The sequence below is a fragment of the Pleurodeles waltl genome, chromosome 5, assembly GCF_031143425.1.
Source record: "Pleurodeles waltl isolate 20211129_DDA chromosome 5, aPleWal1.hap1.20221129, whole genome shotgun sequence".
In the NCBI taxonomy this organism is placed as follows: domain Eukaryota; kingdom Metazoa; phylum Chordata; class Amphibia; order Caudata; family Salamandridae; genus Pleurodeles; species Pleurodeles waltl.
Genome location: NC_090444.1, coordinates 1,648,282,387 through 1,648,490,516, shown reverse-complemented (window position 1 = coordinate 1,648,490,516; position 208,130 = coordinate 1,648,282,387). Strand labels below are relative to the sequence as shown.

Below are 208,130 nucleotides of genomic sequence, written 5' to 3'. Positions count from 1 at the left end.
GTGGTCTGCTTCCTATTGATGTTTATCATTCTTGTGGGCATCAAAATTCAAGCAAAATTGAATGTTGTCTGTTTTACCTATCGCAATGGTGCCCGCTTCACAGACCTAGGGTGCAACGACAACAGGAGCGGCCCAGAATACCAAAGTTTTTGCACCACAGGGGATCCTAGAAGGAGCAGTCTATTATCCAGCTGCGAGCTTCACTGCTGATGATTCGAGCAGGGGCAGAGATCAGACATCTTAGGTAAGCTGGAGGCAGACCACAGATGCATCCTCTAGCACAGCAGACAAAAGCTTGGGCACTGTGCTCGGTGGACAAAACAGCGATCAGCTTGTCAATGCTCAGTACTAGGCAGCGAGGTGCCTCCGGCCCAGACATTTACCCTGTAGGATTCAGAGTTGGAAGGGTCAGCGGGGATCTTCACTCCCTGCAGAAGCCAGAGGGGCAGCCACCAAGCCGGCAGGCTGCCTTCTGATTGGCAAAAAGGACCCAACTACAAAGCACAAGAGTGTACGACAAGTTATTCTCTTGAAGGGCTGCAGCAATCAGTCTCGCCAGGTGCTCTCTCCATCACCTCTGAAAGTCCAGGCCCAGCCGGGCCTATGTCCCACGATCACCATCACTCTGAATGACAAGTGAGGGAGCTGACTCACGCTCCCACCTCTTTTTTCCACAGCTCACTGAGCCACTAACCAGGAGTCACACTAGGTCCAGGGCCCGTCAGTTCCCCGGCAACCGGTGCTCTCACCAGGCAGTGCCTAGATAGGCCACAGGATGGATTCTCCTTCCTCCAGTTCCCGTGTTGCCTGAGCCTGATGTAGATGAAAGTGCCGCCCTTCAGTTCACCGCAGCAGGTGATAGTGTCATTTACAGCAAATGCTCAAATTATAAGTATGTTGCTGCAGGATAATTGCTCCGGCCCTCGGGGCTAACTCACTCTTCCAAAGCTAAAGTCCTCCAGAGCTGAGCTGAGACCCAACTAAAAACCACATGGCTGAAAACAATTGCTGGATGCAGTGCAAGTTGGCTTCTGTCCTGCTGAAACGGCAATTCCAAAAATAGTGGATGATGTTACCCGCATCATCGACCAAGGTGAGTCATGCCTATTTGTCCTCCTTGACCTGTCAGCAGTATTTGAGCGTGCTCATCAAATACACTAATTAAAGAATGGAACTGAATGGAACAGTCGTAAAATGTTTCGCTTTGAACCAGAAGTAGGTATCATAATAAACGTACACTGTATAACATGCACAATAAGGCTGCTGATGCACAGCATGTGTTTTCAGTCGAGTCAGAGCCTGTAAATCCTTCGATGTTGTTAGAAAACTAAACCTGCCAGGCTGTCCTAAAGGGTCGATTAAGGATTATCACAGTGAAAATGTTCTATGTACAGGGTTTGTCAGAGGAGATAACCAACAACAAAACCTTTGCCTCTGATGGAACTCTATGAGGTGCCTTGTAACAATTAACCTGCCTACATGTTTAATACGGTGTCATAACAATTCGTCCATAAAGGCATATTGGCTTTAATACATGCTTTTCAAAATAAGTCATGTTTACTGCCTTTGTCATAACTTTTCATAATACACAGATCACACCTATGAAATTCAGTTCAAATTCACTTTATTGTGGTTACACAAGTAGCCATTAAAGCACAACAGGAACACTTCCCTATAAAAAATTCAGCATGCCAACAGTACCACGTAATGCCATAGTCATAGCTTACAGGACTAATTCACACCACAATAAGTTCTCCCCGCAAGGGGTTGGAATATAAATGGTAATGTCTATCCTTCTTACAAGTACATTAGCTGCAGTTAAAGTACAAATATCAGATCAAATAAGATCAAATGCAGCCCAAGGTAAAAACCACATGCTCAGCCAGATAACTTTCCATTAAAAATCAACAATCAGGACACACCCCTTGAAGAATTCAATATTTAAACCCACTGAAAAGGTTCCATCCTGTTAAAACATCAATGATTTCCTTCTGTTCATTGCACATTTTAGAAAGGAGAAAATATTAAAACCATGGGATCGGGAATCAAGTTTCTACAGATAGACCAAAGCTAGTCTAGAGGTTCTAATAATGGGAATTAAAAACCTTTTGGTAAAATCGAGATACAATTGACAGAAGAAAATAAAAAGCAACAGGCTTTGTAGGGAGAATTTGTCACAGGGGCATGTTAATAGTTTAGAATACTCAAACTGTCACAGGGGGAGCACAAGGTGCCACGTCGCAAAACCTAACTTGAACCTAGTTAAAAGTAGTCTGTCCCAGGAACTGTCAATCCATTCCAAATATGTTTTCATTGTTAGATAACGATGCAGATCCACATACTAACTGTTGGTTTGCTACGTTCAAGTTCCTCCTTATGGGTTCTTGTCCTTGACACAATGCTGTTTTAACCCAATCGAAGTCAGTTTTAGATAAAGCAGATGGGTTGGTAAAAAGAGTTGGCCTGCCCAGCTTCATCAGTTCTGATTTGATATAGCTGAACCAGGGGATTTTCTGGCCTCTCTCTTGCAAGAGAGGCAGTCCTTAATGATCTCCCTATTTAGTGAATCATGTGGGTTTGCCCAAATCGAAAATCACAGAAGCAGGGGGACAACTTAATAATGTCCTCAACATAATTTATCTCCAGCTCCTGGTGCATGATGTAGGAAGAACAAGCAGATGGAACATATAAAAGTTGCCTAACAACATGCCCTGCATCTTCTACTGTCTAAGCTTGCAGACCGAAATGTGGGTTTTCACTTGGTTAGTAACCAAGCCTAAAGTCCCCATGAAGGACACACATTCTTGAAATAAAACATTAAGAGCACCGGGGGTTCTAGAATGTAAGACAGCATCATCTCCATATAGTAGAACTGGAACCTTTTCCTGCTAATTGAGGGAGCATCTGAGACTACGTTAGATAGTGCTGTGACTAGGCCATTAATATACAAAAGAAACAATAGAGGAGCCAGGACACAGCCCAGGTGCACCCCTCTCCCCAGCTTGAAGCTGTCTGTCCACTCACAAGATGGGCCATACCTAACGGAAGTTGACAGGTCGTAATGTAAGGCTCTCAGAAAATATAGTAAGTCATCCTCTACTCCTAGATTGGATACAATCTCCCATTGTTTGGATCTGACCATGCTGCCAAAGGCACAGGAAAGATCCATGAAGGCCAGGCAGACAGTGCCCTGCTTTGCAACAGTGTGCTTACTGACCAACAGATGTAAATTTAGGTATTGCTCCATCATGCAGAGTCCATCAAGGAATCCGTACTGCACCTCTGACAGCATATCCCTATCCCTCACCCAGGTTAGGAGGCGCTCTAGTCCGACCCTTTCCGCTTGCTTCACAGTTGAGTCCAGCAAAGGTATTGGTCAATAACACCCTGGTGAATGAGGGTTACCCTTTTTAAAAATCTGCACAATAACAACAGTGTGCCAGGTCTGTGGGAGTCCCGCCTAACAAACAGCACTAAAACAGTTACACAGGAGAGGGTCCTACAGTTCCATAGAGGCATTGTACAAGTCCATGGGCGCACCATCCAGTGCTGGGGCCTTATTGAAAGGACTCTTATTGATTGCCTCTGTGATCTCATCAAGGGTAAATTCCGGGTCTAGTGAGAAGGACCCCTCCTACTCAACATATTTTTTGGAAACACTTAGCCCGTAGACTTCCCTAAAATGGGCAATCCAAGCTTACCCGCTGATGGTGGTTAGAACAGTGTTTGATTTAGTAATCAGAGGGCCAAAGGGCCCTTGTATCTTTCAGCCTACAAGCCCTGACCACCTTCCTGTAAGATTCATTTTGTAAGTCTTTTCTCCCATTCCGCAGAGTGGCCTTATATTCTGCTCTACGCTGCTGTATTTTGCATGATGCCCTGAGTGCCTCCTTCAGTGCCTCATGTAATAACACCAAGGCCTTCCTACAGTGTTGATCAAACCACTTAGCCTTGTGCGCCCTGGTCTACTTGGTTTCATACGTAGACCACAAATGGCAAAATTCAGCTGGACAGATAGGTTGGCCACCATCCGGTGGTCGTCATAGACGGTGAGAAATTTTGGGCCTGATTTAGATCTTGGCTGTAGTGCTCCTACTTTGATTTTTTGGTGGAAAACCCGTCCGCCTACTAGGCAGTCCGCCCGCCCAATTTAGATGTTAGCGGAACCATAGCCGATAACCAGCTTGAGTCCCGCCGACTCCGCCAGCACTTCCCAACTGCATTGACTGCGCCATAGGAGAAAGTGGCTGGCAGCAGGAGCAGATTTTGATGTACCTTATCACCAAACCAGCTGTGGCAGTGCTACCTCCACACCTGCATTGGTGGATTGAAGAGGAAATGAGGTCAAAACCTACCTTTTTCCCGATTACACTTCTGTTTACGACTGGACATGAATAGTGTGGTCACTGCATATGAGCTTGGGACCACTGTAGTCATATACATGTCACAGTATTTTTTTTTAATTAATGTGACATGCATATGTCGGGAACACAATTGTGTCAGACATGTATGGGGACACACTGGTACAAGACACACATTGCACACTTACACAAATGTCATTTTGGTGTAAGTTTTCATTGCCAGACAAATGCTGGCACCACAATTATGTTACAATCATGCTTTTCAGCTATGTCCATGTGTGCACACTGTAAGGGGACCTGTACCTGTAATGGTGTGCTTCCAGTTGTTTATTCGCGTCAGTAAATATATGTGTGGCACTTGCATATGGGTCTGATGTTGTGTATGTTTAGTTGTGTTTGGCGTGTGTAACATGCAGGTGAGGGTTGTTGTGTGGTGGTCATTGTCATGATGTGTGTAGTCGTGCCTTCATGTGTGTGTTTGTGTGGATGAGTATGTAGTTGTATTAGTTGTTGTGTTGTGTGTGGTGTAGTATCAATAGAATGGGTATGTTGTGTCATTGATGTCTGGCAATTTGTGTTTTTGGCATGTACGTGTTGTATTGCGCTTGAATGGCAATGGATAATAGTGTGTATGTAGTGTGTTGTGTAGTGTGTTGTGCAGGTGGACACATATGGCTAAGGTTCAGTGTGTGTGTGTGTGTGTGTGAGACTTACCTCTATTCCATAGCCACTGCCATTATCGGATGCACATTGGATCCTGCAACGGGCTCCCTCCGCCAGCAATCCGCTTCCAGTACACCATCTGCAGAACTGTGACATTTAAATATGGTCAGCGGGAACCCACCAGCCTGATGGCTAGGAAGAGCACTCTGTTGTGGTGGTCGGCGGCTCAGCCTCAAAACATCTAAACACAGCAGTTGGAATTCTGTTGACTTAACAACGTACTTGGGTCCGCCACAGGGGCGGATTGACGGTAATACAGTCAAGATCTAAATTAGGCCTTTAATCACCATAGGAAGATAGTTCAAACAGAGTTTAGACAAAAGAGTATTCATGTCAACATTTCTTCAGGCCAGGCACAAACCTTTGGTCTTAACCATTAACTATTCAGTAGCCACACTCTTGGCTCTGCCCCATCCTCTCTGGTAGGCATAAGTCTAGACTAAGGGGATTTTGGTCACTGTGTGTAGTAATGACAATGGCTGCCCTGGTAACCATGGGCAACAAATCACAGGGAACAAAAATATAGTCAAAAACTGAGCAGTACTCACCCCTTTCAAAGGTGGCCTTAACATGGTAATTAGAATCCCAGAGTTCAGGCACATTAGTCAAGTCAAATGACGATCAGCTGGAGAAGTGATTACCCACTCTGCTCTCTGTGATAATAATCATCTCCAATGCCATTGTTATTGAGCATATTGTACTCATTTTCCGGCTTTAATGACCCAAGTTTGGCATCAACCCCCACCCCTAAAATAACTTCAGAACCTTTGTGCAAATAGGCAAATTGAGCTTCCCGACCACATATAAAATCATATAACTTATTAAAATTGGCAGTGTTATCCATATCAAAATACCCATTATAAAGTTAATCAAAACAGCATTTAAACAATTGGGCCACATAAATAAAAATGCTTGAAATATTGTCAGTGGGGTAACAAAGCCCCCATCCCAGTCCCTACGGGGCAGGGGCCCGAGCTCTAGGGCCCCTCTCAGCACAGTACCCAGGCCTGAGAACTCCTCACTGAGTACAGTGGGGGGCCCTTCCAAGTACTTTGTTTTCAGGGGGCTACCTCAAGTTTCGTTACACCACTGGATAATGTCATAATTACGTATGAAGTTAACCCACTCCTCGCAGCCCACTTTACTTACTAAGCCGACAGTATTCCAAAAGCAAGTTCTGATCACTAGGGCCTGATTTGCTGAGGTTTTCGGGTCCTCTCTACTACTCATCACAAGTTATTCTAAGGTAATAACAGCTGACTGACCCTCAGTGTATAACAAATCATGGGATAAACAAAGGGGGGCTGTCATACCTGCAGGCTTCCTCAGCAAAGATCTTCTTAGCCTCACAGCGAGCACTCAGTAAGTCATTCTCTGACAGATCACCCTGTGAAGAAAAGCAATTTTGAGTAGGAATATTATATGTGTGTGGCAAAGCAAGCTTCACTCGGGAGGGGCTCACCATTTCACTGGGATTGATGACCAAATTTCTATACAAATGTCCCAGGGGATGGGATCTTAACATTGCCAGGATTGGCATGCCCCTGCTTGAAGGCTCAAAGAAGATCTTTTGCAACCCTTGGATTTCTGGAAGTGACAATGACACAATGTCTAATGAAATCTGTATGCATCTTCCCAATTCAGCCCACTCATCTTGCCATAAGTACCACAGAGAAAATGTTGCCCCTGGACCTTATGTTCCCATGAATCCAGTGGGTAGTCTTGTTAATTAATTCTACAGCGGACTCCTTAACACCAGGATGTAACAGCAGGGCTTCAGCCAGCACAATCTCATAGGGTAAAGAAGCAAGTGGTAAATCACAAAGAGAGACATTTTTCTGAGCCAGACCCACCAAGGGTGAAGTGCTCAGGGTATAAGGGCCCCAATAGGAGGACCAGCCATCATAAAAACCGTTGGGCAACAATCCTCACCTGTATTGGCAGGTGGAGACCCTGACCCCCTTGCCCTCCATCAGGGGCCGTGGCTTCATGCCAACACTAGGGAGCCCAGGTCCCAGTAGCAGGCCACACCTTCCCACAGCACCCTTCGCCATTCTCTCTTCCAATTTATTGAGTTTCGCCTCAATGAGCCCCAGAAAATCACATAGCCCTGAAAGCTTAGAAACAAGTAGGTTATTAACCTCCTTACTAAATTGTGCCAGGAAACCGTAGATGATCTCTTTAGACTTGATGAAAATTTCAGATGTTGCAGACTCATGGAGTTGTGACTTAAGTGGGTTGAATATGTTAACTATTTTAGCTTGTGGCAACCCACGTTTCTGATTAGTGCATTGTAAAGTGGCTAGCTTAGCCTGTTTACTACCGTAAGAAAAATGTTTTTGCCTGAGCTCCCACCTGCATCTCTTGCAGCAGTAGTACCAGTTGAAGTGTTGCCCTCACTATACATTTGATGAATCGATTTTCAGTGCGGGTATGAGAACAATATCTTACAGAAAGCGGAGTACAGAATACAGTGGGTATCTAGGGCCAGTACATTGGGTGCTAGTCAGAGATATGTGAAGAGTAATGACCATAATTTGGCATTCACAACCCAGTACACTAGGATGAGTAATGACTTGTACAAGATCCTTTGGAATCATTGGCATCTGTTACTGGATGTTCCAGGACTTAAGAGACTCATCGCTTCGAAATGTAGGGTAACATTCCGTAGAGGTAGAACAATGAGGGACTGGACACGTCCTAGTTATATAACAGAGACTGGGACAATTAGGACATGGCTGTGTGAATCGAATAAAGTATCTTATACATGCAGTGAATGAAATATGTGTTGATATCGTAGGAATAAGACTAAATATTTTTGTTACAACTTGGGACGTAAATACAAAATAAGGCATTACATCAATTGTAATTTCCAAATTTGTGACATATGTCATTTGTTGCATATGTGGCCTGATATATGTTGGCAGCACAGTGAGATCTAAGATACAGATACAAGAACATATATGTGCTATACGAAATATGGAAAATAAATATCCTATGACCACACAAATGATTGAACAGCACGCAGGTATGACTGATGTAAGGTTTCATGGAACTGATCATGTCCCCCATAATATTAGGGGCAGTGACAGAGAACTGATGTTGAGGTGAAATTAAGCAGCTTGGATTAGCTGTCTCTGTTGTGTGGAAATGGGGCATAATACAGAGAATGAACTCTACTATTTTCTCTAAGCCTTTCACGTTGGTTTTCATACATATTTAGTTTTACATTTGTTTTGACATTATGGTGGATTATTTACTCAAATGTAAAGTGGGATATTCGAATTGTGCTATACACACAACAATATAGCAGTGTTTTTTTATGCGATTCAATTCTCACCTTAATTTTATGCTGATGGACCTAGCTTTGAAGGTAATTTGTATTATTAGCAGTTGGTATTGGGCGAACCATTCCCTGATGTTTATTGTCTTTAATTTTTGGTTTGTATTGTACATATATTTTGGTTACTTGTCAATTAGTAGTCACGTTCTAAGGTATTATACGATCATTTTGTATTGAAGAACTAGCTCGTTGGTGCTTACGACTGAGGTGCTACTAGGCAAGGGTATGTCACTGTTGAGAGCTGAAGACGTGACCGGCCGGGGTAGGATTTAAATAGAGGTGCAATTGGCGCACACGGTCATTTATTATGTCGTGGTTTTGATGTTACCAGTGTGCAACAAGAGCAGCTTATTATGGCCTGACTGACACGATCATTTACTATGTTGGTGTTTTGATGTTATCGGTGTGGGACACCAGCGGCGTATCATGACCCGTACTGGTGAGTCATCTATGCAGTATAACTGGTAATTGAGCGCTTGTTTTTATGGAACTGAGGTCTCACATCCAAACCCGGCGTGAATGAATATATGTGTATATCAATGTTACCTGGTCCTTGTGAGATAACAAATATACATATGTATATATAATATAATGTTTGTCTGTGTCTGTAAGCGCATGTTATTTTTTTATGGAATTATATAAATTAAGCAATTTGTATATGCTGACTGCTTGCCTTGGCCACTAACTATGTTGCGATATAGGTGTTTTGTCGGCAGCGTTCCGCACTATTAATTATTTATTGACATTATTCGTGTTCAGCCTTTTTCGTTAATCAGTACCCGCTAGTGCGCCTTATGGGACTCTCTGTGAGGCTTTACTCACTCCAGTTACATTGTTGCAAGTACAATTTACATTTGTTTGGTGTTAGTTATACCGCCCTGACCTGAATAACATGAGGCATGAAATTTGTATCGGCTTTCCTCTCCATATTAGTAAAAGGGTTCGGTTTTCCATAGTATTTTAAAATGTACATCTGGTTTGATGTCATTGTTTGGGGATCGGTTTATTGGTGAGGAATACAATTTCCCTTACGCTTTTCAAGTGCATCATATCTACCACGTGGATTAATTATTTGGTTTTACGTGGAATTGGATCTTATGTTAGGATGTTTAGGAATTTCTTTTGATCTTGTCGATTAATTTTTTTGCATATTTTCTAGGAAGTGATTTGTAACACTAAGGGAGTTGACTTTGGAACATTCAGAAGATTATTATATACCTCTTTACAGTGGATATGAATTGAGGGTTACAGCGGGTTTTTACCTGTAAGAAATACCATGGTATGTAATTATTATGGGGGGTCATTTTAGTGTTGACATCTTTTTCGTTTCAGTTTTTATATTCTTCGCTGGCCCACTTGGGGAGCAGGCTATCATGGCTGGTGGAATTATTTCTTTATTTTCACTGATTTTAGGGATACAGTCCATCCAACCACTGATATCTATGAAAGTGGATTGCTATGAACCCATTTTAGGATCCAATCAGGGTGACCAATAAGGGAGATTGAGGAGATCTTTGGAAAACATTTTCCCTATTAAATAAATTATTATTAGATAGTAATAGCAGGTATATGCTTTACAGTACTATTTATTGTGTATGTTGGGGAATTAATGTATCCTATATGTTTTTTTAAATATGTTTTTCAAATATTTTTTAAATGTTTGAAGTGTTGTTTGGTATTACTTGCTGTGTTTGTCTCTGTTCTTAAATTGTAGTTGGTCTATTAAGGTTGTCTTTCTAAGTGTAGACTATAATGTGCTATATAGGAAATGTATGCTTTTTATGCATGTTTGTCTAACAGCCGAGATGCAGTTCACATATGGTGAATGAAATGTGTTGACTATTGGTCATTCTGAGGAAGAAAATAAAGGACACATTGACACAATATGATTGGATGGTTTATCGTCTTTCTTCTGAAATATCGCTGGTGCCCTTGCAATTGGTTCATATGGACTTTTGAACCCCTTCGTGGTCGCACCTTGGGAGCAGCGGGTGCCTAGGCAAGGGGCATGGCATCACATTTGAGACAAGGGGAAGGCGCGGTTGACATTTCTTTTTGGCTTGCTGCTCGGTTTGGATGATATTGTCGCCCTCACTTGGCAAAATTATGATTGACACAGCAGAAGACATAGATAACCATCTCTCAGCAAGCAAAATGTCTTTCTCTAAGGCTCCCACTGCCCTTTCAATATACCCATCCAGCATGCCAATTTTTGTTTAGCAGCAGCCACTTCCATATTAAGACTAATTGGTCTTAGACATATTGTACACACACAGGGCAAACAGGAGCTCAAAAAGGACATACTGGGAGTGATTTAAGCAGTGCTACAACCAGGCATAAAAAGTTAATTAATGAAAAGTTAATAAAGAGTATCGGTTTAGACTAGGAAGAGCCTATGCAGCTGGGCACAGTACCTTTAGAGATGACAGAGCCAAGAGGGGCGGCCCAGCCTGTAGCGTCTTCCCAGTCTGGTACTCGCTGTAAATTACGTCTTTAGTCCTCTGCGTGTACCTGTGAACTTCAACATTCTAAAACAAGTTTTTATACATTCTAATCTAGCGATTACATCACATACTGAAACTGAGTCCTCAGGGAGCCTGAAAAGGTCATGTAAGACACTACATCTTCCCATCTGTTAAATGAAAAATTGCATTTTGATCTGTCGACCCAATCTGGTTGCTGGAAGATGTAAATGGTCATCTTCAATATCGAAAATTGCCAGTGATGGTAAGGAACGAATCAGTCTTTCTTTCACCATTTCGAGTTGAGGACCGATGAAACACAGGCCTGAAGTGAGAAGAGTTTCTGGTAAGGGACTTCCCAGGTTGTTGGGCAGTCACCATGTGTCCTTGGGTAGACACTACTTGAAAAGGTTCAGCACCTTGAGGAGCATCAGATGTTCTTTTCTGTAACTGTTAAGCTATCACCAAATGTCCTTTTCGGAATGAGAGTTCTTTCGCATGTTGCCTCTTGTCTGCATATATTTTCATTTTCTGTTTTTGAACCAAGTCCTTTTCACAAATCAGGTTTTCATTACTATTTCTTTCTGTGGTCCACTGGGGTATCTTGGTTGCCGTTGCTCTCCCGAATATCGAAGTCGCAGGACTTTCACCTGTGTTCGAGTGGGGTGTTGAACGATAAGCTTGTAGAGTAGAGTTCATTACTGTTTTTAGACTGAGCTTCTCAAGAGTTGCACGCTGCACTTTCTTTAGCATACTCATAAACGCTCAACAAGTCCATTGGCCTGTGGTCATAAGGGTGTGATCTTTTGATGCTTCATGTTCAGATGTTCCAGAAATTCTTAACATTCTTTGCTACTGTCAGACTTCACAATGGCTGGTAAGCCCCATGTTGGGAAGATGCCATCAAATATTTCAATTACTCACTCATGTGTCATGGATGAGAGATTTTCCACCAAAGGAAAACATGAATATACATCTACAATCACCAATAAATGATGTCCGTTGTCAAGTACACCAAATAAATCCATGGATACTTTCTCCCAGGCATGTTTAGGGAGTTATGACATATTCAGAGCATGTTTAGTGATTTGGATTACAAGCAGTTGCATAGGAGACAGGCTTTGAGTTTCTTTTCAACTCTTTCATCTAGCTATGGAAACCAAACTCGGTCTCGGAGAGCTTTCTTTGTAGCAACAATAGCACAGTGTCCTTCATGAGCAACTTCTATCACCCTTTGTTGTAGACTCAGAATCAGGATCCTCACAGTATAACTCCTTCCTGAGTTATGGACAGTTCGTCTTTGACCTTCTTTTACTTTTAAAATTCAGCATCATTACTGAGAGGTCGACCATATTTGTTCCACGACCGATGTGTAATTATGGCCCTCGTTACAACCCTGGTGGTCAAAGACCGCCAGGGCTGTATCGACGGAAGAACCGCCAACAGGCTGGCAGTGCTTCCCATGGGATTACGACCATAGCGGAAGCGCCGCGGTCGCACCGCCGGGACCAGCGGTTTCCCAGCACATTGGTCCCGGCGGTTGTAATCCCCCAGGGCAGCACTGCTTGCAGTGCTGCCAAGGGGATTGCGAGTCCCCCTCCCGCCAGCCTTTTCATGGCGGTAGGAACAATAGTGTTAAGAACGGAGCACTGACAGTGGCAACGTGCTTTATGTATCCTGAATAGTAACTGGCCTTTTCAAGAAAAGTATGTATCATTGAAACATCCTGTGAGGGTTCAGCATTTGTCAAAACTTGGACTTCTGCAGGATCAGGCGTCATAACCCTATCATAAAAGATATGGCCAAAGAATCTTAAATTTTTTATTATTGAGTTCACACTTGTCTGCATTCAAAGTCAAAGCTGCATCACTGAGTAATTGACATACTTGTGTGAGAGCTCTATAGTGCTCCTTCTCTGTAGCTCCAAAAACCAGTATGTCATTGCTACGGTTAAATGCTTTCAAAACAGGTTGTATGATGCATCGTATGACACGCCGTTAACATTCCAGGAGATGGTTTGTAAGGAGGAGAAGGTAGCGGGACCTGGGGTGGACATCAAGGTGATGAAAGGATTGAGTGGTGGGGACGTTTGGCGTGGACTTCAAGATGAAAATTCAAATGAAGTTGGGGGGAGGAGCTGATGTGGGAGGAAAAGGATGGCGGAGGAAAGATGGAAAGGTTGGAGAGGGGGTCACAAGGAAGAGAAAGATGTCTGCTACAATAAGTGATGCGGGAGAAAAACATGAAAAGAAGAAGAGAAAGAAGGGGGGAGGAAGAGAAAAAACACCAATGAGTCGGTGCTGAGCTGAGGGGGAGACCTCAGCAAGGGCCAAGAGCTATAAACTGCGTGTCTAAACCTGTGCAGCCAGCATGCTGGGTGCGCCACAGGAGGGACAGGCAGAGGGAATAGAGAATGGTGACCCATGTTGACAGTGGAGTTGGGGGGGAGAAGGGGACAAAAAGGACCTGCTCCCAGGGAGAGGGGCCTCAGGAAGCCAGATAATGTCCCAGTGGGTGTGTGTGCCAGGGAGCAAGAGTTGGCCGTGCTGCGAGCCATCGTCATATTTGAGTAGGCCGTTGTGCTTGCCTGTCATTTGTGCAGACAGTGACTGGGGATGGTGTGGCCTAGGAGTGGGACTATCTCCCTCCACGGAGTCGAAGGGGATGGAAAAGGAAAGCAACAAGGACGAGCCAATCTTTGCAGCAGGCATCAGAAAACAGCATGACAATGGTTTAATAGTCTGTCCAGCACTGGGTACGGCGCAGTTGTGAGAGCTAGACATTGCAGGGCAACAGGCCCCAGAACAATACAAAGACATTCTGTTATGTAACTATGTGTAGTATCACAGCTAGGAAACTTGGAAACAGAGCATGCGGCAATTGATCATAAACAATCAACCCTATACGTAGCCATTGAAAATACAATGGGGTAGAGCAATGCAGGACACTAACCCCTGCATAAGTACAGAGGCACACAGAGATTCAGTCATACTTTGTTAAATTGCTCAAAGGCAGGGAAGTCAATCGCCACCTTTAAGTAGGGAGCAGGTGTAATAAATTGTGTAAACAGCACCAACAGCAATAGTGTAGGTGTGAAGTATATGCTCATACATCTGCCATATGGATGCCAGAGTTCTCTATAGTCATCAGCTGGTGCAAGGGGGCAGGGTCCAATGTTAAAAGTCAAGACTCAGCCCTCTGGGGGGGAGGGTTTCAGCAGGGACCTGGATTTGTCTCTGCCTGGTCCTGAGTGAGGGCCACCACCACTTGGAGAGCCATTTCCATGCCATCCTGTGATCTGGGTGGGTCGCTCCATGACCCTGCCCTGTTTCTGATTCCCACCACAACTTCAGCGGCCGCTGGAGGTGATAGAAGGAGATGGTTTTTCCTTAGAGGGGGAGGCAATTGGTGCATCCAGGGCTGCATGCTCCATCATCTGGTTAAGTAGGCCTTCCAGGAAGAGACACAGTGCATCTGGATCAGAGAAGTCTCTGGACCTGCCGTCCTCCGTTATCCACGTGCGGTCAGGTTCAAACAATCTGAGTTTGATGTCCTGTTTCCACAGTTGGGGACCGAGGGTCAAGAACACCTTCTTCTTATCATTGGTTTCACAGGAGAAGTCGGCAGTTATGCAGGTTTCGTGTCCTCAAAGTCGTACGGGCCGTGGGTGCGGGCCACGGTCAGTAGTTGCCGTACTTGTTTGTGCCAGAGAAAGCATGCTATTACAGGGAGTACCCTTCCTGATACGTCTTTGCATGGGGGACCCATCCTGTCACACCACTGGAACTCTAGGTGACTGGGAGAACATAAGGCCAGTGAGGGGGGGAGGATGTCCTTGAGGAAAGTCCTGGCTTCTGTACTATCTGCGCATTCAAGGAATCCAAAAAAGCGAACATTGTCTCTACGGATTCTGTCCTCTAGGTCTGTCAGCTTGTTGCAGAAGTACAAGAGTTCCTGGAATGGCATTGAGCCTGTCCTCTATGGTTGTGAGGCAGTGGTCCATCCTGTCACCCTGTCCTGGAAACTTGCAATATCAGTTCAGATGGATCTAGATTCCGCAGCAAGGTCTGAGATTTTGGAGTTCATGCCCTCCAGCCAGCGGCCGACTGTGGTGACCTCCTGTAGTATACGCTCCATCTTGGTATCTTGTTGCGAGCATGAACAGGTTGGCACCTGTGGAGAGGTCGTGGTGCGTGTTTTCGGAAGATGGCCTCTGAGAAAAGCAGCTGGCGGATGGGTTTTCAGGAGGACTTGCTGGCTATCATCGCCGAATCAGGTTCATGCAGATAGTGGAGGTCCAGTCTCTTAGATGGAGGATTGTGAGGTGGCTGTGGTGGGCTGCCCCAGGGTATAGAAGGGAGGGTAGCACTCCCCATGGTAGTGGTCAACAAGAGATAGCAGCCCAGTCAGGTGCAGACGTGCACCCCAGTGGCGTTGTTCAGAATGCGGCACAGGGTCCAGGTCCCAGCTACGACCACTCTATTGCTGGGATGAGGGGAGGTGAGGGCAATCTCCCCTTAGAGTTCACTCTGGTAGCGTTGGCTTTAAGAGAGGTGGGTTGAAGTCATATAGCTGCAAAGAGAGCGAAGGCAGGGAAGGGCTAAACAGGCATCCTTGGGGGTGGGGAAGAAATAGGACACCCATTAGAACTTGTGGTCCTATTATGTATCCTCATGGTGGAATTTTCCTTCCAAGGGTTGGCACAGATGGCTGGCTGACGTGCCACAATCCCTACTGCCTTACTGCTATTTCTGGTAGCCTCTGAGGCAGAAGCAAGGCAGGGGGTGATAAACCCTAGGTGGTCACATGTGGTGGGGTTCGTTCAGTTGCCACCCTTTGTTAAGCGAGTCCACTTGCAGCATAAGGGAGTCCTCCTCAGGGTCCTCCGTATAGCACAGAGGGACAATGCAGGTAGCGTTCTCGCTCATGGGGGAGGATTGGGCAGGTCCAGATTCTTCCCTTCTTTTGCAGCTGGTCCACCAGAGGCGGAGTAAGGGGGTAGCTGGGTGGTGGCCACCCTGTTCAGGGATAGAGGAGAGGGGGGCCCCTGTGGTAGATCCTGCAGGTGACAGACAGTGAAGAGGTGGGTGCCAGATGCATGTCCAGTGCGATGGCGCAGGAGGCACAGTGGGGCCCAGACAGGCTGAAGGCCAAATGACGAGTAAGGTCCCTGAGGGGTGAGGGGGCCTGGTTCAGGATGCAATTTCAGGGCCCCTGTCAGGTTGTGCCAGTAGAAGGGAGCCTATGCTGGCTTCAGGGGGTCCGTGCTGCGTGGCCGTGTCCTGGGTTCAGTGCTGTAATGGGTGCTGGCTGAAGAAGAAGAGCAGGGCTCAGGGGCCCTCTCTGGTGTCCACTGTGATAGGGGAAGCAGTGTACCTGTAAGCCGTAGGGTATGGAGGTCGGATGAGGGCAAAGCCAAAAGTACCCCCTTGGGGTCCCCTGTCGGCATCGCGGCAGTGGAATCAATTGTGGCCGAGTCGTTTCTCACCTCCCCAGGCTCCCTATGGGTGTTTGGTCTAGGCGCGTGTTGCAGCTGCCTCAATGCCTCAGCGGGCTGACACTTGATGTCGAAGCCCTGCTGCAGCCTTGGGATTGTAGAGGGAGGAGGTATGGGTGCTCCTGCAGCTCCTCAGGCTCTGACACCACTCTTGGGTGCACTCTGGTGCGTGGATCACAATTACCAAGAGTCCATCTTCACTCGTGGCCAGACCACGCTCCATATTCTTTTCTAGGTATTTCTAAAGAACATGACTACCCTAACAAGCCTCCCAACTGTAAGCAAAATGTCCAGAGCCTATTTCACACAAAATTTGGCAAAAAGCAAGGTTTTCAATGGCTTGTGAAACTGAATTTTATTTCCGTCTTGTGTATCCTAACAGGCAAAGAATTCCATAGTCTAGCGGCCATGAAGGCAAAGGACTGTCCACCACTTCTCACCTTATGGATCTTAGGAGTTACCAATAAACATGAGGAGGCAGATCTCAAAGTCCTTTTTGGGTGTAAGGTCGTATCAGGTGTCATAGCAGCTGAGGGCATTGGTTGTGGAAAGCTCAATGGGCCACACAGAGGACCTTTAAACAGTATCCTCTGTTTGACAGGTAACCAGTGCAGGGAGGACAGTGAGCCTGACACAGAGTTGTACTTGGGAATTTTTAACAGAAGGCATGCTGCTACATTTTGTACAACTTATACTCTTCTTATTACATTTTGAGGGCTTCCAAGATAGAAGGAATTACCATAGTCCAAATGCAAGAAAACTAGAGACTGGACCATGAGCCTTCTGACATACCGTTCCCAATGAACTAATGTGGCTTATTCACATAACCAACTTTAGTCTACTGTATTGTTCACAAGCTTTCCCAAAAGCAAGGTTCAGGCATACATACATAGAACTACATTACCGTACAAACTTACAGTTGGAAAACAATATATTTTTCATTCTAAGAGGACCTGGGACTGCAAATCTTCTAGTCAAAGGATTTGACAGTGAGGCATCATCAACACCAAAACCCTTGCCTACTACTGTGATCTGTGTGATTCATGTAACAAAATGCCTATTCACAGATTTTAAAACCGTGCAATACTAATCCACCCTTCAGGGCCTTCAACATAATTTTCACAATAAATTAATCAGGCCTCCTGCCTTTGCAGTAGTGCTGCATAATACAAATATTTGTTCTATGGCATCTGGTAATACATTTTTCAAAGAACTAATCAGTCTTCATCATTGGCTTGCAAGCATAACCAACGTAGTCCTGCTGGATTGAGAATAAGTTTTCCCACAAGGTAACCACCAGGTATGTAGTAAAAAAATTAAAATATATACAAAATGACAGTTGGCAAAACAATACGCCTGTAAGGTGGGCCTTTCAAGGATTATTACAGTGCAAATCCTCCAACCTAAATGTTTGTCAGTGGGTAACCACCATCTCACTTGTTGCAGTAATCTCGGAGACGGAGATTCTTGCAACAAAATATTGATCTACATCCCTTAACACAGAGTAATGGTAATCTAGTTTTAGTGGCCTATTGGCGTTAACATATACTTTTCACAGTAAAGTGTGTTGGGCCTTGTGGCAGGCCGAACGGCATAAACCAGACTGACTCCGGGTAGTATGATAAGTAAGACGGTGGTTTATTTGTTTTCCTCCTTTTCTTTTTATCATTAAGTTCAATCAAAACCAAAAACAAAACAAAAGATTTATCGTCCGTTTTGGACTCTTTGGGGTTCTGTGTTCTTCCCTCCTTGTAACTCTGTATTCCTTCCTTTCCTCTAGGTTGGTGGATGCGGAGTACTGTGGCTGGCTCCCGTGGATGACCGACAAAGGAAAAACAGAACAATGCCAAGGGTAAGTGATGTGTTGTCTCCTGGGGTTTAATTTTCTTTTAACGAGGGAAAGGGTTGTGAGGAGTGAGGGAAGGTGTGGGGTAATCGTGCTCAGAACAACCAATCGTGGTGCTGTGGTCTCTCGTGCACACCGGGGTTTGTGTTTACGTGGAAGGAGTCCGTCTCCTCCTTCTTAACCCTCCGCCCCTTGTGGCCCCTCCTTTATTGCTTTCCTCCACTCCCCGGTCCCTTTACCCCCTGTCTTCTTTAATTTAAATTCCCCCGTTCCTAGTATGGACCGTACCTTAGTGAGCCACGACCCTCCGGGGCTGTGGCTGGCTTCTGGGTGTTTCTGCTCCGGTCTGTTCTTCTCTGCGACTCCTCCTTCGGCACCTTCCTCCCGGAACTCGACATTCCGCTCCTCCGTCTCCATCTCCGTCAGTGGTGTAACCTCTTTCGCCTCCTTCCACACGTCCTCTGTCTCTCCGACCTCTCTCTCCCCGGGCTGTTCGCGCGGTTCCCCTTTTCCGTCTTCGGCGTCCCGGAAGTCTTTTCTCGTTTCCTCAGCAACAGGGAAATGCGACCGCCACGCCGAGGGCGTTCCCACGGCAACCTGCGGACGCGGAAGTGACGTCTCGGACTCATCTGTTCCCGAGACTGTTGCCGGTGCGAGGTGGGAGTTTGGCTCGGCCCGACCACAGGCCTACTGTCTTATCTGCAACCTTTTATAATAGACAGATGAGACCTATGGAATCTGACATAACATTTCCCAGTCAATGAATCAGGTTTATAGCCTTTATTGTTGACTTATCATCATACAAGCTCAGGCCTAGTACATAAGCTTTCCCACATGGAAACTATCAGGAATAGCCTTAAAATTATATGTATATACAAAAATACTAATGGTAAAATGATATACAACCCACCTCAGGAAGGCTTAACAAGATTTCTCATAGCTCAAATCATCTGCTCCCAGGATTAGTCAAAGGTGATTCTCAACACTACAACTCTTGCCTACTATGGTACTCTGTAAGATCCAGTGTAACGACATAGCTGCAATATATCTACAAGCTTTAACAGAGAATAATAACAATCCACCATTAAATATCAATTGGCTATAACACATAATTATTACAACAAGTAAGACAGACCTACTGGCTTTGTTGTAACACTTTATAGTAAATAAGACCAGGCCTATAGTCTTGCTCTTTAGCTTGTAGCCAACTTGGGCCGCTATATTGAGCATAAGCTTTCCCACATGGCAAAAACTGCAATACAAGCACTGTTTTTAGAGGAAGAAGACAACATCTGCCCAGTCAACTGGTGTACTCAAGGATATCAACATATGGGTGGAGCCAATACCTTTCTCTCAATAGTGTTTCTTGAAGCCCTTTTTCTGTTGATCACATAAAGTTAGGTGTCAAGAATGTTTGCATAGTAGAACAGGCCAACGTCGTCCATCTTAATACTCGCATACCTTGTGGATTTTAATACCTTTTAAAAACTAATCAATCGTATTGCACAAAATGACATTGTCTAACTGCGTCTTGGTGTCAACACCAGAGCAATACGCGCTCTATTGGTGACAAAAATGCAAAAACCCATCACTCTCAAAACAAAGTAATTTATGCATTGTGCTGATATGTTGTGGTTAAAACCTTTTGCATTGCAGAGTTCAATCCTGAAAACTTATTTTTAATATGCTTACAAATACTGTTCCTTTGCAATGTATTGCTGCAGGTTTTCAGAGTGTGTTAGGGTGTGGCCCCTTTCCAGGGCCTTCCAGAGACTTTCCCTGCAACATGCCTGGGCGTCGTTCTGGGCTAGGCCAAGACTCTATAAAAGAGAGCCAGCCCAACTCCCATGGCTCACTATTCAGAGGTCCCGGTGCAGAGCAGCAGCTTCTTCCTGAGCTCCTGTCCCGGCTGCCTATTTGGATCTTCCAGTCTTCTGCCCTAATCCTTCATTGGTGATCATTGTTCCAGGCGGTAAGACGGTGGATGGACTGTCCCGACACCATTATTTAGAATTTTCATATTCTTGGTTTAAATTCTTAAATGAGTAACAGATTACTTGCGCGCTACCATTTCTTGACATTTATATGGTAGTTTACAAATAGGCAAGATGCGCGATTTATTTCATAAATATTTGACTTTGTTATTCATTGCGCGCTACCATTTCTTGACATTTACATGGTGGCTTAAGAATTGGCAAGACGCGCGATTCGTTTTATGGTGTTTAAACATTGTTGTCCATTGCGCGCTACTATTCCTTGACACTTACATGATGTTTTACGAATTGGCAAGACGCACAACTCGTTTCATGAGCATTTAACTTTGTTGTTCATTGCGCGCTACCATTTCTTGACATTTTACATGGTGGCTTAAGAATCGGCAAAAGAAGCGAAATTCGTTTCATTGTACTTTGATCTTGTTATTTATTGTGAGCTGTTATTCCTTGACATTTACATCATGTTTTACGAATCGGCAAGACGCGCGATTCGATTAATGATGATTTGACTTTGATATTCATTGCGTGCTACCATTTCTTGGTATTTTACATGGTAACACTCGAATTGGCAAAACGCACGATTCTCTCCTCGAGTTTAATTCATGTTGTTTATTGTATGCTACTATTCTAAGATATTTATTATGTAATATTCGAGTTGACAAGTTATGTGATTTGTTTCCTGAATCCATATTGTGTTATTCATGGTGCACAATCCTTTTATGGTGTTTACTATATATATATATATATATATATATATATATATATATATATATATATATATCTGCAATATGCACAATTTGTGTTGAAACATTTTAAGAGTACACAGAAGGCCAGAGTTTCTAGATGCAATATTGTATGGTCCTAGTATACATTCTCAAAACAGGATTTATATGACTGGTTTAAAATTAGCAACACAAAAGGATGATGGACGGAGTGCTGACAATGCAAACACTCACCCCCAGTCACAGATCTGGGTTTAATCCATCGTTCTTTTGCTCACCATGCCACCCCAGTTTGGACCCAGCCATATGCAAATCAGTCTTGACCCTGTTCCTCATGGGAACAGTCCAGCCTGAACTGCCAGGCCAGGTCTTCCCTGGACCGGAAACAAGCATCCTGGGACCGGTTTCGGGGTGTCACCCCTCATCAGCCAGGCTAGCTTGATTCCAGTGGCACAGTGAGCAAGGGACCCACGTCTGGGCATACCCTTCCCACTTAAGGCAACTTTAGCAACACAAAAGGATGATGGACGGAGTGCTGACAATGCAAACACTCACCCCCAGTCACAGATCTGGGTTTAATCCATCGTTCTTTTGCTCATCATGCCACCCCAGTTTGGACCCAGCCAGTTCGGGCTGGACTGTTCCCATGGGAACAGGGTCAAGACTGATTTGCATATGGCTGGGTCCAAACTGGAATGGCATGGGCAGCAAAAAAACGATGGATTAAACCCAGATCTGTGACTAGGGGTGAGTGTTTGCATTGTCAGCACTCCGTCCATCATTCTTTTGTGTTGGTTTAAAATTTAGTCAGAATGTTTTTTCTGATTCTCATGTAAAGGAAAGTACTTGAATAAGAAAGTTTTCATTTAATTCATCTTGATTCCCCTACAGGTATCCGGCCATCTTGAAACTTAGTCATTTTAAACTTAACTCTTAGATTGTTCATGTTTTCAGAGTGACTAGGCTTAGAATCATAGTCTAGTATTGATTTCAGGAGATATAATTTTCATATTGTATGTTCTAACCTTTTTCATACTACAGGTCTCCTTCCCAGCTGTTCCCTTCCTAATCCCCTCTTCCCCTCTTGGACTCTCTCAGTCTCTGTGATTTATCTATCAGAGTCTTGTAGCTGTTCAGTGGTGGACGTGTTGGGAACGTGCACAGACCCCACGGATCTGGTGACTCTGACACTTGATCATACTTTAAATTACTTCTTCCATATGACTATTAAGGCCTTGGGCAAAACTTATTTTTAAAAGGTCCAAGGATTAAAGGTCCTTAATTGTTAATAGTAACCTTACATAGGAGTAAAACAACAACCAATTAGCTAAATGGCACAACTTTTAGTTCAATTTTATGTGCATATCTTTTATTACTACAGATAAAATTGTTGGCAAGTGAAGGGGGCGGTCCAACACTGGCAAAAATGTCCATGATTTGAAGAAACGTCCAAGATCTCGTGAAAGTTAGAGAAATCTTGGCTGCCAATTTGAAAAGTGGTAAAAACTTTAAAAGCCAGCCTCCCCGAACTAATCTGCTTGTTATTCTTGTGGTTTAGAGGAATCCAGTAGTATCCAGGAGAGAGCTATCTACAGAGAAGACTCCAGAATCAGAGCACTAAGCAGATTCTTACTAAACTGTATCAAAAAGAGTTCCATTTTGAAAGAAAAAATGGTAAAATAATTTAACCGCCTGGATGTTTTAATAATTTGGGAATGCAAATCCTTGAAATAACTTACAGGCATATCTACAGAGAGATACCTGAGCACTTTAACCTGAATTAGACATATCTGCTGTGGTATCCTAGTTAAATAATCTTTGAAGTTTAGTGATTAAAGGTCCTTTTAGTAATACTTTCTGACCTTGAATAGTTAAGCAAACTTGAACTATAATTCCTTGGTGACTAATCCTGGGACTACAAACTTGCAGAAACAACAAAAAAATGAGACAATTGATTTTTCCATAAGGAAACTGTTGTTAAAGGTATAATTTGTGGCAAGGACCCCACGACTGTGAATGAGAACTATTAAGTACGATTTATAATAGAGAGTTGCCCCCACTCGTCCCAAAAGTATGCAAGGAAACTAAGTACTAAGAAATGCTTTATTTCCTAATAGGTAAGAAGTATAACCATCTTTGGGGGTGAAACTGCATGGATGTTGAATGAGCCTAGTAAAGCATACAAAGTACAGATGACAAAATACTTCTCTTTCCAAGTCTCCTTCCCCACAGTGCCATCCCTAATTATTTTCCTTTCGTCTGGCCACTGCGAAACTCCGGAAAAAAATAAGCAAAAGGTGGTTAGTGCATAAGGCACATACTACTGTCCTGGCGGAGCATCCTGTTTAACACTCATAGAAATATATGCCTTGTCCTAGAATGGCATCAATAAGGGCCGATGTACGATGCCATTTTGCAGTCGCAAAAGGCGAAAATCGCAGTTTGCAACCGCAAAATGGCCTGGTACGATGTACCATCCCTATTTTGCGAGTCAGTATTCAGTTACCGACTCGCAGAATATGGATTGCGACTGGCTCGATGGGCAGTTCGCAACCGGAAAAATGCTTTGTACATCTGGCCCAATGTGCCAAATTTGGATCTGATGATGTGGGTATTTCATTATGTGGTTTGGAGATATCGGATTCCTGCACCATATTGGTCAGAAGTGGTTGAGATCATATCCTTTCTTATTGGTAGATCAAATATGAATGTTAGTGCTAGTGACAAGACCAAAGAAATGGCATGACTACAAATTTGTGGACCCAGCCTTTCTGCTGGTGTAGAGCAGGACTGACATGTCTTGCAAACCATATTGGCCTCTGTGATGTCCACTTAGTTTATTGATGTTGTTAAATGGGCAGAATTCAGGTTCCAGGCAATTAAGGCTGGCTCAAAAGGGGAGAGGCAGGACGAATGGCATTGGGAGACTGTATAAATTGTGGAGTAGCTTCAGTGGGCATGATTTCTGAGTATGTTTCTCAGGTCAGATGCCCCCCTTCTGTGTTGTGCACCTAATATGTTATGGTGTCACCTGTGATGTCTTACGTGGGATCTGCATTCAAACCTGCTGTTTATTTTTGCACTGCCATTGCAGTACAAAGTCTATTAAGTGTAAAGGACCCTTATGTTCATAATGCCTCAGCTGGCATCACTTCAAATACGGCACCAGGGGCAGCTATGTTTGAATCTATGATCTTTGCAGACACATTATTATACCATTCTACCATTCTGTTATGTGTTCAGAATTTGGATTTTATCAAGTTTTGCTTTGTCTAGGACATCCTATGCTAGATCTGGTAGGTTCAATAATGTGAGTTACCATGCTTGAAAGTTCACAAAAAATAAATGTAATATTGGATTTGTACTCAGCCATGTTGTGCCATGTTGCTCATAGACACAAGTTGCCACCATCTTGGAATGGTGCAACTATCAGCATGAATTCAAAAACAGAATTCCAAAATGGTGTCCACATTGTGTCTAGTTGGGAATAAACACAACATGGTGGCCATCTTGGAACAGTGTTATTATATTAACAAAACAAACAGAATTCCAAGATGACTGTCACTGCCAGTACCAGCTTTAGCCAGTACCAGCAGCAGCAAGCATGTATTGGTGGTGCAGGAAAGTGCCTCTTGTGTATGGTCACCCACAACTTTTTCCCTCAATGTTGATGGTTATGACTCAGTGCACTGGAGCCTGCTACCCACACCCCAGTGCTTGTGCTTTCTCCTAAATCTGATTTGTCAACTTGGTAACTCTCTAATTGGCAAACACTTTACCCCCTTTTAAGCCACGGTACCCTGCGCATAGGTGTTAAAGGGGTCCCCAGGGCTGCAGCACATGTTTGTGCCGCCCTAGGAGACCCACAAAACTACTGATAGCCATTGCAGACTGCAGGACCAATGCAAACTGCTCAGGTTCGACCGTGCTCTCACCATGAGTGGCACAGACTAATGCACTGCCTTACATATATGTCAGACACCGCTAAGGAAGGACTCTGCAGCCCAGGAGGAAGGGTGCATCACATTTAAGGTGCAGATCTGTAAGCACAAGTCTCTATAGTGTCTTTCCTATTAAAGTACACTATAAGTGATAGCCTGTCCTTAGGATAACATGGGACTTGCACCTGGGCAGGCCCGTGTTCCTAGTGCCATTATGACACCGCCCAGATATGACGATTTTAGTGCCAAACAACATGCTTTCTCTCCCCTGACACAAATCTGGTGTTGAGGGATGGCTAGCATGTAACCAGGTGGTACCTTAGAGGTTACCCACCTCTTTGCCCCAACTTTTTATCGTTCTGTCTTGTCAGCCAGTGCTTTCCCATACTTGCTGCCACCAAGACAGGCTTCTGTGGACACTCCCAGGAGTTAGAGACAATGGCTGAGACAGGAAGGAGGTCAGATCTTCCACCCCACCCCCAGCCGGGCTAATTAATAGGCACTTCAGGGTGGTTAGCTTCTGGGCTGTCCACCAGAGGAGGATACAGCCCTCCCCCTACCCCCAGGCACATCTGCTCATGGGCAGGTGGGAAACTAGATATGCAGGGTAGTGCACGTCTCCAGCAGGCTAACCACACCTCCAGGGTTAGCAGCCCGGTCTGTGCACTAAACTTTGATTTCTGCCATTTTAAGAGTGGCAGAATAGATGGTTCTGAATAGCAAATGGTGACTCACCCCACCAGATGTGGTCACCTCATGGGGGATTAGCTGCAGGAGCTAGCTGCCCATTGGTCCTTACCTCCCCTAAACTCAGGATTTAAGGGACAGCCCTGACACCAGAACCTCATATCTGAACAACTGACTTCAAAGAAGGACCAAGAGGTGTTCTATGTCACTGACAACAGGACTTTGCCCATTGCAATAAAGCAAAAGAGGGATACTCTTTCCCTGAGGCAACAGATTTAGAACTGCATGAATGACCCTTGTCCTTGGCTCACACTCAGCACTCCTGACCAGAGGACCCCTGTGGACGCCAGAAGCACCTTCAGCCTCCCTTGGACTAGTGGCTATAGTGCCCTCCAAACTGCAGGTAAAAACACTTGCAGGATCTGAAGATTCACCGGCCATCTTTCCATCCGTGCGATCACCCAAATTCAGGTGGTCCAGTGTCTTTTGGGAGCTGTAGTCTCACCTGTCCCAAAGTTTCAGGGCACTACTTCATTCCCCCAGACCCTGTGAAGTTCCCAAAGCTTTTTGTCACCTTTACCACTGCCAAGGCCTGTTGGTTGCCAGTCTAGTAACTGACCCCCCACACTCAACGCTGCAACTGCAGGGCACACCATGTAGCCTGCATGGAACAGACAACCCAGCCACTGCTGAATTTTTGTGTCCTCTTTTCTGCAACATCATGTAAGTGGTAAAATCAGCACCAGCGCGAGTCCCGCTCAGCAACACGGACAGCTAGGACACACCCCGGCACCTGGACGCCACGGGCCAGGTAAAACTGAACTGACGGTTGTGGCCTAGTCTTAGGACCTGCACAACCTTAACCCTGCAAGGGTTCCATGTACCTCGATCTCTAAGTGGTCTTTTAGTCTTTTCTCCATTGACTTCAACATAACATTTAAATGCCATTTTTGCTGTGATTTAATTTTGCTTCTAAAATCCATAACTCTGGTTGTACTGATGCAATTCTGTTCCTTTTGGTGTCTAAATTAAGATAAAAATAACGGCTAATTTCATAAATTGTGGTTGGATTTTTTTTTAATCTTGTAAATTACTTATCGTCCATGTTGGTGCTCTGAAATGTTAAACACATGTTTCTCTAGTAAAGCCTGATTGCTGTTTTCCACACTACCAGGACCCAGCTAAGGATTTCTTAGTGTGAATCCAAGGATGATCTTTGGGGTGTTGTGACAGTATTACATTGTGAGGATTAACCCCACATCATATAATACTCCACTTTCCCACAGGTGCCAGGCGTACGCCAGTGGTGTTATTCATGACAGCCCTTAGGGTTGTCATCCCCCAATCTTTTTTGCTTTCCCCTCTCCTGTTTGCTGACCTACTGCAACTGGCCCTGTCTGGACAGGCCTTGACCTTCCTAAGCCATTCTGGCCCTTGCTGGGTTGATTTCTTGGTCCCCTGGAGATGCCTCCACTGGTTCTGGACCCTTGGCTGACATCAGTTGAGCTCTTGCTGTGAAATAATGACATTTTGAACTCTGCACACCGGAGTTTGAGAAGGTAATGTTTTCAGCTGGACTAATCTGGTCCCTGTATCCAGCCGGCACTCCATCGTGGTTGGCCTGAACTTGTGGTTTTGCCCTGGTTTAGTGCAACCTGATATCAAAAGTTAGCACATTCTGCTTCCTGGCACTATTTTCATTTAAACCTTTAAAATGTCTTATTGTGTTTTTGTCTCATTTCATTTTATTTATTAAATTTTACTCTATTTGCTTTAAATTGGTGTGGGATTTTTCTTGGGTTGTGTTTTCACTTTATAACTGTTTTTGTGTTACATAAATACTTTACACATTGCCTCAAAGTTAAACCTGGTTAAGCACAGGTTACATTAGTCACTTTTTGTGGTTCAATCTGACAAGGATTGTGGCTGTTGCTTGAGAGGAGCTTACCTCAGTCAAAACCCAATTTCTTACATGTAGCCAACCATGTTTTTTGTGGCTAGACTTCAATGAAAAGCCTGGGCCCAGGAAAAAAGGTTACCTGATGCCAGCAATGGTAGGATGCAGCTAATCAACCAACCAAACCCTGGGGAGACAGTAATGTTTCTTTGGCTGGGACAAACCAAAGACTAGGAAAGCAAACTATCCAATGACATGAAGGGGACTGTGAAAGATAAGGAAATAATCCATTCACATCCATGGCTGGACACTATGCCCAACCAAAGTGTTTTTAAAGTATTGATTTCAGTTATTTACTTACTGACAATTATGCTAACTGGCAACTAGGGAAGCACCAAAGGACAACCACTTCTGTCTGTTTTGGGCACGTTTCTGTATCTTGCCCCAGAAGTGGTTCCTGAACTTAATGTGTGCTTCCACAGTTTGCCTCCAGGTATTCTTTGGCCTGCCCCTCTTCTGTTTGACTTATGGGCCCCACTGTAGATCTTTTCTTGTGACAGAGTCTTGTTTTCTTCTGATGGTGTGTCCTCTTCATCTCCATCTTTTTCTCATAACGATGATCTCCATACAATCTACTTGCATCTGGTGAGCAGTTTGGTTGTTGGGGATGGTCAGTTGCCAGAAAATGCATATGATTCTTCTCAGCCTACTGGTGTGGAAATCTGATAGTTTGATTATTTCACTTTTCATCATCCACTAACATTCTGATCCTTACACGAGTCTGGACAGAATGCAGCTCTGGTAAAGTCTCAGCTTGGAGTGACCTCCGAACATTATTCAGCATTCTAAATACATTCTTGGTCTTGTCCAGTCTGCTCTTGATGTCACTGCCTCTGCCTACATCATGTCTGGTAGTACTACCTTGGTAGGTGAACTGTACAGTCATGGCTAGGTCCTCTCCATCTACCTACATTGGTGAACGTTGGGATGTTGAGTGACACGACTTCAGATGTCATCCTGTTGATCTTCAGGCACATCTTCTGTGCATAGAAAGTGAGGTGAGTTGTGTTTTCCTGCATATGCTGCTGTGCGTGAAAGAGCAAGGCTAGGTTATTTGCACTGACAAGGTTGTCAAATGTAGAGAATTCAACTCATATGATGCCTTTGGCTTGGTCATCAGTTGTGTGTTATATCATCCAGTAGATGACTAGGTTGAACAGCAACACTGACATCATGCACCACTGTCTCGCACTGGTCTCGACTTTGAAGCAACAATTACTATCTCCCACGTGGCAGTGATACTTATCATAGAAGCTCTTGAGGGGAAGTACTGTCTTACTCTACGAAGCATCATGGAGCAGTGCTTGTAGTGGCAGAGACAATTATACATCAACTTCATTGATTTTGAGAAACCTTTTGACAGGATAAGGACATCATCTGTTTTGAAGTGCCTGATGCTAAAAACGTTTTCCCCATCTGAGTAATTAATAATTGGAGCCACCAAATCCTTTAAGTATGTTATGCTCAATTCTGAAAAAGATAGGGCAAAAAAGAGTTTTATACATCACACAGTTACTAGAAATTCTTCCATTCTTTGGAAGTTAGCTACAATCTCCTTCAAATATGGGTGTGCAAACAATGCTACTTACAGCCTCAAATATGACTTCTTAGTGGCTATGCCTGGTAGGTAAAACAAACCAGACTGGGTGTGACATGGATCTACTTTTTGACTATGATAAAATTGATCCATTATCTCCCTTTATGACAATAGTCCTGTATCCTGCATACATCAACTTCAAGGCCTTGTTTGGAGGCGAATCACCCAGGGACACAAAAATGCCAACTACTACAATCAGAAGTAACGTGTATCAGACACCCACATATCATGAAAGAAAAAGGGTAGTACCAAGATACTCAGTGCAGAGTAGAACCCAGTGGAGGCATCAGGGAGTAGTATGAAAAGATAGACAAGGAGGTGGAAATGAGAAGATCAGAGGAGCAGGAGGGTGGGGAGGCTGAGAGGGAGCCAAAGAGGTGAGTTGAGTTGTGGAGGTGAGGAAACCCAGAGGAGCAACAGAGACGGAGCAGAGATGAGAAGGTGAGCAGAGGTATCAAGATGAGGAAGACTCAGGAAGCAGGAGAGAGGGGGATTGGAAAGGAGGAGAAGTGGAGGTCTGGAAAAGGGAAATACTCAAAGAATGGAAAAAGTAAATAAAGAAAGGGAGCAACCGAAGGGATTCTCCAATTCCAGCAAGTCCCTAGCACAACTAAGCCACTACCCAGAACGGTCTGCTGTGTCCTGTACTGCCATGATGCTGGGGCCAGACCTTCATTGTAGGGAAGTGTTTTGGAAGTGGTGGTTTTTTTACAACAAAAACAGTACACAAAGTTTTAAAGAATGCATAACCAGGATGAAAAGCACTTTAGTCAGGCGATTTTATTTCTCCTCAGATAAATATCATCTTGTTGCCATTAGTTATTTGAGGAACTAGAGTAGTATCACCTTTAACACAGTCGTATAAAGTGAAGGGAAGACACCAAAGCCCAGATTTACTAAGGTTTGCACGGCTCCTTGTGTGACGCCAATCAGTACAAACATCAGCAAAGTTCAATTTTCAGGTGCAAAAGTTAATTGGCCTCAAATTTGAACCTCAATAAGTGCAAAATAACCCTTGTATCAACTCCCTGTTATAATTTATACAAAGGGCTCATGTCTGGGGCGGTACAGTTCAGAACCTGTAGGTTTTGGAAACAATCAGAACTACTACAGAAGGGGGTTTGGTTCTGTATCAAGAGATAACGTCAAGTGAAACCAGGTTCAAGCAAGGGAGTCTAGCCCTACACCATCTGATATACCTATGTGCAACATGTGTGTACCACAGATCTTACCTGTCTGACCTCTCTATGGTTGTCTGTGTGCAGAAATGTGTACTCGATGCATAGAGTGGTCTACTGAGCATAAAATGAGTTTACAGTAACATTATACACAACATTGATTATTGCTCATTTTGATACTGGTGGACATATGGAGACAATCCCTGGAAGCCACAGCTTAAAAAAAAAAATAGGTTGCAGGCAGTTCAGCATGGGGCTACTGCATACCACGAGTCCTGTGAGTAAAGAGTAAAGCATTTAAATCTATATACACTGCAGGAAAGGGGAGAAGACAATTCTTCAAGTAAATCAGCTCAGTGCAAGAGACATCATTCAGGAGATTGTTACGCCTAGAACCTGAGTTCATTGTACAAACATGCAGGCATGTAGGAGTGGCAGTGGAACACACCTTTTCAAGGAAATGGTATACGATTTTTGCATGAGCATCGTTGCAGAAGTGGTGCAAAAAAGGAGAGTAAACCAATTCAATTCAAAAAATAGTTGCTATATAGGAAAAGAGAACAACTTAAGGACTTAATCGATGAGATGATGTGTGTGCAAAGAAGGAGAGTAACCCCATTCAATTAAAAAATAGTTGCTAAATAGGAAAAGAGAGCAAGAGCACTGTGTAAGCCAGAGTGAACCGGGAGACTCTGTAATGTAAGATTTCACATGGATACAATTTTCCTGTCCTGGACATCCCTTTAATAAACCATTATTTTCATGTGCCATAGTTCAATACTGTAGACAATGCACATATTTTGCATGAAATCCCCCCAATTCTGGTCTTATCTGTTTTGGTGGCATTAGACCTCTGTGCACTTTACCCCTGTTAAACAGGCGTAAAGTACTGTGCCGTCCCCCTAAACATGTAAAAATTGTCTTAAATCTGATTGGCCCAATCAGCCTTTCTTTAAAGCCATAGCATATGATGCCAAAATAAACACCTGTGGCTTGGAAACGTAAATGTCATCTGTGGACTACAACATTTATTGTGCCATCTATTATAATGGCAATGTGAGCATGGCGTCAGGTCTACCATGTGTAGCTAGACAGCACAACCTGAACCCTGCTGCACAGACCTGTTAAAATAACTATCTTAGCAGGTTGGAAAATCTGATTTAAAATATGAAATACATCACCTGTAACCCCGCCTTGCTGCCTACAAGGTAGGGTGTGAAATATTTAAAAGTGGAACATGTGTGAAATGCCCAGGAGTAATCCCCACCCACTAGCTGGTGCCAGGTATACATTTGGCACCCCAAGGCACCCTCTTTAGAACACTTACTGGACTCATGGAAAATCTGAAGAGGACTGGATCTGCTGTCTGCGACCTGAGAGGAACTCTGAAGGACTAGACCTGCTCCCTCTTATGCCCCAGACAAAGAAGTGGATTCCAAGGTCAGTTGGGTGACTTCCTGTGGCTACATGGAGACAACATACTGCAAGAGACCCTTTTCCAGAAGTGCACAGCTACCCAATGGCAACTGGTCCTAGACTACACTTTGCTGTCAGTCCATGCCTGGTACCGTACGAGTCCCTTAGTGCTCTTCATTAAGGTCTAAGGGTCCTTAAAAGTGTAACCCTGTGGTTGTTTAGGCACCAGAAGAAAGTTTGAAATCTTCCCCTCCAGAGCTTTAGCGACACCCACTGGAAAAAGCAGCAGTTTCCAATTGAATTTTAGCTTTGTCCCACTAAAGGATCTCTGCACCTCCGAAAAATGAACATGTCCCATTCTGTGTTGGGACTTAGAGTTTTTTAGTGAGAAATCTCCCAAACTCCATTGGAACCAACCTGCCTTCAGTTCAATGGCAGTGGCTCCAAATTCAGCTACAGCCCAAAAAGTGATAAAGTCCTATTCTGTGTTGTAACTTAGAAGAAATGTCAATGATTTTCTTCAAAAAAGTGACAAAGTCACTTTCGGAAATGGAGCTTAGAAACATTTTTTAACTTTTTGATTTCCAGATTTTTCACTGGGACAAATTGACTTGGTGTATCCGACCAAGGGTCAATTGTGGTCAGCCTCAAATCGCGTCTAAGTTCTAGTCTACTGCTTCCATAATTCTACTTATTTTTTTTAAAATGCATATCTCCACTTCCTCTTATTGGATTTCTGTCTTTTTGGTGTCATTCTGGTTATTAAATTTTACTCTATTTGGTTTGGGATTTTTATTGTCTTCCATTTTGACTTTATTAGTCTTTTGGTACTGCATAAATACTTTACACATTGCCCTAAGCTAAACCTGTCTGCTCTGTGCTATAGCTACCAGGGTTGTGAGCTCTGGTTAAGTTAGTGGCTTTGATTGTTCACCCTGACAAGAAGGATTATTATTTCTTGAGTTGCCCAGTCACCCACCCCAAATAGTAATATACTATCTTACAAATATATTTAATTGACTATAACAAAAACGACATGTCCCAGAATGATAAATGAAAGCCTTGGACTGGAAACAACATGTCTGGTGACTCTAATCAGGGGACATTGATGTAAAGGCATGAAATTGTAAGACTGGATAGGCATTGACACCTTTTTTCTATCATAGAATTTTATATTCCTGGATTAGCACACAGATTCAATTATGTATCATTACATTGTACCACATAGGAAATGTGTATAATGGCAATACCCTACTGCTTTGTGAAATTGGGTCACCACGCCTGGAGTCGTACAATTTATATTTTATAGACGATTGTAATCCAATACCTTTGACCAGTATTTCAAAATTAGATGAACCAATACCACAGCTTTGTAGGAAAGTGTCCCTTTTTTACATTGTCACCCCACTTTATGCCTGTACATGATGCAATTTTGACTGAAAGTGCACGGATCTCCTGCTATCCAGGTTCCCAGTGACAGATCTCTTTCCCCAAAACCTTGCAATTGTTCCCCAATTGGCAATACCTTTGGACTCTCTGTAAGTCCCTAGTAAATGGTACCCCTGGTACTTAGGGCATGGGTACCAAAGAGGGTCCCCAAGGGCTGCATTACATATTGTGCCACTCCCAGGCACCCCTCACCTAGCACATGGAAACTGCCTTTGTAGGCTGTGTGTCTTGGTGCAGCTAAAAGTGAAAACACGACATGGCAAACAGCCTGTGTGTCATGTCCCCTACCACTGTGTGCAATATATGTAAGTCACCCCTACAGCAGGCCTTAGAGTCCTAAGGTAGGGTGCATTATTTGACATGTGTGCACATATCTGCATATGCCCCTGCTATGTCTTTGTCAAATCCTAGACATAGGGGGTCATTCCGACTCCCGCCGGCGGCGGTAACCGCACGCCCGGCGGGAGCCGCCGAATGACCGCACCGCGGTCAAATGACCGCGGCGGTCATTCTGAGTTTCCCGCTGGGCTGGCGGGCGACCGCCAGAAGGCCGCCCGCCCGCCCAGCGGGAAACCCCCTTCCACGAGGATGCCGGCTCCGAATGGAGCCGGCGGAGTGGAAGGGGTGCGACGGGTGCAGTTGCACCCGTTGCGATTTTCAGTGTCTGCGTGGCAGACACTGAAAATCTATGTGGGGCCCTGTTAGGGGGCCCCTGCAGTGCCCATGCCAATGGCATGGGCACTGCAGGGGCCCCCAGGGGCCCCACGACACCCGTTTTCACCGCCAGAACCTGGCTGGCGGGAAGGGGGTCGGAATCCCCATGGCGGCGCTGCTTGCAGCGCCGCCGTGGAGGATTCCCTGGGGCAGCGGGAAACCGGCGGGACACCGCCGGTTTCCCGTTTCTGACCGCGGCTGTACCGCCGCGGTCAGAATGCCCATGGAAGCACCGCCAGCCTGTTGGCGGTGCTTCCGTGGTCGTTGGCCCTGGCGGTCCATGACCGCCAGGGTCAGAATGACCCCCATAGTGAGTTGACAGGGAAGCCATTTTAAGTGCATGTGCTGGACACTGGTCAAACATCTCATATTAATAAACCTACACTGATTCCAGTGATGGATTTATTAATACATGCACCCAGAGGGCATCTTAGAGGTGCCTCCTGAAAACCCTACCAACTGCTGGTGTACTGGCCGAGCAGTTTTAGCCAGCCTGCCTCCAACAGACTTGTTTCTGACCCCCAAGGGTAAGAGCCTCTGCTCTCGGGCGGTCAGGAGCAAAGCCTGCTCTGGAAGAGGTGCTAAAACACCCCTCCAAACAGGATGACTTGCAAATCTGCATTTCTAGGCAGGGGGCTAAAAAGAAGCCCACCACCCTTGGTATGCAGAGCTGGCTTCCCTCAGAAGTGAGATGCCGACCACCCCCGCCCAAGTACTCATTTGGCACCTAGACAGGTGGGAAAGTTAGTAGTCTAGAAGGGGTGTCCACTTTCAGGACAGTTCCACCCCTAAGGTGAGTTGCCTGATGTGGACATGAAATTTCAAAGTCTGCCATCTTGGTGATGGCAGAACTAGGAACTCTAGAAGAGGGTTAAACCCACTTCCCACAGGAAGTGGTCATAAAGTGGATGTAGTGACCGGATAGGTAAGTAGCTAATTGGCTACTACCCTACACTCCCCTAACGCCCCTAAATTCAGTATTTAGGGGAGCCTTTGGCACCAGCAAATCAGATCCTGCTGACCTGCAGAAAGAAGGACACCCAGAGACGCAAAAGCGAGAACTGAAGACTGGTGACAGACTCAGCGCCAAATCTGCCAGCCTGTCTGCTGACTTCGACAATCATGTCAAAGATGCCTCATCCTGCAGCTGCTTGTTCCTCAAAAAGCCTGTGAGGACTGCCAACCTTCACCCAAGATCCAGGCACTCCCCTATAGCAGCAGAGCTGCTTCCTTGCATCTTGTAGGCACCCCAAGAGACACTGTGAGGACTCTAGACTGCCAAAACCCGATGACAGTCAGCACCACTACACCCGTGCCTCCTAGCCCGAGCTAAAGAGTGCCAACGGTGCCAGCGTAGTCCCCAAACCCTCCAGAGAAAAGTCCATGATGTGATTTCCCACTGCGACCTTCAAGCCGACACCTGCAGCCTCTTTTTGAAGGCCCCCCCCTTCTACCACAACCACCTCTGGTCCACTGCACCTCTGCACCCAGCCACCCCGGACCAAGGAGAAGAGGACCACTGGTTTCCCTACATTCCCAAGCCTCATGAGAACTGAGCACACTTCAGTCGGACTGGACCCCCAGCCCACCCCTACTGCCCCTTTCTCCAGGCCCCCTCCACCACGACCGCCACCGGTGATGGAAACCTGACGATCCAAGAAACCTCTGCACCCGACCGCCCCAGACTGAGGAGAAGAGGACCACTGGTGTCCCTACGTCCCCAAGCATCGCAAGACCTGAACCCACTTGGTGGTTCACCCGGACTGGTCCCTCAGTCCCCACCTGCAGCTTCTTTTCTGACTGGACCAATCCCCATTGTCTTCAAGAGGGTACCTAATGCTGAACTGCACTACTGCACCCGGCCGCCCCATTGGCACCCAAGGTGATCTGTTGGTGTGGCCTATGTCCCTGGCCTATACTCACCTTAAGTCTGAACGATTGGTCCTCTAAGTTGTTGTAGAGTACCTGTTTGCTGCATGTGTTTCTCTCCCATAGGGTAACATTGCAACTTCAGAAAATTGCAACAAAACAAAACAAAAGTGTCGACTTTTCAAACCTGTGATAATTTCTATTGTAAAATGTACTTTTCTGATCGTATTGATCCTGGTGCCTAAATATATATAAAGATACTTGTTATTTTTGTAAATTTGCGTAGATCTCCTTATTGAGTTGTGTGTCTCTTTTATTTACTGTGTGCCTATGGTAAATATCTAACACTCCTCTCTGATAAGCCTAAGGCCGCTCGACCACACTACCCCCTAAAAGAGCACATTGGGATTGCTAGAGCAAGCCCCTGTCCACTCATAAGGGAACATCTGGACTCTTTGCACAGTATACCTTATTTTGGTATACTATATAAAGAGCCAGCTTCCTACAAGCTCCCAGAAGGCATTCATTTGTTACATAGCATTTCACAACTGGAAATGTGGAATTCAATATCATCTTGACTCTTACAGATTCATAAGCCGTTTTTCAATTTCTTAAAATCTTCAGTGCCAGGACACTTCTTCAGGTAACTCTGTGCTGCACAAATGCAAACAATAAATCAATAAATACATTATGTGAGCATCTAGAGGTGGGAGGGGTATGTGTAGGCTGTTTTAAAAGTATTTATTTCTGGGATTCAGAATATAAAAATATGCAGGAATGTAATTGCAAATTTAAAATCAATAAAGACGTTAGGCTTCCTGTTTCTTCCACTTGCACAGATTGTCTTCAAAAGGATAATCCGCCGGTCTAATGGTTTGGAAATAGCGCATTTACAAATAGTTTCCATTGTTATTACTCATGTAAAGCATTTTTTTCCATGTTGAAAATTACCTTCCACTGTGCACCCTGAGAATATGAAGGTTTTTTTCAGTACTTTCCCACCCCAATCCCTATTACTGAAGCAACTAGAAATTACGTGGTTACTTACCAGTTATCTTCATTACTACAAGTCCTAGTCTTCCGTGTCACAATGCTACATATCGAAGATCTGCCTCCGGCCACAGATAATGTATTACCAAAGGAAGAAATCATAACTGCCCTAACTTTAGCTCCACCCCCTGAAGTGGTAGAAAAAGCTTGTAATCATCATCCTCCTTCTGCTTTAAACTAGTACTGAATGTAGGTGGTACTTAAAAATGGGCGAGGAGGGATAGGAAATCTATGACTGTGACGAGGAAGACTAGGATTCAGCATAATGAAGATTAATGGTAAGTAACTAAGGGAAATATGTATGAAAGCAATCATTTGGTACATCTGGCCCCAAGTCATTACCTCCTTTTCTATCTTTCTTGTGTTAACCCTTACAAATTGAGGGTAGACCCAAGCTCATTAACTAATTGATGCAGGAATTCATCAGTGAAAAATATGGCAAACAAGTTCTTCTCAGGGACAATCTTTAATAAAGAATACAAATGAAAAAACAAAATGTGTTGACAGAACTCTGTACATACTAATCAAAAAAGGATAAGGCGCCCTCAACTACCAGGATGGTGGAAAGTGCCCCTATACAGTCATGTTACCCTGCTGATAAGAATCCTTCAGGGGCCAAAAGGGAACTCCCATTCGTGGATTTTCTTTGCATATTTCACCCTCGAGTCCCTCACACAGAATTATGGTACATCTAGGTGAGCTTCACCTGTTTCCGAAAACTCTTTATATTATAGGGATCAGATGTTCAAATATATAAAATGATCAAGGGTATAACCCAAGTCTATTACTTTATTTTTGGCTTACCATGATAAAATGAAAAGCACAGAGGTACTATTTTTTACCCTGATAGACGCTAGGAGCTAGTTATGACCTCTGTGTCACGGGTCTACGTGTTACGGCCATAGAATTTGCCTGAATAGGTGAGCTGGCCTTCATTAGTACTGAAAAAATCTTCAACAATAGTGCCTTCATCCAATCTTGATTCATGACTTGTGATATGTACATACACAACATCTACACACTCGCGCGCATTTATATGTGTTCATTTTAGGAGAGTCACTGGTCATCTGCATTGCAGAGTTACAGAAGAAAATGGTTAGTGTGTAATTTCAAATAAAAGCAAATCGTATGGAACACTCTTGTGAGGCACACATCGTGACAGCATTGCACACGTGTGACTGTGTATATAAAATGTGATAATGCGAAAATGACAGATGAGTCATGACACTTATGGCAGACCACGTGATTTTTTATGCAACCTGTCTTATTTTTGCATATATTTTTCACCCACTCCCAGAAGGGATAAAATATTGCCCCATAGAATGCTAATTGGGTCCAGTTCTGTGGTCACACAGTAAGTGTAAAGTTGTAGCTAAAGGTAAGATAAATGGGGTAGAAAAGGCACCCTAGTGTGTTTTCATCTTAAAATGAGAAAGTAAGCCAAAACCCCCATCACTGACTTCGCCTAGACCATTGGTCTGTAAAATGACAGCGAAAACGTCAGAGCCCCACTGCATCTTACAGACATTGGTTCCGCGTGGCGTATTCAGACACTCTTGTATAGGAGGTGTATTGTGCCATACGTATATAGGGCGCAAGGATGTAGAAACTTTGTGATCACCGCCTCTGTATTGCAAAGGGCAAACAAGCTTATTATGTTTAAATGTTTTTTTATTTCTAAAACGAGGAGGCATATTTATACTCTGTTTGCGCCGGAATTGCGTCGTTTTTTTTTACGCAATTCCGACGCAAAACTAACTCCATATTTATACTTTGGCGTTAGACGCGTCTAGCGCCAAAGTCCATGGAGTTTGCGTCATTTTTTAGCGTGGACACCTACTTTGCGTTAATGATATGCAAGGTAGGCGTTCCCGTCTAAAAAATTGACTCCGAGGCATGTGCGCCGTATTTACACTCCCGGGCAAAATTCACGCCCGGGAGTGGGCGGGTCAAAAAAAATGACGTACGGCCGCTTTTGTGCCGTTTTTTAGCGCCTGGTCAGGGCAGGCGTTAAGGGACCTGTGGGCTCGGAAGGAGCCCAGAGGTGCCCTCCCATGCCCCCAGGGACACCCCCTGTCACCCTTGCCCACCCCTTGAGGACGCCTAAGGATGTAGGGACCCATCCCAGGGACATTAAGGTAAGTTCAGGTAAGTGTTTTATTTTTTATTTTTTTGTGGCATAGGGGGGCCTGATTTGTGCCCCCCTACATGCCACTCTGCCCAATGACCATGCCCAGGGGACAGAAGTCCCCTGGGCATGGCCATTGGGCAAGGGGGCATGACTCCTGTCTTTGCTAAGACAGGAGTCATTTCTATGGGGGTTGGGAGTCGAAAAAAATGGCGCAAATCGGGTTGAGGCGAAAAATTTGCCTCAGCCTGACTTGCCCCATTTTTTGGCGCCCAAGCTCCATATCCCCCTACGCCGGCGCTGCCTGGTGTACGTCTTTTTTTTTCTCGCACACCAGGCAGCGCCGGCGGCTAACGCCGGCTAACGTCATTGAATAAATACGGCGTCCGCATGGTGCTTCAGAATGGCGTTAGCCGGCGCTAATTTTTTTGACGCAAAACTGCGTTAGCGCAGTTATGCGTCAAAAAGTATAAATATGGCCCGAGTTGTCTCCACTGATAGCGTTGACTTTGTTAGAGATATTGTCTAGATCAGAAACAATTACATTGCTCGAGTTATAGCTATTATCCTTGTAAATTCCTAACTGGACTTTTCTTGCCACATAAATTGAAAATGAAAAGTAAAACAGTTGACATAAGCGAGCCGATTCAAAATGCCACGGCTGCCCTGAGCATGAGCATGAAGGAGAGACAAAAGGAAAAACTAGTTCACTGGTAGTCAAACGTATCGACAAATGTGCAATTATCCATGTAACATGGTCGGTCCCCAAGTTTGTAACAAAACCGCCCCAAGGAGGGACAAACGTAAAGCATTTACCAATGGTAACAATGGATTTTTGAAAGACAAGCCCATAAACGAGTAATAATGATGTGGCGTGAGTTGGGCGGGGAAAAAAGGCCACATAGATAACAACACATCGGAAAAGCAGCACTTGTGCGCTGCTATGCTAAACCTAAAAAAGAATCCACATGCCCATGGTTGTGGAAAGATGTTGTTATGAGACAGAGGGCTGGTCCATGTGTGTGGTATATATTTTGAATGCATAGACAATCTTCATTGATCACTATTACAGATGTTGTCTCAAACAACATTAATTACATAAAATTTAACAATTTAATACATTCTCATTTATAAAGTTAGTATGATGAAAGGAGCCCTAGATGGCAATGTTTGTAAAATAATTAAGTGTTAGGGAATAAAAGACTGGTTTGTGTGTGGGGTATATAAATAGATATACTTTCTTATTTCGTCATAGTGTAGTCGTTGATGAAGGAATAGGACAAAGGGGTTATGTTGGTAAATGCCTATCTGGGAAATCATACTAAAGTAAGGGTTCAATGTTAGCATTGCTAGTTGAAATGGGTTCTTTCAGAATAGAGTTATTTGAATTTCTGTTCAAACTAGTCCATGGGATATTGCCATTTAATACAGTGACATGTGGTCTCAGCCTATATACCCACCTTTGTCATTTCGAAAAAGATTTTAGACATTTGATTCAGGGAGCCAGAGACATTCAGTTGATCAACCACCACCCACAATAAATCGTTTTATGTGTGCTGCACTTCTGCTAAGCGGTTTGTCCTTCTGGTAGCATTCTTACCGCATCTGATTTTATTTTTTGTCTTTGTGGATCAATGTCCTTACTTTTCTGCAGGCCATCTCAATGTATGACCTCAATGCATGCAAATTAAAATCAGCTGCAAAATCCCCTCCCACCTACAAATGATAATGCCTCAAGGATGTATAAGGAGAGGATCCTGTAGCTGCACAGCAGAAATCTCTGAGAGGCGCCCATTTCATAGACGTCAAAGAAGCATAAATACACCTAGATGAATGCCCTTTCACAACCCCAGACAAAGCCCCCTCCCCCCAGTGTCACAAAACAATGCCGTGCCAACAGGAACCTATTTGGATGTTTGTTCTGGCCAACAAACCAAAGGGACAAACAAAAATTAGCCTTGTTAAAAGAGGCTATTTGTGAGAAAACAGGGCTGATTGCAGAGGCCCCCTAACTTTTTGCCCCCATTTTCCACTTTTTGCTGATGTTTTCCTGACTCTGATGGTGCCCTGGGTACTGCTAACCAGTCCCAGGGCCTGTGCTCTGTGTAAAATGGATATGCAAATTAGGCTAATTATAATTGGCTAAGTTAACCTACCTATAAGTCCCTAGTATATGGTAGGGCATGTAGGTTTAGGGACCACAGCATAGGTGGTGCACCCATAGGTGCACTGCTGAGGTGCCCAGTGTCATTTTAAAGGCAGGCCTGCCTTGCTGGCTGCTTTTAAATTAAAGTTATATGCAAATTCGACTTTGGAATTAAAAGTAGTTCCAAAGTCTTAAAACGACCTTATTTTTACATATAAGTCACCCCTAAGGTGTGCCCTATGTGCCCCTAGGGCTGGGTGCCATGTAACTATAAGCAGGGACTTTATAAAAATAGTTTTATAAGCCCTGGTGAGGTAAAAACAGCAAAATTCGTTTTTCCCTCATTGTAGTAAATGGCCTTCATAGGCTAGAATGGGGAGACTTTATTTTAATTTTTAAAGTCTCCTTAAATGATGCATACCAAGAGTTTGGTATCAAATTAATTGCTGTAATAAATCCCACAACTTCCAGGTGTTGGATTTAATATAACTTGTTCAGGTAAAGAGTTTTAAACTTTACCTGAAAAGTTGCCAAATTCAGCCCTGCATTGTTTTTGCTGCTGTGCTCTGATTGGCCAGCCTTGAGCAGCTTGGCCAAGCTGCCTTGATGAGGTGTGAAGTGGCCTGGCTTCACACAAAGGAATGTGCCTGTGGGAAGGAATCTCCCCTCAGCAGATGGTGAGGCAGGAAGGGGGAGGGCTGCCAAACTGGTCTTCAAAGGCAGAGAAGGACATTTGGAGCAACTAGCAACACCCCCACATCCTGCAACCCCAGACAATTAGGTGCCCCCTTGATTAGATTAGGAGAGGGCAGGAGAGGGGTGTGTTTATGATTTTTAGCCACACCAGTGGGTGGGCTCAGCCAGATGTAACCTCCAAAAATCAGATTCAGCCATGATGGATTTTTAGAGAATGTTGCCTCCTGGGATTGATTTTTGCCACACTTCCCAGGAAGTGGTCATCACAGGGGAAGGACCCTGCACCTGATTGGAGAACCAGGACCCCCCTGCTTTTCACCCAGGAGCAAGGATACAACTGGCAGACCTGCACCCACACCTCAGTTCCCTACCACATCCAACAAGGAAGAACAACAGGAGAAGAAGGACTGCCCTGCTGGACCCCTGGCCTGCACCTGGAACCTGCACTCAGAAGGACTGCACCAGCTGCACACTTGGGCTTCACCACAAGAAGGACTTTGCCTGGCTTCAACTGGTTCAAGGAGGGACTCCCTGTTTGCTACAGGTGAAAAATTGCTATGCAGAGTCCCCTGCACCAACTCCTGAAGAAAGCGACCAGCTGACCACTGTCCAGTGGCCAAAAAGGAGTTTGTGCCAGGTGCATTCTGGGAGTTGTAGTCCGCACCCCCCAAGGACCATCTCAGAACTTCTGGACCCTTGGGGTGAGCTGGGGACCCCAAAGGAACCTTAAAAGGACATCTGGGAGAAGCCCCCGAAGTTTGGAGAAGTTTGGACAACTTTTGTAAAAAAGCTCCATAGAGGGACCGACCCGCCGTGGCAACTCTAGCCGGCTTGCCTCAACCGCGACCCGGCCTGATTTGCTGGTTCGTCCCGGTAAAGAAAATCCCTGAAAAAGAGACTAAGGGGGTCATTCTGACCCCGGCGGTAATTACCGCCATGGTGGAGGTTGGCGGTAGCACCGCCAACAGGCCAGCGGTGCTCCGCCGGGCATTCTGACCGCGGCGGTACAGCCGCGGCCAGAAGCGGAAAGCCGGCGGTGTACCGCCGACTTTCCGCTGCCCGTCAGAATCCTCCATGGCGGCGGAGCGCGCTCCGCCGCCATGGGGATTCCGACACCCCCTACCGCCATCCTGTTCATGGCGGTTCTCCCACCAGGAACAGGATGGCGGTAGGGGGTGCCGCGGGGCCCCCGTAAGAGGGCCCCACAAAGTATTTCAGTGTCTGCCTAGCAGACACTGAAATACGCGACGGGTGCAACTGCACCCGTCGCACCTTCCCACTCCGCCGGCTCAATTCTGAGCCGGCATCCTAGTGGGAAGGTTGATTTGCCCTGGGCTGGCGGGTGGTCTTTTGGCGGCCGCCCGCCAGCCCAGGGCAAATCTCAGAATCACCGCCGCGGTCTTTTGACCGCGGTGCGGTGTTCTGACGGCGGTACCTTGGCGGACGGCCTCCGCCGTCCGCCAAGGTCAGAATGACCCCCTAAGTCCGAAGGTAAAAAGTTGACCGGGACCTCCCAGCCAGCGTATCCGAGGAGGGCTACATGGACGTCGGATCAAGATCCAGGCTTACCCCGGTCGAAGGATTTTCACCTCGAAAAAAACGACTAAGTCCGAAGGTAAAAATCTCCACCGAGGATTCCCGCATCGCGTATCCGGAGAAGGGCTCCAGGAGGTCGGATTGGACTAGCAGGTTCGTCCCGCTGAAGAAAATCTTTGAAAAAGAGACTAAGTGTGAAGGTAAACTTTTAACCAAGGCCTCCCGCGGACTGTAGCCGAGCAGGGCTCCATCGCGGTCGGCCTTAAACTTTGACTTTGCCCCGGTCGAGGTGCAACCAGATGACCCGATTGGCGCTCTTTGTTTCTAGGCACTAAAAAAAAAAAAATTCTTTAAAAATTCATACCTCCGGTTCCCCTTATCCGATTTTATTCGTTTTGGTGTCATTTTAAAGATATAAATATAATCTATTTTTATAAATTGGTTTTGGATTTTTAAACTGTTTCCTGTGTTTTATTTAATTACTGTTTTGTGATATTTGAATGCTTTACACTCTGGGCCTGATTCTAACTTTGGAGGACGGTGTTAAACCGTCCCAAAAGTGGCGGATATACCACCTACCGTATTACGAGTCCATTATATCCTATGGAACTCGTAATACGGTAGGTGGTATATCCGCCACTTTTGGGAAGGTTTAACACCGTCCTCCAAAGTTAGAATCAGGCCCTCTGTCTCCTAAGTTAAGTCTTGACGCTCGTTGCCAAGCTACCAAGGGTTGAGCTGGGTTTAATTTACTGAGACCTAACTGGACCTTAGTGGAGGTTAGTGGCCTATTGCTAAGTGTAGGTACCTACCTGCCCTTACCAATAACCCATTTTCCAACACTATTCTATTTAGGTAAATAGACAAACCCTGTTTAGGTCAAGATGATGTCACCAGACGTTGGATTATGAAAAATATGGCAGAAAATTATCGTCTGCACAATGGAATGTGGAAGAGGTTTTAGGAAATATAAACTGGAGACACACAAAGAACAATTTTGTCAGAAAACAAAATTAAGCTATGATTCCTCGTGCAATAAAGCTCCCAGATCGCTAACCCTTTGATCTGAACAAATAGCCACTGAAAATAACCTTGCTAGGAGAAATTGTAACTCTACAAAATCCTGTGGCTAAAAGGGAGCATTCTTAGTGCTTGGAGAACTAATATCATATCTCAAGAGGGAAGGGGGAATGGATAACTGGTCTCTTCAAGACATAAAGTCCTAAGTACCAAACAAGCCAGAGTAGAAATAGAAGAAGCCTACCTCCATTTGAACACCTTAATGGCTGTCCACTGGCTTCTTAAAACAGAGATTGCTAATCCTATTAGAAAACCATAATCTAGAAAATCAAGAATTCTCAGAGAACCACAAGATGAAGCTTGAAGGATTTTGGCATGAAACAAAGTTTTTTCAATGTCTAGAATAGACCTTCAAGGTCTCAGGTCTGAGAAAGTGATGAATCACAATGAAAACTCCCTCAAAACAACCTTGGGCTTCTCAGGCTTCTCTCTCAACTTCCAGACCCCAACTGTCACCAGCTGAGAGCTTGAACAGGGAGAAGCGGCGTTCAAAGGGGAGATTGATGTCAATAGAAAATGCAAAGTTCTTAAACTGCTTGATGAACCAACAGTGTATACCAAGGGCATCTGGCCCATCAAGGCACACTAGTAAGGCGTGGTTTTGTTAATTTATATTTCTCAATACTATCAGAATTAGTGGACAAGGGAATGCTAGAGCATTTCCTTCTCAGGATTAGGCTTTGCACAAGTTTGATGGATGTTTTCACCCAGCATAAGGGTGTGGAGACAAAAGCATCACAACTTCACAACAGTCAGTTTAAATGACAGTATGATCAGTGTAGCCACACAAGGAAAACTCCAAGCTGAAATAAAGTGCAAAGGTTTTTATTACAGGTTAAGGCTCAGAGTAACATAGATAATTCTCAAAACAAGACTGTAAATGTACACAATCATAATAGGCTATCCAAACCTCCTAAAGAAGTTCAAACAAACTAACATCAAAAAGACTAAACATTCAATCAATGCAATGCAAAACACAAAAATTTGAAAAGGAATAAACAAACGTTGTCTAATTCTGTTAATCTTTTAGTAATTTAAATTCTACAATTTAGTTACATTACCAAAGGATAACCCTACAAATCAGCAAATCCCTTTTAATTTGTGCTGACTTAAACACGTGAGCAAAAAGACAAAAAGCACTAAAAGGACAAAAATAATTTGGAAAAAAGAAATCTGGGGAAACAGATGACAAACTAAGGTTGGCAAAAAGCAGATATGAAGGGAAGGCATCAGCATTTCAGAAGCTCATTTAAGAGTCTTCTTGGGTTAAGTGAAAAATCTCTGAGTGTCAGCAAAACATTTCAAAGGGGCAAGGGTATAGAGGACTATACCTCTGAGAGTTCAAGGTGTTCAGCAAGCCCTGAAGGGTGGGAAAGACTTCTGAAAGAAGAAGAATGCTGCAAATCCATCTGGGCAGCGGCATCTTAAAGTTCATAGGGCAAGATGATTCATTCATCTATCACTTGATATGACGTAAAAGGTGTAGTTGTCCAACGGAAGGCAGTCATGTGACATGGACCATAACATTAGTAAATGTTCCCAAGCCCATCTTGAGAAAAGGCTTTCACCTTAACTCATCTGTGTGGGTTGAAACAATTGTATACATTGTCCATTCTACAGTTGCTGAATGTACTGGCTCATGGTTATTTTCTCAGGCTCACTATGTGTAAAGCAATAGAATATCTAACTCCAAGCTAGCTTTCTCATGAGGACGATGTCTGAAAGGCAAGTTCATGTTAGCAACAATGATTAAACATTTTCTGCACAGTCAGGAATCAGAGCCTTGCAGGCCTCACTTATGCTAAGCAAAATTAATTAAAATAGCACATTCATCAATGCATTTAATACCCATATAACATATAATGGAGCTCGCCAACATTAATAAGCTTTGTCAGTGTTCATGTTACAACAGATTCAAGATAAAATGACTCTGTTAACTCATTCATGTAACTATGGCACACAACTACAATCTTCACCTTTTACACGTACGTTTTATAACATTTCTCTTCAGAAAACTATTATCATTTTAGTGCACACTGTTAATTAACATCATGAAATATAACCTAGAAACTAATTAATTTGTTATACATGAACGTAGGAAAGTTCCCCTTTTGGCATGGTTACCCCCCCCAACCTTTGCCTGATATTGATGCTGACTTGACTGAGAGTGTGCTGGGATCCTGCTAACTAGGCCCCAGCACCAGTGTTCTTTCCCTGAAACCATACCATTGTTCCCACAATTGGCACACCCCTGGCATACAGCTAAGTCCCTTGTAAAAGTTGCCAGTGGTACTCAATCAATCAATCAATCAATAAATTTATAAAGCGCGCTATGTACCCGTTAGGGTTTCGAGGCGCTAGGGGCGGGGGGTGCTGCTATCGTTCGAAGAGCCATGTCTTGAGGAGTCTCCTGAAAGTGAGGAGGTCCTGGGTCTGGCATAGTGAGGTCGGGAGTGAGTTCCAGGTCTTGGCGGCGAGGTAGGAGAAGGATCTGCCGCCAGAGGTCTTGCGCTGGATTCGGGGGACGATGGCGAGGGCAAGGTTGGCAGATCGTAGTTGACGTGAGGGAACGTAGAAGTTGAGTCTGCTGTTCAGGTAGGTAGGTCTGGTGTCGTGTAGTGCCTTGTGTGCGTGGGTGAGGAGTTTAAAGGTGATCCTCTTGTCCACGGGGAGCCAATGGAGGTCCTTCAGGTGAGGGGAGATGTGACATCGGCGGAGTATGTCGAGGATCAGGCGGGCGGATGCGTTGGAGTCGTTTGATGTCTTTTGTTGGGATGCCTGTGTAGAGTGCGTTGCCGTAGTCGAGTCTGCTACTGACGAGGGCTTGGGTCACCGTCTTTCTGGTTCCTGTTGGAATCCACTTGAAGATTCTGCGGAGCATTCGGAGGGTGTTAAAACAGGAGGATGAGACTGCGTTGACCTGTTTGGACATGGTGAGGGCGGAGTCGAGGATGAAGCAGAGATTTCGTGCGTGGCTGGCTGGGGAGGGTGGGGGGCCCAGGGCGGAGGGCCACCACAAGTCGTTCCAGGCCGAGGGGTTGCGCCCGAGGATGAGGACTTCCGTCTTGTCAGAGTTAAGTTTCAGGCGGCTGTTGCTCATCCACTCGGCGATGGATTTCAGTCCCTCGTGAAGGTTGGCTTTGGCGGTGAGAGGATCTTTTGTCAGGGAGAGGACGAGCTGGGTGTCGTCGGCATAGGAGAGGATGCTGAGGTCGTGCTGGCGGGCCAGTTGTGCGAGGGGGGCCATGTAGACGTTGAACAGCGTTGGGCTTAGTGAGGAGCCTTGGGGGACGCCGCAGATGAGGTTGGTGGCTTTGGAGTGGAAAGGTGAGAGTCGGACCCTCTGAGTTCTGCCGGAGAGAAAGGAGGAGATCCAGTTGAGGGCTTTGTCTTGGATGTCGGCTTCGTGTAAACAGGTAAGTAGGGTGCGGTGGCAGACTGTATCGAAGGCGGCTGATAGGTCTAAGAGGATCAGGGCAGAGGTTTCGCCGTTGTCCATTTGTAGTCTGATGTCATCTGTGGCGGCGAGGAGTGCAGTCTCTGTGCTGTGGTTTCGTCTGAAGCCGGATTGGGAGGGGTCTAGGATGGAGTTGTTTTCTAGGTAGTGGGCGAGCTGTGCGTTGACGATCTTCTCGATGACTTTCGCTGGGAAAGGGAGGAGGGAGATCGGTCGGAAGTTTTTGAGATCGTTGAGGTCGGCCTTGGGTTTCTTGAGGAGAGGTTGGATTTCTGCGTGCTTCCAGCTGTCCGGGAAGGTAGCGGTGTTGAAGGAAAGATGGATGATCTTGCGGAGTTTGGGGGCGATGGTGACGTCGGCTTTGTTGAAAATGTGATGTGGGCAGGGGTCAGAGGGAGATCCTGAGTGGATGGAGTTCATGGTCTTTAGGGTTTCGGCGTTGTCTACTTGGGCCCAGGTGGTGATGTGGTCGGCGTGGGAGGAGTTGTTGGGGGTGGGGTCTGGCGGAGGTGAGGTGTTGAAGCTGTCGTGGATGGCTGCGATTTTCTGGTAGAAGATGGTGGAGAGATCGTCGCAGAGTTTCTGGGATGGAGGGATGTCGTTGACGTTGGCGTTGGGGTTGGAGAGTTCCTTCACAATGCTGAAGAGTTCCTTGCAGTCGTGAGCGTTGTTGTTAAGGCGTTCTGTGAAGTGGGAGCGCTTGGCGAGTCGGATCAGTTGGTGGTGTTCACAGTTGGCTTCCTTGAGGGTAGCCAGGTTCTCGGGTGTGCGCTCGAGGATCCATTTTTTCTTGAGTTTCTGGCAGGTGCGTTTGGAGGTGGTCAGTTAGTCTGTGAACCATGCTGTTTTTTCTTTTCTTGGTTGGCGGTGGGTCTCTTGAGTGGGGCTAGGGTGTTGGCGCAGTCGAGGATCCATTGTTGGAGGTTGATGGCAGCGGAGTTCGGGTCGCGTGGTGGGTTTTTGGCGAGGGTGTTGGTTAGTTGGTCTTCGGTGACTTTTCCCCAGCGGCGGTGAGGCGGTAGAGGGGTGCGGTGGTGTTTGGTGTTTTTCTTGAAGGAGAAATGGACGCAGTGATGGTCGGTCCAGTGGAGTTCGGAGGTGTGGCTGAAAGAGATGTGGTTGCTTGAAGTGAAGAGTGGGTCAAGGGTGTGGCCGGCGATGTGGGTGGGAGTGTTGACCAGTTGACGGAGTCCGAGGTTGGAGAGGTTGGTGGTCAGTGATGCGGTGTTGACGTCATTGTTGTTCTCCAGGTGGAAGTTAAGGTCTCCCAGGAGGATGTAGTCTGAAGAGGCGAGGGCGTGGGTGCTTGCGAGGTCGGAGACGGTGTCGCTGAAGAGGGCTCTTGGTCCTGGAGGACGGTATATGAGGGTTCCTCTGAGGGTAGTGTTGGGGTTCGTGTGAATCTGGAAGTGGAGGTGTTCGGCTGTCTTGAGGGTGTCGTCCGTGTGGGTGTGGATCTTGAGGGTAGATTTGTGGGCGATGGCTATTCCTCCGCCGATTCCGTTGGTGCGATCTCTTCTGGTGATTTTGTAGCTGTCAGGGATGGCGATGGCGATGTCAGGGGCCGAGGAGTTGTTCCACCAGGTTTCGGTCAGGAAGGCTACGTCTGGGGCGGTGGTGTCGAGCAGGTCCCAGAGCTCGATGGCGTGCTTTCGTGCGGAGCGTGTGTTGAGGAGGATGCAGTGCAGGTGGTTTGTGTTGGTTGTTGCTGGCTTCGTTGTTTTGTTGCAGGTGAAGTTGCAGGTGCGGCAGGAAAAAGGTCCTTTGGTGTGCTTTGGGGTGGCCTGGAAGCACTCTGTGGAGGGACCAGGGTTGAGGGCGAGGAGTTCGCTGGCTGAGTATCGAAGGCACAGGGTGCGGGGGGCGTGAGCAGCCATTAAGAAGGGAGGGGGGAGGGAGGAGCAGCTGGGAGGCGGGAGGGAGTGGCGAATGGGGGCGCGAGGGGGGCGGGCCGCAGGGAGGCAGCGGCAAGGGGAGATCGGCAAGGGGGAGCGAGGGGGAGCGCCCAAGGGGCGAAAAAACAGGAGAAATACAAGGCACAATCAGAAGGCAAAAACTTCCAAAAACAGTCACAAAATACAGTGAGGGCACAAAATACAATCGGGTAACAGCAATCAGAAGGGCACAAGGGGGTCAGAAGCGCAAGGAAGCAAGGCGCTGAAACAGTGGGCAAAAAACACTTACAGATCGGCGAAAAGCGTCACACAGGTCTGATGAGGCTTACCGGGGCCCCGAACACGCTAGCAGCAGCGTGGGCGGGGGTCAGAGGCAGGAGACAGCAGGTTGGTGCTGCGGACGTGGGGAGCGAGCTCTAGACCTAAGGCAGGTCAGAGGTCGCTCACTCGCGATGCGCAGCGCCAGCCATTAAGAAGGGACGAGCAGCTGGGAGGCGGGAGGGAGCAGCAAATGGGGGCGCGAGGGGGGCGGGGCCGCAGGGAGGCAGCAGCAAGGGGAGATCGGCAAGGGGGAGCGAGGGGAAGCGCCCAAGGGGCGAAAAAACAGGAGAAATGCAAGGCACAATCAGAAGGCAAAAACTTCCAAAAACAGTCACAAAATACAGTGAGGGCACAAAATACAATCGGGTAACAGCAATCAGAAGGGCACAAGGGGGTCAGAAGCGCAAGGAAGCAAGGCGCTGAAACAGTGGGCAAAAAACACTTACAGAGCGGTGAAAAGCGTCACACGGGTCTGATGAGGTTTACCGGGGCCTCGAACACGCTAGCAGCAGCGTGGGCGGGGGTCAGAGGCAGGAGACAGCAGGTTGGTGCTGCGGACGTGGGGGGCGAGCTCTAGACCTAAGGCAGGTCAGAGGTCGCTCACTCGCGACGCGCAGCACCAGCCATTAAGAAGGGAGGGGGGGAGGGAGGAGCAGCTGGGAGGCGGGAGGGAGCGGCGAATGGGGGCGCGAGGGGGGCGGGGCCGCAGGGAGGCAGCGGCAAGGGGACATCGGCAAGGGGGAGCGAGGGGGAGCGCCCAAGGGGGGAAAAAACAGGAGAAATATAAGGCACAATCAGAAGGCAAAAACTTCCAAAAACAGTCACAAAATACAGTGAGGGCACAAAATACAATCGGGTAACAGCAATCAGAAGGGCACAAGGGGGTCAGAAGCGCAAGGAAGCAAGGCGCTGAAACAGTGGGCAAAAAACACTTACAGAGCGGCGAAAAGCGTCACACGGGTCTGATGAGGCTTACCGGGGCCTCGAACACGCTAGCAGCAGCGTGGGCGGGGGTCAGAGGCAGGAGACAGCAGGTTGGTGCTGCGGACGTGGGGGGCGAGCTCTAGACCTAAGGCAGGTCAGAGGTCGCTCACTCGCGACGCCCAGCGCCAGCCATTAAGAAGGGAGGGGGGAGGGAGGAGCAGCTGGGAGGCGGGAGGGAGCGGCGAATGGGGGCGCGAGGGGGGCGGGCCGCAGGGAGGCAGCGGCAAGGGGAGATCGGCAAGGGGGAGCGAGGGGGAGCGCCCAAGGGGCGAAAAAACAGGAGAAATACAAGGCACAATCAGAAGGCAAAAACTTCCAAAAACAGTCACAAAATACAGTGAGGGCACAAAATACAATCGGGTAACAGCAATCAGAAGGGCACAAGGGGGTCAGAAGCGCAAGGAAGCAAGGCGCTGAAACAGTGGGCAAAAAACACTTACAGAGCGGCGAAAAGCGTCACACGGGTCTGATGAGGCTTACCGGGGCCTCGAACACGCTAGCAGCAGCACGGGCGGGGGTCAGAGGCAGGAGACAGCAGGTTGGTGCTGCGGACGTGGGGGGCGAGCTCTAGACCTAAGGCAGGTCAGAGGTCGCTCACTCGCGATGCACAATGCCAGCCATTAAGAAGGGAGGGGGGAGGGAGGAGCAGCTGGGAGGCGGGAGGGAGCGGCGAATGGGGGCGCGAGGGGGGCGGGGCCGCAGGGAGGCAGCGGCAAGGGGACATCGGCAAGGGGGAGTGAGGGGGAGCGCCCAAGGGGCGAAAAAACAGGAGAAATACAAGGCACAATCAGAAGGCAAAAACTTCCAAAAACAGTCAAAAAATACAGTGAGGGCACAAAATACAATCGGGTAACAGCAATCAGAAGGGCACAAGGGGGTCAGAAGCGCAAGGAAGCAAGGCGCTGAAACAGTGGGCAAAAAACACTTACAGAGTGGCGAAAAGCGTCACACGGGTCTGATGAGGCTTACCGGGGCCTCGAACACGCTAGCAGCAGCGTGGGCGGGGGTCAGAGGCAGGAGACAGCAGGTTGGTGCTGCGGACGTGGGGGGCGAGCTCTAGACCTAAGGCACGTCAGAGGTCGCTCACTCGCGACGCGCAGCGCCAGCCATTAAGAAGGGAGGGGGGAGGGAGGAGCAGCTGGGAGGCGGGAGGGAGCGGCGACTGGGGGCGCGAGGGGGGCGGGCCGCAGGGAGGCAGCGGCAAGGGGAGATCGGCAAGGGGGAGCGAGGGGGAGCGCCCAAGGGGCGAAAAAACAGGAGAAATACAAGGCACAATCAGAAGGCAAAAACTTCCAAAAACAGTCACAAAATACAGTGAGGGCACAAAATACAATCGGGTAACAGCAATCAGAAGGGCACAAGGGGGTCAGAAGCGCAAGGAAGCAAGGCGCTGAAACAGTGGGCAAAAAACACTTACAGAGCGTCGAAAAGCGTCACGCGGGTCTGATGAGGCTTACCGGGGCCTCGAACACGCTAGCAGCAACGTGGGCGGGGGTCAGAGGCAGGAGACAGCAGGTTGGTGCTGCGGACGTGGGGGGCGAGCTCTAGACCTAAGGCAGGTCAGAGGTCGGTCACTCGCGACGCGCAGCGCCAGCCATTAAGAAGGGAGGGGGGAGGGATGAGCAGCTGGGAGGCGGGAGGGAGCAGCGAATGGGGGCGCGAGGGGGGCGGGGCCACAGGGAGGCAGCGGCAAGGGGAGATCGGCAAGGGGGAGCAAGGGGGAGCGCCCAAGGGGCAAAAAAACTGGAGAAATACAAGGCACAATCAGAAGGCAAAAACTTCCAAAAACAGTCACAAAATACAGTGAGGGCACAAAATACAATCGGGTAACAGCAATCAGAAGGGCACCCCTAAAGTGTCCCGAGCTGAGGTGACCCCCTCCCTGCAGAATCCTCCATCTTGGTCTGGAGGGCAGGGACCAATAGGGTTGGGAGTGGGCTCATGAAGGGTGTTGCCACCCTTAGGAAAAGTAGCCATTGGCTACTGCTCCAGACCACTATAATACCCCTAAACCTAGTATTTAGGTGCACCCATGAACCTAGCTCACCAGATTCCCTGCGACCTCAAGAAGATGACAAGAAGAAAGGATTACTAAGCTGACCTTCAGCAGAGAAGACTGCAGACACCAACTGATTTCACCCCAGCCCTACCGGCCTGTCTCCAGCTACAGAAGCCCCTGCTACAAAAAGGCGACGCATCTTGCTGGACCAGAACCTTCTTTAAAACCCCAAGGGGACTGCCTGCCCTCCAGGGGACCAAGATCGTCTGAGAGCGCTGTCCTGTCCACAAAGAAACTCCAACAAAGTACTCCAGAGTCGCCCCAGATTCACAAGCCTTGCCCACTCAGCACCCGATGCCCACGGCCTGTGTCCAGGTGTCCCAACGGTCTAGAGCAGGTCCCCAGATGATTACAACCTAGTGTCCACCCTGGGTTGACCCCTCCTGACCAGCAAAATGACGCCTGCATACTAAATCCAGAGGACCCCCTGCCCATGAAGGTTCCAGACGAAGAAGCACCCTGCCCTTGGGAAACCTAACCTCTGGTGTAGCAATGTGCAGCAGACAGCCCTCCTCTCTGTCCAGCCTGTGGTTTCCCTGAACCGACCTCCTGGACCCAGCCTTCACCCTACTTGGACCCACGGGGTCCCCTTATTAAAAAGCATAGGGAGCCTGACACTGAGTTTGCACCCTTCACCCGGATGCCACTGCGCCGCTGAGGGTGTATGTTTGGTTCTGACCTGTGCCCCCCTCCCACCTCCAGGTGCTCTCCTAAACCCCCAGGTCCTTCCTCTGGTGATGCGACGCAGGTACTTACCTGCTGGCAGATCCAATTCCGAGTGCCCCCGTCTCCATAGGAGCCCATTTACAATCTTGCAGCAACTTTGACCTCTGCACCCGGCCGGCCCAGTGTTACTGGTGGTGGGTGTTTGGGGTTAACTTGAACCCCAACCTATGGACATCCTAACCCCCGGAGACTGGAACTGTAAGTATTGTACTTACCTTGCAACGGTGCTAACTTTTCTTCTCTCCTAGAACTGTGTTTGAAAATTGCAGTGTCAACTTTTAAAACATATTATTGCTATTTTCATGAAAACCGTTTAAGTTGCCAAATTGAAACAAAGTGGTGTTGATACAGATGTTTGCTACTTACTTGTAAACCTACATGCCTGCAACCAGAATCCTGTGGTTCTAGAAATAAAGTAACAAAATATATTTTGCTATATAAAAACAATTGGCCTGAAGTTAGTCATTGAGAGTTTGCTTCATTATTGCCTGTGTGTGTACAACAAATGCTTTGCACTTCCCTCTAATAAGCCTAACTGCTCGACCACACACTACCATAAAAGAGAGCATTAGTATAATCTACTTTAGCCTCTTTTAAGCCTCTGGGGAACCCCTGGACTCTGTGCACACTATGGTGGTCATTACAACCCTGGCGGTCGGTGTTAAAGCGGCGTTAAAACCGCCAACAGGCTGGCAGAAAAAATTGAATTACGACCGTGGCGGAAACCGCCAACATAGACAGCCACTTTAACACTCTGACCGCCAAGGCGGTACAAACAAACACCTCAGTGGTAACCGCCAACAGACAGGCGGAGGACAATGTACCGCCCACAGAATTACAACAGGCCAATCCGCCACATTTTCCGGGGCGGATTCACCGCGAACAAAAACACGGCGGAAACAGGACTTGGAAGGGGAAACGCTCACCTCTACACATCCCACGAGGAACCAGGATGCCATGGAACCGGAACTTCAGATTCTTCCAGCCTTTATCTTCCTGCTCCTCTACCAGGAGCACGAACGCCGCCGGCGAATACCATGGTGAGTACTGCACCTACAACACAGGAGAGGGAAAAAACAGTGATACACACACGCAACACTCCCATCCCCACCCCAACCCTCACCCACGACAACACACATACTAATACATCATGATACATTACAGTTACACGCCCCCGAAGCCCCCCTGGAAGAATGCAAGGACAAAAGGAAATGAGTCGAATGATTGTAATATATCCAAAGACAGTAATCAAAAATATATACATATATAAAGATATCCACACTATAAACAAATATATACACCAAGAATATAAGTCCAAGGTATTCCACTATCATAGTCCGTGGACCACTGGGCCCAAAAGGCATGGGCGAGGCCCACACTCAATACCCGAACAAGACGGAGAGAACACTGCTGGGGCATCAGATAGAAATAAAACAGGCACCTCAGGGGGAAGGGAGGGGGCACCTCAGCCAGATGAGTGCACGACGCCAGATCCACAAGGGGGCTTCATGCCCACTGTTCAATCCTGGGGAGTGCAAAGCCACAATCTCTCAAGTCTCTCCAGTGGGTGGTTTGCCCACCGTTTAATCCTGGGGAGTGCAAAGCCACAGTCTCTCAAGTCTCTCCAGTGGGTGGTTTGCCCACTGTTCAATCCTGGGGAGTGCAAAGCCACAGTCTCTCAATTCTCTACAGTGGGTGGTTTGCCCACTGTTCAATCCTGGGGAGTGCAAAGCCACAGTCTCACAAGTCTTTTCAGTGGGTTGGTTGCCCACTGCTGCATCCCGGGGAGTGCAAAGCCAAAGTCTCTCAAGTGGATAACATTCTCCACTGGTTTCTGGAGGGGGCTTTGTGCCCAGAGTGCTTCATCCTGCCAAGGATTGTATGAGTGGATGTCTTTCTCCACTGGTTCTGGAGGGGGCTTTGTGCCCAGAGTGCTTCATCCTGCCAAGGACTGAGGTAGTGGATGTCTTTCTCCACTGGTTCTGAAGGGGGCTTTGTGCCCAGAGTGCTTCATCCTGCCAAGGACTGAGGTAGTGGATGTCTTTCTCCACTGGTTCTGGAGGGGGCTTTGTGCCCAGAGTGCGTCATCCTGCCAAGGACTGAGGTAGTGGATGTCTTTCTCCACTGGTTCTGGAGGGGGCTTTGTGCCCAGAGTACTTCATCCAGCTTGTGGAGGCCTCAGTAGCATCGGAATCTTTGGCGCTTACTGGCCTGCGGTGCTGGTGGCGGCGGTGTCCTGGGCAGCGGTGCTGGTGGCGGCGGTGTCCTGGGCAGCGGGGCTGGTGGCAATCTTGTCCGCCGTGCAGATTTTCCCAGACTTACTGGTTTTACTGTGCCCCTTCCCCACCTTGGATGGTGGTGCAGCTGGCTCCACACTCCCAACTGTACCCCTGGGAGCGGCTTTGGTGGCTGATTTCTTTCCTATCTCCCGCCGGGCACTGGCTAACTTTTTGTGCTTGACAGGTGGGGGACTGTCCATGCTCTGGCTCCTTGCCACACTGGCTGCCCTGCTGCCTGGCGCACTCCAGAAGCTGGTTACTACTGGCACCACTGGTCCCCGCAGATGTTGTGGTTGAGGTGCTGGGTTGGGACCTGGAAAGGCGGGCCCTAGGAGACTGAAGGGGTGGGGGAGGCGAGGGGAAGAGGTCAAGGTTGGACAGGAAAAGTTTTTTGGGAACACTGGGACGGGTAGATGGAGGGGGTTTGGGAGTGGAGGAAAAGGTAGTGGTTGTAGGAGTTGTACGTTTGCTGATTTTGGGTGAAGGTGCCTGGGCTGGAGGCTGTCGTGAGGTGGATGGCTGTTGGGTGGGTGTGTGGCTGCGTTTGTGTAGTTTGGGAGGAGGGCTCACAGACACACTTGTAGAGGACACAGGGGATGTGTGAATGGTAGTGGGGGTGGTGAGTGCACGTGAGCGGGGTGTGGTGGTGGGTGTGCTGGTGATGGACGTAGTGGCTGAGGATGTAGTGCATGCAGGTGTGAGTGGAGACGAGACAGGGAGGGAGGAGGGAGACGTGGAGGAGGGGGACACAGTGGAGGCAGTGGATGTTGGTCTGCATGTGTATGATGCTTGCGTGAGTGCCTGTGGGATGTGTGGTGCTTATGTTTGCCAGAGCTTCCCTTGAGTGTTGAGGTGTGTGCAAGCTGGTCTGATGGTGTGCTTTGGATAGGCTGAGGTACAGGGGTTTGGGTCTGGGTGTAGGAAGTTGGAGGGGGGAGGCTAGAGACAGGGACAATGGCTGCCATCAGTGCTGAGGCCAGAGTCTGAAAAGCTCGCTGATGGGCTGCCTGACCAGAATGAATGCCCTCCAGGTATGCATTGGTTTGTTGCAACTGCCTCTCTACACCCTGGATGGCATTCAAAATGGTAGAGGGTATTGAAAGTATTGTAGTATAGTCCTTAACTTCATTGTAGGAAGCTGGCTCTGCATATACTATATCGAAATGAGATATAGGGGGTCATTACAACATTGGCGGTAAAAGACACTTACCGCCGTGCAGAAGACCGCCAACACACCACCACGGAATTCCAAAACGGTCAATATGACCCACAGCTTGGAATCCGCCAAAATCCAGACACCCACACAAGTCTGCCACACCAAAGGTCAGTGATAAACTGGCGATAACAAAACCTCCACCGTCACGCCAACAGGAATACGCCCACACTATCACGACCCACGAATCCATGCAGTGGTCTTTCAACCGCAGTATTCCATTGGCGGTACACACCGCCGCGCTCAAAATACACACACATTTACAAAACACTACCACATTGGACAATTCCAAATACACACACCTGATACACATACACACACCACTCCCACACATCCAATACAATATAAAACACACACCCACAAACCCTTATGTCAACAATTGCGACTGAAGGCCAGAGAGAGACACCACCATCTACAAACTAGCATCCACAGGCACTCAACACCATCACTCACACAACATCCAAGCACCTCACACCTCTAAATATCACCCCACACATCACCCACACCACCCTATGGCACCGCAAAGACACCCCAGGTTCTCTGAGGAGGAGCTCAGGGTCAGGGTGGAGGAAATCATCCGGGTAGAACCACAGCTATTCGGAACACAGGTGCAGCACACCACCATAGCTAGGAAGATGGAACTATGGCGAAGAATCGTGGACAGGGTCAACGCAGTGGGACAGCACCCAAGAACTAGGGATGACATCAGGATGAGGTGGAACGACCTACGGGGGAAGGTGCGTTCCGTGGTCTCAAGACACCACCTTGCGGTTCAGAGGACTGGCGGCGGACTCCCACCTCCTCCCCCACAACTAACAACATGGGAGGAGCAGGTCTTGGCTATACTGCATCCTGAGGGCCTCGCAGGAGTAGCAGGAAGAATGGACTCTGGTAAGTCAAACCTTTACCTACTTCATCTTCACCCACCTGCATGCTATGACATACCCCCACCCTCGCCCTCACCCCCATCACTCCAACTCCTCACGTATGTCCCAATATCACAAACCACACATCACAAACCCAAGCCCTGCATGTAACACCAAAGCATGGACACCCATCACCAAAGCATGGCCACTGCACATACCCATACACCCCCCTAGACCATTATCACACAAGGTCCTACACAGGAATGCAAGCACTGGGGTACAGGGTCACCCACCCATTGCACACACATGCAATAATCATGCCTTTACACCCCTACAGGACCCCTACCCAACGTCACCGGACAGGAGGGTCCAGATATGACCACTCCACCCACAGAAGAGGCCCACAGTGATGACAGCAGCTCTGTCCAACTGGATCAAGATGACCAGCCCGGCCCATTTGGGACCTCGGGACAGTCGGTTCCCCTCACACTGGCACAAGCCACTACAGAGCTTCCCCCCTCTGGAAACACCAGCAGAGCACCTACCCAGCGGGCCCATACCACTGTCCCCAGGACACGTCAATCAGCAGTGTGTCCACCACTACAGGGAACCCAGGCTAACCGACCACCCCAACAACACCAGGGACCTGGGGGCAGTGGTAGTGGACACAAGGTTCAGGGGACAGAGGCACAGGAACACAGGGGAACTGGGAGGGCTGCTGTGTGACAGGGGGAAGACAGGCCCAGAGAACCCACTCTCCACGAAGCCCTCTCCAACATCATGGGAGCCTACCACCATTCCCAGGAGACGATGGCAACAGTACTGGCCACGTTTCAGGAGACCCAGCGGCTGCAGGAGGAACAGTATTTGGGCTTCAGGGAGGAACTCAAATCCATCAACTCCACCCTGGGCACCATTGTAGAGGTGCTGAAGGAACTCGTGAACACCAGGAGGGACACTGTGGCACTACAAGGGGGTCCTGACACTAGCCTGGACGATGAACTGCCCACCACCTCTGCCGGCGCTATTGGACAGGAGGCACCGCCACAGGACCACCGCACCAGCACCCCACCCCCTGCAGATGGAGAATCACCCCGCAAGCGGTCCCTGAGATCCAGGACAAAGACAGAGAACAATGCCAAGACCCCGCCAAGAAATTAGACCACCCTGATTGTCATCCTTCTGTCCCACTTTGTCACCCTGTCCATACTTAAACTGCCCCAGCTCGACTTCTTATGCCCCTTTAGACAATGCACCTGTGAGACTAATACACTGGGCTCTGCCATGGACATTCCTCCACCATCACCCCTGACCATTTTACAACCCCCTCCACTATTGAGCACTTAAATAAACACCCTTAAATCACAAAACAATCAGGAGTCTGTCTGTGCTTTCGAAAATGTGTATTAGCAATAACAGTGGCAAAATGCTATATCATATGTAATGTCAACATACCTATGTCACACAGCTCTAGTCCATGCGGAAACAAAGCAGATGTCACACAGGGGGACCCACATCTGTGAAATCGTAAGGGAAAGTGACAACTCAGTGACCATACACTGGGTGAAAATGACAGACAGATGAGAGGTAGTAGAATTAAATCAGATGTAGCAGCCAGTGTTGTCTTCTTACCTGTGTCTCACTGGAAGTATTTCAGGATCACCGTGTTCCTGTTGTCTATGTCCTCTTCTTCTGCTTCCTCGTCTTCACTGTCCACAGGCTCCACAGCTGCCACAACACCTCCATCTGGACCATCCTCCTGCAGAAAAGGCACCTGTCGTCGCTAAGCCAAGTTGTGAAGCATACAGCGGGCCACCATGATCTGGCACACCTTCTTTGGTGAGTAGAATAGGGAACCACCTGTCATATGGAGGCACTGGAACCTGGCCTTCAGGAGGCCAAAGGTCCGCTCTATAATCCTCCTAGTTCACCCATGGGCCTCATTGTAGCTTTCCTCTTCCCTTGTCCTGGGATTCCTCACTGGGGTCAGTAGCCATGACAGGTTGGGGTAACCAGAGTCACCTGCAAATGTCGAGGGACAACTGTTAGACACACACTAACTCATTGGGACATCCCCAGACCCAGACACCTAGTCACACTGTATTGGGTCCATGTCCTCACCTAATAACCACACACGGTGCCTCTGGAGTTGCCCCATCACATAAGGGATGCTGCTATTCCTCGAAATGTAAGCGTCATGCACTGAGCCAGGAAATTTGGCATTGACATGGGATATGTACTGGTCTGCCAAACATACCATCTGCACATTCATCGAATGGTAACTCTTCCGGTTTCTGTACACCTGTTCACTCCTGCGTGGGGGGACCAAGGCCACATGTGTCCCATCAATGGCACCTATGATGTTGGGGATATGTCCCAGGGCATAGAAATCACCTTTCACTGTAGGCAAATCCTCCACCTGAGGGAAAACGATGTAGCTCCGCATGTGTTTCAGCAGCGCAGACAACACTCTGGACAACAAGTTGGAAAACATAGGCTGGGACATCCCTGATGCTATGGCCACTGTAGTTTGAAAAGACCCACTTGCTAGGAAATGGAGTACTGACAGCACCTGCACTTGAGGGGGGATTCCTGTGGAATGGCGGATAGCTGACATCAGGTCTGGCTCCAACTGGGCACACAGTTCCAGGATTGTGGTACGATCAAGTCTATAGGTGATGATCACATGTCGCTCCTCCATTGTTGACAGGTCCACCAGCGGTCTGTACACCGGAGGATGCCGCCATCTCCTCACATGCCCCAGCGGACAGTGCCTATGGAGGAGAACAGCGAGCAGAGAGTCAACCAACTCTGAGGTACGTAAACACAGCTTAATTGGAAAATATTAGCAAATCGACATATGCCTGTATTAGTGTTTAAGCAAGGCCTAGATATGTGTGACACAGTCCAAAATAATGCCATGTGGCACCCTGAAATGGCGGCTGCCTGACCTGTAAAGTGGGACAAGGGGATATGAGGTAACTGCGCTGGCGTTGTACACTGTCGCGGTAGGCGGTCAAAGACCGCGGCGCAATTCTGCATTGGTTAACATTGGACCCTATGGTCCCAGGAGCCAATGACGATGTACGCCGGCGGTGACGGTATGCACCGCCGCGGACGTGACCGCCATTTTCTCTCTGTTCTGTCACTTGATACCTGATCTTTGACAGGAGAGGACCTACACTGCAAGTGCTGCTGTGACCTCAGTCTGGAAGAGACAATGGCTTGTGTGTCTGGGGAAAGGGCCCCTGCCTTCAGCACGGAGGAGTTGGACAAACTAGTGGATGGGGTCCTCCCCCAGTACACGCTACTCTACGGTCCTCCAGACAAACAGGTAAGTACACTGTGAGCATGCTGTATGTGGAATGCCTGTGTGGAGTGGTGTGGATGAAAGATAGGGGGGGGTGAGAATGAGGCATGCATGAAACGACAGTGAGTGCATGTGCGTCATGACAAGGGTGGGGATGCGGGCCAATGACTGTGACGATGCGGACGGTAATATATCTTCTCCTTTTCCCCTGTACTATTCCTATAGTCCAGAAGAAGGATATTTGGCGTGCCATCGCCAAGGAAGTCCGGACCCTGGGGGTCTACCACAGACGGAGCACCCACTGCCAGAAAAGATGGGACGACATTCGCCGCTGGAGCAAGAAGACGGCGGAGGCCCAGCTGGGGATGGCCTCCCAACGTGGGAGGGGTGCCTGTCGCACCATGACCCCCCTGATGTTCAGGATCCTGGGGGTGGCGTACCCGGAGTTGGATGGGCGCTTGAGGGCATCACAGCAGCCACAAGGGGGTGAGTACACTCTCATTCTGCTGATTCAGCACGCATTGGAGGTGTCTGGGTGGCGGAGGTGGGCTGTGGGTTCCCCTAGGCCAGGGCAAGTTTAGTAGGCAAGGTCCCTTTTTAAGGCAGGCCCTGTGGCACCCCACCCCACCTGTGTACAGTGCCAACTACACCTAGTCAGGCTCCTGTGACATCCATGTGTGCAGCAATCGGGTATAGCCTTGTAACCCATGTCCCTGGGATTGATTAGGGAACTCCAAGTGCACGGCGTAGTGCAGGGGGCTTCTGTGTCTGTAGTGTCCGCCAGTGGTAGCGGTATTGCATGCACTCAACATGTCTTTCTTCCCCTCCCCCCCTTTTTGTGGTCTCCCTGTTCCTGTGTGCATTAGCATCATCAGGGGGAGGATCAGTGGCACCGGAGCAGGAGGGAGCTGCATCCCACATGGCCCTGGAGGGCGACACAACGGAGTCTGAATTCACCAGTGGGACGGAGGGCGAGGGGAGCTCCACGGCGGGGACAGGAGCTGAGAGCAGCGATACGGACTCCTCCTCTGATGGGAGCTCCCTTGCGGTGGCAGGCACCTCTGTGCCCACCTCATCTACAGGTACAGCTGCCAGCCCCACTACCAGCACCGCCCTCCCAGCAGCCCCTCAGCGTGTGTCCCGTGTCCGCTCACCCAGGAGGGTGGGCATGTCCTTCGCCCCAGGCACCTCAGCCCCCGTCACCCCTGCTGCCCTCAGTGTGAATGCACATTAATATAGACTTTCAGTGCATTACCTTAAAACAAAACTATAAGTACTCTGATAGACAAGATGCATAGATTGTCACATACAGATGATTACTGTGACTTAGGGGGTTATTACAACTTTGGAGGAGGTGTTAATCCGTCCCAAAAGTGACGGTAAAGTGACGGATATACCACCAGCCGTATTACAAGTTTCATAGGATATAATGGACTCGTAATACGGCTGGTGGTATATCCGTCACTTTACCGTCACTTTTGGGACAGATTAACACCTCCTCCAAAGTTGTAATAACCCCCTTAATCTTTCAGAGCTCTGACTTATCGGTCAATACTGTGACATATACATTAAAGTCTCTGACGTCACAGGCAGTACTAACATTTCTGCCACATCGGGGGACTGGCAAAAAGAAGACCCAGAGACCACTGGTGTAACAAAGGCCCCTAAGGCACCTACGTGCAGGAGGGCCCCGGAACTCGAGGAGGCCCCCTCAACACAGTACCCAAGCCTGAGAGCTCCTGAGTCAGTCCTGAGCCCCCCCCCCCTATGTACTTTGGATGGGGGCCCCTGCAAGTTCCGTTACGCCACAGCCAGAGGCCAGGTCATCAAAAGGGTGACCCCCTCACTTTCCAAGATGAAATGAGAGAACAGAATATTGGAAGAAGAACGTTGAATTCCATAGCAAAGAGTTCCAGCCAAGGAAGACTGTACTGACTCACAGTTTTCTGAAACAGAGCTGAGCATAGATTTAATGACACCAAGTTTGCAAATAAGGGACTCAAATGGTCAGCAGGGTTGTTCTCCTTTCCTGAAAGATTTACTGCTGACACGTGAAGAAGAGTGGACCTAACCTATTGAAACATGTCACAGGCTAAAATCGCCAATGCTGGTGATCTCGGGCTACCTTGGCAGTTCACTTAGGCATGAGCCACCTGAATGCGTGTGTGAACAGAAGGAGGAAAAAAAAGAATGCCCACCAACTCTCTCCAATTGGAGTACATCCTGTTCTCTCCTCCGTAGACCCTACAGGACTATCCTCAGTCGAGTCGACCCCCAGTACTTCTCACAGCCCTGGAGACTGGCACCCATTGTCAAGATAAAGTGGGGGGGGGACACAGTGGGGTAATGCACAAATGATGAGCCCTCCACCCACAGAATGTGAATAGGGGCCACTTTTTGTTCCCATATCTCACAGATATTCATTGGAATTAGGCTAAATGGAGCCCGTCTGAAGGGTCGAGGGCCCCCTGATGAGTTAGGCCCCCGCACCACAGGGGCTTGCAATATGCCCCTGGAGAGACATAGGGGGTGATTCTGACCCCGGCGGTCAGAGACCGCCGGGGCCAGGGTCGGCGGGAGCACCGCCGACAGGCCGGCGGTGGCCCGCAGGGCATTCTGACCGCGGCGGTTCGGCCGCGGTCAGATGCGGAAAACCGGCGGTCTCCCGCCGGTTTTCCGCTGCCCTTGTGAATCCTCCATGGCGGCGGAGCGCGCTCCGCCGCCATGGGGATTCTGACACCCCCTACCGCCATCCTGTTCCTGGCGGGTCTCCCGCCAGGAACAGGATGGCGGTAGGGGGTGCCGCGGGGCCCCTGGGGGCCCCTGCAGTGCCCATGCCAATGGCATGGGCACTGCAGGGGCCCCCGTAAGAGGGCCCCACTTTGTATTTCAGTGTCTGCTATGCAGATACTGAAATACGCGACGGGTGCCACTGCACCCATCGCACCTTCCCACTCCGCCGGCTCAATTCTGAGCCGGCGTCCTCGTGGGAAGGATGATTTGCCCTGGGCTGGCGGGCGGCCTTTTGGCGGTCGCCCGCCAGCCCAGGGCAAATCCCAAAATACCCTCAGCGGTCTTTCGACCGCGGAGTGGTATTTTGGTGGGGGAATTCTGGCCGCCCGCCAGACTTAGAATGACCCCCATAATCCTTTGTTTAGACTTATCAGAAGAAGCCAGCAGTTCGGGTCCAGTCGGATCTTCCGGTTGACTACCTGTCCTAAGGAATGGACCACGTGGCAAACATCTTGCACGTCCTGTTAAACCTTTGAGAAAGATCAGGGAGAGATTAACCAGTCATCAAGGTATAGAAAGATACTAACGCTTCTGGCATGTGAAACTCCCACTACTGGACAGGAATCGTGGTATATACCTTTGGATCTGTAGACAGGCCAAGAGGCAGGACTCAGAACTGGAAATGCTGATTCCTCACACAATAGAAAAGGACGCCTGGGATTCCAGATGCACCGGCATGTGTAACTGGCTATCCTTGAGGTCTAAAGTGGTGAGATAACAAATTGGGAACAGCAGTATAAAAGGGAAGCTGCTCAGGTCTTTGAGTTGATATTGTTGAAAATAATCTACCTCCCCATCCTCAGGAAACACATGTGGAAAGGACAGAGTAGTTCTCATGTGGGCCAAACTCCCTCTATAGCCATCTTTCATCCGGCTTCTCAGGCTCATACCTGTCGGGCTCGGGCTGCCCTTGGGGCTGTTTGGATGCAGGTGGACCCTCTTGTGTCTCCAGCACTGCAGAACTGCACTAATAACCATTTGTAACTCAGACACAGAAGGGAAGGCAGCCATATTCTCTCCCCTTCAGGTGCAGTAGAGCTTCCATCAGGAGGGTCAGAGAGCATGTGCTTAGCACTGCACTTCCTGGACCGCACAGCTAGAGTTCCAGCAGAGCACCAAGAGCTTCCTGTCTGGGGCGTGCTGCTATATCCACTGCGTCACGCAACCCCAGAGAGATTGCGCAACCATCACCTTAGAAAGGTCAGGTAGACAGCGGCAGTAGGTAGTGGCACTTCTACTTCTGCTTCAGGGGGTGCAGGTAGGGTTAGGCATCATGAGCAAGTTATGATCTTTTGATCTGATTAAAGGTCTGCTAGGGTAAGCGTACAATGGCTGCCGCTGGGGGTGGGACCTCAGTCTGCAAGGACCGAGACAAGACATCTAGACAATGCCACTTATCGGTAGTCAGTGAATCATTTGTTCTGGTGGTTGTAGGTCCTGGGCACCCGTGCTGATTCTTGTGGAACAGTGATTATTTCTCATCAGATTTTTATCCATAACAAGAGAGAGAAAGGCAGAAAAGGTGGAGGAAGGAGGCAGAGAACATTAGGGAAAGTTACAACGGGAGAAAGCGGTGTGAAAAGAGCTTGCAAGACTGAGATAAAGAGACAGGAAGTGTCGGGTGGTGGAAGCAGGAGACCTGAGGTGGAATCAAGTCTGTGCAACCTTGATATTTATTCAGCAACCCCGGCATTGAGCCCCTGAGAACAAAAACTTGTACCTCTACATTTATGTACTTTACAAATGAAACGCTTGCCTTAGTGCAACTAAAGAGAAATGTAAACACCACTGGTATCTGTTGGATAATGTGCATTGGCTGGAAACCTCTAAGGAAGGAGGAAAGCTGTCACAAACCCTATAAAACTGCCATGCAGGCAGAGGTGTTATCATGCTTAGCGTGCAAGATAGGGAAAAGGTGCTCAAGTTGAATTTTCCCAAAATGTGTTGCCGCAGGAAGCACTAGAATTTAGAAAAGGGCGGAGTATACTAGATGAAATCTGTATTTAGAAAGTGGAAGCAAGGAGAGATGGACAATCTTCTGACCTTCGAAAGAGTACACAGAACTAGTACTTATTATAAAAACTAAACATACTACAGTGCATTAGCAGTGGACTAGACTAATGTATGGTTACTGATCTGTACTATAGTAAATATGAAAATGGCTTTAAATAAAACGATGAGGATGTTAACTCAATACCTGTGCCTTTACTCGTGATATCAGATGATTGAAAAATATGCAAAATTGCTAAGTGGCTTTATGTGATCAGAGTCACCTTTAACCAGTCTCATGTGTTTTGTTTTTGTTTTTATCTAGTTGAATCCACAGGATGGGACTTGTAGGCCATCTTTTATTGCGGATAGGTAAACTACAAGTCCCAGAAGTGCTGCTGGCCACAAATGCAGGCCTGCCTAACAATAATACAGAGCCAGCTGCTTTCCAAGACGACGCCAGGTCTACATTAAAAACAACGTAAATAAATGCCAGACAGTAATAAAACTGAAATGTGGCTTATTGTTTTGCCTTGTGTAGTGCCGCCGGTGTGCCTTTTAACATGAAGATATTTCATCCTCACTCTGACAGGAGTAGCAGCAACTGAAACATAGGTGATGCTGGGCACCTGTGAATAGAAATTCCACCTGCTTTTACTTACTGGGCTGGTGACTACTCGCGTCCATCTCGTTTAACCTTCAGAAAAGTGTAAAAAGGACAAATTGCGAAACGAGCGAGTGTGCACACCGATAACAGCAGCAAACAGATGCAAGTGTGTGCCTTGTACACCGACAAAGGGGTGGTCTTAAATTCGCCAATTGGCTCGACAGCCAACTTTTTATAAACCGGAAGTGAAAGCCCGAGTTCCCGTTTATTAGGTGCAGGCGCGTCTATTTTTTTCTTCTCTACTTTGGCCTTTTTTTCCCCCAAAGGGTTGTTCCCTTCAGCCCCGGTCACTGTGGGGTCCAGCGATGTCTTTTTTGATGAGGTACTTAGAAATCTGTTGTTAAATTGTGTTATCTTTTTTTGTAGCGATATTTAATTCGTTAATGCACCCGTTGGGCTAGTTGTAGAACAAATTGAAAAGGTTGCAATATTAACCCAAATAAAACTCAAAGCCTTTAATTTAGGGTGGGGTGGCTGAGTTGTACCGGGGTCAAATGCCCACAGAGAGTGTGCTTTTGTGAGCGCGTTATATCTTTCTTAATGCGTTTATTTTTAAGTCCAGGATTAAGCCTTTCTAGGGGTGAATTGTGACTTATTTCCTTTTAATGTTTTTTTTTTTTCTTTTTTTAGGTTAACTATTTTATTGGCATTGATCTCCAGGGCGTTGGCTCAACCCACACTTGCTGCAGGTTTAAATTAACTCTGATTTCACCGACATTTATAGATGTTGAATTTGATGCGGTGCATTATGACACGGTTTCTCTTTCTATGTTTCCGTTATAGACTCCATGGTCGTGGACTGCGTGGAATCGCTGGCTAGGATTTCCCTGAATGCTTCTAACTTCCTGGGCAAATATGTGCGGTTCTCCGCTCTTGGTGAGGAAGGCCTGGGAGTGCATGCTTTGTAGGGTGGCTGGAAAGGGAGGGAAATGTCACCCCTTTTTCTCTCACTAGTACATATTTTATTTTCTGGCCTATTGTATTCGTTCAGTGTATCTTAACTGATTTTTGTTTCACCTCCTCTCTAGCCGAAGGGTTTTTAAAGTCGGTTTGTTGAGGCTGAATGTTCCTTCAACTCGTCTCTCCTCTCTCTCCCCCTTTTTTTTTTTTTTTTTTTTTTTTTTTTTTTCTAAACAATTTTCTTTGAAATACTCGGAATGCTTTTAACAGGATTAGGTAAAACAGATCTGTTTCTATGTGTGGCTGTTAAATGAAAAGCTAACTAGGAGTGCTCTGTCATTTGTGAACCTGCGTTGCTCAACCATCCTGTTTTTCATTGTGTCTCGGTACTTGCAGTTTTGCCTTCCAGTAACTACAAGTCCCAGAATACAAAGTGTATCTCGTGACGGGATACCTGCGCTCCGAAAGAGATGGGTAGTTCGAATGACCACGATTCTATGGACATAGACTTCTGAATATGGATTAGTTACACTTGAGATATAGCTTTATTTGATACAATATTTGTAGATGTCAATCAAAACGTGTTTCTTGCTCAAACGGGGCAAAAACTAATAAACGCTGGACACCTCGGTGGGAAAAATTATATACCAATTACTTAACAATGGTTAACTGGTCTGTCAAGTCACAGTTTTAAACGTCGGCATTTAGAGATGTTGCCACATGGCCCTTGGGGGGCTATTGTCTTCACCAGGGACCAAACCCTCACCTACTGAAATCTAATTTGAAGCAGCCTGGACAACCTTTTTTTTTTTTTCATGTTTTGTTACTTTATTTGGTCATGGTTGCTGTTGGGGGGGGGGGGGGGGGGGGGGTGGACCTAATTTCTAGAGGGCTCTTATAGTTTAGAAGAATCCAAAAGACATCGAGCATTTTATTGGGTCAGATTTTGTCAGACATCCCCAGACCTCATATTTAGGAAGAGCTGATTTTAAAAGTAAGGAGGCCTATATTGTGAACTAGGAGCACATGTAAAGGGGCCAATTCGTAGCTTGATTCCTAACTGGGAGGTACAGATTGAAAGGCACCTTAAGTGCGAACATATAGTTTTCTTCTGCTGGATACAAACATCTGACTTGAACTGTTTTACTTTGAGATGAAGCAAGGACAGTGTTTCAAGTTATGCGTTTGTGTTTCAACGCAGAACAGAATCGTTAGTTGTTGACAAAACATATTTTAAGCGGGATTTCTTGAATAGTTTTTCTTCCCGATGAATGCGGGACGCGAGCCTACGTCTTTGTCTTAGGGCTGTATCAGTGTGATAACATCTACACAATGAGATGTACTTTGCATTTTTGTCGCATAATTGAGTCATCTCTGATACATGATTGGGTACTTTTTCGCCACATAATTCCATTCGGGCCGACGTCAGTACGGGGGTGGATAAAGTGGTAGGCGCATATTCTTGCCAGTAATTGCTGTTTTCACTTTCCTAGGTGAGCGAGAGGCACAAGGCACCCCCTGGTCGCCACGTGACCGATGCAAAGGAAGGCACTTGCTCAGACCTTTCCATTACTGCAGTCGAACTTGATGAGTTACTGTTAAGGGGGGCTTTGAGTTGCTCGTCTGAAGTATCGCTCAATAGCACAATTATGTTTCTAAACCGTTGCTTCTGTAATAGGCGAGGCAGTGTGAAGCTGAACATGTTACAATTTTGAAGTCACGAAAACAGTTGGCAGGATCTCGGACTAGAAGCTCTATTTTCTGGCTGTTGTCTTAATTAATTTTTAACATGAACTCCCTTAAACGCCTCCCACCGGCCTTGGCGATCTGGCGCTCATCTAGCGTTTTTATCCTAGTTCTACAAAGCTACCTAGTTTCTCAAGCACTATACAACATGGCAATACCTGCAGACCCTAAAGGGTGCGCTGTCTTTCACAGAAAGACTCGTTACATCGCAATACGTTTTGTCTCGTTAAGGTTTAAATGCATTCCAAAACGGGCTATTTTTTCCGGACTCCAGAAGGCTGCTAGCCATTTGTTGGTGCGTTTTGCCCTTCTTCAATATTTTATTCACGTTACATAACGAAACGCGAACTGCATCCCTAACGATTGGAAACGAATGGCGACGTGCCCAGAGGAGAGATAACCAGGCTGAGCCCACATGGTGGCGGTAGCGCTTCATAAATGGTAATTGTTTCAAGATTATCCTGTTACAGGTTCTTAACCTTTTGACTTCTGCGGACCCCCACCTAATAAATACTTGAACCCGGAGGACTCCACCCACAACGAATCGTCATTGGGATCCGAAGACCCCCGCCCGCCCCCCAAAAAAGAATCATTATTGGAATTCGGGGACCCCCACACACTGGAAGCCGGGGCAGTTTTGACGATTGAACAACAAAGCAATCCGCAAGAAATACAGAAAGAAGCATTAATCAAACATATATATACACACACAAATGGCGATGAAACATTTTATTTAATTCAGAGCAAATATAAAAAAGACGAATTTTTAATTGGGAAGGCAGGCGCATTTCTAATTTCAGATGGGTTCACTCACTATCCAAATGCTTTTTGATGCATTTGCATTGATCCCACGAATCAATCTAAGGATACCAACTTAATTTTTATTCACCGCTTTCAAATTCCTACCTAGTTACAGAACGCTTTAACATTTTCATTGGTACATTTTGCTTCATTTATATACCCCTTATTAATCACTTTATTTAATTTTCAAAGCCGTCATGAACCCTTTGAGTAAGCTTCAGACCACAGGTTAAGATTCCCTGTGATAAGTGAAGTGTAGTTCATTAACCTGAAGGTCACGTGTTCGAATCCATCAGATCCACTTAGTCTCTCCCCCTTCAGCGGGCCATATATTTACCTGGAAGTCGGTATTGCTACAGTTAAGAGTAACCCAATGCCATTACCCGTTGAGTTATGTCTGTTAGTAAAGCATACTATCACCTGCGAGGGTTTTGTGTGTGTGTTTAGCTACTCATAGGGCATGGTGAACTGAAAAGCCAGGTCCTGAGCTTCTTTCAGAATTTGGGAAGAAAGGAGGAGTCTCTGATGTGAAATGGGAGGTTTTTCCATGCTTTAGGAGCAATGTAAGGGAAGGCCCGTCTGCCTGCTCTGGTTCTGTTTGTGTGCATGGAATGTGTGTGACTAGGAGTCTTGCAGAGCTTAGATGTCTGGGTGGCTGATGATGTTACTGAGGTAGACGGGTCCTAATTTGTCTTGCACCTTGAACGTGTATGTTAAAAGTTTGGACTGGGCATGTGTTTTTGGGAGCCAGTGGATTTCTTTGAAGTCTGGTATGATGCGATTTCTGCATAGGAGATGGAGGATGAGTTTGGCGGCCGAGTTCTTGATGGTTTGTAACCGTCTCATGAATTAGCTGGTGATGCCAGTGTAGAGTGTTCCGTAGTCCAACTTGTTGTGGACTAAGGCGTGAATAATGTTTTATTTGGCAGTGTTTGGGAACGGTTTGAAGATCTCTCCCAACATCTTCAGGGTGTGGAAGCTGGATGCAGTGACAGAGCTGACTTGTGCTGTCATTCTCAGTTTGCCATCTATGATGATTCCAAGGTTCCTAGTGTGAATGTGGGTCAAGTTCAGCCTGCTGGAGTACCATGGAAAGGTGTTCTGACAAAGATCACAACTTCGTCTTGTCGGTGTTCGGCTCGAGACTGCTGGCTTTCATCCAGCTACCTACTTCTGTCATGCAAGTTGCTAAGCTTCTTTCTGATGTTGGGGGTTTCTGTCAGTGAGGGAGTATGAATTGTATGTCGTCAGTGTAGGAGAGAATGTTGATGTTTGGGAATGAGGTTGGCCAGAGGGATCATGTATGTTTTGAGAAGGTTGGAACAGAGTGATAAACATTAAGATACTCCATATATGGATTTGTGGGCGTCTGAGGAGATGGTGCTAGGTTGACAGCTTGTGTTATATCGGTTAAAGCGACAAGCAGGTGCTTGGATGCCATACACAAGAAGATGTTGGATTTGGATTTGGATAGGATGTAATGTGAGACAGTGTTGAATGCTCCTGAGAGGTCCAGGAGGATGAGGGCTCCATGTTCCCATCTGTCTAGGATCATGTGGTGTCGTCTGGGTGGCCACAAGCATGGTTACTGCACTGTGGTTGGGCCTGATTGTGTGGTGCCTAGAAACTGATAGTTACTCTGGTGGTCAGTGAGGAGTCAGTTGATGACATTCTATAGGATCTTGGTTGGGTATAGTAGGAGGGAGATGGGTCTGTAGTTGGCAAGTGTCTGGGTCAATTGAGGGTTTCTTGAGCAGGGGCATGACAGCAGCATTTTTCCAGATGTCCAGGAAACTGGTTAAATTGGCGGTGTTAAAGATGGGTGTTAGTGCTTTGCTGATCAGTAGAAGTCCTTTAGTGAAAGCGTGGTGGTCATTGGGGTCGTTTGGAGCCTTGGAGAGGATTGATTTCATGGTGCTGGAGGTTTTGTTAATGATGATGGGACAGGATGTCTGGGTTCGTTCTTCAACCATGATGGGAAGTGGAGTTGCAGGGGTGGTGGCATCTGGCTGAGGGTTGAAGTTGCTATGTATGGTGGTATTTTTGTTGCAGAATAATTCAAAGTTTGTTGCAGAGGTCCTGCAAAGGAGTGAGGTGTGGTGAAATCTTGGACGATGGGCAAGATTTTCTACCTGCTGTTAATTTCCACATTGATGCAGTCTGCATTGATATGGTCGGCTGTGATGTGCTTGGTGTTCCAGATTAGCTGGTGGTAGCCTCTTTAGGTTGGATTTGAATGACTGTCTGCAGTGTATTTGCTTGTTATCCACTTGAACTTAAATTTGGGCTTCATGTATAGCAAAGGAGCTTGTCCAGTGTACTGACAATGTTGCTTAATGGTATTTATTTATTTTGAGGCTTTTATGTAGGATCAAAAATACTGAAATGTTTTAAAGTGCTTCACCATGGAAGTAGCACATTACATACAAATGATACATTTCGTCAGCAATACAAATAGAATCACGACCTGTAAACAGGTAAAAATTAGAATCTGGGTAAGCAGATATGAAATGCTTGTTGCAAAGCTTCAGTCTGCTCTGACCAGGTAGCCCAATCCTAAAGGTAAGCGGTGGAATGAATGCTAAGAAGCAAGGTGTAAGGGATAGGATAGGATAGGATAGGACAGGACAAGGGGAGGGTCTCGAGATCAAGAGCAATCCCCAGCAGGAAGAGAAAGTGCTGAGCAGAAACATTTAGGAGGAACAGACTGAAAGACTAGACTAATCATGGCAGGAGAGAATTGCTGTGGGTACCAAAATGACCCAATATGGCAGTAGGGGCAAGATAGAATTGAAATCGGGCAGATGAAAGAATGGATTGAAAGGCAGCTTATCAATGAAGGGAACTCCAAAGCTACATGTTGCTCATCCCTCCTGCTCCTTTTCTACCTTTGAGTGATCCTTTATGTTGCATACCATCTCATGCTTGCCATTCTTTCCCTTTTTATATTCTCCTTACTCACATGCATGTTTTCCTTTTTTCTATTCTATTCTGCAATTGCTCACAACTTTTACAGATTGTAACCTCTGCTTTATTTTTTAAATGGGTTGGTCGTATCCTTGCAACCTATCTATTCATCCCACCAGTACTTTGCATGAATGCACAAAACACTACAAATGATGAAATATGACCAGGTCTACTGTAATTATGTGGCAGGGGAGGGCCAAATTATGCAGCAGGGATGACTAAATTACTTAGCAAGAAAAGGCAACTTATGCAGCGCATTTGGTGATAATGGTTATTTTGCCATTTTTAGGGCCAGGCATCTAATAGCATGCACTAGCAAATGCATCTTGCTTGCAAGACACGGTGAACAAAAAGGGATCATGGCCCACCCGTTGCTTACCATTTGTTGACTTGCATGGCACTTTTCTTTACAGTTTCGTAATTTGTCACTGCAGGCCTAGCATAATTTCCATTCCTTTCTGTGGAGCAGGGACCAAGCACTGATTGATTCAACTTAATCGGTGCCCGTCCACTGCTTCCGACATGATTAAGGTACTATTTTGTTCTTTTTAACTTCTATTGGCCTGCAAACAGAACGCATGTGATTGACAATTGTGCCCAGCAGGACGAACAAAATTGCAAAATCTTATTTCTTTTATAGCTAATTTTCCTTTATTTTGCTGAGTTGTTTTTTTTTTTTTTTTTTTTTTTGCACTGCTGTTTGAAATATTGCAAAGTGGCATTGTTCCATTGTGTAATAAAAAAAACTATGCCTCAACACATAAGCGTGCACTACACCCTAATCACTCGGCTCCACTCCATGCTGATCAACCCCATTAGATCCAATCCACCCCACACTTTCCAATCATTACCACACTCCAATCATTACCACACTCCAATCTGCCCATCTCAGTCTAGCCTACCCCACCGCAGTCCAATCCACTCCTCCCCTCTCTACTCCAGTCCACCTAACTCCCACAATCCACTCCAACTTACCCCACTCTTCCGCTCAACTCTATTCTTCTCCAACACTCTTCCTATGACACCCTCTGCCATTGAATTCTCCTCTCCTCCATGACACTGCCTACAACATTCTGCCACTGAACTTACTCCCACTACGACACTACTCTCCCCCACTCCATTCTCCGACACCATTTGCCCCGCTCCACTCCCTAGTCTACTCTCCCCTTCTCCATTCTACTCTCCTCTACTCCACTATACTGCCCCTCCACTCCCCCCTACTCTAGTCCACTCTACGACACTACTCCCCCAATCCACTCTGCTCCGGCCTGCACCACCACTCTGCTCCGGCCTGCACCACCACTCTGCTCCGGCCTGCACCACCACTCTGCTCCGGCCTGCACCACCACTCTGCTCCGGCCTGCACCACCACTCTGCTCCGGCCTGCACCACCACTCTGCTCCTTTCCCCCCCCCCCCTTGCACCACCACTCTGCTCCTTTTCCCCCCCCCCCTTGCACCACCACAACACTCCAGACCAATAACTTTGTCATGCTGAACAGGAGCCACACTGGTGTACAACATGGCAAAAACACATTGCTGAAGCAAGTAGCGCTTGTTACACTTCTGAACACTGTGGGCATAGATTGCACCTCGTTAATACCAGTAGAACACACAGATATAGCAATAACCATTTAAAAAGGTGACCATTCCGTTTTAGCAAAGGACTTTTCCACTGTATGGCAACATGTGTTGCTGTGTTATTAACTTTTGAATAGTTTGAGCAAGAAAAAACTTTCTTTGTAAAAATTTGTAGATTATGTGCAGCGGATATTGGATTATGTGGCAAATCTATAACTATACGAAAAACGCTGCATAACTTCAGTAGCCCGGATTATAACTCCTCTTAATTAATTTATTGTTAAGAAACTGAAGTAAATGCATGGAGAAGAGCTCAAGGCTAAACCTAATGAACAATACCCACTGGATTAAAGACTACCATTGGGCTGTAGAGAACATCAAATGCTCATCGGGTAGTAAGTGCTATACAGATACAATTACAACAGTTTTTTTTCCCATATATTTATTGGTAGTTTTAGATAGTACAGACTAGACCCACTGGATGTCAGAACTCTTTATTTAGGAATAGTTTGATAAATTAAATGGATGTCATGCACTTGCTTAGATTGAGCTTGCAGCCTCCGTGGTTAAATTACCATCAACTGAGCAAAATGTGGCTGGACGCGAGTCACTCAAGGATGATCTGGGGCTCAGATGGCGTTGAGATTCTAAGGAGCATTCAAGTGCCATGAACCACCCGGTACTGATGTACATATGTGCCGGCATTTTTCTATGGTATTGAAATTCTGAGGACCATCCAAGTGTGGTGAACCACCAGATGCTGACGTGCTTAGTTCCACCCATTTTCCTGTGGACAATGCATTGCTGTCCTGTTGCCAGGAGGACAGTAGTTTCTTCCAATATCAATGTATACATGAAGCCATATATTTTTTTGTTCTTCAACCGATATGTTTTGGCATGGTTACTGCACACACACCTTATTGCAGCATACAGTCACCATCACATGTTTAATAAATATCTGCTTGCTGTTTATTCTGTTTCTGTGGAGAAAAAAAAATCAACATGCTACACAGCAATCTACCACCACCCTTCATCAGTGGTCCCAATCAATCAACCAGGCATGTGATAGGAAAATAGTTAAAACCCTAAAACTGGGTGCTAGAAATGAATGGAGGTTATTTTGATTTGAAACAGGAAACAACTTTGTTGTTAAACGTATTTGGCATTGACGCTGAAGAAAGGTTTGAACACTCCCCATTTTTTTACAACCTCCCCAGTGTGTAGTGGAGAATGATTGGTTCACAGAAGCATTGGAAAGGCTAAAAAAAATCACCAAAGGTTCTTAAATCATGCATCACACAAGCCATTGACACTTAAATTAACCTATGGATTTATGTTTCTGCTTTAAGGAGATTAGCTGCAGGATGAAAGTTTGTGCCAGATATATACACTTAGATCAGATCACTTATTTATTCATTGTGCAAACAAGAAAGTTTAAGGAACAACTTTTACACCATCAAAACACATCCTTACAGGCAGTGGTGTATGCAGCCAGTAAGGCTTGGTGGGGGAGGAAATAATAAAATAAAAATTAAAAAAAAGACTTACCTGCTGCTGGCCCTCCGTGTTCCTCTGCTCCCGCCACCTCGGTGCTTCTTTGCTTGCTCCCCTCCCTACCCAATCCAGACACTTCTCTCATGCTGTTACTCAGCATGAGATGAGTGCCATGATTGGTCTGAGCAGGCTGGAATGCTGCTCAGTTAGGGTTTTCCACCCGGGCACAGCTCGACTGGAAAGTTCTAAGTCTGTATTTCAGTTTGGCTGGCCTAAGATGGTCAGCCAAACTGACATGCGCATTTACAGTGCACCAACTCCTCCTCCCTATGCTGATGCAAAGGATTGCCTTGCCCCACCCTAGACTCGACAGAATGGCTAAGTGGAAAAATAAACTAATACAAATATTATTTTATTTTTCTGCTGCCTTTCAGCAGTGGGGTGACGCTCCTTTGCCATAACTGAAGGGGGGTGGGCTCTCCCCTGCTTACAGGAAGTTACTGAAATGACAAAGTGTAGAAAGGTAAATTTCTTTTAAAACTGTCACTTTTGGATTGTCTAAAAGTTTCAACAACAATTTTTTTTCCCAAATTCAAGTTTTACTTCCCAATCTTTGCACAGTAATCCCTTAAAGATTCTCTGCAATTATTGTGGGTCATGCTTATTCTTCAGAATGTAAAACAAATCCTGTGAGAGGAAATTAATGTTTTAAATGTGGCTAGATTTGACACCTTTCAAATGTTTCTGTCTTCACTGAACAGGAGTCTCACTTACTCAAGAAGTTAGTAACATTGAGTAAATGGCAGCAATGAGGTGGTGGTGTACTACTGTGTGGCTGACCGTGTAGTTACAAGGGTTAAGAGTTGCATAACTATTACAAATGAGGAAGATGGGTCAATAGTGCAGTTACAAGATGTAGTTAACCTGAGCATGAACGAATTTGTACAAAAAAGTGAAATACTTGTTGAAGGGGTGATCAAATGTTGTGGGTGTTGGTACTGTAGAAGAACCGCACATTCCTTCTGTGTAAAATTGTAGTTGGTAGTATAAATGTAGAATTAATGCCAGATTCTGATCACCCTTAACTAGTCATGCAGCTACTTTCTTTTGTAAACATTGATAGGATAAGAAATTTTAACCTAATGATGTCCAAGAATTTGTTTTTGGCAGAAAGGAAGTTGATTTTCACCAACTCCATAGGTCTATTCTGGGTGAAGTTTATTCTGCTGTAAATGGACGGCAAGTACTAGAATGGCACCACCAGGGAAAGTTGAGTATTTCTTTAAATCCCAATGTCTTGAATCTTGTTGATCTTGGGATTGAAATATAATGTCCACGGGTTGACTAATAATTACTAGAAGCACTAGTACATAAAGACGAAGGTTTTTTTTTTTTTGTGGGTCCTGGAAAAGGAATTGGTTTCTTTCACATTCAGCACCAACACGATGTAACACCTGCAAAACATAAGCATAGACCTGTTGCTTCGTCTGTTACAAATGCATTAACCATCATGCTTAAAGATGAAGGATGTGTTTTTAATTGAACCTGTTGCTCTGAATGGTTTCTTCAAAGTTTTGTTTTTAAGAAAAAACTGATATATTCAAGGCTGTGTGCCAATCACAGGTCAATTAACAAGGCAGTCTTAGTGAGATGTCATCCATTACCACATATTCAAGAGTTTAGCCATTATGGATGTGCCAGATTTATTTTAAATCTGTGTTTTACCAGATTTGTAACAGATGTATCTCACCACATTACCATTTTCATGGGACTTTTTGCTTCACTGGAATGCCTTTTGGTGCTATCTCAGTTAAAAAAAAAAAAAAATCCCCCACTTCTTGTTTGGGAGTGCCGATGGGTGGTGGAATTTCAGTATGACATTCTGGTGTGTATTGAATCCCTTGAAAACCATTATTGGCTTCCCAAACCGTTAACTGTTTTTTCTATACTCCTAGAGAAAGGTATGGCAGTTCAGCTCGAAAATTGCAGATTTCTAGCACTAGAAGTACACTTTTTTTTTTTAATGTTTTTTTTTTTTTTTTTTTTTTAGCATACAATTCCAAGTAAGAGGGTTTCTCCCAAAGAGGACCTCTTAAAGCTACTGATATTCAGGCTCCTAAGAACAGCAATCAGCTGAGATGTTTCTTAGGTCTTTCAATATTCTCGATTTGTACAGAATATTAGTATTTCCATGCCCTTAAGATTGTTGCTCAAGAACCAAACACAATAGCCGTCATTACGACCCTGGCAGTCTATGGTCCAACCACTTTGGTGGCAGTCAGACCGCTACGTTATGACCGTGGCGGTTCGACCACGTTCAGACCATCAGCACCACCAGTTTCCCTCCACTGGAGGGACTGGTGGTGCTGGGGGTCCTAATCTGCCAGGGCAGTGCTCCATGCAGCTCTGCCCTGGGGATTACAAGCCCTCTTGCCCCTGGAAGCTGCCAGAGACTGGGTGCAGGGGGTCCGATACCTGGGCAGTGCAGGGGCCCCCATGGACAGCCCTGTCGCGAAAAGCGCAACAGGTGCTGTTGCATCCTACGCACCCCAACATTGCTGCCGGCTCCATTATGAGCCAGCGTCAATGCTGTGGGTTGTTCCCTGCTTGGCCGGCGGGTGGAAATACCGTTTCTGCCCCCTGACCCAGCAGGGAACTTGTAATGGGGCCTGCAGGAAGGTGGCCGCACTGACAGCAACCTGACGGCTGGAGTTTGAAGGGCGTGCTTTTCATCATACCAAACTCAAAATGACCCCCAATATGTTTGGGGGAGGGGGGGGAAGAGAAAATAGATGCATTTGTAAAGTTGAAAATATATATTATCAATGCAGCTCCCCTGTCTCCCTTTTCTCGTACTGCCAGGAATATTTTTTACTGCAAATGCTGGATCGGGCGGTTTTGGTGCTGTCTTGAACCAGGATAAAGGAGGTTCAGAGCACACCATTGCTGTGGTAAATCTCTGGGTGCAAACAAGCTGAAAGTAAATATTCCACCATTGAGCGTGAGGCATTAAGATGCTAAGGTGTATTGAACATTTCAAAAAGTCCCTTTGGGTTAAAACTCTTTAGGAAACCCTTGGGTTGCCGCCTTCTCCAACAATTGTGCAAGTAGAACGTTGTGAAGACTAATCGGATTGCTGATGAATTTGTATGAAGAAAATGTTTTTCTTCTATTCTGGGAGTCTCAAGATTAGGATGGTGTTGAAAGTTCCTTTATCTCTGAAGTTAGTGTAGTAGCATGTGCTGATGTTTCACCTGCCAAACAAGAGTTAAGTAGGGATGAGTGGCTTGGGCATTTTAGGGACAATGCAATGAACAAAGTTAAGTGTAATATTCTTGACGGATGACCAAGTGACAAGTATCTGTCACAAGATTTACAGCCTTTTTGGAAAGTCCAAAATTACCAGCCTATTGTGATGAAAGAAGGCAGTTATCTTTCCTCGTTAAATATTAATTCTTGCATAGTTTCTCTTGATCATCAAGGGCATAATGAAGTTTCGAGCACCATTTTAAAAGTCTAGATTGCTTGTGGTGTCCCTGGAGTCTGTCAGAACTTTTGTTACAGGATTTTTAATATGTCAAAATTCTGACTGTTTTGAAAAAACACAAAGTTGAAAGCGTTTCATGAATAACTGGATGTTAGATCAGTCAGGCTTTGGGTGGGCTTGCCCCAAAGTGTGCCTTTTTCCCTCCAGTTTTGATGAACTTTGTTTTGTTGGCCTTAGGACTCATCTTACCACTACTAAACTACTTGTTCCCCCAAACGTGGTAGAACTGACTTAATACTGATTAGCATATTTATTTTATTTATAAGTGCCTTGTAGAATGGTGTACCATATACCCAGGGCCTGTACATTAATTAAATGCTAGTAGTGGGTTGCCAGCATTTATTGTGCCACCTTCTGAAGTAGCCCCTTACAACATGTCCCAGGCCTGCAACCTGAATGGTGCTTTAAACTGCCATTATATAACTTATTTGCCAAGCCTTATACTCGCCTTTGGTTGCATATAGGCCACCCTTAAGTTGAGCCATAGATAGCCCACAGGATGGAGGTGCATTGCAGTTAAAAAGTTGGACATGTGGAGCATGTAGAGGTCTACCTTGGAATAGCATTTCATTGGGTTTCGTTGGCACATTTAATATATGCATACTTTTGTTTGGTAACAGATGGACATTTCGTATTTATCTATGAAATTGTAATAATCCTTTTAAATGGTAAAGTTGGATTTCAAATAACAACTTTGAAAATGTCAGTTTTAGAAAGTTTGCATTTTCATGCCCTTTGCTATTTGGTGCCTGCAGCCTGTCCTAGGTCTCATGACTGGGTGTACTTGGCAGCTGGGCTCTAATTCCTGCCAGATTGTCACACATTAGAGGTATTCGGTGTGCCTGAACGCCCCACTTGCAACTGAGGAGGCTGTGCACTTAATTCACACTAAGACCATGAACCCACTGCATTGTTCCTGCAGTTGAGTTAGAGTAAGGGCAGGGGAGTCTGGGAAATTCCAAGCACTTCAAAAGAAAACCTCTACTTCATAGAGTTCGCACGGTACACAAATAGGACTCTAAGACTCGCTCCTCAGTTCAGTTTGAGGACCTGCAGAAGGATTCTCCGATAACTGCTTGCTGCTGTGGCTTGCTGGACACTCTAGAAGATTGCTTTGCTGCCTGGAGTATGCCTTAAACCATCAGAGGCCGGCCCTGCTGCTTGAGCCCTGCTTCATCACCTGAACCCAGGGCTACCATAGTTCAACAGCCAGTTTGCTGGCATCCTGTTCAGAGCAACAGGGACAGAAACGGTACTAACTATAGGGAAGACTGGGACCAACCTGATTGTTGAACCACCCAAGGTGCATCACTGGTTGGTCTGACAGTTGCTCCCTCTGCGTTCTTCTCTGCAGCAGTAAATCCTGTTCAGCAGTTCCTCTCTGAAAGGTTATCTGGCCTGCTGGAACTCATCAGCTACAACCACGAGCTTCGTCCCGCTGAAGGTTTTTCAACTTTAAAAAAAGTGACTTATTCTGAACATAGAAATCTTCAGTGCGTTTTTGTCCAGCGGCTCTCCGACAATGACGCTTCCTCTTCGAACACCACCTGCAGCCTTGCCCTGCTAAACTTGATCTTCTCCAAATATTTTCTTCAAAATTTCTTCTAAGTCCTAAGGTCCGAGCCAACTGTGCCCAATTCACTTTATAATCCAACCTGCGCATCGAGGTCCACCGTAATTTTTGACTTTGGCCTAGTCTTGCATGACTACATTTCCACAGTTAAGGCTTTGATCTTTGAGGTGCTAGTTTTTTTTATTTTCATTTATTAAAAATTTGTAACTATGATTTTACTGACTGGATCTTTGTCATTTTGGTGCCAGATAATTGATTGAAATTTGCTCTATGCTTCTAAATGGGTGGTGGATTTTTTTTTTAACTGTTTATGGTGCATAAATACTTTACACGTTGACGCTATGTTAAGCCTGACTGCTTTTAGTGTCATGCTACTAACGGTTGAGCACAGGTTAATTTAGTGACTCTTTTTGTAGTCCACTCTGACAGGGATTGTAACTGTTGCTTGAACAGGGGGTCACCCCTCCCCTATTCATCCAACAATGCAATTTTGCACAGCCATAAATTTTAATACAGACTAAGTTCATGCAAATGCATTGCACAAGGTAAACTGTATGCCTTATTTATTGTTGGTTACTATTCAGAGTGGGCTGTGTACTTAACACCGACTGATTTATAGGGGTAGAGCCACAATGTTTGATTACTCAGAGCTGTAACACAAACTGAGCACGCATAGGGAAGGCACACTAAAAGCATTGCAAGCTTTTCCAGCTTTGAAACCCTACTTTGAAATCTACCATGCTTAGTATAAATCCTTGCATTTTTATCATTAAACCTTCATATATATATTTTTTTCGTTGTCTGTATTGCAGCCATGCCAAATTTATTGTGTGGGGATTTTGGAGGCTTTTTTACTTGATTGTTCAAGTGACTAATTGTTTTGTGTTTTACTGCCATTTGTGCAGCACTTTATTACCCCTTACGAGGCCACACGGGCTTTGTGGGTTGTTGATCAAGTAAATCCATTTATTTTATTCTTCTTTTCCAATTTGCATTGTATCTGTGGTCGCCATTAAAGTACAGTGTTGCAATTGTGATGGTTATAAATTCCGCCTCTTTGGGCTATGTTGGATGAGGTTTCCAAGGTTGTAAGATATGATGCAATGTTAGTTTTGTGAATGTTGCTGCATGGGGCATTGCATAGTGTGAGAATAGTCACACATGCAGGTACTGACCATATTTGAGTAAGCGGTAGCATAAATAGAAATGCTATTGATTTGAATCTGAAATTCACCAAGATATTTACTATATGAACCTTCTACACTCGGACACTTTAAAGCAATCAGGGAATATTATATAGAGTTCATACAGGAGCAATAGAAGACCTACTCTACTGGACACACTAAGAGAAGAGAGTACATTAAGGAGATTTATTGGCAGTTACTGAACCAGCTTCCTGGTGTTGTAGCTATCAACCTTAGGGTGGTCTTCCCCCAGACCTTATGCTTTTCCTCGATTTATTTAATTTTTTTATTTTTATTTGCTGGACCTATTTTTGTTGGCTTTAGGACTCGAGCACTGCTTAGCAGTGGTAAAGTGCTCAAAATGCATGTGTTCACCTGTTCACCCCTTAAAATGTGGTATAATTGGCATATTTAATTTACTTAAGTCCCTAGTAAAGTGCACTACTTGTGCCCAGGGCCTATAAAGTACTTACTACTTGTAAGCCTGAAGCACAATTGTGCCACCCACTTAAGTAGCTCTTTAACCCCTTAGCTGCTGGGCCTCATCTTACCCCCTAATTCCCCACCCCCTCAAGTGCTCGGCCCTTTTTTGGCTATTTGGGGTACTTTGTGCTTGGGCCCCCATAACTTTTTTTTTTTATCCGTATAAGCTATCAACATTCTGAGGATTCTAAACGTGCCCAGAATTTGTGAGCTCCACTGAAGGGCACTGAGAAATTAGCCAAAATACAGCTAAAATGTGGGTTTTTGGGAAAAAATTGCGAAAAAAGTGCTGCAGAAGAAAGCATGTTTTTTTTCCCCTGCAAATGGGATTACAAAGGGTTTGCTGTGCTAAAATCACCATCTACCCAGCTTTCAGTAACGGGCAGACTGGAATCAGAGAGACAAAATTTTCCACACAGTTTTGGCATTTTACTAGGACATAGCCCATTTTTACTATTTTTGTACTTTCAGCTTCCTTCCAATTAGTGACAGAAATGGGGGGGGGGGGGTCCCAGACAGCTAAGCATTTCTGAAAAGAAGACAAAATTCTGAATTCAGCAAGGTGTCATTTGTGTAGATCCTTCAAGGTGTTCCTATAGAAAATAATTGAAATAAAAAGAAATATTGAATTTGAGTTTAAAAAAAAAAAAACAGCCATTTCTGTCTGTTTTCTTCTGTAACTTTTTCCTTCTGTGGCAGATTTTTTGGAAGCAATACACTTACGTCTGCTGGTCCCTTCTGGTTGCTGAGTTATATAGGGCTTGTAGGTTCAACAAGAACCCAAGGTACCCAGAGCCAATAAATGAGCTACACCTTTGCAATGGGCTTTTATTGTATACTGTGTATACAGCAATTCATTTGGCAAAATATAAAGAGGTGAAACATAAATATCAAGGAAACCTGTGTATTCCAGAAAAGGACACAAGATAAGGAGTTTTAGAAGCAGTGGTTATATGCACATCTCTGAATTTGAGGGTTCCCACACTAGGATGTGAATTACCAGGCATTTCTCAAAATGATTTATTTCAGTGTCACATTTGGAAAGCACAAATGTAGAGAAAGACAATTGGCAATAACACTTGTACTTCTATTCTTTATTCCTCCAAGTCTCCCAATAAAAAAATGGTACCTCACTTGTGTGGGTAGGCCAAGTGCCCGCGACAGGCAACGCCCCAAAACACAACGTGGACACATTACATTTTTCCAATGAAAACCGACTCATGTTTTTTGCAAAGTGCTTAGCTGTGGATTTTGGCCTCTAGCTCAGCTGGCACCTAGGGAACCTTTGCAACACTCTACATTTTTGGAAACTAGCTACCTAGGGGAATCCAGGATGGGGTGACTTGTGGGTCTCTCTCTGGGTTCTGTCACCCAGAATCATTTGCAAACCTCAAAATTTGACTAAACGCTTTTTCCTCATTTTAGTGCTGCGGAGTTCTGGAATCTGAGGGGAACCACAAACTTCCTTCAACCCAGCAGTCCCCCAAGTCTCCCATTTAAAAAAAAAAAAAAAAAAAATGGTACCTCACTTGTGTGGTAGATGAAGAGCCCAAAACATAATATGGTAACTGAGGAGCGTACTAATTAGTCCTGGGATGTGTAACCATTTAGGGAAACCTACCAAACCCAGACCTCTCTGAAAACTAGACATCCAGGGGAAACCATGGAGGTGTGGCTTTTGTGAATTCCCCTAAGTTTTATTACCCAGAATACCCTGCAAAGGTGAAACGTTGAATAAAACACTATTTGTCCTTGCATTTCTGTGAAGTAAACTACAAGAATATGCATGGATCCACAAACATCTTACCTAACTTGTCCAGATTAAAAACACTACCCTACTGATGTGCTTGGGCCTAGTGCCAGTGACCGGAATGGATCACACTAGGGTCCATGGTAGCCGTCGCATGAGAGCTACTGTTGACCCTGGGGTGATCCATTCCAGACATGGATACTGGTCACACAAGTGGGGTTGAATTTTTATCAGGACAAGTGGCTTAACACTGAGTGGTAGGAATTTTGTGGATCCCTGCACATTCCTGTAGTTTACGCAGTGGCGGCTGGTGACATTTGAAAGTGGTGGGGCGTAATAGTCTGGGCACGACTTTTATGTAGCGAGCAAGCTCAGTGGACAAACGTGGGGTCCAGGGTGGGTCCTCCACCCAAGAAAAAATAGAAAAAAGATTGACAAGTGGTCCATTTGAAAGGAAATACATTTAGTGAGAAAGCAAGGTTTATAAAGCAGTGGGAATGTATAGTTTTGAAATATTAAACACATATCTTACTGCATTAATACGTTCACCCTTTACTTTAATGTGCAAATTGTACACTGCAACAACTTCAGGCCCTTTAAAGTGTGTGTTTACCCACTGTCTTGCACTCCATGCGGCCTCAACTTTGGAAGAATATGTTCTAACCAGGCATCAGGAAGCACACACAACTGCTGGCTGCAACCAGTCATACAGAAATATGTGCAGACAGGTCTTTAAGTGGGATCAAAAAAGTGGGGGCTCTCTAAAAGGGAAAATGCAAAATGAGTTGTAATTGCATCCAGAAATATAACACAACAATTGACATCACGTAAAGCCTGTCAGTACAGTTGGCTTTGTCAATGGTTGTTAGCTGTGGAAGATAAATGAGTAACAACAATGATTAGTTATAAATAATTAACATTGCAAATGTTTAAATTCTGAAATTGAGACTATGAATTAAATATTGTGGAGCCCTGCGGAAGGAGTAGGGCCTTCAGTTATTTGTTCTTTAATGTTCGATATGTTTGCCCTATTTTTCTTCACATTTTATCCATCTGCACATTTTCAACCTCTTCTCTCCACTTCAGCACCCTCTTTTTACTCTCCTCTGAATGCACTCCCTGCATCGCCATCATTTTACCACCCCAAACATACATTGCACTTATTCACATATAAGCACTTTATTTCCTTTTGCTTTTGTCTTCTAAATATTATGACCTCTGTGCATCCTCTTCACACACATTTACACTAAGGGCCAGATGTATCAAGGTTTTTGCATTCGCAAACGGTGTCAATGCCCGTTTGCGAATGCAAAAAGCCAGTTGAGAATGTAAGAAAGACATTCTGAATGCAATTTTAAGGAATCGCTAAAATAGCGATTCCTTAAAATTGCGACCCTGTTTAGAGAGTCGCAAATTGCGACTCTCTAAATAAGAAATCTCAAATAAGGATTCCTTATTTGCGATTTCTTAGCACATGTATGAAGCCATTCCTAAATGCGATTTTGGACATTTAGGAATTGCTATATACCACCAGGTTGAACCTGGTGGTAACAATGTGCAAAATTTAAAAATGCATTTTTAAAATGTACATGTAAAGCACACATGCCCTTTTGGTATGTGTGCACCTTACATGTCCCCAAAAATAATTTTGGGGTGCAGCAGAGGGGGCCTAAGGCCCCCAGCACCATGGGGTTTTACATTTCTAAAATTGCAATTTCTGGTTAAGGAATCGCAATTTTGGAAATGCAAAAAATTCGCAGATATGGGCCAACAGGCCCATAGGTGCGAATGGGGCCGGTATCGCAATTTGCGATGCGGTAATAGCATTTGCGATTTTTAAGAAATCGCTATTACCGATTCACAAATGTGATACATGCCATTTTGCGAGTCGGATATAGCGATTTCTTAAAAATCGCTATTTCTGAATCGCAAAAGGCCTTCATGATACATCTGGCCCTAAATGTCAAATGTAACTGGAAAACATGACCATTGTTCTGTGTGCTTTGTGAAGACGCCAACACACTGACAGGCACTTTGCTTTACCTTCAGCCTCAGCATCAGCACTCAATGAAAGCCCCTCAAACACCTGGCACAAATCAAAGTGTGCACTAGGCAAGACAGAAACAGTTCATGATGAAACCGCTAAGTCTCTTGGTGAAAGCAACCTTAATTAAAACATGTGAAATAAGAGTAAATCACTTTTAATATTCATTGTTTGCATATCAATTCATGTTTTTGGCATTAAGGCTAAGGGCATGATGATGGGGACAGTTCTAAGGCCATACAGCAGATAAATGCCTTTACTGTAAGCACATATTTCTCCCTTTGTGCTTGAATCCAATATTTGGATCAGTTTTGGAAGGGAAGGAGGACCATGCTCCTCTTTTGGATCAATTTCATGAGGAAACAAATGCAGCACCTCCACTTCTAAAGGAGCCAGCGATTTGCAGCCAGAGCCTGGGGCGTCACAGTGGGAGAGGTTAGTGTGATAAGGGGTCTCAGTACCATAAAGATAACATAAGATTGGCATTATAACACTTATCATTACCCAAGACAAGACACCAAGTTACTCATGCTTGCATCCACTTCTACTGCGTGAGGAATGGGGGAAAGAGTGGGCTCTGTCAGTGAATGTTAGACGGCTGGGATGAAGAAGGTTCAGTGATAAAAGGTACACGTTTATTTGAGCTGCGGATTACATGTTTAATATGACATAGCACGTCATTAGTCTGCAGAAGAAATAAAATAATAACTAGCCATGATAAAGTACTGGAACCATTACTGCCTTTGAGAGAAGAAATCACCTACAGAGGTAGTGAAAGGAGAGCTGAGAACAGATTTTTTTTCTTGTCTGTAAAAAAAAAAAAAAAAAGATAGAGTTCCAACTTACTTGTGTGCAGGGTTGTATTAGTCATATTTATGACTTGAGGTCTTCATCCAGGGCTCTCTGGGAGACAGGAGTGTGACCTGGAGTTATTTATTGTATTTATTCAATTTCTCTGCCACAGACTGCTTGTAATGCAGGAAAAGGGGATTTTCTTTTCACAATGCTGCATTCTTTTAATAAAATGTGACCTCTGGTACGTAGACCCTTCTGATCACACCCCACCATATGAGTAAATAGGAAAGGGTGGATAATAATATCAGAGTGACATGAAGTTTTCAGAAACGCGGGCTGAACAAAAAACGCTCCAGGCTGTTTACTATCAGGGCTTCTGGTGGAGGAGGAGATAAGCCAGGGACGTCACTGCGTTCTGAGAAAACGGAAGGGCTTTGCGTGGGCAAGCTCTGTCAGCCCTACTGTGCAGCTTTCAGCCACATACTGACGCAGGTGCAGTGGGGCTTTTCAAAGTGCACAACTTTCACTCAGAAAATGTTGTGCAGAAAATGTTTTACTTTCATCATGTAATTAAATATATGCTTCACTAGAGAGGCCAGAAAAGGCTAGGGGCGCAGCCCCTTAGCCCTTGAACACCAGCCGCCCCTGAGTTTACGTGACAGAAAAGCAAGGGAAAATAGTGCTTTTAATGAACATTTCACCTTTGCAACGTATTCCGGGTAAGCAAACTTTGTTGAATCCACACACTTCTTATCTCCATGGACTGCCCCGGGTGTCTAGCTTTCATAAATGTCTGGGTTTGGTAGGTTCCTATATATGGCTGCCGAGCCAAGGATCGAAGACACAGGTGACCATCTTACAAAACCAGGATGTTTTGTGACCAGTAATTTTGATGTCACCTCAATACGTTTTAGGCCCTTCCCTGTTGCGTTCACTTGCCCACCCACCCAACCAAGTGAGGCAATGTTTTTCTCTGGAGACTTATGGGAACACTGGCTGGTAGGGAATTTGTGGCTGCATGCAGATTTCACAACTTTTTTTTATTAAGAAAATGTGTTTTTAAGCAAAGTTTGTGGTTTGCAGGGTACTTTGGGTGGAAAAAAAATTGGTGAGAGCCATGCAAGTCCTGCACCTTGGACTCCCCTGGTACTAGCATGTTAAAGTTAATCCACCACTCTCAATGGCTGGTGTTAGCATCTCCGGAATTATGGTAACAAAGCATGAATACTTATCAAAGTATCTCAATGTTGAAACCAAGCCTTCTGAAGGTGAGCCAGAAGGCATCTTCCCGGCACCAACCGCTTTATGGTCTATTCACGTGCCATCCATGCATAACACTTTCATACTACCGGCCACGGGCCCAACCAATCAATGCACTCACATCAAGTTACTGCTGCCAGACAAGGGCCTATCACATTCATACGCCACAGGATGGAATAAGTTTGACTACATTTTACCATCTGTCAAGTGACCCCCTCCTTCCTGAACATTACAGAAGGCATGCGTAAGGATCCTTTACTAATGGTTCCAATGACAGCCACATGAGGGTCAGGAAGACACGTTCATGCACCTTTAGCCCACTTGCTGTGCTAAATCCAACTCCTTCCAGATTGTGGATAGAAGTTTGGGGTTTCAGAGTATGCCTTGTGAGGCCTATGCCTTGAACTGAGCATGCGTATCTACCTTTGAAATTAAGGCAGGCATGCTGGGGAATTTTCTCAAAGTTCCCTAAAGAGAAAGTCATAAACTATGAAGAAAGGTAGTGTTTGGCACACAAGGCAGTCCGTGAGAACGTAGCATATGTCCCAGCCACCATTATGTTCAGTGCTGTGACTGTAACGCACTTACCATACAGCAAATTGAAAATCTACTAAGTTCTGATGGAGAATTAACATGTCAAGCACTGACCGATCTGTGACGTGTCATTGTCCTTCGGTACCAGCCTGGCACCAATGGGTTTGAATCCATAGGTGTAGATGATGTGCATCTGTACTACCTTTACTATCTGCCTTCTACCTGTGTATTATCACTGGGAAAGCACACTAACCATAAGCCGTTCTTACCCGTTCGTGGCTGTCCTCATCAGAGTCCTGACTAATCCTGTGTAATTGCAAGTGAAACTATACTAATGCCTCCCGCCTTGAGCTACTTGAAGCTCAAGAAAGTCGTTCATGTGCCATCAGCACACTTACTGTGCTAAATCCAACTCCATCCAGCTTGTTGATGCAAGTTGGGGGTGTCAAAGTATGCCTTGCGAGGCCTATTCCTCGAACTGAGTGAGCAAATCTAGAGTTAAAACTAACTCATACATGATGATGAGTACCACCTAAGGTCTCTAAAGTAAAAAAACAAACAAATATCCTGTGGGACTCATTCACCAACACTTCTACTTTTGCTTTGAAAGTGGAGCTACAAATTGAGTTTGCACACTTTCAAACAATTAGAAATATTTTTGAAAATGTCCCACAGGACACTTGACTTATTACACTTAATCTGGTTCTGATTGGCAATCAGGGTGGTCATTGAGTAGCATATATAAGTTCCTAACAAGCACTTCAAAATTCGGTCATGCCTTTAACTTTTTGCTACACAGGGTACGCTGTGACAATGTGGCATATGTTCTGTTCACTAGTGTGTGCAATGTGGGAGCTATAATGCAGGTAAATCATCGAACAGAAACCTTACCATGTTCTGACCGATAAAGGTGTCAAGCAGGCCATAAGGAAGTCCATGATTTCTTGAAGTACATCAACTAAAATTATGTGGCTGCTTGCCTAATGAAGCAGTGGCCCATGGAAATTTTGGAATCCAAGCACAACCACTAAAAGGTTTAGCCAACTGCATCTCCACCTCAGTCGATTTCCCAGAACTTTGCTATAGCATGATAAAACGTAAAGCAAGTAGGGAAATTGAGGCCTGGGCACTGGGAACACTAATAAGGAGACTCCTGCCGCTTTCCATGCTTCGAGCACACTTTACAGTGATGACATAGATGATCCTTTTTGGGTGTTTTAGGAATGTGATTAGCAAAGTGTCGTTTCTGCAGCCGTGCCACATCCTTCACAACATTTGAAGTGGAGGCTGCTGCTTCTGTAGCAGCAGTGAGGCTTTCAATCAGACAACTGTATGTCAAGGAAAGACGTGAGTCTTCCTGTGGTTGTCTGACAATAAACAACATATGCATTGTATATTGCCATCTGGATAAACAGTTTCTTGTACCCGCTGTGAGTTTTAAGATGTGCATTGTATGGTTGAAGAACCTGGTTGTCCATGTCAACTGTCCCATGTACTTTATTGTAATTCAGATATACAGGTGAGCTTGTGGACTTTGGCCATGTGACCCCAAACTGTGATGGGGTGAGGTGGCTGGGCGGGGGTGGAGGGAGTGCTCTCATCATGAATTGTACATCATGCATATCCGAGAACTTGACTGCGAGCAGTTTGTTGGAACGCAACTCAGTACTCTGGGATTTCTGGAGCATCTTGCAAACAAGCTCCTGCAGGACTCCTTTGCGGTTACAACGAACTGTACTGCAGGCCATAGTGCCAGATTTGTAGAGCTCACTGACCCACTGTACTCCTGTATAGAAATTGTCACATAAAGGTTATAACTTCTGTTAAGGAGTAGCTGGACAAGCTCCCATACAATCTTCCCTTTGACCCCAATCATGGGAGGGAAACCTACAGGGTTTAGCGTGGAGTCCTTCCCTGTATACCCTTTCAAGCTGTACATATAGCCAGAAGAGCTCTCTCACAGCATATACAGCTTGATGCTATAGCAAGCTCTTTTGCTTGCATTCTACTGCCTGAACAGCAGCCGCCCTTTTGAAAAGGATCAAGGGCTCATCGACTGGTATATTTTTCCAGGAGTATAGATCTCTGGAAATCTGGCAGACAAAAGTTCCAGGAAAGGCTGAATTTTGAACTACCTGTCATGGTCTGGATGGTCCCGGGGCAATGCAGCAGAATTGTCATTGAAATGCAGCATGCGTTGCAAAAGCAAAAAACCGACCTCTGCTCATGCATGGCGTGAAGATGGGGAAGTTACCCAAACGATGCGAGTCATCCAGTAGGACTGCAAGGTGGGTTCCTGCACTAACCTCCATTTTGAGCATAAGGCCCAAAAATATCTTAAACTCCTCCAGCGAAGTGGGAGTCCTCTGGCATGCCCTAGAACAGGGCCGTAGAGCACCTCCATGCTCCCTCGGAAATTGTTCTGCACGCAAATTTGTTTGCTGCACGATTTGTATTGAAAGTCAACATCTAAAAAGAGATGGATGTAGTAGACTGGCAAAAAGCTGGCCATATCGACTTTGCATCCAGCATCACTAGTAAAAGGTGGAATTTGGAGCTGAACTAAGTTAGGGGTACTGGCAAGAGGGCACACTGTGCTTGCAGCTGCATACACTTGTTGTCTGGGTTCGGCTAACCCGAAGTTGTCCCACTGCACAGACTGTGCTTGGGAAGGGACAGCACGACTGTCCTTAGTCACCCTCAATCACTGGAAGATGTCATCAGATGGGACTCCGCTGATTGAAAAATCACTCCTAGATTCTGCTCCATTGTCCTCTCCGTCAGATGCTGTCTCAGTATCTGCTCCTTCTTTAGAGATGTCTACCATAACCAGAGTTACGGCTTCAGCAGCAGTCATCCAATGAGATGCCATATCTGCTACTGGCTAAACTGTCCCTCTAAAACACTAGCCTATGTAGAAGGCAGATATGTTGTCAGCACACTTGCTGGTGGGTGGGTGTGTATGTGTGCAACAATAAATGTCATTCACCTTATCTTTGCTTCTTCCTTCAATCAGCAGGTTCACTAAAGACACTGAAAAAAGACACTTACTTTACCTTGCCACATACCGATCATCACAGCCTTTGATGCTAGTAGCGCCCAGTGCAACAATAATTTTTGGCACTCCCAACCCATGACCTCCTTGTATTCCCTCACTACCACCCAGCAAAAGTGCCCGTCATATCTCAATCGCCCCCCCTCGCACATACATTTTATTTGTTTTAAAGTGCAGGTAACAGCTGGCTTTACTAATTCAATCGGCTAGTCACACAAAATACAGATCTGTTCTTTGCAGCAGGCATATAAACCTTCTGCGATACTTTATGGCATCAAAAATTCCACTAGACAAAAGTCTGATCTTTCTCTAGAAGGAACATAATCACAAGTTACCTTGACCTTTTTATTGCTGCCTAAAAGCGATATGTAATATATATATTTGTATACATATATACACCTATAATCTAAATATAATGTATATACATATATCGCTCTATCCATATGTGTATATATATCGCCATACGTAAAGAGATCACTTTCATGTGTGTGTGGTTTCCCTGGGGGCCAATCGCAGCCCCCAGGGAAAACACACATACATTGACTAAAGTGATATATATATATATATATATATATATATATATATATATATATTTTTTTTTTTGTATAGCTGTGTGGTGGTTTCCCCAGGGAAACACCACTTCTACAAAAAAAAGAATTATCCCACACAGGGGGGCGGGGGGGGGGTCAGCCCTGCTCACGGGCGACGCCCTGTCAATTTCTTTATTTATTTTTAACACGCGGGAGGAGGGGTGATCACATCCTCCCCACCCCCTAGGTGTAAACAAACATTATCAAATATTATGCCTCAGGGTGGGGGGGCCAGCCTGCGAGTTTTTATTTTATTTTTATTCTCTCCTGGAGGAGTACAATCGAGGCCCTCCAGAGGAAAAACCAAAGATTTTTTTTTTTATGCCCCTGGGTTGGGGGGCTGGCCCTACCATGTGCCCCCACCTTATATGTCCCTGGTGACCTAGTGGGGCCTACTATGATTCCTGAGCCTGGTTTGTGAACACAGTGATCCATCATCAGCAATTTGTTTATGGGAGGCATTGCTGGAAAGGGGAGACTCTCCTCTTTCCAGCAATGCCTCTCACAAACATGGGGAGCATCTTAAATGCCTTCAAAACCCCACCGGATGTGGGAGCAGACCTTACCTGCTTCTTCCGAGCGCTTTGGTGGGGGTGAAAGTCACCGTGCCTCGTGGCATGCTGACATATGTGGGCGGGAGAGGGGAAACAGTGATCATGGTCTGCACCAGGGAGGGTGTGCAGGTGTGTCCACCGATCGGGTTATACATGTCTCAGGCCTGCCGTTGCAGAGCCTGAATGTGCTGCTTAACTTGCCATGTCAATTTGACATTTGAACTTCTTTGCCAAAACATAAACTCCCCTTTTTCTTTCATATGTATCCTTTTAAGGTGGGCCCTACATAGCCCATAGGGCAGGGTGAGCTGTAATTAAAAAGCAGGACATGTACTTTTAGGTTTTACTTGTCCTGGTTGTAAAACAATCCCAAAATAGTTTTTCACTACTGTGAGGCCTACCCCTCTCATGGGATAACATTGGGGATTCCTTCCTACATCTAGTAAGATGTAATCTTTGAGTGAAAGGAGGTAGATAGGTCATGTTTAGTAATTATGGTATTATAATGATGAACCCTCTTAAATGGTAAAGTTGGATTTCTGTTACAATTTTGAAAATGCATCTTCTAGAAAGTTGGCATTTTCCTCCCCTTAACCCTATGTGCCTGTAGCATATCTCTGATTATTTGTCTGGGGTGGATGGCAGCTGGGCTTTGTGTAGTCCCTCTAGACAGCCACACACAATAGAAGCTTAGGTGTGATTTGATGGACCAACCTGACATGATAGGAGGGAGGAGCTGGCCAAGGCCTCATACTTACACCTGAATAGGCTGTGTCCTGCGTACACACTAAGGGTTTAAAGACTGTGTTGTAGGGGAGGAAGGGAATTTTTGCACTTCAAAGTTACTGTCTAGAGGATTCTCCTACCTTCCAGAACAAGGACACTAAAGTAGAAATACTGGACCCCAGTCACCACCTGTTCCGTACCCTTCTGGACCTGTGGATCCTCTGCTAGGATAGAACTGCTGCACTGCTGAAAGGTCTGTCGCTCTGCTGGACTGCTACTTTTAAGAAACGTCTGTCTTGCTGTTTTGACTTGTTGCCTGGGTAAGAAGGCCTGGAACTGCACCTCCATCTTGCTCCCAGGGTGACTCCAAGGGCTAGTCTGCTATCCTTCTGATCTGAGCCATGCTCCTCACAGCTCTTGGGCCTGTCTTCAATGAGTTCCGGACCCCCAAGTGGTTCCCTTCAAGTTCTGGACCCTTGGTGTGTGGCTCTAGAGCTCTTTAGGTCAAGCTTTTGGGCTATTCGTGAATGAGCCTGTTTGCACTGGAACCTTGTTGCTCGCCCCGAAATTAAGTGTGAGCAGCCGCAAGTTGGTCTCTTCACACAGCAGGTCTCGCCGCTTGCGACTGTGAGGCTCCAGCCCACCTGTCTGCAATGGCTGGCTCTTCACTCCCCATGACCGTTGCCAGTGACGCTCTCCCTGTGAACTTCTTCCCAATGAATGGGAGTCTTGCCACAATTCTTGAGAAGGTAAAACATCAGCTGAACCAATCTGGGACTGTATCCGATCCATGCACCATCACAGTCCGCTTCAACGTTTGACTTTGACCTGGTCCAGCATGACCAGATATCCGCAGTGGGCACTTTATGCTTTTAGGCACTGTATTGCAGGTTATACTTTGACAAAATCATGAGTTCTACTTACTGTTTTTTTTTTTTTTTGTGGTCTTGTTTTATTTATTAAATCAAGTTTTCTAACCAGGTGTGGAATCTTTTTGTTTGGTGGTTTCATTGTTTTACTGTATGAAGTGTTGCACAAAAACTTTACACATTGCCTCTTAAATTAAGCCGGACTGCTCTGTGCCAAGTTACCAGCCAGAGAGGTGAGCACAGGTTAACTTAGGGTGTGTTTGTGACTTACTGTGACTAGGATTGTGGTTCCTACTTGGACAGAATCCATACCTCTGCCAGCCAGAAACCCAATTTGTAACACCTGGACACACTGTTTATATAGTACTCTGGTCGCTAGAGTCTATCCAGGAACAGCAGAGGGCTATACTGAATGGTGACTCAAGAATAACCAGGGAGACCACAGTAATGGGTCTAATTATTAATTTTTAATTATTACTTTTCCACTACAATCACCCAAATCTAGTTAAGTTATTACATTACATTTTTAGTAACCAGTGTAAAAACTTTCAAAGAAAGCTGTTTTCTAAGGCAAAGTTACAGAACATATGCTTTTGTTCATCACTTAGGAGACTAGTTCACTAGGGTGACTCTGTATTTCTCAGAATCAGGTGTGTAGATCTGTTTATGTATGTGTGTGTATATGTATGTCTGTGTATATTTGTTTAGATCAATTTCCAAGACTCCGAGGTTTCGGCAGTCCTCAATTTCTATAAATAAAAAAGCCTGGCACATTTTTACCTTTCTCATCAACTGTTAAACATATATTTTCAAGATGTAACTAATGATACTGGTAGATAAACACTTATATTAGTGAATCTATACATTAATTGTTGTGCTTATGGAAGGGTAAGAAAGTTGTACAGTGACTTATATACAAGAAGAAATGATGTACATTGGTACAGTAAATGCAGTACTAGCCATAGGATGCAAACACTACAATTGGTGAATTTGCTTCATCTTAATTTGTCATCCAAGATATCATGTTGAGAGTGCTCATGTTGCGACCCATTGATATTTCATTTGAAAATAAGCTGGGTCTTCACCAGCTATACCACAAGTTAAGTTTTGAACACTTCACAAGTACAATTTGAAAACTATACAGAGCTCGGGAGTATCCTGAGGAAGAGTCAACCCAGATACCTTTGTACAAAGATTTTGGGCCTCACATTGGCCCTTCTGTGTAACTTCCTGGAGTTGTCATTCCAGTGTTGTGGTGAGATGCATGGCAACTTGTATTACACTATTATTTGTGCTGGTTGGTGGTACATAGACATGATCTTGAGGTTGCTTCCATGTTTTTAGTTCTGATGATGTCTGAATTCCCATCTCTGTAAGCTGGATCCTGCCTCCCATATCTATAAGGCACCACTATTAGAATGGTAAGTGAATTTTGTTTCACCATAGTATTGGGATCTTTACTCCTGTCCTGACCCAACAATCGGAACAGATGCAAAAAACCTCTCAACAGAAAAATACTAGGCAATTTGAATATAAACATGGTCTTGCATTATATTGAGTAACATAATTAAAATAAGCCCACTAGATTTGTGCTTGGCATCAAACAAAATAATTTGCACTCAATTTCATGGCCATATCTGCCACATGTGTGATGCTGTGCTGAGAGTGGTAATTCTCTCAACAGATGCGTTACAAGTGGACTCTCAATTCCGATGGGGCCAGTAATGGCAATTACTGACCCCATCTGAATTATGATCGCTGCAGAAGAACTACAGATATCTTATCTAACTTTCACTTGTACACTTAGCTATTAAAAGTAGCTGAAATCTCCAGCTGAATGTCTGGCCCAAAATGAGGAATTACTATGCAACTGGACCTGGAGTTAGATTCTCCCATAATTTCTTATTTGTTAGTGGACCATCAGGGTCCAAATCATAATAGGCTGGATTTTACCCATCCCTAGAGTTGCCTCTACCCCGATGTCAGTAACTCAGATGGTTGTAAAAATCCAGCCCAATTACAGGACCAGTTCTAAAGTTGACCATAGTGTTGTCACGCAACTCCACTTTGAATTTTCAGCGAGTAATCACAAAATACATGGGTATAAAAGGAGCTTGATGAATGATGTGCCTATCAAGATTTATACATAATCTCACCCAAGTAGTCTTCTGTTGGTTACTGATAACCTTTTTGTGAAATATTCTTTACGATCCTGCAGAGCTTGTTTGTTTGGCCTCAAGGCTGTTTTTTCCCTTTTTTCTTTTAAACTGCATAACTACAGACAATTACTCAATTCACATTGAGCAATAGCAGGCAATGTAGCTTGAGGACCAAGGCCTAAAGAATGCCCTGACCTCCATGGTCAGAGGAGATGGGCTGAAACGTATTATTTGGAATGAAGGGTCCAAAAAGCTGCTCGTTTATTTTTGTGCCTGTTGGAAAATGGGTTATTGGTAAGGGCAGGTAACTACCTACACTTAGCAATAGGCCACTAACCTCCACTTAGGTTTCAATTAATTAAACCCAGCTCTACCATTGGTAGCTTGGCAAACGAGAGACAAGGCTGAACTTAGGTTCTACTGTGTAAAGCATTTAAAACTCACAAAACAGTAAATAAGTAAAACACAATAAATATCAAACACCAATTTATAAAAATAGATTAAATTTTTCTTTAAATTGACACCAAAATGATTAAAACTGGATAAGGGGAACCGAGGACGTGGATTTTTAAAGAATTGTTTTCTAGCACATAGAAGCAAAAAGCGTTCGAAGGGTTTAAAAAAAAAAAAAAAAAGTCACGCTGGAAAGGTACAAAGTCCAGAGTTCAGGCGACCCACGAGGTAACACGGTCACACTTACTTTCAGAGGTGTTTCTTGATTCAGGAAAGTGGTCTGCAGCACCAGCCAAGGGTTCAGAGGATCTGGTTTGCCTCTTAGGATATGGTACTACAGCTTCCACAGTGCACCTCTTCAACTTATGGAGTTGCTTCAAACGTCTCCAAACTTCTGGATCTTCTTCCAGAGGGCCTTTTTGGGTCCTTGAAGTGTCCACAACTTGATCCATGGTTCCAAAAGTTGAGTTGCTCCTTAGGAATTGGGACTACAATTCCCAGAATGCACCTGGTCAGAATCCTCAAATGGCCACTGGATGCTGGTCAGCTGGACTCTTCTTGCAGGACTTTATGCCGGGGACTCTGGGCAGCTCGTTTGTACCTCTAGCAAACAGGGGGTCACTCCTTGAACCAGTTAAAGCCAGGCAAAGTCCTTCTTGTGGTGGAGCCCAAGTGTGCCGCTGGTGCAGTCCTTCAGAGTGCAGTGTCCAGGTGCAGGTGAGGGGTCCAGCAGGGCAGTCCTTCTTCTGACATTCTTCTTTGTTGGGATCTGGTGGGGATCTGAGGTGTGAGTGCAGCTCTGCCATATTTATCCTTGCTCCTGGGTGAAAAACGGGGGAGGTCCTGGTTCTCCAATCAGATGCAGGGTCCCTCCCCCTGTGATGACCACTTCCTGGGAAGTGTGGCAAAAATCAATCCAAGGGAGCAACATTCTTCAAAAATCCATCATGGCTGAAACTGATTTTTGGAGGTTGAATCTAGCTGAGCCCACCCACTGGTGTGGCTAAATCTTACATCCCCCCCCCCCCCTCACCTGCCCTCTCCTAATCTAATCAAGAGGCACCTAATTTTCTGAGGTTGCAGGATGTGAGGGAGGTGCTGGGCTACTCCGAATGTCCTTCCCTGCCTTTAAAGACCAGTTTGGCAGCCCTCCCCTCTTCCTGCTTCTCCATCTGCTGAGGGGGCGGTGGGGAGGGTTCTCCTCCCACAGGCGCATTCCTTTGTGTTCAGCCCTGGCTACTTCATACCTCATCATCGCAGCCTGGTCAGGCTGCCAGAGGCTGGCCAATCAGAGCCGCGCATTACAGGGCTGAAGTTGGCAACTTTTTAGGTAGTTTAAAGTTCTTTACCTGAACAATTGTGAGTTGTGGGATTTATTATAACAATTAATTTGATACCAAACGTGAGGTATCTGACACTAAAGGGGACTTTGTTAATTAAAATAAAGTCTCCCTATTTTAGCCTAAGGAGGTTGCTCACTACAATGAGGGAAAAACTCATTTGGTCGTTTTACCTCACCAGGGCTTATGAAACTATTTTTATAAGGTCCCTGCTTATAGTTACATGGTACCCAACCCTAGGGGCACAAAAGGCACAGCTTAGGGATGCCCTGTATGTCAAAATAAGGTAGTGTAAGACTTTGTAAGTACTTTTAATTTCAAAGTTGAATTTACATGTAATTTTAATTTAAAGGCAGCCAGCAAGACAGGCCTCCTTTTAAAAGGACCCTGGGCACCTTAGCAGTGCACCTATGGGTGCACTATCTATGCTGGGGTCCCTAAACCTACATGCCCTTCCATATACTAGGGACTTATAGGTAGGATGACTTAGCCAATTATAATTAGCCTACTTTGCATGCTCATTTTATACAGAGCACAGGCCATGGGAATGGTTGGCAGTACCCAGGGCACCATCTGAGTCAGGAAAACACCAACAAAAAGTGAAAAAATGGGGGCACAAAGTTAGGGGGCCTCTGCAATCAGCCTTGTTTTCTCAGAGTGCCAGATAAGTAAAATACATGTTTTTCTCATGGCTTGCTTTACATTAGGAGGAGTTGTTGACACAATTCTCCACAGAGTTTAAGAAAAACACTAGGATCAACTAAGGGATTCGACTTAAAATTGCAAATTCCTCTTTCTCTTCTTGAGACCACTGTGGACTAGAGCACCTGTCCATGATGAGGATCAGGCCTATAATGAAGCATGCTAACCTTGCATGGTTGAAGGACTGGTCTTTAATTCGAATTTCCATTTGAAAAAGCAATGGAGGGCGACCTGTTCATAACACGCACACTAGGCTAGTGTGGCTTAAATTAAGATAGCCAAGAATATCTATATCTATCTCTGGCAACAGAAAGTGATTCCAAATGCAAGCAAGTGCAGGTTGAGATGGCAGGAATTTTTAGATGGTTTTGAATCTGCCACCTCTTAAGTAAGTTTTGGAGGGAAGTAATTTATGTCTACAATTCATGGAATTTACTGTTGCAAGGTTGAGATATTGGACTCATTTTTTTTATCTTACATACTTGCGTTTAGGAACACTGCAGTTCGAGTTTTTATTTTTCTTAAACCGGTAGATCCAGTAGTCTGCAGGCAAGTGAGAATAGTCGGATCTTTTGTGAGACTGAGACCGATTAATACGGAATTATGTGCTAAAAATAGTTGATCGCTTGTGTAACTGTTCTCTGCTTCTGAGGACGTGTGCTTCGCACCATACTATCCATATTCCATTCTGCCTAAGTGTGCCTTCCTTGTCCCTTTTCGCTTCTTATGTTCCCTCTGATGTTTTGGTTCGATCACAGCTATGGAGCAGCTGAGGGTGCATGGTTTTTGAACGATGTACAAATGTCACCTGTAATCTTAGCTCATACACATTTTTTAAACTTAAATTGAGATGGAATCCGTTACCCTGCCCCCGTATTAGTGTTTAAGATTCAGAGAGATTGTGGTAGGTGGTGTCCGATTAGGCAGCCCAATTTTGCATTTGTTCTTATTTAAAATTTGCCTAAATATCTTCTGACTTAAACGTCCTTCGTCAGAGTCGTTAGAAACAATTTGACAGTTTGGAACAAAATAAGATTCATGGGGAAGAATAATGTGAATCTTTTAATACTGTTTACTGGTTGCTTACTTGTGGTTACACATTCTGCATGAAAGGGCTCAACAATCGTGACCATGGAATGAGCAATGTGTATTCAATGCGCTGCAGGAAATGGGATGTTTCTAATTATGTAACTTTCATTGGCACTCAGTCAAACCTCCAGCATTGGATCCTTTGATTCCTGCGCAAGACACCGTCCCCCACTTCTAACGACTAAAGGAGTTACTTTCAACAGATCGCATTCTTCATTCTCTCTGGTCTGGCTTGACAGCTCTCCTGTCTGCTTAGCCTATGGTTACTATAACTTTAAAATGTACATAGTGGACTTTACTTCTCCTAGAGAAGTATTTCTTGGCCACCTCATGCTATTATCTGTTTGGTGCATCATTCCACCTGCTGTGTATTGCTTGCACTGCAATACATGAGGAACTATTTTACAATGCAGACGTGCACTGAATAATCACCCACTAAATTAAACTCTTTTTAAATGGTGTACCTAATAAATGCATTAGATACAAAAGTTTTTAGTTGATCTTTTTTCGCTGCAACAGCTTTTCTTTGTTTTTAGTCTGGGCTAAAAATGTAAACCAGAGCTATTGACTTTGCCAATGCTTATTTTTTTGTTCTCCTTTTTTTTTTAAACTGTCTTCCAGTTACAGTAACTCAAAGCCAATAGTATATTTTCATGGTTCCAAAAACACTTTTTTCTTCTAATGTGCATAAAGCTAAAAAGGGTTTCCATACTGGTTATAATTGCCTATGTCTGCAAGGAAGCACCCACACAGTTATGATCAAATTATACGCTATGTGGGGCTTAATTTTACATTCATTTTCATGGTCATCTATCTCAGTACCAGATCTATGGTAAAGCACCAGATTGAAATCTTCCATCTACTTGTCCGAATCCCCTGATATTTTATTTTTGGCCGAAACCTGGCCACGGATGAATCTCCTAGGGACAAAGTAGCTGCTCTCTGAGGAGGCTACTACCTAATCCAAACAGACAGACCCACCGGCAAAAGGGGGGGTGGGGAAGCAGATGCTGTAATTACAAAACATCTTGGGTTTTCTATCCTTGCATCATTCGTCATCCCTACAGTCGACTGCCTTTTGATTAAGCTTGATGCTCCAACCTCTTCCATCACGAGCTGTGGTGTATAAACCCCTGGGCCGTATGTGGCACTTCCCACAACTCCTCATAGAATTCATGTCTACCTTAGTCATTGACCACGCCAAAATCCTGTTAATAGGTGACCTTAACTACTGGGCAAATGAGGAAGCTGGTGGGCACTCGGTAAACTGACCGATCTTAGTAGCTTATACCTTGTACAATGTCTTCTCACCCACCTATGCCAAAGTCCAGACTCTAGACTAGGTATGGCCCATTGATCTCTGTGGCCAACCTCAGTCACCCCGTGAATATGGTCTGACCACTACTTAATTAAATTATCACTACCCGTCTTGACCTCTTTGAAGCTTCCCCTATGTCCTGGAATTTTTTTCAGCAGAAATTGGTCCAGAAAATTGCTGAATCTAAATGACGAATCAATTACTCTACTGATAATAAAGGCGTCTTCTCTTTAAACCTTAAAGAATAGAAAAAAAGGAATTTGCCATGTCCATCTTCTTCAACAAAATTCGAAAATCTGTGAATAAGTCCAAGGAAATCTTCAGTATAGTTTCTGAATTGTCTAATCCTGACAGGGTGACCACCCCTAATCTACCTATACAGAATCTATTTGACACTCTTAATTATTTCTTCATTGAGAAGATTAAAACCAAGGATAGCCTTCCGGCTAGTTCCCCCCCCCTCCAAGGTGATAAGCACCGAAGAGAGTAACCAATCTAACTATCTGAATTTCCATCTACCAGCAAGGATTGCCATTGGACCGGTTTTTAAAATTCAAGTCGGGATCTTCAATGACACCTGCTTTCTCTCTTCCCCCACCCCCTGAGAATACTAACCCGTCTTCTCACACTTCATGTCCCACTTATTTCCCTCCCCAGCCAATCCTTAGCTAAGGCATTGTACTGTATACCTTCAAGGAGGCTGTAGTGGTCCTGCTTATAAAGAAAGTCAGCGAGGACCCACTCACCTTGAAAAACTATAGGCCAACTTCACTGCTACCTTTCTTAGCAAAAGTGCTAGAGACACATGTTGCCAGACACCTCCACTTCTTCCTAGAGGAATCTAATTTCCTTGATTTCCCCCATACGGCAGGATTTTGGCCTGACCCCTTAACTAAAGAAGTCATCCGCTCATTCACTGTTCCAGCCCCCCGCAGATAGAACTCCTTCACTCCGGTGATCAAATCACTCCAATTGCATGAGATTCTGGCAACTCCTGAAGACTTGGCTCTTCAGACAAGCCTATGATTAATCCCAGCTAGTAGTGTGTTTGCTTCTGTTACCTAGCAACAAGAAACCGTTGCGGTGTGTGAGCGCTTTACAAAAACTGAGTCCCATAACCTATTGCAACCATGCGGCAGCTGTGTTGAGGTGGTTCCATGTTTCTTTTTATTTTTGTGGCGCATGCTTGCAATAAACTGTAAAATAAATAAAAATAAAGAATGCACCAGTTTTTATTGTCTTTTCGGATGCTTGCTAACAGTTTTGCTATTAAGTACTGTGTACTCACTTTTTTTGTCAAAGTTTAATAATGCTTAATGGCCCTCAGCTGTCTTGGCTCATAGTCTTAACACCCTCTAGATCAGTGGCTCCCAACCTGTGGGCCGGGGACCCCTTGGGGTCCGCGAAGCCTCCTCAGGGGGTCCGCGGCTGCTTAAAAAATTTAATATTAGGTCCCAGCTATCAGTAATGACTCCTTGGGGGTCCCAGTGTTCCAATAATGATTCAGTGGGGGGTCCCCGGGCTCCAGTATTGATAAAATGGGGGTCCACAGAAGTCAAAAGGTTGGGAACCACTGCTCTAGATCCATCAATTCCACCAACCGTTTTTTCACTCGGATAGCATGTGCAGCTGACGAATATAATTCCATCTCCCCTAAAACAGCCCATCGAACTTTCTCCTGTTTGTATAAATAGGTAACCTTTTCAATTGCGGATAGTTTATTTCCTTTAAATGTAAAAACTATTTTATTGTAACCCTCATGTGTTTTCAATCTGTTTAGATCAGTCCGGCACGGTGTTTGAGGTCACGCCTACGTTTGCTGCACAGTGTGGTTACACCATCACAAGAGACTTTTGGGGAAACATTGAGTTTCGTGCCTCGTCATTAAGCTGCTTCTCTCAAATTGTGAGTTGTAAATGTCCGTTATGTCCTATATTCAACTGTTAGTAAAAAAAAATATAGCTTGATCTATAACTGGCTTGCATAAAACCATTTAAACATGTTATTGTGGGTTTTACTTTCCTACCACTCCATCCACACTTACCCTAACCTGGGACAGCATCTCACTCCTGGAGCCATTTAACTACCTCTCCGATTTTGCATTTTAAGTGTAATTTCTTTGTCTTCCCGTTTTACTTCAAACGGAATCCTGGGCCTTTTCATATCCATACTCTGAATTAATTTTGCCTCGTAGTTTCCTAGCACTTTTCAGCCAGTTTGCCATGTTTCTAACGCCAATTAGACCTATATTCCCTGGTTGTTTGCCCGGGTGGGTGCATGTCGGGTTTGAGATCCTGAAGTAGTGCTTGCTTAGCCTCTCCGTGTGTATCATCATCTGAGCTGTTGTTAAATCTGCAAGTAAACGTATGATCTATGTCGGCGTCTGTGGGGATGTTTTCTGTAGACAGAGAAGAAAGAAATTAAATGTATTGGCTTAAAAAAATATATATATAGATATTCCTTTCCTTTAGACTTGTGTGTTAGGAAACATGGTCTACACATGGAGCATACTTTTGATTTATAAACCCAAACTGGTTTAGGTGCCACGCGTAACAATACGCCACTTGCTGGTTGTCTTAATTTATTCCACTGATTTTTATGAGGTTGTTGCCAATGGGCAATACATTTTATCTGCCTGCTGTTATGTCACTTTTTTTAATTTTTTATTATTAACCTTGCTCCAATTACAACGGCGAGCTTGTTTTACCAATTGTACGCGAGCCACATTTTGTAGTTCCAAGACTTTTATTATTGGGCAGCGTATCTGTGGGTAAATAGAAGACCCTTATCAAAGATTAGTTAAATGTTAATTCTTTCGATAGATTTTTCCTTATCTGGATTGTGATGCAGACTGTCACGCATTTTTTCTTTGTTTGGCCCATTACATCCTTGAATTACAAAGTAAAGCGATTTTGGAGCTCAGTTGTGAGAGTAATGCCAGTACAGTTATCGCAAAATGCAAAACTAATTTCTCGCAATAACGTCAGCCTTTTTTCTGCAGGATGACACCAGCTTTTCTATGAATGTGACCATTGATATTTCTTTGACCCCGGATATGGTGTCTGCAGTAACCTATAGAAAGAAAATAATGTGCCCTATCTATCCGTGGAATGCCAGAGAAATTATCTGTGAAACAAACTATATGGAAGTAAGTGCAGAATGTACCGTCTTTATATTCACGGGTGCGGAACCATGTTTTCAGAACTGACAAAGTAATGTAACTTAATTCTGTCTGGAGGGCCACGTTCCCTATAGTTATGCCATCTGCATTGTGCATATGAAATATGGAGGACTGCAGCAGGTGCCTTGGTTGAGCACTTGGCAAGCCACGTGTTTGGGAGTCCGGGAGGGAATAATCTCCAAGAAGGAAGAGGTAAGAGCCAACGTGGTAACTTGGTCCTGGACAGCCTAGGCCGCATTTTGTTGTGGCAACTGTTGTGTAGCAGGAAGGTCTTCCGGCCACGGGGCAGTCTGGCTGGAGCACCAACCTCTGGCAAGAGATTCAATCCCAAGACTGGTTTCTCCTGAATGTTCAAGCATCCTGCTAGATTGGACGTTTCTTGGTTAGTTGCTGCCTTCTTACCCACCCAATCCTCGTGTAATGGAGGATTCTGAAGGTGCATTAGGGTAGAGATGTGTGAGGCAAGACCCAGGCAAAGTGCCATAGGGGCACTGATGGGTCAGGCAATATCTAAGAATTCGGAGGTTCCAAGTAATGTTGACGGCTACAGTAACAATGTTGGCGCATAAGGAAAATCTACCCTAGCCTTACTGTACCCTTAACTAACAGCCGAGGCTGATCTGGTTGCAGGTGATGTAAGCATCCCACCAAGGAAGAGCACACGTGACCAGATGACTGACTTCATCCATATTCCTTCAGTTACTTGGGCACTGCATATGTGAACCAATTCATCAGAAGTTAAGAATCTGGCATGGTCCTCTGTGGCCATCATAGATGAGAAACATGAAATATTAGCTGACTTTGCAAGCAAGCCATTGCAACCTCTCCATTTTTCAAACTTGGATAATTCAAGGCAGCAACCTGCAACTCCAAAACTGCAAGTTTTCTTCCTTCAAAACGGAACCTTTTAAATAAATTTCACCCAAGTGAAACATGTATGCCGACTTTTAAATCTCCAATTGTTCCTTGGCATTGGTGATGGTGTGGATGGGAGTCTGGTGTTACCAGTGCACAAGTCTTGCATGCTGAGAGACCTCACTGGATGGCAGTCTGACAATACCAACAGAGGCTCCATGCTCGCCTTAGTAAATCCTACCAGCCAGAAGAGTTTATGGCTGAAGGACAAAACAGTCACCGTTCTTTGCCAGGTGGTATGTCGACTGCGGCGTTTACAACCTGTGTGTTGGATGAGGTGTAACATCAGTGGATGCAGCAAGACCTTGATTCGTTGTCACTGTGAAATTAATATCACAAGATTATCCATGAGGTTGCATAGGTGCACATTATTCCTATTATCTCTTCTGAAATACTTTGCATTTAACCTTCTAGCCTACGTCATACAATGTTTCCCGTTTTGGTATATAATTGTGTATATCTTATGGTCGGCTTCTTGAAGCCAGGCGTATCTTGCCCCTCTCACAAAGGAATTCTCCGACTTTAAGCTACTAATGACTAGAGTTATGGTCCTGTAGGAAGGTAGCACTAACTATTACCATATTGGTGTCTTTATTTTGTACATCTTATTCTTGCTGTTGTCACACACGTTTTTACTAGGTTGGTGTATAATAGATATTAGTTCTTAGTCTTTTTTTCATACTGACTCGGAAGAAATGTTATGTAGAAACTCCTTCACTCTGACAGGACTTATTGATCATTTTAAAGTAAGGTTATGAGGGAGTATAAATGGGACATCTATCCATTTTACCTTCTAGGCACAATAGCCATCCCTTCGTTACCTGGGGGCCAGGAGAACTCTGAATGTGGCAAACGCCATGCATGCAACAAAACCACAAACTGATGTGAACCGTTATTTTTTATTTTTTATCTCCTACCTGCCAAATTTGATTCATGACGTGTCTCAAGGACAGTCTTATAGCATGGTGGTAGGGGTCTGGAAATAAAGCTTCTGATTTATCAATAAACCTCTCTGGCATTTCAGTGCCTGATCTAGAGTTCTTCCCTGAAGACCTTATTTTGCTGGTCACTCGCAGGATTCCAGCTGCCCCTCACTGATTCCCAGCAAGTACAAACCAGTGTCTGCATTCTCAGTCAAAGGATACATTGCCTGGCAGTTCAGGCTGGACATATCCATTCTGAGTAGAATCAAAACTGATGTGCAGCAGTGTGCTTGCCTGTAGTGGCACATTGAGCAAAAAAAGATAGACCAGAATGTGGTCCACAGAAAGTACCAATTGTTGGGACTGGTTTAGACATTCCTCCAATTACTTTTTAGGCCTAGGTTTTGATAGCCAAACAGACCTATCAGTAACAGTAAACTGTGCTTTGCATCGCCTCTTTTCAACCACTGGCTTTCTTCCACTAGCTTCTTCAGTCATTGGCTTGAGAATTTGTCAATCACATCTTCACTTAACCCAGTGAGGTGTTCTTCTCTCACCTAATGCTATTGGCTGTCTGAGAGTATCCTCCTGCTTCTTGAATGCATGCACTCATCTGCACAAGGGATTACTTTACAACTACAGCCCTCTGTCCGCACCTGATGGCTCCATCCTATTTCAGGATGGAGCCGTTTCTGCAAGTCAATTGGCTTCCCAATGCAGGTTTGTCTTTTTTCTCAACACCATTAGAATCTTGTCATCTTTTACCTCTCAGTCTGCACCTTCCATCACTAGATTGTAGATTAGTGCTCCATCTCAGTGACCACCTACACTCTGGAATACTTCTAAGCAACGTGTATCAGATAAGTCTAAACCCCAGTGTTGGAGCTATCCTTTCCTTTGGCCTTAACTGCTCATTACAGAAAGAAGACTTAATCACTTGATAACCTGGTAACCGAGGGGGGTAGCCAGAAAAATAAAAATACCCCCCACTTTTACCCAAGGCCTTGATGGCACCAGCAAGCAAACCAAACGAACCTGAACCTCCCTAGAAGAGCTCAGTAGTTTTGGCCATTCAAGCATCTATCCATTCATCCTTCCATCACCCCCTGATAGCCAACATTTTATTTGTGCTTTGTCATCCTTTCATCCATCATTTGGTCTTCTATCCATCCATACTTTGTCATCCACTCTTTCACCCACATATGCATCCTTTCACCTATCCATGCGTTCACTACCCCGCGCATTTTTTCCTATCCACCCACCCCCCTACCCATCCACACTCACATCCTTTCACACCAATCCTTTCTCTCATTCACTCATATTTTCAATTTTACCCATCCTTCCATTTAACTGTCATTCACTCTTCTATCAATTCCTTTCTTTAGCATTAATTATGAGCATTTGTCTGCGAAGCTGCAGATAGAAGATGCCAATAAATAACCCCACCCCACTGTAGCTGCATGAATCCATGAAATCTCTACGCAGTGGTAATGTCTACACAGTGACATTGTCTCCCCATTTATCACCAACCCTGAAATCTGAGCAGTTCTAAACCCACAAGAATCTGTTCCTCCTATAACTCCAGAACATTTCTAGCAACTCCTTGTCTGAGATATTGATTTGTCAAAACCTCAAAATGAAGGCACTGCGAGTGCTAGGCAGCATCTTTTCTCAAGACCCACTCCTATGCAGAGACCCTGCTCGATAACCACTCGCCAGCCTTTCCAGTCACATTTTATTCCACCCCAAGCCCTGCCCCATCCTCAACAGACTTCTACAATTTCTCACTTGGATCACCTGATTTCTCTCCAACTCAATACAGATTAAAAAACAAAAAAAATAACTCCAGGCTTCAGATTCCTTCTTAGTCACAATCTACAGTAGCTTACTTAGTAGACACAGCAACACTCACATCCTTCCTTCACTCCCAAGCACCTGCTACACAAATCAAAGCTCACTAAATTGACTACATTCGTCACACCTTCAAGAATACTTTCACAACAAAATGAAAATTGTGCTTGGATCAATACCTTCTGCAGTAGGAATATGCTATCCGTATACAGGCTTTGCCCCAGAACCCACACTTGCACCTTCACCACCACAGTGAATTATCGAAGTAAAAAGGCTTGTATAGTTGAACTTGTGGAAAAGATTATATCCCAAGCCTGCCTGCCAACAAGAAGACTTCATCTCCCCTAACACCTAGTTTCTGCACTCAAAAAGGGAAAAAAAAAACTGGAGAGCACCATCCAGTCCTGAAACAATCACACTGTACAGTCAATGTCTTCCCTCTCTGCAGGTTACTACATAGATACATTTTCCTTCCTACGCTGCATGCAAAACCAAATGAACATTCATGCATGTTAATCAACCCACAATCTGTGTCCAGTGATGCAATTGTCATGTATTCTCCTCCCCACGAAGAGCTAAAATTATTCATAATGGAAACCTGCTTTTGATGATAGCTCTCTAGTTAGATATGTACCATCTTGCTTTGGACAAAATGGTACACAGAGCAGATAAAAAGTAACTTGTATACTTATTACCTAGCTGTCAGCTCCGAAAGCAATGCAGACTGAACTTATGCTGTTTCTCACTTTTTCCCTCCAATTTGTTGATTTCGTAAGGCAGAGGTAGTTTGGTGTAAGTACCCTGCCTTTCTCTGAGAAATGTTTGTACATCAGGGAGTTCCTTGGGGTGGAGGGGGGGGGGGGGGGGGGTAAGGGTGCGATCTAATATAGACTAGCAGTCTCCAAGCCCATCTCCCTTGGATCTCGATCAATCGTTGGTTTCATTTTACTCTATAAACCTGCACATCATCTTAGTGACTTCTTCAATGCATTAGCACCAGATAAGACTAGCATTGACCTTTTTTGCAGGAATAAACCATTTGGATGAAAACCAAGCTAAAATAAATTAAGCACATTCAGTGCACTAAAATATTTTATGGATGCCTGTCTGGATCGTACACTTGCCTACATAAGACAACAGAGTCACTAGTTTGCGAAGTGTGAAAATAAAGGGCCTACTTCAACAGTATCATGACGGGCCCCTTTCAAAAGAAAAATATTTCAAGATGATCCATGAAATGAGCAATAGAACTGCTCCCTACAATACCCTGTTAGGTCACATTGCCTGCAGAACTGAAATTGCCAACATTCTAAATGTAAAAATCAAAATGATCCAAACTTTAAATCAACATTTCCCCAAGCTTACTTGCCCATAACACACTATTAAAGTTGCATCCAATATGGTTCCAACTGTTCTAAAATCCAACCAAATCTTGTGATACCTGAGGTCCCCAAGTTTTTTTTTTTTTTTTCTTCAACTCTACATTTTCAAGGAACTTGACTCTTCTCTTGCCATTGGTCTTGTTCTTATTCATCTTCAACACTTTCTGAAACATTGAAAGTTCCCTCAGAATTCAAGACCCCTGCTTAAAAGCTGCTTTATTAACCTGTGACATACTGACAGCTACAGACTCCCTTACACATCCCATTCTCAACCAAAATCTTACAACTTGTAATCCAAATTTACAAACCACCTTGGACTCCAATAATTTGCTAAATCAAAGGAAACCAAATGCATTTCTACATCATCTAAGCAGATTGCATCGTCCCTGGCATTGTTTATGAATCTTGAAGCTCTCTCTACAAGAGAACCTATATGGTACCTCTAGCCCATTTCTTTTCAAAGTCCCAACCATCTGTCTCCACACAAAGAAATCGGAAGTAAAGCCACTCAACATCCCAAGCTGTTCACCAATCCAGGTGGATGGAAAGGACTTGTCCATGACCTAAGAGTTCAACTACCTAAGCAGTACAATCCGACATGATGGAGGGGCAAGCAGTGACATCAAGAGAAGACTGTAAAATGCCTTCAGGAGCCTTAATGTGTGGATGTCAGATCAGTGAAGCGTCAGCACAAAGCGGTGGCCTTACCAGAGCTGTGTTTTGTCTACACTTTGTATTGGATCAGAATCCTGGCTAGTGATGGAGACATCTTCCACACCAGGAGCCTATGACTAATTAATTCTGTACATTTTTCTAGTCTCAAATCCTCTCCAAATAGGAACTGCTCACCAGATGAGACAAGATGAACACAATCATTATGAGAAAAAGATTGAGATGGATAAGGCACACTGTTGGACCTGGCTTTTTGACAGGGACATCCCCAAACTTTTTGCCTCCTTCCTCCTATTTTTTCTGACCTGCTGTTGTTGGCTTTTGACCTCTGAGCACTTTACCACTGCTAACCAGTGCTAAAGTGCATATGCTCTCTGTGTAAATTGTACTATTGATTGGTTTATCCATGATTGACTATTTAATCTACCTGTAAGTCCCTATTAGAGTGCACTACATGTGCCTAGGGCCTGTAGATTAAATGCTACTAGTGGGCCGGCAGCACTGGTTGTGCCACCCACCTCAGTAGCCCCTTAACCTTGTCTCAGGCCTGCCATTGCAAGGCCTGTGTGTGCAGTTTCACTGCCACTTCGACTTGGCATTTAAAAGTACTTGCCAAGCCTAGAAATCCCCTTTTTCTACATATGTCATCCCTAATGTGTGCCCTAGGTAACCCCTAGAGCAGGGTGCTGTGTAGGTAAAAGGCAGGACATGTACCTGTGTAGTTATATGTCCTGGTAGTGTAAAACTCCTAAATTCGTTTTTACACTACTGTGAGGCCTGCTCCCTTCATAGGCTAACATTGGGGCTGCCCTCATACACTGTTGAAGTGGCAGCTGCTGATCTGAAAGGAGCAGGAAGGTCATATTTGGTATGGCCAGAATGGTAATATAAAATCCTGCTGACTGGTGAAGTCGGATTTAATATTACTATTCTAGAAATGCCACTTTTAGAAAGTGAGCATTTCTTTGCACTAAAAACTTGTTGTGCCCTTCAATCCACGTCTGGCTAGGTTTAGTTGACAGCTCCTTGTGCATTCACTCAGACACACCCCAAACACAGGGTACTCCGCCTCACTTGCATACATCTGCATTTTGAATGGGTCTTCCTGGGCTGGGAGGGTGGAGGGCCTGCCCTCACACAAAGGACTGCCACACCCCCTACTGGGACTCTGGCAGACAGGATTGAACTGAAAGGGAACTTGGTGCATTTCTTAGAGACTCTTTGAAGTCACCCCCACTTCAAAGGCACAACTTAGTATAAAACAGGGCCTCTGCCCTACCTCATCAGACACTTGCTGGAGAAGAAACCTGAACCAGAAACTACATCCTGCCAAGAAGAACTGCCTGGCTGCTCAAAGGACTCACCTGTCTGCTTTCTCCAAAGGACTGCTGTCTTGCTGTTGCCCTGCTGCCTTGCTGAACTCTTGTCTGGCTGTGAAAGTGCTCTCCAAGGGCTTGGATAGAGCTTGCCTCCTGTTCCTTGAAGTCTCAGGACCAAAAAGACTTCTTCCTTTCACGTGGACGCTCCGTGCGCCGAAAATTTCGACGCACAGCTTGTTTCGCGGCGAGAAAAACGCCGCACACCGACGCTGATCAACGCGACGCCCTCGGGACGATCGAGACTTCGACGCACAACCTCGCAAGGACAAAGCCGCCCGACTTCCAAGGAGAAATCGACGCGACGCCTACCGTGAGTGCGAAACTTTGACGCACGGCCTCGCAAGGACAACGCCGCCCGACTTCCAAGGAGAAATCGACGCCTGCCGTGAGACCAAAATTTCGACGCACGGCCTCGCAAGGTCAACGCCGCCCGACTTCCAAGGAGAAATCAACGCGACGCCTACCGTGAGATCGAAACTTCGACGCGCAGCCCCGCAGAACGACGCGCAGCCGGAAAATAAGCAGGAGAATCCACGCACAGACCCGGGACATCTGGTAATCCTCGCGGTCCACAAAAAGAGACTGTCTGCGCGCCGGAAAACGACGCCCGACTTCCCCGCGTGGAAAAGAACGACGCAAGTCTGTGTGTGCTGAGCGGAAAACGACGCACACACCCCTTTTTCCACGCATCTCTTCTCCTGTGGCCCTCTGAGGAGATTTCCCACCAGAAACCAGGTACTCTGTGCTTGAAAGACACTTTATTGCTATTTAAAGACTTAAAGACTCTTAATATCACTTTTCAGTGATATCTTTACAAATTCGTATTGCAACTTTGATCGTTTTGACCTACAATTATCCAGATAAATATTCTATATTTTTCTAAACACTGTGTGGTGTATTTTTGTGGTGTTATACTATGGTGTTGTATGATTTATTGCACAAATGCTTTACACATTGCCTTCTAAGTTAAGCCTGACTGCTCGTGCCAAGCTACCGGAGGGTGAGCACAGGCTGATTTTGGATTGTGTGTGACTTACCCTGACTAGAGTGAGGGTTCTTGCTTGGACAGAGGGCAACCTATCTGCCAACCAAAAACCCCATTTCTAACACACACCATCAGAAAAGAGCAGAACTACATCGGAACAGCTCTCTCCTGGACCCCAGAAGGCAAACTAAAGAGATGCAGGCCAAAGAACTAGGGGCAGACCGTGGAAACAAATATGAAGATCCTGAACCACAGCTGTGGCACTGTACAGAAACTTGCCCAAGACAGACAGAAGTGGAGGTCCTTCATTTGCTACTATACATGCCAGTTGGCATAACGGGTAGTTTTTAAGTACTCTTCTCGTCCCCCTTAATCTACATATTAATCCGCACCCAAGCAGCTCTTATCCTCTTTTGGATACACAGATAAACACTATGCTGGTTACTTCCAAGCAAATATGAAATTAGAGAAGGTAAGTTCAAATCAACCTGTGTGGAAATAATACTTTCTTAAAATAGAATGGTGGCTGGCTCAAAACCACCTCAAGCTTGACTGAAGATCAGACCGATCTAATAATATACAGCAACTCAACTGTGCTTGCAAAATTAGTGAGTAGCCCATTTCCCTTCCAAAATACAGAGCACTGTGGCAAAGTTAAGGTATTCAAACCCTGCAACCTCAAACTTCAAAATTACTGGTAATGCTTGAAGAGTCAATGCAGGGATATTGTCTAGTTGTCTGTTCCCCTCTGTGCTGGTTTCCTCCTCTATGCTGGCTTTCCGTTGTTCTTGTCCTTTGAATCCTTATTTTATTCCCAAAATAATACACAAATCTTGACTTGAATTGTGGCAAACCAAATGAATTACCTACCTAAAAATCTGAAATCGCTGTCTGGACAGTTTTTTTTTTTTTTTTTTTTTTTTCTTTCTCCAGTTACTAGAATTGGGTTGTAGGATAATGTTTCATTAAAGCTACTAAATGCTAACGCTTCATTCTGAAACGCATCCGGAATCTTAAAGGTTGTTCTACTAATTGCAAAACTAGACTCTGTCCTGAAAGAACTGGTCTCCCAAGTAGGTAGCAAAGCAAATGTAACTTGTGCAAGGATGCAACGTTTTCAGTTGGTTTGTGTAACACTTTGATGTTTTCAGTCTGCTTCGACTGTTTTCAGTCTCATTGTGAAATGCTGAGTGCCACTTTACTGTGCAAATTGTCATTGATACCCATCATAGCTATTTAACAAAATTGTAGTATAAATTTCCACTAACAGTACAATTCGTGGCCTTCACTGGAAGCATTGCCCAAAGCAATATAATTACTGCTCCCAAGAGGATCAGCCCCAACAGCAGCGGAAATGTCCACTGGCAGTGCGTTCACCCGGAAGCATTACCCTTAACACCCCAAATGATTGCTGTGTAGCCTATCTCAGTATTTTGACTACTGTGCTCCCTCCAGATCTCCTGTCGTCATTTCCTTCTTCACTAACATCACTCACTATCTTAGTTGCCTTGACCGCACCGACTGGCTTTCCGTTTAATAGCCGCTCTTTAGAAGTATTGGATAGAAGCAAGTGCACAGGCGTGTGGGGCACAGTGCAGAGGAGAAGCCATTGGTGTGCAAGACCGCATACGCCATCATGTGTTTTTGTGTGCATTCTAAAGGTCTACAAGTAGAGTGGCATAGTGACCCTGGTAAGATGCCAAGTAGCACTAGGCAGGCAGTGCTGGAGGACCACCCTTTGCACGCTGTTGTTTTATCAAAGGATACTGAAGTAAGGTGTTCATGTCCAAGAGTATACCTGCAACATGTAGGGTTTGAAACTGCCGCAATCGAGCACTTCAAAATAGGGGTTAGATCAAGTAACGTGTCATGTACATCCAACACTGTACAAAATAGGCTGTACAGTGAACCCTCATTGTGCTTAAACCAGTACTTAGAAAGTAGTAAAGAGAGAGACAAACATACACCGGACGCTTCTCAGAAATAAAGGCAGAGATGCGTCCGCTGATTGGAGCTCTCACCAGCGCTCTAATGACATGCACAGCATAAACATGCAACAGAGCTGTGCGCTGCCGCCTGTCACAGCATCAGCATAACCCTATTTGTGGTCTCCACTTAGTTCCATCATCACTACTACAAACACCATTGAGTAAGTGGAAATATTCAACTTTTCTGTAAATCATTGCTCGAGAACACTGTTCAGATATTTAGAGGATGGACTATCCAGTTTCTATATTCTGCATATCCTCTTTGAGATGCTACAAAAGCACACCACATTAAATGAAACCGCCCACCCATTCATTAACTATGACAAACCAAAATGTAAATATCTCCAAAGGTCACACCAACATTGCAAAAAAAATCTAAACATCATACACCAAAATGAGTGATAGTGCAACTTTTTACACAACCGTACTGAGTTTAGACTGGTACTAAATGGGTAAAATGCTAACTTAAGACTTAGACATGCAGTCCATGATGCCCTCTAGGTTCATAGCTGCTTCCAATATCATACCACCACAGCTGGACGAATAAACGCCTCCAAATTATCCATGAGACCACTGGGGATCCTTCATATGTAAATCCAAGGTTCGTTCATGCCGGGCTAGAAAAACCTTACTGTGATCTAATTGGACCAAAAGGCGCACTATACAGTACTACAGGCTGGCCCACACTTGGGTGTGCAGCGTCATGTATCCCCTAGATACTACAGCGATGCAAGGCCATGCTAAGGGCAAACTGTATGACCTGCATATCAGCCACCCCTGGAATTTTGAAGAGTTGTCGATGATTAGTCCTCTTTGGATTGTGAATACATTCAAGCAACGCCTGTTGGGCCTGTACTTTTGTTCTCGGAAAGACTACGTTAAGTTTGAGTGAGCAGAACTAGTTAGTAGAAAAGATTTGTACACCGACATCCATTTACAATGTACTCATTATACGACTGTACGATCATTTACAGTTCTTGGATTGTGTACAGCTCCCATCGTGTAGATTTGTTGTACATTTAATGAATTACAGCTAGTTTCTTCAAATGGAGAACCATTCGAGACCTATGGAATTGGCATGGTTTGAATTGTATCTTAAGATTTTTTTTCTTCTATACGTTATGAACTTTGGGCATTTAAGTTTGATGTGCAAGATGTCGGCATGGATACGATTTTGTGATGAGTGGGCTCTGCACTGAATAAATCCTCAAATGACGTCACAACCAACTGCTTTGCTTTTTGGTTCACCTTTTTAAAACTTGAATAAGGCCTTTTACATACAAACTGTTTTCAATCTTGTTTCAACTAATGGAGGTGGTATTCTGTCAGTTGCCCTCAAATATATAAAATATACAAGAAAACAAACGGTAGGACCTGCATAGGTAAGGTGAAATAAGTGTCTAGTAAGTACTGATCAGTTTTGTGCTGATAGTTGATCAGTGGTGCCATTTGTGGTGTCTGATCTATGCTTCCTTTCTAGGTGTCTGTTAAGAGAAGCATTCCTTTGGCTTCGGAGAGCTACGTACAAGATCAGCCAGAGGACTGGGCTGCAGCTTTTCCAGATGTGAGTTAAATATGCATTACATTTTGCTGATGATGCAACTCCCTTCTCTATATACTTGTGAACTCTGAAGCCCTTGGAGGTACCTGCATAATCTGTAATCCAACATTACACTTCAAGTTATGATCATAACAGTGTTCCATCGTGATGATGAAATTAAATTCTAAAGGCGCACAACTTTGTTGCAATGTCTGAATGTTTTAGGTAGGTTACTGGTGCTACACACTAGCGTACATGTCCTTTGTGTTCTCAGGCAGTGGCCGGTAATGGGTCTGTCTGGCAGATTATATTCCACCTCCCATCTGGAAGGAAAGCCATGCTTTTGAGTGCCGCACAAGATGCTGGTTACGGAATCCGCACCACCGACTCTCGGATTGTGCTGCGAGCTGCTTACAATGCATCAGAGGCATCTACAGGGAGCGTAAGTATTGCAGAGCTCAATTGCTAATTTTTTTAAGTTTACGACAAGTACTAACTAAAAGGAGGCAACCCACAGAAGTTAACCCTACTGGCCCTCACACAGTCGTGAGGTGGTGTGCTTGGCTGATAGTGTCACTTAGTTACTTCACACAATCCAAATTTTATACAAAGGTGACCCGAAGCCCTAACCGGGAGCTGTTGTACTAGAAGTCTTCGGGCAGGATGAGCAGCCTTAAATCTTCACACTGCTTCCTCTCGAAGTGAGTGGGATGACTTTTGGGAGGTCGGTGCTTAATAAGCCCCTTTGTAAAAGCAGCTCTTGCCTGAGGTAGACCTTGCTTTTTATCTGTAAAAGATAAATACAAAAAGTTTAAAAAAAAAAACTTTGGATTTGAAAACCTTTTGCTTTTAAAATAGCATAGAAAATAGGCACGGATGTAGTAATGGTTGTATTTTTTTTTTTTTTTTTGAAGTTTGGTGGTGTTGACTTCTCTGTTTTGAGATCCACTTCATACTTCAAACAGCGCTGGATGATATTTATGGTTGATACAGCAGTAGCCTGCCCTGTGGGTGAGTGAAATCCTCTTCGTTGTGCAGTCATCATTAGTTGTATTGCAGGATTTTAGACCACTCTAAAGTAGTTGCTGTTGTCCTCTTTCCCAACACCGTTTTCAGATGGCCTGAAGTATACAGATGATGCTATCTTGTGGAGTCTTCCTAGACAAAGTCTGATTAGACCTCTTATGGCTGGCGCAAACGATGTCCAGATGAGCAGTGGTGCCTTTGGGATCAACTTGCAGAAACTGAGTGCTGGAGATGTTCGCAACAACTATGTGATCCAAAATGACAGTCGGGCTACAACGATCCAGATCCCCTTGGGTGCACCAAGTGGCTATTATAAGGTGAGGAACCTGATTTTTATGTAATGGACATTCATGTTTAACCACTATGTAATTTGTGACAACCTTGTACTTCGGTTTTCACTCTGTTTATTCAGTGAGGTATTTCTGCATGATGCATACAGAGCAGTCATACTATTTGTTCTTGAAGGATCATTGTCCACGATTCTGAACTAGATGCATAATATCTCGTCTGTTTTGAACCTACCAAATTGAGCATAACCGCCCAACTGACTAGAGTGCTGCCCCAGGTCAAACATTTGAAAACTGGCATAGATCAGTTGTTCAAAGTAGTTGAGTGTTACCATTGAGTTTGATTTAAAAAAAAAAAAAAAAAAAATCTATAAAATATTAAGTTGCAATGGATTAATGTTGGATCCTGCTGTGATGTCTACATACCTTCTCCTACATAACTCCTGAAGTGTATGCTCTCTATTCTGGCTTTCAACTTTTGCTTGTGTCAAACTACTGGATAAATGGTCTATGAACTTGTAAATCTGCCCCTCTTCTTCAGACTCACAAAATTTGTCCTGACATGAGATTTGGAAGAGTCCCATGGTTTTGATGCATTTCTTCCCATTAAAGGACTATAGTATTGTCCTATCTATTACAGGATGATTTACCAGCATTGAGCACGTTCTTTACTGATGCGGTTTCTTCTTGTGTCCATTCACGTACCAGCCAATTGGTGGTTTGAAAAATGTGATTCTTTCCTGATACAATAAATAGCTTAAATACTGTTATGACATGGCTGGACTGTTTTTTCTTGTGTATACACATAATTCAGTCACCTTTGTAGTGTTCTTCCTACTGCAACACCGTGCATTTTATTTATTGAAGAGATGACAGCAGTTCAGACGCCACGCCCATGGTACCTGATGTGGCTGTGCACAGAGTATTCTACTAATTTGGATGGGTTCCTTAATGTTGCATCTACACTGCCAGGTGGGATGAAAGTCTGCCTTTTGAAGACCTAACCTTCTACTGATGGGAAGTGGGAGAAGTCTGAAAGACAAGGGGGTGTAGAAATGGGAAGGACGACTTAAAGGAAACAGGGGTTCTGGTCTAGAATATTTAATTTCAGAGAGGAGGAAGGATCCCATCAACAGCAGCTCCTCCTCTAAGGCAGAGGAGCGTCACCCCACTGCATTCAGTAAAAGGAAAAATAAAATAGCGCTAATATGTTATTAACCTGACAGCCAGATTAGCGTGGGGTGGGTGGGGCCGGGCTACAGGGGGCACGAGGAGAGCTGGAGGAGTGGTATGTGTACCATAAGTGCTCATGTCTATTGAGCCGGCCACACAGATATGCGCACTTTGCATTTCTCCACCCAGCTGTATTGCACAGCAGGGAGGAGAAAGTGCACAGGTCTTCACTCCTGTGTTATTGCCGAACCAGGCTGCTCACACCAATCACGACACTGCTGTCATTCTGGGCTGCCAGGAAGAGGACTGGTCTCTCCTCAATGTGTCTCTTAAAGGAGCAGGTAAGTGGGTGTGTTGTGTTGTGTTGTGTGTGTGTTTTTTTTTTTTTGTTTTGTTTTTTATACCCCCACCTGCCTCAGTATCCTATTAGATGAGTAACGAAATACCTTGCTATGGCAAAAAAGGTTTGCGGACATACCGGGGCATAACAGTGTTTCCCAGCGCTCCATGTCTTAAGTATTTAAGTAGCTCCAAAACTTTAGTCCTGTCCCATCACAATGGACCCCTCGTTAGTGTAATTATTGCCTCAAACACTTGCAAACTGGAAGGCGTAAGGAGCCTCTTTGTCCTCTATCACATCTGCTGTCTGCGCTGAGGCTGCCGGTGGACTGTGACTGGAGACGTGACTACGAAAAGGGACATTTTCTCACAACTGTCTTCTGCTTTCCTTCAAATGGAGGTAGATGACTTTGTTGGGTACAGCCTCCCGTGTGCTTACTTGAAAGAGTAGAGATTGGTCATTCAAAGTCAAGTCAGCTGCTTTTACGAGGGCAAGAGTCTAGGGTATGTCGTGTTAAAGGATGTTTGAAACTAGACTCCAGCCTATCGGAGGCTTGTCCTTCTGTAATGGACGACTCAAACTGAATCCAATTCTTATAACCATGAGATGTCCAAGTAGCCAGATCAAAACAATTAACTGCTACTCTGATTGTAAATCATTGTGTAATTTTAACTTTTCATTATAAGACAACCTCTTGTTATAACATATTAATATAGCGATAAGCAATGAAGCAAATAAATATTTGTCTAGTAATGTAGGCACAATGTTTAATTTTCAGAGTCATGTGATAAATGGGGAATACAGTATAACCTACAGTGTCAACATATTTTTGCAAAATGAGTGGACCGATGACAAGTGGGGGCAGACCAGGCAAACCATTATAAAAGACATTACTACTCCATTCAAGCCATATCCACCCATCGTAATTAATGGTAAGTAGTGCAGCTCAGTTATGCAATCTACCCTTGAAGCGACTGAGGTCATTTTCTAATGTTTCTTTCTTTTAACAGAGACCATTCCAGCAACCAGGATGTTCAGTGTGACCGTAGGGGTATTTCTTCAAGATGTTAATCTTGTATTTATTACCATTGGTTCTATGAAACTAACTCCAGCTGAAGCTAACGCAAGAGGTTACTTGATCTCTAAGCTCCAACATCCAGACGGAAGATTTAGTTACAGAGTGAATGTCCCCTTTGATGACCCCAATGTCGACAAGAAGGTGAGCTTAAAGACGATAGGTCTTGTTTGTATCAAATAGACAACTTTGTCACATTGTTACTTTTTTATTTTGATTATTAGGTATCTTGGCCCTTCACAATCTATACACTGAATCTTACGTTTGGCTTCAGTGTGATTCCTCAGAACCAATCCTTTTCTGTTCCTGCGGTAATTGTTGCAAGTCTTCAGGATATAGGTATGTCTACTAATTTGGCAGTGAACTGCAAAGTACTAAATTGGTGTTTGATCTACCTAATAATGACTTAAAATATTGTTTCAGTGTTACCCAGTGCAACCGGATATTGTGATGACCTTGACCTGCACCTTGTAATCAAGCGAGGGAATATAGACCAGGATTGGACCCCTTATGTTGGAAATGTACGTCTAACCAATCAGTCTGACCAAACCCGTGGCTATCTGCTGTTTGACAATGGCACACATATAGATATTGCAGTTCCACTGGCATCTTCCCTTGTGGTTTTTGAGGTAAGTTTAAGTACAGATATTTGCTGTTCTCGTAGCCTTGCATTAGTTCTTAATAATTTAACTTACCATTGCATTTCAGTAGTTCATTCAAGGTTATAAAGGACCTGAACAAATTCTCAAAACCCTTTTTATACTTTTGGCACAAGAGCAACGTGTACATATGATATAAGTAGTAAAGTACATAACATACTTTCAAGTGCTTGTGTATTTTAGGAAAGCTAAGAACAGGATACTTCTATACATTTTCTCCAGTTAAGCTCTTTTACTTAGAATTGTTACAGGCAATATATTATACACATTTATTTGCACAAAGTTCCAATACAAAAGAAGTTCCGTATATAATGTGCACAAAGGGCTTCCTAGTGTTCCATAGCAGTAAGCACTACACATCCTAGATTTAATGTAAACATGTATGTGGTTAGTCAAGAATGGCAACTTTATGAAAAATTCTACAATGTACAGAAAGCCAACCATTCACTGACTTAACAAGAGATTTTCAACGTGCAGTACCTGAGGATGTTAAATACTCGGGCATACCCTTATTTATTAAGGGAGCTAGCCGCTCCGGGCATAACACTGGGCAAGCCAGTCAAAAAAAAAAAAAAAAGAGGTCCTTCAGTTTCCTTGTGTTGACATCCAAAAACGGCTTGAAATTGGCATAGTCTGCTGCCCATTTCTAAGTCAATGTAGTCCTGGGTAAATGCTAAACCAGAATGTGAGTGGTCATAAGGCTTTCCATTTGATTCAACTACTATTCAAAGCTTTACACACATTTGATTAATGGATATTTGTCGGGGGAATTTCAGTGGAATTTGATTAGAGGTTGATATAGGGTCAATCACAGAAGTATTTATAAGCTAGAGATGTCCGGATGGAGTGAACATCAGCAAAGCACTGAAGATGCTTGCTCACTTCTTACATAAGACCTCTCAAAGGGCCTTTCTTGATAGCCAAATATAAAAGGTGGCTCAATTGTGGGTCCAGTGGTGTACTAGTCCAGTGTGCACCACATGATGATATTCTAGGGGCCCTGATGAAATTGCTGATATGCTGGCAAGAAGTTGATTTTACAGGGATCCAATTTTCAGACCAGGTTAACGTTTTCCCATATATTGTTTCGAGTTGAATCAATAAGCCTGACCTGCCTATAGTTAGATTCTTGTACTGCCCTCTTTTTTTTTAAATTGGTATAATCTAAACTCCTAGAGCAAAAGAATGAAGAACCTCCACTCTCAAACAGTGACTTGGGCAGTCGACATTTTATCAGGACCTCTAGCGTGCCAATTTTCTAACGTCACAGTACTCTGGGGTTCACTAAGACTTTTATTTTTATTATTCTTGATCTCTGGTTTCCCGATGTGTTAGACTTTAATCACTTTGAGAACTTAATGATGTCTGGGCACAAAATGCAAAACCTGCAGGATGAATTTATTCTCTGTAATATGGTAATACCTTCCTCGTTGCTGTGACTAACACTGAGAGTGCTAGGTTTTTGCTCTAACACTCTTCAGACTTCTCCTTTGAGAGTGTTCTCGGTCATCCCTTTTGGATTGCATCACTTTTTGCAATTTGTACTGGTAGTTAATTTCTACTGTAATGCTGATATCTCAGACTAATGCTGATAGTTCTTATGTCCTCTGGATCCTATGAAATCAGCAGGGGACTGACCTAATCAGACTACTTAAAATGATATAGTAAGAAAGGGAGCAATAATTCAAAACCATTTACATGCAAGACCACATTACTTACAGGGTCAAATACTTGGAGGGGGAAGAGTTCTAGAGCTGGATTCTTAGAATCCTATATTAGGGAAAAACAATGGGAGTTCAGTTTTTTTATCCTTTTTTTTATTCTAGAAAATCGGAGTGGATAATGGATATTGCTCCAACTGTGGGCAGATGAAAATCCATGTGGTCCACAGATATCATCAGTCATGGTCACCCTGTCCATTCTGGCATCGTAGCAGTAACGTGATTTCAAATCTGGAAGCTCACAACAATGTAGTCTATACAAGTACATGTAGCTTTGAAAGCAGCTTAAATTTGCCTTTTAGAAACATCATGAAGTTGATCTGCTGTAGGTGCCTGCGAGCTCCAGCTTCTATCTTGTTGGACTTGATGGCACTGACTGATTTCGACTATGTATCTGGGCTCCAGATTTACTGGAATAAATCCTGTCTGCTTACATGGAAACCAGTCACTCGGCCAGACTGGCTGGTAGCACAGAGATTCACCCCACCCAGGTCTTAGAGGCCGATGCATTCAGGTATTTGGGGGATCCGATTTCTGGCAACATAGGTCAGGGGCTCACAGGCACCAGACTATCACTAGTCATTGGGTGTAACCATCCCCCCCCCCCCCATGTCCCATGGGACGTATTGCAATAGCAACATGTTGCCCCTATTCAGGTTATTGTATTTTGCATGTTTACTGGTGCTATTCTCTACAAAACCTTTCACTGAAAGTGACCCCCTACTGGCTGAACTGGTTTGGGGCAAGGGAAGAGTACATGTGGCTTTACATAAAATTATGCGACCATTCGATCTGTGGAAGGGGAGACTATCTTTATTGAAATAAGATGCGATTGAAGTGTAGAAGGTAATAAAAGGGACACAGAGGAAGACCGGACGTGTGCCTCGGTCCGTTAGTGTCATGTGGAATGCCAAGACATCAGCAAGCTCTGTCGGAGGATTCCACATGACACAGCTGCATTCCAAGCCACATCACAACATCTCCCCTCTTTCTTTAATTTAACAATATTTTCAATAAATAAGTACAATAAAACAATATTAATATGAATAAGAAGTTCCCTACTAAAATCAAAACGAATGCAACTAATAACTTACTATAAATCAAAACGAATGCAACTAATAAACAACGCACCATATACAGTGCACTATCTAAGCACAAAATAACTTACTGAATAAGAGATTAACATATATTGTTTTCACGACAAAACATAATCACAAAACTTAGCAGGTCTGCGGCATTCCCGCTTACTCCTTTCCCCAATAGTTTTATGCACATTCTTTCTCACACATTCAGAAGAATTGAGAGCGTCAACTTCATTTCCATTGGGTTGGTTGGACAACTTGTGATTACCTCAAAACTCACTTCTTGTATGAACACTGGGATCTAAAGCCAAACGTGTGACACCCCACCAACTCCCATCAGTCAACCTAGCAGCATTTCTACGTACCTCTCGAATTTGTTGAGGTTCTTTAAACTTTGACAAACCTTTTCTGACTAATAAGGGATCTCTAACTCTTACCCAATCACCAACCTGGGGATCATTTTTTTTTTTTCCGATATCACCTTCAACCTTTTCCTTCCCATTACATCAGAATTATCCTTTGCTACCTGCCAAACCTTAAGATCACACCCTTCGTGAAATAATTCAATCATCTAAAATGGACATAATTCTGTGGTCGCGATCCTCCCTCATTAATTCAAAAGGGGTCTTACTAGTAGCAACATGAGGTGTAGTGCGATGAGACCAAATTAGTTCTTTAATAGCTTGTCTCACAGGCATGTTGCTGCTAGGAGCTGCTTGGATACACTCAACAAGCACACGATTGAAACGTTTGACAACACCATTACTCTGGGGATTATAGAGAGGAGTTCTTATGTGTTTGATACCACATCTGTGCAGGAATTGACACATCTCTGTGGATACAAATTGTACCCCATTATCAGTCATTATTTGTTCAGGCAACTCTTCACGGTTAAAGACATCTTTCAGACATTTAATAACACTTTGTGTGGTGGGAAATCTTAAAGGTAGGACCTCAACCCATCTAGAAAGATGATCCACTATTACCATGAAATACCTCATGTCTGGCGGCAATACATGATCAGGTCCAAGAAAATCCAGACCAATTTTCTGCCATGCCCTAGCCGGTGATGGAACCAAGGAATCACTCACTCCCTGGTTAACAAGAACCTTGTCACTTATGCAACACCTAGGACAATTCCTTACCAATTCCTCAATTTCCTTATCCATCCTAGGCCACCAGAAATCTGATTTCAGCTTCCTTTTAGTAATAATGGAACCAAGATGTCCTACATGTGCTTTGAGTTTCAAATCCCTCCTGAGACATTCTGGAGGAATAAGTTTATCACATCTAATGAGCTTGTCACCTTCAACAGATAATTCCTCTGATACTTTCCAATGAGGTTGTAATTCAGGTGAAAGTTCTCTCTCCTGGCCACCCAGTCTCAACATTAAGGATAACCTCACACAACAATTTGTCGTTGTACAATGACTTAATCCAGACATTTTCATCCAAAGTTTCAGCGATGCGCGCTATAAAGTACTCTTCTATTTCAGTTTCCCATTCCTGTTCTTCTTCATCTAAGATGGGAAGACGGGATAAGCAATGTGCCCTACTATTTTTACCTCCTGGAATATACTGAACAGAAAAGTTGAACTCTAATAATTTGGCAGATAACCGAGCTATGCGAGCAGTCGAGCGTTTAATTTTTTTTCCTGATAAAATTTCCACCATGGGATGGTGATCAGTTTTTAAAATAGTGTCTACCCCAGAGATATTGTTTAAATTTCTCTGCACTCCATACACAAGCCAGAAGTTCTTTTTCAATTACAGAATACTTCCGCTCAACCTCTCGCAAAGTCTTTGAAGCAAACCCGATGGTGCTTTCCTTGCCTTCATCAGAAACCTGTGTCAAAACTGCACCTAATCCATACTCGCATGCATCCACTGTTAATATGGTGTTTTTTTTATCAGAAAAAGGTTGTAGCACTGGAGAATTGATAATGTGTTTTATCTGCTCAAAAGCGTCATTGCACTCTTTAGACCAATGAAATATTGGTTTCTTTTTAAGAATTGCTATAAGACACTCAGTTGTCTTAGAAAAGTCCTTTAAGAAATTCGCATAAAATTCACATAAACCCAAGAAAGAAAGCAGCTGGTCTTTGGTTTTAGGTGCAGGAGCTTCAAGGATGCTTTTCACTAATTTAGGCCTTGGTTTGACACCCTGTTCGGATAAAACATGCCCCAAGTACTCAATCTCCCAAGTCTTAAAGAGACATTTGTCTCCTCTCAGAGTGACCCCTCTTTCTTCTAAAGTTTTCAAGACCTCCTCCACAACTCTGTCATGTGCCATTTCGGTGTCAGCAAAAATCAGGATATCATCCTGAAATATGACTACATTAGAATTATTGGGGAACATGTCAGTCATTAATCTTTGAAAGACCGCAGCGGCTGACGCCAAACCGAAAGGTAATCTACAAAATTGGAAAGTCCCATCAGGTGTGTCAAATGCTGTAAGATAACGAGAGTTAACATCTAGTTCTACCCAAATCATGAGGCTTAGTATTTGGCCGCTCAATTGCAGTTGCCTATGCAATGGCAATTAGTTGCAATTAACAATGAGCTCTCAGAGCTTAGTGCAACTTTAGGCCTGTCTCAAAGTAGGAGGCAGTTCTCTGAAATACCTCAACTAACTCTGAAGGTTGTCAGACTATGCTGGCCCTGAGTTTTGCAATGTCTGACACCCCTGAGGAAGGTACCTTTGGAATTCTGCTCTGGTGTCTCCCAGAATTTAGAACACTCACCAGGTTACGTAATCACCAAGCATTGCCTGAGGCAGCATAAGATTAGTTTTGGGGGGGGTGGGGGGGCAGAGACCTGTACTCTAATGGCACTCTCAATACATATGGCACCTTTGCAGATTCCTGGGACTTGGGAGCAAGCTGTTTCCTCACACACAATGCACTACTTAATGCAGTCAGGAGCACATGAGGAAGGGAGACACCAAACCGTTCATAAACTGTCGTACAAGTGCTGCATCACACTGGCTTGGGAGAAGTTGTATCTTCACTTTATGAGAATTCTCCATTTTTATTTCTAGCCTAGATGCAGTTAAACCCTAGTGGGATGGAAATTATGTAACTGATAAACAGATAAGGAATGGGAAATGCTGCAATACCCAAAGACTGTCACAGGGAATCCATGATTTTAAATTTACTACATTTAATTATCTACATCAAGTATATTTGTGATCTAAAATCACAAGAATGTACCTAGGCTCAGGGGATCAGAGTCTTCCCTGTGAATTACTACGGACCGATTACCATCATATGCTGTGTGACTGTGCAAAAAGTGCCACAATTCTGGGCTGAGATTGCAACTGCTTTGACAAAGATGCCAGGGTGAACAGTGCGTCGTGACAGATCATCCTTCATACTGGGTCAGATGTACAGCCAGCTAAGCAAGTGTGCAGGTTCCTGAACCTCGCACTAGGGTTTGCCAAATATAATATTGCCATGGCATTACAAGCCAGACATGCACCAGACACACTATTATGGCTGGCAGATGGACTGTTTCACTGGTATGCATGCCTAGTGACAGACTGCAGAAATTACTGATATGGACAGGGATGTAACATGACTCAAATGGCTCTCAAATGCTGGACACTGTACCATTATATGGAGCAATAGTTCAATGCTTTCAGCGTTTGTGATTGTCCTGGCTCTGTCACAATGCATATGGACTATCCTAATGTGCATGACATGTTTTGAGGGACCAGACTTTTTTTGTAGGTCTGGCGGTAGCTAAGACCTTTTCATTTTATTAAAATGTACAATATAATTGCATATTAGATGCTTTTTAGCCACCTTTCTTCATCAAATGGTCTGACACTTAAATTTTGCTTTTGCTCACTGCAGCATATAGCAATGGGTCAACCTACATAAGCCACTGGTTAACTTCACTTTGAGTGACTGCATTTTTGCTCTCACAAAGAGCACATGAGCTAGTTCCCTTCAGTGTTTGTTTTCACTTTATATTTACTTTACTGTTGTCTGTTTGGAGTCTTATGATAGCAAGACTCTTCTGATGCACATTCCATCTTTATCAGTTCCCATCTCCTGCCAGTGTTGTTCCAAATTCCTTTTGGAGTGTTTTGCTTTTCTGACTGCTGCTTCTACAGCGTACCAAATTTTGTTCATTTGAAACTGTTCTATAATAAGTTATCCTGTTTTTTCCGCTTTTTTTTTTTTCCTCTCACCTTTTTTTAATTCTGTCACAGCTTTCCTTCTGCCTTTTCTTCTTTTACCTTTTTTCTTTTTCTCATTTCATTTTTTATTTTCCTTTTATTTTTCATACCCCTTTCGCCTCCCCTTCTCCTCCTTTTTTTTTTTTTTTTCCTCCTCATTTCCTCCTCCTTTTTAGGTACCAGACAGTGCAGCTGTCCAGTTTGCTAAAGACATCTTGGTGACTTTCCATTTGCTGGCTTTATTTGTTTTAGGCTCTACAGGTTGAGCTCATCCCTCCCATTGCCTAAACCGTGTTTACGTTATTCTTCCACAAAGTTACTTTCTCTAAACAGGCCTTGAAATCTTATTCTTATCTCAACTTTTGCTGTGCATTCAAAGACCGAAGTAAAATGTCAGGTGCGGTCTTCCAAGGCCACTTGTTAACTTTTCTTTCTCTGACTTCAAAGTGAGAAGAATTGTGTGATCATCTTGCTGGATACTGCGGGTAGGAAAGATTTTTCTTTTTCCCTAGCACCCAACAACATATAAATAAACTGTATAAGTATTTCAGACTATATCAATTATGAACACACAAAGAAAGGACATTTTTGGTATTTCTGAAGTGTTGGAAACAAATATTTTAATAATATGATCAAAACGAACCATTAACCTAGGTGATGCAATGTCCACATTTTCACCTGTGCACTGTATAGGTTTCTTAGCAAAACTGTGTCTGTGCAAGTTATGTTAATTTCAATTGAAAGTCTCTCTAATGGCAGTGTGCCAACACACCATAAATACGCCACTCAACACTACTTCACACCCCTGCACTCTACTGTGTACAAGTCTACTCTGCCCCTGCACTCTGACAATACACTTATTCTTTAACACTCAACTCTATGCCCCTGCACTCTGCCATACACCGTACGCTACTCTAATCTACTCCACACCACTGCACTCTACACCACTTTACACTATTACCCTCTATACCACTCTATGCAACTGCACTCTACCCTGAATCACTCCACTCTGCGCTACTTCACTCTACTCTGAAGCAATCTACTCTACTTCATGCTGCACCATTCTACTATGGAATGCTCTACTCTGCATTACTCCACTCTGCCACTGAAATCTACGCCACTCTACTCTGAGCTACTCCACTCTACGCCACTGCTCTCTGCCACTCAAGACTACTCTGTGCCATGCCACTGCATTGTAAGCCGCAACACTCCAACATTGTGGGCGTACTCTGTGCCACTCCAGTGTATTCCACTCTACGTGACTCCACACTGTGAGCCTCCAATATATGACTGCCAATCCATGAGTCTACTCCACTCTTCACCATTCCACTCTGACACTCAACTATCCTCTGAAGCTAACTTTTAACCATGATCTTGAACAACATGGCTGTAACGCATTGGTGAAGCCAGTAGCTCTCGCATAGGTGAGACCTGTTGGCTTTGCCAATGCTTGTCCTTTATTCCTTTTTTCTTTCCATCTAGCCTTCTTTCTTTCCTTCCACTGTCCTGTTAGAAATGGGGTCTTTGGTTGGCAGTCAGGTACCCCCCGTCCAAGCAAGGACCCTCACTCTAGTCCGGGTAAGTCACACACAATCCAAATTATCCTGTGCCCACCCTCGGGTAGCTTGGCACTGAGAAGTCAGGCTTAACTCCGAAGGCAATGTGTAAAGTATTTGTGCATTAAATCATACAATACCACCATATAGCACCACAAAAATACACCACATAGTGCTTAGAAAAATATATAATATTTATCTGGATAAATGCAGGTTAAAACAATCAAAGATGCAATAAGTAAATGTAGAGATCACTGAAAAGTGATATAAAGTGTCTTAAGTCTTTTAAAAGCAAACCAAGTCTTTCAAGCACAAAGTACCTGGTTTGCGTGAGAAATCTCTGCAGAGGGCCGCAGAGGAGGCGAAGTGTGGAAACAAAGGGGTGTGCGTCGGTTTCTCGGGCTGCACACGGCGATGCGTCAAGTTTGCATGCAGGGGACAGCTGTGCGTCGATTTCCGGTGCTCGGTTGTGGATCCTCTCAGGGTTGCGGGGTTTTCAGACGCCCCGGGGACGGGGTGTGGATTTCCTGCACTGGCAGGACAGTCACAGGAGCTGCGTCGATCTGGTGGGCGTTGTGTCAAATTTTCTACCGCACAACAGGAGCTGCATCGATTCCTCTCTGGAAGTCGGGCTGCATTGTTCCGGCTCAGCTAGGTGTCGATCCAATAGGCCGTGCGTCGAATTTCCAGTCGCTACACTGACGCTGCATCAATCTTCGCATTTCGAAGTCTGGCTGTGTCATTCCGGTTCGGGGTGCAGTGAAATTTTCACTGCGGTGCAGGCTGTGCGTCGTTTCTGGCAGGCGCTGCGTCTAATTTCGCCGCACAAGGAGTCCTTCTTAAAGAGATTAATTATTTTCGGTCCTGAGACTTCAGGGAACAGGAGGCAAGCTCTATCCAAACCCTTGGAGAGCACTTCACCTCAGCCACAGAGCAGCAAGGCAGCAGTCCTTCACAGAAAGCAGTCGGGGAGTCCTTTGGGCAGCCAGGCAGTTCGTCTTTGCAGGATGCAGGTTCTGGTTACAAGTTTCTTCTCCAGGAAGTGTCTGAGGTAGTGTCTACCCACGAAGTGTCTGAGTTGGTAGATTAGCGGCCCTGTTTATATACCCAAATGTGCCTTTGAAGTGGGCAAGACTTCAGAGTGGCTTAGAAGTGCACCATGTCCCCTTTCAGTTCAATCCTGTCTGCCAGAGTCCCAGTAGGGGGTGTGGCAGTCCTATGTGTGAGAGCAGGCCCGCCACCCTCCCAGCCCTGGAAGACCCTTTCAAAATGCAGATGTATGCAAGTGAGGCTGAGTACCCTGTGTTTGGGGTGAATGCACAAGGAGCTGTCAACTAAACCCAGCTAGACGTGGATTGTAAGGCACAAAGATTTAAGTGCAGAGGAATTCCCACCTTCTAAAAATGGCATTTCCAAAATAGTAATATTAAATCCAACTTCACCAGTCAGCAGGATTTTGTATTACCATTCTGGCCATACTAAATATGACCTTCCTACTCCTTTCAGATCAGCACCTACCACCACTCAAACAATGTATGAGGGCCTATGTTAGCCTATGAAGGGAGCAGGCCTCACAGCAGTGTAAAAACAAATTTAGGAGATTTACACTACCAGGACATGTAAACTACATAGGTACATGTCCTGCCTTTTGCCTGCACAGCACCCTGCCCTATGGGTTACCCAGGGCATACCTTAGGGGTGTCTTATATGTAGAAAAAGGAGTTTTAGGCTTGGCAAGTACTTCTGAATGCCGATTGGAATTGGCAGTGAAACTGAACACACAGGCCTTGCAATGGCAGGCCTGAGACAAGGTTAAGGGGCTACTTAAGTGGGTGGCATAATCAGTGCTGCAGGCCCACTAGTAGCATTTAATCTACAGGCCCTGGGCACACAGTGCACTCTTCTAGGGACTTATAAGTAAATTAAATAGTCCAATTGGGTATGATCCAATGTTACCATGTTTAAAGGGAGAGAGCATATGCACTTTAGCACTGGTTAGCAGTGGTAAAGTGTGCAGTCTTAAAACCAGCAAAAACAGTATCTAAAAAGTGGAGGGAAGCAGGCAAAAAGTTAGGGGTGACCACCCTAAGGCTGTCAGGTCTAACACCCTCTCTCCTATTTTGTCTGCTTTCTTCCTCTCGCTCTTTTTTTTTTTTTTTTTTTTTTTTTTTTTTTTTTTTTAAAGGTCTGTGTTAGCCAGGATCTTTTGATTGTGTATATCCTAGTTATTTACAGGAATTTCCACCATGCCTTAATGGGCAATGTATCAGCCCACTACAGCCATTGGCTGACTTCACTAGGAATTATTGCACATTCAATCAATCAATAATTTGTTAAGCGCGCTACTCACCCGGTAGGGTCTCAAGGTGCTGGGGGTTAGGGGAGGAGGCGGGTGCTACTGCTCAAAGATCCATGTTTTGAGGTGCTTTCTGAAGGCTAGGAGGTCCTGGGTCTTGCGAAGGTTGGTGGGGAGGGAGTTCCAGGTTTTGGCAGCGGGAGAAGGATCTGCCGCTGGAGGTGGTGCGTTGGATGCGGGGGACTGTTGCGAGGTCGGGAGCTGGTGGGTCGGGATGTGGAAGTTGTCGTTCGTTGAGGTAGGCCAGTCCGGTGTTGTGGAGGGCTTTGTGAGCATGGATTAGGATTTTGAAGACTATCCTTTTGTTGATGGGCAGCCAGTGTAGGGATCTGAGGTGGGTGGAGATGTGCCCGTGGCGAGGGAGGTTGAGGATGAGATGTGTGGCGGCATTCTGGTTGTGCTGGAGTTCTCTGAAGCTTGGCTGTGGTCCCTGCGTAGAGGGAGTTACCATAGTCCAGTCTGCTGCTGACGAGGGCGTGGGTGACCGTTCTTCTGGTTTCTATTGGAATACACGTGAAGGTCTTGCGTAGCATACGGAGGGTGTTGAAGCAAGAGGATGATATGGCGTTGACTTGCTGAGTTATGGAAAGAGATTAGTCTAGTATGAAGCCGAGATTGCGTGGGTGGTGGGTGTCAGGGGTGGTCCTAGGGTGGCAGGCCACCATGAGTCATTCCTTGCTGTCTTGTTTGGTCCGAAGATGATCTCTGTTTTTCCTGAGTTCCGATTGAGGTCGCTTGCTGCCATCCAATTAGCGATGGCAGGGAGTCAGGCGTGGAGGTTGTTCTTGGTGGTAGAGGGTTTCCTCGTGAGGGAGAGGATGAGCTGGGTGTCGTCCGCATAGGAAATGATGTTGAGACCATAGGGGCAGGCGATGCTGGCAAGGACAGCCATGTAGATATTGAAGAGGGTGGGGCTGAGTGAGGATCCTTGGGGGACTCCACATATGGTCGTGGTGGCTTTAGACCGGAATGGAGGGGGGCAAACTCATTGGGTTCTTTCAGGGAGGAAGGAGGTGAGCCAGTCCAGGGCTTTGTGGCGAATTCCAGCGTCGAAGAGGAGTGGGCGGAGGGTTTTGTGGCATACAGTGTCAAAGGCTGCAGAGAGGTCGAAGGATGAGGGCAACTGTTTCACCCTTGTCAAGTCTGGTCCTGATGTCGTCAATGCAGGCAATAAGGGCGGTCTCGGTTCTGTGGTTTTTGCGTAATCCAGACTGGGAGACGTCGAGTATGTTGTTGTCCTCCAGGAAGCGGGACAGTTGTTTGTTGACTATCTTATCTATGACCTTCGTTGGGAAGGGGAGTAGAGAGATAGGTCGGTAGTCTGTGAGGTCTTCCCAAACCCATGACCATATAAAACAAGATTTGCCAGAAGGGTGGCTGCCAACGCCAGTCCTATTGGCTTTGACAGTGCTTTGTGGGTTTTTTCTCCATTGTATGCATTGAGTTTTTAAAATAACAGCAAAAATTCCAATCTGTAAAATCTCACGTTTGAGTAGCAAACTAAAATTAGAAACTATCCTTTTGAAAATTGGTATATTCAGTGCAATAAAGTTCTGTTCTGTATAGTTAAGAAGCATACATTTTCAATAAAAAAAAAAAAAAAGTTGATCTGTTCTAATGCGTGTGGAAAACATGTTGGTAACAAACTCAAGAAGCTCCTCCATATTCCCTTTCTGTCCACATTAGTTCTCTAACCTACCTTAATTGGAGCACATGGGGCCCTATTACGGATAGGGTGCACTCTTCTGTTTGCGCCACGGCACACCTTAAAGCAGGTGCACCAGGTGCACCCTATTAAGAAGAATCCGCTCACCTGAGGGCAGTGCCTAATTTGTAAATAAAAACATGCTGGTGCCCAAATCCCTCCTCTTAAACACACAGCTGCTGTATTTAAATGTGCGAGCACCGAATACTGAGGCAGCGAAATCCTGAAGCCATCTAGAGGCCTCTTCAATCCATTTAAAGCCACTCTGTGCTCCTTCAGCTCACTCTGGCAGCTTTCTGCTTTCTTCCTTTGCAACGCGTTTTCGTTTTTTCTCTTCCTCCGTCGTTCCATATGTGTCTTTTGCTCACAGCAAATGCTTGAGGCAGAAGAATAAGCCCCAGCCCTAAAAAATAAGTGCCGGTGCTGAGGAAACAACAAGCCCAAATTAAGCACTGCCTGAGGGCAGCCATGAATTCTCGCTGCCCCAGGGTAGTATGGTGAATCCATTTTAGTTTCCCCTGGGACACAGGAGTCAGCTTAGCCTCTGGCTTGCAGGCCTGTGCCCCTGTCACGTAGTGACCTTTTACCAACTTAACCAACTCTGTTTAATTTCTTCTCATATTCACAACTCATCTTCACAATTCTGCTTTTATTATTGTCCATTATCTTAATCATTGCAGCATTGCAAATGATCGTAGACAGCAGTCTTTTCAATAAACCTATTGAACTCTCCTGCATCTCCTTCATTGCCTGTGTGTGTGAGTCTTCTTGCTAATGAGAGAAATTAGTGACTTCTGTTCCACCACAACTTTCCTGAAAGGTCTCGTCTAGAGTCCATGCATAAGGCTGCCAGAAATCACCTTTGCTGTTTGAGTTTTGGTGAAGTACTGCTTGTGAGCCGGGAGAGTTGGGCCAACAGTTGCGACTTGTAGGAGTGACTCAGTCGCCTATGAACAAAATGCTGTCTCTCCTAAACCAGCAGTCTCTCTAGGGAGCGAGAGTCCAACTACAACAGTAGTGTATTCAAAAGAAATACGAAGCAGCTGTTTTAAAGCTACTCCGTGTTTCTATGAGCAGGCGGAACCTGCCTGCACTCAATAGGAGAGAGAGTGGGATCCTTTGCAGGTGCAGTGAGTGACTGCACCAGCCTGCATGGGGATGTCGGGGGGGGGGCAAATTTCCCACACCCCCCTTCCAGAGGGCTGCCATCAGGGGGCACACTGACAGTGTGCATCCTTTTTGTGGTGCACTGCCAGTGCGCCTCATGACAGCTTCTTTGCCTCTACGCCCACATTCATAATGTGTTGTGGGTGCGGAGGTAAAGATTCCTTCATTGGCATGGGCCAGGTGCACCAGCGCCATCTGTAATACCAAACTGGGGGCACACAAAGTAGGTGTAACTGCCTGTTGGATTGCCGGGCACTTTGTAATACGGCCCATGGTGTTTAATGCCCGCATTGAGACAGTTATTGTTTCAAACACCAGGCCGGGTAGTATTGTGACTTCAGTATGCGGGTTTTGGTTTTCTGAAAACCGATGTAAATTCTTTTGAACGTGTCTCCCCACTTCTGAGAGATGAGTGGAGCAGTTTAGCTTCCTAGAATTGAGCGCTCATTTGTGTGGTGGTGTTTTTTTTTTTTTTTCATTTTGCTAGCTAGTTTTTTTTGCTTTCTTTATCGTGGTTTAGGGAGTCATTTTATCATAGTTAAAAATGAAATGCTCCTGACGTATAGTATAACCTATTGAGGAGTTCATGAAATATGGTAAAGGGCAACATTTTCTGTTGAAACATCTGTGGCAATTTTAGTTTGATTCCAACAGAGTCTTGTCTGCATGCCCCACATCATAATTGATTTTGATGGTTGTACCCATTTAATAGTTTATATTCCAGTTACAACTTTGGCAGAGTTGTTGATTGTGAGACTTAACTTTGAGAGTCTGAGAAGTTTAAAAATGCCTCTTTTCACTCGTCTGTCTACCAAAAAGTGAAGAAAGATAGCCTTGTGTGTCATATGTACACCAACGTAATAGACCTGATGTGGAACTGTAAAGGACATTGACAGTTAATGATGGTACAATACGAATTAAGGTTACAGCTAGTTCAAGTACTTTGAATATTCCCTTTCTGTTATATAGAATTGAGTGAATCCAATGATTCACATGTGACCAGATTGACCTATTGCTTTGAGGTGCTTCTGGGTATAACTGGTTATACTAGCTAACCATGCAAAAGATCACTGGGGAAATTGTGCTGGTTGAAATCAAGATAGCCTTGCGCGGAGAAGGTAGCAATGTTTTTATCATATTGGTATTCCATATGTATGGCTAAAGTACTGCTGCCCTTGGCGCAAAACTTCAAGAGGGCAAACAAGACTAGGGTTTGGCAGCAGTGAATTACCCTTGTTCAAAGTTTGCTTAGCCAATCAGGGGGGTAGAACCAGCTATTGAACTGGTACCTTCTGTGGTCTTAAAGTACTCACAATGGAGAATCTTCTTAGAAAGAAGACCAACTATTTTTCTTATACATGGAAGTTGGAGGTTCTGGGGTATGTAGTTAAACGTAGTTTTGAGGCATCAGAAGCAATTGACATTTTAAGGTGAAGTAAATGGTGCTAATTTCTGTTTATTGCGTTCTGCTTAAAAACTGTAAATAGTATTATTTTTTTACTAGACATAAAATTAAGAGCACTGATGTATCTGGTTTTGCTTTTCCAGGACGGCGTTGGCGCCATTGCAGTTACCATTCCAGTCTCTCTCAAAGATCCTGTTGGCAACACTCGGAGTAATTTCTCAATGTCCTGCAGTTACATTTCCAGAGAAAAAATAGGTAATGTTTTACTTCCTCAACATGGTGTATACACGCTGAACGTGATGCAGCTTTACCACTATCCTTGGGTGCAGCTTGGGGCAATTAACCTAGTATCTGGGTCCATGGTCTTTAAGTTTTTAAGTTGCATAATTATTAACCAACAAGGCCCTCCTGTACGATCGAGCTGTGTTGAGAATGTATGACTTTGGTGGCATTAGCGCCTTCTTATTACTGTAAGAAGTCACGTAAAGCCCAGTATTTTAAAATTGATGCTAATCCTTGTGGATAACAGTCGCAGGTTTTGTGAAGGTGACTGACCTTGAGTGGGGATTGAGTATTTACCAATATATATAATGCACTGACCTAACTTACAGTATGTGGGGCCTCTTGTCAGCCCTATGGAGTGCTAGATCAAGAATTTAATATCTTAAAATATAATTGGGCTTCTCACAAGTGGGGAGTAAAATGGTGAATGAAGCCATTTGGAAACCGCTGTGCTCCTCCAGTGTCAAGTATACTCCAAGGGTCTAGATGCACACCGAAAGGGTCTAGAAAACTGCAATACCTATTGATTAATTGAGAAATGTGAAGCTGAAGTAACTGAAAGGGGGCTTAAACAAATAATGAGGATCCAATAATGGCAGTTTAGTTTTAACACGTGACTGTAAACTAGTCTTTCAGCCTTAGCATTCATGTGGCCTTCATAGAAGTGGAAAGGCTGGAGTCTAGGAGCTAACACATCACTGTATACTTTGACACGTGTTCTAGCTTCACTCCATCTTTCTTCATGCTTGGAGAAGGTCGAGACCAGCTAGTAAGTTCACGTGCTCCAAATATCTATGAACACATAAAGAGCTCAGTTTAATCTCTGATGCGCATCGTTTAAATTCTAAAATGCTAGCTATCCTGGATTATATAGAACTGTATAAAGCAATGGAAACAAACCCTTTTGCTGTTGGAAGCTTCAAGTTCACGTTTTCATTCAAATGATCTGTTTTACATGTGAAAAGGATGGTACAGTACACCACGACCTATTTAGTTGGAATGTATAGAGGCCTAGTGATTGGTAGATGGTGAGTGGTCTGAATGCAGGCAACACAAAAAAATATGCGCATATATATGTATGTGTATGTATATATGTGTGTGTGTGTGTGTGTGTGTGTGTGTATATATATATATATATATATATATATATATGTATGTGTATATATATATATATATATATATATATACACATATATATATTTTTTATATATATATATATATATACACTTTAAACCAATCTTTGCAAGTAAAATATTGACATTTTGGGGTCTTTAGCTTTTGAAGCGTTGTTTGTTTTTACAAGCGACTTCTAAAGAGGTCTGACATGTAGTCCTTTTTTTGCAATTTTTTTTTTAGGGTCCAGCACACAAGCTCTCTGTCCCTGTTGTAATCTCTGGGCTTTTAACCATGCCCATGTCATGCCTGTCACTTTCATTGGTTCGTGGCCTTGCCTTTTAAAATCTGCTTGATTTTCATTAGTGAAAGGCATGCATACGTCATGCCTTTTCCGGTGTTTAGCCCTCCTCAAGCGCACCGGCCAACTACTTAAAATATACGAGGCTCCATGTTTTCAGCTTGGTTTCTGCATTACTTTCTTTTTATTTTCCACACAGCGCAATCGTGCTGGTTTTTACATAGTATGATCTTTTTTTTGTTTTCAATTTCAGCACGATTGTGCTGGGTTTTACATAGTGCGATTGCACTCATTTTTCTTTCAATTTGTGGCAAGAAAAGTCCGGTTAGGAGTTTATAATGCTAATAGCTCTAACTCGAGCAAATGCAAGACCTGTTCATTGCAAATGTGTCTCAGTCTGCCTTGCCCCCACCTCATGTGTATTTGTGTAGTTCTGAGGGGATGTATGTAATAGCGCCCTTAACTGGAGGAATGTTGTAAACACTAAACATGTTTTAGAAACATTTTAACACCTTAACAAATGTATCCGTATCTAGGGAGACTGGACTGCATTTCCCCCTTCTCGTGGACCTTGGTAACACATAAGCCTGGTTTCATGCCTGGGATACTGGATGTGGACTTTAAGAAGTGGAGCTTGCATAATCCTACTTATTTGTTGACTGGGCAATGTGTACTAGTAATAGAGTGTAATACTGATTCTTACAGAGACATAGCCCATAATTTGGGCTACGCAGCCAAGTCCTCCAACTGTATACAACACAAACTAAATGCATATAGAATGACAAGGTAGTACCTGGCCAGACAACGTTGGGAGCAATGTTTAGCTGTCCAGACATGTTAGAAGGGTTGTGGGGAAACATGCACTCTCGTCCATATCTGATGGGCGTGCGTACATGCCCAATCTTACGGAAAGGAGGTTATTACACGTCAGAGCCATCACAGGCATACCGTGGCTCTCCAAAGAGGGCTGTATAGAGGAGCAGTAGAGTTAAGGCTGTTGATCGCCTCAGGACCCCAATGGGAAAACTAATCAACAATACTACTTCCTAGACTAGGAATAGAATGTTTGGAAGCTTCAAACATGGCACAACCGTGGTGGGTGGGAGGGTTTAAAATGCATGATATAGGAAAAAATATTTGCATTAATTAATGTACAGGTTCAAGAAAGTTTGGCTGCCTTCTCAAACGTATGTGAGATTGCTTCACCTTTAGTCTGCTCAAGCGAGCTTTCTCCCCTCCCCAAAACCCAGAAAGATGATTGTGTGGCACAATAGTAAAATGATCAGTTTCTAGGTACATTGAGACTTTCATGCATGAATAAAATGGTGACTAAATGTAACAATGTTCCATACACCTAAAATATCCATTGATGTTCACGGATTGTATAGTGTTAATGTTTTAACTTCAAAGAAATTAAAAGGTAACTTGAGTAATCTAGACAAAAGGGCCCGATTCATAAAGGTTAACAGAGGTTTGGTCTAAGTTCAGATCAGTATTTACAAAGGTAAGTTACAAGTAGTATCTTTACATCCACACTATGGGCAGAATCGTCCGAGTGTGCTCTTTGCACCCGGGGAGGATCTCCGCCCTGAGTGCGATGTAAAGCTATTACTCTTAACTTTGTGAATACCACAAAGTCGTAGACTTTACTTTTGGTCTGAACTTGGACTAAATGTCTAAGTTTACGAATCTGGCCCAAATGTTATTGAGACTCGCGGTTGTTTTAATTCAGTGCTATGCAGCAGAGGGCTCTGCGAGCGGTGGTGTGGTCTCATTGGCTTTTTAGTTTTAAAATATTTTTCAGTGATATCTGTAACAGCAAAGGGTGTAGTGTTAGGGAACATTGATATTACTCTCTAGTGTGGCAATTAAAGCACAACATTCTTTCTCATGAAAGAGTAGCTCCACCTATCACCCAGTTTGGAGTGCTTTAACCATCATTCTGTGCCACCTCCAGTTTAAATGATTGGATCCTTGAGGACCAAATCTTGTCCTTCATTTGTTCTAGGAACTACATTCGTTCATACATTTTTAGAGCTTCCACAGCCCTGGTAAAGGCTCCAAGACCATCATCACTCCAACAACAATATCTGTGGTTAAGTTGGCAACTACTCTTACATAAACCTTCAAGGATTTGAAATGCGGGTGTAGTATGATGACTTAGAATTCCAGTAAAGCAATGAGTCTTCCCTCCGCACCAAAGGCGAATATGCTAAACATCAGCTGTAACAAGTCCCCTGACCATAATCTTTGCCAAATACTTGGAGAGCTTAACATTGCTGCTTGGTTTCAATGAAGAAAGTGAGAGCAGTATGAAGAAACACCAGTTTTGAAATTACAACTTCTCCACAGTAATGGTTAGCTATGTGGTGCGGTTTCGGATGTGATCTAGCAAGCACTTGAAGCGGTCACCACCGCAGATTTACCCTGGTGTATTCTTCTGCACTGGTCTGCAACAGCGCAGTGCTGCCCTCTGGTGCCCCATCAAGGAGAAAGTCACTGGCCATGGGAAAGGAACTCCCAGGCCCATGCAGGTCCCAGCCGACAAGTTGGATGCCATCCTCAAAGCCATCGAATCATCACGATCTTCAGTAGATAGATGAGATACCCCTGGATTTCGACCTTCGGGAAGACCAACGTGAGCAGACCACCTGGGTCACTGACACTGAATGTCCTCTCTCAGAATTGACGCCTCAACTCAAGAGTAGACTACTTGAGGGAGGGAGGGGGGGGGGGGGCAGGGTTTCCTCAACAGTGCAATGGCTGGAATCAGGAGCTGGAGAGGGCAGGGCCCGGCATAGCAACATTCTCTATGTGGGCCTTTCTGAGGGAGCTTATGGTTCCCAGCCAAAAACTGACTTCATGACGAGCTGAATACGCTCGGTATGCTTCCTAACAATAAATGTAACTAGGATGCATTCAGCCCGACTGCGCTACTTGACATATGTTTTTCTCAGGTGCCAAGATGCACTTTTCTCCTTTCTGCAGGAGATTCACCTCATTGAAAGGGAACGCCAGTGCTGCTGGAGGGGCACTGTGAACAGTATCACTTATTTTGCATTTGTAAGAGGAGCCCTCATCAGGCTCCGCCCGGGCATGCCATTCCAACTCCATACAACTATTGACAAAGAGGGTAGATACGTATCACAGAGAGTTACCTCGACAGAGAACATGTGCTTCGAGGCTGCATTTATGTGCCCAATACAGACCAAGCATCATTTTAGGCCGCCTTGTCAGAGGTACTGGTACAGTGGGTTGGCATCCTGTGGCTACTGGGTGGAGATTATAGCGATGTCTTATACATCAGTTGACTGAATTTAACCCCCCACCCTCACTCCGCTCCCAACTATTTTCTGCCTGGGCCAATCAGTGGGGACTGCATGATGCATGGAGGGTTCATAACCTACAAATCCACCCCTATTCCACCCCCATAACTTTTATGTCCATCTTGGACCGTTTTCGTTGGTTCCTGACTTACTTTTCAGAGTGGCCACCACTGACTACCCGGGTTGGGTCCTCTCCGATCATGCTGTGCATTTCCTTGATGGCGATTGAGACGCTCCTCATCCTCCAGTCCTCCTCTGGAAGCTACCCAAAAATTCTTAGAAGTCCCATCTTCCACAGACTCCGACATCACTGGATACTATACAGATCACCACGAAACTGCCTAGACTAAAAGGATGGAAAGGGATACCTTCAAAGTGGTGACCCATATGGGCATTGCATCCAAAGCATAGTCAGTGCCCATTGTGAACTGCTGGGGACTCTCAAGGAGGCTGACCGCGAGGTCACTGAACTTGATAACTGGCCCCTGCTGCAACGCAGCGGCTTGGGACACCCTGCTTCATGCAAAAAGGTGGCAGGCCCCTCCCTGTTACAACTTCAAGGGATACTCTGCCCATGTCCAAGGGGGGCAAACCTGGTCAATTGTTTGCGTGGTTGGCTTGGCAAAAGTGGCAGGCTCCTTCAATAATGAAAATGACCTCACTCACCGAATGGAGGTTGTGTTCATTCAACTATCCTACAAGCCATCAGCCCATCCTACTCTAACCTCTATAAACAACCACCTGGCCCCACACCAGCAGCAATTAGGCACTTCCTCGATCCTCTTTCCCTCCCAACTATAAATGGGATTCAACGGGAAGAACTATGTACTCATCACCACGGAGGAGTTGAAACAGGCAGTACATGACTTAGCCTTTAAAAAGACCCACGGTCTTGACGGGCTGCTAGTTGAATATTATTCCCATTATGCCACCATCCTCGCCCCTCATCTAGTGGCGATTTACAATGAGACCTTTACAACTGGTCCTCTCCACAAATCCCTGCAGAAGTCTGCTAGTTTCCATCTTGAAACCAGACAGGAACCCAACCAACCTCTCTTCCTACTGCCCAGTACCCATGTTAGGGACGGATTTCAAGATCCTGGGCAGGGTTCTAGCAGAGCGGTACGAAAAGGTGCTCCCTGACTGATTCACCCTAACCAGAACAGCTTTGTGCTAGGCTGCAACACTTCCTACTATATCCATTGTCCAATCTGAGATAGATCAGGCATCCCTACAGTATCTGTAGAAAACTGGCTCTTTGAATAGTGGACCAAAACAAGGTGCACTGTGCAAAGAGTCCAAGCAATCAACAGAGGTATCACAGAGGCACAAATGACATTCCAAATGCAGTGGCCGCAGTCGCAAATCTCAAGGGGAGGGGTAGACAGGAGGAGGAATGGGAATAAAAAAAATAAAAATGGATTTAAAAAAATATCTGTTCTCGTTGCCGCTGCCTTCTGCGTTGATCCTCTGCTCTTCTTCAGTTGTGCCAGCATTCATTGGGACAGCAGCACAGGCTCCAAAGCGATCCTGGCACTGCTGTCATGCTAAACCTAACATGAGAGCAGCACCAGGATTGGTCTGAGCACCTTGGACTGCTGCTCAGAGTGCCCTGGGGTCTGTGCAGTTTCTCCTGCCAGGCTGTGTAGCACAGCCAGTTGGAGAAACCCTAGTGCACAGGTGTTTGGCTGGCCTGAGATGGCTGGCCAAACACACGTGCACCTAGTGCATAGATTCCACTCCCTTTTCCCGCCTCCTGTGGCCCATCCCTGCCCCTCCCTGCTGATGGCTGAGCCAGCAGCTGAAAGATAAAACAATAATGAAATGTTTTATCTTACAGCTCCTGGCTTAGTCTGGAGGGGGTGGGGGGGGGGGGGGAGTGATGCTCCTTCATCCTTGTGAAGGAGCCGCCCTTGCCCAAATGCTCTTCGAGGGTAGTGCTAAGCATCTAAGGCGCACAATTATGGAAGCACATTCCAACTCCAACACCACTTCATAAAAACACATACTTTTATGTAAGGTTTGATACCAAGATCACCGGAATCGGATGAGTACTTTTGAGTTATGAATTTTTTTCATTTTTGAAAGTCGACCATGCATTTTCAGGAAGCTGAAATGCAATCCTAAAGAGAATAACAAATATGGAAATCCAGGTACAACAACTTATGGGACCAATTTCTGGTACAAAAGAGGGTTTTGGGGCAGGGATGAAGGCCGCACAAACAGGTCACCTTGGAGATCTGGTGCGTCTGGGTGCAGAGGTGTTACGGCCTCAGGTTTCCCATTCAAGTCTGACGATCTGTCCGATAACAAGGTCGCTGCAGGGATGGACTAGAAGGGCAGTCCAGGGGGACTCAACCCTTTAAGTCCCTGGGAATGTGGGGACACTGTCGGTCTTCTCCTCCTTGGGCTATTGGGCACTCAGGTGCAGGGGTGTTTTCTGCGGCGGGTCCAGCACTGGAGTTCCTTGCGGTTACAGGGAGGCCCATAGAAACACTCTGCAGGTGCGGACTGGTGATACAGTCCGACCAAGCCAACAAGTGGGCTCTGGTCTCATAAGGTGGGGAGATGTGGAGACATCCTTGGTTCTCCTCTTCTGGGTCCGGAACAGACAGGTGCAGAGGTATTCTCTGGGGTCAGGCTCTGCCTCCTCATTACTCGTAGTTGTAGGGGGTATGCACAAACAGTCTGCAGATGCCGTGGTGAAGTCCAGTGGGTGAGCACCGGGTGGCTTCTCTTCTGGAGGGCCTGGGGACTGTTGTGACACAGTTGGTCCCCTGCAACACGTGCTAGGCGGCTCTGGTGCAGTGGTCCTGCCCGGCGTCAAGTTTTTGGCAGTCCCTGTCCTCTCAGGACTTACTTGGGTGCCTGCAGATCCAGGGGAGCAGCTCCTCTACTCCAAGGGAGTTCTTCCTGATGATTTGCAGAGCACTGGCAACTCTCCTGTTTTCTTGGAGGCTGCAGCAGCAGGACAGGTCAGTTGCTCCTCTAGCATTTAGCCCGGCAGGCCTGCATGGTTGGTGTCAAGTCAGTCGTGGGCCCTCAGTTCTCGGGTTCAGCAGGCATCTTGTTCACTTCTTCTTTTGTGTCCAACAAAGATCTGAGAATCCTGTATTGTGGAGTGGGGGAATCCCATAAAATTCTCTAGAGGAGTGAAGGGTGCCATTGGGCTACTTACCCTTGGGGTCCCTCTAGATGACCACTTTGTGGGAAGTGGGAAACACCCTGTCCTGAGTCCCTAAATTCCACCACACGCAAGATGGCATATCTAAATTGGTGCCCACTTCAGGCTGGCCACCCTAGGGGTGTTCCCAGTCGAACTGTGATACATCTCCTGCATAGTTCATTTTCACACTGGTCCAGGTGCCAGATGGGCCCTGAGGTGGGGGGGTTGGCATCTTCCACTGAGGAAGGCTAAATCTGCACATCAAAGGTGGTGGGCTTCTTTGAAGTTCCTGCCTTGGAATGCAGGCCATCCTGGAAGCAGGGGTAGGTAACACCTCAGCCTGCACAGGCTTTTGTTTCTGATTTCTCTATAGTGGAGTCTCTTCCTGCTGGCAGGTCAGATTCCAGTCTGTTGGTGGCAGGCTGGCTAGAACCTTTCAATGAGCTCACCAGCAGTTGATAGGTTTTTCAGGGGACACCTAAGTTGCCCTCTGGGTACATGTATTGATAAATCCATAAATGGAATCAGTGAGGGTGTATTAATGAGATGTTTGATACCGAATATCCCTAGGTTCAGAGAAGCCATCATGTAGCTGGGGGTCTTGTAGTAACCATTGTCCAGCACGTGTATTTAAAATGGCATACCTGTATATTTACTGTGTCGACAGACATAATAGTGGCATATTTGCTCATGCGTGTATGCTCATTTTCTCATGCGTATATGCCCTCACTTGTAATATAATGCGCACTGCCTTAGGGCTGAAGACCTGCTGTTGGGTGACTTACTGATATTACACGCAGTGTTTTGGGGGACATGGCACACCAGTGTCATGCCTTGTTTTCAATTTTTGGTGCACCTTGTCACACAGCGTGCAATGGCTCTCCAAGTGGTGCACACTGTGCTGCAGCTCTCAGGGGCCCTCTTCAGTACCCATGCCCTAGGTACCAGAGGGGTACCATTTACTAGGGACTTAGAGGGGTGCTGAATGGGCTGGACACTTGTGTCTTGTTTTAGGGATGGAACACCTGCACCAGTGACCCGGTTAGCAGGAACCCAGTGCACTTCAGTCAAAGTTGCATTTAAAAACCAAACAAGTGTGTGTGTGAAGGGGGTTGGTACTGAACCCAGCTCCCCTATACTACCCCAGAGCAGCATGTCTGATATTAGACATTGAGAAAACCTATTATGGGATTCTGTTCATGGTCTTCTTAGCAGTGGGACTGGGACCCCGTCTCCTCTCCTACACTAAGCTACTACACACAAATCCCTCCTTTCTGAGTTCCCATTGGCTGCCAAGTAATACCCCCCCTTCCCAGTCAGTCGTGGTACATGACAGGGCTGTCCCCTTTCCCCAATCTTGTTTTCCTTAGCCATGGAATCCATGGCACTCCACCTCAGAATGGAGAGCCCCACCCGGGGGATACTGCTGCACGGAGACCTGCATGATGTATCCCTTTGTCAATGATGTCCTACTTTACATTCAAGATATGCTAGTTGATACTTCCTAACGGACGGCTTTCAGGACTTTGAAGCAGCAGCCAGACTTAGAGTCAGATGGGGGAAGTCTTATACTTTCCTGTTCTGGAGCGAAATCCCACAACATCCAGCCTCTAACCTGGCAGGCCACGACTCCTCAACAGTTAGGAGTCACTGTACCACTCCCAGGAAGATCTGTTTGAAGGTAACCTAAAAGTGGTTTATGCTACCCTGCGCTCCCAAGTGCATATCTGGCAAACACTTCCTTTAGACCTTACCGGTAGGATTGCATTGTCAAAAATGAATTATTTCCCCGTTGCTGTACTACTTTGTTAATGTCGCAATCTTTCCTTCACTCTGCCGATTCTTTAGTGACCTAGTCATTTTGATGGGGGATCTGCTCTGATTGACAGAAGGTGGCGGGTTGCTTTTCACAAACTACAGCTACTAGTGGGTCAGGGAAGTCTGGGAGCCCCTCTTTTGAATCATTAATTAGCCAGCGAGCCACCTATTGGTTTAGAGATGCTGTCAGACAGGAACACGTTTGAAACAGCTACTGAGGCCAGCCGGCTCGCCACATACATACTCCGGCAGATCATTCAACCTGCGTTCAAGGTGCATCACACCTCGTTGCTTGTTGGTTGGTTGACACGGTGGTGTCTCACCAGAACCTTTCACTAAACTAGCAAGATTGTCCACTACTCCTCCAGCATTCTGCTACCTGCACTACCTAGCACACAAGGCCCTTTTACCACAGATCAGCTAATTCAAAGGAAAATATGTGGGTTTGACATGGTAAGGGGGTATCTTCCGAGATGGGATCGCTCCTGACATTTGACCAGCTTCAACAAGACTATGCCATTCCCCTGTGGACAATTTATGTACGGACACCTACTGGCCTCAATGAGCACTCTGGGGACTACCCCAACCCCCCCTCCCAACAGTAGAAGCACTTGGATCTGAAGTTATCCACACCCTACATCTCATGGGATGTGGGTGGCACCTCAATACTTGGCTCTACAAAGCCATTAGAACACACATTGGCACGCCCTTGACACACCTTAGGCAGTGTTGGGAAGAAGACATTGGGAGACCTTTCCATGTTTTGGAATGAGCTAGGGCTCTGGAATTCCCCAAAACTGTATTGCGCAATGCACGTTTGAAAAATATGCAATACATGCTTCTTCACTGGTCCTACCTGACCCCCACCTGCCTCAACAAAACAGTCCCCACAGCACATCTCACCTGCCTGAGATGCTCAAATCCCACTGTGGACCTCCACCACGTACTCCGATCTTGCCCAGCATGAACACGTTTCTGGGACCCTCATTGTTAGAAATGAGGTCATTCGTTAATACAGGTTACCCCCTGTTCAAGCAAGGACCCTCCCTCTAGAGAATCACCCTCCGCTAACCCCTGCTTATCTCCTTGGTAGCTTGTCAGAGCAGTAGGTTTAACTTCAGAGCGCTATGTGTAAAGTATCTGTACCAACACACACAGTAACTTAATGAAAACACTACAAAATGAGACCACACCAGTTTAGAAAAATAGGAAATATTTATCTAAACAAAACAAGACCAAAACGACAAACATCCACCATAAACAAGTCATCAATTAAAAATCAAAAAGTCTTTAAGTAGTTTTAAAAACACACTAGCGCTGCTAGAGTGAAAATGTACCTGGTGTGCGTAAAAAATAACCCCGCACGGGCGGGTGTGCGTCAAAAATAACTCCGCACAGTGGTATTTGAATCAAAAATCCAGCCGCACGATCCGAAAATCCCGCAGCGCAGGTTGTGATCTCCCAGCCTCCATCAGTGATGTTGCGTGTCGTTTCTCCTGCTCCGTGCGTCTTCGGTCACGTTTCCTGCGAGCGTCGTTTCTCAGCTGCGGAACCGGCTTTGCGTCGTTTTTTTAGCCGCAGATCAGATTCGCGTCCATCTTTTCCCTGCACGGCGCTCTGTGTGTGGATTTTCTTGTCTTTAGGCTGACAGCTTCTCCTTTCAGGGTCCCAGGAACTGGATGGGCACCACAGGGCAGAGTAGGAGTCACTCCAGGTGCTGGCAGAGAGAAGTCTTTGCTGTCCCTGAGACTTCAAACAACAGAAGGCAAGCTCTAGATCCAGCCCTTGGAGATTTCTTCTCAAGATGGAAGGCACACAAAGTCCAGTCTTTGCTCTCTTACTCTGGCAGAAGCAGCAACTGCAGGATAGCTCCACAAAGCACAGTCACGGACAGGGCAGCTCTTCTTCCTCCGCTATTCAGTTCTTCTCCAGGCAGAGGTTCCTCTTGGTTCCAGAAGTGTTTCTAAAGTCTGTGGTTTTGGGTGCCCTTCTTATAAACTATTTCTCCTTTGAAGTAGGCCTACTTCAAAGTAAAGTCTCTTGAATGTGAAATCCTGCCTTGGCCAGGCCAGGCCAGGCCCCAGACACTCACCAGGGGGTTGGAGACTGCATTGTGTAAGGACAGGCACAGCCCTTTCAGGTGTAAGTGACCACTCCTCCCCTTCCTCCTAGCACAGATGGCTCATCAGGATATGCAGGCTACATCCCAGCTCCTTTTGTGTCACTGTCTAGTGTGAGGTGCAACCAGCCCAACTGTCAAACTGACCCAGACAGGGAATCCACAAACAGGCAGAGTCACAGAAATTGTATAAGCAAGAAAATGCCCACTTTCTAAAGGTAGGCATTTTCAAACACACAATCTTAAAATCAACTTTACTAAAAGATGTAGTTTTAAATTGTGAGCTCAGAGACCCCAAACCCACATGTCCATCCGCTCCCAAAGGGAATCTACACTTTAATCAGATTTAAAGATAGCCCCCATGTTAACCTATGAGAGGGACAGGCCTTGCAACAGTGAAAAACGAGTTCAGCAATATTTCACTGTCAGGACATATAAAACACATTATATGTCCTACCTTAACCATACACTGCACCCTGCCCTTGGGGCTACCTAGGGCCTACCTTAGGGGTGTCTGACATGTAAGAAAAGGGAAGGTGTAGGCCTGGCAAGTGGGTACACTTGCCAAGTCGAATTTACAGTTAAACTGCACACACACACACACTGCATGGCAGGTCTGAGACATGATTACAGAGCTACTTAAGTGGGTGGCACAACCAGTGCTGCAGGCCCACTAGTAGCATTTGATTTACAGGCCCTGGGCACCTCTAGTGCACTGTACTAGGGACTTACTAATAAATCAAATATGCCAATCATGGATAAACCATTACATACAATTTTACACAGAGCATATGCACATTAGCACTGGTTAGCAGTGGTGAAGTGCTCAGAGTTCAAAAACCAACAGCAACAGGCAAGAAGAAATAGGAGGTAGGAGGCAAAAAGATTTGGGATGACTCTGCATAAGCAAAAAAACTCCAATACTCATCACGGAACTCAACATGCAGAAAACATAGGGGGCCGTGTCATTGGGGTTATTACTGTAACTGAACCACAAAGTGTGAGCCTGATTTGCTAATCTGGACCTAATACCGGCAACATGCCTCCTTGCTATGCACTGGCAGGCCGCACACCCTCTGTTGCAGGCCCAGTGGCATACAGTGTGCTAAGAAATGGGGTCTCTTCATGGCAGTGGTTTGCACCCTGTCCAAGTGGGGACCTTCACTCTAGTCAGGGTAAGGGAGCCACACAGCTAAGATTACCCTTGCTCACCCCCTACGTAGCTTGGCACGAGCAGTCATGCTTATTTCCGAGGCAATGTGTAAAGTATTTGTACACACACACACTGGAGCTAAGTGAAAACACTACAAAAGGAATCCACACCAGTTCAGAAAAAGAGCTAATATTTATCTGGATTAAACAAGACCAAAAAAACAGAAATCCAACTTAAACAAATCAAGATATCACTTTTTAAAAGTTTAATTAAGTCTTAATCTATAGGAATCAAGGGCTGTATCTCTTTAGCACAAAGTACCTGGGATACGTCAAAAACAGATGATGCGGGCCACAGGCAACGTGAGGTGCCAAAAAGCAAAGCATCTGTTCCTGACTGCGCAGCGGAGGTGATAAGTTGGCTCTTTCCTCGCAGGTGAGGCAATGTGTCAGTTCCTTACTGGCAGTAGAGGTGATGTGTTGATTCTTTCCTCACAAGAAAGGTGATGTATTGATTACCTGGACACGCAGCCTCAGTTCCTTACTGCAGTGTAAAATTGATGCCCAGAGAAGATGCATGGAAAATACAGATGTACTGTGTGGATGGACTCGTGCTGAAACGGGTACGGCGTCAGTTCTGCAGCTGCGAGACAGGCGCTGCATCGTTTAGATTTTCTCTCCACCCCCCCTACAGCATCCATCTTTTCTTCCTGGCAGAATTTCCTCCGTCCAGAAGTGTTCTACCTCTGTAGTGTCAGAGGTCCAGTACTTTTTCACATTTCTGTCTTTGAAGTAGGCAAACTTAAATGTCAAATCTTTGTAGTTCACAAGACCCTGCCTCTCCCTGCCCTGGCCCCAGACACTCCAGGGGGGTGGAGACTGCTTTGTGCGAGGACAGTCAGAGCCCTATTCAGGTGAAAGTATCGGCTCTTCCCACTGCCCTAGTTCAGGAAGACCCATCAGCAGAGGCATGGAATGGTTAAGCAAGAAAATGACACTTTTTCTGGAAGTGGCATTTCCAAACTTAGAATTCAATAGCCAACTTCACCAAAAGATGCATTTTTAAATTTTGAGTTCAGAGACCCCAAACTACATATTTCTATCTGCTTCCAATGGAAAATTACACTTAAAAGATATTTCAAGGCAATCCCCATGTTACCCTATGGGACAGATGGGCCTTTCTATAGTGAGAACCGAATTTAGCAGTATTTCACCATCAGGACATGTAAAATGTACCAGTTCATGTCCTACATTTTACGTACACTGCAGCATGGGGCTGCCTTGGGGCCTACCTTAGGGGTTACTTACAGCTACTAAAAGGGAAGGTTTGGGCCTGGCAAGTAGGAGCCCTTTCCTTGCCAACATGCTGTTTTAAAACTGCACACAGGCACTGCAGTGGCAGGCCTGAGACACATTTCCAGGACTACTAAGTGGGTGGCACAATCATTGATGCAGTCCCACTAGTAGCATTTAATTTACAGGCCCTGGGTACATGTAGTGCACTTTACTAGGGACTTACGAGTCAATTAAATATGCCAATTGCGTAAATGCCAATAAAACCATGTTTGAGGGAGAGGGCACAGGCACTTTACCACTGCTAACCAGGACTAAAGTGCGTAGAGTCCTAAAGCCAACAAAAACGAGGAAAAAGTGGAGGATGACTGCAAAAAGTTTGGGTGTGGCCTGCAGCAAGGGGCACTTCCAACACAATGTGTACACATTTTTGAAGCTGTTCCTTACATGCTCTTTCCCAAGGTCTGAAATGTCGTGTTTGTGTTTTTTTTTTTTTTTTTTTTTTTTTCAACTGAAAATATTTCCCTAATGGCAACTGCTTCTCTTTGTAGCATTTCTAACTCTTTCATTATTTCAGTTTAATTAAAATGCCCTATTGTTCGGTTTCTTAAACCCTGGTCAGCCATCTTGAGATCACTACTCAAAGTATTTATCACCTGTAACACCGCAGCCTCTTCACTTAACATCTAAACTGGTTTCCTTTGGCAGATTGTCAGCCTAATGGAACCATTGTCATTACTACGACGCCAAAGGCTGTGTTGCAGGGCCTGGATCTTAGTCAACTGGTGTTACGAGATCAGCGCTGTAGACCTACTGAGATAACGGATCTGAGCGCAACATTTGTCTTCAACGCCAACACATGTGGGACAACTTCAAGGGTATTCTATAGCATTCTATACCTCAGAATTTTGCGTGGAGCAATGTGGTGCATGCTTTTGGGTATTTTGTGTGTTTTGTAAGTTGGTTGTCCAAACTCATCTGACTATGGCTTATCCTCTGTCACTATAATGAGATGTTTCATCTGCACTATTTTATTTCCAGTTTGTAGGAAATACGATCATTTATGAAAACAATATATTCCACCTACAAATGAGCCCAACTGAAGCAAAATACAAGTAAGTACAAGTTTGTAATAGTGAAGTAAGTGAAATGTAATCTGGATTCTAAAAATGCTTCTGCTTTCTCTAGCTTGAGCATATCCTGCAACTATCGCGTCAATGATTCTCTGGCGGTGGCGTTCACTTCCGAGGACGTAGTCTTGCCAACTGCTGAAGAGGGATTTGGGTCTCTAGCCCTGGTTATGAGATTGAGCAAAGGTAAACTATGACCGAAAGCATAACTTAAAGCAGCCTTTGTGTTTTTTTTATTTTTTATTATTTTTAAATCATCGTCCGGTGTTTTTATTGCACGAGTGTCGAGATGGCTAAACTTTGCCAAGGAAGCATATTCGAAAATGTATATCCTTGATTTGCCTCTTAATATAAGTATTTGGAAAATGTCTGGTCAGTCCTTATTTTGCACAATTGTGTAACACAATGGACTTATCCAGGGGAATTTCTTGCTTACTAGTCACAAGTTGCCTCTTCTAGATGCTTAGAAGGAGTGCTTCGAAATTACTAAAAGGTGGTTAAGTCAAGCGTTTGGAGTAATTCTGTAGCTGCGATTCCTACCACAGTGGAACGTACATGAAGGTCCAGGTGTAAAAAGTAGGCTGAAAAGCTGAGGACTAATGTTTTGAAACGTGCATTATTTGAAAGATCGAAATGGAAAGTATTTCCTAGGTAGTAAAAACAAAACTGTTTAGGGGTGGCTACAGTCAGGGAAATTTAGCAGTCTCTGTGAGCTACTGTCCCCAATTCTTCAAAATATACAGACAATAGTTTGGCTCGGCCCCCTCCAATGTACTTTGTTACACTTTTGTTATGCACTGCACTTTGCTCGATGGATTATTTGTAAAGCCCACAGCGTTTCGTGGATGGGTGCATTTTTTCCATCACCTTGAGTAGTTTTATTCTTTCCGGTTTGGATTGTTAATGCATCCTTTTGAGCTGTCCTATCATCTGAGACTTCATCTACTACTGGTGCTGCTGCTCGATGCTGGACCGGGGAGGCGTGGCTGGAGAGAATAGATCTCGCCGCGTGGATGCTTCTCACCCCTGTTGCTCCCTGCACCCAGTTCAGTGCTCAACTGCACATGTATGTGCATCTCTCAACCCGCCTACAGCTCTCCATTCACTGAACCTGCATCACTGTACTCACAATTTATATCCGTCTGATGCACAGAGCTCAGTTCGAGCACAGCCTTTACTGTAATTCCTAGCATGGATATTTCAGCAAGCAGCTTTAGGTTCCTATAGAGTATTCTCAGCTCTGGAATTCATAATGTATGCAAATGCTAGTGCACAGGGTTTCAAATATAATTTTTAGTGGAAATGTGCAAAGACAAGAACTCCCCGCCCCACCTCCTCGCATACACGCACGCACACATGCATATACATATATATCTTGGGAAGGACTGCAGTGCAAGTTTCCAGTCATGAGCCTGATTATCCTAACGGATTCAATCTTGCTTTCTACAAGTAAAGGCTCTCACGTAGGCAATGCTGGGAACTTGAGTCAATCTTTCAGCATTCAGAGGTGCAGAGGGGTTCCGACTGTCAAAACTCCCATAGATGGCAATTTTTTTCCTTAAAGAAATTTGAAATATTACATCGTTTATACAGACCGGGTGCCCTGCACACAGATTTGAGATTAACTAGACTTAACTGATTACCTGCTCCTGCAATTTTATTAGAATAGTATGAGCAGCACTTCCTGCGAATCACCTTTTGATATTCGAATGAACCTTTGGACTCGTATAGGTGCGAGTGTTTGGCTCTGAACAAAATGAAGTCAACAATAAACAAAACCAAACAATACCATCATTAATCAACATTAGAGTCCGAAATCTAAACACAACATGACCTATTTAGGCATGAATCACCACACCAGTTTAGTAAAGTTCAAACCTTTATTGCCCTTTAGATTACCAATGCTAAGATTACGTAAACCAAACGGAAAACCAAGTTATGATATATGAATAATACAGGTTGACCAAACCTTCTAAAGAATCTCAACTTTGACAGAATGTGAATCTTTAGGCATTCTATCACCATACAGAATAACAGCGATATCAGATGCACAGTTGAGATTGTGAATAATACATCTGTGTTAACTTAATGTATTCAATCAGTTATTTTGTGCTGCCAAATTCAGAATGTGACCTTTTATTACCCTAATTAGATTAAGCGTATTGGACTTTATGCAAAAAAGACAAAAACTAATTTAGAAAACTTCTATCTATGGCGCTAGCAAAAATAGCAGTTGGGTTTCTAGAAGAGAAATACATGAAAACCTGCAAGAAAGACAAATGTGCAGTTTGTTCCTTAATGGATTTAGCAGGAAGCGAAGTCTTCAGTGGAGCATCTTATGATCCTCTTCAGTGTGCATTGACATATGGGAACAGTTCAGTAATATCTGATCTTAATGCATCTGAACTGTCAGTGGCACATATCACATTATTTCACTAACTGAAATAAAAGCACATCTGAACACAGCCAGGAAATGGGGAAGAACTGCATGCTAATCCACAGGGAAGAATTCTGAATAAGACTGATCTCACAGCAAAGGAAAAGCAAAATCTCCCCAAAGTCTGAGCTTAAATTACAATATTAAAGTCCCACAAAGTAATTAGATACTCTGCCATTGGTTAGACTAGGGTGGTTTTGGACAGAACCAATTAAAATTAAAGCACGTTTCTTCATGTTGCGCTTCTTGTGTGTTTCACTCCCTCATTGGTTCAAATCCTTTCACTGCCATCACCAGTTTCCGTTACAGAAATAAAATGTTTCAAACTACATAAAACCACTGAAAGCCATTGTTTTCTGTGGAACACTATCTGGCAGGAAATAAACAAATGTTTCAAAATACAGCACAAGAACATTTCTCTCGGACATTAGATAACACATGATGTTTCAGAAAGAACAGAAAACTTTCTAAGCATCACATTTATTTCATTCTGAATTGGCTTAACATAGGCCTTTTCAAAAACGCAGTAAAATGTGCAGTGTACAACATTTCATACAACTCAAACTATTTAATTTCTGAACATATTTTTTTCATTACACTCCATAAAACAAAGTACATTTAATTAGAGATTTATTTTCATTTTCGAAATTTGTGTGTGCATTGTCAGTGTAGGCCTCATTTTCATTTCAGCCTTGCACTTTTAAACCCAGGGATTTTCTTTGTTAATCACACAATTTTATTACTAATTTTTCACACTCTAATGTGATGACCTCCAATTCTGATTTAGGAACTTAAACGAAAATTGGCAATATACAGCTCCTATATAATACCAAGAAGCTGAACGTTACGCCTCCTGCATCTGCATTTTATTTCATAGGCGCAATGTCATCTGCAGATAAACTTCTCTAGTTATTTAAAGTCCAGAGTTGTTGGCAAGAGCCTCCCAGACCACATTCTACAAGATTTTAGACCTAGGCAGAGAGATGACATCTGGCCCGTTAACCTTTTCTGGTGCAACCGATCCAAAAGGTTTCCAGAATGGAAGTTGTCGGTCTGTGTCCGCGAAGAGGGTATAAACTCCAGGCGTTAGTAAAACTGGTGAAAAAGGGAGTTTAGTACATGGTTGCTTTGTGAGTGGGCTGTCTCACAAGATTTAGTTCTAGAGACAGGATCCTCAATCAATAATTTAGTCTGCATATAATATGGAGTCTCATGACAGTAATTAGAATCACAGAAGCAAAAAAATGAGATGTTACCACCTCATGCTTCTAACTCAGACGTACAGTGACCAATTCATAATTGCTCCTGAATACAAGTGAGTTGGGAAACTTGAAGACTAAAAATCATGCACACACAAATTTGGTGATTAATGCGAAAACCTTATCACTTTTGCAGCACATCCTATGTGCCTCCTATTCTTTATTCTGTACAAAGCCAATTAAACCGGACCCATCAACAGCACATGGCTAACCAAACCCACCATTGAGGTGATGTTGGGTGTCCCTCAAGTCTTTTGGGGTTGGGAAGCAAATAACTCCTGCCAGCTGAATCACTGTTTGGGGGTATCGGGTGGAACCCATGCATGGGATTCTAGTGAGATACCTCATTTGCATCAGTCCAGTCATTTTGTTTGCTTTAGGGTGCCACATTCAAATGTTGGGTTATTTTTTAACACTTCTGAGTGGGCCTGTGGGAGGTCTAATTTTATTTTCTAAAGACCATTTAAATTGTTCTTGATCAATCTGTCATGGAAGAAAAGTATTTTTCCAGATGTACGTAGGCTCGGCAGCATGGTAAATGAAAGAAGCCTATGGATAGTTTATTTGTTAATGCAGTATGTAGCATAGTGGCACTTCAGGGTTAATGAATGACCACATTTAGGAAGGGTAAAGTCAGATCTGAAAATTTTTAACAAGTAAGGATTGTTTTGTAGATGTTATGGTAGCTTGCATATGCATCTTCCATCTTCACAAGTTGGAAAATGCAGCTTCTGAAATGAAGTTATTCCAAGGACAAATGTTTAATTTGAGTGAAAATATATACTGACTCAATATTCTTTTTTTGGGGGGAGGGGCAAAGGGGGGGGCAGAGAAGGAAACCTGTTTTTTTTTAATTTATTTTTTGAAGTTACATAGTGATGTGACTTAACCTCACTAAACCTCCTGGCCTTTATTGTGAGGCAGAATGTTCTGGTGCAGTTAAGATTATCGCCACAAGTGACTAAACATTCTGTGGGTAATGTGGAAAATCTCTATGGAGGAAAGCGATAACTAGTAATAAGTTGTGGCGTGACCTTGATATATTTTCCAGTTTACAGCTCCATTTGTTCTGTGGTAATGCAAGATCTTTATTGCAGTGCTGGAGAGTAACAATACTGAGCACAATATGGAGGACTGTAGTGTTTTCATAACCGAAGTGCAGAATGTGTGGAAAAAGATGTGGTTTATTCCAGGAAAAAAGACTATCCTTCAGCCAACTCTCTCTGCCCCCACCTGTCTCAGAACCTCAACCAGAATCCTGGAGCATAGAACCCCAGCACAGAACTATCTTAAGCAAGAGCCAGATACTGCAAGGATGTTCCCTAATCCCACAATGCTGGTGCACTGGCCTATGTCTGTGGTTTCGAAGTTGGTCTAGTATTAGTCCAACTCAAGACCTCTTCAATGCTTTGGAGCCAATCTCTGGAACATACAATATATGGATCGCCTTTATTCTTATATATTGGTAGCTTCCATATAGCTATCAATCCTGATGTGGATACTTATAGGGGAAGTGTGAAGGTGTCTTCGGAATTTAGATAGTCCACCCAGTCTCACTTCATTGCTTGTGCTTTGAGGAAATGTCACGCATAGGATCATGATTTGAAATAAAGTGTAGTATCAGTCCCTCAGTTATTCCCTCTTCTGCAGAGCTCATCTTCTTCAAGCCCTGAAAAGCAAGGGCTGGTGTGTCAACTCCATACAAAGGTCACCGCCACTGAGCTCCTCATAGCAGAGGGGGAGCCCCTGTAGGATGAGAGCCATTCCCTTAACTTGGGTTACATGCAGTAGTTTTTGAACTCCCTCAAATGAATGCACAATCTAATTTTGTTATTTAGGGTTACACGCTAGCACAATGGGAGCTAATCACTCAGTTGCTTACACCTGTTCAATTATTCTTTCACTACATAATCTATTCCCATCTTGACAGTGTCCCTAACACTGTAGGGAATGTTCCTCACCTTGCCCAAAAACGTAGTAGCAGCTGCCTTAAGTTTTATATCATGTGAGGCATTCTTCAAGCATCTTACACTTGATAAAAATACAGAGGGAAACTCTGTCACCAAAATCTCTGGTAACTTGTTGACAGTTAATTTGAACTTGGACTTCAGGATTGCCATTGGGATTTAGTATTATGTCCAGTAATTTCTGATGTGGCCAACTCAGCACAGTATATCCTACCACTTGAACGTTCAGTTGACCTTTATTCTCTTTAATTTTGAAACGTCCTTGAAAATATAAGCGTATGGTTTAAAATCCGGCTCCAACAATGCAGCTTTTCCTCTAAAGTATTTGCCAAACATAACAATCGATATCAAAGTCAGACATGCACCAAAATCGATCATTTCCATGCCGGCGCCATTCACCAATGCTACATCTGTGGGATGTCCAATATCCTCACTCACCCTATTGACAGTATCAAAAACTTGCAACAAAAAAGGTTCACTCGCAGTATTTACCTTACTAACCTCGGCTTTCTTTATCCACCACGTTAGCTGTCACACCTCTCCTGCAGCACTTGGCATAGTGCCCTTTCTTTACACACACATTACACTCCCATTTGGCAGCAGGACAATCTTTACTGTTGTTCCAATGTCCCACATTGCTGTATCTAAAGCACACCCCTTTACACTTTTTGCATATTTTTGTTTCTAAGTTTAGGTGTAGACTTAGAATTAACATACCAGTTTGTATTTTAAGAATTTGTGGAAGAATTTTGGTGTAGTTCTGTAACACATGATTAAGAATATTCAGTTTGTTTTGCAATAAACAATACCTCGCTGTGTTAAGAACCTCTCTTCAACCACTCTGCTCTCACCTTCTCATTTGCGCACAGCAACATGAATTGGTTCCTTATCTACTCCTCAGTATTGCTGCTGTGGGCGCGCCCTACCTTATAAATTAATTATCAAAACAAATATGAGGTGACAAGGGTAAACAACCATGTACCCTAATAAGGTCGAGTGAACCTTTGGTCTCCGATAGGTGTGAGTATTTGGCTCTGAACAAAACTAAGTTGAGAATAAACCAAACCTAACAATACCATCATTGATCAACATTAGTCATTAATTTATACGCACCATGACCTATTTTGCCATGAATCACCACGCCAGTTTAGTAAAGTTCGCTTTTATTAAACAATCATTTTCAAATCACTGAGCCCAGAAATTAGGAGTTTGCATTGGGTCCCTCCTTGCCGAAGGTAGGAACAATGCTTACAAAGCGTCTGTTATATTGCATGTGGCTCTTTGCTCGGCCAGTCTTCTTTTTCTTCTCTTGCTTAGCCACCTTTGGTGTTTGACCTCTCACTTTCCCAGCTCACGCAAGAGAACCATGCACCTTGCCACCAAGCATTTGGGCTGTGATGCCCAAAGTGCACTGTTCAGCAAGGCCGCATTCACCAATAACTGCCTCATCATCCAGAGCTGCCCCAGCATATGTAACCACTTGGTCAGCTGCAGGTATTTCTTCTGATTGTTCAATCTGTGCCTTAATTGAATGAATAATTGAGAGATTTCAATAGAATGCAAATTCTGTGCAAGAACAAAGAGCTGCATGGTTGATCCTCTGCGCATGCGGCCGATGTTACTGTGGTACAGTTTAGTAAAGTTCAAACATGTATTACCCTTTATATTCTTAACAATGCTAAGATCACATAAATCGAGCACAAAACCAAATTATAAAGATACATGAATAGCACAGGTTGACCAAACCTTCTAAAGAATCTCAGCTTTGACAGAATATGAGTTATTGGTCACTCAAGAATCACCATACAGAATGTGACATTCTAACTATTACCCTAATTAGATTAAGCATGTTGGACCTCATAGAAAAAGAAAGCAAAAACTAATTTGGAAAACATCCAGCTATGGCGCTAGCAATAATAGCAGTTGGGTTTCTAGAAGAAAACCTGCAAGAAAGACCAATGCACTTTGTTATACCTCACCTTAATGTGTTCAGCAGGCAGCGAAGTCTTCATCGGTTGAGCTTCTTCTGGTCCTCTTCAGTGGACAATGACATACAGGGAAACAGTTCAGTAATGTTTAATGCATCTGAACTGTAAGTGGCACCTAATACATTATTTCATTGACAGCAATAATAGTACCCCCAAATACAGCACAAACTGTAATTGCAGCAGAACCTAAATCTGAGCTGCAGCAAAAAAGAATAAGTATCTCTTCACCAAGAAAGAACTGAATGGACATCACCTAAACATTGCTATATTAAAGCCCCCGAAAATAACTAGCTACTCTACCAGTGGTCGGACTAGGGGGTGGTTAGGACAGAACCAACAAAAACGAATACACGTTTCTTTGTTGCATTCTTATTTTAATTTTTCTCTCTTGTTGGTTCAGCTTCTTCCACTGTCCTCGCCAGTTTCTGTTGCAAAGATAAAATGTTTCAACTGCATAAAACTACTGAAAGCCATTGTTTTCTGCAGAACATTATCCGGAACTGAGCAAAACGTTATAAAAGTAACACAAGAACATTTCTGTGGCACATTAGATCATCACACAGGATGTTTCAGAAAGGACAGAACATTGGCAGTGACTTTCCATTTAAATCAGCGATTTCTAGACATCACATTGTTTCATTCTGAATTAGCTTAACATAGGCCGGTTTTAAAAAAAAAAAAAAAAGAAATGTGCAGTAAATTTCCTGAAACTCAAACTATTTATTTTTTGAACATGTCATTTAATTAGAGGGATTTATTTTCATTTTCGAAATATCTGTCCACTATTAGTGTAGGCCTCATTTTCATTTCAGCCTTGCACTTTTAAACGCATGTTTTCTTTCAGCTAATCATGCAATTTTATTAGTAATTTTCACACTAACACTAGCAAAATTGGAAGTAGATGCTAACCACGTTAGAGCAGTTGCATAATTTTCCACTGATTCATCAGATTGTTGCACACGCACAAAATATCTTTCTAAGATTATAGACACTTTTGGTAAATGTCTGTCCAGTTTTTTTTCATGGATATTTCCTACTCATTTATACTTGACACAGCATCACTTCCTTCATCTGGTACATGTGGTAGATGTTCAAATATTTCCTGCCCTTTGGATCCCAGACAATGCAGGAGCAAAGAAGCTTTCTTTTCTGCAGAAAAGTTTGTGTCACAGACTTAAATAATTATTAAACACCTTTTTCCCCGCTTAAACCATTTTAGCACTGGTTCACCCGGCATAGGCAAGAAAAATGGAGACAAAATATTCTGCATTGTAGGATAAACCTAAAGGACTTGGTTATATAGTTCAATACCACATGACACCACACAACATATAACAATATCCTCACACCAGTCAGGATGATAATGAAGATCCTCACTTTAGTGCACCAGCTGAAATAACGAAACAAGCATTGGCAAGGCCAATCTGTCTCTGCAATCCGAGAGCTACTGGCTTTGTCAATGTGTTTCAGCATTGCATGGCCCGATTGGAAGTGTTACCGGGCAGATGCAGCACCCACCACATGTGCCGTTACTCCTTTGTATAGCCACGGGCATACGTGAACAAGTCATGCCAAACTGATTTTACCATTTGATAGAGCGCAAAACACCATATGAAATGTGCCCATTCCCTTTAATGAGTGCTGCCAGAATTACCTAGCAAAATCATGATACTCATTTTGTTCACCTCTCAAGGACAGAAGATACCATCTGCTTTTGTGCAATTAATTCTTGTGACTTGCATGCTACGCATACATACCTTCTGCAGGCACTCATCCCACTGAGCTATCCGACTGGCTAGAAGTATCCTGTCCAACAATCCTCAAAATACAGAGATCATTGTGAGATCGATTGACCTTGTAAGTTTTTATCAGCCAAGTTGGGCAGTAGCATGGTTTAAAGTTTATTTTATTATTTTAAGTGCTATGACGCAGCTAGTGTTCAGGGTGTCAATTTTTTTTATTCGATTTCGCCTAAGCAAGACATGTCTTGCTAGTGCTGTGTAGCCGAGACCTAAAAAGTGCACGTCAGTAATTGTTGCTCAAATTAATGGTCGTGCCTCCCTGTTAGTGGTCAGATTTAATTTCCAACGCCTGCGATTTATCACTGACAGCCTGCTTTGTAGAAGGCTTGCCAATAATACTTAAGGATCCATTCGAGTTAATGGCCTCCTGTGACTTAAACACTTTTACAGCTGGATGTCCCTGCTGCTGAAATGAGATACAGGAAAGCCTTGTCATACCTCCCTCGGATAGATGGGAAGGCTGTCCTCTGTGGTAATGCCTGCATTTCACAAGGCTCGGCTGTCAGGTCTGTTTTCTTTCCCTTAACCGCACTGTTAGTGGGCAAGATGCCTGTCGAGCGCTCAGCTCTCCTACTGGAAGTGAACAGCAGAGCAAGTGTCTGCTTAAGTCACCAATAACGTTCAAGCTATTTGACCTAACGGGATTTGCCGCAGTCCATAGGGCACACAGAATTTGGCACTAGAGCAAAAAGTGGAACTTACTGAATTTGCTCCGATTTGCAGTGTTGTGTAACAAGAATTGGAACAAATATATTTTCGCAACTTTTTAAAATATGAAAGATGAAAATAAGTGAGTTAAATCAGTTCCCTTTTTCTTATATTCAGTTGCTTTGTTTTGGGTTCAGTTTTATTTGTTAAAAGCCTTAATAAACATAAAATGATTTATGAACATAGGATGCATCTTTTTTCGTTATCCTGTTTACCCTGGTTCTTCACTTGGTAGAATATTGACACGAGCAACCACTTCGCTCCATTCCCTTCGAAGCAAACAGCAACAAGTCTTCAAAAGAGCATTTAATCCACTTGAGCAATTATAAAAGTACACATTTATAACTGCCAACTTATGCTTGTCATGTGACACACAACCAGTTATAGCTTTTAAGATCGACATTTTCAGCACATACCTTCATTGTTTAATGCACAACTACAGTTTCCTGAATTAAGCTTTCCGTAGGCCAAAAAAGCAAGACAAAGTGTGGCCTAGTGTGGGCGATTTGGCTGCAATGCAGATTATTATAAAGTTAAGTCTAAAGTATTTTTGACACCTGCTCCAGCTGCCCTGTCTAATGTATGAATTTATTTGGTTTTATAAAGTGTAGATAAAGACTTTTGCCTGGGGTGCTAGAACAAGTACTTTGAATGTATTTTCATCAATTTCTGGTGAAAACGGTCGTTGTGCATGGTTGTTGTGCTGATAGCAATTAGAATTATTGTCATAATTTGGACATAGCCTCTAGGTGGCACTCCAGTCACACATTTAACTACTGATCAGGTTGGTGTATACTTTTTGTGATAAATCCAACCCTTCTGCATTTAACAGATGGACTGGAGATTTCTTACGGTAACACGAAGATGAAACTTGTGCAGGAAGACCAGCTGAAAGCTTAGTCACTTACATATGAGGATTACATACACGAACGCATTGCTGAATACGAGCTCTGCAGAGTTTGCAGACAGGTTGGGTATTGAGTCTTGCAGGATATATACTCTTGAGACTGCTGCTCACTGCCATCCTTTGGAGACATCACAACAGAAATGAGCTGTGGAGAACTGCAGAGCGAGATGGTGACCTTCCCGGGCTACAGTGCCTAATTTGTAAATAAAAATGTGCGGATGCCCAAAGCCGCCCTCTGCTGAAATTGTGTGAACACTGAATACTGAGGCAGCGTAATCCTGAAGCCATCTCGAGCCTCTTCAATATATTTACAGCCACTCCCTGCCCCTTCAGCTCACTCTTGCAGCTTTTTGCTTTCTCCCATTGTGACTTTCATTTTTCTTTTCCTCAGTCTTTCTCATATGTGTCTCATGCTCGCAGTAACTGCTTGAGGCAGAAAAATAAGTGCCGGCCCTCAAAAATAGGTACTGGTGCCCCTCATCAGAAACAACATGCACAAATTAGGCACTTCCAGGCTCCCATCGGAGGCAGGTAGCTCATCTAGGCAACGTGTGCACTGGCCACTGGACCAGGAAGGGGAAACGTAATCCGAAGCCTCAATCAGCTGGTGATGCCAATCCCCTCCGACTCCACTTGGAGGACACGTCAACAGCTGTAGCAACTGAAAAAGTTACAGCGCTGTTAGCAAATGGGGTGAAAAGTAAACGGGCTGTCTGGGATAACAGCATGTGACATTTGATCTCAGAATTTCAATGCTCCATGAATGTAACTAGGTAAGACATAAAGGCCTGCTTTCAGAAACCGAGTGGAGCTGGGAAAGGGTGAAAACAGGCCCGATCATATGGACTGCTTGTCATGAAAGAAGTTGTTCCTGAACCATATGGTAAACTGGTGACTAGTGGATGGATATAGTACATTGTTCTCTGGGGAGGACTAAACCCTGCAAGAGGCAGGACAAGTGCATGCCCTGGACAAATGGAGAGAAAGAATATGAGAGTGACAATGGAGCCAGCAAATGGAAAGCCTGCGGGCTGTAGCCCACAACGTATATAACGTCTCGGAGAGACTGCGCAACTGCTGTGTAGCTAAGACCTAAAAGAAAATCACAGAGCAATGGAATAAACTAGGAACCATAGAAATGACCAGTAGGTGGCAGTCAAAACTAAGGGTTCCAATAATGAGAAAAGGTGATGTCAAATGTCCTTTTATAGTGGGGAAGTCTAAAAAGATGCCTGATGATGCTTTTCCTGATTCAGGGAGAAATGGGAGTGTTTAAGAGGCTGACAAGCAGGCTAAAGATAGGTCTACGCAGATAGGTGACGTCAGAATGTCACACGACGTGCTACACATTGAAGAAGGGTCATGCCAGAGACCAGAAAGGCGCACAGCTCTACAGGCAAATGTATAAGCATGTTGGGGCATGCGGTGAAGGCAGTGTATGCGGGCCGCAATAGCACGTCGGGCCACGCGATCAGACATTGTGCGTCGGGACACTGTGCACGAGGCAAAATAAATGGAGTCCTCATGGTCGGGCTCCAGCAGGAGCATTGAATAGACTAATGGGTCCGATTAAAAAGCTGGAAGCCTGGAACCTAGAATCCCAGCATGGGACACAGAATTATCTTAAGCAAGAGCCAATTACCACAAGGATGTTAACTCATCCTACGGGGCTGGTGCGCTGGCCCATGTCTGTGGTTTCAAAGGTAGTCTATGATTAGTCCACCTCAAGACCTCTTCTGCATTTTGGAGCCAATCTCTGGAACATTCAACATATTTTCTTTTTCTATCTCCTTTCTTGTTATAAGTTGGTACTTTCCGCATAGCCAGCAATTCTGTTGTGGATGCTTATAGGGGAGGGGTAAAGGTGACTTTGGAATTTAGATACCCCAGACTCACCTCATTGCTTGTGATTTGAAGGAGGCAGGCCACGTATAAGATCATGATTTGAAATAAACTGTAGTAGCAGTCCCTCAGCAATTCCCTCTTCTCTCTCCAAGCCCTAAAAAGCGAGGGTTATGTGAGCTCTATACAAAGGCCGCTGACACTGGACTCCTCAGTTGCAGAGGGGAATCCCTTGTAGGGTCAGAGCCATCTCCTAAACTTGTGTTACCTACATGAAGGTGACTGAGTTCTGAATGCCCTAGGGTAAGTAGCATTGCTTTCTGTAAAGTTGCTTAGTATTCAAAACACTGATGCCTTGGTATTCTCTGGGACCATGCTATGTCAGAAGAAAATAAATTGCATTTCAGTATAGTCATCAACTGTTACTAAAAGTTCTAGCCCTTCAGGCTCAAACTTGATCACAGCAGAATGTGAAACTGGCTGACCTTTTGCTAATATATCTTTGATTTTTATGGGAGAGTATGTGATTCTTGAGGGATAGAACTTACTATTAACTGTAAATTAGAATCTGCCTCTTGTCCAGTTCTGTCCTGGTCCCGAGCCGAAATCATCCCAGCAAATCAGACTTGTCTTTTGTGTTAGCTTAACACTCGGCCACACTTGCTGTTAGCCTTTTGATGCGAAAACCGGTGACAACTTACACTTTCTCGTTACTTTCTTCTGCTTGCATGAAAATGCCACATCTGGAGCAGCAGAATAATTTCTCTTAATCATTCCACTCTATGAACCACTTGGAGGACAGGGTGTAGTGGGGCATGTGACTCATTCTGTAATAAGTTATGTAGCAATCTAATGACACGTAGTAAAGGTGAAATGCTAGTGAATTTTGGTAATGGTCTGTTGGTAAAGGGTAAAACAGAGCAGTGCTACTTTGGAGCCCTTGTGTGGTGGTGCAGAGTGACGCAGGGTGATGGGTGGGTATGATCTAGGCGCAAGGTACCATATATAGTGAATGGTGTATTATAAGGCTGCGTAGTGGGTGAAGTGCCTTTTTGAGATGTGGCACTCCGGAGTCTAAGGATCATGTGTTGGCTGCGGAACAGATGGTCCACGGTTATATGGTGGTAGGAGGTGTGTAATGGAGTATTCTGGTGGGTGGTGTGATCTTGTGTAGTGCTATTTACTGATGCCAGCTTTATAATGTGAAAACGCCATGGTTTAAATAACTTGCTTTTGGGTATACAAGTTACAAATGTTTCAGCCAGTTGCACCACCTATATAGTAGTTATCAGTGCCACACTGTTGCCTGATTTTGATTTTGTTTGTCAATGTATACAAACTAATTTGCTTTCCATAATAACAATGATTGACCACAAAGCATTGTATGGGTTAGACAGTCGTTCAGCAAACTTCTTGTCTTAATCAGTAGTATAAAAATTGCTCAAAAACGAAAAACCACCACCCAGCAAGAGGTTGTGCTTACTGCACATAGTGGGCATAATACCACCCGGTCTCTTACCACAAAACTCTGGAACTGAATACAAAGGATGCTATCCTGCTATCCTGCTCTCGGTTTTGATATTTTCCAAATGTAACTGAGAAGTACTCATTTGGAAGGTTTAAACTGTTTTCAGCAGGAGGTTTCAATACTTCCCATGCTTTACATGTGTTGAGGGAATACTACATACCCCAGACCCAAAAAAGTACCACTGGTGGCATTTTTCGTTAAATGGCCTCCATGTCTAAAGTTTCATTTTACTAAAACTCCCAAAGTTGTTAAGGTTCTGGTCTTTACTGTTTTTACCGTTTGAATTTAGAGTTCAGTTACATCACATATCCAAATACTTAAAAGATTGTACTTCCTCAGCTTTGTCTAAAAAAAGGATTTTTTTTTTTTTTTTTTTTTATACCAAAGATCATTATTTTAGTATTTTCTATATTTGGTCATTTTATATTGCAAGGCAGTCAAGCATCTGTTGTAAAAACAAATACCGCTGTATAATACAGAAGAATTAGGTTACCTTCATAAAGTAGGCAAGGTTTTTGCGTGCCACCCATTTTGGGTGAGAATAACTTAATTTCTCTCAAGGTGGCCAATAAGTCCACCACATACCTGCCAAAGAGGAAGAGCCCTAATGCACATCTTTGATGCGTGACCTATTGTATTTTAGTTCTTTTAGATGGCCTACCAGAATGATCCAACTCTACCGAGCCCAGACCAGAGGTAGATAACCTCTAAATGCTTCCTGGCATATTAAAGTATATTTCTGTCTGAGCTGTCTATAAACCCAAGCATAAACCAGGTTTCTTCAAAGTGTCATTGCCTCAGTTGATGGTACCTATTCCTTGATCAATCTCGCATATCCCATTTCCTTAGCAGGGTGATGTCGCCCAATCTGGTGGGGCTTCATTTTATATATTCCAAATGTTAATCTTAGCATTCTGGGAATTTCTGATGAAATTCTTTTATCTCCTTGGCAGATTCCATCTCCTATTTCTACCCTCCCCACATCACTAGCCCACAGAAAAACATTTGACTACTGAAACCCTGTGCTTCTGAGGCTTGTGAGCATGTTCAGGGGACTCTAATATGAGAGTGTTTAGCCTTCATAATCAGCAACAGGCTATATTATAAGTGTCTCCCCACCTGTTTCTTCTAGTGAAAGATCTCTGAAACTTGATTGCTCAGAAGACAGCCACGTGCAAGAAGCTAACTGGCATTCTCTCTAGACAAGGAGCACAGTGTCCAGCCTGCACACGTTTCCACCTGGTGGGCAATGTAGCCTATCTAAATAACATTAATTTTTATTAAAAAAATAAAGTCACATTCTGCATTTCGGATGGAAATAGGCTTAGTCCAATTAGGGTATCCACTGTTTTTGGCAATGGGGTGTGCCAGTAGATTATAAATGTTAAAGGTCAGATTACACATTTTCCAATAATTCCTATAATTTTGAGTGTTTAATTTCAGCCAATATCTACACTTCCATTGACTTACTTTAGACAGGGTGGTCCTAAACTATGCAAAAGAGACAAAGCTTAACCAACTAATTTTGATGAAACCTTGTGTGTGCATACATGTATCAAATGACAGCTGTGTCTGCAAATGAGTGATGTCAAAGACGTAACATAGATTTTTAGGAAATTCATAGCTAGTGAAACATTCTGTGGGGCAGCACAACGAATAGGCCTGTGCAGAAGCCACAAAGGCCCCAGCGGTGCAAGGGGCGTGGGGTGCTAAACACCAGGGGGCCCCCTCAGCACAGTGCCTGGCTTGAGTGAGTCTGAGGGCCCCCCCAGACTTTGTTCTTTGCAGGGAGGCCCCCCTCCAGTTTTGTTACTCCTTTGTGTTGGTGGAAATGTGCAAGACTTCAGCATAGATGGCCACAGAGAGTGTTACATGTAAGAATTGATCCTGACAAGGTCTTGTCCATTACTTGAAATTCTTGAATTTCACACAATCCAATGTAGTCCTCTTGGGGAAAAGGCTATAATAGGGTCATGCATAATTTGGGCCAAAACACGGATTATGCCCATTTACAGTTTTAGGTCAACCTGGAAAGAGGTCTGCGTGGACTGTTTTTCTTGACAGGAGATAAAATCACCCGATCTGAATCTAGACAGACTCCATATCCCATTGAGTCCTGCTTTAATATTTCTTCCATGGCTTTAGCAGTGATTTGGGCAGAGGGGTAGTGAAATAGGCAGTAGTCACCAAATACTTCTAGGTCAGTGATAGTATGTTTTTTTTTCTAGCAAAAGGATGTGCATAACCACTTGAAAGAAAGTAAGAAGTCCGTGTTCTAGGGAAGCATAAATAATTTAATAATGGTTGATGTTTAATACACCTGCATGGTCAACCATAGCTCTGTCACCTCCTGGATTCCATCTTTATCTTGAATATATAATAGAAGGGATTCTAAACCTTTATCTGCCCCATCATACCAATTTTCCTTCCAGTATTTCTCATGTCTCCAAATTCCCACTCCATTCTCCTGTCTTAGTTCAATACTAAAATAGAAAGGTTGCACTTTGAATCCCTGGGTGAGTTCCGTTCAACTGGTGCTCTTTTAAGGAAATGCTACATAAAGTGAATTTGTGTGTTTCTTTGCTACATCATTAACTTGTATTGTTTGCTTTTTCCCTGGTGCCAGAAATTCTACCCTTTCTAATAAGTTACAGCATGGAAAAATGCTACCATAAAATCATTAGTTCCATTTACAACAATATGTACTAGCTTACGCAGTAGGTTATATCAATTTGAAAGGCCTCTGCTTAATTTCCATTTTGTCCACAATTTAGATCTGTCCTACTCTGACTTCTACAATGAGCAGGAGTACCCTGTTGTGAAATACTTGCAGGACCCACTGTATTTTGAAGTTGAACTTAAGCATACTCAAGACCCACAGCTTGAACTCTTTCTGGATAATTGCTGGGCTACACCTTCCAGTGACAGACGCAGCACTCCACAGTGGAATATAGTGGTCAACAGGTATGCATGCATGATTCTGTTAGTACCAACTTGTTACTATGTGATGCACCATATGATGTTGGAATGGTATTGTATGTTCTGCAGCTTGTTAAAAAAAAAAAAATCCTCCTGTCCCAGTATCTCTGATGGCTGAGAAACCTCTTTGTGAGATCTGTTCAGCTTTATTATGATGTTGATGCACATCCCAGCATCCCTTCCTCCAGACGTGCAAGATGTCCTAGGATGCAAGGCACCGAAGTTCGGCATGCACAGCAAGAGCTATTTTCAGAGCATGGTATGTGTGCATGACAGAACCACCAGCCACCAAATGCTTAAGAGGTAGAGCCTAACACCTTCAGAGGTTTTTTTTTTTTTTTTGCAAGCAACCAGAAGGTACTTTAGAGATTGCAGGTTATTTTAACTTTTTTTTTTTCTCTGCTCACTTGGCTCATGCATACTTATTTCTCCTTTCACGCAGAGTTCTAGCAGTGGAGTGGGACTCTGGTAATTAGATGAAATCCAGTTGTGTTCCGGATGGGTCCCTTCAACCATCAGTGCCACCTGCACCCATGGCTATCTCAAATGAGCAATTCAATTTCCTAGATGTTGCGAGTAGACCTTCAGGACTAACATGGCATTTGCTTCACAAATTTCTCTTAATCAAATATACAGAATTTATCATTGGTCCTCAGTTCCTGAAGCAGCATGTTAGTTTGTGTTACAGCATGAAGTTTGACTAATATAAAATCATTTACATTTTGACCAGTCTACAATTGAAATCGTTTTCAATCTGATAAACGCAAGTTAACCAGTTCTGTTACAGATCTTCTGAATTCTGACTGTTTTGCAGTATCTTAGTGTGTTCTGTGATGCCTCAAAACCTGGCAACTAGAAAATGACAGATGAAATTGAGGTTACTCCTCGAAATTTCGCCCATAAATCCTAGGGGTTTAGTACACCGTAATAAAGGTTAAACATTTACACTGGAAGCTGCAAAAACGAATTTACATCTTTTCAGATTTACAAAGTATCCAACTAACTCTTCATCCATGCTCCTCTGGGTATGTCATTTATCTTGTCTGATTTCTGTCATATCAGTTTGAGGAGTGCGGCGTTTAGGAAGGGTAAAACTATCTAAATTCATAAGCATTGACCTTGACTCCCATCATTCAGCTCTCCTTAATGCCAGCCAGAGCCTAAGTTAAACTTGAGACTGTTTCTCCAACAGAGCTGCATGTTTTACATAATGGTCCCACCAGGTTTTGCATCTGAAGTCTCCTGCATACAGGTTGTTTCTGCCCAGCTTTAACATAGGCCTTGCTTCATGTTGGGAATACTAGTAAGTCCGCCTGACAACTCTAAGGATCTGTTTAACCGGTTTTTTTTTTTGTCTCCAGTGAATGTGTTTTTTTTTTTTTTTTGTAGGTTAGGGATGATCATATTACCTTATCTGAATACAGTCTACTTAACCTTTTTTTCAATGAATTTATTTTTTTAAATAATTCATCCAACATCTCAACTGCGCACAGCCTTAAGCCATTTGCAACAGGTGGTTGGCACTGCTTGCACTCTGCTGGTGGCAACCCACAGTAGCCTACCATCCATGGTCACCTTGCTGCCTGCCCTCCTGTCCCAATCTGCATGCCCCTGTGCCCAACTCCTTCCCTTCATGGTCAGTTCAGTGCCCCTGCCACCCCACCCCCAACACCATCTCTTCTGTGTGCATGCTGCTGCCCCTGCCCGCCTTCTTACCATGGTCAGATTGCTACTCCTGCCCCTGACCCCCACCCCACCACTCTGATCTCCATGTGCCTGCCCCTCCTTTCCATACCAGCCTACTCACAGGTGTTGAGTTGCTCCCTGTCCCCCTACTTTCTGCCGTTTACCATATTTGTGCCCCAAACAATGCCGCCAGGTTTCGGTGAACAGCTCACCACGCATGCCTGCCCCACATGGTAAGTTTTCTACCACTGCCCTTCGTTCTGTGTGCATTCCCCTGCTTCCTCTTGCCCTCCATGTTTCATGTGTTGCTCCTGTTGGCATTTCCTCCATGGTCCTGTTACTGCCCCTGCCCCTCCCTCCCTGCCCTCCATTGTCAATCTGTGTCCTACCACCTCCCGTCATGGTCTTTTGTGCAGCCGCTGTCCCTCCTGCTTGCCCCTCCGTGCATAGCTTGCTGCTCATGCCTATGCCCACCTCCTTCCTGACTTCTGTTGTCAGTCCATGTCCCCCGGCCCCTCAGTCCAGCCCTAGAGAACTCTTTGCTAATACTGTCTCCTGCCTGCCCTGTGTGGTTAGCTGGTTTCCCCTGCCCTGCTCCTCCATGCCCTGTGTGCCCTTGCCCCTTTCCGCCTGTTCTCCATGGTCCTCTTGAGCTGCCACTGCTCCTCCGGCATGGTCTGCACAGTTTACTCTGCTGCCTCTGCTCCTCCTGACTGCATTGTATGATTAGCTTGCTTCCAGTCTCTGCCACCCTCTCCCCCACCATCCATGGTCTGAGCCCATGTCCTTATCCTTTCGCCCTGTCCATGATCCGTTGTCCGGCCCCTGCCCTGTGTGCTCAACTTATTTCCTCTGCCCCCTACGTCCTGCCCTTCATCAGCAGATCATTCCCCCGCCATTCATGGTTTGTTGTGCTGCCACAGCCTCTATCGCCTCTCCTGCATGGTTGCCTTGCTGCTACTGCACCCTCGCTAGTCTCTTCTGCCATTGCCCTTCCCCCATGTCCTGGGTGGTCTGTTGTGCTGCCCCGGCCTCTCCCTCCTGCCCGGCATGCTCAGTTTGCAGTCTGTCCCTTCCTCCTCCCACTACCTGAGTCCATGGCCCTGTCTCCTCCCTCCCCACAGCATTCTAAAGAACAACTAAGTGCTAACACTCTGTGTTTTTCAATGGTGTGGTACACCTGAAGTCTCCTTGATGGAGTCAAAACTGTAAAACAAAGCATTTACTATTGGAATTACCAAAGTAAGAGGGTTATTGTTCTCATAGAAATAATGGTTAGTGCTCTTGGAAGCTAGAAGTCATTTTGTTAGTTTCTAAACTCAATGCCTTTAGTTTTAAATCTTTGATTCAATACAATACTTGGGTCTGATTGGCCAAAGGAGAGTTTTTCCCCTGAACCGTTTTAGTACTACAGATCTGTGTCATGGGAAGAATGGAATCGGCTCTAAAGGGACCTCCTCCCTATGTTTGTTTTACAAAAAAGTGGAACCCGTTGATCTAAGTTACTGGAACTGCAGATCCCAGTGAAGTCCCCTTCTTCCACATTTCCAAAATAGCAGGGCCACCTTCATGAACAAGAGCTGCAGTTCTGGCACTGGTCAGTGAAGCTTGCATGGGGTCCATGGCACTAGGTCCTTAAGCTTGCCACGCGACTGCAGTTCCGACTTTGGAACTACAGAACCATAACAGAAAAAAACTGTGGCTCCCCTTGCTGTGCACAGGTGGAGGTTTGCACAATAGCCATGCAAACCTTAAATTGTACACCAGATGTGATTCTCTTGACCTTACAGTATACAAATGAATAACAATAAAAAGCAAAATGTAATTAAATAACCGCACACCCTCAGTGCATTCATAGTTGTCTCTGTCAAAGTGGTAGCCATAACATGACCAGTAATCATCTGTAAAGTTACAATATTTGCAATTCCATCCCTCTTTTTAAGGATGAGGTCACGAGCATTGCATTTGATCTGCAAATTATGATTTCCCTGGGTGTTCTGGAAGTTATAGATTGTGGCCCTAACCATGATAAGCAAATTTCAGGTTTTTTTTTTGGGGGGGGGGGGGGGGTTTGTCACCATACCTGTGGTGATGAGGTGTATTGCTAGGGTTTTTATTTTTTGTAAACAACCGAAAACAAAGCACAACTATATATTCATTTTAACCTTTGGTTTTCTTTCCCTCACTTTCTCTCTAGATAGACGAAAAATAAATGGAATTTTGCAATCCTTGTATTAAAAAAAAATAAAAATAAAAAAATCTAAAAACTAGTTTAATTTCTATATAATCTGGGACTTGACACACCTAGTCCCCTATTGTAAAGAAATGATGCAGCCAGTCGAGTATAATAACTTATTACCGATGAGTTCTGACATTTCAGTATCTCCTGCCAGAGCTAACAGCCAAGGGGGAAAGGCAGAGCAGGTCACTGAGCATAATTAAGACGGGTGTTTAAAGAACAGAAAAATAAATTTTGCGTTTCCTCTATTCTGTATTTCAGGCTGTACAGTGAGGGGCAGAAAGGATATATTTATGGCAACATGTTAATTTGTTGCACTCCAGGGGTAGTTATAGAAAGGTTGGAATCTTTCAGTATGTCTCTATACATTCTCAACTACTGAGCCCATTTTTTTTTTTTTTTTTAAACTGATTCAAATATCTTTTTGCAGCAAACAGTTTTTCTGAAGTGGTGAATTTTGATCTAGAGAGGCATTTTATATTCTTCAGGTATGCAGACATGCTCTTTCATATGAAAGCCACCTTAGAGTTCCAAACCCGTATTAGCAACTCTGCCTTCAGATGACTTTCAAGATCCTTCTAATGTACGGCAAAGGATAGACCTAGACCTTGTGCACCCACATATAATCACAGTGCTCAAACAAAGGTAAGCAGGGCTCAACCCCCAAAGCACTGAAAATACTGGTGCACCCCGTCCATCAATCTAAAATATTTCCTTGTAAAAAGAATACCTGCACTTGCTGGATGATTTTGTGGTGTTTATTCACGACTCATTTTGGTGCAAAGGTGCATTTCTCAAACTATACGTGTATATTTAATTTCAACTTCTGGCCAGTTATATTAGGGTAGTGATCAGGGAATCCTAAAATGTGCTCCGGTTAAATATCCCCACCTTCTTGTGTTGCAGCTCAGATATGAGGTAATCGGGACTGGGTGAAATTTAAATTACGCTTGCGTAGTTCTCATAATTTCGGTAATTTCATGTTGCGCTTGTTGCGAGAAAATCCTGGAGCTAGACTATTACACCACTATGTAATTATGCACCATTTCCAGTAAACGTTTACTGCAAATTCACAGTAAAAATCTATCACAAAAACACAGGCACCATTGAGCACGAATAGGTGTGCTTCTGGCGCTCTTGTTTTTGCACTTTTTTTTTTAGCTCTGAATACATTCTTGCTTCAAAAAGTGATGCAAGGACACATTTCATGCTAAATAATATCCATATTTGCATGTTGTGTAATTACACGTAATTTCACATAACTTTACTGACATTTTTCTTATTTACGTAAAAGCAAATTGCGTACATTTTCCACACCCCTAATCATTGATACTCAAAGTCCAGGCTGTTTATTATCCCACTGCCTTTTTTTTAAAGTGTTTTTTCTGCTAAAACTTCTTAATTACTGTTCCAAGTGGGGCCTGCTCTCTTGGATCAGTAAATGAAAACTGAAGCGAATGGCACCCCCATAATTCTACTAGGGAGCATATGCGTTCTGATGCCAGCACGTACATACATCGTCATGCATACATGCGCCGATGGAATGATGCCATCTTCTGCTACGGGTTTCATCAATCCACCTTTTTTGATTTTTGATGCTAAACCACGTCAGTGGGGATGCCTGTAGACCATTGCCAAAAGCATTGAACAAGCCAGTAGGTCCAGAAGGTGAGACCTATTGGCTTTAATGCTTGGCTTCTCTGTATGTTGTGATGAGTATTTGGTTTGGCTTTTGGACTGTTGCTGGAATGATCAGCGTATTGCTGCCTTGTCCTGCTCAGAGTTTCTCAGTGTGTACCCTTCCTTTAGCTGTGAAAACGCCGCTGATGATTATGAAACCATATTCCACCCGGTTACTGTGGATTCAAGAGTGCGCTTTCCGGGCCACCTGAAGAGATTCGAAGTGAAGATGTTTACTTTCAGGCAAATCCCAAAGGGCACGGTGAGTCTTGTTGAACTAAGTTTTTTGTGTTTTTTTTGGGGGGTGGGGGGGGGGTTTGTCCAAAAATATTTGAGTGGGGAAGTCAACCTGGCGCGGAAGCTGCACAATACAGAAGTCATGGCATTGTGAAGATCGTGGTGCTAAAGCTGTTTCCAGTGTGAGGTGAATGAAGATCTGATGTATTTTGCCTCTTGTTCACCAGTTGAGAATAATTATGCAGTGCACCATTTTATCCAAGTGGTCTGACATAGAGGATTGTTGCTATATCATTCTGGTCTCCAGTTAAGAACATCTACATATGAAAGACTGAGGTGACCCTATTGTATTTTGATTAACACGAGGTGGGTAAACTGAGAAGTTGCCCTGCGCTCTCCCCCACAAAAAGTCAGTTTATCCTCCTGACTAAACATTATTGTAATTCAACCAGGTTGTTGGGAGTAAAGATTTAGTACATGAGCTCTTGACAAATTAAATCCACCACAAATAAATTTTTTAAAGATATATTGCTGTATTATTCTGTAGATACAAATCACAATTCATAATTCATGACATAATTTAGGAATATTCTTCTCATTGTTAAACTTTGATGATCTAGGCATATTTTTCATGATTTGTCATGAATTAATGAATTGTGATTTGTATCTACAGAATAATACAGTAATATCTTTAGAAAATTTCTGTTTGTGGTGGATTTTTATTTCAATTTGTCAAGAGATCGTGTACTAAATCTTGACTGCCCGCAACCTTGTTGTATTACAGGTTTCACACTAGCCTTAATTTGGATGGAGACCAGTTTTATTACTGGGGGTTCCTTTACTTACCACTGACCCCAGGGTTCATCGGATATAGGTTTGGCTTGTTTCACCAGCGAAAGGTACTTCTTTGTATTTTTGTTCTGTCATCTGTTACTCTGCTTTAAAGCAACTGACACTTTGGCACTGTTAATTGTATGAATGCAGCAGATTTGCAAGAGACCTGCTGATTACATTTGCAGGGTAACAAAGGCAATTTACAAGTGTGAGTAATGTTACACAGGTAAGTTTGCTCTTAACATTTTGAGTAAATTTACTACTTTAGCAGTTAACAATCTGAGTCTAAACTTACTTGGAAGTGCAGATTTGCGACTAAGGAGGTGGAGCCAAATTTTTTGTAGGCTACTACTGCCATTTAGAAGCAATAGTAAGTATGCACCACACATGGCCAACCTCTGATACCCAATACCCTTCCATACAAAATACTGCAGGCAGAGACTTAAATAGTACCCTATAGGAACTCATGTTAAATTATTCAAAATGGTTACATATACATATGTTACTACATATCTACACATATGTAAGATTTTAAATTCAAAGGCTGTTAAAATATTTTATAATTAAAGGTAGGATTACATTTTGATAAATTACTGTTAAATCTGCACATTATGTTTAATAATTTATTTTATTGTGGTGGGAATATTTTAATTTAAAATTGGGACATTTAAATGTAATATAAAGATTTATTTCACTTCAGTTAATAGTGTTGTAGCAATTTTCTTTAAAATATATAAAATGAATTTAGAATAATATTTTTAAAAAACATTACTATTTCAAAGTTTAATAAACCTTTTTGTTTCCCTTTACCATACTGAAATTTCTTGCCTGACTGCAGAATCTCCAAATGGAGGAGCACAGGGAAAAGTACAAAGCTTAACTAAAAAGAAATATAGTAAAGATTCTTTTTATAGATATTGTCACCTGTTAGTTTATTTTAAATATAGAGCAAACAAATGCTGTAACACTAGCTTGATCTTGAATTAAATCTCATTTAAATATATTAAATTAAAAATATTCTTCTGAAGTTTAAGTTAAAGTCCCACTAGAGTAAAACATACTTATTATGCATTAATAATTAAGGTTTGTATAGATTTAATTAAAAGTAATTTAATTGTATTTAAATAAAATGCAATCTTTTTTTTTTTTTTTTTAATCCAATTTTCAAATTGGCTAAGTTTATAATTAAACATATTTGTAGACTTGAATTTTAAATGGTTAAATATAAACAATTTAATGTTAACACTTTCATATGTGGTTTTATTTTTCATGTTTGCTGACATGGTATTAAGAAGGTACACTTAGTCTTATTACATGTGTGTTATGAGTGCTGGTTGTTTTTGTGTATGTTGTATGGCAGTTAAAATGTGTCTTGTAGAGTAGCAGTTTTCTCATTGCCTTCGAGTTACATGATTTCTATGCTAGTATTGCAACTTTTGAGGTTTATTAAAAGTAGCTGAGTGTCTTTGGGTGAGGCGTGTGGGGTGCACGGAGAGTGTTACAGGCGGAGCAGCGTGGTGCTGAGAAGCCAGGCCAGGTCGTGCTGAATTGGATGGAAACCGTCTGGGCAGATGTGTTGCTGGTGAGCTTCTGGTGAGAATTTGAAGCATGTGGCAGTGGTTCCTGGCACTTGACGGCCCTTCTCTTGAGTGACAGACGTGATAGTTTGGTGCAGGTCTTTCCTCCTGCCTACTAAGCAGGACCCCCAGGCCTTTTTGCAGGCTCTTGACTTCTGTTACCCCCTCCCCTCTGCAGTGGAGTGCAGGTAGTGAAGAATTATTGATGGCTGTAGCAGTGACTGAGTGGGGAGGCTGCCCCTGCCTGCAAGGATGAGTCACACTAGAACAGGACCAGTATAGAGGGGCAGAGTGGGTTCAGGCGTTAGGCTGCAGATCTCCTCACTGTTGCTGAGGCAGCCAGGAATAGGCCGGTGCGGCTTGAACCACGCTGAGGGGCTCGCACGCACTGTTTACTGACAAAGCAAGCATAAGGCAAGATAACCAGTCATTGCGAGTACAATGTTACAGAACCTCTAGATTTAGAGGTGTCCATGCCAACTCGAAGAATCGTTGATTCATTGCCAGAGCCACCTGTGCCGTCAGTGCCACTGACTGCACAAATTAGGCACCCATTTCGGACACGCAAAGCAAGAGTTGCCCTCTACTTTTTGTGCTAATTGGAAACTATTGCATAGAGTTTTTGACGTTTGCAGATAAATAAGGACAACACAAAAAAAGTGACTTAGGTCTTCGATAAGGCCTATAGTAAGCACTGGGAGCACTAGACTTCAAAGAAATCAAAATTACTAAAGCGGACAGAGTGAGCCAACAAAGGGATCAGAGAGGTATGCCTGGTAGATGCAAGCCGGAGTCCTATGGTAGCTCATTCAAAAGCCGTAAACAGGCTGAGGAGGAGGCGGCAGCAATCAGGCTCTCCAAGACCTCATCAGCCCACGACCTGGCATCAACAAATAACACTATACAGAAGTATTTTACAAGGATGAAGGTCAGCAGGGGGAAATCGGTGGGGAAACACATGGGGAATCAGCACCAGATGGCCAGGAAGGGACAAAGTAGCTTGAGTTACCACCTCATACCTCCAATGTATAACCAGCCTCAGTCTTGAAGAATCAACAGTTGCAGAGATGATGAAGTTGGCAGAGACTGCGAGGATAACAGTAATTTCACAAACAATTCTTACAACTTTTATAACCAAATCGTGCCTGTGGAAGCGATAGAAGTTAGATGTCATCAACCACGAATGTAGGCGACCTGTGGAAAAGATGATACATGAGGTCATAGGAGTCATCAGCTGTAAAGGTAGGCGACACTAGTGCGAAACCTAACATGAGCAGTCATGGTTCACACAGGGGGTCTGTTCCTAATGAGCCCATAGGAGGGACTAACTCACAGAGCAAATTATGAATGCAGTTAATTTGGCAACACTACCAAAAAAAAGCAGGAAACAATAGAGGCATTAGCACATTTGCCAAGCATTCATCAACACAAGGCTTCCTATGACCCACCAAATTAAGAAAATGTGAGGCCTAACAAGAACTGCTCCATACCCCTCGATGTAACCAGGAAGAGGCTATGGCAAGAAAGTAGCCATATGGTGATAGATCCTAGGGGAGGCAGCAAGGGCCACGAATTTAGGGGATCACCTTCGAGTTCCCCCCACACCCATTTCCACTTACACAAGTGGTGATGACCTCGATCCCATCATAAACACCATAAACTCATCTCTACTGGCTGCGGTTAAGGTGCGAATGTGGCAGTCCCACAAATTAGAAATTCAAGTGAAGCTAATGCACATGATAACTCGGAGCTTGTTAACGATCGATAAGGAGCTGGACATGCTTAGCTCCAAGGTAGACCTCTGGGCAAATAAACGTGTGTGGATGCCAAAGCTGGCAATGCAAGCAACACCATTATTGTAAAGCTAACCATACTTTTGGAGCTATTTTCTCTAATAATAATTCACTGTAAAGAGTCTCACCTGAGCAACACAAAGTAGGAAAATGTCAAGTCTGGACAATTTGGGTATAATGGGAGGGCCATGTATCTATGGCCACTGGGGGGGGGGGGGGGGGGGGGGGAATAACACACCCCATATCACAAATGAGTATTAGATCCCAGGGGACTACTAGCCCTAGAAGGCAAAATAAGGTCAGTGACAACATGCGGCCAGGAGCTATCTGGCACGGCCCGTCCTTCAGGGTGGAGGGGCTGCCCCCCACCTCCCTAACCCCACCTTTTGCCCCTCATGAGTGCTGGTCAGACGGAACAAAGGTCAGCCCGAGACACTCCTTCATGTTCAGGTCAGGCATCCAGGAGCCAGTCATGCGTGATTTGCACAGCCTCCTGGCTGCCTGAAGTGAACTTTGCTGGGCTGAAGAGATCACAGCTCCTGTGGGTGTGACCTGCTCAGCAAAGGTGCCTCGTGGCCCTCCCCCAGGTGGTGAGGGAAGCATCACCTATTGACTTCGACCTGGGTGCTTCCAGTTTAAGCCCTGAAGCGCCTAGGGCGGGTGTCGATCACTGACACCTTGTCACACAATGGGGTGGGATCAGCAGTCTCATTGACCTGATCCCACTCTGTGACGAAGTTGGGACTGCTGCCTTCCCTCATTGACCTCAGGTCAGCCAGCGAGGGAAGGCAGCAGTCCCAACCCTCCTGGGACCTCCGAGACTGAAGGTAAGTGTGTGGTCTTTTTAAATGAATGTTTGGTGCATGCATGCTTGAATGTTGAGTTGTTAATGTGGAGGCGGCGGGTGTGTGTGTGTGTGTCTGTGCGCTGCCCACCCCCCCCCCCCCACACCCACCCCACCAAAACTGCCGGCCTCCACCGGGAGCTATACCTGCAACTAGCATCCAAGAAAGAGACTACAGCGGTGATCATGAACCCCCATCCACAGCTCTCCCGACATGAAAAAGTTACAGAAAGTTCTGAAAAATTGTAGAAGAAAAAATAAGCTAAGTTATGCTGTGCGAAAAAATACATTGGCACCAACCAAAGCACTGAAAACCCCAGTGAACGGGGCAGAGAATGGAAATGACAGTAATAAGAAGGGCCTGGAAAATTACCAAATTTTTCAATTAAAACAAAACTCCCAGACAACTAGCACTAAACAATAACCTCGTAGTGTGGCTGAAAGTGAAGCTACCCCGGTTAGCTTTGGCCCAAGCTCGTATTTGGATGAAAGATCAAAAAAGGAAAACTTTACTCAGACAATGTTTCATATAACACACAACCTTTTGGGGAAACCCTACTCACAGGTTGTGAGCTCTACAATTAAAGATGCTTTCACCGGACAATCGAGCTCACACTTCAGTGAGCCGATAAGCAACCCACACGTGACTGCTTGGGGAACAGCAGCACAGTTAGGCATGAAACGGCCAGTGGTGCCTCTTGTGGACATGTGTGATAACCAGAACAAGGGGGCAGAGCCACACTGGGGAGCTGGAAACTACAAACTGGATCCAGTGAAGACCACCATGAGTTATGCTACAGTTGCCCAACAAACTGCATTAGGAAGGGAGCCAGATTTACTAGATTGAAAAGAAATGCAACCAATCAATATTATCAGGCTGGCTGAGACATTAAGGACTACTCACCATTCTGGCCAACATCTCCTATAGTCCCATAACTGCACAAGAATAAATGGCCAGTGCCCACGATATAACGACCAGAGAGAACATGAGGAAAACATGATGATACCCTCAACTGTTCCATTGATCTTCACGCCAGAATTCGAAATGAGTGATGTGACATCTTAATTCTGTATAATACATTACACCTCTTAAACAGCATACCCTCACTTTCCTACCTTACACATGTGCATTTATTATCAGTGCAATTCAAGAACTACCCATGGATCAGTCATTCTGCGTTGAGCGAGTGGGCAGATACAGATATCCAAAAAATTATTGTGGGAAAAAGAGCAATTCCAGGAATGGGGCGTACTCCTAAACAAATCTGTAACTGAAAAGTATTTTCATTTTACTACAAAAATCACATCAAATAGCGAAACAAACGTATTCAAATAGTGTCTTGAGAGGCACTGCACAAATTATGCCCCAGCCTTGGGGTTGGGGAAAGAATATCGTAGTTCAGTTGACCAGGGGGTCCAGAAGAGGAATGCTGCACTGTAGAACCATTGGCTAATATACCTTCAGTGAAGCCTGATTGTATGGAGGGCTGCTGGCAACCAAGATCAAAGAGGCTGCCAAGCTCCTAGTATTGTAGGGAGAAGACACCAAATTCAATGATTAGGATAATAAGTTAGACTGTGGCAGTCATTAGGTCTCTAATCAATAACAATGAGTCGATGAAATTCCTACAAACTTATGCCTGCAGGAAACATGGTCAACAATGCCCATTTCCTTTGCAGGATTTTAGGCAACACACAGCTGCTCACAAGAAAAATCTGTTAGGGAGACCTTTGGGCGGCCTATCTAATTATGTGAAATTAGACTTGCAGGTTCAAATAAAGGAATGGAGCACTTGTGCATATGACGTGCAGGTTCTTCTCATTAATGGAATTGAAATAGATGGGGCATCTACTTCAATTATAGTGGTAAACCTGTACGTCAATCCACAGAGTGATGTAAAAGCAGCAAATGCCACGAAGATCACTGACTTGATGAGCTTTTCTCTATGAACACCCGGGACACGAGTGCATAGTGGTTGGAGGTTTTAATACTCAGTGTCAACCTGGAATAAGTTGAAGGGACAGTCTCAATATTCTGGAAGTCTGAATCAGCGAATTTAAGCTGGCCTCTGCTGTTCAAACAAGCTCCATGGCAAATAAATCAAAGCCAACCTTCAAAAACATCTGAACAATGCACTATAACTTCCTTGGCAGGAAGCTGTTTATTAGATGCATAAGCTACCAAGTCCAACATTGAACCGAAAGTAACCATCATCCAATATCTATTGTGCTCAACGTGAGTGCAAAGATGCATGGGGAATACTCCCCACCAACACTGACCCATTGTTAAGAAGACTCAAATGGGGCCCTGTATGCATGGCCAGATACTCGTGCTGGAAACTAGCATATGCTCTCCAGACCACAGGAATTGAGAAACAATAGGCAGCAATTATGGAAAAGTTACATGAAGCCCTAACAGCACAGAAACTCACCAAACCACAAAGTGGTTCCACAAAAGCAAAGTCGTTCACATATCTTGACAATAAAAAAATTAAAGTCACCAAAAGGAAGTGTTGCAATGCAGAGCGCCTACATAGAAGAGAGACAAGCTTGTGAACGGAAAGTATGCTGAAGGAGGCAAGGAAATGACACAAAAAATATCTTGGTGGTTAAAATAACAACGGAGAGGAATGGAAATAATATTCCCTTCTAGTGCCCAGCAAGACCAGGGAATTCTGGGGATACGTTAACAGGCTTACCAGCAAAAGTTCCAAGGAGAATGCCTTCCGGGCAAATAAATGGTTGGCTCACTTGATAAGTTTATATGGCGATCGTGAAAAAAACAGGGATTACATGATGAAGGCAATCGACAATAATTTGGAAGAATTAGACGATACCCCAATGGTAGTCTCTGAAAAGAGGACATTAAGCATCCTGAGGCGCGTTTGCAAGGATGGTGATCCTGGATCAAACTGCCTACCAACACCTGCCGGGGAACATCTTCAATGAGGACCAGGAATTCTGGACACCTTACATGCATTGTTTATTTAATGTATGCCTTTTAACAAGCAGGTTCATGGAAAGGTTCCATTATGCACCCCATCCACAAAAAGGGTGATAAGACCCGACCTAATAGTTCTTTTGGATGTTGACATAAAGACCTTTGTGAAAGTGCTTCTTAATGAGCTGGAGGCTTAGATTAATGAGAATAACCTCATACCTCCGTACCAGACTACGGTCAGGCCAAACTCTTTTCCACCATGGACAACTTTATCGCTCTCTATTACTGGTCAGCCAAGGCTATAGAATTTACGATGCCACCACTTTAAGCTTGTTTGTTGCTTCCAGCGCTGCCTTTGATGGCATTGACTGAAACAGGCTTTGATCCAAATTTAGGAATTGGGGAATAATGAGGAAACTTCTTGCAGCCATCACAGCACTGTATACAGACACATGGGTCCGGACCAAGATTACTCAGAAGCACGTAATGGCGCAAATCTATACTAAGGGCAAAGCAGGGATGTCATTGCGCCCACATTGGTCAACCTACATGCAGATTTGAGCTTGAAACTGCTGAAAGGAAAATTGGCTAAAGTTAGGCTCCACCAGGCTTCCCATCATGCAATACGCAGAATATTTGGTGCTACTGGATCAAACCTGAATTGGGATGAAAAGGGCATTGGGTATACTTCATCTATATAATACAAAGAACATTCTAAACGCGAAATGTATCATCAACCCTAGCATTTGCACAAATAACCCAGAAATATCAGCTGGAGTGGCAAGTGGTCCAGCTAAGGAAAATTATCGCCAGTAAAATATATTTAGGTGTTTTGTTGGCAGATGCAAGTAAATCTAACCTGCAGGCCAAGGCTCTGGCAGTCAAAGCAGCTAAGACCACGTACGCATTATCTAAACTGTATCACAAGTTACAAATCCACTCGGCAGAGGGACTTTGAAGAGTGCTGCGGGCTAAATTGCTGCCAATGATGAGCTATGGTCACCTTACCTTTCCTGGCATGCTTACTGAGCCACTAAAATGCTGCCATATAGCAGCACATGGGAAAATATTTAACATAACATATCCCAAAAAACTACTCGACGCACTTTGATCCACTTAGCATTCAATCTTGTGGTGATGGACCTTGAATGCAAAAACAATCTAATTAAGTATCCTCTGAGTGTCCAGAGCGGACCCAGATTCAATGAGGTGCACTGAAAATGATATTCCAGGATAAAAAGAGGAATTGGTTAAAGTGTTTTGGCAGCACCAGAGATTTTGTTAAATTTGTCCCTCGAGTATTTAACAGATCCACTCAGAACAATGGATAGCATAAAGAGAACTGTAATCCTGCAATGCAAGCGTGTACAAAGCAGTTAGGTTTTCACATCATATGAAGCCTCTTCTTGTCAACCATGTTTGAATGCGGCTCTGGGAAGACCTGCTCTACAGAACGTTCTGCGGACCAGACTCTTAACCCTACCAATAAGGGAATATAGGTCCCACTGAAAACATTCCTGAAGGTCACGGGCATTGCGGATTGTGCCAATACCACCCTGAGTCTGTAGTGCACATTGTTTGCTGTTGTCCCACATTGTTGTTCCAGAGTCAAGTCTATCTAAGGACAATTTTCCTGCAAAACGGGATAAGAACTTGTGAAGAGGCATTGACACATACCTACACAACAGCTGTCCCAGTGGAACAAGCACAGATTGGCAAGTTTTTTGCTGAAGCTGGTAGGTGCTTGTGTGATGCTTGCCCCTTGATGGGGATTGACACTTGAATCCTCCCTGTATCTTTGGGAGAAGGTTAATGACTGCTATGTTCTGGTAGCATGAGCCCTCAAATCTGCATCTTTCCTTGAGACATTAGCACATGGATATATCTTTCACCTCGTGACACTGCATCTTTTGAAATACACACCTGCTAAGCATTCTTTATTCCCTAGGAGTGCTGCATGCTAGGACAAGTTTGCTCCCCTGACTCCCTTTAGTCAGCATGTGTAGGTGCTTTTGGATGCACTTGACCATAAAAGTATACTACTCTTAGAACTGGACTATGCACACCTCATAAATATATGCATCCTTGCAACGTACCTGTCTCGGCCTGTGGCACAGTTTGTGCATCAGGGCTTACATTGCCTTTTTTTCAAACATGCGCTTAGTGGGCGTTTGCTTGACTATGCAGTACCCCTAGCAAACAGCCTGGGAGCAGATTTGCACTTTGCACTCTAAAACCACTCTGGCCTTGGGACGTCTCAATCACTGTGAGCTGCCGTTAAGTGTGTTTACTCAGTTTTTTTTATATTTTAAGTTTTATTTTTAGGTCTGTCTATTTGCGGTTATAGTGATAAGGCTGATATTGGGGTTTTAAAGCGCTGATGGTTTATTTTTACTTACATGTATTTATGCATATTTTAATTTTTTTCAGTTTACATTAGTATTCTCGGGTCTGTGCTCCTCGTTACCAATGTCTATTTTATAGTTTGTAATGATTTTAGTTAATTATACAATAAAGATGATGATGATCTATAACTGTTCTAGTGATGGTCTGCAGTGGGGCATTCCGGGTGCTAGTTTCTTCACTGAGATATTGTTACTAAGGCAGTTAGCAGTTTGTGAAAAAGGAGCAAGCGAAGGATTGTTCCACTGATGGAGTAAGAAGTACCACTATTTTTAAAGGAAGGGTGAGTATCCACTTTTCTTGGGCTAAAGGTGGGTCTGACTACTGTACTTTTTAATGGTAGGAAGTAATGCCAATTATGGATCATATCACTTAGTTGAATGAATACTTTGAGGCTTAGGTAATATGTGGGTATGGGGTATTGATTGACACTTTGTATTGTGTGATGAAGTGGTGAACAATTGTACCTTTTTGTCTGCATTTCTTGTTTTGCATCATTTTGGTGTTAGTACCTTGTTCTGTGGTTCTTTTCAAAGGGCAGTGATATGCCATGTTCTGTGACCTTGCTGTCTCCACCATAATATGATTAAGATTCCATGTGTCTGGTCTGGAGTGTTCTGTGGTTTCAATTTTCTACAGGCTGTTCGGTGTAGACCTCTCCAGAAGAACTGTTACGCAATCGTTGATCCTGGTGGGGTATATTGAAGAGTAGATATTATGTATAACTTCGGCTGAGAATAAGTGGAATAAACCTAGCCTACAGTGAAGCTGATAATGCCGGTCTTTTAATAACTTATTACAGTTTATTGTTGCACACTGATACCATTTGTGAAGTGGCTGTGCACATTTGTCTTGTATTTCTTCCCCTATATACATTTTAGTGTGGAAAGTGAACTATTCAACCATTGCCACTTACTAATGATTTCATAATTCATGGATGTCCATACTAAGTTTGTTCAGCTTAGGCCTCTCTGGACTGTTGCTTGTTCTCAATTGAAAATGTGGACTTTCTATTGAGACAAACTATTTTTCAACATTGGGCTTCATTCTTCTTGGTATGCTTTGGGACGGTGTTCCATCCTGGTGTGCTTAGTGCCTGGGAGGTTCCTGGCTTTTTGTGTTCAGCTTGTCAAGGCCAAAATGAGCAAACAGTAGGTTGTTTGCTAATTTTATATGGCTCTTGGTTTGACCCCTGTTCAATGACCACCATTCAAATCTGTATGGTTGCCTAAAGTTGTCTTTTAGATTCTCTTGCTCTGTTCAGGTTCCTCCTAGCCTGTGTAGACCAACTTCAGTTCTGCCTTCTCCTTGGTCAGTAGGCTGCAGATATAATCCCCTTTGTATTGCAGAGAAGACATGGGCTAGGTGCAATATTTTACATGTTTTGTGTTTATTCTTGCTTGCATAGTCCATTCAGCTCTGTTGCTCATGCTATTCATCACTTGCTCTATTGTGCTTCTGTTCATTGCTCTTTTGTGCGCTCCTTCACTCAATCTAGCTCTGTTTGCTACACTGGCACAATCGCTGTCATAGCTTATTAGCTCAATTGCTCATGCTGTTGCTTGATCCCTTTGCTGAACATCAGTGTTCACTTATTCAGATTGTCAACTAGTTTCCGCAAGAATAAATCAAATACAGTACATAATTCTTAAAGTAACCAATGTTAAATAATAGTACATTAAATACCATGGGAAGGCTAGGATTCCAGTTACATAGATGCCTCTCCTCTGTGATGCCTACTGGAGTCTTGCTGCCGTCTACTTCAGTTGGGTTGCAGGGGCTGGTATTGGGTATTTAATTAGCATAGAAGTCGAGGGTGTCATGCCAGCATAGAGGTAATGAGTTGATGTGACATTGGCATTGTTCAATTGGCTGCTGTTCCATTTTGTAAACCTATTGCATGACACGCTAAGGTTATTTGGTCTTTGGTTTACGTTCCATTTTGTCTCCTCTCTTCCCTCAGATCTACTTTCACTGCAGTGTGGTGATCTGCAGCTCGGCACGCCTATCGGCTGATCAGCTCTGTTCACGGCGCTGCATCCCAGAGAAACAAAGACTAGGTGAGTGAGATTTCATCGCAGTAAACGGAAGGCGTGATCACAGGGTTAACAGTTTTATTGTGACAGGTTGTTCTGGACAAGGTAGTTTAACTTTTCTGAAGATTAACTGCACTGGAGACTAAGTGCAAAAGATTTAAAAGCAAGGCAGTAGGCCTTCTCAGTACCCAGGATTGGAAACAATATATCTGTATCCATCATAACTGCTCCAACACTGCACCAATTTAGGAAGGAGCTGAGGACACCTATTTAAAGAATACTACTTCATGTCTTAGTAACATGACACTTTAGCTATCAGAACCCAGCTACCTCCTCAATCGTTTCTCTTTGCCTTGAAACCTGTACAACTCTTCTCTACCTTTCAGGGCCCACATTATACCTGGGGCACAATGTTTGTTCCACAGCACACCTTAGTAGGTCTAGTGGGACAGGGATAGTGCACCTCATTATGAAAGTACTGCCCCCAGGGCAGCCTGGAACGCAGACCTGCCATGAAGGCAGCTCATTTAGTGAACTACAGAGCAGCTGCTTATAACCACTGTCTGCGCAGGCAGCAGTTGCCCACACTTTAAAGAGGGGACTGAGAGCCCGCAGCTGGTGGTTGCAGTAAGTGACTGCACCAGCCTGCAGTGGACTGCAAGGGAGTTCTGTGGGGCACCCCTTTAATCCCCTCCAGAGGGCTGCCCCCAGGGAGCACACTGATGTGCCTCTTAACAGGTTTGCCTCTTCATCTACACCTGCATCTGTGCATGGGCACAGTCAGATATTCCCTCACTTGCATTGGGTCAAGCACTGGTGCTACATGTGCACCAGCTATATCAGCACAAGGTTCTACAGCCCTTTCTGTATTAACATAGTGCCCCAAGGGCACATAAATCACATGCACGCCCCTTCATGGGTGTGGCATTTCCTATAGCCCAACTCCCAGGACATATAGGGGGCCATTACAACCCTGGCGGACGGTGTTAAAGCGGCGGTAAGACCACCAACAGGCTGGCGGTCTTTTTTTTTTTTTTTTTTTTGTATTATGACCATGGCGGTTACCACCATGGTCATCCGCCGCTTCACCGTTCCGCCCGCCAGGGCGGAGACTACCGCTGGGCTGGAGACCTGGGTCTCCAGCCCGGCGGCCGTCAAAATACCGCCGCCGGTATTTCGACCCGGCTTACCGCCGTGGATTTCCAGCGGTAGGAACCGCCATGAAATCCATGGCAGTAAGCCCTATCAGTGCCAGGGAATTCATTCCCTGGCACTGATGGGGGTCTCCCCCACCCAGACTCCCGACCCCCAACATCACATAACACACACAACACAACACAACACGCACGCAGGCACCACCAACACACATACACACACCAACATATATGTCTACATCCACACACACACACGCACACCCATATACAGACATACACGCACACATCCATACAGACATACACGCACTCATTCCCAACACACGCAACACACCAGCAAGCATACACGCACTCACACCCCCCTCTACATACACAGACGCACACCCCCATGCACCCACACAACACACAAAACCCCCCCTCCCCTAACAGACGATCGACTTACCTTGTTCGTCGATCCTCCGGGAGGGGACGGGAGCCATGGGGGCTGCTCCGCCGACACCACACCGCCAACAGAACACCGCCGCGCCGAATCACAGGACGTGATTCGGTGGGCGGTGTTCTGTTGGCTTGGAGGTGAAGCAACTTCCACTTCGCCCGCCAGTATGGCTGTTGGCGGCTCTCCGTCGTAAAAAGGATGGAGAGCAGCCAACAGTCATAATACGCCGAGCGGCAAACCGCCACTACTGGCGGTCTTCCGCACGGCGGTCCCTCAGCGGTCTTGTTAAAAGACCGCCGAGGTTGTAATGACCACCATAGTTTGGTGTCAAGGACAAGTTTTTCATGTTTATTTTGTCCTTGGGACAAGTAGGCCTATCCCCTGCAGCACAAACCCTTTGGCTGCAAGTTTACATTAACACATTATGGATCAATGAATGGCACTGTTTGCAGTACAGTTAATATTTGTGGGCACATATTAATGCTGTTTGAACTTTTATTTATGGTTCATTAATGCAAAACCTTTATTATTAGAGTGCTCCAAGGAAATGTCATAAGCTTGGACTGCCCTGCTGACAGTGGTCCCAGTATACAAATGTGTACACACGCTTGCAAAGTTGAAACAATGAGACTATGCATAATGCGCCCAGAATGCCCTCTGATTGGATGCAAATATTTGCGGAAGCTTGAAAGTAAGATTGAGTCTTTGCTTTCAAATTAAATCTTCACAAAAAATGCAACTAGGAAAAAAACTTTTGCTAAACTGTGAAATTTAGGGTGCCATTTCTTTGAAGCATCAACCACTAAAATGTGTTGCTGCATGCTAGCACTTCCAAAAAATATACATAATGGAAAATCAGTGCAACCAGGTTCAAAAAGATTGTGGGAAACATGAAAATAAACAATGGCAAAACCAATAGGTGTGACATTGGTAGTCATTTGGTTTTGGCAATGTCTCGTTTTGACATGATTTATGCAAAACTTTATTGTTGTGGGAGCTGCCAGGCCCTCACCATTATAACAAACATTGACCAAAAATAATATTTTTTGGTCTCAAAAAGCACACATTGCCACAGTAGTCTCTGGCACTGAACAAAACTACTTTGTGTGCCGATATGCTCCTTGTGAAAGAGCAGAATTCTGTCACTCACAGTGAAGCCAGTTTATGGATAGAAAGAGACATAATTTTAATAAACTCAAAAGGTCTTGGTTAACTCAATACCTAATTAGGGGCCCAAATCTTAGTCACAAAAGTACACCCATGACATATGCCCTTGCATTAGTGCAGATTTACAGCTTTCATGAATTCACAATAATTTACAGAAGTAGGCCAGTAAATCACACTCCTAGCAAATATTTGTGAACTGCATTTTAGCTTGAGCAAATATGTAGGTGTAGACTTGCTTATGTGAAAATCTGTTGAGCATTTACAAGTTTACTTTCCCTCCAACTACTTTTTTGCAACCATGGGGGAAAAAAATTTATTCCTGCCCTTGTCAAGAGTACATTTTCAACTTTTCTCAGCATGGGAAAAGACTAGATAAAAGCAGGTGAAAATCCCTAAAACATGGAAATTAGTAGGTTTTCAGACTCCAAAACGCAACCCAACCCTGGAACTATTCCTTAATGCTGTCTCCAGCTCCAGTACGTAGATCTATGGAAAGGTGGCAAAATGAGCGAATCGCTAGAATTCCGGCATAATCAGAGAGGCTATTTATTGTCAGAGCTCTTATATGATCAGATCGCTGCCTTAATTTGTTGCAGCACTACATGGTAACAAAGGGAGAAGTGGATTTTTTACAGGGCAAGTAGATTTGTAAAACAAACTATCCCATGGACAAGTAGATATTTTAATAAACACCACACCCCTGCTCCTTGCGCCCCCCCAGGGCACTCCATGCAATACCGCCGCAGGAAGGGTCATGCTATACAACTAACACACACAGACCTAATTCTTATGCCAAGAGTGCATTTGAAATGGAATCCTAACTTGTTGGGACTGTTACGCCTGTAGGCTTTTCCATGCTTCCATAGTGGTGCCAGCATGATAGCTACTTGGCATCTGGAGGTCACAAGCTTGAACGCTGTGAAGGTTGTCTTGGCCTGCCAACCTTGATAGGTGGGTGAATAGAGTGCGGTTTAACGGTTCATTAGTAACACCTGTAATTTACAGCATTTTAAAACTGACGATGCATGGTGTGAAGGGCTATATAAAGTTAGACATTGTAGGCTGTGAAGCTAACCCCTCAAAATTCTTAGCTGACAAAAGCTCCTCTCCTTTATAGGTGTGCGTTCACCCCTTAAGAAGCAGGGCACATGTTGAGGGTAGACCGGGTCCATCTAGTATTTTCAGAGGGTAGACACTGTCCATCCTGCTGAAAAGCTTGTCACTCAGTGCACGGAGCATGTTCTTCTATATTGGCATGGTTACAACAGCAGAAAAGGAGGTGCCTGGAGTGTGCTGGAAAGTACAGCTGCATAATCCCAAGTGCCTGGTGAGGCCCCTCTTTATTTAGTATGCATGGTAGTGCCCTGCCCTCTGGGTGCTGTGTGTTGGTGTCACAGCTTCCTGGTGTGCAATGTAGCCTTCTGCAAGGCAGTAGCTTCATCTTTCAGGCTTCCTGTGTCCTTATCGTGCCTTAAAAGCTCCCTAAGCAAGGTCATTCACCCATTGTTTTAGCTGTCCTTTCCATTTTTCTTACTCTCCTCCCTCTCTTCCCCTATCCCGGATTTCATAACTCTCCTCTCCACACTCACCATTCTCTCAGTCACTCTTCATCCTTTTAGGTGCCCCCTTATTGGTTGCCCCCACCCCCTTTCACTTAAACCTGTGCATCTCTTCCACGTGTTCTTTACTCTATTCACTCCTTTTCTAACCTCTAGGAACCCTCTCCTCTGTTACCCTCCCTCTCATCTGAGGAAGTTGAGCTTTCAAGTCGCTCCTATCTGCCTCTCTTGCTCGTAAATCATGCACCAAGAGTTAAATTAAAGCAGTGACCTTGGATTTATAATGGTTTAGAGAGGGCGATAACCATCTAGTGGCTTGGATGCCCAATATGAAACAAGAAAACCTGGGATCAGTTTCAGGTTCCCATTGCCAAACTGTGATTCTAGGCAAACATTTTATTTCTCCACGTTTCCTTTATCTTCATCACATTTGAGAGTGCCTTCAAATACACAAGTTTAGGATATACACTTACTCGTCTCTTGTGTTTGACTTAATAGAATATAGTCATCTGATGTACAAGTATGAAATGATCATGCGTGTTACGGAAGTATGCTTTTTACATTTTAAGGTAGCATCATATTTTTACAATAATGGTACATAATTTACCATTAGAAATCTTATTTCGTCCACCAAGACTATAAAAAGTACAAATGCAACATAAAATACATCTTAATAGTTAAAACAATACTTTTCAGGGCAGGAAAAGTGAATTTGCAACAAGGCAGTAGGTAAAACTTTAAAATGTCAGCTGACACATATAAAAGCAATTAAAATACAGAGTCGCAAGAGATTGTGCTATACCTCTGTGTTACATTTTGAACAGCACTAAGTTCAACCTAAAAACTCCTTTTGATGGAGCATCCACGTAGCACCCAAGAACTTAGTTTGAGATCGCATGGTTATAACTACGTGCAACCCAATGGAGCAGCTCCTTCTAGAGCCCATAGCATCAGGCTCCCATCAAATAAAACCAATGTTGTACACATCGTGAGACCAGATACAACAGGCACCAAGAGTCAGGGTTCATGTCAGCCTGCCACCCTCTTACTTAAGCACCATATCTTGAATAAATAATTAGACAGCGAATACTATAAACTGCGCAGTGTTCATTCTCAGTCCTCCTAATGCCTCAGAACAACTAGAGAATCCTAGATTACGACAGACTGGGATTATACAAACAGATCTAAGCCTCCTGTGGATTGGACCAAAGAAGAGAACATGCTCCTCTGTCTCTTCCCCCTGACCACATGATGGGCACAGACTATCCACCAACAATTGTCCCTTCCGACTCCACTTACTTTTGAAGGAACCAATTGGAAGGTTGCCATGCCTGAACTGGAGGAATAGCTTTTTCACTAGGGTCAGCTGAATTATGTCAAGGCAACTTTCCAGACAATAGAAGTCCTTGAAACACAGGAATCATGAGGACAGATTGCTTGAGAATTTGACCTGGACAAGATGGAAAGTTTGTTGTCCCTGTAGCATTTGGGGAGTTCCACTCGTGAGACGGAATGACAAGCCTCACCCGGATTGTCCCACAAATGGTGCTTCCCCATCTGTTCCAAAGTAGTCTTTACATATCTCAGCCAGGGAGGTCTATTTGCCCCAGCTATCCCTATAACTTCCACAAGGGGCAGACTCTGTAGGAATTTAACTCCGGCGTTGCCCATATTCTCCGCCAAAAGAGTAAAGGCTTTAGTCTGATATCCTCTGCTAGAGACCTCAACCCCAGATCCAAGCGAAGGGGCAGCAAAGGGGTGCTGGCTGGAAGGCTCAACAACTGTCTCGAAAACTTGTTCTCGATACTTGTAAACTCGTCCAGAGGCTTGTCACCAAAGCTCAGCTCCATATGTGGTCGCACCTACAGCTTGCTGTTTATAAATCTCCATTATAAAGCTAACTGGCTTGAACAATGATCCCCTGTGCATCTTCATAAGCCCACCCAGAAACTGCCCCAACCACAATCTTTCTCTTTCCACATGAAAAAGCCAGTCCACGTGCTCACTCAGGGTAGTCCCTAGGTATTCAAAGGTTGAAACCCTCTCTAATATAAACCCATTCAAACTGGGATATGAGTGTGTGGTCTTTGCGGGGTTCAAAATCATAAATTTTGTCTTGTTCGTTAATTTCTAGTCTCCTTTCCCTACAAAAGGAGTTGAATCTTTGAGATTAAAAGGGTATCATCCGCGAACATAAGAGCTGGTCCCTTAGCATTTGCTAACTTAGGGGCATCATTCTGTATTGCTGACAGACCGTTAACTAACCCGTTAACGTACAAGGAAAATAACGTGGGTGCCAGCACAAAGCCCTGTCAGACCGCTTTTAAAATAGGGAATGGATCTGAGAGCTCTCAGAGTTGGCCACAGCGAACCTGAGCAAAGTTCCCTTTATGGAATCTTTGTAAAATGAGGCACGGATAAGGGGGAGCCTCTAGGTCCGCCAGAGCACGTCCCTAGGGACCAAATCAAAAGCAGAGCGTAGATCAACAAAGATCAGATACAAGCTACCACTCCCCACCCCCCCCCCTGAAAAACGTACTTCCTGGACAATAGCTGTGACCTAAAAATGTGATCAATGATCGAGCTACGCTTGCGAAAGCCTGCTTGAAGTGGGCTAAGAACATCCAGGTCCTCCATCCAGTTGTGCAGTCTCTCTAGAACCACTTTAGGAAAACAAAAATTGCTGGACATCAATGAGGCTAATAGGCCTGTAGTTGCAAGGTAGCAGGGGTGAACTTTTTTTTTTTTTTTTTTTTTTTTTAAATGTGGATAATCTCCGCACCTAAGTGTATGGAATTGACATGCCCTCCATGATGGCATTAAATACAATGGATATGGACGCCAAACTTCAGGTCCTGCCCAGAAAGAGATCCCCTGGTATTTTATCCAAACCTAGTGCCTTCCCTGGGTCAACAGAATTGATGGCCCTCTCAATTTCCTCCACGTTTATGGGGTTGGAGTCCCCCTGGCAAAATGGGTCCCCCTCATAACTTGCTATTTCAGGGTCTCTTCCCCCCCACCCCACAGTCTTCCTGCACGATCCCCTCTCCATATAAGGAGCAGAAGTGTTCTTTCCACTTTGTCCCCTGAGATGTTGTTCTCGATTCGGGGGCATACGTCTGGGTGAACGGTAGCTACAATGTGCCAGAATGTTTTAAATTTCTTATTTTTATGAGCTGTGAGCAGAGAATCCCACTTGTCTTACTCCCAATCTTTTTTGGCACTGACAGCATTTTTATAGTCTGTCCTAGCTAAGAAGATTGCATCACTATCTTTGGATCTTAAAGCCATTAGGAGAGAGCACTTGGCTATATGACACTGTCTATTAAACCAGCTCAAGTTGCTTTTTATCCCACCCCTGGGGTGATGCTCTGCCACAAAGTTGACCAGAGTGTATCAATTTCTGGTGGATGATTGTAACTTTTGCCCCTTGGCCCGTATCGCCTATAGTTCCAATGGCCTCCCACAAATCATTCAGCACAACTCCTACTGAATTATACAGTTCCTTGATGGTAACAGATGATTTTTCAAATTCGCTCCATTTGACTCTCCGCTGGTTAGGGACCAGTGTGAGCTGAGCATAGCGGGGTTGATAGCACACCCGTGGCCTTATTGAAGGGAAGCCAAACCTCTAGAGAGAGAACATTGTGATCGCTATCTTGTCTAGATTTAACCTCCATGTCCACTATACAAGGCCACAGCCTTATGTCCACCAATATGTAGTCTATCAAGGAGGTCTGCCCTACACAATTAAGTATGTGACCCCTGGCGGTCGGACTTGGTGCGCTCATTACAGGCTCGAAGTGTGCAGTATAGTTTAAGTGCATTCATGTGTAAGGCCAATGGAGTCCACTTTTTGATTGGGGAGATAAGGAGCCTTGGGATAGCCCAGGTCTCATCTTCCATACCCAATATGTCCTCTCTCCATACCCAGAGGTTCCAATTGGTAATTGAAGTCGCCAGAGACCACCTTATAAGCACTCACAGAGAGTAGTAATAAGTTCTTCTAGGTGTTCCACCACATCAGACTTCCAATTCAGCCGAACCAGTCTTGAGTAGGAATTAATCAAATACAATACTAAACTTGGGGGGGGGGGGGGTAAGTAAAAGACACAGAATATCTTTGGAACAAACTTTCCCGGGGACAACCTTGCAACCCAGATGGGTGGCCACCCAGGTAGAAATACCCCTTGATGGTCTACCTCTCCTTCCCCCCTGTTGCTACATTATGGAATACCATGAATCCTGGGTGATGAAACTCCTGAGTCACCCAGGTTTCTTGTAAAAAGCAGATTTCATACTGATCTATAAAATTACCCCAATCTGGGCTAGTCCGCTTATTCCTCAGGCCTGCAACATTCCATGAAGCTATTTTAGAAGGCATTATAGGCTTTTTCCTGATCACCCGGACCGAATCTGCCGGATCAATGGATGGTCCTTGGTCCGGAGGCAGTTCCTCTGCCTCCAGATTTATACGACTGGAGCCCCTGAGGAGAGCTTTTCCTCCACATCACTTATTTCCTGCCACCAATTTCCTCTGAGACTGGCTCCCCTCCTCCGACCCTTCTTTTCTGAAACTGGGTGGCAAACAACCGAATCCCTTCCCCTCCCCTTAGTCATCGGGCACTTAGGCCCATCCATGGTGGTAACTGGGGTGAGATGTACCTCTTTCCCCATGTCCTTTTTATCCCTTCCTTGGAGCAAAGTTTGTTTCGAACCTGCTGGCAGTTTCCAATGATATCTGTTCCACCAATGTCACTATCTCAGATGCTAAAATAGCCTTGACTTGGGCAAAGATGTCCCTCCAAAAGTACTTTAGCCTACTGACGTGGCTGAACATTCCCAGTATTCCCCTTTTCCCCACTGGCGTTTGGGCCCTCGGGGTGATGCTGCTTTGAGTTGGCGCCTCCCTTCCTGCCTGACTTGTGGGGATGAGTTGTCTTAGACTTCCTTATTCCCCAGGGAGTCTGAACTCAGCCAGTGGCCTTTAGTAGACAGTCTGTGTCAATATCCAGTCTCGATAGATCTGTGTCACTTAGTACCTCTTTCTGGAATTCCCCACTGTCCTGAGTGTCCAAACTGGTAGAAACAGGGGACTGTCTAAGAGGATGCACGTCTCGCCTCTTTTGTCTGAGGGACAGGTGCCTTTCTGTAAGTTCAATTTCAGAAGCAACCACCCGTATGGCCCTTTTTAGCATCAGGCCAATTGACGTTGGTTTAGGTGCAGATTGCGGGGGCTCACTGAGCAAACACCCAGACAGGCCACTTCCCACCTTCTTCTCGACTAACTAGTTATCCAAAGAGGTGCCGCGGGTAATGGAGGTGGCTGCACTTGTTCTGAGGTAGAGCTAGGGCTTAGGCCACAAAGCCTATATCCAAAACTGCAATTACTGGTGGGCCCAAGAGCAGAAATCAAACAGGGAAGGGGAATGAGACTGGGCCCAGCCTCATCTGGGCTTTGACAGGCCAGCTCTTGACCTGCTCTGCGGGGGGAGAGGCAGCGCTGTATAGCGTGATGTGGGGTTCCTCCCCTGTCAGCAGCTGCGGCCAGAATGCTGTGCAGTAATGCACCCTGGGACACAGAGTCCCACCAGGGCAACCAGCAGGCACCACCACAGAGTCCAGAATAATTTACATGCCAAATATTTTAATTGTTCAGCTTGTGTGGCTTCAGAGCTAAGCCAGCACCTTGGTTGTGGTCTGGCTTTGCTCTGCCTGTTAATTTGTTGGCTCGTCGACCTACATTTATGCCTATTCAGTAGTAGCAGTATGAAGACACTATCAACCCAGAGCCTGGAGTGGGGTGCATTCAACCCAGCAGAGGCATCAACCCCTGCCTTAACTGCAACAGTGAGGATGAGGTTTATTATGGGTCTATTCTGTCTGCAACTCTGAAGATAAAAGCTAATCATTAAAGATATAAGGAAGAAACAGTCATGGATTGATAGAAAAGAGAAAGATGGATACATGAGTGGGTAAAAGGATGGGTGGGTGAAAATGATGAATGGATAGTAGGGGAAAGTATGACAGTAACTGAGATAAAAGGACAAGAGAATCAGTTGATGGGTGAAAGGCTTTATAAATGGAAGGGTCGGTCAAACACTAGATGTAAGGATGGATGCATTGATGGATGTGTGAACTGGTGGTGGAATGACAAATGCATGGATGGAACAGTGAAAGATTGAATGACTGAACGTAAAGGTGAAATGGATGAGTGGGTGGATGAAAAGGTGGAAGGATGAATGGATAGATGCTTGGATAGAGACGGGAGCTCTTCTGGGGAGTGCCGGGCTTTCTTGGTGCCATAATTTTAACCATTTGGTTCAATGTGAGAGGTTTGTTAATTTTCTGGTTACGCCTCGATTCCACCACACCTCTGCTCTTAACTACACGTATTCTGGAATATCTTTTAATAACCACTTTCTTGATGATGACACTGTTGGACTTCAATTCCCATGGTTCTGCATACACAGAAGAGCTTGTGTCCAAGTTGCACAAGTCTTGGAAAAAAACTGAAGTGTGAGACTGCAAAGCCATCAGCCAGGTTACAAAGCTAATTTTCGATCCGACCTTAGGCGAGCTGTCCGTTGGAGAACCTAGATCATCATTGGGCACGGCAAAGGATGCACTGTTTGCTAGTAGTCCTTGGTTGATGCTGGTCTGTGTAGTAGCTTGTTCTCGTGCCGTTCGAAAATAGTCTCTTTTCTAATGTTAATATATCCACGGGCCTCTGCTCGGTCGCTTTGGATTCCAGTGCCATATGTTAGTATCTGTATTACAATATATGCAGAATATTGTTCACCATACCAAATACAGTGTGCAACACGAATATTTTTTTCAAGTGGTGAAAGTATTTATAATTATCATTGTAAATAGGCATGGTATGTTTTAGAAGGTTAATACGTTTTACCGTTTTTAAATTCACAATTGCAGTTTCTAGCATTTTTATTGTAGTGCTTGAACTGTGTTTTTTTCTTGGTAACTAGTTTAGTCTCCCAAACTTGAAGCACTTAGTAGTTTGTCTACTGTAATTAGTCAGACACCAATCTGCATTTTGGGGGTGTTAATTCAATCAAACAAACTCCAGTCACAGGTTTAAGTACTGATCAAGTTTCACTTGTTAAATCTCGTGATGTGCTGAAGTGTACTCATGATAGGCCTACTGAACATGTATGAGGTCGTCACCCGCTGTGTCACTTGCATACTGCCTAATTTGTTGCCCCCCTTCCCCCACTTTTACTTTGTATGGCACTTACTACCCATGACGAGGCGTTGAAGTGCGTTCTGGCATTTGGAATTTCCTTGCAGCATATTTAAATTCTGAGCCGAATTTGCGTCATTTTTTACACAAGCAAACTGAAGTCCATATTTAGATTTTGACGTTAGACATGTCTGACTCCAAAATATTGGAGTTAGAGCCATTTTTTTGGATGCATGTACCCAGCATGCATCATTGAGATGTAATGTAGGCGTCCCATCCAAAAAATGGTGCAATCCCCACAACGCCATATTTATCCCCCTGTGCTAAAATGGCACACAGGTGGGAGGCAGACCTAAATAATGGTGTTAAGCAAGCTTAGCACCATTATTCAAGGCCTGGGTCAGACCAGTCATTAGGGGACCTGTGGACCCATTTCCATGGCTAAAGGCCATGTAATGGGCCCACAGGTGCCCACCGCAAGCCCCAGGAACACCCACACCAGAGGGACACCAGAGGATGAAGTACCCCATCCCAGGTAAGTATGGTAAGTAAAGGAGTATTTTTACGAATTAATCTAAGTGTCATTGGGGACCCTGACATGGGGCTCCCTGCATGGCACTGGGTGCAATGGCCATACCCAGGGGACAGTTGTCCTCTGTGCTGGCCGTTAAGGTGGTGAACATGACTCCTGTCTTTTCTAAGGCAGGAGTCACGTGTTATGGATGGTAGTGAGTCAGGAAATGAGGCTGGGCTGGTTAGACTTTTTTTTTTGCTTCAACCAGCCTAACGCCCTTTCTTGACGCACAACTTCCTTCTCCCATACCGCCACCCCCACGTGGCTAGCTCAACGTTTTTGAATCCAGGTCGCTGCTGGATTAAAGGCTGCCCTCACTTTAATTACCAGGCTAACATGAAATTGTGACTGTGGTGTAATGCCTATTCTATTACTTAGATTCACCCCCCTTAAAGCCTTTACCGTCGTATAAATCCACAGATTTAACGCCTTATAAATGCTGTCGCGTCAGACTTCTAGGCATGTCCCCTTCTCTGGTGGCTGGTGCTGGATAGACTTGTCTTTGATAGAAAGGCTCCAGTAACTATATAAACATTGGCCACTAGATGGCAGCATATATAATGGTAACATTTTCAGTTATGTCGGTCTGTGACTTAATACAGCTGCCACACAGAAACTCCTTACGTTTCTCTGGACACAAAATAAGTCACTATCACCTAATCAACAGCGACCGTGAACTCACTAAGCCCCTATGTCTAGAAGTCTTCTCGAGATCCTGATTTGGTGGAGCGTGACTTAATAGTTGAACCTATTTTTTTTTTTTTATGGAAACTTCTGCTGCCACCCTCCGAAATATTCATCCAGACCAGTGCACTGTGACGGAAACATCCAGTTCAAGTGGCATCAGCATGTGTGAGGACTCTGCTGCACCTTTTTAGCATTGGTGATTTTGAGCCCAAGTGCTTGTTTTCAGTGTCATTCTAATGTTTAGGTTTCGCCTGCACAGCCAGCGATTGCACTGTGCTTGAAAAGTCTTGTTACTAAAAAAAAAAAAAAGTTTTAATGGATTTAGAACCCGCCCCTTACTTACCTGAACTTCCCTTTTGTTAATTCAAACGTCGCTCCAATGTCACTTTAATTTAATTGCTTTTTATTGGCTAGTAGGTCACTTCCTGCTCTTCTGTTGGTCTGTTCTGCTTTCCGTTCTGCATCTGCTGTCACGTGGCGCGTTGCCGCAGTACACTTCCTGGTTTTTGATGATTGCTTACTTGTTAGTGTTTGCACACGAAAAGATGAACTGAATGCAAGTCAATTTGTGTTGAATTGTGTGTAAACATTTTGGCAATCTTGCAGTGGAGTATCGATTGCAGATGTAAAGCAAGCAGCGAGTGGGCTGATTATGTTGTGTTTCATTACTCCGTAATTACATTTCTGATGAATAACCGTTGTAAATAATAAAATTATTTGTGTTTGTTTCTTAAATTACTACTCACTCATTTTTAAAGAAAAGTCATTTGTATAATTGGGCGATGTTTTATTTCAAATTGTTGCTCTTTCAGTGACTTTAACAGGCATTCACAAGTGCAGTTATCTTGCAGGTACTAGGGTCATGGTTTTAATGGTGCAGCAGGTGCAGTGGCACCGGTGCCACAAGGTGTCAGGACCCCTCAAAACAGTTTATCGCTAAATCTTAGTACTAAACAGGCAGTCATAAGTGCATTTATCTTGCAGGTGTTATGTTAATGATTTGAATGGTGCAGCAGGTGCCGTGACACTGTGCCAAATATTCTTAGCTCCTCTAAACACCAAATATTACTATATTTTACTACTAAGCAGGCAGTCACAATTGCAGTTACCTTGCAGTTGAAAGGGGCATGATTTGAATGGTGCAGTGGTGCTTTACTAACTAAACATTACAGTACTCTAGTGCAATGCCATATTAAATAAGGTACAAATTGGGAGTTTGTATTCTGGGTTAATTCAACATACATCATAATTAATGATTTATCAAATTTAAAACAAACAACCTTTTTCTAATATTTATTATCCAGTTAGTAAGATAGAATGCAAAAGGAAAAACAAAGGTGAAACCAATTGGCTTTGCCAATGCTGGTTTTTATAGCGAGTGGGAATCTGGTGCAAGAGCTGTCGAGCCAGGGCAGGTGGTAGTTTTCCTTGAAGACATCAAATTGTTCCCATTCGGTTTAAAAAGTACCCAAATATACACAATACTTTAGTCATGTTAGTACCGCTACATTCATTAAAATGTATGAACTTGTTTAATTCACTGTGCGGAGTATAAATTGGTATATAAACCACGTGTCTAGTTTTAAAATTCTCATTTAAATGTGCAATCACCCTAGTCCTGTGGTGCAAAATCTACATAATGGTGGCTGTCGTAGCATGTTTTCCAGTCACGTTAAATCCGGTCTTCTAGCGTGTCCATGGCGAATGTGTGCTTGCTGTCGCCTCAGATAGTCATGCACCAGTATTTCTAACTTCAGACCACTGTACACACCACAGAAAGGATTTTGTTTTAACTGATGCCGGTTAGCTCTGTCTTCGTTATTTTTTGTCCTTTTTGTTATTTTATTGATTTGATAATCGTTGGTGCCTTGGTAATTATTTTGTCTACTTTCTCTAGGCCGCAGTGTGGACGATCGCTCGGATGTGCATGGATACGTTTCCTCAGGCTCGGTCCAGTTTATGACAGATCATTAATCCAGACTGACAAAGGTAACACATCTGAGCTGCTGTGGTGCGTTTCCCGTGTTCTGCTGACCCAACTCAATCCACTCTACCTTAAAAGCCCATCCCCCTTGCTGCCACGTAAAGTGAGTGCACTACTTTGGAGTGTTCGAATTCGCTCTTAAAAATAAAATGTCAGAAATTATGCATATTAAGCCTAGTCTTCGCTGACAGTCGCACAAAAATCGGTGTACTTGCAAGTTAGCCAGCTAGGCGGTGCACGTCCTGCTTCAAAGGTCTTGGGGACGTTTGTGCACAAAAACGCCTCTATCATTACGTGATCCGCATAGGCATAAAAACTGAGAAACCACACACTCTATGAAGGCTAAGTAACGGGGAACTTGCAATATTCTCAGTTTATGAACGTTCTGCCCCATTTGATTTTGTTGATTTTTTGTTTTTTTTTCTTTGTGTGAGGACAGCCAGTCAAGAGCTGACAGGGTCTGGAACACAGAAAAGCCTACCCTGTTCCCTTATAATCCCCTTTCTCCTCAGAAAATGTATCATTTTAGAAAGGAGTAACATGAGTGACTTTCTGGAATTAAAGTAACAAATATGTGTAAACAGAAGCAAAGTGTTACATGTGAAGGGGGTTGCGCGGTATACATATGTAACCTGTAGCTCAGAGGTGGTGGCCCTCACCCGTGCTTGCCTTCAAGCATGGCAGTGAGGGTTCTAGAACAAACATTGATGATCAGATTGCGGTGGGAAGCCACATAGTTGCTCTCTGCCAGGCTGTGGGTTGAGGGTTGGAAGGGGTGAAGGTTGTAGTAGCACAGACTCGTGGGCATGGTGTTGATTTATTTCAGGAAAATAGTTATACAAGTTCTCCCTTTATACAAGGGAAATGTTACCTAGTCTTAGTTTCAAAGGAAAACTTGAATATAATGTCTATGCTGGGCATCTTGGTGCTAGGAATGAGCAAAAGAAAATAAGGAAGACAAAATAAAATAAAACATGGAATAAAATGGAAGCAAGGAATTTGGATGGGCAAAAAAAGGCAGTGTAACTCAGGAGGAAGTGCAAAGTTTGAGGGAATAAATAGATTTATCTAACTTAAAGCACCAAAATTGTAGCTAAGGCATATGTTCAAAGGAGGTAATTCCAGGGCTTAGGAAGCAGCACATTTAAGGCCCCATTACCATACTGTGAACGTATGAACCAATGTAAACCTAGAAGGAAGCAGCACTGGAGTAAAGCGATTAAGTGGGCTGGTATATAGTCGTGAGGCGTGATGGTCCAGTTTTGTAAAATGCTCAAATACTGTAGGTTTTACTAATCTGATGTCCATATTCTGGAGCTGTTGTAACTTGAAATGGCTTGGTTTGGATAGCCAAGATAGAGTTTAAAATATCTAGGTGGAAAAGGGACAGAAGGCTGCAACACCTAACTAAATCTCTCGGGTATAAAAGGCCAAACTTTCCACAAAATCCTGTTGCCCAAACTGTGGCTGTATTTGAGGGCGAAAGGAAAGCTCCTCAATGAGTGCCAGTTTTTTTCCACTGGATTTCCCAGGATTGGGAGTAGGCAAAGATGTGTAGGCCATAGACAGAATCACCGTCAATTACAAGCCGTCTGTCACTATTAGTTTGGCAAATCATCCCACATCTGAATACCTACTGTGAATTGTTTCAATCCACTGTGCTGTTTAATAATCTGTATGTTTACCAGAAACTTTGTACATGACGAATGGAACAAAAGGATTTAAAGAGAAATGCACAAAGACCAACTGCCAACTACACCCAGTCATGTGACCGGAGACTTGCTGTATGCATCAAAAGGCTAACGCATTAAAATGCCAACTTTCTAAAAGTGGCATCTTCAGATTTGCAATTTAAAGTCCAACTTCACCATAAGTTAGGATTTTTTTTTTAACTGATTCCAGAGACTCCAGACATTAAGGGGTATCTCTTACCATTTGGATACCATGCTTCTAAAGTGCAATAAGGCAATTCCAATGTTATCTGATGGGAGAGAGAGACCTTGCAGTGGTGAAAAACTAAAGTGTTTTTCGCTAGCAAGACATGTAAAACCTACAAATACATGTCTTTCTTTTTAAATACATTGCACCCTGCCATCTGGGATGTCCAGGGCCTATCCTAGGGCTGACCTATATGTATTAAAAAAGGAATGGTTTGGCCTGGCGAAAGATTTTGCCAGGTTGAAATGGCAGTTCAAAACCGCTCACACGGGCTTTGCAATTGCAGGCCTAAGACATGTTTAAAGGGCTACTTAAGTTGGTGGCAAAATCAGTGTCACAGGCCCACTAGTAGCATTGAATTTTCACGCTCTGAGAACAGCTAGTGCACTATACTAGGGACTTATAAGTAAATTACATATGCCAATTGGGTATATGCCAGTGTTACCATGTTTTAGGGAAAAAGCAGAAGACTCTAGTGCTTGTCATCAGCTTTAAAGTGTGCAGAATCCTATGACCAGCAAAAACAAAGTCTTCAAAAACAGGAGGTCTGAAGGAAAAAAAATAGAAAAAAACAGCACCAAGGATGCCAGGTCTAAGAACCTTCAAAAACAGTCTGATCATGTTAGATCGTTAGAGAGGTATACAAAAATCTGGCAAGGTGCACAGTAGCACCAAGACAGGTTCCACTGCATAATCTGCAGAATCACAATAAGGCCTCTTGATATGGGAGGCTCATTTTGGCAGTTGTGTTAATGGTGTACAGGGAGAGTCCTCTCACGGAGGAGGAGCAGCTTGTCTTGTAAAAGGGCTTGCATCTGTTCTCTGGCTCATAGGGGGTTTGGTGCTGTGACAAACTTGTTTTGGACTGGAGGGAAGTAGGTCGCAGTTGGAAATGTTGTGCTTCAGGTGAGAGGAAGGCCATGCATTGGAAGGGTCCAAAAGAAATTTGTATTCGTCTCTTTTGTATATGGCTTGTCGGCCATGCTGGTGTCTAAAGTGGGGGTGATAATGGATCCTGAAAAGCGTAATATGGTCCTTGTAGAATCCAATGGTAAGGAGCAGAGCTTGAAAAGGCAAAAAAGCACCTGCTGTGTTGAGTAACTGCAATACGCAGCTTGTGCTTGTCGAGGTGATTGATGGTCACTTCTGGTTATTAACATGGTGCCTCGAGATTTCTATGAACAAGTGTACATTTGTGTTTTTTAAAACTGTTGAACCTCACAGCAAAGTACCAACCATTGTCAAGAAGCAGTTGTGCTGGTCAATTCTTGTGAATGTATGAAGAAAAAGGGATTGTTGACGGCCCAGAGGTTGTAGGTAACACCGACTTAGCAAGGTCACCAATCATTGATTTCTGTAATGAGAGGAAGGTCGGTCTGGTTTGTATAATGTGAAAGCTTGACTGGAAGGGTTTGCTGAGGTTGTTGGGGAGCAGGTGGTGAGTGAACCTGTTGAAGACTAGTGTGTGAAAGATTTTGTTGAATGGTAAACTAGTAGTGGGTGCACTGTAGTGTTTTTTTTTTTATTATTATTATTTTTTTTATACTGTATAATCTAGTAGAGAATAGGTGGGTTGGTGTAGGAAGACCATTGATGTATTGTAAAATATTTGGAGGAAAGGGATATGAGGCTCTGCAGAAGGGTTACATACAAACAAATGAGCTGGGTTTCTTGTTAAAGGAGAATAGTGAATGGTATGAACGAGGTAAAGGGCCAGAGGATGGCAACAAGACGCCTAGCGTGCTTGGATGATTTTAAATATTTTAGGAACACCTTGAATTTGTATGTAAAATAAATTGCAAGGGCACAAGTGTTTTGCTTCAGAGTCCACCTCATTGCTGCTGTATAAAAAGGCTCCCTAGTCTTGGTTCCAATTCATGCCTTTTACATCACCCTACACTTCTCTCATCTCCTTCTTGTAGGTTTTTTGTATCCCTGCTTTGTTACTGTTTGCATACATTTATCTTCCAACAGTTTTCTGCATTAATGGGTTGCTTATTGTCAAATTCCAATGAGGAAAAAAAATCTGTTTTAGTTCCCAAAAACGAATGCCGGTGCCCACCACCATACCTGTAACCACCGGCACAAATAGACCACAAATATTATTGTCACGCTTGGTGACATTGATTGCCCCTTCCTCCATATTTATATTCCTACCTTTTATTCTTCTCATTTTTCCACTTCATCTATTCTCTTTAGCCCCCTACCTCACATTTCTTCCCCCCCCCCCCCCCCACACTACATTCAGGACAGGGAAAAAGTCCTACCATGTTAGAATGATTTAGTTACCACGAATAATGAAAAATCTCCCGTAGGACTTAACTCATGAAATAAATGAATTTTCGTGGGGTAGTCAACCATGTAATCTATAGTTAAAGAAATAAATAGTGCATAACTTGCTGTTCTTGCTTGCAAATAATTGTTCGTTTTTTTCTTTTTTTCCCTCTATAGCACATTGATGGCTGGATCTTCAATCAAGCTTTCTGGTTCTGTTTTATTTATGGATGTGCACCTGTTTAGTAAAAAAATAAATAAAAAATAAACTGGATTGTGTCTTTATTGTGTGCAGACTGTTTTCACATATCAACAAGTGTTTTTCTGTGGCTAATTGCGGAGAAGGATGCAATGGCCCCTAATGCATGGACGGGGCATGGTTTCCCCCCGGTACCTTGTTAGGTGGTCAGATGGCCATTATTAGGGTGTTATGGGCCCTCTTGCCCCTGGGTCCTGATACTGATAGTTGGAATCCTGGCTAAGGCGTTCTACTGCAGCCTCAGGTACCCTTGCTTCCTGGCCAATGCGGCCCATCCTTTCCTGCACCATTGATTTATTTTGATGCACTTGAATGACAACTACAAAAAAGCTCTTGTGTTATAGCAGTACGAGCTGTCCTGTACGCTGTGTGGTTACAAGTTCCTTTTAAGTTGTTCGCACTGGCAAGTCAGAAGGACGCTGGGGTAATGCTACAAGATTGAAGTTTATTAACTTTAATCCTTTTGCTGCCTTCCTATTGGGGAGTGGGTGTTGC

At 44.4% G+C, this 208,130-nt stretch overlaps 1 protein-coding gene and 1 pseudogene across 1 annotated transcript; one reads left to right on the top strand and one right to left on the bottom strand.

Annotated features, from left to right (window-relative positions):
• The first annotated feature begins 67,146 nt into the window (after positions 1–67,146).
• On the top strand, positions 67,147–207,650 carry LOC138296642 (uncharacterized). Its single transcript, XM_069235976.1, has 22 exons — positions 67,147–67,273; positions 67,582–67,640; positions 67,735–67,827; positions 104,245–104,369; positions 105,466–105,612; positions 117,221–117,304; positions 117,555–117,722; positions 118,195–118,291; positions 118,397–118,623; positions 120,885–121,038; positions 121,117–121,325; positions 121,406–121,520; positions 121,605–121,810; positions 137,162–137,273; positions 152,297–152,466; positions 152,630–152,703; positions 152,777–152,904; positions 169,931–170,120; positions 175,870–176,002; positions 188,333–188,429; positions 203,078–203,169; positions 207,554–207,650. The coding sequence occupies exons 1-21, from the start codon at positions 67,257–67,259 to the stop codon at positions 203,152–203,154; spliced, it is 2,682 nt and encodes an 893-aa protein (XP_069092077.1). The 5' UTR covers positions 67,147–67,256; the 3' UTR covers positions 203,155–203,169; positions 207,554–207,650.
• LOC138296643 (ubiquitin-like FUBI-ribosomal protein eS30 fusion protein) lies at positions 159,543–159,971 on the bottom strand (annotated as a pseudogene).
• Positions 207,651–208,130: the final 480 nt, after the last annotated feature.

Bases quoted from the DNA above. Each gene is read 5' to 3' on its own strand.
- LOC138296642 (XM_069235976.1), top strand. The intron at 105,613-117,220 runs GTAAGTGCAGAA...CTTCCTTTCTAG, and splicing joins GTGAAACAAACTATATGGAA to GTGTCTGTTAAGAGAAGCAT. The intron at 152,905-169,930 runs GTAAACTATGAC...TCCACAATTTAG, and splicing joins GGTTATGAGATTGAGCAAAG to ATCTGTCCTACTCTGACTTC.